Source organism: Phacochoerus africanus, chromosome 8 (genome assembly GCF_016906955.1).
Source record: "Phacochoerus africanus isolate WHEZ1 chromosome 8, ROS_Pafr_v1, whole genome shotgun sequence".
Lineage (NCBI taxonomy): Eukaryota > Metazoa > Chordata > Mammalia > Artiodactyla > Suidae > Phacochoerus > Phacochoerus africanus.
This window is the reverse complement of record NC_062551.1, coordinates 12,864,867-13,134,631: the sequence shown is the minus strand read 5'-3', so window position 1 is coordinate 13,134,631 and position 269,765 is coordinate 12,864,867. Positions and strand designations below refer to the sequence as shown.

At 44.7% G+C, this 269,765-nt stretch overlaps 3 protein-coding genes, 1 non-coding gene and 2 pseudogenes across 5 annotated transcripts; 1 reads left to right on the top strand and 5 right to left on the bottom strand.

Annotated features, from left to right (window-relative positions):
- Positions 1 to 2,182: 2,182 nt before the first annotated feature.
- Positions 2,183 to 17,384, bottom strand: LOC125133803 (C-type lectin domain family 18 member A-like). Its single transcript, XM_047792364.1, has 12 exons — positions 16,987 to 17,384; positions 16,343 to 16,434; positions 14,101 to 14,340; positions 7,032 to 7,129; positions 6,518 to 6,639; positions 6,234 to 6,341; positions 5,686 to 5,778; positions 5,175 to 5,281; positions 4,429 to 4,558; positions 3,978 to 4,074; positions 3,081 to 3,172; positions 2,183 to 2,578 (listed from the first exon to the last, which is right to left on the bottom strand). Exons 1-12 carry the CDS (start codon positions 17,123 to 17,125, stop codon positions 2,541 to 2,543), a joined length of 1,356 nt encoding a protein of 451 aa, XP_047648320.1. The 5' UTR covers positions 17,126 to 17,384; the 3' UTR covers positions 2,183 to 2,540.
- Positions 9,706 to 9,815, top strand: LOC125134720 (U6 spliceosomal RNA). The gene has a single exon (XR_007136732.1). It is a non-coding gene; the product is annotated as a U6 spliceosomal RNA (small nuclear RNA).
- A 33,595-nt stretch (positions 17,385 to 50,979) lies between the features above and the next one.
- PDPR (pyruvate dehydrogenase phosphatase regulatory subunit) lies at positions 50,980 to 94,919 on the bottom strand. Of its 2 annotated transcripts, XM_047789680.1 has the most exons (18): positions 94,762 to 94,919; positions 83,723 to 84,011; positions 81,106 to 81,239; positions 76,872 to 76,953; positions 76,612 to 76,775; positions 75,613 to 75,734; positions 73,759 to 73,876; positions 72,849 to 72,998; positions 72,364 to 72,556; positions 69,730 to 69,854; positions 67,480 to 67,635; positions 66,884 to 67,017; positions 66,357 to 66,505; positions 65,804 to 65,916; positions 63,993 to 64,087; positions 62,183 to 62,272; positions 57,668 to 57,850; positions 50,980 to 56,017 (listed from the first exon to the last, which is right to left on the bottom strand). In XM_047789680.1, the coding sequence occupies exons 2-18, from the start codon at positions 83,944 to 83,946 to the stop codon at positions 55,613 to 55,615; spliced, it is 2,637 nt and encodes an 878-aa protein (XP_047645636.1). In that variant the 5' UTR covers positions 83,947 to 84,011; positions 94,762 to 94,919; the 3' UTR covers positions 50,980 to 55,612. The 2 variants fall into 2 exon arrangements, with proteins under 2 accessions (XP_047645636.1, XP_047645637.1); XM_047789681.1 differs by lacking the exons at positions 83,723 to 84,011; positions 94,762 to 94,919 and adding an exon at positions 78,038 to 78,132 and having other exon boundaries at positions 81,106 to 81,237.
- A 19,638-nt stretch (positions 94,920 to 114,557) lies between these two features.
- GLG1 (golgi glycoprotein 1) lies at positions 114,558 to 266,911 on the bottom strand. Its single transcript, XM_047793295.1, has 26 exons — positions 266,401 to 266,911; positions 188,377 to 188,409; positions 173,950 to 174,036; positions 167,410 to 167,625; positions 158,614 to 158,817; positions 157,695 to 157,766; positions 156,134 to 156,317; positions 153,226 to 153,440; positions 148,407 to 148,528; positions 146,870 to 146,971; positions 144,709 to 144,862; positions 141,867 to 142,004; positions 139,294 to 139,380; positions 137,080 to 137,142; positions 136,194 to 136,307; positions 135,055 to 135,143; positions 133,981 to 134,098; positions 132,457 to 132,549; positions 130,197 to 130,334; positions 128,213 to 128,336; positions 126,659 to 126,801; positions 126,378 to 126,479; positions 125,144 to 125,251; positions 122,520 to 122,640; positions 121,793 to 121,899; positions 114,558 to 119,836 (listed from the first exon to the last, which is right to left on the bottom strand). Exons 1-26 carry the CDS (start codon positions 266,887 to 266,889, stop codon positions 119,669 to 119,671), a joined length of 3,591 nt encoding a protein of 1,196 aa, XP_047649251.1. The 5' UTR covers positions 266,890 to 266,911; the 3' UTR covers positions 114,558 to 119,668.
- LOC125134841 (uncharacterized) lies at positions 151,093 to 151,203 on the bottom strand (annotated as a pseudogene).
- Positions 197,140 to 198,517, bottom strand: LOC125134245 (STING ER exit protein-like; annotated as a pseudogene).
- Positions 266,912 to 269,765: the final 2,854 nt, after the last annotated feature.

Here is a 269,765-nt window from a genome sequence, read left to right as displayed (position 1 = left end):
TTTCTCTGAGATGGAGGGGTTTCCCAGCATGTGGGACTTTGAGTGCTAAAACCAGGAGCGCTCCAGGCAGACTGGGACAACTGGTCCCCCTTGGTGTTAATAGCTTGCTCAAAGTCACAGAGCCAGCGAGTGGCAGAGCCGGTCCTCAAATTTATGTGGTCTGACTTTATACTCAAACTCTGCCTCTGCCCATGGTTCTCACAACCTGAGCCTACAGTTGAAGTGGCTAGCAGTCTTGTTAAAACTCAAATTAGGTTTGGGGCTGAAATGAGCTGGAAATCTGCTTCTCTAACAGGTTCCCAGGTGATGCTAATGCTGCTGGTTCCGTGGACCCACTTGGAGGACGGCCGAGTTAGGCTACCTGGCCTCCAGGTGAGAATGTTGGAGCGGACTTTTCAGGTAGGACCGGCTCATGGCTACCCCTACCCACGAAGCCCGAGATGGCCCCAAGACATCTCCTGTGCTGAGGCACTGGGAGGCACATTGGTGAGGGAAGTGCCCTAGGGCCAGGAAAGCTGATGGGAGAAACTGAGGCTGAATGGGAATCTGGTGACTGGTGTGTCAGCAGCTCAGAAGAGCAGTGGATTGCCAGCATTTGTTGCCATGAAGGTGGCTCCTGAGCCGCTGCTGTTGGGGAATGCTCTGCAGCTCCTGTGCCTGGCAGCAGTGGCGTGGGCATCTACCCAGAGGGCTCTGCAGCAGAACTGGGAGCACCATTTCTGGCCACAGAGGCCCCCAGCATGGCTTGCTCACTCTTCCCAGGATTCTGTGACCAGCCATTTTGTCCTTTTTTTTAAAAAAAAAAATTGAAGTGAAATTTGCATAACCTGAAATTAACCAATTCAGTAGCATTTAATGCATTTTCTGTGTTGTGCAACCCCCACCTCTGGCTAAGTTCCCAAATATTTCTACCATTCACCCCAAAAAACCCCATGTCCACTGAGCAGTTACTCCCCATTCTCCTGTTTCCCCTGGAAACCACCAATCTGCACCTGTGGGTTTACCTGTCCTGCGTAGTTCATACACATGGAACCATACAGTATGTGATCTCTTGTGCCTAGCTTAAAGTAATGTTTTCACGGTTCATCCACCTTGTGGCGTGTATCAGTACTTGAGTCCTCGTGCTGGTTGACGAATGCTGCATTGCGTGTGTGCCCACAGTTTGTTATCCATTCCTCCACTGAGGGACATTTGAGTTGTCGTACCTTTGGCAGTTGGGAATAACGCTGCTACGAACTTAGTGTTTCAGGATTTGTCTGGGAGCTTGTCTTCATTTCTCTTGGGTACATACCTAGGAGTAGTGTTGGTGGGTGCTATGGTTGCTGTGTGTTTAATGACGTGAGGAATCTCCCAACGGGTCTCTGTCGTGGCTTTCACATCAGCAGGGTCTAAGGGTCCCAGCTGGTCCCCATCCTCCTCAACACCTGTTATTGCCGGCTTCTCTGATAACAGCCATCTTAATGGGTGTGACGTGGCGTCTCCTCGTGGCTCCTACTGGGATTTCCTAATGCCTAGCGATGCTGAACATTCTCTGCGTGTTGGCCCTTTTTTAGATCGTCATTGGAAACCTTTCTGCCAAGTCCTTTGCCCTTTTAAAAATCATTGTCTTGATAAATTCCTTTTCCACCATGACTAGCCAGAGCTGTTCCTGTGTCTCTGTTGGTTGCACTTAAGAACTGGGACTGACCTCTCTATTGCCTGGGCCCAGGCCACACTTCTACTTCCAGCCAGCAAAGCAGCTTGATGTTCGCACTCACAGTGTGCAGCCTGGCCCTACTACATTCTGGACACTAATGGTAGCACCTTTCAGTCTCGCACGTGCCTGGACTCCCCCTCTCACCACTGTAGGAAGAGGAAGGCGATGGGACCATAACAGACCCCAGTTCAGATGGTCACAAAGAAAGAAGAGACACGTGGAAGCAGGCATCATGAATAAAGGGAGCGATGGGAACAGAAGGACACAGCTGACAGGGGCGGTGGTGAGAGAAACTGGAAATTAGGGATGTAAACGAGGCTTCTAAATCTGTGCGTTATTTAGGAATTGAGAGTCTGAAAACCTCGGGCAAGTGGCCTGGGTCACGTGGGTGAGCAGGGACTGGGCTTAGGTGGGCAGGAGGAAACCCGACTCCCCAGGATCATTCTGGGTTGTCTGAATTCCCTTCACAATGAGCATTCGCAGGTCTGGCTGATCCATAACTCAGTTTAATCCTTTGTGGGGTGCATCCTGGGCAGCACAGAGGGTGCAGCCCAGATGGAGGAGAGTGGTCTCTTCTGACCCCTGGCCCAGACTCCTGTCTCAGTGCTGAATTAAGACCCATCTTCTCAATCAAAACCAGAGCGGGGGACCCCAGTCTCCCCATCTCCTGTGCAAGTCTCCCTGTCCGCCTCCCTTGTGCCCCTGCCCCACTCCCTGCAAGCTCTGAGGCCTCTTGGGCTGTTGGGCCTGCAGCCCTAGGCCAGCCCTTGGTCTAGACAGGTGGGCAGACAGGCAAGCAGGGCTACGCAGTCAGGTGCTGGCAGGGGAGAGGCACGGCCGGGGCTCAGGGCCCTGGGTCCCACCGGGAAATGTGCTCCGGAGCTGGAAAGGAAGAGAACAGAACGAGGGTCAGTGACAGCCCAGGCAGTCCTGGGATGGGGACCCTGCCGCGCTTGGTCCAGAAATGGCCATGATACCCTGTGCCGTTCCAGAGAAATGGCTGTGCAGTTCCAGACTCTTCCAGCAGGTGCTGCCAAGGGCTGGTTCTGGGCTAGGTTGCACCTCTGCCCCTACCATAGTTCACTGGGCTCTAGGGAATCAGGGAACACCGAGGAAGCTGACAGGTCCCCTTGTGGCAGCTTTAGTGACAGGAGGAAAGGGACCTTGGGGAAATCCCCAGCCAGGCCGTAGTTCTGGTCCCGCCCCTGCGTGGACGTGCTATGTGGAAGGGGGCCCATCTTCCCCTCTGGGTCTCAGGTGCCTACAGGTCCAGCAAAGCCCTGAGCAGGACGTCCTCGAGGCCCTGAATGCCCAGACTCTCTGGCCTGTCACCTGGATATCCTGGACAGGGGCCAGAGGAGGGAAGCCATAGGAGGGGCCTCACCAAACTGGCAGATGTAGCGGTTTCGGGTTTTACAACGTTGATCATTCCAGTTGAAGGCAGCCGATGCCTGCAGCTCCACACAGTTGCCAAAGCTGCTGGGCCAAGATATCGAGTGCTCAGGGTTGAGGAAGGAAATTAGGAGTCTGCGGGAGGCTTAAAGCCTCCACCCCAGGGGGCCATCTGCCTCCTAGGTGCCCCAACCCACATATGGGGCCTCTGGGAGTCAGCCCCACCTCTAGGCTCCATGCCTGCTCCTCCGATCCCTGCAGCTCTTCTTGGATCACAGCGCCCCCCCGCCCCCCCAGCACGCAGACCCACCAGCCATGGCGGGGCGGAGGAGGAGGGATGGAACAGACAGGCCCACGTCCTTCCTCCCACCAGGGAGACGGTATGGCTGGGAGCCCACCAGACCAACTTCCTCTAGTGATGCGCCGGAGAGCTAGGCGGGATGTCCGGAGCTCTTGGTGGCCATGCAGCCTGGGCGCCTCCACCCCTGCCCTGGGGAATTCCTGGGCTCTGAAGACCAGGGCCAGGCCTTGTATAGGCTGACCGCCGGGCAGATGTGTGTGTGAGTGGCTGCAGGCAGGTGGCCAGCTGGGGAAGGCAGACTCAGTGTATTGATAGAGGCAGAGGAGGCACTTGGGGAGGGGTGGATAGTAATAGAAAGACAGCCGAGGGGTGACGGGGGCAGTGGATAGATAAAGCCTTCTGGGTTCCCTCTCTTTTACATGAGCCCCTGAAACCCGCAGCACTGGGCCCACACCAGGTAAGGCCCAGACCTTCAGGGCGCTCTGCCAGGCGGCGGGCTGGGTGGAGGTTGCTCTGTGGTGTCTGAAGGCTCAGCCAGCAGCCCAGGTGAGAAGGGGGCTCCAGGGGAGGCAGGGCACCCAGACTCACCCCTGGTTGTCAGGCTGCCCAAAGGCGAAACTGGTGAAGGACTGGTGCTCCCCTGTGGTCCAGCGGAAGGAGTCCTTAGCAGTCTTGTAGGTGAGCCCTGGGCCACAACAGCCAGCGTTGGCCCCACACCCAAGATCCCTGGGCCCCACTGGCAGCCCAGCCTCCCCGAGATGAGAGCCTGAGCCCAGAGCCTACTGCCTAACGCCCGTCAGCCCCAGCCCTTAACACCATCCCGGCACTTCCAGGCCCCCTGGTGGCTGTCCCTCCTTCAGCTTTCTCCCCAGGGAGCCCGTCACCAGCCTGACCACTGGCTCCATTCTGGGCTCCAAGCCCTCAGCACACTTCCTGCCTGCTGGTGGGTGCTCTGGGTTTTCATGGCCCAGATTTCAGGAGTAGGGTGAGGAACCCCAGCCCCCACATGCCCGGCACCGCCCCCCATTCAGGCACTCACCGATCCAGAAGTTCCTGGTCTCAAAGTCACTGTCGGTCACCTCGTTGGTGGTCTCTAGGCGGCCCAGGTAGAAGGCGAGGATGTCCTGCACTTTCTGGCTCTCAATCTGGGCCAGCACCCCGCCCTTTCCCTGGAACCCCACTCCGGGTCACACGCGCCCCAGAGCTCAGGCCAGCCCTTCCTGCCCTTCCTGCCACCCACTGTGGCCATCGAAGTCAAATCTGCGTGCTGGCTGGGGCTGTGCTCCCACCTCTTAGAGCAGGGTCCTCCCTCTTCTCCCCACCCACTTCTCCCCTCTCTGTGCACAGGGGCCCAGACTGGCAGTGACCCACCCTTGGAAGGATTTTGTTTCACCTGCTCAGTGTCTTGAATACGTTTGAGTTGGTTGCCAATATTAATCAATCGAGAGAGGTCAGTGAAAATCTGAATTTCTGGTTCTCTTGAAAAATCCCAGTTTCTGACCTCTCTGAATTCGCATTCCTGCCTAGCAGCCAGGAGCTCGAGCTGAGTGATTCAAGGTGACCTCTTAGATGGGGTTGGGTGGGCCTTGTCCCTGCATCCCTCAGCTCATTAAGTGACCTCCTGGCTTCCATGGGCTTCTGAGTTGTGACCCCTGCTTTCTCTGAAGGATGAGAGTCAGTTTAGGAGAAGTCGAAGGAATTCATGTCTTGGTCCAGGGTCCCTCTGTTAAGACCCTTGCTTGAACCTGGAGGGTGGTCCCTGGGTGGGCAGGGGTCAGCTGTCACCTGGCATTTCATCTTGGCTCCGTAATAGGTGTCTGCCTCCGAGGACACCATGAAGCAGTCTCCGTCGATCCTCAGGTCGCAGGTGTGGAAGGGGAAGTGCACCTTGGCTAGAGGGAGGGGAGCCTGATTTTGTGGGTGGGGACCTCGAAATCGCTACCCCTCCTGCCCTGCCAGGGAGTTAAGGTCAAGGCCACCTGCCACCTGCCTGGCCACCTGCTCCAAGCCCTAGCGGAGTGGGGTCAGTGGGGTGCCGGTACATGTGTAACAGCAAGCTTTCTCTCACTCTCACAATGAATCTATGATTTTAGCATTGCCATTTCTGTGCTGTAAAGACCCCCGCCATTGCCAAGTTCAGTGTGATGTCACTGAATGGGGAAAGGGGAAGAGGAGCACAGGGTAGGCTCCTGTGAGCTGGCCTGAGCCAGACCCAGCACGACCCAGGCGGTCCGGGGGTGCGGGGGAGGTCCTGAGAAGGGCCCGGCTTCTGGGAGGGCTTTGTGGCAGGACTCACTGGCACACTGGGCTCCCCCATAGCCGACATCACAGATGCAGGAACACTCCTCTTCCCGGAACCGGCCATGCACACACTGCACGCTGCACCGCACTGCCAGGGTAGGTGGGAGAGCCGGCACTCAGCTCGCAGCCCCTGGACCCCGGGCTGCCCCTCACAGACCGCAGATGTGCATGAGATGGACAACCGCGGCTAGAATAGGCCTCTCAGGGATGGAACCCTGCAGAGCTCCCAAGTGCTGCCTCATCGGGCATCTGTGGTTTGATCTTGTTGTAGAGAGAAGCCAGTTGGGATTTGCTCAGGGCCACAGAGCTGGGGGGAGAGGGATGATGGCAAAGGAATCCACTTCTGGATCCTACTACTGTCTTCCTCCCGTCATCCCAGAGCCTAAGGGGGCCAGGTCTGATTTCACTTTTAAATGCCCTGCACAGCTCAGGGTCTGGCAGAGTCAGCTCTCGGTGAGTGCTTCTTGGACGACTATGTGTTGTGCGCACAGCACTCACTGTGCCCCCTCAGTGTCATGATCTGGAATTCCAGGCGCCCTTCACCTTGGCAGTATCTGCCTGTGTAGCCAGGGGGACAGTGGCAGTGGCAGGTGCTGATGTTGAGATGTCCATGGTTCCGGCAGCTCATGCGACACGGGTTCCTGGGGACCTCTGTTCAGACAAGAAGGAGACGCTGAGAGGGGGCATCCTCCCGGCCAGCCAGGCAGGGGCTTCTCTGGGTGCTGAGGGCCAGGGCTTCCGGGACCATCCCTCAGGGGCTGTCACCCTCCTCTAGGATCACCCGATGAAGGTGCCCCTGCCAGAGGCAGGCAGCATGGGGCACTTACCACAGAGCCCCCCGGCGTGGTCCCAGGCTTTGAAGCAGCCCGAGACGCTGGCTGTGCAGAGCGAACACCAGGCGCCCTTCTTGTAGGGGACGATGGTCCTCCCGTTGGCCTCCCAGTTGCCCCTGTGAGAGCAAGCGGCACAGGGCTGCCAGGGCCAGGCCTGGCGCATGGCAGGGGCGGGGACTTGCCGCCTGCCCCACCGGCCCCTTCAGCTCCTGCTGGCCCAGCCGAGGAGTCAGGGAGCTGGGTGAGACAGGGAGACTTCCTGGGGCAGAAAAGTTGACCTCCAAACTAGTGTGGGGCAGGCTCCCTGAATGTGGGGCGCGGCTCCCAGGAAGGGTGCTGCCCACTTCTGCCCCCTCTCCCTTTCCTCCTCTGCCTCTCTCTCACCCAGGGTGCAGACCAAGGGATAAAGGCCTGTGGGTGGCGAGGGGAGCTCCCCCCTCTGGGTGACGGATCCCCTACCCCGCAGCCCAGCAGGGGCGGGCAGGGCGGCTGCTGTGGGGGGGCTTACCCGGGAGAGTAGGCGCAGACAAAGGCTTCCATCTCGCCCTGGGCCCCAGAGCAGGGGTGCCGCCCACAGCCCAGCTGGCTTGAGGTGGCCCACACGAGCTGCAGGAGACACAGTGGCTCAGAACCCCTGTCACAGGCCACCTCCAATCCCAATCTGGGGAGCAGCGACACAGATAATGCCCGCCTGAGGAGGACAGACAGCTTTTGCCCCAAACCGGGTGGACAGACAACTCTCTCACCTCACTAGGGGCCCCAGAAGGAGCAGCTGTGCTGGGCAGGGAATAAGGAGAGATGGAAACAGTCTAGATAGGCCTTGTGGGGGGGGCGGGGGTGAAGTTCGGCAGATACCCGAAGGGAAGGAAGGTTGTGGGTGGTGGAAGGAGTGGAAAAAGAAGGATTTGGACATCAAAGTCCATGTGATGATTGCAAAAATGGCCACGAGTCTCTCTACAGCCCACTCTTTATAAAATGTGGCTTTGAGGTTCTTTGTATCAAGAAGAGGAGTCTCCTTCCTATGTCTTGAATCTGGCTGGCCCTGCGGCTTGTGTTGGCCAACAGAACGCAGCAGAAGTGATACTGAGCCATTTTAAACCTAGGCCTCAGGGAGTTTCCATTATGGCACAGCAAAAATGAATCTGACTAGTAACAGTGAGGTTGCGGGTTCCATCCCTGGCCTCAGTCAGTGGGTTAAGGGTCTGGTGTTGCTGTGGTATCAGTTGCAGATGCGGCTTGGATCCTGCATTGCTATGACTGTGGTGTAGGCTGGCAGCTGTAGCTTTCATTCGACTCCCAACCTGGGAACTTCCATGTGCCACCAGTGCAGCCCTAAAAAGCAAAAAAGCAAAAACAAACAAACAAACAAACAAAAAAACAACCAAACAGTAAAACTTGTAGGCCTCAGGAGACCCTGCAGTTTTCACTCATCCTCATAGAACTTCCATGCTCAGCCACCATGTGAACAAGCCTGCGAAAGGTGAAAAACCTTACAGGGCAGAGATGAGCCAGCTGAGGCCGCTCTGGACAGCCAACTCCCAGCCTAGCCCAACCCAAACTGCCAGCTTGCAGAATCCTAAGATGCTAAATTTGGGGATAGTGTATCAAGCAGCAGCATAACAGATACAGATCTTTAATAGCATTTAAAACTTAGACTTCAAGTTTTAGAATCTGAGCCACCTTGGAAACAGCATAATTGGTGAATACACAGGAATAGCCACACAAACTCTGGTAGCCACTAAAAATGACAGGCATTAAAAAAAAAAAAATGACAGGCATGAGGAAGGGAGATAATGCACTGTAGTCATACATATGTCTCCAGCAAGTAGAGAATATGCATTCTTTTTAAGGAATGCATGGAACTTTTTGCAAACAATGACCCCCTCACAAAACCATAAAGCAAGATTCAATACATATCAAATATCCAATATCCTACAGGCCGTATTCTCTGAATTCATTGCAATAGAATTTAAAGGAAATAATTTAGAAGTAAGTAAAGGAGGCGTTCCCATCATGGCTCAGTTGTTAACGAATCCGACTAGGAACCATGAGGTTGCAGGTTTGATCTCTGGCCTCGCTCAGTGGGTTAAGGATCCGGCGTTGCTGTGAGCTCTGGTGTAGGTTGCAGATGCTGCTCGGATCCCGCATTGCTGTGGCTCTGGCGCAGGCTACAGCTCCAATTAGACCCTTAGCCTGGGACCCTCCACATGCCGAGGGTGTGGCCCTAGAAAAGGCAGAAAGAAGAAAAAAAGAAGGAAGTAAAGGAGAAAACAAGTTTGAAAATTTAAATATATACTTCAAAATCATAGACAATCTCATAATGGAAAGTAGGAAACTCACAGGCCAAAATGACATTGAAGTCACTAAATATCAAAACTTATGTAATGTAGCTAACAAAGTTCAGAGGGAATTTTTTTTTGTTATGGCCACACTCACAGTACATGGAAGTTCGCAGGCTAGGGATTGACTCCAAGCTGCAGTAACACCAGATCCTTAGCCCATTGTGCTGGGCTGGGGATTGAACCCATGCCTCTGCAGTGACCTGCAGTCAGATTCTTTGTGTGTGTGTGTGTGTGTGTGTGTGTGCGTGTGTGTGTGTGTGTGTGTGTGTGTGTGTGTGTGTGTTTAGGGCCGAACCTGCTGCATATGGAAGTTCCTGTCATGGTTCACTGGTTGACGAACCTGACCAGCATCCTTGAGGATGAGGGTTTGATCCCTGGCCTTGCTCAGTGGGTTAAGGATCCAGCGCTGCCATGAGCTGTGGTATAGGTTGCAGACGTGGCTCGGATCCCACATTGCTGTGGCTGTGGTGCAGGCTGAAAGTAGCAGCTCTCATTTGACCCCTAGGCTAGGATCTTCCATATGCTGTGGGTGCAGCCCTAAAGACAAAAAGAAAAGAAACTCCTGCAGTCAGATTCTTAAACCACTGAGCCACAGTGGGAACTCCTAGAGGGAAATTGATAGCTTTAAAGGTTTAGAGCAGAGGGCATTCCCTGGTGATCTAGGGTTAAGATCCGGCACTTTCATTGCTGCAGCCCAGGCCCAATCCTTGATCTGGGAACTGAGACCTCCACATCAAGACACTGCATGCCCTGGCCAAAAAAAAAAAAAAAAAGGTATATAGCAGAAATGAAAAAAGAGCTAAAGTTAATGAGTTAACCCATATGAGGAATATAAAAACGGTGCTCGCTTCAGCCTCAGCAGCATATTTACTAAAACTGGAAAGATACAGAGATTAGCATGGCCCCTGCACAAGGTGGACAGGCAAATTTGTGAAGTGTTACATATTTTTATAGGCAATGAAGCCCTGCTGTATAGCACAGGGAACTATATCCAGTCTCTTGTAATAGAACATGATAGAAAGTAAGAAAAAGAATGTGTATGTATATATGTATGAATGGGTCACTTTGCTGTACAGGAGAAATTAACACATCGTAAATCAACTATAACAAAAATTTTTAAAGAATATAAAAAAGAATAGAGTAAATGAAAGTAGAAGAAAGAAAATAAGAAAAATAACAGAAATTAATAAAAAGAATAAGGAGGAGTTCCCGTCGTGGCGCAGTGGTTAACGAATCCGACTAGAAACCATGAGGTTGCGGGTTCGGTCCCTGCCCTTGCTCAGTGGGTTAACTATCCGGTATTGCTGTGAGCTGTGGTGTAGATTGCAGACGCGGCTCGGATCCTGCGCTGCTGTGGCTCTGGCGTAAGTCGGTGGCTACAGCTCCGATTCGACCCCTAGCCTGGGAACCTCCATATGCCGCGGGAGCGGCCCAAGAAATCTCAAAAAGACAAAAAAAATAAATAAATAAAAATAAAATGAATAAATAGATAAAAATTAAAAAAAAAAAAAGAATAAGGAGGCGGTTCCCTTGTGGCCTAGCTATTTGGGGATCTGGTGGTGTCACTGCTGTGGCCCAGGTCACTGCTGTGGTGCAGGTTTGATCCCTGGCATGCAAACTTCTGTATGCCATAAGCATGGCCAAAAAATGAATAAATAAATATAAAAGAAATAATTAGACTTATTTTAAAGAAGGAAGAATAAGGAAAAAAGAATAAAAACAAAACCTGATTTGTTAAAATAGACAAACCTCTGGGAAGATTGGTGAAGAATAAAAAAGACACAAACAAAAATAAAAGGATATAGCTACAGACACAGGAAATATTTAAAAAATCTGTTTAATTCTAGTTTCAGATATCTATTAGATAATGAACAATTAGGACCAACAAGTTGGAAAACAAGAAACAGGCAATTTCCTAGAAAATAGAACTTGGCAAACTGTCTCAAGAAGAAATAGAGGAGTTACCGTCGTGGTGCAGTGGTTAACGAATCTGACTAGGAACCATGAGGTTGCGGGTTCGATCCCTGGCCTTGCCCAGTGGGTTAAGGATCTGGTGTTGCCATGAGCTGTGGTGTAGGTTGTAGACACGGCTTGGATCCCACGTTGCTGTGGCTCTGGTATAGACCGGCGGCTACAGCTCTGATTCAACCCCTAGCCTGGGAACCTCCATATGCCGCAGGAGCCGCCCAAGAAATGGCAAAAAAAAAAAAAAAAAAAAAAAAAAGACGTAGACATGAGTTCTGTGGCACATTCAGTTAAGGATCTAGTGTTGTCACTGCAGTGACTGGGGGTCGCTGCTCTAGCTGGCGGTCCATCCCTGGCCCAGGAACTTCCATATGCCACAGGCATGGCCAAAATAAAAGACGACATAGAAAATCTGAACTGATCTCTGACCATTTCTACAAGTTGAATCAGTAGTTTAAAATCCAGGTATACTTAAACATCCGCACAAAACAGCCAACCAAAAAACAGAACCAAGCCCAAATAGTTTGAAAGGACAGTTAAAGCAAATATTACAGAAACTATTCTAGGAAATAGAAAATGAGGTAAGATTTCTAACTCACTTTATGAGGTTAGTATAGCATTGGTGTAACTCAGGGAAGGGCAGTATGAGAAAAGGAAATCAGAGTTCAATTTCACTGTCAAATAATATTTCACAAATACTAATTTAAATCAATATTATTATTAATTTAAAGCAATAATAACATAACTCACACCCCCCATATCACGTTATTTCACATGACATGACAAAAATGCAGATAGTCAAAATATTTAACTTGTAGGCATAGGCACTTGCCGTTCAGAACAGATGTTGGGAGAGTTCCTGCTGTAGCCCAGCAGGTTAAGAACTCATGAGGATATGGGTTTGGCCCTTGGCCTCGCTCAGTGGGTTGAGGATCCAGTGTTGCTGCAAGCTGGAGCATAGGTCACAGGAGCAGCTCAGATTTGGTGTTGCTATGGCTGTGGCATCGGCCTACAGCTGCAGCTCCTGTTCATCCCCCAGCCCCAGAACTTCCATATGCCACAAGTGTGGCCTAAAAAGAGAAAGAAAAAAGAGCAGATGTTGGGCAGAATCCTAGAGACCTGCTGCTGTGCCAAGCATTCACTCTGTTTCCATCAGAGGAGAGATCCCAGCTGTCCCAGGGAAGAGGCTAGCACAGGTACATTCTGGCAACTTGGGGTAGCAACTGTTTACCAATACGTAAGTATTTTAGCACTTGAATATTATAACAGATGATACATAGATGAATTACAGCCCTGCAAACAAGAAGGCAAGGAAGAGTTAACACTTTAAAATATATATCAATGTTGGTATTATGATTATTTTTTTAGAGTTACCTTTTAGGGATATTTATTTATGTATAAATACTATGTCTAAATTTTTTTTTTTGTCTTTTTGCTATTTCTTTGGGCCGCTTCTGTGGCATATGGAGGTTCCCAGGCTAGGGGTGGAATCGGAGCTGTAGCCACTGGCCTATGCCAGAGCCACAGCAACGCGGGATCCGAGCCGCGTCTGCAACCTACACCACAGCTCACGGCAACGCCGGATCCTTAACCCACTGAGCAAGGCCAGGGACCGAACCTGAAACCTCATGGTTCCTAGTCGGATTCGTTAACCACTGCGCCATGACGGGAACTCCTATGTCTAAAATTTGTTTAAGGAGTTCCCATTGTGGCTCAGCAGTAATGAATCCAACTGGTATCCATGAGGACGAGAGTTCAATCCCTGGCCTTGCTCGGTGGGTTAAGGATCCAGCATTGCTGTGACCTGTAGCGTAGGTCACAGACATGGCTCCGATCTGGCATTGCTGTGGCTGTGGTGTAGGCCAGAAGCTACAGCTGTGATTTGACCCCAGGTCTTGGAATTTCCATATGCTGAGGGTGTGGCCCTAAAAAGACAAAAAAAATTTTTTTTGCTTAAAAATAATATGGTAGGAGAGGGAAATAGGTAAAGATATAGATGAAACAAAATGAGCCATGATAAGATTATGCAGTGGAGAAAAGAGTCTCTTCAGTAAGTGGAGCTGGAAAAACTGGTCAGCTACATGTAAAAGAATGAAATTAGAACATTCTCTCCAATTGTATGTGAAAACTCAAAGTGGAATAAAGACTTAAATGTAAGACCAAATATTCTACAACTCCTAGAGGAAAACATAGGCTGGACACTCTTTGACATAAATTACAGCAATATTTTTTGGCTCTGTCTCCTATTTTAAAGGAAACGAAACAAAAGTGAGCAAATGGGACCTAATTCAACTTAAAAGCTTTTGCATAGCAAAGAAAACTATCGACAAAACGAGAAGACAGCCTCCTAAATGGGAGAAAATATTTTCAAGTGATAGAACCGATAGGGAATTACTATCCAACATGTGTAAATCGATCACACAACTTCACATCAAAAAAGCAAACAACCAGATTAAAACATGGGTAGAAGAATAGCCACTTTTCCCAAGCAGAAATGCAGACGGCCAACAGACACGTGAACAGATGCTCGACATCTATAACTAGCAGGGAAATGCGGATCAAAACCACAGTGAGATATGAGCGCAGATTTGTCACAAAGACTAGTTATTAAATTCATATGAAAGAATCAGGAGCCCAGAATAGCCAAGAAGTTTTTGAATGATAATAATAATATGGGGGATTTTTTTATCAAAACCTTTTATAAAGCTATAACAATTAAAACATGATGTGTGTAGGAATAAACAAAATAGCAACAGGCTAGAAGAGAGAGGAGTTCCCATTGTTGCTAAGTGGTAGTATCCATGGGGACACAGGTTCAATCCACAGCCCTGCTCAGTGGGTTAAGGATCCAGTGTTGCCCTGAGCTGTGGTATAGGTCACAGATGCAGCTTGGAACTTCCGTATGCTACCAGGCTAGGGGTTGAATCAGAGCTGCAGCTGTCGGCCTACACCACAGCAACAGCAACATGGGATCCAAGTCGTGTCTTCGACCTACACCACAGCTCACAGCAACACCATATCCTTAACCCACTGACTGGGGCCAGGGATCGAACCTGTGTCCTCATGGATACTAGTCAGATTAATTAGCGCTGAGCCACGACAAGAACTCTGGGAGTCCATTATTTGATTTAGACTTGAAATATTTCATATTTAGAGCTGAAGAAACTGAACAAATGAGAGGAAAAGCAAGCACCAATTTTGGGATAAACTGTAGCCCTTCTGAGCCGCCCCAGCAGGGCAGGGGCCTCGGAACCGGTACTCCAGCCTCACCTGAGTGTAGTGGGTGCAGGTAGCGTTGGGGGCACACTCGGCCGCTGCGTGGCTGTACTGCTGCCCCTCTGAGAACCACAGGCTCACCACGTGGATGAAGGATGCCGAGCCTCTGGGCAGCAGCTGCACATTCCAGCCCACTTGGGGTGCGGCCCGGAGGATGGAAGCCAGGCTCGGGGCTGGGGCGCCACAAAGGGCCGCCCTGGTCTGAGCCTGTTGAGCCAGCCTCTCGCTCCAGTCCTGGGGGATTAGTCAGCACAGTGACATCAGCAGGGGGCCCCTGGGCCAGAGCAACACCCCCTACCCTGCCTCCCACACATCCAGGGGTGCTGGTCCTGCAGAGAAGAGAGCCTTGTACCAGGGCTCCTGCTGGGCTGCCTGAGCACTAAGCTGGTTTCACCTCTTCACTGGGGCTGGGGAAGGTCAGACAGGACCTGCAAGGGGTGCTCCAAGGTTTTGGGAAGTACCTGCCCTGAATGACCCCCACGCAGAGCCCAGCGCCACCCAGGACTTAGAACCTCTGTCCTCCTGACTCCTGCTCAGGCCTTGCCCAGGATTCCATCCCAAAAGGGAGATGGGTGTTCCTGGGGGCGTGGTGCCAGCCCTCTGGTAATGTGAGCCCCAGGCAGTGCCCGAGCCTTTCAAACTGGTTCTGTGTTAGGTAGAACTGGCCCAGGCCATTGTCAGAAACACTCAGCAGCTCCCTCTTGGCTTCCCTTCTGTGATGGCTGCTGCGTCTCATTCCCTAATCCCGGCTTTGGAGGGTAGGGGGACACCGGCTGGGAAGCAGGACCAGAGGGTGTAAGCGGCCTCCGGGGCCTCAGCACTGTGGTCTCAGCCAGCAGAGTCCTCTGGAGCGGGCCCCATCTGCTCCTCCCACTCACACCCGCTGCTCTTGCCCCTGCCCCCAGCCAAAGCCGCCTCCCCTCTGACACAGGGGGCTCAGCAACCAGGCTGACATGTGTCACCCCATCTTCATGTGTTGGTCCAGCCCAGCCACCTCATTCCAGCTGTGTGACCTCCAGCAGTCTCCTAATCTCCACGAGACCCAACATACTCTTCCATAAAGTGGGATAATAAGGCACCCATAGAATTAGCTTGTGTGATGATGAAATGGATTTAGGGAGAAAAGTGCACTTAGGGCCTGACCCACAGCAGCCCCAGGAGATGGTGGTTGTGATTTTACTGCTGAGCGGACGCAGGGGCTGGCAGCAGCGGGGTCTGGCACCCAGGACCCCTCAACAGCTCAGCACCACCCCCAAGGTCTCAGCCTCCACTGGGTAAAAGCCCTAGAGGCCCCTAGGGCCGCTCAGGACCAAAGCTGTGGGTGTGATGGAGGCTGAGTGGCGGGGCTCCACTTGCAGTGTTTTTGAAATGCACTTTTCTAAGGCTTTGGCCAAAGGGCCACAGGAAGTGTAGAACCTGACCCAGAGCGCTGCCACACCAGGCGCTGGGGCTGGGAGTGGGAGAGGATGGGAGCCAGGACCTGGGCCTGAAGAGAGGCAGGGCCACTGCAGAGCAGGGAAAGGGGAGAAGCGACCCTCTCCCGCCGGGGCTGCCCCACCCCCACCTCCTGGGAAACTGACCCTGGAGCTCTCAAGGTCGCCGCCGCTGCGCCAGCCTCCGAGGAGTTGATGGGAAGCAGCCATGGGGAACCCTGTCCGCCCCCACGCCGTCCGCCCTCACTCCCTGGACTGTTAACATGGGCCCGGGCAGCTGGGGTCCCACACTATGGGGCCGTGTTTCTGGGCCCCAGGATAACATCTTCAATCCCAAAGCCCCAAGGGAATGGTGGGAAACCCTTTAGCACCCCCCCACCTGGTCCCCAGTGAAGGGGCAGGGAGCCTGGGAGGGGCCCCTCGTAGTCGCTCGGGGAAACTGCTGAAGCAGCAGACCGTGGCTCTGGTCACACACCCCCACTCCCAGCGGGGTGCTTCTCCCTCACTAGCCTCCCATCCTGCTGGGACTCCTTTGTGACACTGCTTTTCCTGGAGGAGGGGACCCCAGCTCTTTCCATGTCTTCTGGTCTCCGGGGTAACGGGAAGGGATGTGAGGAAAAGCCCAAGGGCTGCCTTTCTGGGGAGGAGGAAGCAGCAGCAGCTCGGCAGCCAGCGGGCAAGTTGGCGGGCCGCCCTCCCATCCCGTCAGGTGGAGGGGCGCCTGGCGCCAGCTCGGCTCCTCAGCCCTCTTCAGGGCTGCCCTCCAGCCGCCCCTTCAGTGAGCCCGGCTTGGGGATACTCACCATTCTCTGCATGTTGGCTGCAGGGGGGTGGACCCGGCTGCGCAGGCGGTTGTGCAGCGAGAGGAGCAAGAAGCTCTCCTTCCTGCTCAGGGCTGGGGCGAGAGACAAGGTCAGATGACCTGGGCCTGTCCCCTGGGTGATGGGGTGGGGGTCACCATGGCAAGATGAGAATGCAACCCTGAACTTACAGACCAAGACCTGAGATGGGACCAGACCATGGTGGTGGGTGTGGGAGAATGTGGCGCAGAGACAGAGAGAGGTAGCGAAAGGAGGGGGCTGAGACCGAGAGACGGGTAAAGAGGTCCAGGAGCCCGGGGCTGAGAGCTGGGGGCCAGGGCTGGGTGTGAGGAGGGGACCAGCCCTGGGCTCCCGGTAGCCCCTCTGGCTGGGGCTCATCTCCTGGTGTTCCCCACTGCGGGCTCCCACTATTCCTCCTTCACCCCCAAGCCGAGGCCCACTTTCCTTCATTCCTCTGCCCCATCTCCAGCCTCCCTCCATCTACCTCCAGGCATTTCAAAGGTGGCTCTTTAAATCATGCAGCCTGCCCAGGGCGCAGGCCTGGAGTCTGGCTCCCAGAAGCCCCCGGAAGCCCTCTGCAGATTCCAGAGCTCCTCTGCTTCTTCCCACACGCAGCGGCTCCTTACCTCCGGGCATTGGAACCTGCTTCTCCTGCAGCTGAAGTGGCTGCACTTCTGCCCAGGTCATGCCAAGAAGAGCCAGGAGCATGGGCAGGAGGCCAAGCTGGTGGCCCCCCAGCCGGGGGGAGGCCTCCAGCCTCAGCATGGGCCTGTTGGGCACTCTGGGCGCAGCCCGGCTCAGCTGTCCAGCTCGCTTCCCAGGCTGGATGGAGCTATTCACAATCTCAAGGAGTCAGGCTGGGCTGGCAGACAAAAGGGGGAGGCTGGTGAGTAATCGGTGTGTCCACACAGCCACTGGCCTGAAAGGAGACAGGCAGCTCCAATCCTGGGCTCCCTCCCTCCTTTGGCCACTGGCCTGGTCAGCCCTCCTGCCGACAGCCGATCGACCAGCCTCCTGAGTGGTTTGCACTGACCCTGTGGCCCCTGCTAATCATTGTGGGATTATTGGAGCCCTCGGGGAGCCCCCAGAGACCCCGCTGATTGGCCCACAGACATTCCAGGGCTGTGGATTAACGAATAATGGCTATGCCCTGGCTGGGACAAGGTCCTCAGGGCCCATTGGTAGTTTCTCCTCCCAGCCCAGGGCCCAGGGAGGCTGGTGTTGTGTGCCCTGTGGGCGGGCAGGAACTGGGCAAGACCCCAGGGGAGTTCTTTCCTTTCCTGGGAAGCTCGTCCCAACCCCAAGCCATGAATTAAACATAGAAGAGTAACCGCACACCAGTCAGGTGCCACCGGTGAGTGGGGCACGGGGCAGTGGGTTTGTAGTGGAGCGGCTGGGGCTGCAGCAGTGAGCGGAAAAGGGTGCCTTAGGACAGTGTCTCTGGGCGGTGGGGGGCGGGGCTGGCCCCTGCCCTGGTGCCCCCACCCCCACCCACGTGACTGCAGGCAAGCGTGGAGGAGAGCACGTGATGCCCTTGGCTGACTTGAGTCCTGCTGGGAACAAGTCGGCCTCCAGACAAGCAGGTGTAGCAGGAGGGCAGCGGCTTGCACTGATGCTCCCAGGCCTGGCGGCGGCCGGCAAAACCCCACCAGAATAACTCAGAGCAGATCAACACCATGGCTCAGATTCCTTAGAAAATAAGTCTTGAGGTTCCTGTTGTGGCTCAGCGGGTTAAGAATCCAACTAGTTCCATGAGGATGCGGGTTTGATCCCTGGCCTTGCTCAGTGGGTTAAGGATCCAGTATGGCTGCAAGCTGTGGTATAGGTTGCAGATGTGGCTTGGATCGGCTGTGGCTATGGCTGTGGTGTAGGCCAGCAGCTGTAGCTCCATTTCTGACCTCTAGCCTGGGAACGTCCATATGCCACAGGCGCAGCCCTAATAAGAAAAAGAAAAAAGAAGTCTGTCCTGCAGGCCACAGCCAAAGGCTCAGCTTCCCCTTACAGCAGATCTGAGTTTCTTCAGCCATCCCAAAGGACAGCCCTGCATGCTGGGTCCTTCCTCCATCTGGACTTCGTGTGACCCCTGACCCCTAGGCCAGCGCCCTCTCAGAGATAGGTGTCACCTCCCTCGAAACTTTGTTGAAATGCATGTGAACGTGGCTTTCGGGGGGAAACACCACTGTGGACACCTTTGTGGGTGCCGGGGAGTGGGGCCAGGGCCAGGCAGAAGGACCCCTAAGCCAGCTTGGGGTTGCATCTCTTCGCTCAACACCCAGGGCCTCAGGAGTTTTTTCTCCCTCAAACAGATGACCCGACAACCTCAAGTTCACCCTGTCTGGGTGTCAGCAATACTTGGTAAAATAGACCTTTTCTGTAGACCTTACAAAGCAGCTTTGCATATGTGAATTCACTTCATTGCTACGACACTTCTAGGTGGTGGTAGACGCGGTGCCCACTTTGTAGATGAGGAAACTAGATTCATTGTGTCTGAGGGACTTGCCCAAGGTCACCTGGCGAGCACATGATGCATCCCAGCTAATCTGGGGTGTCTTTCTTCACCGTCGCAAGCACCCTGGTGCATGTTGGCTTTAACTCACATCATGGCCCCTGTGTTCAATTCCCACAGCCCTGCTCTATGCCAGGTAACACAAGATCCTATTCCTGCTCCTGGGCTTTGAAGATAAATATGGCTGGTTTTCATCTCACACAGTGCTGGGCACATGACACACGTGGGAGGAGAATCTATTTGGGGACCCAGGTAGAGCGACTTTTGAGGGGCCCTGGATCACTGTAAGAGGAGGTCAGGGTGAGCCTGGCTTCAGGAACCAGAAGAGGAGAAACTGAGCAGAGAAAACGCCAGAACAGACATCTGAAAGCCTAGGTTCTAGTCAAGGTATTCTGTGTGACCTTGGGATAGTCACTTCCACCCTGGGTCTCAATGTCCAATGGTGTAAAGCAGGTGACACTCCCTAGTCACCCCTAATTGGACCCCCTAACCAGGCCATGGCACCTTGGTGTATGTCGTATTTCCTCCCGGGTCCAGACTTTTTATAGGAGCCTTTTGGGTGGTTGGGGTGGGTTTTGAAAATAGGCATCCCCTTTTTTGCAAGACGTGGTTTCCCAAGAAGCAACTTCTGTTCTGACTTCTGTTGCCGTAGGTTAAGTTTATTTGTTCTGAACTGCATATAAATGGACTTACAGAATATACACGCTTTGAGGCCAGGGACTGCTTTGCTCCATGAAACGTCTGTGAGTCATCCATGTTGTTGCCTATAACAATAGGGTGCTTTTTTGTTGGTGGTGGTGGTGGTGGTGTTTTAATTAATGATAGTGTCATTTTAAGCTTTTGTCTATTATGAATATAGTTGCTATAAACATGATTTGCATGCCATTCCCCTGTGGTACAGTGGGTTATGAATCTGACTGAGTGGCTTGGGTTAGTGCGGAGTGTGGGTTGGATCCCTGGCCCCGCACAGTGGGCTAAAGCACCTAGCGTTGCCGCAGCTAGGTCGTTATCTGCAGCTTGGATTCAGTCCCTGGCTTGGGAACTTCCATTTGCTGTGGGTGTGGTGATAAAAAAAGAAAACATGATTTACAATTTAAATTTTCTTTTAATATACACCTCTAAAAGAAAGAAAAGGCAAAATTACTTAAATTAGGAAAGAAAGAGTTATTATCCCAACTGATTCTACAGAGATCAGAAAAGTTGTAAGGGAATATTAAGAACCAATTTTTGAGGAGTTCCCATCATGGCTCAGCAGTAAAAAACCCAACTAGTGTCCATGAGGACTTGGGTTTGATCCCTGGCCTTGCTCGGCGGGTTAAGGATCCTAAGTTGCTGTGGCTGTGGTGTAGGCCGGCAGCTGCAGTTCTAATTCTACCACTAGCTTGGGAACTTCCATGTTCCACGGGTGCAGCCCTAAAAAGACAAAACAAAACAAAAAAAAACCAAAAACCCCCAACTTTTTGGAGTTCCCTGGTGGCTCAGCAGGTTAAGGATCCCAGCATTGTCACTGCAGCAGCTTGGGTCACTCCTGTGGCAAGGGTTTGATCGGTGGCCTGGGGCACTTCCATGTGCCATGGGCACAGCCAAAAACAAACAGAAACACCAATTAATGTAGTGCACTGTATTAGAACAAAGGGCAAAACCCATCTGCAAAAACACAGAGAAAGCACCTGATCAAATCCTAATTCCACATGAAGATTCTCAACAAACTAGAAATAGAAAAATTCTTTTTTTCTTTTTTTGGCTTTTTGCTATTTCTTGGGCCGCTCCCGCGGAATATGGAGGTTCCCAGGCTAGGGGTCAAATTGGAGCTGTAGCCACCGGCCTACACCAGAGCCACAGCAACCCCTGATCCGAGCCGCGTCTGCAAACTACACCACAGCTCACGGCAACGCCGGATCGTTAACCCACTGAGCAAGGGCAGGGACCGAACCCGCAATCTCATGGTTCCTAGTCGGATTCATTAACCACTGCGCCACGACGGGAACTCCGGAATAGAAAAATTCTTTATCCTAATTAAAGGGCACCTGTTAGGGGCTGATAGGATTCCCCCATCCCCAAATTCATATGTTGAAATACTAATCCCGGTACCTCAGAATGTAAATATAGAGTCTTTAAAGATGAAAATAAGGTTAAAGGAGTCACTGGGCTGGGTCCAAAGTCAGTATGACTGTTGCTCTTATAAGAGGAGGTCAGGACACACATACACACAGGAAAGTCCCTGTGAAGATGGCCATCTGTAAGCCCTGGGCCTGGAAAGAGCTCACTGAGCTCAGACAAGCACCCTGGATTCCCAAGGTGCTCCTGACTGAGTCTCCACCAGGCCCAGGTAGATGGGAAACAAGTCATAATGAGCTCAAAGCATCGGCCCCAGTAGCACCTGGGGGTCCCCATTCAGCACCGGCCACAAGCAGTGGGCTGACAGGCCTGGGCACAGATCTCTGTTCTTTGGCTGCATGTCCCCAGCTCCCCTGGTCGTTCAGTTTGACTTTGGAAGTGTAATAACAATAGTGTGAACGAAAAAATGTTGAATGGGAATAGTATTTTATAAGCATTAGTTGAGCCTTGCTAGAAACGAAAAAAGTATCATTGCCCATTTTACAAGCAAGTACACAGAGGCTAGGTGATTAATTTTAGGTGTCAACCTGACTAGGCTGTAGTGTCCAGATGTTTGGTCAAGCACCAGTCTAGGTATTGGGTTTTTTGTTTTTTATTTTTTTGGTCTTTTTTTTAGGGCCGCACCTGCTGCATATGGAGGTTCCCAGGCTAGGGGTCATATTGGAGCTGTATCTGTGGGCCTGCACCACAGCCACAGCAACGCCAGGTCTGAGCTGGATCTGCAACCTATGCCATGGCACACAGAACCTTAACCCACTGAGCAAGGCCAGGGATCGAACCTGTGTCCTCGTGGATACCGGTCAGATTCATTTCTGCTTGACAGGAACTCCCAGTCTAGGTACTGTTGTAAAGCTGTTTCCTCAGTGTGAACAGCAGTTAAAGCTCCGACTTTGAGTGAAGCAGGGCACCCTCCGCGGTGTGGGTGGGCCTCATCCATTCAGCCCAGAACTGCAGAGGAAACACCGCCGTCCTGCGGAGGAAGAAGGAGTCCCGCCTCCACACTGGTCTCCAGCCTGCCGCCGGCTGCCCCCATCTCAGACCTGCCAGCCCCTCCATCCCGCCAGCCACTTCCTCAGCAGGAATCTCTCCCTCTGCAGATACACACACATGCTATTGCTGCTTTCTCTATTATTTCCTCTACTGGTGACTAATACAGAGGCCCAGGAGAGGCAAGCCCCTCCCAGGGTCACACACCAAGGAAGGGCGACGGTGGCGCCCAGACCCAGGCCAGGTGAGCTCCGCCGTGGGGCTCTTAACCAACCGCCGCGACCACCCCTCCTCTCGGACTCTGAGGGGCTCCAGTCACATGATGCTCCGGATCCTAGAGTCGGAGGGTCCCGAACGCTGCAGAGCCTCTCACGGGGGACAGCGGGGGGATGGGAGGCTGCACCACATCAGTCCCTCCTGCGTCACAGGGACCAGGCGGGGTTATCACCTACGGGGGAGGAGATGTTATGAGCCGGGACCGGGTTTCTGAGTGATTTCCACGTAGCCCTGCTTTTCCTGCCCTGCGCTGTGTGGACCAGGAAGCCCCATTTCATAGGCCACAGCGCCACCTACTGCCGGTTTCTAGGAACAAAGTGACTGCATCACGGGGTCTGAGGCCGCTCCAGCATCAGCCCCACTTTACAGATCGGCAAACAGAGCTTCTTTAAGAATCAGCTCAATCCTACCTCACCCACGAAGCTTCACACAATGACCATTTCTCCTCCAGACTCGTCAATAGTTGGCACTCAGTGGATTCTAGATTCAAGAGAAGTTTCTGGAAAGCTCTTTAGAGGACCAGTGTGTCAGCCTTGGTGATTCCAGTTCATTTGGAGGCGATGGTTTGCATTCTTCGCAGGTGATTCTACTGCACCCAGGTGATGCTCGTTCATGGTTCCCACCGCGTTAGTTAGCACTCACTTGACTAGATCACTGCTCCTCTTGTTAAAGGCTGAGCAGTGAGACCTGGTTTTGAGTCCCTCTGCACCTGGAGAATGTGCTTCTCTCGGCCCCACTTTCCTCGTAGTTGAAGCGGGACTCCGCTCCTCGAATCCACACGGTTTGGGTGAAGTTTCCACAAGGTAAGGCAGTTAGGGCAGCGGCCCAGCGCCTGGCACAGCACGGAGTCCGGAGCAGGTGTTTTACTGCACAAGCGCACTGCGATTTCGGGGTGGAAGTGGGTGTAGCGAGAACACTGGCTGCTTCTCTCGGATAAGGAGCGTCCTCCCCACAGGTGTGAGCAGGGATGCACGCACAGCCCGCTGTCCACACCCGGGCTCCCGGGGACGTGGGGGATGCGCCCAGTGCCAGGTTCTCACCATGAAGCCAGAGTAAGGCAGGATGTCAAGCCCAGGGACAGTTGCCCAAGAGGAGGAACGGGTTCCCCCAGCCATGCCCCCGCTGTGTGTGGGGCCACAGCTGGCAGTGCCTGTACTTGGTTACCGTGGTCCCCAAAGTCGGTTTTGCACTTTGGTAACAGGACACCCATTTTACGTGCAATGTTTATCCTTTCTGATGGCAAATACACATGCTGGGTTGCTGTTGGTGTAGACTATTTCTTGGCAGCCAGGTCAGGTAGTTAAAATGTCTGTTTATTCATTCGCAAAGCGAGTGACCTGAAGAGAAAAATCCTTTTAATTGAAGCAGAGTTGATTTACGTTGCGTCTGCTGTATAGCAAAGTGATTCAGATAAATATATGTATACACTTTTAAAAAAAGTCTTTTCCCTTAAGGCTGATCACGGGACACTGACTGCAGTTCTCTGTGTCGTACCGCAGGATCTCGTTGTCCGTCCCCTCTGTGTGAAATAGCTTCCATCTGCTAAACCCCAACCTCCCACCTCATTCCTCCCCCAACCTCCTCCCCACTCGCCACCACACGTCTGTTCTCTGTGTCTATGAGTCTGTTTCTGTTTCTTGGATAGGTTCGTTTGTGTCATATTTTAGATTCTGCCTATGGGACATTATATGGTATTTGTCTTTCTCTTTATGGCTTATTTCATTCAGCATGATATAGTTGCCTCCATATTGCTGCAAATGGCATTATTTCGTCCCCTTTTGTGGCCAAGTACTATTCCATTGTATCTGTCCCACATCTTCTCATGAGAAGAAAATCTTAATTGAAATCTGGCTCAACAGAAACACAGTGCACAGTGGTAATACCGCGTTCCCGGAGGACAGAAATGCTCGGTCACCCCGTGTGCCTCTCGTCACCAGGGCTCATGAGAAAGATCCCATTTACTAAAGGGCCTCGAATGCCTCGGGACCACATGCTGACACTACAGAGGGACAGAAAAGGCTGCGCTGAGCTGGACATTTACAAAGGCAAGGAATGAGTTGTAGCTCTTTACAGTAACTACAGTGGCAGTGTCGTATATGCCGAGAGTTGACCAAAGATTAAGGGTTAGCTCTGCTGCTAGAAAACCCTTCCCTGAAACGAGCTGCAGAGATGTCTCTTTCACATCCCCTTGTTCTGGGGAAGGAGAAGCTCTGTGGAGTGGATGGGTACCCTCAGACAGAAATGAAGGTACTTTTTCTCCATCCTTCCTGGCTCCACCCACCATGTGACACTCTGGAGCATGAGGCACTAGAACCTAACTTGGAGGGAAGAGGTGCTCCAAGCTCCGGTTCTTGGTGTGCAAAGCAAATCCTGGCATAGATCTTTTGAAACAGCTGCTAGTGGTACCTTCCCCACTTCCTGTAATTCCTGCCCTTGCGAGAGTGAAAAGGAGAAGGCAGAAGGTTTGCGAAGATAAAGTAGATGCATCTAAATATCAGGAGAGGAGTTTCCTTTGTAGCTCAGAGGGTTACGAACCCAAACAGTATCCCTGAGGTTGTGGGTTCAATTCCTGGCCTCGCTCAGTGGGCTAAGGATCCAGCATTGCCCTGAGCTGTGGTGAGGGTCGCAGACGCAGCTCAGGTCCTGCATCGTTGTGGCTGTGGCGTAGGCTGGCACAATGGCATTGGCATCATCTCTGGAGTGCTGGGACGCAGGTTTGATCCCTAGCCTGGCACGGTGGTTTAAGGATCTGGCCTTGCCACAGCTGTGGCATAGGTCACAACGGTGGATCAGATCTGATCCCTGGCACAGGAACTTCTATGCTGAGGGGCAGCAGGATAGTAAGCCAGGTAAGGGAGTGAATGGAGAACTTCTCAGAGCAGGGGGCGAATGATTCCTCTTCCTCTGGTCCAGAGAAGCAGGGGCGGTGCAAAGAGTAAGATCCGGCCTGGAGCCCAGGTCGCCTTCTGCTTTTGAGGTCAGGCCAGCCAGCAGGCCGGATTTCCAGTCAGCTCTGCTAGTGATTCACCCGAGAAGACCCAGGCCACTTCCAAAAAACCAAACTTCACTGTCACTGCAAGACTCTTCTTTACTCCTCGGACTAAAGCGTCCTTGGGCGGTGGACCACTTGGGAAGCAGACCAGGTGGGACGAGACCTGGTGCTTTGCCTCAAGGGAACAGAGGACACCTGCGCTTCCCATGCTTCAGCAGGGCTGCAGAGCGCTCGGCCGGCCGCCGGGCTGTATCTGCAGAAATTAACAAGGTCTGAGGCCAGAGTTCTAAAGAGGAAGCCACCCGGAAACGTCCAGCTTGGGGCAGTGAGCGCTCTTCCTAACGCTTCGCACCGTGGGACTGATGTGTATGACTCTGAGGTTTGATTCAAGAGTTTTTGAGCCTGTTTTACCCTCGCTTGTTGCGGGGTGGGGGTGGGGGGTGGAATGCGGGGCTCGGAGGTAGCCGGTCTGAAGGCGACACTTTTCCAGGGCCAGGGCTTTGTATTAGTTTCTTAAACTAGTCTAGTGCACTTGTTGGAAAAAAAAAAAAAAAAACGGCAACCTGAACCAGCAGGATTAGAATCTCCAGATGGAGCCTGGGAGTGTGAGAGTATGAGTTTTGTTTTTTGTTTTTTTTCTTTTTAGAGCCACACCTGTGGCATATGGAAGTTCCCAGGCTAGGGGTCGAATTTGAGCTGCAGCTGCCAGTCTACGTCACAGGCACAGCAAGTGGGATCCAAACCCAGTCTGTGACCACAGCTCACAGTAACACCAGATCCTTAACCTACTGAGTGAGGTCAGGGATGGAATCCGCATCCTCATGGATACTAGCCGGGTTTGTTTTTGCTGGACCACAACGTGAACTCCGAGAGTGAGTTTTAAAGCAGGTGTCCCAGGGGGCTCTTTTGCCGAGGCAGGTGTGGGAAATGATGTGTTCATCTCTGTCTTCTCACCCAGTCTTCCTTGGGACTAGCAGCCCCTTTCTCCAGGGTGCTGTGGCCATGCAGAGGAAGAGCTCAGAGGGAGTCAAGGCTGTCCTCTTGTTCTAGGTGTAAGCAGATCTGAGCATAACCAGCCCCAGCAGTGAGGTTGTTTAGCAGGAATTCTTCTTAGCAGAAGTTAAGATCATGATTTATTTTCAACCAGGTATGAAACCGCACTCTCTTTCAGATAGGCTTCGAGCCCAGCCAGAGCTCAGACTGGGACTCGAACCCATGGGCTGGGAGTCACATCCACCCACACCTCAGGGTGGAACTTGAACCCATGATCCCTGACAGGGGAACACTTGAACCCACTGTCTTTCAATTGAAACTGCTCACCTGGTGTCAGGACTTAATGAAGCTCGGATTCTTTTGTCTAGTTGCAGAAAGAATTCAGCTTGAGGCCAGGTGGCAGGCAAAGTGAGTTTATTAGTACAGGATGCTTGCGAGAGACACAGGCCAGCTGGCAAAGGAATTCAGCAGCCCTGAGAACAAAAGGGGCTACATTTTGGGTTTTGTTTGGTTTGTTTGTCTGCACCTGCAGCATGTGGAAGTTCCAGGGTCAGGGACTGAACCTGCACCACAGCTGTGGCAATGCCAGATCCTTAACCCATTGCCCCACACAGGAACTTCTGAGAGGTACATATTTATAATCAAAGAAAAAGTGAGGAGTTCCTGTTGTGGCTCAGCGGAAACGAATCTGGACTAGCATCCATAAGGATGAAGGTTCGATCTCTGGCCTCGTTCAATGGGTTAAGGATCTGGCATTGCCATGAGCTTTGGTGTAGGTCACAGATGGGGCTCAGATCCCTCGTTGCTGTGTCTCTGGCGTAGGCCGGCAGCTTTAACTCCAATTTGACCCCTAGCCTGGGAACCTCCAAATGCCACCAGTGCTGCCCTAAAAAGACGAAAGAAAGAAAGAAAGATAAAAAACGGGCAGGGGAGAAGACCACCTTCTTCCTCGTATTGGGGCCGACATCAAGGCTTCCATCACTGGTTCCTCCTTTGACCCTATATGGTTTAACAGGGAATGTCATGGCACCATTTAAATCATATGTCTGTAAGCAACAGGGTGGTAACATACTGAAATATGCTAATTCATTTCAGGTTTTTGTTTTTTTTTTAAAGTTTGTTCTTTAATGTACAGTAGGTTCCAAGACAACACTTAATTCTAGTCCTACAGGTGGCAAAAGATGTTACAGCAGGGAATCCAGATGTTTAAATGGGAATGGAATCATCATTGCCTCAGGCACAACGAACAGTTCACTTTTTGCCAGATTTCTTAATTCCACTTGTGGCCAAGGGGCCTTTCCCCCCGATCCCCGGCCTTCGCTTTCAGCTCCTCGAGTTCCTTCTGCTCCTCTTGTTTCTGCTTGAATGCCGCATCTTCCTCCTCCGTCTCCTTGGCCTGTTTCTTGGGCTGCTCCAGGGGCGGCTTCTTGCCACCTTCGTGGCCCCACGTGGAGCCTACTGCCCCTTCCCAGACCCTGCCCCATGTCAGGTTTTGATATAATGCCTTCTTTTACCTCGTTTTTCCTTTCATCTATATTTGTGTCTTGGCTACATGCAGATATGCTACCCTTTAGGACTGTTAAATCCCTGACTTCATGTAACAGGATTCAGACCCCATTGTCTTTTGTTTTAACTCTCAGGGCTTGTGGCTTGAGTGTGTCTGGTGCTTAGATGCACCAGGTCTTCTTTGAAGGTAGTGTAGATTGTCGCCAGGTTACTCAGTTCTTTTCTTGAGTGGTCATGAGCGTACAGCAGTCTCCCAAACTCTCTCAAAATTCCCTCTCTGCCTTTATACCACAGTAGGGTTTTTGGACTATTTAATCATCCTCTATCCCTATCATTCCCCCCTGCAGGTGTTTGACTCCTTTAAGCTTAAAGGAGGGAATAGGGTGATGACCAGTCATTAGCTACTTCCTGCTGAGGAGGAGGGTAGGTCTGCCTGGAGAAGGAGTAAGACACCTGGCCGACCGTCCCGTCTCTGTTGGGAGAGTCATAAGCCAAAGCCGTCCCTCTTAGCATGGCACCCTTGTCGCTCTTGTGGATGCTGAGTCTGTAAAAGATACAAATCAAGAGAAACAGTAGCTACGTATCAAGAGAGTCATTAAAAGGAATTGTAACTGGGATTTTGGAGACCCAAACTTTGTTTTTCCAGAAGAATTCCCACATCTGGAAACGGGTCACTTAGAGTCTCGGTCTGTTCGGGCAAAGTGTTTTAGCACTCGAGATACGTTAGCACATTCATCGGGAATAAAAGCACATTTCGTCTTCATGATGGCACAGGTAGCTCCCGGCGAGGCTATGTCTAAGGCCATTCTGATTTGTAGAACGGCTTTTTCATAAAAGTTACTTTCTTATGGAGCAAAGAGATAGCCTGAGTACTGTTATTTTAAGCCTCCTGTGTAAATGTTGTCAAAGCTTCAATATGAACTGCAGCATCTTCAAGACGTAGGCCCAGCATAAAGACGTTTAGCAAGTGATCATACCAGTGAAAACCAGAAAAAGTCCATCGTGTTTTTATCAGGGGAGGTAGGAGGAAGGTAGTTCAAAGAGGATAATAATCAAAATGTATCTTTGTACTATTAATGTAATTTTTTCTTAGTGGTTAAAGCAAGTGTATAATGTATGTTTCTCTTTTTTGTCTTTCTTTTTTTTTTAGGGCTGCACCCGCGGCATATGGAAGTTCCCAGGCTAGGGGTCGAATTGGAGCTGCAGCTGCTGGCCTACACCACAGTCACAGCAACATCGGATCCGAGCCACATCTGCGACCTACACCACAGCTCATGGAAACACCGGATCCTTAACCCAATGAGCGAGACCAGGGATTGAACCTGTGTCCTCATGGATACTAGTCAGGTTCGTTACCGCTGAGCCCCAATGGAAACTCCCCAATGTATGTTTAATAGGCAATAAACAGGCTGTTTTGGTTAGCCTAAAGTTGAGATTAAGTAATGTATAAGCCAAAATGATTTCCCCACATCTCAATGCGATTTTTTTCCCCCATCATTTTCCTGTTATAGTGGAAATCTATCCACGGAAAGCATGGATAATCAGTTTCTTTCTTCCATCATTGCCAGACTGATTTAGCTGCCTGCTCTGGGTCCGTTCATGTCCCTCAGTGCTAGGCTTACGTTTTTGTTTATCCATTCGCCTTGTTCTCCGTGTTGGAGGAAGACTGATGAGATTTGATAAGGAAGTAGAGAGGCATGTTGAGAGGGAAACACTTTATAGGCTGTACATTTTATTAATTATACCCAGTTTGGGAGCTCCCCTTGTGGCACAGAGGGCTAAGGATCTGGTGTTGTCACTGCAGCGGCTTGGGTTGCTGCTGGGCAAGGATTCAGTCCCTGGCCTGGGAACTTACATGTGCTGCAGGTAAGGCAAAAAAAATCATACCCAATTGTCACATAAACATGATACAAGTGCTTTAGATAGTATTACACATTATGAATAGTTATACTCTGTGAAATATGTTAGATAATTTTTTTAAAAATCTTAAGCACTGAGGGCACTAGCATGGTTAAAAGTAAAACAGCATCTTTGAATGTTGATAGGAAGAGCAACATTTGATAAGCAGTTTCATTAGATTAGTATAAGTCTTACAAGTCCAGATTATTGGGTCAGCTGCCTACTGTTGTTGTCTTTTTCTTATCTGGGTATTAATGTTGCTTCAAGTCAGTGATCTTTCCTATAGACCAGTCCAATGCAGAGACCCTTCTTAAGTGGGAAATACAAATTTAAGAGTTAATTCCCCTCAGTTTCTTTGCACATGAGGTGCTAAAGAATACCTGATAGGAAACCTTTCATCTAGGTTGGAGATAGTCCTTTAAAATGATGCTTTTTCAGTGTGTATAAGCCCCTGGTTATCATAGGGCATCTGATCTCAAAGATAGATAAAAGTGGAATTCCCTTGTGGCACAGGGAGTTAAGGATCCAGCATTGTCACTGCAGCAAGCTCAGGTCACTGCCGTGGCGTGGGTTCAGTCTCTGCCCTGGGAAATTTTACATGCCACTGGTGTGGCCAAAAAAAAAAACAAAAAATCAAAAAGATAGCTTGAAGTTCCCATCGTGGCTCAGTAGTTAACAAACCCAACTAGCATCCATGAGGAGGCAGGTTCGATCCCTGGCCTCACTCAGTGGTTAAGGATCTGGCGTTGCTGTGAGCTGTGGTGTAGATTGCAGATGTGGCTCAGATCCCATGTTGCTGTGGCTGTGGTGTAGGCTAGAGGCTACAGCTCTGATTGGACCCCTAGCCTGGGAACCTCCATATGCCGTGGTGCAGCCCTAAAAAAGACAAAAAGACAAAGAATGAATATAGCTAAAAGTGATCAGCTTCAGAAACAAGCTTAGATTATCTTCTTAATAATTCAGTTAAATTTTATAATAATGTAATATATCAACAAAGAGCTATTTAGGAAGTGAGTTTTAGACAGTAAATACTGATCTCAATAAATAAAACTAGAATTTAATACTTATTGAAACATAACATTATCCTAAAATTACCCTCATTTTTACCAAATATAGCCAAAGTAAGCCTATAGGAATATACCCCAAATGGAAAACACATTTTCCTCTTCTTTTCTTAAAGTATAGTTGTTTTACAATGTTGTGCCAATTTCTGCTATACAGCAAAGCGACTCAGTTTTATATATACATCTATATGTGTACATGTACACATACATACACATTCTTTTTTTTAAATACTCTTTTCCGTCATGGTCTATCCCAAGAGGTCGGATATAGTTCCCTGTGCTTTACAGCAGGACCTCATTGCTTATCCATTCTAAATGTAATTGTTTGCAACTACTAACCCCAAACCAGTCTATTCCCGCTGCCTCCCTTCTCCTTGGCAATCACAAGTCTGTTCTCCTTGTCCCTGGGTCTGTTTGTGTTTTGTAGATAAGTTCATTTGTGCCACATTTTAGATTCCACTTATAAGTGATATCATAAGGTATTTGTCTTTCTCTTTCTGACTTCACTTAGCATGAGAATCTCTAGTTGCATCCATGTTGCTGAGAATGGCATTATTTTGTTCTTTTTTATGGCTGAGTAGTATTCTGTTGTATATATGTACCACATCTTCTTAATCCACTTATCTGTTGATGGACATTTAAGTTGTTTCCATGTCATGGCTTTTATGAATAGTACTGCTGTGAGCACAGAGGTGCATGGATCTTCTTCAGTTATAGTTTTGTCCAGATATATGACTAGGAGTGGGATTGCTGGATTGTATGGTAGTTCTGTATTTCATTTTCTTTTTCTTTCTTTCTTTTTTTTTTTTTTTGGTCTTTTGTCTTCTTAGGGCTACACTCACGGCATATGGATGTTCCCAGGCTAGGGGGTCCAATTGGAGCTATAGCTGCATGGCCTACACCACAGCCACAGCAACACAGGATCTGAGCCTAGTCTGTGACCTACACCACAGCTCATAGCAACGCTGGATCACTAACCCACTGAGCAAGGTCAGGGATTGAACCGCCATCCTCATGGATACTAGTTGGGTTCATTACCACTGAGCCACACCGGGAACTCCTCTAAATTCATTCTTTTACACGTAGCTGTCCAGTTTTCCCAGCACCACTTACTGAAGAGACTATCTTTTCTCCAGGGTATGTTCTTGCCTCCTTTGTCATAGGTTAGTTCCCTGTAGGGGCTTGGGTTTATTTCTGGGCTTTCTGTCCTGTTCCATTGTTCTACATTTTTGGTTTTGTGCCAGTACTATACTGTTTTGATGACTGTAGTTCTGAAGTCAGGGAGCCTGATTCCGCTAGCTCCATTTTTCTTTTTCAGGATTGCTTTGGCTATTTAGGGTCTTTTGTGTTTCCATACAGCTTGAAAAAATTTTTATGTTTAGTTGATTTATAATTTTCTGTCAATTTCTGCTATACAGCAAAGCGACCCAGTTATACTTATGTATACATTCTTTTTCTCATATTATCTTCCATCATCACAAGTGGTTGAATATAGTTCCCTGTGCGATACAGCGGGACCTCATTGCTTATCAATTCCAAATGCAATAGTTTGCATCTACTAACCCCAAACCCTCAGTCTATCCCACTCTCTCCCCTCTCTCTCTGGACAACCACAAGTCTTTTTTCCAAGTCCATGAGTTTTTCTTTTCTGTAGATAGGTTCATTTGTGCCCTGTATTAAATTCCAGATATAAGTGGTATCATCTGGTATTTATCTTTCTCTTTCTGATTTATTTCACTTAGTATGAGAATCTCTAGTTCCATCCATGTTGCTGCAAATGACATTGTTTTGTTCTTTGTTTGCTTTTTAGGGCTGCACCCGCAGCATATGGAGGTTCCCAGGCTAGGGATCTAATCGGAGCTACAGCTGCCAGCCTATTCCAGAGCCACAGCAATGCCAGATCCAAGCTGCATCTTCAACCTACACCACAGCTCACAGCAATGCCGGATCCTTAACCCACTGAGAGAGGCCAGGGATTGAACCTGCAACCTCATGGTTCCTAGTCAGATTCGTTTCTGCTGCACCCCAACGGGAACTCCTGTTTTGTTCTCTTTTTTTCGGTTGAGTAGTATCCCATTGTGTATAAGTACTACATCTTCTTATTCATCTGTCCATGGACGTTTAGGTTGTTTCCCAGTCTTGGCTATTGTGAATGGTGCTGCAATGAACATAGGGGTGATTGTACCTTTTTCAGTGAATGTTTTGTCTGGATATAAGCCCAGGAGTGGGATTGCTGGGTCATATGGTAGTTCTATATTTAGTTTTCAGAGGACCCTCCATACTGTTTTCCATAGGGGTTGTACCAGTTTACATTCCCACCAACAGTGCAGGAGGGTTCCCTTTTCTCCACACCCTCTCCAGCATTTGTTATTTGAAGACTTACTAATATGGCCATTCTGACTGGCGTGAGGTAATACGTCATAGTTTAGGTTTGCATTTCTCTAATAATTAGTGATGCTGAGCATTTTTTCATGTGCCTGTTGGCAATCTGTTTGTCTTCTTTGGAGAAATGTCTATTTAGGTCTTCTGCCCATTTCTCAATTGAGTTCTTTGTATTTTTGCTGTTAAATTGTATGAGTTGTTTGTATATTTTAGAGATTAAGCCATTGTGGTTGGATTGTTTGCAAATATTCTCTCCCATTCTGTAGGTTGTCTTTTTTTTTTTTTATGGTTTCCTTTGCTGTGCAAAATCTTGTAAGTTTGATTAGGTCCTATTTGTTTTTTTGTTTTGTTTTGTTTTTTGTCTTTTTGCCTTTTCTAGGGCCACACCCTCGGCATATGGAGGTTCCCAGGCTAGAGGTCTAATTGGAGCTGTAGCCACTGGCCTATACCAGAGCCACAGCAACGCGGGATCCGAGCCACATCTGCGACCCACACCAAAGCTCACGGCAATGCCAGATCCCTAACCCACTGAGCAAGACCAGGAATCAAACCCACAACCTCATGGTTCCTAGTTGGATTCGTTAACCACTGCACCATGACGGGAGCTCCTTATTTGTTTATTTTTGGTTTTATTTCTATTGCTTGGAAGACTGACCTAAGAAAACATTTGTCGGGTTGATGTTAGGGAATGTTTTGCCTATGTTCTTTTCTAGGAGTTTGTGGTGTCATGTCTTATATTTCAGTCTTTAAGCCATTTTGAGTTTATTTTTGTTCATGGTGTGAGGGTGTGTTCTGGTTTCATTGATTTACATGTAGCTGTCTAGTTTTGCCAGCACCATTTGCTAAAGAGACTGTCTTTTTCCCATTTTATATTCTTGCCTCCTATGTCAAAGATTAATTGCCTATAGGTGTCTGGGTTTATTTCTGGGTTCTCTATTCTGTTTCATTGGTCTGTGTGTCTGTTTTGGTTCCAGTACCACACTGTCTTGATGACTGTAGTTTTGTAATAATGTCTGAAGTCTGGGAGAGTTATGCCTCCTGCTTCCCCACCCCCTACTCAGGGTTGCTTTGGCAATCCTGGGTCTTTTGTGATTCCATACAAATTTTTGATTGTTTGTTCTAGTTCTGTGAAAAGTGTCATGGGTAATTTGATAGGGATTTCATTGAATCTGTTGATTGCTTTGGGTAGTATGGCCATTTTTGCGATATTAATTCTCCCAACCCAGGAGCATGGAGTATCTTTCCATTTCTTTGAATCCTCTTTAATTTCCTTCATTAATGTTTTATAGTTCTCAGCATATAAGTCTTTCACCTCCCTGGTCAGGTTAATTCCTAGGTATTTAATTGGGGGGGGGGCTGCAATTTAAAAGGTATTGTATTTTTATATTCCTTTTCTAATATTTCATTGTTAGTATACAGAAATGCAACTGATTTCTGAATGTTAATCTTGTATTCTCATACTTTGATGAATTCATTGAGGAGTTCGAGTCATTTTTGTGTGGCATCCTTATGGCTTTCTGTATATAGTATCATGTCATCTGCCTAGAGTGACAATTTTACCTCTTCTATTCCAACTTGGGTATGTTTTATTTTGTTTGTCTGATTGCTGTGGCTAGAAATTCCAATACTATGTTGAATCAAAGTGGTGAGAGTGGGCATCCTTGTCTTGTTCCCAATTTTAATGGGAACGTTTTCAGCTTTTCTCCATTGAGTTATTGCATTGGCCATGAGTTTGTCATAAATGGTTTTTATTATGTTAAGATATGTTCCTTCTATACCCACTTTGGTAAGAGGGTTTTTTTTGTTTTTTTTTTGTCTTTTTGCTATTTCTTGGGCCGCTCCTGCGGCACATGGAGGTTCCCAGGCTAGGGGTCAAATCGGAGATGTACCCACCGGCCTACGCCAGAGCCACAGCAACTCGGGATCCGAGCCGTGTCTGCAACCTACACCACAGCTCACGGCAGCGCCGGATCGTTAACCCACTGAGCAAGGGCAGGGACCGAACCCACAACCTCATGGTTCCCAGTCGGATTTGTTAACCACTGCGCCACGACGGGAACTCCAGAGTTTATTATTTTTTTTTATCATGAATGGAGGTTGGATTTTATCAAGTGCTTTTTCTGCATCTGTTGAGGTGATCATGTGGTTTTTGACTTTTGTTAATGTGACGTATGACATTAATTGATTTGCATATGTTGAACCATCCTTGTGAACTGAGACAAATCTCACTTGGTAACGTATGATCTTTTTTATGTGTGTTGGATTCAGCTGGCTAAAATTTTGTTGAGAGTTTTTGCGTCTGTATTCATCAAAGACATTGGCCTATAATTTTCTTTTTTTCATAGTATCTTTGTCTGGTTTTGGTATTAGGGTGATGATGACTTCATAGAATGTCTTGGGAGTGTTTCTTCAGCCTTTTGGAAAGGTTTAAGAAGGATGAGTATAAATTCCTCTTTGCCTGTTTGGTAGAATTCATCTGTGAAGCCACCTGGTCCTGGACTTTTATTTGTAGGAAGTTTTTTTATTACATAGTCAATTTCATTTCTAGTGATTGTTCTGTTTAAACGATCTGTTTCTTCTTGATTCAGCTTTGGCAGGCTTGATTCAGTTTTGGCAGGCTGTATGTCTCTAGAAAGTTATCCATTTCTTCTAGGTTGTCAAATTTGTTGGCATATAATTATTGGGAATATTCTCTTAGGGTTTTTTGTATTGATCATATGGTTTTTATTCTTCAATTTGTTAGTATGTTGTATCACACTGATTTTAGGATATTGGAAAACATTTGCTGGAGTTCCTGTTGTGGCACAGTGGAAACGAGTCTGATTAGTGTCCATGAGGATGAGGGTTTGATCCTTGGCCTTGCTCAGTGACTCAGGGATCCAGCATTGCTGTGAACTATGGTGTAGGTCGCAGATACAGCTCAAATCCCGAGTTGCTGCGGCTATGGTGTAGGCTGGCAGCTGTAGCTCTGATTCGACCCCTAGCCTGGGAATTACCATATGCTGTGTACATGGCCCTAAAAAAAAAAGAAAAGAAAAGAAAAGAAAGAAAGAAAGAAAGAAAGAAAGAAAGAAAAAGAAAAACACTTGCATCCCTGAGATAAATTCCACTTGATCATGGTATATGATCCTTTTAATGTATTGCTCTATTCAGTTTGCTAGTATTTTGTTGAGGATTTTTTGCACATATGTTCCTCAGTGATATTGGCCTGTCATTTTCTTTTTTGTGTGTTATCTTTATCTGCTTTTGGTATCAGGGTGATGGTGGCCTCATAGAATGAGGTTGCTGTTTTTTAGTAGAGTTTCAGAAGGATAGGTTTTAACTCTTTTCTAAATGTTTGATAGATTTTACCTCTTAAGCCATCCGGTCCTGAATTTTTGTTTGTTGGAAGGTTATTTTGTTTTTGTTTTTGTTTTTGTTTTTGTTTGTTTTTTTGTTTTTTTGGTCTTTTTGCCATTTCTTGGGCCGCTTCTGTGGCATATGGGGGTTCCCAGGCTAGGGGTCCAATCGGAGCTGCAGCTGCCGGCCTACACCACAGTCACAGCAACACTAGATCCGAGCCACATCTGAAACCTACGCCACAGCTCACAGCAACGCTGGATCCTTAACCCACTGAGCAAGGCCAGGGATCGAACCCACAACCTCATGGTTCCTAGTTGGATTTGTTAACCACTGGGCCACGACGGGAACTCCTGTTTGTTGGAAGTTTTTTAATCACAGTTTCAATTTCAGTACTTAGGATTGGTCCATTCATCTTTTCTCTTTCCTCCTGGTTCAGTCTTGGAAGATTGTACCTTTCTAAAAATGTGACCATTTCTTCTAGGCTCTTCATTTTATTGGCATGTGGTTGCTTGTAGTAGTCTCTCATGATCCTCTGTATTTCTGTGGTGTTTGTTGTAACTTCTCTCTTTTCCTTTCTCATTTTATTTATTTGAGAAATCCCTGTTTTTCTTGATGAGTCTGGCTAAGGGTTTATCAATTTCGCTGATTTTTTTTCAAAGAACAAGCTTTTAGTTTCATTGATCCTTTCTATTTTTGTCGTCATTTACACTTCATGTACTTCTGCTCTGATATTTATGTTTTCTTTCCTTCTACTAACTTTGGGTTTTGTTTGTTCTTTCTCTGTTTGCTTTAGGTGTAAGTTTAGGTTTTATTTGAGATTTTTCTCATTTCCTGAAGAAGGCTTGTATTGCTGTGAGCGTCCTTCTTCAACCTGTTCTTGCTGTGCCCCAGGTTTGGATCATCATGTCGTCATTGTCATTTGTCTCTAGGTAGGTATTTTTTAATTTCCTCTTTGATTTCCTCAGTGACCCATTGGTTGTTTAGTAGCGTATTGTTTAGTCTCCACGTGTTTGTGTTTTTGGCAGTTTTTTCTTGTTGTTGATTTTTTTTTTTTTGTCTTTTTGCTATTTCTTTGGGCCGCTCCCGCAGCATATGGAGGTTCCCAGGCTAGGGGTCGAATCAGAGCTGTAGCCACCAGCCTACGCCAGAGCCACAGCAGTGCCAGAACCGAGCTGTGTATGCAACCTACATCACAGCTCATGGCAACGCCGGATCCTTAACCCACTGAGCAAGGGCAGGGACCGAACCCGCAACCTCATGGTTCCTAGTCGGATTTGTTAACCACTGCGCCACGACGGGAACTCCCTTGTTGTTGATTTTTAATCTTAGTGTTTTGTGATCAGAAAAGATGCTTGATAGGATTTCAGTTTTCTTAAATTTACTGAGGCTTGATTTCTGGCCCAGAATGTGATCTGTCCTAGAGAATGTTTCGTGTGTGCTTGAAAAGAATGTGTATTCTGTTTTCAGATGAAATGTTCTATAAATATCTAAGTCCATCTGGTCTAATGCATCATTTAAGGCCTGTGTTTCCTCATTGATTTTCTGTCTGGATGCTGTGTCCCTGCTGTAAGTAGGGTTGTAAAGTCCCCCACTATTATTGTGCTATTGTCAATTTCTTCTTTTGTAACTGTTACTAAGGTGCTCCTGTGTTGGGTGCATATATATTTAAAATTGTTACATCTTCTTGGATTGATCCTTTGATCGTATGTAATGTCCTTCTCTATTTCTTATAGTATTCTTTTTTTAAGCTCTATTTTGTCTGATGTGAGTATTGCTACTCCAGCTTTCTTTCAATTTCTATTTGGAAATGAAATATCTTTCATCCTCTTACTTTCAGTTAGTATGTGTCCTTAGAACAGAAGTGGGTCTGCTGTAGAGAACATATGTATGGGTCTTGTTTTTGCATCTGTTCACCTAGTCTATGTCTTTTGGTTGGAGCATTTAGCCTATTTACATTTAAGGTATTTATTGATATATGTGTTCTTATTCCCATTTTGTCCATTGTTTTGGATTTTTGTTCATCTTTTTTTTTTTTTTTTCTTCTCTTCTCTTCTCTCACAATTGCTGGGTTTGGTACCATATTTGCGTTTGGATGATTTCCTGCCTTTACTATATGTTTGCCTTTACCAATGAACCTTCTAATTGGTTATTTTTTTCTGGCCATTTTTCTTCTGCCTAGAGAAATTCCTTTAGTATTTGTTGTAAAGCTGGTTTGGTGGTGCTGAATTCTCTTAGCTTTTGCTTGTCTGTAAAGTTTTTGATTCTCCCTCAAAGCTGAATGAGAGCCTTGCTATGTAGAGTATTCTTGGCTGTAGATTTTTTTTCTTTCATCACTCCCTCTGGCCTGTACAGTTTCTGATGAAAAACCAGCTGATAACCTTATTGGGTTTCCCTTGTATGTTATTTGTTGCTTTTCCCTAGCTGCTTTCAGTGTTTTCTCTGTGTCTTGAATTTTGGTCAGTTTGTTTAATATGTGTCTTGGGATTAGTCTGCTTATTGGGTTTATTCTATATGGTATTTGTCATGCTTCCTGGATTTGAGTGAATGATTGCTTTCCCAGTTAGGGAACTTTTTGCCTATTATCTCTACAAATATTTTCTCTGGCCCTTTCTCTCTCTCTTCTTCTGGCACCCCTGTAATGCAAATGTTGGTGCATTTAAAGTTGTCCCAAGTTTCTCTTAGACTGTCCTCATTTCTTTTCATTCTTTTTTTTTTTTTGTCTTTTTAGGGGCACACCTGCAGCATATGGAGGTTCCCAGGTTATTTATTTATTTATTTCAGGTTATTTATCTATCTCCTCAAATCCGGGGCCCCAGCCTCGAGATCTGAGTCACACTGAATTTTTTTCTCATCTCCTTTGTTCTCTGTCCTCTATTAGCTGGGGGACATGCAGGATGTTTGGGGGCACATAGAAGAGTCAGCTATCCAGGTATTAGGGGAGAGTGGGGACAAATAATATGTCAGACAGGCTGACAGCTGAGGGGACCATCTTTATTTTTTTAAAGTATATTTTTATCATTTAAGCTCTTACATAATTTCTGTGAACAGAATACAAATTATTTGATAATTTGGATTTTATCTTTTTTAAAACTAGACATAATTATTTTGCTGAAATGAAGGCAATGAAAACATTTTATGGAATGTATTTGTATATAACACTTTATAAATTACGCTAAATCTTTATTACTCATCCAAACATTGCTAATCCATTGACACACACTCAGACAAATCATCGTAAATAAATTCCATAATTTTCAGCATTTTGCCAACTTGCAGTCCTATATAAACCATAGCTTTTTTTTTCTTTTTAGGGACGCACTTACAGCATATGGAAGTTCCCAGGCTAAGGGGTCGAAATGGAGCTATAGTTGCCAGCCTATGCCACAGCCACAGCAACACAGGATCCAAGCCAGGTCTGTGACCTCCACCACAGCTCATGGCAAGGCCAGATTCTTAACCCACTGATTGAGGCCAAGGATCAAACCTGCATCCTCATGGATACTAGTCAGATTCTTTACCACTGAGCCACAATGGGAACTCCTAAACCATAGCTTTTTACAGCTTGTTTTGCTTAAAGTTTTATTGGAGTTTAATTGATTTGTACTGTTGTGTTTCAGGTGTACAGCAGAATGAACATTATGTATATATACATTCTTTTCCAATATTACAGAATATTGAGTAGAGTTCCCTGGGCCATACAGTAGATCCTTGTTCATTATGATTTTTTGTTTTTGTTTTTTTTGTCTTTTTGGGGCCGCACGCACAGCATATGGAGGTTCCCAGACTAGGGGTCCAATCAGAGCTGTAGTCTCTGGCCTACACCACAGCCACAGCAACGCTAGATCTGAGCCGTGTCTGCAACCTACACCACAGCTCACGGCAATGCCGGATCCTTAACCCACTGAGTGGGGCCAGGGATCGAACCCACAACCTCATGGTTCCTAGTTGGATTAGTTTCCACTGCGCCACAACGGGAAATCCCATTATGTTTTATATATAATAGTGTGTATATGTTAATACCAAACTCCTAATTGATCCTTCTCTCCCTGCATTTCTTCTTTGGTAATCATAAGTACAATTTTGAAATCTTTGAATCTGTTTCTCTTGTGTAAATAAGTTCATTTGAATCATATTTTAGATTCCACATATAAGCAACATCATGTGATATTTGTCTTTCTGTCTGACTTCACTTAGCATGAGAATCTCTGGATCCATCTGTGTTGTTGCAAATGGGATTATTTCATTCTTTTGTATACCTAAGTAATATTCCATTGTACATATGCACCACATCTTCTTAATCCAGTCTCCTGTCGATAGACATTTAGGGTTGCATCCATGTCTTGGCTACTGTATACAGTCCTATAGGGAACATAGGGGCGCATGTATGTTTTCTTTTTTAAAAAAATAATTTTTATTTTTTCCATATTAGCTGATTTACAGTGTTCTGTCAATTTTCTACTGCACAGCGAGGTAACCCAGTCACACATACATGTATACATTCTTTTTCTCACATTATCGTGCTCCATCACAAGTGAGCAGACACAGTTCCCAGTGCTACACAGCAGAATCTCATTGCTTATCCATTCAAAGGCAATAGTTTGCATCTATTAACCCCAGTCCCTCCCTCCCCCCACCCCGCCTTGGCAACCACAAGTCTGGTCTCCAAGTCCATGAGTTTCTTTTCTGTGGAAAGGTTCATTTGTTCCATATATTAAATTTGAGATATAAGTGAAATCGTATGGTATTTGTCTTTTTCTTTCTGACTTACTTCACTTAGTATGAGAGTCTCTAGTTCCACCCATGTTGCTGCAAATGGCATTATTTTTTTCTTTTTTATAGCTGAGTAGTATTCCATTGTGTATATATTCCACATCTTCTCAATCCAATCATCTCTCGATGGACATTTAGGTTGTTTCCATGTCTTGGCTATTGTGAATAGTGGTGCAGTGAACATGCAGGAGCATGTGTCTTTTTTCAAGGAAAGTTTTGTCTGGATATATGCCCAGGAGTGGGATTGCTGGGTCATATGGTAGTTCTATGTATAGTTTTCTAAGCTACCTCAACACTGTTTTCCATCATGGTTGTACCAATTTACATTCCCACCAACAGTGCAGGAGGGTTCCCTTTTCTCCACACCCTCTTCAGCATTTGTTATTTGTGGATTTATTAATGATGGCCATTCTGTCTGGTGTGAGGTGGTACCTCATAGTAGTTTTGATTTGCATTTCTCTAATAATCAGTGATGTTGAACATTTTTTCATGTGCTTGTTGGCCATCTGTATATCTTCTTTGGAGGAATGTCTATTCAGGTCTTTTGCCCATTTTTCAATTAGGTTTTTTGGCTTTTTTGCTGTAGTTGTATAAATTGTGTGTGTATTTTAGAGATTAAGCCCTTGTCGGTTGCATCATTTGAAACTATTTTCTCCCATTCTGTAAGCTGTCTTTTTTTTTCATGGTTTCCTTTGCTGTGCAAAAGGTTGTCAGTTTGATTAGGTCCCATTGGTTTACTTTTCCTTTTATTTCTCTTGTTTTGGGGTACTGACCTGAGAAAGTATTTGTAAGGTTGCTATCAGAGAATATTTTGCCTATGTTCTCTTCTAGGAGTTTGCTAGTATCTTGTCTTACATTTAAGTCTTTAATCCATTTTTTTTTTGTCTTTTTTTGCCATTTCTTTGGGCCACTCCTGTGGCATATGGAGGTTCCCACGCTAGGGGTCGAATCAGAGCTGTAGCTGCCAGCCTACGCCAGAGCCACAGCAACGCAGGATCCGAGCCATGTCTGCGACCTACACCACAGCTCACGGCAATGCTGGATCGTTAACCCACTGAGCAAGGGCAGGAATCGAACCTGCAACCTCATGGTTCCTAGTCAGATTCGTTAACCACTGTGCCATAACGGGAACTCCTTTTAATCCATTTTGAGTTTATTTTTGTGCATGGTGTGAGGGTATGTTCTACTTTCTTTGATTTACATGTGGCTGCCCAGTTTTCCCAGCACCACTTGCTGAAAAGACTGTCTTTTTACTGTTTTATATTCTTGCCTCCTTTGTTGAAGATTAATTGACCATAGGTGTCTGGGTTTATTTCTGGGTTCTCTATTTTGTTCCATTGGTCTGTCTGTCTGTTTTGGTTCCAGTACCACACTGTCTTGATGACTGACTGTAGCTTTGTAATATTGCCTGAAGTCTGGGAGAGTTATGCCTCCTGCTTGGTTTATGTTCCTCAGGATTGCTTTGGCAATTTTGGGTCTTTTATGGTTCCGTATAAATGTTTGGATTGTTTGTTCTAGTTCTGTGAAAAATGTCATGGGTAATTTGATAGGGATTTCATTGACTCTATGAATTGCTTTGGGTAGTATGGCCATTTTTACAATATTCTTCCAACCCAGGAGCATGGAATATCTTTCTATTTCTTTGAATCCTCTTTAATTTCCTCCATTAATGTTTTATAGTTCTCAGCATATAAGTCTTTCACCTCCCTGGTCAGGTTTATTCCTAGGTATTTAATTTTAGTGATTTTTAAAAGATACTGTATTTTTATATTCCTTTTCTAATATAGTTAGTATACAGAAATGCAAATGATTTATGAATGTTAATCTTGCATCCTGCTACTTTGCTGAATTCATTGACCAGTTCAAGTAGTTTTTGTATGGAGTCCTTAAGAGCTTTGTATATATAATATTATGTCATGTGCATAGAGTGACAATTTTACCTCTTCTCTTCCAATTTGGATACCTTTTATTTCTTTTGTTTGTCTGATTGCTGTGGCTAGGACTTGCAATACTATGTGGAATCAAAGTGGTGAGAGTGGGCATCCTTGTCTTGTTCCAGGGTTTTAGCAGGAAGGCTTTTAGCTTTTCTCCATTGAGTATTATATGTGCTGTGGGTTTGTCATAAATGGCTTTTATTATGTTAATGTATGTTCACTCTGTATCCACTTGGTAAGAGTTCTTTATCATGAATGGATGTTGGACTTTGTCAAATGCTTTTTCTGCATCTATTGAGATGATATGTGGTTTTTGACTTCTTTTGCTAATGTGGTATATGACATTGATTGATTTGTGTATGTTGAACCATCATTGTGAACCTGGGATGAATCCCACTAGGTCATGTGTATGATCTTTTTTATGTGTTGTTGGATTTGGTTGGCTAAAATTTTGTTGAGAATTTTTGCATCTATGTTCATCAAAAATGCTGGTCTATACTTTTCTTTTTTGGTAATATCTTTGTATGGTTTGGGTATTAGGGTGATGGTGGCTTCATGGAATGTCTTTGAGAGTGTTCATTCTTCAACCATTTGGAAAAGTTTAAGGAGGATGGGTGTAAGTTCTTTTTGTGTGTTTGGTAGAATTTGCCTATGAAGCCATCTGGTCCTGGGCTTTTGTTTGTAGGGAATGTTTTTTTTTATTATTATTACACATTCAATTTCATTTCTAGTGATCAGTCTGTTCATTTTAATCTAGTTCTTCTATTACAGTTTGCAGGCTGTCTCTAGAAAGCTGTCCATTTCTTCTAGGTTGTCAAATTTTTTGGCATATAATGTTCATGGTATTCTCATATGGTTTTTTGGTATTTCTGCAGTATCCGTTGAAATTTCTCCTTTTTCATTTCTTATTTTTTTTCTTCGCTTTTTTTTCTCTCTTCTCGGCGAGTCTGGCCAGAGGTTGGTCAATTTTGTTTACCTTTTCAAAGAACCAGCTCTTAGTTTTATTGATTTTTTTCTGTTATTTTTTGAATCTCTATTTAATTGATTTCCTCTCTGATCTTTATGATTTCCTTCCTTCTGCTGACTTTGGGTTTTGTTTGTTCTTCTTTTTCTAATTCATTTAGGTGGTGGGTTAAGTTGTCAATTTGAGATTTTTCTTCTTTTTTTTTGAGGAAGGCCTGTATCACAATGAATTTCCCTCTAGATACGGCTTTTTTGGCATCCCATAGATTTTGAATGATTGTGTCTTCATTATCATTTGTCTCGAGGTATTTTTAAATTTCCTTTTTGATTTCTTCATTGACTCATTGGTTTTTTAGTTGTTTAGTCTCCACATATCACTTTTTCTCATTTTTTTCTGTGGTTGGTTTCTAGTTTCATGCCATTGTGGTCAGAGAAGATACTTGAAATAATTTCTATACTCTTACATTTGTTGAGATTAGTTTTGGGAGTTCCCATCGTGGCTCAGTGGTTAACAAATCCCACTAGGAACCCTGAGGTTGCAGGTTCAATCCCTGGCCTTGCTCAATGGGTTAAGGATCCAGCATTGCTGTGAGCTGTGGTGTAGATCAGACATGGCTCGGATCCTGTGTTGCTGTTGCTGTGGCTGTGGCGTAGGCTGGTGGCTACAGCTCCAATTAGACCCCTAGCCTTGGAACCTCCATATGCCACAGCTGTAGCCCTAGAAAAGACCAAAAAAAAAAAAAAAAAAAGTTAGTTTTGTGCCCCAGCATGTGGTCAATCCTTGAGAATGTTCCATGTGCACTTAAAAAAAATATATATATATATATATATATATGGATGTAATGTCATAAAAATGTCAATGAAGTCTAACTTGTCTATTGTGTCATAGGATCTCTGCTGCCTTATTGATTTTTCTGCCTAGAGGATCTGTCCATTGATGTGAGTAGGGTGTTAAAATCTCCTATTATTGTAGTCCCTTCTTCACTTTCTCCTTTTACATCTGTTAGTATTTGTTGTATGTATCTGGGTGCTCTTTTATTAGAGACATATATATTGACAATTGTCCTCTTCTTGAATGGATCCTTTTATCATTAAATAGTGTCCTTCTTTGTCTTTCTTTATGGCCTTCATTTTAAAATCTATTTTGTCTGATAGGAGTATTGCAATTCCTGCTTTCCTGTCTTTTCCACTGGCATGAATATATTTTCCCGTCCTCTCACTTTCAATGTGTATGTGTCCTTTGCCCTAAGGTGAGTCTCTTGTAAACACCATATTGTAGGCTCTCGCTTTTTTATCCAGTCTGCCACTCTGTGTCTTTTGATCGGGGCATTCAGTCCATTGACATTTAAGGTAATTATTGATAAATATGTATTTATTGCCATTTCAAACCTTGCTTTCCAGCTGCTTGTGTTTCTTTGTTCCTTTTTCTGGTTGGATGATTTCCTTTTATTTTATTCTTGTACACTTTTCTTTTTAGTTTTTGTGAATGTAATGTTTGGTTTTGATTTGTGGTTGCCCTGTTTTTCAAGTATGTTAACCCCTTGCTGTATCTGCTTGCTTTAGCCTGATAGTCATATAGGCTCAAACACATTATATATATTAAAAAAAAAAAAGCCTAGATTTTCTTACTTTCCTTCTCCACATTCTATGATTTTTTTTTTTTTGTCTTTTTGCCATTTCTTGGGTCGCTCCTGCAGCATATGGAGGTGCCCAGGCTAGGGGTCCAATCGGAGCTGTAGCCACCGGCCTACACCAGAGCCACAGCAACGTGGGATCCGAGCCGTGTCTGTGACCTACACCACAGCCCACGGCAACGCCGGATCGTTAACCCACTGAGCAAGGGCAGGGACCGAACCCGCAACCTCATGGTTCCTAGGGATTCGCTAACCACTGCGCCACGACGGGAACTCCCATTCTATGATTTTGAAGTCATTTTTTTAACATCCTTTTGTTTGTCCTTTTGCTGTTCCTTATGTTTATCATCACTTTTACAATAGGGTTTTTTTTTGTTTGTTTGTTTTTCATTTTCGATTTGTATACTGGCTTATTTAAGTGATTGCTTTCCAACTGTGATTTCCTCCATTCTATTTCTTCTTATTTAGAGAAGCCCTTTCAGTATTTCTTTTAGAGTGGGTTTAGTGTTGCTGTACTCTTTTAGCTTGTTGGAGAAATTCTTTGTTTCTCCTTCTGTTTTAAATAATAATTCTTGCTGAGTAGAGTATTCTGGGCTGCAAATTTTTGTCTTTTAGAATTTTGAATATATCTTGCCACTCTCTTCTGGCATGTAGTGTTTCTGTAGAGAAATCAGCTGATAGCCTTATAGGGGTTCCCTTATAATTAACACTTTGTGTTTCTCTTGCTGCCTTTAGAATCCTCTCTTTAAATTTTGCCATTTTTTATTATAATGTCTTGGTGTTGGCCTATTTGGGTTAAACTTGTTTGGGGCCCTCTGTGTTTCCTGTATCTTGATATCTGTTTCCTTTAGATTTGGAGTTTTCAGACATAATTTCTTCAAATATATTTTCAACCCCCTTTTCGTTTCCTTCTGGAATTCCTATTATGCATAGATTGGCCCAGTTTATGTTATCCCATAGATCTCTCATATTGCTTTCATGTTTTTCTCATTTGATTCTTTGTCTGCTGTCCTGATTGAGTGATTTTCATTATTCTATCTTCCAAGTCACTAATTTGTTCCTCTGCATTATTCATCCTGCTCTTTAGTGCCTTTAACTCAGTTTGTCTCTGCAAGTGAATTTTCTAATTTTTCTTGGCTCCTCCTTATATTATCTAGTCCTTTTCTAATGTAATCTGCATTACTGTTTATACCTGCTCTTAATTCCTTCATATTCACCCTTAACTCCTTCAGTATTTTCACTATCTCCCTTTTGAACTCAGTGTCTATTAGACTCCACTGTTTCAGGTGATTTGCTGCTTTAGGTGAATTCTCCTGTTCTTTTAACTGGGAATGGTTCCTGAGCTTCTTCATTTCACTTATACTTTCCCTTTTCTGTGAGTTTAGGGAAACACAACTACTGTAGTCTTGGAGGGATAGTTCTATGCAAGAGCACCCCTTTGTGTTTTGTAGGGGTTACTATTTATTTTCAGCCTGGGAGTTTGGATATTTGCTGCTTCTTTCCTTGGCATTGAGTAGGCTGTCATCCCCCTGAGGATATTTCCAGGGAAAAGGAGACAATGAGCAGGGCCTGGTTGCTGGGCTCTGGACAGCAGCAAGGACCTGCAGGAAGTTGATGCAGGCTACTCCTACTTGCAGGGCCCTGAGAAGTGGCCATGAGCCTCTGGCAGATTTAGATGGTGCCTGGAGCATTTGGTAGTGGCAGTGGCAGGGCCTGTGAGTTCCCAGGGGGGTGAGCAATAGTGGGTGGTGTTCGGTCACAATGTCCTCCTCTGCGGTGCCTTGCTTCTCCTGCGGGCCCAGACCTCTTCCCAGGATCCCTCAGCTCCCCTGCCAGGGGTGCACCGCTCCATAGCCCCTCAGGCTGTCTCCACCCAGCCAACCCTAGTCCTCTCCTTGGAAGTGACCTCCAGAGCCTGAGTCTCAGCGCCCGGCCCCCACCTGAGTGTCTCAGACTGTGGTGTCCAGGGCGGTGGGGCAGATGATCTGCGTGGCGCTCACTCCACTTTGCCCTCCTCAGTCCAGCTGCTGCGCTTTTCTCGGTGACTTTGAGGTCCCTGGGTCTCGATTGATCTCCCCATCGGTTAGGTGGCTCCCCAGGGTGTGGGTTCCTTTACTCTTTGACAGCTCCTCTCAGGAGTGCTAGTGCTGTCCTGATTCCTTTTCCCAGTTACGTGGAGCGTTTATTGCCCTTTTCGGAGGTTTAAATTCTTTGCCAGCATTCAGTAGATGTTCTGTGCGAATCGTTCTACATGTCATTGTGGTTTTTTCCTCAGTGATGCAATTATGTGTTTATTTAAAGAGAGAAGAGAGGGAAGATAGGTGTGGAGAACATACAGGCACAGGCAGGCTGCAGGGGTTGGGGGGTGCAAAGGGGGAGAGAAGGAGACTCAGAAATAGCAAGAGAGGAAGAGTGTAGTTGTGTGTTTTTGATGTGTTTGTGGGAGAAGGTGAGTGTGACACCTTGCTCTTCTGCCATCTTGATCCTTCTCTGAGGTCCCTCGTTTTCTTACTGAACTTTTGTCTCCAGGTATTTTTGGTGTAGAGACCTAAGGTTAATTCCATGACAGAAGAAACAGAAGTCAGGGCCCGTGTTGTTTCTTGTCTGGACGGGAAGACTCAGAATTCGCCCACCCCAGGTCGGACCCCTGTGCTTCCTCCTCACACAGAAGCACAGGGGACCTTTCCTCCCTCCGCCCTGGCAGGTGGGCGCTGTCCTGGTCAGGAAGGCGGGGAAGCAGCTGGGCATTGACTTAAATCAGTCCTCGGCTTCAGAGCTCTCGGTGGTGGTGCCTTTCATCCTGCCACCCAGCAGGTGAGTGTTAGGCTGTTCTATTGTGTTGGGAACATGGACTGAGTTTCCACTGAAGGCAGATTGGTCCATTGCCTCCCACTCAGTAGTCCTAAGGGGATCCAGAAGTATTTCTGTCACGTGGATTTCTTTGCTTTTTTTTTTTTTTGCATTCCCCCTCCTCCTTTTTACAACCCCATTCTCGTCATAGGGAATTTCCCAGGTTAGTGGTCAAATCAGAGCTGCAGCTGCCAGCCTACGCCACAGCCACGGCAACGCGGGATCCGAGCTGTGTCTGCCGGATCCTTAACCCAGTGAGCAAGGCCAGAGATTGAACCCACATCCTCATGGATACTAGTCAGATTCACCAATTTTCACCGAGGGCAAGAACCAGCTGGAGATTCAGAATCTGCAGGAAGACTGGGATCACTTTGGTGTGTGAACGAGCTCACGACAGGAATGCCTGATACTTGTCTGCGATGCTTTAATTTCCTAAGCGTTGTAAGGAGTAGTTCCTTACTTGATCTTTGTAACAAGCCTGAGGGCAGTTACCAAGTTTGCCTGTTGTAAGGTTGCGTTTGCTGACGAGCAGGTTCGAGGAACTAGAATCATGTAAAGGAAGCTCTGGCTTCTTGCTTGCCACTTAGAGTCACCGCTGACACTGAGGCTGGGAGGAGGCCTCTTTGGTGCAGAGAGCTGAGGACTCTGGGTCTGGTTTCGCCGTAGAGCCCCTGCTGAGCTCCCTCCTGCGCAGGATGCCGGAGCTGGAGCGTCTGGAGATCCTGAAGCTGGTCAACTGCCCCGAGACCTTCACCCCAGACATGAGGTGCATCCTGGGCGAGTCTCCTTCCGTGCGGGGCTACTTCGTCCTGGCGGGAATGAACTCCGCCGGCCTTTCGTTTGGTGGAGGAGCGGGGAGGTAAGCGCTCCAGCCCGGCCTGCTGGGCTCCTCCTCTCTGGAGGTGCTTCTTGTTCACATGGTCTGGGACATACTCAGTCCAGGGTGTTCGGAGGAAGAGGAAGACCCGGTAGTGAGAGAGCTGTCCCCTTCAAGGTACTCACCGGGGGAGGCTCTCCCCGGCTTTCGGAAATGTCACTGTGCCAAGTGTTTGTGGGATTCCTCTTTCGGAGTCAGCCTGGAGCCTGGGGGATGTTTTGTTTTTTTGGTAATATTTATGGTCATAATAATTGTTGTTCATTCATGAAATTGGAAATAAAAAGAGTAGGTTTTGAGTTCCTGTTGTAGTGCAGCAGAAACAAAGCCGATTAGGAACCATGAGGTTGTGGGTTTGATCCCTGGCCTTGCACAGTGGCTTAAGGATCCGATGTTGCCGTGAGCTTGGTGTAGGCTGCAGATGCAGCTTGAATCTGGCGTGGCTGTGGCTGGCAGCTGTCACTAGCCATTCATGTCACTATGACTCCATATGCCATGGGTGTGGCCCTAAAAAGCAAGAGTAGGTTTGGAAGATGATGAGATTGCAATAGACATATGTGCCTACTCAGAGTTTCCCGGATGTAGTTGCTCAAAAAACAGTTGGGGAGTTCCCGTCGTGGCGCAGTGGTTAATGAATCCGACTAGGAACCATGAGGTTGCGGGTTCGGTCCCTGCCCTTGCTCAGTGGGTTAACGATCCGGCGTTGCCGTGAGCTGTGGTGTAGGTTGCAGATGCGGCTCGGATCCTGCGTTGCTGTGGCTCTGGCATAGGCCGGTGGCTACAGCTCCGATTCACCCCCTAGCCTGGGAACCTCCATATGCCGTGGGAGTGGCCCAAGAAATAGCAGCAACAACAACAACAACAACAAAAAAGACAAAAGACAAAAAAAAAAAAACCAGTTGGGTAGGGAGTTCCTGTTGTGGCTCAGCAGGTGAAGAACCCGACTAGAATCCATCCATGAGGATGTAAGTTTGATCCCTGGCCTTGCTCAGTGGGTTAAGGATCTACTGTTACCATGAGCTGTGGCAGGCCAGCAAGTGCAGCTCTGATCTGACCCCAGCCCAGGAACTTCCACATGCCGCAGTTCGACTTGCAAAGCAAAACAAAACGAAACAGTTGGGTAAGGAGACTAAAGCTGATGACTAAGTTTCTGGACGGAAGCTTAGAATAGTAAAAGCGATCCCTGGCTGCTTCTGTCTGATGATGTTTTTCTCTCTCTACTGCTGTGAGCAAAGGCACGCACAGCTCGTTTTTCCTACAGGCGTGGGCTCACTGGTACAGGAATCACACGTCAAGGGCCAGGTTCCTGTGATGAAGTCTGTTGTAAGGAAGGATGTCCAGCCCAGTGACAGGAACCTGAGGACAAGCAACAGGAGGGCAGGGATCTGCTTTACTCTGGCCTCACAGTCCCCTTTATGCTTTCGTAGCTGGTACAAATGGTTTCACGCACAGTTTTTGTCCTTAGCGATGGCAAATACGTACACCTGGTTACTAAGGATGCACAACAGTTCACAAGTGGACACGGCCAGTGTAGTTCAAATGTCTGTTTATTCATTTATAAACTTAGTAACATGAAATCATAATTGAAGTCTGGCTTGATAGAAATACAGTGCGTACTGTTAATCTGGCATTCTCAGAGGGCAGAAACGCTCGGTCCCCGTGTGTGCCCTTCTCACCAGGGCTCAGGGGAAGAGCCCAGTTACTAAAGTGCCTTGAACATCTTCAGGACCACACGCTGACGCTACACTGAGACTGAAGAGGCTGGGCTGAGCTGCACACTGACAAATGCAAATGAGTCCCAGCACTTGACAGTACTTGCAGAGATGTTTTCATACCTCCCCGGAGTTAACCAAAGAGGAGGGGATTGGCTGTGCTGCTTGGAGACCTCTCGCTGAAACGAGCTGCAGCAGCTTTCAACTCCCAGTCATCTGCCGAAGGTACTTTTTCTCCGTCCTTCCTGTCCTCACCCACCATGTGACACTCTGGAGTGTAAGGCACTAGAACCTGACTCGGAGGAAAGCGGTGCTCCCGGATCTGGTTCTCGGTGTGCATGGAAAACCTGGCATGGATCCACTGAAACAGATGCTAAAAGTATCCTCTCCACTTCTTAGAGTTTCTGTCCTTAAGAGACAGAAAAACGAGAAGGCAGACGGTTTGCCAAGGATAAAAATAGGTGTATCTAAATATGAGAAAAATGGCCCATGAAGAAATGTGTAATTCTCCAAGAGCTCTACTCAGAGAAGTCCAGACTCTTATTATACAAGGAACAGCTCTGGAGTTTCATGGGCAAGGAGAACATAACGAGATACAAAAAATACTCAGTCCTCTTGAAAAATAGTGTATTTGCAGAGACTGCAGATGCCAGCCCCGTAGTGACAATGAAGGAGCCTTACAACTCAGCACCTTAAAGTGGAGGGCAGAGAGGCGGGGTGGGGCGCTGAAAGACAGCCCCCCTGCTCCTGCAGGGCCTGGTTAATGCCCGCGACGTCAGCCGCCGTCTCTTCCACCAGCTGTGCTTCTACTGCGTCCATGTGCCTGCACGGGACGTGCCAGACGAGAATTCCTTACTCATGAGAAACTTTTCTCTACGTCATATTGATAAAACGCTGCTTCTGTCAAAATTTGTGAGAGATGGGGTGGGAGGGTGTTCAGACAGAATGAAAACAGTAGGTTATATGCTTCAGTATTAAGCACTGTTGACTTCTCTTTTCTTAGATACTAAAGATGAACCCTGCTGACGACACTGGCCCAGAGACAACAAAAAGATAGAAAAAGGAACCTCACAGTTAATGCCTAGAAGCCAGTCCACACAACACTTCTCCCAGGACAGAGTCTGGGGTCAGAACCAAGACCTAGTTCATGACGATCCCCTTCTATCTGACCCAGGTTCTCAAGGGACGGTGACGACTCAAATGCCAGCAAACGCGTCCAAAGGCCAGAGGAGAAAAGAGCTGGAAATCACAGCAAGGAGGACACCTTTTAGTGAAGCAAAATCGCTTTAGGAAGCTCCTATCATTCCTGCCACACATGTGCTGGCAGTGGGGGGGGCTTCACATCTCAAATGCATGCAAAGGCAGGTAAAGGAGAAAGCTCACTTTTCATGTTTAGCTACGTTTTTGGAAACAACAGCCCAGGAAAGAAGCGATGCAGCTAAAACTCTTGGTCTGTACAAGAAGGTGGATCCGGGGACAGCACACCTCCTGCTGAGACTCAAACGCAGAAGCGACAGGCTCTGCTCCTGCCGAAATGGGAATTGTGGGGCCAAGGTGAGCCTAGGGTTCATTACCGGGCTAAAGGGCATCTCTGCATTTGGGGGTACAGGGACTCCCCAGAAGAGCACTAGAGATGTAGTGGCAACTGCTGAGTTCTCTCGCCTGGAGCACACCCTGCTGGTGCAGTGCTACGTAACCGAAACACAAGTTGAGGGACATCGAATGGGCTGTCCGAGCAAGTAGGTCTTGTCCCTTTTCGCTCTACTTTCTGAATTAGAGCTTTCGTCACCAGGAACTCATCACTGTCAGTCACATGACTGTGGGGTTTACACGTGGCTTAAAGACCTAGGGGCTCACCTCAAAGCAGGAGACGGCTGGGGGAGACATGCCACCTGGGTTCTTCATCTGTTTGAGGCCAGCACACTTTGTGTTTCTAGGTTCAAAATGATTCTCCAGTTGAATATGCTAAGAAGATTTTGGCGCCCCTCTCCCAAGAGAGCACACGCGGTGATGACATCACTTCAGAGAGAAGAAAGTACCAACCACCTGAAACAAAGGTCTAGGCACCCCTTCGACAATCCTTCCCATCTCTAGGGTGTGGTGAGTTATCACAGAAGGCAAACCCATGCGGTCCCCCTGCTCAAGACTGGCAGTGACCCAGGAAGGAGGACGTTCTGATTGTCAGTGATGCCTGAGGCAAGAAAGGGTCACCCCTTCAGTTTTGGACCAAACAGAGAAAACGACCAGATTGATAGATACTGCCCAGAGCTGACTGAGCCAAAGGTGACTTCGAGGATGGATTGTAAAGTGCAGAAGATAAATATGTTCCAGTGAACAAGCGATGCCCCCAGAATCTTAACATCTTGTCAGAGTCTTAGGAGTGTGACCCGTATTTATGGACAAGATGTAACTTACTTACATACAAATCTAGAATTTCTTTTGGATTCAGTCCCAAATAATCTTTCATCTGTAAAGAGGACACTGCAGTGGCGCAGAGCATCAGATACCTTTAGGGCTACATCTCTTTCCATCTTTTTGGGTCAGATGCTGCAGGACACCTGTACTGGCCAGGGCCCCATGTGCTGCTCCCCCACGTTTCCCAGCTGCTGTTCACTGCTCTGCTCTGCTCTCCAGCTGGACAGAACTCTTCTTTGCCTAGAAGCAGTATCTGGTGTCCCCACCCAAGAGAATTCCAATTACACACTCCCTCATTAAATTAATGAAGCCCTTGTAAGAAAGCAGACACTTAAGTCAGTGATCAAGTGAGTGAACAGAAATCCGGAGAAATGCCAAAGCCGGCAGACACCTGAGAATTTTAAACTCCTGTAATACAAGTGGATTTTTTTTTCTTTTTTTTTTTTTTTAGGGCTGCAGCTGCAACATACGGAGTTCCCAGGCTAGGGGTCTAATCGGAGCTACAGCTGCCAGCAGCCTACACCACAGCCATAGCCACACCAGATCCAAGCCTCATCTGCGACCTACACCACAGCTCATGGCAATGCCGGATCCTTAACCCACTGAGCGAGGCCAGGGATCGAACCCGCAACCTCATGGTTACCAGTTGGGTTCGTTAACCAGTGAGCCATGACGGGAACTCCAAAAACAATTTTCTGTAATATACTTATGGACCGGTCAGAGCTAATGCACCCAAGACAATAAAGGCTATGGTTAATTAAAATCTCTAGCAGCAGTTTGTTAGCAAATTCATTGTGGACATTCAGGGGGAGTTCAGTGGGGGGATGGATCCCACAGTCTGTGGGATCCAAGTTTCACCCTCAGAAAACGGGGACAGTGCTTACAAGCATGCAGGGCCCTTGTGCTACCTCAGGTCCCTTGCTGTTCCAGAAGATTCAGAGAGGCGGCTGGAATGAGAAGATGGAGAGCAGACCGTGGGCTCAGGTTAACCTCACTCACCCTCCACGCTCGGAATCCTCAGTGCACCCGCGTGTGTCATCTCTGTGTGACCTGCCTGGTCTCTGCAGGGAAGCAAAACCTGGGGTCCTAGTAGCTCTCTTCAACGCAGCATGGCCCCAAGGACGCTTGTCCTGCCTCCCCAACCTTGTTCGAAAGGGAGGGAAGGTGGGGAGACAGTAGGCTGAACCGAGCGTCCCATGCACTTAGAGAAGAGGCGCGCCAAGGTCGGAGGGCTCGACTCAGGGAGCTGGAGGAAGAGCAGTCGTGTTTGCACTGAAAACTCAGTGCTGTTTGCGGGCAGTAGCAACACAGACGGCAACATGGTCTTTCCCTTGCAAACTCAGGCTGCCTTGTTAACCTAGATCAAAAGACCCACCAAACCCTTCTGCTTACAGAGATTCACAAGAGATGAAGAAAGTGATAGGCAGATGGCTCTGGCCCAACAGTCTTGATAAGCGACTCGTTACGGAGCCCAGGACAGGTAACTATATCCTCAAACCCACAGGTAACGCCCACCCCATACCACCACTGAGGTAGATGGTCATCCTCTTGCTAGAGGTGTCGGGGTGCCAACCCCCAGCACGACGGCGTGGGAGAAGGGGCTGCCAGGCTCAAAGGGGGCTAGTCCCAAACTGGCACCGACCCACCAGCACTGACAGGTTCCTCGGAGAAAAGTGAGCCCCACAGAGATGGACTCTTACCCAGAGGCCTGGAGGCCACCAGCCCCCCCGCTTCCAAAACACAGCATCTGACGTTAGGCTGCCACCGTAACCCGTGTCCGCAAGTGGAGGCTTCGCCCACCCTGCCTTCCTGTCACTAAGGGAGCGCGCGACCAGCCCAGAGTGAGTATCGGGGGATGGGCAAACTCCAGCAGGGAAGCGAGAGGGTGCAAAGGACACGCTTAAACGCTTAAAATTCTATCAAGGAGCTAAGAGGTGGGAGGCCAAGGTTAAATCCAGAAGAGGGATGGGACCAGGAGGAGAAGAAAAGCTCCTGAGATGATGAGAAGGTGAGGAGGCGGGAGACTGGCCTGGCATTACTTTCCATGCAAGTCACTTAGCTCCATGTCATCCTTTCGGCGTTTATGGGTGAAGAGGGAGGGGACGGGGTAGAGCTTGGCCTTGGCCTGGAACCGGTGTCCCGCGATGTCAATCTCATATTCTCCCCGGTTGATGAAATCCGCTGTCACCACCTGTGCTTCCCCCGTGTCCTCGGAAAAATTGTGCACGAAGCCCAGGCACACGTGGCGCTCCAGGGTGTAGCCGTAGGCACTGCTGGTGGTCTTGCCCACGTACTGCCCGTTTCGGTAAATGGGCTCCCCCCACCAAGGCCAGAGGTCCAGGTCTGTGTCATGGTCGTCCAGGATGAACATGGTGAGGCGTTTGTACACCCCGTTCTGCTTCTGCTCCAGGAGGGCAGCTCGCCCAATGAAGTCCACCCCCTAGGAAAGAGAGGCAGCACTGAGACGAGGTCTGCACGCAGGCCTGGTGCTGCTGCCGCGGACCACACCCCCAACACACACCCCCCAGCAAGCTCCAGGCCAAGGCTGTGTTTCCCAGGCTGTGGAAAATGGCAGGCACGAGATGAAAGATGCCTTCAGAGAATTTTTTTTTTTGTCTTTTTTTTTGCTATTTCTTGGGCCGCTCCCACGGCATATGGTGGTTCCCAGGCTAGGGGTCCAATCGGTGCTGTAGCCACCAGCCTACGCCAGAGCCACAGCAACGCGGGATCAGAGCCGTGTCTGCAACCTACACCACAGCTCACGGCAACGCCGGATCGTTAACCCACTGAGCAAGGGCAGGGGCCGAACCCGCAACCTCATGGTTCCTAGTCGGATTCGTTAACCACTGCGCCGCGACGGGAACTCCAGAGAATGTTTTTGGTAACAGGCACACATCGCTCTCTTTTCTGTTCTATAAACACATTTCAGTAACAAGGCCACAGAGAGCAAAAATACTTAGGAAGAAAAATCACTCAAAAATGCTTGCTAGAATTGCTTGAGAAAAGCAATGTTTTTATATAATCTCAACAAAAACTTCATGCATACATATCTGTATTCGATGCATAAATATTTACATATGCATATGTACAAAAAGAAGGGGAGGATAAACTCTTAACAGTGACTCTCTGAAAAGATAAAATGAGTGATTTTAATTTTCTTCATGTTTTCCCCATTTTTGCTCACAAAGAACACCAGCAATCTACTGTGTAGACAAGGAATTACTGCTGAGGTATTCTGTTAAGTGAAAAAAGCCAGGTGCAATATAACCAGTATGTGGCATCCAACCATCTGAGTTAAGAAAGTGGTGAGGGGAGGGAGTTCCCGGTGCGGCTCAGCAGTTAACAAACCCGACCAGCATCCATGAGGACTCAGGTTCGATCCCTGGCCTCGCTCAGTGGGTTAAAGATCCGGCATGGCCGTGAACCGCAGTGTAGGTCGCAGACACGACTTGGATCCCATGTGGCTGTGGCTGTGACATACGCCGGCAACCGTAGCTCTGATTCGACCCCTAGCCTGGAAACTTAGACATGCCTCACAGGTGGTCAGAAAATGCAAAAAAAAAAAAAAAAAATCCCCAAGACAAAAAGTGGTGAGAGGGACATGACACAGTCCTCTGTTCACACTGCAGGGAGCTCTCCAGGAGGAGACACAGGAAACTGCGGCCCTGGTCAAGTGGGCCGTGGGACTGGGTGGGCTCAAAGGTGGGAAAGAGACTTTTCACTCATGACTCTTGAACTGTAACTTTTAAAATCATTTTCATATATTAACTTTGGAAAAAAAATAGGCAACTGAATGTAAAGTGACTCATTTGCACACATATTCATGGCATGTTAATGAATCACCAGTCAACTCAGAAAAACGGCCCAGAAAGCCCTGAGTCTCGGTGCCCCAAACAAGTGTTGTCTATGTATTGTTTCCAGAACGAGTGTTTTATGCCGTAGGTGCATCTTCTGTGCTGAGGGCACCCGGATCGTCATCACTGAGGCCCTGACACCTGCACCCTTTCCTCCCACAGCGGCTCCTTCTGTGCCCACGCAGGCTCCCTGCTCAGGAAGCAGAGGACAGAGGAAATACACGCAGATACAGTACCTTGTCTAACTTCACCCGAGACTCTCGTCCACATTCCAGGGGCGTGGTGAGTGTGTTTAAATCTTGACCCCAGAAGGCAAAAAACTTCTCAATTCGGAGACTACGGAGAGCATAATACCCAGCATTCCGGATTCCGTATTTCTGCCCAACACTCATCACCTCGTTGTACACGTGCAGGGCGTACTAGAGGGAGAGAGGAAAGGTGCGTAACCAGCAGAGCTTCGGCGTCGACCGTGGGATGCGACCGGCAGTGCCTGACGGCTGACACTGCTACTCGACGAGGGGGAAAGCTGTCCACCCGCCTGAGGAACCAAAGTGCTACAGCCTAGACTTAAGCTCCACAAAAGCAGAAGCAGCCTCATCTGTTCACTTCTCTAAAATGCCTAAGATCTAAGCAGTACCATTTATTACCTAGTAACTCACAGAAGCTCTCACACTCAGTACAAGACCAGCCCCGTAACTGCCTCTCCATCAGCCACACGTCCTCCGCTGGCTTTATTCTCCTGTCCAGATCCCCAGTCGTGGGCCTCCCCTCGGGCCCTGGCCTGAGCAGTGAGTCCGCTGGTGCACGTCACTCTAGACGTCACGTGCGACTCTGCTCTCAGAGACCCAGAGCGAGTCACAGGGACCCCGGAATGCAGAGCTCGCCTTCCCGTGTCCCACCACTTCCGGCCTCTCACGTTTTGTTCTTGGCTCCGTACACATGTCAGTATCAGGCAACTTCAATGAACACAAGTCTTCCAAACGGAAAGCAAATAATCTAAACATACTAGCCCAACATCAATACACTGTTTAACTTTAAAAAACTGTAAAACAGAGAGAAAATAAGACACAAAGGAATAAACAAAACAGATACTGTGTGATCTCACATACAGAACCTTCACCCCACCCCATCCCCAAAGAGCAAACAAGTTTTGTCATCACCGGGGGGTAGAGGGGGACTGGAGGAAAGTGGTCAGAAGGTCCAAACCTTCAGTTACCAGGTCAGACCAGGGCTGTAATGGACGACGTGATGACGAGTGGACACTGCTGTACGAGACGGGTCCAAGTTGGCAGTACCTCCTGAGAGGTCTCAGCACCAGGAAAACATTTTTTTACTGTATCTATGTGAGGTGATGAATGGTAACTTAACTTACTGCGGCGATCATTTCATAGGCTATGTAAGTCTATGTACTGTACACTTTCATCTTATACAATGATGCATAGAGATTAAACCTCAATAAAACTGGAGAGGGGGTGCAGGGGACAAAACCTCGGCTTGATTGGTATTGCAGTTCCTCATCCTGGCCGTGTATGCTGCTCTATAAACGGCACTACTGAGCTCAACGGCATCGACTAAACACACAGAGCACCAAGGTCAAGACAGCCTTAGATGTAGGACAGCCTGTGGTAGGCGTGTAAGTGAAATACCGCCAACAGCCAAGGCAGGTGGAGGAGACCAGCGGAGCCTGGCGGGGAGGTGAGAGGACGAAGGAGCTGCATCTGAAGCGGGCTCAGGAGCAGCTCAGGTTGAGTGCTCTGTGCTTGAGGTAAAAGGAAGACAGAGGAGGCAAGAGCTCAAGCAGCTGAGGACAACTAGTCTGAGGCTAGAGGAGAAAGGCAAGGGGGACAGTGCTGACCCAGTGCTCACGGGGCTTCCTCATGTTCCTACTAATTGCCAGGCATTCGGTGTGAACCAAACAACCTGTTGTCCACCACTGTGCTTTGAAAGGCATTTCCTCCAAGAGACAAGTGTAAGCCTGAGGACACAAAGCCAGCTTGAAAAGAACCTGGGCAGTACACAAATGACCTCTTGGACACAGGGAAAACCGTAAAATGGGACCAGCCCAGGAAGAGCAGGTAGCAGACAAGTCTCCCCCCTCCTGACGGGCTTGGCCAATTAACGACCTGGGAGCGGCACTGACACCTCGATGACTCTCTGGCAGTTCATGGTCGCTCCCTGTCAGTATCCGCAAAACAGATCAGCGACATGTGTCATCAACTAGTCGCAGTCATGAACAGCGCCTTCACTGTAATACTGTTACACTATTTCATCCACTTTTCTACACTCAGAAATTTCATGGGCCGATATGTGCTTCACGTACTAGAGCTTAGCCATGAGTGATGTGACTAATAAACACGATGAGGACACCGGAGGTCAATGCTACTTGTGACAACTGGGCAAGGGAAAGAAATTGGTCAAAATTATTTAGAACCAAGAAAAACTATTAGTTTATGCTAGGCTTGAACCCTGGAAATTCCAGAGAATCAACTAAAAAGTATAAACTACAGAACAGTCTAGGAAGGAAACAGGTTAAAGCCTTATTACACAGGAAAAATAGCTTTCATAAATCATAATCACTTAAAAGATACTAGAATAAAGACACCCTTCCAGAGTTCCCATCATGGCTCAGTGGTAACGAACCCAACTGGTATCCTGAGGACACAGGTTCAATCCCTGGCCTCCAGGGATCCAGTAGGTTAAGGATCCAGTGTTGCCTGCCCTGAGTCGTGGTGCGGGTCACCGACTTGGATCCCACGTTGCTGTGGCTGTGGTGTAGACCTGCAGCTGCAGTTCCTATGCGACCCCTAGCCTGGGAACTTCCATATGCCATAGGAGCAGAAAAGACTGATGAATTCACCTACCAAAAAAATTTTTTGCAACGTATGAAATACTTTCTGTAATAAAAACTAAAAATTTAAAAGCCCTTTTACATAGCAAAAAACCCAAGTCCAGACAAATGACAAACTGGGAAAAAAAATTTACAACTTATCAGAAAGAATGGTCTGATTCGGAGAAATTAAGAAATTAAGAAAAAGACCAGGAGTTCCCGTCATGGTGCAGTGGTTACCGAACCCAACTAGGAGCCACGTTGCTGTGGCTGTGGCGAAGGCCGGCGGCTAAAGCTCCGATTCAACCCCTAGCCTGGGAACCTCCATATGCCACAGGTTTGGCCCTAGAAAAGGCAAAGAGACAAAAAAAAAAAGAAAAGAAAAAAAAGACCAATAATTCAGTACAAAAATGGACAAAAGATGCGGCCAGAACATTTACTCTGTGCCAAGTACTTCTCTAAGTGCTGGGGATACAGAACTTAAGACAAATATCCCGGCCTTCAAGGAACCCATATTTAAACAGGGGTAAGCTGATGAAGAAAGTAAAGAAAATATATATTCTGAGACACTGCTAAGCACGACAGAGAAATAAAATAGGGAAGGAGACTACGGAGGAGGGGGGCTGCAACCCACAGGTCTTGTCACCAAGGTGAAGAGTGAACAAGAGCCAAGCGGCAGGTGTGGCCTCGAGCTTGGGAGGCTCTGTGTGGGGGAAGGACACGCCTAGGGAAGAGGAAGAGCCAGTGGAAAGGCCCTGAGGCCGGAGCATGGTCGGGGGAGGGGGAGGCAAGGGGACGGGGACACCAGGAACAGCAGCGTGGAGGAGGAGTGGGCAGAGCGGTGCACACCCTGCAGATGGGCTCTTACCTGCAGTAGACAGGTTTTGAAAAGTAGCTCAGAATATTACTCAGCCATAAAAAAAAACGACATAATGCCATTTATAGCAACATGGATGGAACTAGAGACTCTCACACTGAGTGAAATAAGTCAGAAAGACAAAGACAAATACCATATGATATCACTTATAACTGGAATCTAATATATAGCACGAATGAACCTTTCCACAGAAAAGAAAATCATGGACTTGGAGAACAGACTTGTGGTTGCCAAGGGGGAGGGAGTGGGAGGGACTGGGAGTTTGGGGTTATCAGATACAACTTGGAATGGAGTTACAATGAGATCCTGCTGAGTAGCATTGAGAACTATGTCTAGATACTTATATTGCAACAGAACAAAGGGTGGGAAAAAAATGTATACATGTAAGTGTATCTTGGCCCCCATGCTGTACAGCAGAAAAATAAATAAATTAAAAAAAAAAAAAAGAAAAGTAGCTCAGTCTCTTGCTTAAGGGAAATTAAAACTGCACAGATAAACCGTTCTGCACCCATCAGCCCAAAATTTGAGAACTCTCTGTGTGGTGCACGCAATAAAGAAAAAGACTCTTGGGGAGTTCCCATCGTGGCTCAGTCGTTAACGAATCTGACTAGGAACGATGAAGTTGCAGCTTCAATCCCTGGCCTCACTCAGTGGGTTAAGGATCCCATGTTGCCGCAGCTGTGGCCTGGGTCACGACTGCAGCTCAGATCTGATCCCTGGCCCAGGAACTTCATATGCAATGGGGCGGCCAAAGAAGAAAGAAGAAAGTCTTGGATTTTGCTTCCATATGCACAAAAACCTCAGACAGGATATAAACTAGTAACTCTATCACTAGTGGTGGTTGATGGGAACCGGTTTGGTAGCACTGATTACTTTCATAGGTTTTTATTTTTAGACCATGTACATGGCTTACCTATACAAAAAAAGCAAGGAACTTAGCTAAAGATGTTCAAAATTCCTTTCACACAGCCTACCTGCGTGAGCAAAGGCCCCAGCAGACATGGTGCCGGGATGGGACCCTGCCAGCACCCTCCTCCCGGTTCTCACCTCTATGGGGATGTACAGCATGAACCCTGGCTCGCCCGTGTGCGTCATGCTCATCACCCGGATGCCGTTGGCGTAGCCCACACTCATCTCCTGTGAAGCAAAGGGAGCAGGTCACCACGGAAACGCCTCAGGGAAGCGGCCCCTCCCCTCGCTGGAGGAATGAATGGCTGAGGAAACTCCTCTCCTTAGCTCTGCACCCTTTTGTCTGACCCTAAAGGGGACACGTGTGAATGAAAGAATTTCTTGCTCAACTTGGTGTTTTCCAGGTGTCAGCTGGGTCCTGCAGAGCAGAGCCCGGCCTTTCCAGCATCTCTTCTCATGAACAGCCTCGGGGCAGGCGTGCCAGCCAAGCTGCTGGAGCCAAGTGGAGGCCAAGTCTTTGACCAGGCTGCAATACTCCCTTCCCAACAGCCTGCTGAAGATGTGTTTAGTCAGGGGCATCGGGAGGAACGGAGCCCAGGCCCATGTCTCCTCTGACGGACAGGTCCTGAGCACCTGCCCCACAGGATGGCCACTGAACACATTTCACTGCCACCCTGGGGGCAGAGACTGGGGTTCTAATTTTCTTTCTTTCTTTTTTTTTGGTCACTCCCAGGGCATGTGAAAGTTCCTGGGCCAGGGACTGAACCCAAGCCACAGCAGCTACCCAAGCTGTTGCAATGACAATGCCAAACCCTTAACCTGTCACACCACAAGCGAGTGGTGCCCTGCTGTGCCACTGCTGCACTCTTTTTTTTTTTTTGCTTTTTAGGGCTGCACCTGTGGCATATGAAGATCCCAGGCTAGGGGTCGAATTGGAGCTGCAGCTATTAGCCGATTCCACAGCCACAGCCACACCAGATTTGAGCCATATCTGCAACCTACACCACGGCTTACGGTAATGCCGAATCCTTAACCCACTGAGTGAGGCCAGAGATAGAGCCCGCATCCTCATGGATACTAGTTGGGCTCGGATCCCTCGTTGCTGTGGCTGTGGCATAGGCCAGCAGCTGTAGCTCTGATTCAACCCCTAGCCTGGGAACTTCCATATGCTACAGGTGTGGCCCTAAAAAGACGACAGAAAGGAAGCTGAAGGAAGAGAGGGAGGAAGGAAGGAAGGGTGAAAGAAAATCAGGTGAGTTGTTTAGGGATTCACCTAAACCATTTCTTACCTGAAGATGCCACATACACAGAAGTTACTATGTGTACGGAAAAGAGGAAGCACTGCATGGAGAGAAGTGGACTGACCCTGACTGGCATTTTCTGACATCCGTGTCCTAATACTGTAACTTAAAAACTTAATCCACCGCAACAGACAGCAATAAGTATATAGAACTGACACTCAGCCAAGTTAGGTCCACTTCAAAGATATCAATGTTTATTAAATAAGGAGACCAGGAAGGTTGAAAAGTAAAGAAATGGGAGTTCCCGTCGTGGCGCAGTGGTTAACGAATCCGACTAGGAACCATGAGGTTGCGGGTTCGGTCCCTGCCCTTGCTCAGTGGGTTAACGATCTGGCGTTGCCGTGAGCTGTGGTGTAGGCTGCAGACGCGGTTCGGATCCTGCGTTGCTGTGGCTCTGGAGTAGGCCGGGGGCTGCAGCTCCGATTTGACCCCTAGCCTGGGAACCTCCATATGCCGCAGGAGCGGCCCAAAGAAATAGCAAAAAGACAAAAAAAAAAAAAAGAAAAAGAAATGCATTAATTTTGTTTCCTTAATAAAAGTCACAACACACTTTGTAGATGTTAACACCATGGTGAGAACATGTAATCGCCATCTCTATTAAAATATACTCCCTACTCATTGAAAACTAGAACTTTACCAGGACCTACCTTGCAGAACAGACTTGGGAAGTGGTCTGGAGTCATCGGGGCATAGGACAACTCGGACAGGACGTCCACAGCTCGAGGACCAATCAGATTGAGGGCTAAATGCAAAAGAACAAGAGATGTCAGGCCACTCCAGGTGAAGAGCTGAGCCACTGGGAAAGGTGTCTTCTGGCCTTGCTCACCCATGCCAGGGCTGGGTGGCAAGCCCGTGATAGCGTCTCTCTGCCCAGCCAACCCCAGAGTGGCCCCTGATTCTGGCAAATACACTTCCCCTGACAGGGCTGCTTAATGCAGCTGCTGACTCCTAGCACCTGAGAGCCTGGCCGCGTGTTTCCCCTTCCCAGGTACACGGAGGACAAACCTCCACAGCCTCCCTGCAGCTAGACCGGGATCATGAGGCCAGAGGTCAGGAGCCCACGCCCAGGGCTGGCCATAAACCCCCTGCACAATTCCTGTTCCCCTCTCCGCAGTGTGGCTACACGATGGAAAAAGCCCCAAACCAAAATCAGTGCCAGGAGAGCCATGAGGAGAGCTGCCCAGCCAGCCTGGATTCTGTCACATCCAAGCCAACTACATAGCAAATACCCTCAAGTGGACCAGAAAACAGCCTTGCTTCAATAAGCGTCTATACTTTTCCAATCTGGTAGCAAGAAGGTAGTCATCTTTGCTCCCACAGTGAACTGGGGAGGAGGCCTGGAGGAAGCTGGGGCAGGAGTCCACTGAGTGGGAGGTAGGGAAGGGGTTAAAGCTGGAATCGGGTGGCAGAAGAGGAGGTGCTGCTCCCTGAGAGGACTGCTGAGGAAGAGACAATCAGAAAATCACCCTGAAAAATTATTTACTCATTAAAAAAAGAAAAAAAACCTAAGGGGAAATTTCAAAGAAAATTCTTAGGTAATAAATATATTTTTTTCTTTTTTTAGGACCGCACCTGCAGCATGTGGAAGTTCCCAGGCTAGGGGTTGAATAGGAGCTATAGCTGCCAGCCTATGCCACAGCCACAGCACCTCGGGATTCTTAACCCACTGAGCAAGGCCAGGGATTGAACCTGGGCCCTCATGGATGCTAGTCGGGTCCTTTAGCGCTGAGCCACCACGGCAACTCGGTAAAATACTTCAAAAAAAAAGTTATTCAACAAATATTTGCACTCCTATATGCTGGCTGTAGGGGGATATAGCAGTGAATACAACGCACAGAAACGAAAGCACTAACTCATTCCACACTTATAAAAATATGGGGAATAAACAATTAATAATGACAAAGGAATTTACCATTACTTAAAAACAAAAAAGACTTGGAATCAGATGCAGAAAGAGCTATTTAAAAACAACAACAACGGAGTTCCCAAGTGACTGAGCGGGTTCAATCCCTGGCCTGGGAACTTCCGCATGCCACAAGCGAGGCCAAAATAAAAACTAAATAAAAATATGGGGAAGCATTAGAGATCAATCTTCTATGACCAAGAGCCTCTTCTAAGCTTCTTCTTTTTACTTCTTTTTAAGGCTGCAACTGCGGCCTTATCAAAGTTCCCAGGATAGGGACTGAATCAGAGCTGTAGCCACTGGCCTACACCACAGCCACAGCAACACAGGATGGGAGCCAAGTCTGTGACCTACACCACAGCTCAGGGCAATGCCGGATCCTTAACCCACTGAGCGAGACCAGGGATCAAACCTGCATTCTCGCAGACATTGTCGGGTTCAAATGGGAACTCCGCATTTTTCAAATATAGAGAAGGCAAATGGAGAAGACAAATCTGGATCAACGTGACTCATCTGGCCTTTTCTCACTCGGCTGGTCCCAGAGCGCCCCCTTACCAGTGTATTTCCAGGTGACGTCCTCTAGAATGAGGTTGCTGTCTTCTGGCATGTATTTCTTTAGCCAGGCCCAACAGTGGACCTGCTGGTCGGTTGGAGAAATCATGAAGAAACTGAAAGTGGGACCCAAAAATAATCAAAACCAGGCAGCAGGAGAGTGATCAGGAAGCACTCAATTCTCAGGTAGTTTCAAAGCAACAAGTGGGGCAAACGATCCCTTAGCTTCCGGGGAAGCCCAAGAGCATGTACTTCCAGGAGACAACGTCAGAGCAAAACAGAAGATTTGGGCTTCCTGCCACGCCTGAGACGCGGCATCTTCTCCCAGGGGAGGAACTCATTTTTCCACGGGGAGTTTTAATGAATCTGGTGGGTTTTTTTTCCTGGTGATTTTTTGGGGGTTGGGCTGCTAACAAACTGGCCTTGAGTTAATACAATGGCTTTCTGTGCTCGGGATAATTACGGTTCCCTGGAGAAGTGAGTCGATGCTCTGCCACAGCCAAGAGGGGCCGGGGGTGGTGCGGGGTCTGCAGAGCGGCGGCGGCAGCCGGCTCACCTGCGCTTGCTCAGCCGGGCTATGCTGCAGTCATTTTCGTATCCTCCACTCTCGTTGAGCATGCCGGTATGCACGATGTGGCCCACGGGCACATCAAGGTCGTTGGAGAACAGGTACTGGAGAATTTCTAATGCCTGATCCCCAGTGGACTGGAGGGTTAGGGAAGCAAGCAGAGAGAACGAACGTAAGACTCTCTGGCTGGGTCACGCAACCTGACGAGCAGGGCCGCTTGCTGAGAAGAATCGATTAACTGATTAACCGGGGCTTGTGCGACATCATGTGTAGGTTTAGTCCACTGCAAGGAGCTGCAGGCAAAGTGAGCTATTGATTCTAGTGATAAGTGGGCCTCTGCACGCAGATAAAGCAATAGAAACAAAGAGCTAAACATTCCAGAAAAATGTTCTAATACAGGTGAAACACTAAAATATGCCAGAGTTGTTACAGAATCACTTTTGAAGTGACACATGAAAAACAGGAGGCATTCAATAAACACGCCGGATCTGTTCTTCTGGTTCCCAAATACTTACTGTTATTTCAAACTTTGTGAAGGAGGACATGTCGATGACACACACGGCCTCCTTACAGCACTTGACTTCAGACTCCACAATCTCAAACCAGTCTGGCTTGTAGAAAGTCTTGCTCTGCTCCAAGGCCAGGAGGTCTGCAGGACAGAGAGAAACCAAAGGAAGACAGAGGAGGAGTGGATTTGTACTGGGGCGTCTCCTTGGTAGCTTAGTAGAGTGTAGTAGATTTTTATTATTTATTCTCCCAGAAACACAGTCTAGCTATATACATTTAAAAACAAGGTTTGGAGTTCCCGTTGTGGCTCAGCAGAAACGAATCTGACTGGTATCCAGGAGGACACAGGTTCAATCCCTGGCCTCATGCAATGGGTTAAGGATCCGGTGCTGCCGTGAACTGTGGTGTAGGTCGCAGATGCGGCTCAGATCCCGTGTTGCTGTGGCATAGGCCAGCAGCGGTAGCTCTGATTCAACCCCTAGCCCTGACTTCCATATGCTGCGAGTGTGGCCCTAAAAAGACACATAATACATAAATAAATGAAAACAAGGTTTATCATTATCAGGACCAAAAAAAGAACAAAAATGAGCATGTGCCTTCTTACCCTTGTCTGGCGGCACAAAGTACTTGGGCCTCTCAAATCCATGTTTCTCCATCCACCTGGCTCCTTGCGCATCCAGCCGGTCATAGAGAGGAGAGGTCCGTAACTGCCTCCCGGTCTGGAAGTCCCAACGGGGAACCTTCAGATCATACAGCAGAGCTGGGAAAGATAACAAGAGTCTCTGAAAGCCCAGGCCACGGAGCTGAGCACCCGATATTCTTGAGACTGAGTTGCTCCTATTCACAAGAGCATGCTTTCCAAGCTGCTGTAGTCTCATTTGCCAAACAGTACCCAGTGTAAGAGGCAAGTTCCAGAAGAAAGGATCCCATTCAAAGAGCTGGCACCGCCCCCCCATGGAGTTATGCAGCTCTGAGTCATATATTGACCCTGGGTCTTTGTTCATAATCACTGCTCCAAATACATAGGTAGAAACAATGGGAGAAAGGTCATAGTTCTGAACCTTGCTGAAGCCCCATAAGGGACATAGGTGGCTACAAAGTGTGAAAAAATGGCACCTGATTCTTGCCAGTGCCTGTGCTGTTGGAGCCTCAGACCTGTCACACACGCTTCCTAATATGTAACCATTCCTCAAGTGAAAGGACACACAGCATGCCTTGATTTGGTGGCTCTGAAATCTGACAGGTTGCACAGTATTGTCCCAGTGACATTATTCACATAACAAAGCTAGGGTCAGAATTCAGTTCTCCTAATGTCCAATCTGCAACGGCAACAAGTAAAAATAGCCAGAGAGAGTACGCTCTCTAGTCCCTTCCAGAGAGAAAACATCACACGAGGCCAGACGAGAGGTACGTCAGCGTGGAGGGAGGCCAGGAGATGAAGGCAGCCACACATGCTGGGGTCCTTCCCTGGGGCTTTAGGCTCTCCTTTCCCCTCCCCCATTTGCTATTACGCCTCTGACTTCCGTCTTAGGAGAACCAGACACAGCCACTGAAAGTGCTGTATCATCAAGAAGCAGCTCTGGCCCAGTTATGATTTGCACAGGTTCCAAAGTAACTATGGCCGTGCAAACCTAGACCTATAACAGTTCGCACTGTAACCAAGACAGCTGCTAAAAATAAAGACCCTTAGCAGTCACACATACTGCTTACCAAGCCCTTGAACTGCCTCGAGCCAAAAGTGAGCACACAGGGGTCAAAGGCCTCACCGTGCGCGGAAGCTCCAGGTAACTGAGGTAACTAACAGTCTATCCTTAACCTGGCCACAGGCAACGTAGAAACTTAGCCCTGACCATAAACATGTCCAAGATCTTTATCCATATGTTGGCAATCTGAGAATAGCTCCTCAGTATGGAAAAATGAAATTACCATCTGTTTTGGTTCAATTTGTGAAAGAAAAGTTGTCTCTAGAGGGCTCACTGGAAAATAAAACCAAAACAAGGTAGAGTAACATGTTAAAAAGAGGTCAATTCTTCAAAATCAGAGGAAAACAGAAACAAAGAGAAAGAGCAAGAATGTATGCTCTCTTTTTACGTAAAAAGTGGTTTCCTATCTTGCCAGCACATGATGGGTAAATGAGAGAGTCACTCAAAGAGGCCTGAAGCTTTGAGACGAACGTGGCCAAGCCTCTGCTTTGGAAAGCACACCATCTTCGCAAAGACGAAGCAGGGAGTGAAGGCATTCGCTCTGACAGAGCCAAGTGCGAGGAGGCGGGGAAAGTGCAAGAAGATGCTGCCAGGAGTCTGACAGGAATTACCACCTGTGCATCTCAGTCCACCTTCCTGGTCCCAGAGGTAAACAAGGTACAATCACTAAGGAAAATGCTCCATAAACATCCCATGGACATAAGACCTTCAACACAGGCCTCAAACAGCCAAACACCAGGAGTTCCTGTCGTGGCACAGTGGTTAACGAATCCGACGAGGAACCATGAAGTTGCGGGTTCGATCCCTGCCCTTGCTCAGTGGGTTAACGATCCGGCGTTGCCGTGAGCTGTGGTGTAGGTCGCAGACCCGGCTCGGATCCCACATTGCTGTGCCTCTGGCGTAGGCTGGCGGCTACAGCTCCGATTTGACCCCTAGCCTGAGAACCTCCATATGCCACGGGAGCGGCCCAAGAAATGGCAAAAAGACAAAACAAAACAAAACAAAACAAAACAAAAAAACAGCCAAACCCCAGAAGCCCAACTTGAAGCAATTACTAAAGAACCGCGGAAGCACCTGCTCCTCTGGATGCGAGCACAGGCCGCTGGGCAGATGCCGACAACCAGGGGCAGGAGGGACAAAGCTTCACTCACGCATGACTTCCATGACCCGGTGTCGAAGAAAGGTGCGGCTGCTCTGGAGGGCTCCAAAACGCTTCAGGTCCAGTTCCCAGACGCTTTCTGAGGGGTAGCCATGCACCATCCACTCAGCGAGGTACCTGTGTAGACAGATGGGCAACACTCCCAGCACTGGACCAGGTATCAAGCAGCAACTGAATCGAGAGACCCTATCCTGTGGTAGACGGGCTGAGCAATTATGGGCAATTTCCTTAACTTCTGGAAGAAACAAACTAGATCCATCTACCGCTCTAACAAGAACACTATGAGGGTATCCGCTCTAATGATACCCTAAAAAGTATCTGAGATAAGCCACAACTATCAAGAAATAAGAGGAAAATATACGTACAAGTGTACTCCATATTTACACATCCAGGGGCTTTTGTTCTGTAAAACAGTCGCCTCAGGAGAAGACAGTCATCTGGCTGTATCTCCTTTGCTCCAAACGTTTCGTTGGTAACTTCTATTCCCTAAGTCTTTTCAAAGCCACTCCACAACTCACATAACAATATTGACCCAGAGGTTCCCACTGTGGTGCAGGGGGCTAAGAATCAGACTGCAGCAGATCAGGTCGCTGCAGAGGTGCAGGTCTAATCCCCAGCCTCAAGCAGTGGGTGAAAGGACCCCATGTGGCCGCAGCTGTGGCTTAGGTCATGGCTGAGGCCTGATTCAATCTCTGGCCTGGGAATTTCCATGTGCCATGGGTGCAGTCATCAGTTAAAAAAAAAAAGTCAGGGGCTTCCCACCACGGTGCTACGGAATCAGCGGCATCTGGGGAATGCTGGGAAGCAGGTTCCATCCCCAGCCCAGCGGGGTGGGTTTGAGATACACCATTGGTGCACTAGGTCGAAGCTGTGGCTCGAATATGGTCCCTGGCCTGGGAACTCCATATGCCGTGGGGTGGCCAAAAAAAGGAAAGAAAAAAGTCATAAAACAAAGCGAGTAAATAAAAATTCACAGATAAAATCTAGTTTTAGGAGTTCCTGTTGTGGCTCAGCAGGTTAAGACAATGACTAGAAAACATGAGGATATGGGTTTGATCCCTGGCCTTGCTCAGTGGGTGAAGGATCCAGCGTTGTCGCAAGCTGTGGTGTAGGTCCCAGATGTGGCTTGGTTCCCATGTGGCTGTGGCACAGGCCGTCTGCTACAGCTCCAATTTGGCTCCTAGCCTGGGAACTTTCATATGCTACAGGCATGACTCAAAAAAAAAAAAAAAAATTAGTTAAAAAAAAAGTACTAGTCCAGAGAGTTAGTTCCCTGGTAGTGGTTAGGACTCAGTGCTTTCACCAGTGTGGCCCGTGTTTGATCCCTAGTCTGGGAACTCAATATCCCATGTTACGGCACAGCCAAAAAAAAAGAGATAAAAAAGAAAGGGGAGCTCAGCAGAAACAAATCTCATTAGGATCCATGAGGACACAAGCTCTATCCCTGGCTTCGCTCGGGGGGTTAAGAATCTGTCATTCCCATGAGCTGTGGTGTAGGCTGAAGACGTGGCTCAGATCTGGCATTGCAGTGGCTGTGGCGCAGGCCTGCGGCTACAGCTCCAATTCGACCCCTAGCCTGGAAACCTCCATATGCCACCAGTATGGCCCTAAACAGACAAAAAAAAAAAAAAAAAAAAAAAAAAAAAAGAAGTAAAGAAAGAAAAGGAAAATAAAGGAAAGGAATACTGGTCCATTAATTAAAAAAAAAATTTTTTTTGTCTTTTCTAAGGCCGCACTAGCGGCATATGGAGGTTCCAGGCTAGGGGTCGAATCGGAGCTGTAGCCGCCAGCCACACCAGAGCCACAGCAACAGGGGATGTGAGCTGCATCTGTGAGCTACACCACAGCTCACGGCAATGCTGGATCCTTAACCCACTGAGCAAGGCCAAGGATTGAACCTGCAACCTCATGGTTCCTAGTCAGATTTGTTAACTGCTGAGCCACGATGGGATCTCCTAAATTTTTTTTTTTTAATTGTGGTAAAATACACACAACATAAAATTTCCCATCTCAACCATTTTCAAATATATACGTCAATGACGTTAAGTATTTTCATACCGCCTACATCACCACCATCCATCTCCAGAACTCTTTCCATCTTTCCAAAATCAAAGTCTCTATCCACCAAGCAGACGCTCCCCAGTCCTCTCCGCCCCAGTCCCTGGCAACCACCATTCCAGTTCTAGGAACTGGACTACTCTAAGTATTCAAGGTGGAATTATATAGTATTTGTCCTTTCAACACTAGCTTAATTTTTATTAGTACAAATTTTAAAAATAAGAACTTGTGTAATCAGGATGATCTTCCACCTCACTGACACTTGGCTGTTTCCAAGCTCAAATACGCATTTAAAGGACCAACATTTGTTATGACCCTAAGTAGTTCAAAAGAACATCCCCCAGGCTCCGGGCTGACTCCGAAAGAGGAATCCCACAAACACTTGGCACAGTGACATTTCCGGAAGCCGGGGAGAGCCTCCCCCGGTGAGTACCTTGAAGGGGACAGCTCTCTCACTACCGGGTCTTCCTCTTCCTCCGAACACCCTGGACTGAGTATGTCCCAGACCACGTGAACAAGAAGCACCTCCAGAGAGGAGGAGCCCAGCAGGCCGGGCTGGAGCGCTTACCTCCCCGCTCCTCCACCAAACGAAAGGCCGGCGGAGTTCATTCCCGCCAGGACGAAGTAGCCCCGCACGGAAGGAGACTCGCCCAGGATGCACCTCATGTCTGGGGTGAAGGTCTCGGGGCAGTTGACCAGCTTCAGGATCTCCAGACGCTCCAGCTCCGGCATCCTGCGCAGGAGGGAGCTCAGCAGGGGCTCTACGGCGAAACCAGACCCAGAGTCCTCAGCTCTCTGCACCAAAGAGGCCTCCTCCCAGCCTCAGTGTCAGCGGTGACTCTAAGTGGCAAGCAAGAAGCCAGAGCTTCCTTTACATGATTCTAGTTCCTCGAACCTGCTCGTCAGCAAACGCAACCTTACAACAGGCAAACTTGGTAACTGCCCTCAGGCTTGTTACAAAGATCAAGTAAGGAACTACTCCTTACAACGCTTAGGAAATTAAAGCATCGCAGACAAGTATCAGGCATTCCCGTCGTGAGCTCGTTCACACACCAAAGTGATCCCAGTCTTCCTGCAGATTCTGAATCTCCAGCTGGTTCTTGCCCTCAGTGAAAATCGGTTTCGGGTTCTTCTCGAAGCCCCCGGACAGGATGCCGCCCTGCCAGTTGCGGATATAAATTCTGCCGTCAGCATCCACCACAGCTGAGGAAGAGAAACGACAAGGGAGCGGGGAGCAGAGGGGAGAGACAGGCTTCAGAGGCGAGCCGGCGGGCTACTGGGCAGAGCGCGCCAAACAGCAACACCCAGGACTGGCTTTCTCAACCAGGCAGCACCCCCCCCCCCCACCCCCCCGCCGCGAACACAGGCATCCGTTCGCTTAAAACCCTCTCCGGGTCATGGGGGGGCCCCCCCCCCCCCACTCTCACAGTGCAGAACGTTCCTCAGGGGATCCCGAGCCTGACCACTTCCCTAGAAGCTCTGACTAGTTCTCCGAGTCAAACTGCCCGACCGGCCCGGTGCCACGTGAAAGCCCGGCGGGAGTGGGGGCTGCAGAGCCCGCTCCAGGGCTGAGGGCCTCAAGGTGCCATCACACCCGGGCCGAGGCCCCAGGAGGGAGTCGGTTAACAGCCCGAGTTTAGAGCTCACCTAGGACGCCTCCACAGCGTCCAGCACCCAGTCAAGACCTCGCTAACTTCGCCACCAGGCTCAGTGTAGACCTCCGTTTGGGTCGCCAGCTAGCTGGCAGAGAGCCAAGCCAACGGCTCCAGCGGAAGGCCCGTCCGGGCCACCCTTCCTCGAAGAGTCATTAAAGTCAGGCCAGAATGGGGTCCCCCTCCCTGTCCCGTGCTCCAGAAGAGACGAGACTCTCCCGGGCACAGCCTGTCCTCAGCGGGACGGCAGCCTTTGCAGAGGACAGACCGGGGCAAGGAAACGAGACGGAAGACAAAGCGCAGGTCCTCACTTGGTGTGTTGCTCTGCAGAGGGGTCTCCCAGGGGCGAGTCAGAAGGTAGAAGTGTTCGCAGGCATGGACCGGGATGCTAACCGGCTCCTCGTTGGACAGACCCAGCTCGTATGCCCACTGCAAACGGACAGGTTGATTTGTGGGTGGAAGAGGAACAGAAAGACAAATGAGCAAGTCCAGCCCCTGGAAAAGGGCTGAACTTCAAGTGGCTTCTGTGCGCTCTTGCCACCCTGTCGGCTGCAAGAAGCCAGGTCCCAGCCTGCTGTATACAACGATCAGACGGCCAGCCACACTCTGTACCCTTTAAACCGCAGAATCTGCTCTCGGATCACAGAAGGCAGGGCAACCAGCTGGTCAAAGGAGCTCGTGGGCGGCCGTGAGGCCCTTTAACAAAAACGCCTGGTCTCAACGACCAACCCCAAGTCCCAGCCATAAAGAACTTCGCATAGGAGTTTGCTTTCTCTTGTGGCGCAGCAGGTTAAGGATCCGGGGCTGTCAGTGCAGTGGCTTAAGTCACTTGGGTTTTTTTTTAACTTTTTTTTTTTTTTTTTTCTTTTTTAGGGCTGCTCTGGCAGCATATGAAAGTTCCCAGGCTAGGGGTCAAACTGGAGCCACAGCTGCTGGCCTACGCCACAGCAACTCGGGATCCAGGCTGTGTCTGTGACCTCACATCTCACGGCAGTGCTGGATCCTTAACCCATTGATGGAGACCCAGGGATGAACCGGCATCCTAATGGATCCTAGTCGGATTCATTAACTGCTGAGCCAGAAAGGGGACTCCTTGTGTCACTGCTGTAGCAAGGGTTTGAATCCTGGTCCAGGGAACTTCCACATGTACCAGGTGCAACAACAAAAAAGCTGGAGTTCCCATTGTGGCTCACGGGTTAAGGACCTGACATGGTCTCCATGAGAATGTGAGTTCAATCCCTGGCCTTGCTCACTGGGTTAAGAATCCAGCGTTGCCCGTTGCAGATGTGGCTAGGATGCAGTGTTGCCATGGCTACAGCATAGGCCTGTAGCGCAGCTCTGATTTGACCCCCAACCTGGGAATTCCCATATGCCAAGGTTGTGGCTGTAAAAGGGGAAAAAAATAAAATTTAAAAAGCAAAGAAGGAGTTCCCATCGTGGCTCAGTGGTTAACAAATCTGACTAAGAACCATGAGGATGCAGGTTCGATCCCTGACCTTGCTTACTGGGTTAAGGAGCCAGTGTTCCTGTGAGTGTGGTGTAGGTCACAGACGAGGCTTGGATCTGGCATTGCTGTGGCTCTGGTATAGGCTGGTGGCTACAGCTCCAATTCGACCCCTAGCCTGGGAACCTCCATATGCCATGGGTGCGGCCCTAGAAAAAGATAAGAAATAAATAAAAATTAAAAATGAAAAGCAAAGAAATTCACGTGACAGAAATACTTCTGGATCCCCTTAGGACTACTGAGTGGGAGGCAATGGACCAATCTGCCTTCAGTGGAAACTCAGTCCATGTTCCCAACACAATAGAACAGCCTAACACTTACCTGCTGGGTGGCAGGATGAAAGGCACCACCACCGAGAGCTCTGAAGCCGAGGACTGATTTAAGTCAATGCCCAGCTGCTTCCCCGCCTTCCTGACCAGGACAGCGCCCACCTGCCAGGGCGGAGGGAGGAAAGGTCCCCTGTGCTTCTGTGTGAGGAGGAAGCACAGGGGTCCGACCTGGGGTGCGCGAATTCTGAGTCTTCCCGTCCAGACAAGAAACAACATGGGCCCTGACTTCTGTTTCTTCTGTCACGGATTTAACCTTAGGTCTCTACACCAAAAATATCTGGAGACAAAAGTTCAGTAAGAAAATTCAGGACCCAGTACTGCTGCTAACCTACCTGACCAGCACAGTTGACAAAATACTGGCACTGGATCTGTCCTTTATCTGTCTCCACACCAGTGACTTGACCTTTTTTGACCATAACATGAAGAATGCTTGTGCGGTCATAGACCTGAACACCTGTTCCACGGAAAAGAGAGAGTTGGTGTCACCATCTGATGTTTCAGGATAAGGCGCCTGCGGCAGACCCTCAACTCAACCAACACAGAAAAGGCCAGGCTGATGCTTTAGCTTTAAAAACCAAACAACCCTGGAACCGCGTCCTGAGACCGTGGAAATGGGCCCTTCCCAAGAGCGAGGGGAATACCAGGCCCCTTGAAAAGTGACTGGAGCACGTCATTGCCTGCGAGGAATCACAGAACGGGCAGGAGAGGACACGTTCAACAGGGCATCTTAAATCCCCATCTGCCTACACCACGAACCAGTTCATCCCCAGTGTGCAATGCCCCAGACACTGACAAGCCTTCGCCTCATTCATTCCAATAGCAGGACATCATCCGAGCTGTGGATTAAACCCCAAGGTGTGTCTCACCCATGGAGCTGCTCAAGTCCTGTGGGGAAATAAAATGCCCTTACATCGAAAGTGCTGCAAGGAATACTAAGAGCAGTGCCTTGGGGCTTTAGTAAGGAAACTGTGGCCCTCAGGAAAATATTTACTAAGAGATCTTACGTGAAAACGAAAATGCTAAGGAGTTCCCGTCATGGCTCAGTGGTTAACGAATCCGACTAGGAACCATAAGGTTGAGGGTTCGATCCCTGGCCTTGCTCAGTGGGCTAAGGATCCGGCGTTGCCGTGAGCTATGGAATGGGTTGTAGACGCGGCTCCAATCCCGAGTTGCTGTGGGAGCGGCCCAAGAAATGGCATGAAGACCAAAAAAAAAAAAAAAAAACTAAGAGCTAAGAGCCAGTGTTGCAGTATGGAAGCTGGCTGGCATCCTGCCTGCTGTGGGACACTCTCTCAGTCGACCCTTCCTTCCAAACCCCCAAAGCTGCTTACCATTCTGGGAGGCGGCACTCGCCAGGGCAAGAGCCACGTCGGCGGAGGACACCACCGCGTCCTCGGGAACATGCATGGCCCCCACCAGGTCGTGCACGTTGAGGAGAGGGTGAAGTTCAGCCACTCTCTTGGGGGAGACGATCTCGGAAGGGATGCCTATAACACTGCCACAGAACACAGGGGGACAAGGACATTCGCTGGCCCCTGCGGCAAAGGTCAGCTGACAGTACAGTCAGGACAGGCTTCTAGCGCATACGTACTTCAGCCTTGAGTTGATGCGCTTCAGGGAGATCAGGCGGTCCTGAGTTTGGGCCAGAAAGATGGAGCCTGTCCTTATGTAACCTGCAAGGAAGAACGGCCCAAACTGAGACAGACCAGGCCAGGCGTGCAGTCGGGGTCAGGGCAGAGTGGCGAACCCCCTAGACTGGAAAGCAGAAGACCTGGGCTGAGTCCTGCACCACCACCAACCACACACTCTCAGCTCAGAGTTTTGTGAGGATCAAATGAGATGCTCCTGTACCTAAAATCACTCTCACGATAGAGAGGAAGGGCGCCACTGCTGAACAAACCTTTCTGGGGGGAGAGGTAACTGTGACCCATCTATTCTTCACTCCTGTGCTTTCTCGGTGGGCGTGTAACCCTGGTGGAAGGCTGCTCACCACACCAGCCCCCTCAGTACAGCCAGCAGCCTGTGACCTAAGTCAGCCCACCTGACCCTCCTGGATCCTCAGTCCTGAGCAAGGAGGGGACTGGCTGCAAGTCCCTCATCTCTGTGGCAGCAGCGTCCTGGCCAGACTATTCCTGTGCCAGCCGAGGGACTGGCTGCTCTTGGGTCCCCACACCCTGGCCTCCACCTGGCTCCAGTTGGCAGCCTCCTGACAACTCTGCAGACCCCCAACGGCCCTCCAACAAACTCCGTTTTGCCCAAGTCAGCCAGAGTCAATTCTTCTTGTTTGCAATCCACGTATCAGATATAACAACTATTACACACGGGTCAATGACAATCCTCCCAGAATGCAATGGCTCTTGGGTCCCATGAAGAAAAAACACTTGACTCAATTAGGTAACTTTTTAAAGGGAAATACAGTCAGGATCACGTAAATATTTTCTTATTCCTTTGAAATCATCAGATAACTGTGCCCTTCACTGCCATGTTTGTAGAACTGAAATTTCAGAGCCTGGTTTTTAAAGGTGGTAGATGTAACCTCAATCTATTTACTTCTTTGCTGAACTTTAGGATACACACAAACAGAAGCGTCCATACTACTTGAAAAACACATGCGCTGATTACAGGTCCGTGTTTGTTCACATCTGTTCCTTGTGACATGGACTGAGGGTAAAGACAAATCCTGTGGTCAGAAGTCTCTGGGTGAGTTCTTTTACCCTCTAGAGTAAAGCAATATGTATTCAAACGAAATATAATTACATTACTTCTGGTAGTTTTCTGCTGTAGGTTTCCCCCCATCCTGATGGCTTCATTTTATCATTTTATGTTTTAGTTGGCAAAAGGTTCACATCATTCTAAAAGTCAAGACCACATGAAGTCAGGCCAGAATTATCAACCCCCGACACACACACCCGACCCTGCAGCCTGTTCCCACCGACTCCGGGAGGTAACCTTTCTGGTATCCTTCCCACCGTTCATTGTCTGCATAAGTAAGTATACATTGACGTATTTTCTTATTTCTTACCATCACACAAAAGTAGCACATCGTATATACTCTCTAACGCCCTGCTTTGCCCATTTAGCAATGTGTTCCAGCGTCACTCCCCAGCGGTTCACTAACCTCGTCCTCATTCTTTTAAATCTAGCGAGTGGTGCTTTGTGTGGATGTTCCATTTTATCTCACCAATCTCGTATGGGTATCACTTAAGTTTGCAACCTTACATCTGCAATTAAATACTATTACAATAAAAAATCCTAGGCATGTATATGTTTGTACAATACATTCTTAAGTGGCAAAAACAAGGTACACAGTACACATAGCAATATGCTTAATATAATCTCATTTTGGTTAAAAAAAAAAATACACCTGTAAACAAATACAAACCACAGAATGATAACCTTTTGGTGAGTACTGAGTGGAGAGGATCACGTTTTTATTTTTAATTTTTTTATTTATTTATTTTTTGTCTTTTTGCCATTTCTTGGGCCGCTCTCTCGGCATATGGAGGTTCCCAGGCTAGGGGTTGAATCGGAACTGTAGCCGCCAGCCTACGCCAGAGCCACAGCAACGCGGGATCCGAGCCGTGGCTGCAACCTACACCACAGCTCACGGCAACGCCGGATCGTTAACCCACTGAGCAAGGGCAGGGACCGAACCCGCAACCTCATGGTTCCTCGTTGGATTCGTTAACCACTGCGCCATGACGGGAACTCCACGTTTTTATTTTTGTATTTCTGTATTATTCACATTTATCATAATAAGTATATAACTTATTACAAGTTTAAAACTTTTCCAAGTTCCTTATAACCAATGAAATAATTTTTAAAATTGATATGTCCCTGACTTAGTAAACTGGCTTAATTGACTCACATCTAGTTTTTTCACGTGTAAAAGAATGACCCTTCCTTACTGGAAGATCAAGTGATATGTGCAATACTTTGAAAAGGTTATTGAAACGTATAGATTATCAGGTTTATCACCTGACAGAATTATCCTACACTGAAAAGAAGCGCTGCAGAAACTACTATTCATGTAATAAGAACTCCTGGATGATCAGTAATTCCCAGTACAAAGTACACCACTCTCAAGTATTTTCAGAGGATTAACATGGAATTTCTTTTTTTTTTTCCCCCCAGCCACATCCGTGGCATATGGAAATTCCCAGGCCAGGGATCAAATTGAGCCTCAACTGCTACCTGAGGCGCAGCAGCAGCAATGCTGGATCCCTGACCCACTGTGTTGGGCTGAGAATCGAAGCCATGCCACCACAGAGACAATGCCAGGTCCTTAACCCGCTGATTCACAGTGGGAACTCCACATATAATTTCTTATTAAATCGAGGTTGAACATATGTCATTTACCTAACGCCTCAGAGCAGTCCACTGAATGACACTGGTCCTGGGAGTGTACCCCGCACATTCTGCTGGATAACAGAATCTTCCTCTGGGGAAGCCCCTCCATCGCCTCTCCTTGCATCACTGGAGAACTACAATGGGGGTATTAGACTGTCGGGGATGCCTCCACTCTCCCTTGCCTGACTTCCTCACTGCCCCACAGGCATCAAGGAGATCAGACCCAATAAGGGGTCCCAGATGGTGTCCAAGAGTGAAAACTAAGCTAACTTACACACAAGAAGCTTGCAGCCCTGATTCCTCTGGAATCTAACCAGCTGAGCAATGCAAGGCTCAGCAAAGCACCGTCACTGAACCCAGGGACCATCATGTGAACCCTCTTCCGACTCAAACCCTGGTTAGTATCTGATTCAAGTACCTGGCTGCCATCAAATTTAACCCAACCAAGAATGAGTAAAATACAGTTGGGGTCCGTGTCTATCATGTTCAAGTTACTAAAAAAGTAAAGCTACAATTTACAAATAAGGTTACACTTCACTGGCAAAAAGAAGAGCTACTGTCCTTTGTCAGTATGAACCCAGAAGCATCTGCTACCTCAATTATGCGAAGACTTCCAAAGAGCATCCCTCACACAGACACCACCCTGAATTTCATCACGGGCCTCCCTACCCTCTCATGATTATGCTGTGGTCACCGAACTGTTCCATCCACCACAGGACCAGGTATGACGCTGGGCTTCTAGCTAGTCCACCAGCTTACAACACAGTGCTCAACAGTCTGCCCACCATTAGCATATGCGAGCTGAGGGCACATTTGTTCTCCTGTTCTTGCGACAGTTCCTGCTTATTCCAGTTCTGTTTAACTTACAATTCCGTGTCCTTACCCTACTACACAGGTAAGGAGAAATACATGCTCATGCTTTCTAGTTAGAAAGGTCTTTAATATCACTTTTTGAACTGCAGTGGGTCAAACAAAGATTTAACTATCAAGCCCCTGAAGGTGTTTCTCCTCTTCTTCATTTAGGAGCCAAACGCTGCCCCTCACTTTACCTTATTGGGTGAGATATACGGGAAATGGCCCAGGAAAACTTTCACTTCATAAGAATTATAAAATCTGAAAAGGAGCTAGGATACTGACCAAAGACCTTCAATTTATAGAAAGAGAAACTAAAGACAGCTCAACAAGCTAAGTGACTTGCCCAACGTCATAGCCTGACCACCAGCAGAGTGTGGAAGAAAACTCAATCGGGAAGTTCCCTTGTGGCACAGTCGGTTAAGGATCCAGTGCTGTCACTGCCACAGCTCGGGTCACCACTGCAGTGTGGGTTCAATCCCACAGCCTGGGAATTTCCATGGGCCACATGCATGGCCAAAAGCAAACAAATAAATCTCAAGTCTGAATTACCAAATCCCCTGGCTGTCTTGGGGTAGGACCAAATACAGTACTGAGTAAGAGAGACCAGATTATCTGCTTACCTGTTTGGATCCCTGTTTCTTGCTCTAACTGATGGTAGAGTTTGTTTGAATAGTCTGCCATCTTCTGCTCAATAGTCAAGTGCCTGGCAGTGCTTAGGATGCCGGCACAGAACCTCGTAGAGCCAGCAGCCAGCCTGCGGGATGGATGCGAATGCTATGAGATAGGCTCACACATCGGCGAATACAGCAAGCTCAAGGTTCCTCATGATAGCACTGTCTGTAACATCCAAAGATGGAATCAACCACAACGTTCATCAACTTAAGAATGACCTAAAATTTTGGAGTTCACCTACACAACAGAAGACTTTACAGCCATAAAAGATGAGCTTCTATGCGCTAACCCTAAGGAAAAAAGCCAGGTGAGGGACACTGTTTAAGGGATGCTACCAGAGTTCCCTGGTGGCTCCGTGGGTTAAGGATACAGAGTTGTCGCTGCTGTGGCACAGGTTTGATCCCTGGCCTGGGAATTTCCACGTATTGTGGGCATGACCAAAAAAAAAAAAAAAAAAGTATGCTACCATTTGCATGAAAAGGAAGAAAAATCAATGAATAGCCAGATAACCATATACATACCTACCAATACATATGTGATTATACATGTGGACAACTATCTGGAATGAAATTCCATAGAAATTGACTCGCTTCCAGTGGGGGAAACCTGTAACTGCAGGTCAGGGAGTGGAAGGAGACAATTCCCTGTATGCTCTTCCACACATTTTCAATTTTAAACTACGTAAATGAAAAAGATAAACACCTTATGATATCACTTATATCTGGAATCTAATATATGGCACCAATGAACATTTCCACAGAAAAGAAACTCTTGGACGTGGAGAACAGACTTGTGGTTGCCACGGGGGAGGGGGAGAGAGGGAGATGGACGGAGAGTCTTGGGTTCACAGATGCAAACTACTGCATTTGGAGTGGATAAGCAGTGAGAGCCTGCTGTATAGCACAGGGAACTCTATCTAGTCACTTGTGACAGAACATGATAGAGGATAATGTGAAAAAAAGAATGTATATAGGTGTGTCACTGGATCACTTTGCTGTACAGCAGAAATTGACAAAACACTGTAAACCAACTATAAAAATAAAAATCATTATAAAAAAAGAAAAAAAATGAACCATGCAAATGTATCGCCTATTCAGAACTAATCACACTTCAATTTTTTTTTAATGGTTGTCCACTTTGTGGTAGGCAATAGAACATAAAAAGCCTAGAACAGATGGAGTTCCTGCTCTGGTGCAGCGGGTTAGGAATTCAACTGCACTGCTGGGGGAAAAGTCAATGAATGTGAATAAATCATCAACTGTAGTTAGTAATACTCTATCAGAAGCTCCTGCTGTGGCGCAACAGGATCAGCAGCATCTTGGCAGTGCTGGGATGCAGGTTTGATCTCCAGCCTGGCACGGTGGGTTAAGGATCCGGCATTGGAGTTCCTGTCGTGGTGCAGCGGTTAACGAATCCGACGAGGAACCATCAGGTTGCAGCTTCCATCCCTGGCCTTGCTCAGTGGGTTAAGGATGTGGTGTTGCCGTGAACTGTGGCATAGGTTGCAGATGCGGCTCGGATCCCGCGTTGCCGTGGCTGTGGTGTAGGCCGGAGGCTACAGCTCCGATTAGAACCCTAGCCTGGGAACCTCCATATGCCACGGGAGCAGCCCAAGAAATGGCAAAAAGCCAAAAAAAAAAAAAAAACCCCAAAAGATCTGTCATTGTTGCAGCTGTGGCTCAGATCTTATCCCTGGCCCAGAAGCACCATTTGCTGCAGGAAGGACAAAAAATAGTAATAATAATAATAATAATAATAATAATGTATCAATATTGACTCCATAACTGAAACTTTAATCCTAAGGTAAGATGTAAATAACAGGTGAAACTGGCTGGGAGGTACATGGTAAATAACTCTGCACTATCACTACAATTGTTCTGTAAACCTGTAAGTGCTCTAAAGTAAGTTAATCAAATGAAAAGGAACAGAAACTGAATGTAGTGCATTTCATTTCAGCTCAGAGGAAGCACCTGAGCCACAGAATTTATTGCTGTTTTAGTACAACAAAGAGAGCCACGTGACCAGATGTGCTTTGAGGAGGACATAAATACAACATTTATTTATTTATTTTTGTCTCCTTCTTGCCTTTTCTAGGGCCACACCCACAGCATATGGAGGTTCCCAGTCTAGGGGTCTAATCGGAGCTGTAGCTGCCAGGCTATACCAGAGCCACAGCAACACCAGATCCGAGCTGCGTCTGCGACCTACAGCACAGCTCACGGCAATGCCGCATCCTTAACCCACTGAGCAAGGCCAGGGATCGAACCCGCAACCTCATGGTTCCTAGTCGGGTTCGTTAACCACTGCGCCACAACAGGAACTCCCAAATACAACATTTAGTTACTTGTTATGTTCGAATCTGCCATCTCTCTGAAAACCAGGAAACATGAGTATTAGGCACCACAAAACAAAGTACTGGAAATTTCACTCTTCTGTAATTCTTCTCATGCTGCTCACTGACATTTAGATTAGCTACCGATGCATCAGTATCACTGAAAGGAGTGGGCCATGGGAGCCCAGTAGTCAGTGCAGAACAGCCCCAGGAATGTCCAGTGTGATCCCTACCTGCCCTGCTCCAAAAGGACAACATCCTTCCAGCCCATCTTGGAGAGATGATAGGCCACGGATGTGCCCATGATGCCACCACCGCAGATGACCACCTGTGCCTCGGCAGGCAGGGCCACAGAATGTACTTCGGCAGCTGATGCACTGCTCCTGGCCGAGGACCATTTCTGCCATCCTCGGCTGCTGCTCCGTCTTCGGACCACCGACAGCAAGCGGTAAAACATCACGTCCGGCAGCACCTGGCAGGTGTCCTCTCACTCGGCTAAGAAGCTGATCCCAGGAATTCAAACTAGACAGAGAAAACCAAACAAATTTAATTCCTTTGTACTCAGAGAATAGGATTAATGAGAGAAGGCTGAGACAAAGATAATAACTGTTCATTCAGCAAATGTCTGAAGACCTCCTGAGTTCCAGACACACTGCTAGGTACAGCTACAGCAGGGGACACAAATGCCTTTACACAACTTACAGTTGAGAGAGGGAGACAATACACTGATGAAACAAGTAACACAGGTATAAGACGGGGTCACGGGGGGCATACTCAAAATGCAACGGTCAGAAAGAAAGTGACACTTGAAACGACCTGATGGATGAACAAGCAGCAGCTATGTGAGTGTCCAGACAGAAAGAGCACATGCAAAGGCCCTGAAGTGAGACAGACCCGATGCACCCCAGCACAGGAAGGAGGCCGGCATGTCCACAGCACTGGGGGCGACCTGAGACAAAGCTGGAGGCGCCACAGACCAATCTGCACAGCCTTCAGACACCACTACGAGGAGTGAGATGTGTTGCAGGTGCAAAGGAAAAAGCCTGAAGCAGGGGAATGAAAGAATCTGTCTGCTTTTCCCCCAGGGGCGGGGCTCATGGTGGAGAGTGGTCTGTCGAAGGACAGGGAAAGCAGGGGCGAGTCAGGAAGCTACGGCTGATCCCAGGGGGACCCCATGGTGGCTCAGACAAGGATGGGCAGTGGAGTCAGAAAAATGACTGGATGACTGGATTGGCTGCGAAGCAGAAATGGATGTTAAAATGGAGATAAGACAGAAGCAAGGGTGCCGGCTAGGCTTCTGAGTTAAGCAGTGAGGCCACGTACTATGTGAGAAGGACTGGAAACAGGGAGGAGGGAGGCTGTGCGGGTGTGGGGACAAGGAGACGGTCCACCGTGGATGTCAACAGCAGAGACGCAGCAGGCCTCACGTCGCATGGGAACAGCCAGCCCCACCTGGAGCGCAGCCCCAACCCTGGGGCAGTGGCCTGGGCGTCCTGAGCGCCTGTACGGTATGTGAGGCCCCAATGCTGCAGGATCGAGACCCCCGGGGCTGCCGGCACTTACGGCACTTACACTCGAGGAAGAGACAGAAAGGACGAGAGACTGGGCTGCGTGCCGGGGCGGCTGGCAGAGCGTCCTGAGAAAGGACAGCGGCGAGCGAGCTGCAGGAGGAGAGCGGGTGAGGCAGAGGGAAGCCCAGGCAGAGGCCACAGGAGCCAGGAGAGGAACGGGGCTGCAGGGGCGGCAGCTCGAGAGGGCGCCCCGGGGAGCAAGACGGCCGTGGGTGCACAGGATGTGACCGCAGCACAGAGGCCCCGGGGGCCTCAGAAAGAACATTCTCGGGGGAGTGGCAGCCACGGAACTGAAGAGTCCGTGAGATGAGGGAGGGGGCGGGTGACGGCCACACCGCGCTTGGAAGGAAGCAGAATGCGGAGCAAGCGGGCAAGGTGGCCGGACAGGGTTTGGGGCCGGCAGTGAGTAAGCGTGTTTCCCAGCAGTCGGCTGAGCCAGGAGAGGGTAGAGACGGGGAGAGAGGAGAGGCAGTAAGCAGGGCGAGGTCCTGGAGGAGGAGAGAGGGGCCCCCAGAGCCAAGCTTCCTGGGCGATGGGGACGCTGAAGGCACAGGTGTCTGCTCCTGAGAGCAGGGACGTTTGTCTCCTCAGGCTCTTCACTTACACATGAGTCTCGGCCTGTCACCAAGACACATTTCTACAAGGCAATAAACATCCTAAGTTAGGGAGTTCCCTGGTGGCTGAGCCGGTTAAGGATCCAGCGCTGTCACCACTATGGGGCGGCTTTTTTTTTTTTTGTCTTTTTGCCTTTTCTTGGGCTGCTCCTGTGGCATATGGAGGTTCCCAGGCTAGGGGTCGAATCACAGCTATAGCCAGTGGCCTACACCAGAGCCACAGCAGCGCAGGATCCGAGCCGCGTCTGCGACCTACACCACGGCTCACGGCAACGCCGGATCGTTAACCCACTGAGCAAGGGCAGGGATCAAACCTGCAACCTCATGGTTCCCAGTCAGATTCGCTAACCACCGCGCCACCACGGGAACTCCTGGGGCGGCTTTGATCCCTGGCCTGGGAACTTACATGTGCTGCGGGTATGGCCAAAAAAAAAAAAAAATCTTAAGTTAGAGAAGGAGGAGCGTGCAGGCCAGGTCCATCAGGACAGGGGTCACACAGAGAGCAAGACCTGCGCTGAACCTGGGGGTGGGGGTAAAACTGGGACACTGAGAGAGGGAAGCCCAGGCCATCAAGGAGCAGAACAAATCTGACCCTGCGAGCCTGTGGATGACAGGAGGGACTTGCTTGGAGGCCGCAGGGTCTAGGAGGCCTGGGTCAGAGCAGGAACTGAAGGAGCTGAGGGCAGACAGGCAAGGCTGATACTGGGTCTGACCTGTTCCAGCAGCACAGGCTGCCTATGACAGAGGCAGGCCTTTAACAACTGTAATCTAATTAAGCAAATCAGAGCACTGCTCAAGTTTCCAGAAACTGAGGAAGGTCCTGGCAGACTATGCAGCCACTGCAGTGAGGAAGAGGAGGACTCAAGACCAGAGTGGGGGCGACAAGTAGACATCAGGGCAGCACATGGCAGTAAAGCACCACCCCCTCCACCACCAGCCCTGAGCATCTAAGGCCAAGGTGTCAACGCCCATCCATCACAACACTCACCACGGGGCTGATGCAGGCACAGACTGTACCCCGAGAGAAATCTCACCCAGCTAGGGACTCACTATTCTGGCCACCCTGTGGTTCCCACCCCGCCAAGTGTCCCTGTCAAACTCTGACCCAAGATGGAAGCTTCTCCACAGCCAGTCTTGCTGGAAGCTCACCCTCACGTGACCAGCATCTATCCAGGGCCAGCCCCTCTCCACTTCCTCTTACACCTCTTCCTGCACCCTTTCCAAAGTGAGTCACTAAGGTTCCCTCCACCCTCCATCTCACTGGAAATGCAGCTCTCCCGAGGCCATGGTCACTGTCACACGGCCAGCCCTGTTCCACTGACCTTGCCAACAAGAGGTATGGGAGGCAGGCTCCTGGCTTCTAAACCACTACCATTGGGTCATACCTGAAGCAGACTCTGTTCCTTTGTGGCTTAAACCAGCAGCCGCCGCACCTAGCTCTGGGCTCTCCTTTTAAGCCACGGGCATTTCCCTGTCTCCACCCGGATTCTGAACCCCTAACACTGCTCCTCTCCCAACCTTTGACCGCCCTCCCCCTTCCTTCAGTGAAGCAGATAACCTGTCTCAGCTCTCGCCCTGAAACACCACCTGCGAACAACCTCTTCTTTTTTTTTTTTTTTTGGTCTACACCCACAGCATGAGGCAGTTCCCAGTCCAAGAATCAGAACTGTGCCACAGCAGTGACCCAGGTACATCAGTGACAAGGCCGGGTCCTTAACCTTCTGAGCCACCAGGGAACTCCTATAAACCACCCTGCATCTGCAACCACCTCTGCCTTTTTTCCTAGGGTCAAAAATCAACCCCTTACAGTGGCCTGGATCTGGCTTCCTGCCTCCCTGCCCGGAATGAGCTCCATCAAATGTGCTCCCTCGTTCCTGTGCCTTCACGTCTCCCTCCTCCTCAGCACTTGGATGTACTCAAGTGCCCCCGACACCTGCCCATTGGACTTAAGATACACAACACACTCCAAAACTTTCCTCACTCAGTGATTTTTAATTTTTACAATTCTAAATAAAAAAATGATGGTAAGACTTCCCTACCGTTATGGCTCAGCGGTAACGAATCCGACTAGCAGCCATGAGGATTCTGGTTTAATCCCTGGCCTCGCTCAGTGGGTTAAGGATCCAGCAGTGCTGTGAGCTGTGCTGTAGGTGCAAATGCAGCTCAGATCTGGTGTGGCTGTGGCCGGTGGCTACAGCTCTGATTCAACCCCTAGCCTGGGAACCTCCATATGCCATGGGTGTGCCCCTAAAAAAGACAAAAGAAAAAAAAAAGAGGAAAAGAAAAGACAAAAGGATATGATTTTTTAAAATAACTAAATACAATAAAATAATGGCATCCATAAAAACTCAAAAGCAGGGGTAAGATCTAAGATCCCCAATACCAGTGTTAATGGTATTTTCCCGGAATGTTATGTTTGCAGCAACGAGCTGCCCTGATGTCCACTCATTTGCCACCACCTTAAGTCCTTCGTCTCTTTACCTTGGCAAGGGCACAGCCTGCCAGGGGGCTCCTTAACCAACAGTTCTAACAACCTGTCTTTTTTTACTTCACAATAGACAATGCACAGAAAGGGCTGCCAACACTCTGTCCTTCACTTTTCCCCACCCTCCTCTCTCCTGCACCAAAAGAGGTCAAGCTTCTGCCCCCCAGGCCCCTGCACCGCTCCCGCCCGCAACACGAAGGGTGCTACTTTCCGAGGGCACTTCCGGACATCATCTCCCTCGCCCACCGATGGCTCCTCCCTCCTCACACCCGCCTTGGCTGCTTGACACCTACATCCCGGATCCCATCTGCCGGCCTCTCTCCACGGGGCTCCCCCATGTGCCCATGTCCCTCGGGGCTCCCTGAGGCCAGCCTCTCATCCCCACCCACCACTGTCCAGGGTGACTCCCTGTCCTGCCACGACGGACGGCCTCCCCCCAGCACTGCTGCGCCCCAGGCCTGCACGTCTAGCTCCAGAAGAGGTCAGACCGAGCACATCCAAAAGACAAGGCCATCGTCCTCCACCTCCAGCTCCTCTCCACCTCCCGTGCCCCCAGGGACACCACATGCTAGGATCCCCGGCATCATCCTGGAGCCCCTTCTCCCATCTCCTCTCTCCAGTCAATCCCCAAGGCCCAACTACTCGACCTCCTCCCCTTCCCTCTGACCATCCACTTCTCTCCACATCCACTGCCGCGGCCGGAGCATGGGCGCCAGCCTGTCTCACTCAGTTCACTGCAGGAGCTTCCTGCTGCAGCTTCCGGATCTGACCTGCAGACCTTCTCCCCACAGCCCACCACCTTCGCGTGGGGGCCTGAGCAAGTCTCTAACATGAAAACCCTCTTTCAGCAGTTCCCGTCACGGCTCAGCGGTAACAAATGTGACTAGCGTCCCTGAGGACGCAGGTTCGATTCCTTGCCAGGTTAGGGATCCGGCGTTGCCATGAGCTGTGGTGTAGGTCGCAGACAAGACTCGGATCTGGTGTTGCTGTGGCTGAGGCTTAGGCCGGCAGCTGCAGCTCCAATTAGACCCCTAGCCTGGGAACCTCCATATGCCTTTGTGTGGCCCTAAAAAGACAAAAAAAAACAAAAACAAACAAAACACCTCTTTCAGGACTCTGCTTAAACCCTTCCATGACTGGCTAATACCCTCAGAAAAAGTCAAATTCCTTAATACGAAGTGCAAGACCCTTCACCATCTCTTAAGTCTGATTTCATTTCTCTTCTCTCCTCTCAGATTCAATCAAACCTAAATTACTTTGATTCCTCACACGTATCAGGTATGCATTTCCTCTTTCACCACCAAGATTTGTGCAGACTGTTCCTTCTAACTGGCACAGTTCTTGCCACCCCTCCCCCAAGTAAAGATAATCCCCATGAAAAGTCTATAAACAATAAATGCTGCAGAGGATGCAGTGAAAAGGGAACCCTCGTACACTGTTGGTGGGAATGTAAATTGGTACAACCACCATGGGGAACAGAATGAAGGTTCCTTAACTAAAATAAAGTTGCCATATGATCCAGCAATCCCACTTCTAGGCATAGATCCCAGAGAAAACCATATTTTGAGAATATATGTGGAGTTCAGACTGTGGCACAGTGGGTCAAGGATCTGGCTGTGGCGGAGGTCATAGCTGCAGTTAGGCTTTGATCCCTGGTCTGAGAACTTCCATATACAGCAGGTGCAGCCAAAAAAGAGAGATGAAAAAGCCAACATACGTGCACCACTGTGTTTGCTGCAGCACTATTCACAACAGCCAAGACATGGAAGCAACCTATATGTCTATCAATGGAGGAGTAAAGAAAATGCAACACATCTATGCAATGGAATATTACTCAGCTATACAAAAGAATGACATAATGCCATTTGTGGCCACATGATGCATCTAGAGATTATCATACTAAGAGAAGTAAGTCAGAAAAAGACAAATATTATATATTTATGTGCTAAGACGTGGAATCTAAAATGTGATACAGGAGATCCCGTCGTGGTTCAGTGGTTAACAAATCCAACTAGGAACTATGAGGTTGCAGGTTCAATCCCTGGCCTTGCTCAGTGGATTAAGGATCTGGCATTGCTGTGAGCTGTGGTGTAGGTCGCAGACGTGGCTCGGATCCCGTGTTGCTGTGGCTCTGGCGTAGGCCGGTGACTACAGCTCTGATTCGACCCCTAGCCTGGGAAACTCCATATGCTGCGGGAGCGGCCCAAGAAAATGGCAAAAAGACAAAAAAAAAAAAGTGATACGATGAACTTATTGACAAAACAGAAAGAGACTCAAATTTCAAAATCAAATTTATGGTTACTTGTGGAATACATGGGGGGAAGGACAAATCAGAAATTTGGGATTAACACATACACACTAATACACATATATCATAGAAAATCACAAGCACCTACTATACAGCAAAGGTAACTCTTCTCAATATTCTGTAATAACCTATATGGGAAAAGAATCTGAAAAAAAAGTGGATATTTGAGAACTTTGTCTAGATACTCATGTTGCAACAGAACAAAGGGTGGGGAAAAAAAATGTAATGTATACATGTAAGGATAATTTGATCCCCTTGCTGTACAGTGGGAAAATAAATTTTAAAAAAAAGTGGATAGATGTATAACTGATTCACTCTGCTGTACACCTGAACAACATGGTAAATCAATTAAACATCAACAAAAATTTAAACAAAAGAGGCTGTAGTAAGCTATGGTTTATATATGACTGCAGGTTGGCAAAATGCTGAAGATTACTAAATTTAATTATGACGACTTGCCTGAGTGTTCTGATGGGTTTGGATGAGTCATAAAGATTTTAACATAATTTGTAAAGTGTTACATATTTATTCCATAAAATTTATTTTCCTTGCCTTCATTTCAGCAAAATCATTATGTCTAGTTAAAAAAGAAAATCAAAATTGTCGCATAAGGAGTTCCTGTCATGAAGCAGTGGAAACAAAACTGACCGGGAACCATAAGGTTGCCAGTTCGATCACTGGCTTTGCTCAGTGGGTTGAGGATCCTGCGTTGCCGTGAGATGTGGTGTAAGTGGCAGGCGCGGCTCAGATCCTGCATTGCTGTGGCTGTGGTGTAGGCCGGTGGCTACAGTTCCAGTTTGACCCCTAGCCTGAGAACCTCCATATGCCACGGGTGCAGCCCTGAAAGACAAAAGACAAAAAAAAAAGTCACATAATTTGTATTCTGGTCACAGAAATTACCTGAGATTAAATGATAAAAACATAGTTAAAAAAATAAAGATGGTCCCCACAGCTCTCAGTCTGACATCTTATTTGCCCCCACTCTCCCCTAACACCTGGTTAGCTGACTCTTCTATGTACCCCCAAACACCCTGCATGTCCCCCAGCTCAGAGCCAGCCACACTGTGTAACGGTCTGTTAGCCAGTCAGGGAAGCAAAATAGCAAGCCGCTAAGGAGACTACATACTCTAGAAGCAGACAGATCCGGGTTTGAAAATCTACCTCGCCCTGCATGAGCTGTATGACTCTCAGCTAGTTACTCAATCTCTGTGTCTAGGACTCCTCATCTGTAACATGGGCCAGGAATACTGACCTCACACGGCTGCTGCAAGACTAAAGCAGATAAAGAAGGAAAAACATGGCAAGTGGCAGCTAAGAAGCACCCGGAAAGCAGAAGCCTTTAGGCCCTTGTCATAACAGAGCTCTCTGAGAGCAGGGACCAGTTATAACTTGAGCACTGTCTTCCCAGCATTCACTGGAGGCACCTTGGAGACACAACTTGATGAATGAATGAGAACAGAAAACAAAGGACATGGAAAAAAAATTCAATGGGACTCAGATCTCAAGGCTGGGACCCTATATTTGAGAGATAGATAAATAACCTGAAAGGATTTTTTTTTTTTTAAGTTTAATTAGATCCTATTTGTTTTTTGTTGTTGTTGTTGTTGTTGCTGTTGTTGCTATTTCTTGGGTCGCTCCCGAGGCATATGGAGGTTCCCAGGCTAGGGGTCGAATTGGAGCCGCAGCCACTGGCCTACGCCAGAGCCACAGCAACGCGGGATCCGAGCCGAGTCTGCAACCTACACCACAGCTCACAGCAACGCCGATCGTTAACCCACTGAGCAAGGGCAGGGACCGAACCCGCAACCTCATGGTTCCTAGTCGGATTCGTCAACCACTACGCCACCAGGGGAACTCCGAAAGGATTTTTTTTAAGGTAGTGTTTTTTTTGTTTTTGTTTTTTTTCCTTTTTAGGGCCACAGCCATGCATATGTAAGTTCCCAGGCTAGGGGTCGAATCGGAGCTACAGCTGCCAGCCACAGCTACAGCCACAGCAACGCCAGATCTGAGCCTCTTCTGCAAACGACACCGCAGCTCACAGCAATGCTGGATCCTTAACCCACTGAGTGAGGCCAGTATTCATCCTCATGAATACCATGCGGATTGGTTCTCTGCTGCGCCACAATGGGAACTCCAACAGCCAGTTTAATCCACACAAATCTGTAAGGGAGGTGTCACAATTTCTATTCCACACTTGTGGAAACGGAGGCACAGAGAAGTGAAATGACTCATCCAAGATCCTATAACACTGGTGAATGGCAGAGCCTGAATTTAAAGCCTGCCAGTCTAGCACTAGAGTCTGCCACTGAAGCATTACTCTGTGCTACCTTCCCCTAACAGAAAAAGGGAATTAAAAAGGTGGCATTAGATTCATCATAACAGATAAAAAGTTGCAAGATGGAAGAAACAATGCTAAAATGCCAGAGCTATGAGCACCAAAAAAGGCTTTTTGACCTTGGGCTCATCATGACCTTCAAAAGAGTGAAGTGGTAAAGACAAAGAAAAAGACTTCCAGTGGATTCGAAGAATGAAGGAAAAAGGAAGGCACAGAGTTTATACCAGTAGCTTTGGCAGCAACAGCAAGGCTTGAGAGCAAGGAGGTAACGGCAAGTAGAAAAGAAACAGAAGATGTCAAAGAAAAAGTGAAATAACACACCTGGTTGAAAATAAATTACGATCTCAACTTCTACTAAGAAGAATTTCTTTCTTTTTTTTTTGTCTTTTTAGCTATTTCTTGGGCCGCTCCCTCGGCATATGGAGGTTCCCAGGCTAGGGGTGGAATCGGAGCTGTAGCCGCCGGCCTACACCAGAGCCACAGCAACGCGGGATCCGAGCCGTGTCTGCAACCTACACCACAGCTCAGGGCAACGCCGGATCGTTAACCCACTGAGCAAGGGCAGGGACCAAACCCGCAACCTCATGGTTCCTACTCGGATTCGTCAACCACTGCGCCACGACGGGAACTCCTGCTAAGAAGAATTTCTGCTAAACAACCTCACTGCTGGGGCTGGTTATGCTCAGATCTGCAAGAGGACAGCCTTGACTCCCTCTGAGCTCTTCCTCTGCATGGCCACAGCACCCTGGAGAAAGGGGCTGCTAGTCCCAAGGAAGACTGGGTGAGAAGACAGATGAACACATCATTTCCCACACCTGCCTCGGCAAAAGAGCCCCCTGGGACACCTGCTTTAAAACTCAAGTCACGGAGTTCCTGTTGTGGCGCAGTGGTTAACGAATCCGACTAGTATCCATGAGGTTGCGGGTTCGGTCCCTGCCCTTACTCAGTGGGTTAACGATCCGGCGTTGCCGTGAGCTGTGGTGTAGGTTGCAGACGCGGCTCGGATCCCGCGTTGCTGTAGCTCTGGCGTAAGCTGGGGGCTACAGCTCTGATTCGACCCCTAGCCTGAGAACCTCCATATGCCGAGAGAGCGGCCCAAGAAATGGCAAAAAGACAAAAACAAAACAAAACAAAACTCAAGTCAGACACACTCCTCCTCCCAGAGTCCATCTCTTAACATTCTGATCCTGCTGTTTCAGGTTGCTGTTTTTTTCAACAAGTGCACCAGATAATCAGACTAGTTTAAGAAACGAATACAAATCCCTCTACAAATACAAATCCCTGGCCCTGGAAAAGTGTCCCTTTCACACAGGCTACCTCCATGTCCCGCATCCCCCTACACAAGCGAGGGCGAAAAAAGCTTGAAAATGCTTGAATCAAACCTCAGGGTCAAACACATCGGAACCAAGAGGTCAAACGTTAGTAGCGAGCTCACTGCCCCGGCCTGGACTTTCCAGGTAACTTCACTGCCGACTCCGCAGCAGCTTTACTAGTTAATTAAGCACAAGCGGACCACGTTTCCACGCGGGAAAACAACTTCAGGGAAAAGAATTTCACCTGCAGACCTGGCCCAGCTGAACAAGCCTGACCCCCGCTGCGGAGGCTGGCGGGGGGGCGGTGTGCAAGCCCGAGGCGGGGCGCCAGGAACGAGGTCATTCCCGCCGTCCTGGGCATCCGGGCTAGGCTGCGGGCGCCTGGAAGAACCGGGGAGCCGGGCACCGGTCCGCTAGGCGCCACTGCCGCGGGTGAAATTAAGGGAGATCGGGCAATGCACTGTCGACCCGGGCGGGCGGAGTCCCGGCGCCAGGACGAGCCTGCGGGAGGACCAGGCAGAACCCACGGGAAACGAAGCGCGGCCGGGAGCCCCCAGCAGGAACCGGGGTGGGGGGCTGAGGGCCCCGGGGCGGCAAAGTCCGAGCAGACCCGGAGGCCAGAGCGGCCCCCGGAGGTTCTCCTTACCTCACCGGCCTCCACAAGCTCCGCAAGCAGCCACACCCCGGCTGAAGCAGGGAAGCGACCACAACAGTCGGCTGGGGTCCCGGGGGCCGGAAGGGGGGTGGGGACAGGGAATGGGAAGGGGGCGGGGCGGTGGGCCGAAAAAGTTCCGGGGAAGCTTGAGTCCGCGACCTTCCGCGCTTTACGATCCGTAGGAAGGGTACGGCAGCGCGTGATCCCACTCGCGCATGCGCGTCGTGACGTCATCTACTGCTCCGCCCCTGACACGTGGGGGGTTGTTTGGGTCCCGAGTGTCTCCGCCTTGAAGGTGGGCGGAGGGGAACCACCGTCTCGACGAAGCTGCAGTCGCACTGGAGGCGGGGTGTTTCAAAGTCGCTTTAGAACTGCAGCTTCGGACGTTACCGATTTCTACCGATGCAGCTGGGACGGCCAAGATGGCCCGAGCTTTGGTGGAGTCTGCGGAGGGCAGGGGTTCTCTTACCGCGCGCGAGGCGAGTCCTCAGGTCCGGTCCCACGTGTCTGCCGCCTAAGGACACTCAGTCCAGGGCCTAAAGAAGATTCTTGGACCGAGAGCTGCTCTGTTTTTGGACGTCGCCCCGGTCTTCCTGGGCGAATCACTACTACAGCGGATCAGGAGTCTTTTCTGCTGTCTCCGCTCGATCTCAGAGGCAGTTTAAGAAGACCTGCGATCTGGGCACCTTGCTTATTAGCACATCACGCTGTTTTCTTTCTTTTATAGAACTTGTGCTAAAGTAAATTAATTGACTACCTTTCCCAACTAGCTGCACGCTCTGCCCTCTGACAGTAGAACCTAAATCTCCTATTCTGCTCTGTTCTCAGCGCTTAGTGTGTGGCACGTTATCCAGTAAATATTTCTTAGAATGGAAAGCGATCTAATGGTACAGGCTTCTCTCCACTTGCGGCCACACTCCCCAGCCCTCACTCTTTGGATTCAAGCCCATCTCAGCACTCAAACCAGTTGTGTTAAAGGATGGCACTGTGCCAGGTGATGGGATTCAGCCGTGCACAAGAAAGGGCTTCTGCCACTAAAGTGTGGCAGTGAAGTTCCAGGGACCCCTGTGTCACCATGCCAGCCTGAAACTTGCACTTTATGCACTTTTACTTGCCAGTTAACTCACACAAGACAGCCCATTTGAGGTCTGGTTTCCTGACAACAGACACTGCATTTTGCTACCCTGATATATGAACGTTCAAGGCGTTCCTGTCTTCGGTGCAAGAAATGTACTTAAATGGTTCAGTTATGTGCTTAAAGCTTATGGTCACCAGCTGCTCCCAAATGAAGACATTATAGACTAACAGATCTGAGGCATATTCTTGCTAAGATGTACTTGATACCTAGATGTGGCAATTTCAGAAGGAAAATGTCACAAGTATTTTTTTTTTTTTTTGGTCGCCAGCTGCATGCAGAAGTTCCCAGGCTAAGGATCAAATCAGCACTACAGTAGCAAGCTGAACCACTGCAGTGACAATGCCACATCCTTAACCCATTGTGCCACGAGGGAACGCTGTCAAAGTTTTTGTTGTTGTTGTTTTGTTTTTTTTGTGGGTGGTTTTTTGTTGTTGTTTTGTTTTTTTAGGGCCGCATCCTCGGCATAGAGAAGTTCCCAGGCTAGGGGTTAAATTGGAGCTGCGGCCACAGCCACTGGAATGCCAGACCCAAGCCGCATCTGTGACCTCCACCACAGCTCCTGGCAACACTGGATCCTTAGCCCACTGAGCGAGGACAGGGATGGAACCCACATCCTCAGGGATGCTATTTGGGTTCGTACCCCACTGAGCCACAACGGAAACTCCCTCACCTGATATTTAGATGCATCTATTTTATCTTCGCAAAACTTCTGCCTTCTCCTTTTCACTCTCGCAAGGGCAGGAATTACAGGAAGTGGGGAAGGTACCACTAGCAGCTGTTTCAAAAGATCTATGCCAGGATTTGCTTTGCACACCAAGAACCGGAGCTTGGAGCACCTCTTCCCTCCAAGTTAGGTTCTAGTGCCTCATGCTCCAGAGTGTCACATGGTGGGTGGAGCCAGGAAGGATGGAGAAAAAGTACCTTCATTTCTGTCTGAGGGTACCCATCCACTCCACAGAGCTTCTCCTTCCCCAGAACAAGGGGATGTGAAGGAGACATCTCTGCAGCTCGTTTCAGGGAAGGGTTTTCTAGCAGCAGAGCTAACCCTTAATCTTTGGTCAACTCTCGGCATATACCACACTGCCACTGTAGTTATTGTAAAGAGCTACAACTCATTCCTTGCCTTTGTAAATGTCCAGCTCAGCGCAGCCTTTTCTGTCCCTCTGTAGTGTCAGCATGTGGTCCTGAGGCATTCGAGGCCCTTTAGTAAATGGGATCTTTCTCATGAGCCCTGGTGACGAGAGGCACATGGGGTGCCCGAGCATTTCTGTCCTCCGGGAACGCGTATTACCACTGTGCACTGTATTTCTGTTGAGCCAGATTTCAATTAAGATTTTCTTCTCATGAGAAGATGTGGGACAGATATACAATGGAATAGTACTTGGCCACAAAAGGGGACGAAGTAATGCCATTTGCAGCAATATGGAGGCAACTAGACTTTATCATGCTGAATGAAATAAGCCATAAAGAGAAAGACAAATACCATATAATGTCCCATAGGCAGAATCTAAAATATGACACAAACGAACCTATCTGAGAAACAGACTCACAGACACAGAGAACAGACGTGTGGTGGCGAGTGGGGAGGAGGTTGGGGTTTAGCAGATGGAAGCTATTTCACACAGAGGGGACGGACAACGAGATCCTGCGGTACGGCACAGAGAACTGCAGTCAGTGTCCTGTGATCAGCCTTAAGGGAAAAGACTTTTTTTTAAAGTGTATACATATATTTATCTGAATCACTTTGCTATACAGCAGACGCAACGTAAATCAACTCTGCTTCAATTAAAAGGATTTTTCTCTTCAGGTCCCTCGCTTTGCGAATGAATAAACAGACATTTTAACTACCTGACCTGGCTGCCAAGAAATAGTCTCCACCAACAGCAACCCAGCATGTGTATTTGCCATCAGAAAGGATAAACATTGCACGTAAAATGGGTGTCCTGTTGCCAAAGTGCAAAACCGACTTTGGGGACCACGGTAACCAAGTACAGGCACTGCCAGCTGTGGCCCCCCACACAGCGGGGGCATGGCTGGGGGAACCCGTTCCTCCTCTTGGGCAACTGTCCCTGGGCTTGACATCCTGCCTTACTCTGGCTTCATGGTGAGAACCTGGCACTGGGCGCATCCCCCACGTCCCCGGGAGCCCGGGTGTGGACAGCGGGCTGTGCGTGCATCCCTGCTCACACCTGTGGGGAGGACGCTCCTTATCCGAGAGAAGCAGCCAGTGTTCTCGCTACACCCACTTCCACCCCGAAATCACAGTGCGCTTGTGCAGTAAAACACCTGCTCCGGACTCCGTGCTGTGCCGGGCACAGGGCCGCTGTTTCACAGGCCCTGAGAGACACAGCAATGTCGCGAGCGGCTCCTGTGCCAGGCGCTGGGCCGCTGCCCTAACTGCCTTACCTTGTGGAAACTTCACCCAAACCGTGTGGATTCGAGGAGAGGAGTCCCGCTTCAACTGCGAGGAAAGTGGGGCCGAGAGAAGCACATTCTCCAGGTGCAGAGACTCAAAACCAGGTCTCACTGCTCAGCCTTTAACAAGAGGAGCAGTGATCTAGTCAAGTGAGTGCTAACTAACGCGGTGAGAACCGTGAACGAGCATCACCTGGGTGCAGTAGAATCACCTGCGAAGAATCCAAACCATCGCCTCCAAATGAACTGGAATCACCAAGGCTGACACACTGGTCCTCTAAAGAGCTTTCCAGAAACTTCTCTTGAATCTAGAATCCACTGAGTGCCAACTATTGACGAGTCTGGAGGAGCAATGGTCATTGTGTGAAGCTTCGTGGGTGAGGTAGGATTGAGCTGATTCTTAAAGAAGCTCTGTTTGCCGATCTGTAAAGTGGGGCTGATGCAGTCACTCTTTGTTCCTAGAAACCGGCAGTAGGTGGCGCTGTGGCCTACGAAATGGGGCTTCCCGGGTCACCCAGCCGGGAGTGGCCTCAGGCACCGGGATTCCTCCTTTGTTCCTAGAAACCAGCAGTAGGTGGCGCTGTGGCCTAAGACAGGGAGCTTCCTGGTCCGCACAGCGCAGGGCAGGAAAAGCAGGGCTACGTGGAAATCACTCAGAAACCCGGTCCCGGCTCATAACATCTCCTCCCCCGTAGGTGATAACCCCGCCTGGTCCCTGTGACGCAGGAGGGACTGATGTGGTGCAGCCTCCCATCCCCCCGCTGTCCCCCGTGAGAGGCTCTGCAGCGTTCGGGACCCTCCGACTCTAGGATCCGGAGCATCATGTGACTGGAGCCCCTCAGAGTCCGAGAGGAGGGGTGGTCGTGGCGGTTGGTTAAGAGCCCCACGGCGGAGCTCACCTGGCCTGGGGTCTGGGCGCCACCATCGCCGTTCCTTGGTGTGTGACCCTGGGAGGGGCTTGCCTCTCCTGGGCCTCTGTATTAGTCACCAGTAGAGGAAATAATAGAGAAAGAAGCAATAGCATGTGTGTGTATCTGCAGAGGGAGAGATTCCTGCTGAGGAAGTGGCTGGCGGGATGGAGGGGCTGGCAGGTCTGAGATGGGGGCAGCCGGCGGCAGGCTGGAGACCAGGGTGATAGTTAGTTGGCTCTGGAGGCCCAGGGCAGTCAGTGTGGAGGCGGGACTCCTTCTTCCTCCGCAGGACGGCGATGTTTCCTCTCCAGTTCTGGGCTGAATGGATGAGGCCCACCCACACCGCGGAGGGTGCCCTGCTTCACTCAAAGTCGGTGCTTTAACTGCTGTTCACACTGAGGAAACAGCTTTACAACAGTACCTAGACTGGGAGTTCCCGTCAAGCAGAAATGAATCTGACCGGTATCCATGAGGACACAGGTTCGATCCCTGGCCTTGCTCAGAGGGTTAAGGTTCTGTGTGCCATGGCATAGGTTGCAAATCCAGCTCAGACCTGGCGTTGCTGTGGCTGTGGTGCAGGCCCACAGATACAGCTCCAATATGACCCCTAGCCTGGGAACCTCCATATGCAGCAGGTGAGGCCCTAAAAAAAAGACCAAAAAATTAAAAAACAAAAACCCCAATACCTAGACTGGTGCTTGACCAAACATCTGGACACTACAGCCTAGTCAGGTTGACACCTAAAATTAATCACCTAGCCTTTGTGTACTTGTTTGTAAAATGGGCAATGATACTTTTTTCGTTTCTAGCAAGGCTCAACTAATGCTTATAAAATACTATTCCCATTGCATCACTTTCCATCGTACAACAGCTACTTTTGTTCTTATTCTTGCAAAGTCTGCTGCCAGGCCTGGCACCTGAGGCTCCAGGCTGTGTGGGGTAGGGAGATGAGCCCAACCAAAGGACCACAGGGGCTGGGGTCATGCAGCCTAAGAGCAGAGACCGTCAGCCCACTGCTTGTGGCCGGTGCTGAACGGGGACCCCCAGGTGCTACTGGGGCCGATGCTTTGAGCTCATTATGACTTGTTTCCCATCTACCTGTGCCTGGTGGAGACTCAGTCAGGAGCACCCTGGGGATCCAGTGCACTCATCTGAGCTCACTGAGCTCTTTCCAGGCCCAGGGCTGCACGTGTGTGGATGTCCTGTGAGCACCTCCACCCAAGGCCTCTGTGATCTTGGCTGATTTGGCCTCCGAGCTTCCCAGCTTTTTCGGGACCCTGCGTGGCACTGGAGAATTGCTTTTCATTCCCTCCTGGAATTCAGCCCAATGAGCCATGATGGGAACTCCCTTCTAACACTTTATTTCTTGTTTGTTTTTCGTTTTATTCTTTTGTCTTTTGAGGGCCACACTCAAGGCGTGTGGAGGTTTCCAGGCTAGGGTCCAATCGGAGCTGTAGCTGCCTGCCTACACCACAGCCACAGCAACGCCAGATCCGAGCCACGTCTGTGACCTACACTACAGCTCACGGCAACAAAGGATTCTTAACCCACTGAGCAAGGCCAGGGATCAAACCCTAAACCTCATGGTTTCTAGTCGGATTCGTTTCCGCTGCGCCACGACAGGAACCCCATAACACTTTATTTCTTAATTCATGTTTATCCTGCTCTATTTTAGTTTTCCATTTTTCAGATATACTCTGCTGACCTGGAAGATAATTTATCTCTCATACAATATACACACACTGGTTCCCCTGATTGCCACTGATCCTTTAAATTTGGTTTTATCTGAACATCTGTCAGTATTCATTGTTTACATTGTTTTAACTGTGTAAATATTTTTCCATTTGCGCCATTTCATGCACTAAATCACATTTGTTAGTTTTTTTAATCTGAAAATGTCTTTATTTCACCCTCATTGAGGGGGACATGCCCAAGGCATGTGGAAGTTCCTGGGCTGTGGATCGAACCCATGCCACAGCAGCGACCCAAGCCACTATAGTGACAATGCCAGATCTTTAACATGCTGTGCAAAGGACAACTCCCATTTCACTTTCATTCTTTTTTCTTTTTAAGTATCATTGATTTACAATGTTTGCGCTTTCACTGTCTTTTTTTTTTTAAGAGCCACACCTGCAGCATATGGAGGTTCCCAGGCTAGGGGTCAAAGTGGAGATGCAGCTGCTGCTCTACGCTATAGCCACAGCAATGTGGGATCCTTAACTCAGCCTGGGATGGAAACTGCATCCTCGTGGATACTAGTCAGGTTCCTTACTGCTGAACCACAGGGGAAATTCCTTCACTGTTATTCTGTTTTTTGTTTTTTTTTTTGTCTTTTTGTCTGTTGTTGTTGTTGTTGTTGCTATTTCTTGGGCCGCTCCCGCGGCATATGGAGGTTCCCAGGCTAGGGGTGGAATCGGAGCTGTAGCCGCCGGCCTACACCAGAGCCACAGCAACGCGGGATCCGAGCCGTGTCTGCAACCTACACCACAGCTCACGGCAACGCCGGATCGTTAACCCACTGAGCAAGGGCAGGGACCGAACCCACAACCTCATGGTTCCTAGTCGGATTCGTTAACCACTGTGCCACGACGGGAACTCCTATTCTTAAAGGACATATTCAGAGGATATAGAATTTGGGATGGACAGCTTTTTCTTCTTTCAGTATTTAAAGATGTTGATCTTTTGTTAGATACCACACATTAGTGATCTCATATGCTATTTGCCCTTCTCTGTCTTACTTCACTTAGTATAATTTGTGGGTCCATCCACATTGCTGCAAATGGCATTATTTCGTTCTTTTTAATGGCGGAGTAATATTCCATTGTGTATATACCACATCTTCTTTATACACTCCTCTATAAATGAACATTTAGGTTGTTTCAGTGTCTTGGCTATTGTAAATAGTTCTGCAGTGAACACTGGGGTGTATGTATCTTTTCAAATTATGATTTCTCTCTGGATATATATATGCCCAGGAGCGGCACTGCTGGGTCATATGGTGTTCAATTTATTTTATTTTACTTATTTATTTTTGCCTACATTCACAACATGTGGAAGTTCCTGGGACAGGGATTGAACCTGCAGCCACAGGAGTGACCTGAGACACAGCAGTGACAATTTGGGATTCTTAACCTGCTGAGCCACTAGGGAACTCCAGTAGTTCTATTTTTTTTTTTTTTGATCTTTTATATCAATTAATTAATTATTTATTTTGCTTTACCTCCATATGATGCACCTGCGGCATATAGAGGTTCCCAGGCTAGGGGGTCAAATCGGAGCTCCAGCTGCTGGCCTACACTACAGCCACAGCAATGCGGGATCTGAGCCAAGTTGTGGTGTGACCTACACCACAGCTCACAGCAATGTCAGATCCTTAACACACTGAGTGAGGCCAGGGATCGAACCCGAAACCTCATGGTTACTAGTTTGTTTCCTCTGTGCCACAACAGGGAACTCCTGCTTCTATTTTTAGTTTTTTGAGGAAGCTCCATACTGTTCTCCATAGTGGCTGCACCAATTTGCATTCTCGCTAACAGTGTAATAGAGTTCCCTTTTCTCTACACCCTTTCTAGCATTTGTTGTAGATTTTTTTGATGATGCTCATACAAAAGAACTTACATAACTGAAAGCAGACTCAAAAATTTTGAAACCAAAGATCCTGTCGTGGCGCAGCGGAAATGAATGTGACTGGAACCATGAGGTCGTGGGTTCAATCCCTGGCCTTGCTCAGTGGGTTAAGGATCCGGCGTTGCCATGAGCTGTGGTGTGGGTCACAGACGCGGCTCGGATCTGACGTTGCTGAGGCTGTGGTGTAGGCTGGCAGCTACAGCTCCGATTCGACCCCCAGCCTGGGGACCTCCATATTCGAGGGTGTGACCCTAAAATAGCAAAAAGAAAAAAAAAATTTTGAAACCAAATTCATGGTTACCAAAGGGGAAATGTGGGGTGGGAGGGATAAATTAGGGGGTTAGAACTGACATATAGACACTACTATATGTAAAAGATAGCTAACAAGGATGTACTGATACAGCACAGCAAACTGTACTCAATACGGTATGATAACCCATATGGGAAAATAATCTGAAAAAGAATAGATACATGTATAGTTGATTTACTTCACTGTGAATTTGAAACCAACACAAATTTCAAAGTTAAATATACTACAAAAAAATTAAGATTTTAAAAATTAAAAAAATAGTCTTATAAATACATGCATACATTAGAGTTCCCATTGTGGAGCAGTGGAAATGAATCCAACTAGGAACCAAGGATTGAGGGTTCGATCCCCGGCCTCACTCAGTGGGTTAAGGATCCAGCGTTGCCGTGAGCTGTGATGTAGGCTGCAGACGTGGCTTGGATCCTTCATTGCTGTGGCTGTGGTGTAGGCAGGCAGCTGTAGCTCTGATTGGACCCCTAGCCTGGGAAACTCCATATGCCATGGATGCTGCCCTAAAAAACAAACAACAACAACAAAAAATACATGCCTACATCAATAAAAGTGTTCATCTTGAAGAACATCTGTTTCCCTTTCCCTTTCTTTACTTTTTTTTTTTTTTGGCTTTTTAGGGCTGTACTCGTGACATATGGAGGTTCCCAGGCTAGGGGTTGAATCTGAGCTACAGTTGCCAACCTATACCACAGACACAGCAATGCCAGATCCGAGCCGCGTCTGCGATCTACACCACAGCTCATGGCAACACTGGATCTTTAACCCACTGAGCAAGTCCAGGGACCGAACCTGCAACCTCATGGTTCCTAGTCAGATTCGTTAACCACTGAGCCACGATGGGAACTCCTCAAGATTTTTTTTTTTTTTTTTTTTTTTTGTCTTTTTGCCATTTCTTGGGCTGCTCCTGCGGCACATGGAGGTTCCTAGGCTAGGGGTCAAATCAGAGCTGTAGCCCCCGGCCTATGCCAGAGCCACAGCAACGCGGGATCCGAGCCGTGTCTGCAACCTACACCACAGCTCACGGCAACGCTGGATCGTTAACCCACTGAACAAGGCCAGGGACCGAACCTGCAACCTCATGGTTCCTAGTCAGATTCGTCATCCACTGCGCCACGACGGGAACTCCAAGATTTTCTTTTTATCATTGATTTTCAACAGCTTGACTCTGAGGTGCTTAAACCTCACATGAGACCATGAGTTAGTGAAACTAGGAGTGGGGGGCCTGCACCTGTGAAGGGGCCTGTTCAGTCCTAGACTCAGCTGCAGTCTGAGGCGTGGGGACCACTGCTGGGGCAAAAGTGGGAGTGCCAAGAGGCCCAGACGCCCAAGAGAAGATTTCCAGAGGGGACGTCCCACCTTCAGGACTCCAAGGCCATGGCCAGCTTCTCCCCGGGAAGCTGATTTCAGGAAGCTACTCCCATCCATTAGATCACCTGACCACCCAAAGATGCTTACCCAGAAACCGGATGGCGAGTGCAGGGAAAGGCCACAAGCACTGGAGTCAGGCCAATTGGGTTCTAATCCTGCCTCCAGCTCCTGCTGGCTGATCCTGGACAAGATATTCCACTATAAGACTCAGTTTTCATCTATAAAATAGGATAAAAATATCCATCTGGCACACAGTATATTTTAAATATTATTTATTAATAATTTGAATTTATTGATGTTATTCATTTAAATTTATATTTAACTTTGTTTTTTTTCTTTCAGGGCTGCACCCGAGGCATATGAAAGTTCTCAGGCTTACACCACAGCCACAGCAACATCAGATTTGAGCCATGTTTGCAAACTTTACCACAGCTCATGGCAAAACCAGATCCTTAACCCACTGAGAGCAGCCGGGGATCAAACCTGAGTCCTCATGGATACCAGTTGGGTTTGTTACTGCTGCACCACCATGAGAATTCCTAAATTTATATGTAATTTTAAAGCAATATATATAATATGAACATTTTAAAGCTCAAAAAAAAAATCATTAAAAAATCTCCCCCCCAAAAAAGAGTTCTCGTGTTGCTAAGCAGGTTAAAGATCTGTGTTGTGGCTCAGGTTCCTGCTGTGATATGAGTTTGATCCCTGGCCTGGTGAACTTCTGCATGCTGAAGCTGTGGCCAAAAAAAAAAAAAAAATTCTCCCCATCCTTGTTCTCCTTCTTGAGTAAACTCTTACTAGCTGCACCAAGGCATAAATGTTATCAGTGTTACCAGCTAGCTATAAGGGGCTCATTTTGTGTCAGGACTGTGCCTTTAAGGCCACTGTGTTCACTCCTGTATGACAGACAGTGTTACCCCTATTCTGGCTGCAGGAAGCAGGCTCAGAAGGAAGGAACACTTTGCCTGGCAATATAAGATCTGCAAGGAGAGAAGACAGGATTTGAAAATGCAAGTGAGGAATTCCTGCTATGGTACAGCGGGTTAAAGATCTGGTGTTGCTGCCACTCTGGCAGAGGTCACAGGTGCAGCTCAGATTTGATCCCTGGCCTGGGAACTTCCATGTTCTCTGGGTATGGCCAAAGGAACAAAAATTGCAAGTGATTTCAGGTTTGTCAATCTCTTAGAACAATAGGTACTAAATCTTCCCACCCAGACACCTGATGCCTTGCCAGCAGGAGCTGGGCAGATGAGTTCCCAGGCAGAGAATGAGGGAAGGTGTTTTATATGCACACAGGCAACAGACGACACTGCAGTGAAAATAACAGTAGCGGGAACCGAGCCAAGGCTGCTAAGTCCTTTACACACAGCATCACCTTCAAGCCTCATCATCTTAAAGCCTCATCACCACCCTGAGGTGGGTGCTATTGTTCCCATTTTATAGAAGGTAAAATTGAGGCTCAGAGCAGTTCAAGAATGCGGTCAATTTCTTACAGCTTGGAAAAGAAGGAGCAAAAAAGAAAAGGAAAAAAGTAGAAGCAGAGGCAAGATTCAAATCCAGGCAGTCCAACAGGAGACCCTCAGCTTTTCAACACTCCACTCTGTCCCCTGAGAAGGTGGCTAAGAGAAGGGGTGGGGAGCTAATGTAACAGATGGGAGAATATAGCAGGACTGGGGGTGGGCAGTTGCCATGAGTGGGCGGGTGGTGAGGCCCGAAAGGATAAGCAGGGACAGTGAGGAGCAAGGTTCTGGGGCTGGGATTCCAGGAGTGAAGATGACGTCTGTCTTCTAGGAGCTGAGGGTTTACTGAGAAGACGAACATAAAACACACATGGAGGAAAGAGCTAGGTCCGTAGTGATGACACATCACAGCTTAGACTCGCTGTTCCAGTTATCCACTGCTGCGTAAACCACCCCAAAGAGAGAGGCTTAAAACGGCCATCACCTGCTTTGCCCGTGAATCTGCACGGCGTGGTGGCATCAGCAGGAGTGGCTGGAAGGCTGGGAGCTAAGGTCAGCTGAGGGTTTGCTCACTTACATAATGAGGCTGGTGATCAAGAGACACCTACACGGAGGCCTCTCCCTGCTGGCGACTGGGTAACATCATCAGAGTCACTGGGGGATGCAAATGAAAACCCCGAGGAGAAACCACTACTTGCCTAGTAGAAGGTCTGAAATAAAAAGGACCGCCCCTACCCCTGGCTGTCGAGGATGCTCTCAGACAACCCCTTTAGAAAATGCTCAGCAGTTTCTTTGTAAGTTAAAAAATACACTTACTGTACGACCCAGCCATGCACTTCTGAGGCCTTTACCTGAGAGTAATGAAAGCAAAGGTCCGTACAAAGACTTAACATATGAATGTTCATGGCAGTTTTATTTGAACTAGACAAAAAGGAAAAACAGCTCAAACGTCCATCAAAAGACAGGTGGATAAACAAATTGTGGCATAGCTATATAGAGAAATACAATTCAGCAATAAAAACGAATTAAGTATTGATCCAGGCAACAACATCGATGGCTCTCAAAATTATTATGCTGAGTGGAAGAAGCCAGTATTACTCAATATATATCAAACTCTAGAAAATGCAAGCTCACCTTGAGTGACAAGAAAGCACACCAGTGGTTACCTGGAGATGCCAGGGGTTGGGGCAAGGGAGGGGTGACAAAGGGGCAGGAGAAAACTTAGGGTTGATGGAAATATTCAATATCTTGTTTTTTGATTTTCCAGCGTGCAAAAATTCCTGGGCCAGGGATTAAACCCGAGCCGCAACAGTGACAGCACTGAATCCTTAACTGCTTGACCACCAGGAAACCCCCAATATTCAGTATCTTGATAGTGGTGATGGTTTCATAGGTGTATACATGTCAAATTGTACCAAGTTGTATACTTTATTTATTCATTTATTTTTTGCTTTTTAGGGCTGCACCCACAGCATCTGGAAGTTCCCAGACTAGGGGTCGAATCAGAGCTACAGCTGCCAGCCTATACCACAGCCACAGCAATGCTAGGGATCCGAGCCGAGTCTGCGACCTACACCACAGCTCATGGCAATGCTGGGTCCTTAACCCACTGAGCGAAGCCAGGGATTGAACCCGCATCCTCTTGGATCCTAGTCAGGTCCGTTAACCACTGAGGCTTGACGGGAACTCCCCCAAGTTGTATACTTTAGATGTGTGCAGTTTATTGTGAGCCAATTACATCTCAATTTTAAAAATAACAAGTTCCTGTCATGGTGCAATGGTTAACGAATCCGACTAGGAACCATGAGGTTGCGGCTGTGGCTCTGGCGTAGGCCGGTGGCTACAGCTCCGATTCAACCCCTAGCCTGGGAACCTCCATATGCCGAGGGAGCGGCCCAAGAAATAGCAACAACAACAACAACAACAACAAAAAAGACAAAAAGACAAAAAAAAAAAACCACAAATACTAGGATGGTGAAAAAAGGGCACGTGGAGAGGACAGGCTGTGGTGGCTATCTTGGAAAATACAACCTTCCTCATTCACCAACAGTTTCCAACAGGCCAGGCCCTGTGTGAGCTTAAGAGCTTCACAGCAGCACCCTTGAGTCCTCCCAACAAGCCAGCCCGAGGCGGAGATGAGGTGGCCAGTACCTTCTATAATCATAATTTTTTTTGTTTTTTGTCTTTTTTTGAGGGCTACACCCTCGGCATATGGAGAGTCTCAGGCTAGGGGTCTAATTGGAGCTGTTGCTGCTGACCTACACCACAGCTCACGAAAACACCGGATCCTTAACCCACTGAGCGAGGCCAGGGATCGAACCTGCAACCTCATGTTTCCTAGTCGGATTCATTTCCTCTGTGCCATGATGGGAACTCCAATAATAATGGTCTTGACTGTTATCTTAGAATGTGAGGCCTTGGTCTCTGGGAGGGAAGGGTGTCTCAGGGCTCTGGTGACCAGAACCTCGGGGCTCTTCTCCCTGAGCTGTAAGAGAAGCTGCTGCCCACTTCTTGGGATCCATCGGGAAGCAGAGGCACCCTCTAGAGAGCGACTCGGAGAGGCACCCAGGGGGAGGTTCTGTGGGGAGAGGTCAGGGCATGACAGCTGAACTGAGAGGCAGGGTGGGGCCAGCAGAGGGCAGGGCCCCTCTTGGGCAGTGGTGGTCCCCCTTCTGCTGCTATCAGTTCCTTTGAACAGGTAGATGCCTGCCCAGCGCCCTTTAGTAATTGAATCCAGCTTTCCTCTGGGAACTTAAAGTCCTCAGAGAACAACTGACATTCTCCTTCTCCCCATGCCCTCAGCTTCCAAAGGGGCACAGGTGACCCAGGCATGGGCAGCCCACTGACCACAGTGAGTGGTTTGGGCAAACTCATGATCCATGCTACTTTAGCCAATATGGCTTGGACCTGTGCTCTAACCGAAAGGAAGGAGATTTTCCTTTCCCTTGGGATGGCTAAGTCGGCTTGAGCCTTGGGTACCTGGTGGACATCTCTCTACCACATGTGGAGAGCCTGCCTGAGGACCAAACCAAAATAGGGAGGCAGAGCAGAGAGAAGGAAAGGGATATATTTCTGACATCATAGTTAAAGTCCTAGATCCAGCTATGCCTGAAGCTGATACCTCCCCAGGACTTTTATTTTATGTGCCAATAAACTTTCTTTAAAGGAGTTCCTGTTGTGATTCAGTGCGTTACGAACCTGACTAGTATCAACGAGGATGTGGGTTCAATTCCTGGCCTTGATCAGTGGGTTAAGAACCTGGCGTTATGGCAAGCTGTGACGTAGATTGCAGATGTGGCTTGGATCTGGCATTGCCGTGGATGTAGGCTGAGAAATTTCATAGGCGAAGGTGCGGCCCTGAAAAATAAATAAATAAATGAATGAATGAATGATCTTCTTTCCTTAAACCAGCTGCAGTTGAGTTTCTTTTCCTTGCAAATGAAGCAGTCCTCTGGGCTTCACTCCAGCACTCAGATGGCCTACCCCACCTCCCCTCCTGAGCTCAGACTAGGGGCTTGGGAGACCTGGGTATTGGAGTTGGCCCACGGTTGCACTGCACCTGTCTGCCCCCCCACTCCACACCTAGGGAAGAAGCAGATGTCGAGCCCCTGGTTCTAGAGCCACAGAGAGGGCTCAGTTTGAGAAGCGCTGCACCCTCTGCCCCGGGGCAGGTATAGAGATGGTAACCCACAGAAGGCTCCTGGGAGGAGCCACAGCCTTGGCTGGGCCCTGGGGCTCTGGCTGCTATTCTCTGCCTCAGGCGAGGTCCTCCCTTCTTCCTTCCCCTGATCCTGCGTTTCTCTCTCCTTCTTAATGGGGTGAGGGAGACGAGGGGCTGCCCAGAAGACACATTCTGGAGCCCATAAAGAAGGGGCCTCCTGGGCTGGGGAGGGAGTGAGAGGCCATGGGCCGCATCTTTGACCTACACCACAGCTCACGCAAATGCCAGATCCTTAACCCACTGACTAAGGCCAGGGATGGAACCCACGACCTCATGGTTCCTAGTCGAATTTGTTTCCACTGCACCACAATGGGAACTCCCTAGATTTCCTTTTCTTTTCTTTTTTCTGACCACACCTGCGGCATGTGCAGGTTCCTGGGCCAGGACCAAACACTCACCACAGCAGCAACATCAGATCTTTAACTTGCTAGGTCACCAGGGAACTCCACTACTAATATTTCTAAGATTCTTCTCTAAGATTTCTATGTATTTGACTTTTTTTTGATGCTATCATAAATATTAATTTCATTGTCTATTTTTAGGTGATATATAAGTACAATATTTCTCTATATTCACCTTATATCCAGTGATCTTGATAAACTTATTAATTCTAATAGACCATATATTTATTTATTTATTTTTGTCTTTTTGCCATTTCTTGGGCCGCTCCCTCGGCATATGGAGGTTCCCAGGCTAGGGGTCTAATCGGAGCTGTAGCCGCCGGCCTATGCCAGAGCCATAGCAACGTGGGATCCAAGCCGAGTCTGCGGCCTACACCACAGCTCAGGGCAATGCCAGATCCTTAACCCACTGAGCAAGGCCAGGGATCGAACCTGCAACCTCATGGTTCCTAGTCAGATTTGTTAACCACTGCGCCACGACGGGAACTCCTGTCATCTTTATCCCCAGTGATTTTCAGTCTACTTGTCCTATCAAACAGAGATGGGTGTTGAAATTTCTGTTATTGTAGATTGTCTTTTTCTTCATTTCTCTGTGCAATCCTATTACTTTTGCTTCTCCTGTTTTAAAATTCTGGTATCATGTGCCTAAGACCATTCCCGTCTCTTGATGGGTTAAACTCTTTAACATGATGAAATAAGCCCCCTTTTAAACCATTGGTAATATTCTTTGCTCTGAAATCTACTTTATCTGATTTTGATACTGCCACTTCAATTTCTTGAAAATTCATAAAAGCATGGTATCGCATTTCCATCTTTTTTCTCTTAAGCTATTTGTGTCTTTAAATGGGTTTCTTGTAGGCGGAATTCTATTGGGTCTTATTTATTTTATCCAATCTGACCTTTCGTTGTTGCTCCCACAGTGTGTGGAAGGTCCTGGACCAGGGATGGCACCCGAGCCACTGAAGTGACAATACCAGATCCTTCACCTGCTGCATCACTGGGAAATCCTTTACATCCTCAATGCACATTTTTATCTCGAGGAGTATTTCTTTTTTTTTTTTTTTTGTCTTTTTGCCTTTTCTTGGGCCGCTCCTGCGGCATATGGAGGTTCCCGGGCTAGGGGTCGAATTGGAGCTGCAGCTGCCAGCCTACGCCAGAGCCACAGCAACGCCACATCCGAGCTGTGTCTGTGACCTACACCCAGCTCATGGCAATGCCGGATCCTTAACCCACGGAGCAAAGCCAGGGATTGAACACACAACCTCATGGTTCCAGTCGGATTCGTTAACCACTGCACCACAATGGGAACGCCTCTATTAGTCTTTTAATAGAATTTAGTCCACTTATATTTAGTGTAATTACTAATATATTTACATTTGTATTTACCATATTAATTCTTCTTTTTCTACCGTTTTCTCTTTAAAAATATCATTCCCTCCTCTAATAACTTAATTATACATTCTTAGTGGTTACTCCTACAGATTAAAATATGCATTTGACTTAACAGTCCAATACATTACTTTGGTCACTTCTTGAGTAAGGCTACAACCTTAAAACACTTTGACTTCACTTCTCCCAACTTCTGTAGTGTTCTTATAAGACATTTTAAGTCAATATATATTTTAAAGATATTTCTATTGCTTTGTATGAACAATATTTTCATATATTTTAATTTAAAATTTTATTACTCATGCCTAATTTTAAAATTATTTAAAATTAATATAAAATTTTATTTAAATTTTTACTTACATTAAACCACATATTTACCTTTTCTAGTCGTCTTTATTCTTTCATGCATTTCTATACATCCATCTAGGATTGTTTTTCTTTTGCCTGAAGATTTTCCTTTAGGATTCCTTTTGTCCAAGTCTTACAGTGACAAATTCTCTCAGCTTTCCTTTATATGAAAACAGCTTTGTTTTAAAGGCTACTTCAACTAGGTAAAAAATTCTACATTGGCAGTTTATTACCCCTGGACTTTAAATATGTCTTTTCACTGTCTTCTGACTTCTATCATTTCTGGTAAGTCAGGCATCAGTCTTAGTGTAACATAATACAATTGCCAAAAAAATTTTTTTTTCAGGAGTTCCCTTCATGGCTCAGTGGTTAACGAACCTGACTAGGATCCATGAGGATGCGGGTTCGATCCCTGGCCTTGCTCAGTGGATTGAAGATCCAGTGCTGCTGGGAGCTATGGTGTAGGTCACAGACACGGCTTGGATCCTGCGTTGCTGTGGCTGTGGTACAGGCTGACAGCTATAGCTGCAATCTGACCCCTAGGCTGGGAACCTCCATATGCTGTGGGTGTGGCCCCTAAAAAGCAAAAATCAAACAAACAAAAAAACCCAAAGTACTCAATCAAGTATAATGGACAAAATAAATGTCTTTTTTTTTTTGTCTTTTTGCCTTTTCTAGGACCGCTCCCATGGCATATGGAGGTTCCCAGGCTAGGGGTCAAATCGGAGCTGTAGCCACTGGCCTACGCCAGAGCCACGGCAACATGGGATCTGAGCCGAGTCTGCAACCTACACCACAGCTCACGGGCAATGCCAGATCCTTAACCCACTGAGCAAGGCCAGGGATCAAACCTACAACCTCATGGTTCCTAGTCAGATTTGCTAACTACTGTGCCACGACGGGAACTCCAAAAATAAATAACCTTTTAAAAAAGAACCAAAAAACAAAGTAAGAACTACTATTGGCTGCCTGGTTCTCAGTAGCGTGGAAGCATCATTTAAAACCCAGAGGCACAATTAGTAGCTGCTGCTGTAGCGCAGTGGTTGGGTCGCTGAGGAGGTTCGAGTTCAATCCCTGGCCTGGCACAGTGTGTTGAGGATCCAGTGTTGCTGCAGCTGTGGTGTAGGTGCAGCTACCACTTGGATTCAACCCCTGGCCCAAGAGCTTCCATGTGCTGTGGATGCAGCCATAACATTAAAAAACAAAAACAAAAACAAAACCCTAGAGACACAATTCTCCATAAAGGTTACCTTAGTGTGTGCTGAGGAACAAAAAAGTTTGTTTTCTGGGAATTCCCTGGTGGTGCAGCAGGTTAAGAATCCAGCATTGTTACTGCAGTGGCTCAGGTGGCTGTTGTTGCATGGATTTGAGCCTTGGCCTAGGAACTTCCGTATGCCTTGGGCAGGGCCAAAAAAAAAATGTTTTTTTTCAATCCAGGGTCACACTCTGCAGCACTTTTGACAGAAATGCCACAGGAAGGATGTTGTGCCCTCGGTACTTTCGATCAGGAGTGGGATGTCTATTCGTCCCGTTCCTGATGATGTTCATACTGATTGTGGGCTTTGGCCGCATCTCCTCCACTGTAAAGGACTGTTTTGTTCTCTGCAGTTAACAAGAAATTTGAGAAGACCCTGCTGTGCTGTGGGTTGTTTTGGGCAACGGAGGTGGAAACCCAGCAATAAAGCCAAAAGCTCGCAGGGGTGGCCTGTCTGGGGGTCTGCAGACTCTATGATTATCTATGATATATGTGTATTAGTGTGTATGTGTTAATCCCAAACTTCTGATTTATCCTTTCCCCTGTGTATTCCACATGTAACCATAAATTTGATTTTGAAATCTGAGTCTCTGTTTTGTAAATAAGTTCATTGTATCACATTTTATTTTTTTTTAATTATTTTTTTATTTTTTTGTCTTTTTGCCATTTTCTTGGGCTGCTCCCGTGGCATATGGAGGTTCCCGGGCTAGGGGTCTAATCGGAGCTGTAGCCACCGGCCTGCACCACAGCCACAGCAACGCGGGACCCGAGCCTCGTCTGCAACCTACACCACAGCTCACGGCAACGCTGGATCCTTAACCCACTGAGCGAGGCCAGGGATTGAACCTGCACCCTGAAGGATGCTAGTCAAGTTTGTTAACCGCTGATCCACAACAGGAACTCCTAAACTGTCACTTTTTAATGCCCTGATGCAAATTAGTTTAGCTAAGGGAAGGGAGAAGAAAAGACATGGAAGGAGTGTCATGACCTCTGGACTGGGCTGTTGGAATGGGGAGGCAAGCACTGACTATGGGACAGAGCAGGGCCTGGAAAATAAACGCGGCCTAGTTCCGGGCCTGAATGAGAAGGTGGGCCACCAGAGACACGGTGCCGTTCATGCGTCGCATCTGTAAGAAGTTCCAGATACGTGCTCCCACAGGAAGGAGACTCATGACATGGCTTAAACACATCAGTTAGAATGAGTGATTCTGGGCGCATCAGCCTGAGAGTCAGAAAAACTCCAGATCTGGCTTCCCGCTGTCCTCTAAAAGGCCTGTAGCCCTACTCTGCTTGACCTAAGCAGCCAAGAACACAGACATTCTAGCAGTTAAGTTTTGAACATCAGTGCCAAGTTTACCGTCGGGGCTCACAGCTCAGGAGACCTACCGGCAGAGCAGGGGGTGGACGGTCCTCCCAGTCAGCACAGAGAAGATTTAACAAGTAAAAACCTGCAAACTCTTTATTAAAGTCTCCCATTTCATCTGTACAGAAAAAAATGCACATTATGTTCAGAATCTCAGTAACATCTCAAAATTACACAGCATGAACATGTAAAAACAAGGAACTGCAGGGATTTTATACACAGAAAGGAAAACCATTTACAAAAGAGGCGTGTTAATTTTACTTTTCTTTTTCTCCTTCTTTCTCTAAAAACAAAAACAAAAACATAAAAGTAAAGGCCTAAGATCTCACACAGCATTTGCTGTACAGTCTGTTTTCCTGCTTGGATTGACCTGGGAACACTGCGCTGGGAGAAGCCACGCAGGACGCCTCGGGCTGCCAGCCCTCGTGTCGGCCGTGCCATCCAGTGCACCGCAGTCTGACCGGGGGAGCTGTTCACATGTTCAACTAGCATGTGTGCTGCAGGGCCTGCTGGGCTACGGGGTCCAGGTGTCAGTGTTGGGCGGAAGGCAAAACAGAATATAGAGGCACTATCTCAGCTTTCTCCTGGCCCAGGGAGACTCCTCCACTGCGTGTCTCCCGATATCCCTACCTGCCTCCCGACATCCCTACCTGTGTGTCGTGGCGGGTCCTGCAGACAGGGAAGGAGAGGAAATCACAGTGGGCTTCCCTCACCACCAGCCCGAGAAGACAGTGCTCTCTCTGTGCTCCAGTGACAGTCCCTGGGTCTCCACTGCGATCTCACTAGATGGTCTGGGGGAGCGTGTCACCCCGGAAGGTCAGTCTGGGTTTGCTCATGACTTATCTTTTGTCTGAGGTCTGGGCAGGGAAGGGGATTCGGCTTCAAACACGATTGCCTTGACATGTGACCCTGTCCTAGTGCAGAGGAGGACCGAGAGGAGTGCAGCTAGAGAGAAGACAAAGCAAAGGCAAGTGAGAGAGAAAAGGAATGAGAGAGGCAGGGGAAGGAGGAGAGACAGAGTCAGAGACAGAGAGGGAGAATGAGGGGAAGCGGGGGAGAGAGACCAGAACACGGGCTCTGGCCCTAAGCCCTTGGGGAACTGAAGACCACTGGGGAAGAGGTGATTCAGGGAGAGTCTCTAAAGGCTCGGGGGAAACTCAGAACACTGGAATCCTGCCCTTTTTTTTTTTTTTTCTTGGCTTTTTAGGGCCGCACCCAAGGCATATGGAGGTTCCCAGGCTAGGGGTCAAATCGGAGCTGTAGCCGCCGGCCTACGCCAGAGCCACAGCAACGCAGGATCCGAGCTGCGTCTGCAACCTACACCACAGCTCACGGCAATGCCGGATCCTTAACCCACTGAGCAAGGCCAGGGATGGAACTTGCGTCCTCATGGATGCCAGTCAGATTCATTAACCGTTAATCCACGACGGGAACTCCCAATCCTGCATTTAAAAAACTACTTAGGGGTTTTCCAAATGATGAGAATAAATAAAAGGAGTCTGAAGTTTTTCAAATTCCTAAGAATCTGAGATACAAATAAGTATACGAAAATGCACATGATTCAAAATGCCGTATTCTTTTTGTTCTATGGCTGACATATAGTTTGAATGTGTCAGGCTCTGTTGGCTGGCTTCTAAGGGGCTCCACTCCAGGCTCCCTCTCTGTATCTGCCTGCTCAGAGCAAGTGACATGCAGAGAATGTTTGCTTTGTGGTGGGGGAGGGGAGGGGAAGAAATGGGAAGCCAAGGCCTTTTCTCTGAGGAACTTGAGGCCAGCTAAGAAAGGAAGCCCCAGAAAGCCACCCACCCCTTCCCGGGTGACTCACATCAGTGGGGATGGCAGCCTGGAAGTGGTGCAGAAGTCACACACAAAGAGAGGGAGTCTTGCCCTGGGAGGTGGAAGCAAGTCGGCACTCTGCCTGCTAAAACCTAGATGGGTGCCATGACCTCTTTATCTCTGGATTCTCTAACTACCTGACCTTAGGAAAACGGAACAAGTAAAATCCAATGGCAACCTTCTGTCTCACCTAGGAAAGGAGACTCTCCCTCCCTCTCTTAGCATCCCTGAGAAGAGGAAGTGCAGGAGGTGAGACAGCCAAAGGCCTGCCACAAATACCAGTCCACACCTTCTCACTCAAAGCCAGAATTCCCCTCGCTTCCAAGGATGCACTGGCTCAGGGCAAGCTGTCGGCATCCACAGAACCGGGCCTGGTAGTGGTACCAGAGTTTGAGGGAATGCTGAAAGGGGGGGCCTTCCTGTTGGAGTGCTTCCTGCTCCTGTGCTTGCCTCCCATCCTGGCGCACCTCGCCGGCAGACTTCTCTTGGGACAGCGGCAAGAACAGCGGCCAGGGAGGCACTAGGGTTAAGGTCTCCCTCCCCGAGCCTGCCGTCTGTATGAGAAGCTCCGTTAGAGGGAGCAGTCAGCCTTGTTCTTGACATTCTGCCTACATTTCTGACTTCCTGGCACCTCTGGAGTATTGTGGAGACACTAAATCTGAGTTCCTGAGACACCGGAGTGAAATGACAAGGCCTAATGAGTTTCCTGGCTGCAGTCATCTTCAGCAAGTGCTTAGAGCCTTGGCCCAGGCCAAAAACCCCACCCGCTGCTTCTGTTACTGTCATGGGCTAGACACCAGGAGAGGAGATAAAGAACGAGGCCCATCACCAGCTCCTCCACTAAAGCCATGGTTTCTTCTTCTTGATTAGTTCTTGACTAGATAACTTACCCAAGAGGACCTATGAGGCCAGTAACCAGAGGTGCCCCAGAACCTGTGCTGTTACACCAAATGCGGTCAGCAGGGGTACTGGCGGGCCGCAAGTTCAGATGGTGCTGGGCCCCTTGGATGTAGGCAACTGCTCAGGACACTCCTGGGGACTCTCAAGAATGGGTCATGTGAAACTGTTCCAAGTAGCGTGGTGAAATGCTTTCTAGCAATGAGCAAAGACAGCAGCAGCATTATCCCTTCTATCTGTTTGGATCCTTTCGAAAGGTGACAAATATTTCAAGAATCAAACTCCTTTTCAAACTTCCAGATCTGCTTCAGACAACTGAGATCATCTCTCAGCTCAGAAAGAACAAAAGCATCAAGACATCTTAAACCACAGAGGTGTTTTACATGTACTGGGGGGAGACTGCGGAGGAGGAGAATGGTACCCCCGCTCTCAGCAAATGGGGAACACGTACTCTATCCTGGAAACCGCATCACACGCCTCAGTGGGGACCTGTGTACAGATGACATCCCGATCCCTCGATCCTAGGCCCTCGAGCCCGGCGGGAACCCTGGAGGTGAACTACCTGGGCCGGCTCAGTTCAGTCCGGCAGTGCGGTAGCCGGGGGTGTTGTTCAGACTCCAAGAGTTTCAAGTTTTATGAGACTAAAGAGTCCCAGGGCAGCTGCTGAGAATCAAGAAGACCCTAAGAGCAGGACTGAAGGGACCGAGCAGCTTTGACGCTCCCTTTGGTGACTTACAGTAACCTAGGCAGGGGGTGTGCAGCTGGCTTTTGGAACCCACTGCCTCCAGGAAGGGTAGTGAAAAGGAAGAAGAAAAAAAGAAACCACAGTATTCAAATATATGTCAGTCAGGTTAGACAAGGCGTCCTCTGGATCAACGGACCCGCTTTCAGGGAAGACAGACGTGGGAAGGTCGCGCAGCACGTGTGGACAGAGGCGGGGGCAGGGCGAGGAAGCGCGCGTGGGCTATGTGGACAGTTTTAGGCACGTGATTTATAATACTTTGTGGACGTCTAACAGGTTAATAAAATATATATTATATAAATATATCTCCAACTGTACACGCCGCCCTCTTGTGCAGCCAAGGCGCGTGAGGCTGGACCGTGATGCCTGCCTCCTCCCTGTTACACCCCGAGCCTGTCACCTCTTCGCTGAGGAGGGTGGGGGAGGACAGGCAGGAACAGTGCTTCCACAAAGCTCAGCCTCAGGCAAGACTGACGAGTCACCAAACGCCTACGACAGGGGGTGTATGCCACAAATGGAGAGACAGAAAAAGTGGAGAAAAGCCCCCATCTTTTAATGCAGTAACTCTCCACACCCTCTCCACTTAGGAGGCATAAGGAAGCTTGTCTGGGAAGGTGGCCTTGAGCCTGCAGAAAGGTCAGGCTGGACTGCCAGTCACACCCCGAGACCAGGCTAAATCTTTATAAGCCATTGTCTCTGACCTGCATTGTGGCCTGAAAAATAAAGCAAAGTGAGTCAAACCCCTGCTCCTCCTTCCTGCCCTCTGCTCCCTCTCCCACAGCCATGGCTTCCCAGAGAAGCGCAGGACTTCTGGAGGAACTGCCACCCCGGCAGAGTCCGTCTGAACACAGCTGAGTCCTCATTGGCCTGGAGGAGGAAGGTTGCTGGGATCCAGCTGCCTTGGGCCTCGGGGTCCAGCCTCCAGTGCAGATCAGTGGACTGATGGGCTTTGCACACTCGGATCCCCTCTCCAACCCTCCTGCCCGTGGCCTAGAGAAGCTCCTACTCTACTTCACTGAGGTGAGGCGGTCACAGAAACACCCATGGCCTTGGGGTCTTGACCAGCAGTGGCTCTACTAGGGTGGCAGCAGAAGAAAACAAGCCCCGAAGCGGGCTGGTTAGTCGTTTCCCACTCATCAGTGACGTCCATGGCCCCACCGTGGGCCAACGGTGCTTCTGAGAAACAAGCCAGACAGCCCAGTTACAGCACACTGGGAGGCATGCTCCCCCCAAGTCCCGCCTTCACTGTACACCGTCACACAGAAGAAACAACCCCACTGCTCAAATCAAGCCCGGAAGAGATGTGTTACTATATACATTTTTTTCTTTCTTTAAAAATTTTCTTTTTTTTTTTTTTTTTTTTTTTAAAAAAAAGAAAAAAATCATTTGAGTTGCAGGTCAGGTGAGTTGGTTCTGGAAGTACTGGTGGTTCCATCGGTATGAGACTTGTCTATGGGCAGGTAAACCCAAGTCTGCCAACAAAGGCAATACCCAAAGCGGCCAGCTGCTGCACAAATGGTCGAGGAGGAGGACACCATGGACAAGGGCCAAGTCTGAGGTGGGACAACGCGGTGGGTACCTGCGGCTGCTCTAACATGGGTACTGGTGTCACCTCGCAGAAGGACGAGGTGCGTGGGTACACTCTACAGGAGGGCTGTACAAACGGGGCACTGGACAGGCGGTTCCTCTGGCGGTCAAGGCGGCTCTACCTGTCCTTGAGCTCTCGTGTCACTCTCTTGGTGATACGTCCACACATCAGGCCGATCAGGAACAATATGCAGATGCTCCCACTGATCACGGAGAGAATGTAGTTCTTTGATGGGGATGTCATCACTTGCATGGCGAGGTCCGAGAAGCCATCTGCTGGCGCCACCTGGAAAACACGCAGCAGTATCATCCCCAGAGAGAAGTGGACTGGGAGGGGATGTTTGCCCCAAATTGCCTCGTCAACATCTACTTGACTTTTTATTTCATTTTTTGTCTTTTTAGGGCCATACCTGCCACATATGGAGGTTTCTAGGCTAGGTGTTCAATCGGAGCTGTAGCCACTGGCCTACACCACAGCCATAGCAATGCCAGATCTGAGCCGCATCTTCGACCTACATCACAGCTCATGGCAACGCCAGATCCTTAACCCACCCAGCAGGGCCAAGGATCAAACACGAATCCTCATGGATGCTAGTTGGGTTCATTAATCGCTAAGCCATGACGGGAACTCCTCAACACTTACTTTAACTTAGTCATTTCTTCTGGGGAGAGAGGAGGGCAAGGGACAAGGAAACAGAGCCCTAACTCTTTTTCCTGATCAGGATGCTGTCTATCTCCTGCACTAGGTTAGAAAATGCAGACAAACACAAAGAGGTGGAGTTTCATACAACTCACTGCAGTGACCACCACCGCCCACGGAGTGACAGCCCTCAGGCTGAGGACTAGATGCGCTGCCAAGGGCTCAACATGTTTCAGTCACTCAGTCCTCACACCAATCCTGGCAAATAGATTTCATGAGTCCCATGTTACTGATGAAGACCCAGAGGCCCAAGGGGTGGGAAGTGGTCAAGTGACCTGCACAAGGTCACAGGTTCTTACATGTTCTGACTGATTTTCTTCACATGCGCCTGCCTTTCTAAGAACAAAGAGAAAAGCTGAGATTGTGTCGGAGGCTAATTCTCTTTGTCTTTTTAGGACTACACAAAGACATATGGAAGTCTCCAGGCTAGGGGTCAAACTGGATTTAGAGCTGCCAGCCTACACCACAGCCATAGCAACATCAGATCCGAGCTGCATCTGTGACCTACACCAGAGCTCACAGCAACGCCGGATCCTTAACCCACTGAGCAAGGCCAGAGATTGAACCCGTGTTCTCATGGACACTAGCCAAATTCATTTTGGCTGAGCCACGATGGGAACTCCTAATTCTCTATCTTGTGTCCACTCACCATCATATCATCAGCATCCCTCCACCAACAACAACTTGCAAACAGGACTTAGGCTGACTGGAAATAACCACTCCCCCAGTCCTGGACACACAGAGTCTAGCCAGTTTTCATCCTCGGTTTTCCACACTGCTTCTTCCAGGAGACCTCTATGGTAGCTTGCTATGGCAGAAACAGGACCAAAAGTGTCCCTAGCTGCACATGGACCTGTTCTTTCAAGTCTCAACTTAGTCTGGATGCCTGAGAGGCTGTGGCCAGAGAGGTCTGGGCTTCCTCTATGCTCATCCCTGTACCCAGAACAGAATAAGGGGGCTTTAGCTTAATGCGATTTGAGCCCCAACATTTGCCCATACAAAGCAAGCTGTGGAATCACTGTGGAGCAATGCTTAGCAGCTCAAAAGAGGAAACTGATGAGGAAAGAAGAGCCTAATTAATGTCTCTGGTGCCCCACCTGGAGACGACAGCTCCAAGCTCACAGAGCCCAGGAGTCTTGCAGATGCACTAGCAGATTTTTTTTTTTGTCTTTTTGTCTTTTTGCCATTTCTTGGGCTGCTCCTGTGGCATATGGAGGTTCCCAGGCTAGGGGTCCAATCGGAGCTGTAGCCGCCGGCCTACGCCAGAGCCACAGCAACCGGGATCCAAGCCGCGTCTGCAACCTACACCACAGCTCACAGCAATGCCGGATCCTTAACCCACTGAGCAAGGCCAGGGATCGAACCTGCAACCTCATGGTTCCTAATCAGATTCGTTAACCACTGAGCCATGATGGGAACTCCGGATTTTTTTTTAATACTGCCAGTCTCACAACAAGGACAAAGAGGCCAGTGAAATATCTCAAAGAGATTGGGAAGCTGGCAGAGGAGACAGCCACTTCAGAAGATTCTCGGGGTTATTACCTTTGCAGCATAACTCCACATTTCAATCCGGTCATTGAGGCGTTTTTTGCACTCAGGTTGTAGCCTCACCCGCTTATCTTCCAGGGCTTCCATAAGGCAGGACATTTCTGTGCAAGAAAAGAGATTAAGAAGAGCCTGAAACTGAACAGGACAGGAATTTCTGGAAGGTTGGGGAGAAGGGCATCTAACCGCCAGAGAACTGAGATCTCTAAGCTATACGAAACGAAATCCATTCACGGACACTTAACCCAAGACCCACCATGGAGAAGAATACTTAAGGTTGGCTATCCACAGTTTCTCTTAAAACCTCTCTTATTCATTGGAAACACATGGCTCAGATACAACTTTGCACCTGCCCAGGTTCCACCTCACACAGAACCTGTCTCCTGGGCCCAACGTGGCCATTGACGAAACTGATGAAGCCGTGCAAGGCTGGACAAGGTGGGGAAGGGGCCATGTTAGCTTCTGCTTTCGTGAGAAGTAACTCAACCTCACTTTTCATCAGATCTTCACCTCTGGTCATGGCTGCACCAGTTCAACCCTGCAGGATTATTTCTGAATTCATCTGGTTACAAAGGCCTAGTCCCAGCATCAACCAGGCCCCCAGAGGTGCTGTCTACGGGTGAGCTGGAGCTACAGAACAGAGCAGCTGAAGTGATGTCTCAGAGGAAGTCTTCGCTCCTCCCCCAAGACAGTTCAGACAGGGTCGGGGAACAGGCTGACTTACGACGCCCTCGGCCAGGGGTGATGGCTGCACAGTGGTGCTTAATGTCCAGGGCACAAGCTGTGTGAAGAACTGGGTCCACAAAGATGTCTGCTTTGCTCTCTTTCAGCATGTTTAACACTTCCTGGGAAGGGAAGATCATCAGAGAGCTTTTATGGAGGAAATACATCAGAACTGTTGTCTGTAAAACTTCATAGACAAAAAAGTCAAGCAGGGCAAGCTGAGCCAAGAGAGGCTATTCTGAGATAGGAGGCAAGGAGGTGATGCTGCCAAGAATGCAGATTTTCTTTTCCTTTTCTTTTTAGGGCCACACCTGTGGCATATGGAGGTTCCCAGGTTAGGAGTCAAATCGGAGCTGCAGCTTTGATCTATGCCACCGCCACAGCACACAGGACCTGAGCCTCATCTGGGACCTACACTGCAGCTTGAGGCAATGCAGGATCCTTAACCCACTGAGTGAGGCCAGGGATCGAACCTGCATCCTCACAGACATTATGTTGGGTCCTTAACCCACTGAGCCACAATGGGAACTCTAGAAGGCAGATTTTCAGCATCCAATTTAATTCAGTAAATACAACTGAGGGACCTAGCATATGCAAAGCTGATGGCTAAGCAAAGCAGGACTGGGTTTCTGGCATTCCGGTATGCCATATTATTAAATACTAAGTGAGAGTGTTTATACTGATTTACTATAGTTGTTTGGTACTTTCAGAAGTCTGAAAATGTGAAAACTGAAAATAAAGAGTAATCAGTTATATTAAAATTCCCAAACAGCAAGGTCTTACATAACCTCTCAAATAAGTAAACTGTTTCACTTACTTACTTTTATCCTCAAAAGGAAAAAAGAATTAACAGAGCATAACTTATAGTGCAAGAATAACTCACATGTGAGTTTAAAGATGTTCTGAACAATAGTAATATAAACAATACAGAACAGATATCAACTCTATAGACTCTTTTTATACATGACGTAATTATAGGCGGTAAGGACAGGCCAGAAATGCTTTCTTAAATAAAAAAGTTTGCTCTCAGAGTTCCCGTCGTGGCTCAGTGGTTAACGAATCCAACTAGGAACCATGAGGTTGCGGGTTTGATCCCTGGCCTTGCTCAGTGGGTTAAGGATCCGGCATTGCCATGAGCTGTGGTGTAGGTTGCAGACATGGCTTGGATCCCGAGTTGCTGTGGCTCTGGCGTAGGCCTGCGGCTACAGCTCCAATTCAACCCCTAGCCTGGGAACTTCCATATGCCATGGGAGCGGCCCTAGAAAAGGCAAAAAGACAAAAAAAAAAAAAAGTTTGCTCTCACAACACACTGTAAAGCAACAATAAAAACAAAACAGTAAGAGTGAAATATTGTTCAAAAAGTCCTCCTCAAAGTTAAATGAGATCATTAATGAAATAGCAGTCAAAGGAGAATACCTAGATTCGGCTTTTAGCCACTTCCTACCACTCCTCAGGTGATGTGGGTTTAGAAACTTTTTGGAGTTCCCATTGTGGCTCATTAGTAACAAACCCGACCAGTATCCATGAGAATGCAGGTTTGATCCCTGGCCCCGTTCTGTGCGTTAGGGAACTGCAATGTAGGTTGCAGACTCAGCCCAGATCTGGCGTTGCTGTGGCTATAGTGTAGGCTGGTTCCAATTTGACCCCCAGCCTCCTGAGAACCTCCATGTGCTGCAGATGTGGCCCTAAACATTAAAAAAAATATTAAGAAAAACTCTTCTAGCAGATGAAACTATCGCACGTCATATTTACAGTGACTCAATAATGATACCACTTAAACACTTCAGAAAAAGGATCAAGCTTTTTAAAAAAGATCAGATATATTATCTTACTTTCAATCTAAGATAATGTATGCTCAGCTGTAATATTTCAAAATTTTATTTTTATGTGTTTATGAAATGAACTAAATTTTAGTTTCATTGATTTTTATGAAGGCAGTACAATTACTGGTATATTGAAATCGATAGTTTGCTTTTTGGTGTAGCACTTAAACAATGTCCTGGAGCAATGGTCTCATCGTGGGGACGAGACATATTCACAAACAATTTGTACGTGTGAAAGAATATTTAAGTTAAAAGCCAAATTAGTTTGGTAAGAGGGAACAGGATGGAATTCAGGGAAGGAAGGTTTAGATTTTATCATTAAGATGTACAGACTCCAGGAGTTCCCTGGTGGCTCAGCAGGTTAAAGGTTTGGCATGGTCACTGCTGTGGCTCTGGTTATGTATGTGGTGCAGGTTCGATCTCTGGCCTAGGGACTTCTGCAGGTGTGGAGGAAAAAAGAAAGATGTACAAGAGATCTCGTGGATCAGCAGGTTAAGAACCCGACTAGTATCCGTGAGGAGAAGGGTTTGATCCATGGCCTCTCTCAGTAGGTTAAGGATCTGGTGCTGCCTCGAGCTGTGGTGTAGGTTGCAGACATGGCTTGGACCTGGCATTGCTGTGGCTGTGGCAAAGGCCACAGATGCAGCTCCAATTCGACCCCTAGCCTAGGAACTTCCACATGTTGCAGATGAGGCTCTGAAACGATTAAAAAAAAAAGATGTAGACATTACAGCTTTAAGAGGAAGAAGAGAGAGAGGAGGGGGGAAACGCAAGTGAGAGAATGGTGACTGATGGTGGTTACCTTTTTACACATTTCCGTTTTGATTTTGAGCAGGTTAACTTTGAGGCACTCCTCTACTTGACCTGTCTGCTCCTGGGCTGCTGCTTCTTCGGCACAGAGGCTGGCGATCTGCTCAGGACACACACAAAGAAGCCCTGGTCTCTGAAATGTGTCGACGTGCTGATCCTCCCACACCCAGGTGCCCAGGGCTCTTCTCCAAAGGAACCCTGCTGGATTTCACTCCCTCGCCCCCACTTGGGATGCCAGCCTCCGTTCTCCTTCACAGGCACTGGCAGAGAGTCAAAAGGCAATCAGTGCACATATCTTCATGCTGTCTACTCCCAGACCTCAGTCAGACTGTCCCAGGACTGGTCGCAAAGCAGGCTACTCCCTGATTCCTCAGGAAGAAGGTCATACAACCAAGTAAAATACTAAAAGCAAATGCTTGACATGTACAGAGGTTCAGGGTCAACCCAGAGGCACAATGTGGAGAAACACACACACACACACACACACACACACACACACACACACAGACACAGGTCCTGACATACAGCCTGTGGCACAGATTTAAAATTTAACCTTCTTTGGACAGCTTTATGAGGAAGCCTCTTTGAAAGAGCTTTAGCTATATGTTCATATAAAACTGACTTTTTTTTTTGGCCACCCATCGGCATGTGGAGTTCCCTGGCCAGGGATCAGATCTGAGCTGCAGCTGTGGCAACACCAGATCCTTAATCCACTGCGCTGGGCCAGGGATCAAACCTGCGTCCTGGTGCTCCAGAGACGCCTGTCATCCCACTGCACCACAGCGGGAACTCCTAAAGTTGACGGATGTTGAACAAAGTCTCCACATGGCTTCTTCTAGCTAGAAATTCGAGTAATTTACAAGGATAGGCACTTCTTTAGAGATATTAAAGGATCACGTCTAGCTTTCTGGCAAGTAGAGGGATGTTCTGGATTGACCATCAGAATAAGGAGAGGGAAGAACAAACTACATATATAGGTAGATACAATAAAAGAAAACTCTTCTTCAAAAGAGAACTATGGAATCAAAATTGAATAGTGACAGGACGAAGGCCGAACCAAATGCAGTATTACAGGGAACCAGGAACTCAGACAATGGAGAGCCTAGAAAATGGGCATTCAACTAACCCTGGATTTAGGGGCTGAAGGGAAAGAATAAAGAACTTTTCTCCAATAAAAATTTCTCTGACTAGTTGTGTTCACAGCCAGTTTTGTACACAAATCTTACCTCATCTGAGCAGTGTAGCTGGAGCTGAGGATCGAGTCGGTAATCCAGAGCAGACTCCTGGATAATAATCCGGATCTGGTCCTCACAGTCTGAAGAGAGGCGCTGCATGTGACAAGGAAGAATATGTCCCTGTTAGAACTTTTATTTGGGCCCTGGCTTGGAGACGGTCTGGAAAAGGTCTTGGGAAAAGTAGGAGCAAGCTAAGGACTTCCAACTAAAAAAACTGCCAGACATAGTGAGCGCCATAAGTACACTTCTACGGCAAGCCCAGGTCAGTTTACCTGGTCAGCATATCTCAGTTTGAGGCAAGAGATGACTTGACCTTCTAACTCCGAATCATCCTTGGCCTTAGTCAGGATACCATGGCAGAATTTAGGAATGTCAGCTTTACAGGCTTTCCTCAGCACAGGGTTTAAGCGGTAATCTAGAGGAAAAAGTGGTAAGTATGTGATTAAACATTCTATCTGGATTCACAATGCTTTCAGATCTACCTCCCAAAGGGGGTATACTGTATCAATGACCACTAATCAACCAATGATTTATTTGTTCATTCAATAAATGTTTACTGAACTCTCACTATTCTGTTTCCTTCCTTCTTTCCTTATTATTATTTTTTTTCCTTTTAGGGTCACATCTGTGGCATATGGAAGTTCCTGGGCTATGGGTCAAATTGGAGCTGCAGCTGCTGGCCTACACCACAGTCGCAGCAATACTAGATCTGAGCTGCATCTATGACCTACCCCTCAGCTTGTACCAACACCGTTTCCTTTTTTTTTTTTTTTGCTTTTTAGGGCCACACTCGCAGCATATGGAGGTTCTCAGGCTAGGGGTCATATCAGAGCTGCAGCTGCTGGCCTACACCACAGCCACAGCGATGCAAGATCCAAGCTGCATCTGCAACCTACACCGTAACTCACGACAACACCAGATCCACTGAAGCCATGGATTGAATCCGCATCCTCAAGGATACTAGTCAGGTTCTTAACCCACTGAGCCACAATGGGAACCCCACTGCACTGTTTTAAATGAGTGATATAACGCAGTGAAAGAGAAGCCCAGGAATCCTACTCTGGAGCAGCTCTGCTGGGTCTATTGAGACCAACACCCTAAGTAGTCCTCATAAAAATCAAGACATTAGCAACCTTACCCATAATACATACATACATACATATATATTTTTTGTCTTTTTCTAGGGCCACAGCAGCAGCATATGGAGGTTCCCCGGCTAGGGGTCTAATTGGAGCTGTAGCCACTGGCCAGAGCCACAGCAAACACAGGATTCAAGCCGAGTTTGCAACCTACACCACAGCTCCTGGCAACACCGGATCCTTAACCCACAGAGAGGGGTCAGGGACCGAACCCGCAACCTCATGGTTCCTAGTCGGATTCGTTAACCACTGCGCCACGACGGGAACTCCATAATACGTGTTTTTGAGAAAAGAATATCCAATTCACTCTGCTCATTAAGTTACAGGGTCTCTCAAATTCAGAGATTAAATTCCTCTGTTCTTAGACTGTCCACATAGTCTTCTGTTATATGGATGAGGTTTTATTAAATCTCCAGCCTTTTCAAGGAACTCTAGTCCTAATTCCTTTTGTATGCCCTTCAAAGGCACTTTTCTATGTTTTCAGCCTCCTTTTCCCCATGACTTTTATTCCATTCTTCTGGAGAGTCTTCAAGGAAGGAGTAAGTCATTTCGCTTATGACTTTCAATCTCTTTCCTTAACGTTCATGAACAACAAAGCACCTTTAGTTTAACTAGGCAAGGATATGCCCACCCAATTCCTTGCAAGTTATATCAAATGGGACCAGGAAACGCACGGCAAGAGGTTACCTGTGTTCTGGGTGATCTGGCGCTTGGTTATCATCTGTTTGCATTTGGGATCCATCAATTCACTGTTTTTATTTTGCTTCAAGCACTGCAACATAGTTTTGGAATCTGCTTCTGGACAGAATCTCTGCAAAGAGACAAAATTTTATATAAGCAATTATCCAAATATGGCAATTAGTCAGCCTCCTTAGTGCAGTCGGCAATGGGTCAGTCTCAAAATATGGCAATTAACACCTTATTTACCACTCTTAAATCTTTTGAGGGGTTTATGACAGAAGCAACGTAAAGGTTATCACCGGGGACAGGAGAAACAGCTAAGCCTGAATAAGCACTCAGCTTCGGAGTTCCCATCGTGGTGCAGCGGAAACGAACCCAACTAGTATCCATGAGGAAGGGTTTGAACCCTGGCCTCGCTCAGTAGGTCAGGGATCCGGCATTGCCATGAGCTGTGGTGTAGGTCAAAGATGTGGCTTGGATCCTGAGTTGCTGTGGCTGTGGTATAGGCTGGCAGCTGTAGCTCAGATTTGACCCCTAGCCTAGGAACCTCCAAATGCCATGAGTGCGGGCCTAAAAAACTGGGCGGGGGGGGGGAGGGGGAACCCACCCAGTTTCAAGTTCCCCTTTATCTTTACTCTGTTTCCCATGTTTCTTTCCACCTGTTTCCTCTTTTGCACACGATTGATTCCCTACTTAGATGGCTATGCTACATTTCACAGCATCTCCTGAGCTTAAACATTGCTTAGGCATGAACATAACACTGTACCAGGTGACCATGTGGCCCTCGGGTGCACCTACTCAATTCCAATGGGAAATTGAGGAATTACCCATCACACAACGTGATCCATCTTTTACCTACAGGAGCTATAATTCTACCAAACCCTGGGCCAGCCTCTGTGCACTTTTAAGTGTCCTTGAAGTCAAAGATCCATTTTGGACTAGTAATAACCTCCATCTCTGTCTGGTAATCCAGAGTCTATTAATTAGAGTCTACTGATATCTTAGTAACGGGGATGTGAATTGCTGATGGATTTTTATCAAAGTCATCAAAACCTGACAAAGCTCTGTCAAATCAGAGCCTGACATTTCCACTTTTACAGAGGACTCAACCTTTCGGGCCCAGCTAAAGAGACTTCTAACTTTCACAACTTTTGGAGTTTTACTTGATTGGATGAGATCATTTCATTTTAAAGAGAAGCTAAAATAATGGGTTAGCACTCTAAGTTGAATCTCCGTACATGCGGACAAATCCAGGAACTGACAGCTAGGCTCTCCAGTCAGCCCTGCTGCAAGCAAACAGAACAGAACAGCTTACAGAACAGAAAAGCCTTTGATGGTGGCAGATGGATGATCAGGACATTCAATGGTGGCTTTCTAAGTATACCTACCACCAACCTCTCTCAAAACACATTTAATGGACATCTATTTCCTTGTGCCTCAGGTCAAAGTGAGATCAGTCAGCTCAGCGGTTCTCAAAGTGGAGCTGCGTCAGGACTCTGGGAATTTGTGAAAACAGAACACACCACTCCCAGAGCTTCTTACTCAGAGACAGGGCTAGAGCCTGAAATGTTGTACGTTCCCAGGTGGTGCTGATGCTGCTGGTCTACGGACCAGACTTTGAGAAGAAAGGCCTTCACTCTTCAAAACAAATTGAAAGATTATACGGATTTTTTCTGAAATTGAAAGAAATTGATGTTGTTATTTTGTTTCCTTTCTACGGCTGCATCTTTGGCGTGTGGAAGTTCCCAGGCTAGGGGTCAAAGTAGGCTGCAGCTGCAGGCCCACGCCACAGCCATAACCACACCAGATCCAAGTCACAACTGTAGCTTGTGGCAAGGCCGGAGGATCCTTAACCCACTGATCAAGGCCAGGGATCAAACCCATATCCTCATGGAGACTATGCAGGTTCTTAACCCGCTGAGTCACAATGGGAACTCCTGTTGTTATTTTGACTTATGCTGAGCTCAGTTCTTGGTTTTGGATCCCTTACCTTTATCATCTGCTTGCAGACCCTCATGAGTGTATAGTCTAGTTCTGGGTCCATCATCTCTGTCTCTTGCAGCTTAAAAACTTTCTGGTGGCAACGGGTGCTCAACTGCTTCTTATTTTCTTTCAGACATTCAATGATCTAGGGCATAAGAGTTATGGCCAAGTTAAGGGGTGGATCAGGGATTAATAATAATCCATGTATTCTGAATGAACTACTCAATTCTTAGTGCAGCCCTCATTTCTCTATTCAAGTGCTTTCCATTTCTAATTCCTTTTGCTGGTCAAGACTCCTGTGGAGCATACATCAGGCTCTTGGCATAGACAGTAGGCACAAGCCAGGAAGTTCAGTTCAATTCACCATTGACCACAAGAGAGAAGAGAGCATTAGATGCCACTTGTGAGTCAAACCCAACCCTTACCCTTGAAGACCATGTAGTCTCACAGGGCAGAGTTTTTTAAATACTAACAACTACAGTAAAAACATGAGTGAGTTAACATAAAAGCATAAAGTATAATGGAATAGATTTTAAGTGAGTGAATTAAGTATATCCTAAAATCTCCTCTTCTGTACAAGAAACGTTAGACACATTCCAGAAAAAAAGGAGAAAGAAGGCAATACCAGAAAGAACAATGTTGGAGAATGTCTCAGAACTGAAGTAAGACATGAACTCTGAGGCTCAATGAGCCAAACAGGATAAACAAAAACTATCACCTAATTACATCACACTGAAATGACAGATCATTAAAGATAAAAAAGGAAAACAGATGGGAAGCTGTAGGAGCTAGAGTGGTAGCATGAAATCATGATTCTTCTATGAAATCCTCAAGGCACAATGAAGAATCACCAAATACAGCTGACCCTTGAACAACAAGGGTTTGAAGTGTGCAGGTCAACTTCCAAAATTTTTTCGGTAGTAAAAACTACAGTACTACAGGGTCTATGGTTGGCTGAATCTGCAGACATGGAACTTCAGCTAGGGAGGGCTCGTGTATTTGGACGGCTGACTACCAGTTATACAAACGTTTCCAATTATGTGGGGGTTTGGTGCGCCTCACCCCCACGTTGTTCAAGGATCAAATGCAGCTAGGGACCACTACTACCATAAGCAAGATGATAGATAAAATAAATCAAGGCTTCGAAGCCAAAGGGAAAAGGTGACAGAGCAATCAGATGTATATTTAATATTCTCAAAGCAATATAAAAAGGAAGAGTAAACAAGAATCAAGAACAGAGAGTTATGAGAAGAGCCAAATAGAGATGATAGAAATGAAAAATAAAATCCAATTGGCGGTCTCCCTCAAGAGCAGAATGGCAAGAGCTAAATAATAAATTATGAAGCTGGGATACAGAACGAAGAATTACCTCAATGTAGTACAGAGATAAAGAAATGAAAAGGGTAAAGGAAAAACTGAGAGACATGGGGGACAGATTCAGATGTTCCAAATGTCTAACAGGAGTTCCAGAAAAAAGGAGAAGGAAGGCAATACCAAAAAGAACAATGTTGGAGAATGTCTCAGAACTGAAGTAAGACATGAACTCTGAGGCTCAATGAGCCAAACAGGATAAAGGAAACAAAAACTATCACCTAATTACATCACACTGAAATGACAGATCATTAAAGATAAAGCAAACACTCAAAGGTGGATTAATTACACAGAAATGAGGCCGAGACTGACCTCGGTCTCTGCATCACCAACAGCAGACATAAGAAGACAACGAAGCCATTTTCTCAAAGGCTAAAGCACCATAGCAATGCCCTGAACTAGAAGAGGGAGATGAGTCAACAAAATATAAAAAAAAATAATAAAATAAATGCACTCGCTTGGACTTCATTCCTGACGATTCCAGGTAGGGCCTTGTTCTGTGAATGAAGGGTAAAAAAACCTCCCATGGAGGTTCTTACATGACTTCTAGTTAAGAACTTCTGTGCAATGGGATTATGAGGGACTAAGAAATGTAGGAGGAGTAGAATATTGGGAACACTTTAGAGAGGAGGAGGCATTTGCAAGATCATTAGGAGTTTACTAGGCAGACAAGGTCAGGGAGGACAAGGCAACCTGAAAGAGGGAAGAGAATGAACAGGTGACAAAGAGGAATGAAAGTGAGCAAAAGGAGCCTGTTTGGGAAAAGTAGCCTGGGGGAGCTGGAAGATCAGGCTGGACAGGATGTGATGAGGCCTAGCCCACAGGAGAGAACCAGTTATTTAAAAGTTACCTTCACATTACCTTTACAATTAAACAAAATAAGAACAAAAAGTTACCTGAGCATTGCCATACTGCACAGTGGAACAGTGGTTCTTGATGTCACTTTTGCAGGCTTCATACAGATCTGGTTCCAAACGGATGTCCTCTGTCTGTAGGAGTGCGAACCAGCATGGAAAAGTGACCTTACTCTCAGCTGGAGAGGTCAAACACTCTACATACTTATTTGTTGATTAGATCCTGTCTTTTTTTTTTTTTTTTTTTTTGCTATTTCTTGGGCCGCTCATGCGGCATATGGAGGTTCCCAGGCTAGGGGTTGAATTGGAGCTGTAGCCACCGGCCTACGCCAGAGCCACAGCAACGCGGGATCCGAGCCGCGTCTGCAACCTATACCACAGCTCACGGCAACGTCGGATCGTTAACCCACTGAGCAAGGGCAGGGACCGAACCCGCAACCTCATGGTTCCCAGTCGGATTCGTTAGCCACTGCGCCACGACGGGAACTCCTAGATCCTGTCTTGTCTTAACTTCTACGCTAAGTGGCAGCAGTGTGGTCACTGCAGTAAGAGGACTGAGTTTCAGTTCTGCCACTAACTAGCTACATGGCTTCAGACTTTCTCTGCAAAATGGAAAAGCTACCATCTCCCCTGACCCCTTCACAGGACTACTGTGAGATGAAATAAGATAATGTGACATGGAAACCACTCTGAAAGCTAAAACCATTATATAAATGTAGGATTCTACTTTTATTATTATTATTTTACTGAAAGAGCCAGGTTCAGATCTAGGGACCCTAAGTTTCTGTTATAGAAGGGTGTTTAGACTCGCTCCACTTGAACATAATTATCAGTGAATCACTACCAGAATATATGAAAATCTGGTAATGCTGCTTCTGGGATATTAGTGGTGTCTGGTATCTATTACTACTTTTTGCTTAGGCTGAGGTGAAATAAGTGTGATTCATAATATAAAACATACTAAAACATATTTTTAGTTGTCTTAACATGGCTTGGGCTTAACCTCAAAAGTAAAGTGAGAGGTGTCCTCTTATAGTGCTCACTGTGGCTGGCTTCCCCACATCCACTTGACCTTGATTATGAGAGCTGTTCATGGAGGCAGCACAGATCTCACATTGACACAGCCAACTGAGGGGAAGGATCTTGATGACTCTTGTTTTTATTTTCCTGCTGAAGATGAATACTGGAGCAGGAGGCCCAGCTGCTGCAGGCAGCCACTGTGCAGCCACGAGGGAAACTTGCCTTAATGATGAAGCTGTGCCCAAGGACAGCAGAGTGGAGTGGGAGAGGCCCTGGATCCTCAAGGACATTACTGATGCAGGGATCGCATCACATGCTTAGAGCTGGACGTGCAGGTATGTGTGCTCAAAAAATACTTTTGTCATTTTAAAACAAGGGAAACAAGAAGCTGTCCTATGGTAAAAATTTAGGACGTCATTCCAAGTCTGTTAAAACCATCAATCACACTTCCGGCTGAAATCTAATGACCTGCCCTCGCCCCTCGCCCAACTCTCCAAGCCCTGCCCTGCGGTTTCTGGGACCAGAGGCTGGGCTGCGAGGTGTTACCATCTCCAGCTCCTCCACGCGCAGCTGCTTGCGGCACTTCAGGGACACCCTGTGCTCCTTGACTTCCTGGAGAGTGTCATTGCGCACGGTGGTGCTCAGGCAGATCACCACATCCACCCTGCCGAGGAAAGGAGAGGCCTGAGACTGGCTGGAGCCACATCCGGGCAGACGGCGGAGGCCTGGGCTGGGCCAGGGGCTGCAGCATCCCTCCAGAGCCCATGACCCCCTTTACCAAGTTTTTTCAATGCCTTTCTCGAAACTCTCCCTGCGTTTTCAGAGAGTTAAGAGCAGCAATTTGACTGTACACGTCATAAAAGCTGGGCCACAGCCCAAATACTGATAACATCCCTGGCTGGTGGGGAGGTCAAGGAGGGCACACATGTGCAAGGGCAGTTCAACACTTGTTTGTTAATCACATGCGACCAGAGGGGAATGCTACTCTTAACAATGCACCGTGTCTTTGATACACTATGAAAATCACTCCTGAAAGGCACAGAAACCTAAGCAAAAGAGGGAACGTGGTTTATACGCGGGGAAATGTATTCCAGAATACACTCCTTGGCAAAGAGCAGCATGGAAGAATTTGGGCAGCCATGCTGTAAAAGCTTATCACTCTCCTTAAGACCTACTTCTTAAATGAATAAAGTTTTTGTTTCTTTACAACATCTCCTACTCAGTAAATGCCTCTCCTGCTTCCCTGAGGAGATGACATAATGGAACAATGTCAGGAGGAAGTCAGTTACCCTCTCATTCACTCCGCAACTTGCCCTTCTGAGTACACAAACTGTATCTGTCTCATCAGTTAGACAGCCTGAACCTGGAAAAATTAAAAATGCTTCTTTAGCCCACAGGCTCCCCATATCAGAACTACCATCAGCACGTGTGGCTCTAGGCTGCTATAGGAGGATCTGTCTGCACAGTCCAAGCGTTCAGCCATACCACCAAAGGAGTGGGGAGGAGGCCTGCAGGGCTGGTCCTGCCAGATAGCAGCAGGCCACCTGACATACCTGATACTCACTCAGTAGCTAAGAGGGACTTGAGGGAAGCAGAATGAATCAATTAAAAGTTACATACTTCTTCTTTATGTTGGGGCAAAGTTTCAAAACGTCCTCCTTGCAGGCCATCTTAAACTTGTAAGAAAACCGAAAATCCTTCATCTGTACCTAAAAAACATGATGAGAAAGAAAATCAGAAGCTCTGTGACAAGGTGTCACCAGCAGTGTTCATATACCATTTGCGGCGACTGGCTTTCCAGACCCCCCATGACTCTGTCTCTCTCAGATTTCAGGACCTTCAAATGCCAGGGCTGCATAATAAGATTTCAGAGAAAAAAAAAAACCTTAGGAATTCGTGCTGTGGCTCAGTGGTTAACAAACCCAACTAGTATCCATGAGGATTCGGGTTTGAACCCTGGCCCCGATCAGTGGGTTAAGGATCTGGCGTTGCTGTTAGCTGTGGTGTGGGCCAGCAGCTATAGCTCCAATTCAATTCAGCCCCTAGCCTGAGAACCTCCATATGCTTTGGGTGCAGCCCTAAAACGACAAGAGACAAAAGACAAAAACAAAAAAACCCCAAAACCTGACTAGTACTCCTGAGGATGTGGGTTTGATCCCTGGCCTTGCTTTTAGTAGGTTAAGGATCCCTCGTGGCTGTGGCTGTGGCTGTGGTGTAGGCCAGCAGCTGCAGCTTGATTCCACCCCTAGCCCAAGAATTTCCATGTGCCACAGGTATGGCCCTAAAAAGGGGGAAAAAAAAAAACAAAAAAAAAACAGAGAGAGAGAGAAAGGCTTAGAGTCCAGTATACCAAAATACACTTGGACTGCTGCACTGAACAGATATTTGGAAAAAATGATTGATTGATTGATTTTTTTTTTTTGGTCTTTTTGCTATTTCTTTGGGCCGCTCTCGCGGCATATGGAGGTTCCCAGGCTAGGGGTCCAATCGGAGCTGTAGCTTCCGGCCTACGCCAGAGCCACAACAACGCAGGATCCGAGCCGTGTCTGCAACCTACACCACAGCTCACGGCAACGCCGGATCGTTAACCCACTGAGCAAGGCCAGGGACCGAACCTGCAACCTCATGGTTCCTAGTCGGATTCATTAACCACTGCACCACGACGGGAACTCCCTAATTTTTCACACATGAGGTGCTCTGATGCTTCGAGAAGGGAAGGCAGTCGGTAACCTTTCAGGAAGGATGCAGGTGTTACTGACCAGCTGGAAGTGGGTGACTCCTATGGCACACTTCTCATTCATGTCCTTCTGGTGTTTGTTCTGTATCAAACACTCCATCAGGTCCCCAGAGTCTATCTGGTTATCTGCCACATCCTGCGGAAGCAATGCACATGCACACTTCATCTGCAATCATTAAAGAACAAATCCTGCACCCCAGCCCATGAAAAAATGCAAACGAGCTGATCCTAGTGCCTTTACCAACAAGACACATCACAAATTATGTCAAAATAAGCCTGAGAAAATACGAAGGATAAATGTTCAAGGGAATAAATGTATGCAGCAAGTTGTCTTGCATGAAGCTCCAACCAGAACAGGTACCATGCAGTTCTTTTAATTCCTTTCCTTATGTGATGCTGGCAGCTGGCTCTTGGGATAGTATCTAATGTTGCCTCCTGGCTGTCAGATCCTTATGGTTCCTGCGTGTGATTCACTCCCACAATTTAGGTAGCTCAATAAGGACTAAGTGATAAAGTAACAGCACACCCTCAACACCAGGTACACGCAGACAGTTGGAAGGGGAAGCCACTTTACTGTTAGCAAATCCTGGCTGTATATATGGGAAGCAACTCAGCCCTGCTAAGGGGGCTTTTTCCATCCCCACCCCCCGCCCCATCTTCCTTTGCAAAGGGCATCTCAGCAAGGGCAGCTTATCACCAATCTGGTCACCTATAAGGGGTAAGCAAATAAGGTTTCCCAGGATGGTTTCCCTCGAGGTTACTTCCGTTTGCAACTTTAACTTGTGAAAGCTGGTTATCACTCAGGAGCAATGTGTGCTGCAGACAGAGACGAGTCCAACACATGTGTGGGCCAGAGCCCCAACAAAACTGGTTCTGTTTTTAACTTTTTTCCTCTAGACATTACTTACGTGGCAAAAATTCTGAATTATGGGCTCGCAGGCTCTCATCAGCAAGGCTTCTATTTGAATATCCTGTACAAGATTAAATACATTAATAGTTCTGCATGAGAAAGAGCCAGGGGTGGGGGAAGAGTGGTTTCTTTCTCTGCATCAGTATCATCTGATGGGTAAATTATCCAATATGTACATTTGGAAACTAGTCTAGTGTTTAAGTTCGTCAGCCCCAGCGCAGGCAGAACACCAGTTCTATGCTCCTTTATTATACTTTGGAAGACAGGTTTTCTTTTCTTTTTTTTAATCATGATTTTTATTTTTTCCATTATAGCTGATTTACAGTGTTCTGTCAATTTTCTGCTACACAGCAAGGTGACCCAGTCACTCATACGTGTATACATTCTTATTTCTCACATTATCATGCTCCATCACAAATGACCAGACATAGTTCCCAGTGCCACACAGCAGGATCCCATTGTTTATCCATTCCAAAGGCAGTAGTGTGCATCTATTAACCCCAGTTCCCAGTCCCCCCCGCTTCCCCTCCCTCTTGGCAACCACAACAGAAGGCAGGTTTTCTAGAGACAGAGTCCACTTGTGCTTGAATGAGAAAAGGCAGAATTAAGAACAGTAGGGAGAAAAAAACATTTAAAAATGACATTAGAGTATGTAAAGCTTTTGGCGGTTTTCCCAAAAGCGAAGCAGTTCAAAAAGAAAACAGGAGTAAGTGACATCTATCATCCTGTCCTTAAACCAGATGACAAACCGCTGCCTCTTGGGAACATACACTAAATGCCTTCAAGCAGAGTAACTGCTGCGAAGCACTGGCTGCTGAAAATAACATCTTCCTTTAAACAGTAACGCACCCCAGAATGTCCTCATTAGCCCACAAGGACAACAAGAAAGAGAGGAGATGACAGACGATAATAGAAGACAACACATTCTTGAAAAGCAGAAGAAAAAAAAGACCCTGAGAAGTGTAATTTTATATATTGCTCGTTTTGGCAACTTAAACAGTTCTAAAAGGCTTATGATTTAAAAAAAAAAAGCAATCCTGTTCCCCTGATTTCTGACTCTACAACTCAATTTCGACATTTTTAACTGCCTCCCCAAAAATCTATTTTGAAATGATATGTGTATGCTTATGAGGCTTTTTAATCTCATTTTTTGTATTTTAGTGGATTTGATGGAAAAACACATATGTTCAATCCACCCTGTTTAACTGCAGGTCCCAGGCTTTTATTTTACTTCTGTGAACACTCAAACATTACCAAACAACACAAATGAAAGAGCCAGGATGACAGAATAAGAATGCCTGGACTATTCTTGAATGTGATTAAGAGACTTGAAGTATGGCTGCTGTCTTTTCTCAAAGGGGGAAAAAGACTGGTCCTGTTACTGTGATAATTCTAGCTTATGAAGAAAACCGAAGGGCTACACGTTTTGCTGGCGAAATGAGGAAAGGAGTTCAGGCAGTATCACAATACTCTTTTTTGTGTGTGTTTGCCATATTTTTTTATTTGACAAAATTTTCCTGGTAATTTATATTTAGGAAGTTTGTAAACAAACAAAATATTATATATAAGGAAAATGTTAAAAATACCTGGCCAGATAGAATCATTGATTACTGTTGAACATTAGTTATTTATCTAACCAAAGTAACAAAGGATTTTAAAAGCCAATACAAATTAAAGGCAAAGAGATTCATATAATCTGTTATTAAAAGCATTATTTGGAGTTCCTGTCGTGGCACAGTGGTTAACGAATCCGACTAGGAACGATGAGGTTGCGGGTTCGGTCCCTGGCCTTGCTCAGTGGGTTAAGGATCCGGTGTTGCCGTGAGCTGTGGTGTAGGTTGCAGACGCAGCTTGGATCCTGTGTTGCTGTGGCTCTGGCGTAGGCCGGTGGCTACAGCTCTGATTAGACCCCTAGCCTGGGAACCTCCATATGCCGAGGGAGCGGCCCAATAAATGGCAAAAAAGAAGACCAAAAAAAAAGAAGCATTATTTTACGAAAACCTCTTTTTTTTTTTTTTAACAGAGACCAAATTCGAACTCAAGTTTTGCATTAGTTTACTTTTAAAATTAGTTTACTGAAATACAACCCTCTTCTTTATAGAGCACACACGGAATCTGACAAGGTTTCTTCTGTTCTGCTGAGAATCTGCACTCTCAAGAGTCTAGAAACAGCAGAACCAAGAAAAGAAAGGCTACTGACAGGGCCGCTCACCTCGGATTCCAGCTCGGTGAGGTTGCCGACTATGTCTCTGCACTCTACAGCCAAGTCGTCCAGATGATCCTGGAGGCACTCAAGCTCCTGCAATACAAAGGCGATTCCTCAGCATTTGTCAATTCTATAAATGATCAGGGGAAGCTGAGATACCAGGGTCTCCTTCCTCTTCAGTGGTTCTCCTTTTCTTTTCTTTTTCTTTTTTTTTTGTCTTTTTGTTGTTGTTGTTGTTATTGTTGCTATTTCTTGGGCCACTCTTGCGGCATATGGAGGTTCCCAGGCTAAGGATCGAATCGGAGCTGTAGCCACCGGCCTATGCCAGAGCCACAGCAACGCGGGATCCGAGCCGCGTCTGCAACCTACACCACAGCTCACAGCAACGCCGGATCGTTAACCCACTGAGCAAGGGCAGGGACCGAACCTGCAACCTCATGGTTCCTAGTCGGATTCGTTAACCACTGCGCCACGACGGGAACTCCTCCTTTTCTTTTCTTTTTAAAATGACTTCACTGAACAGAATGCTAAAGCTTTATTTGATTCCCCAAACTAGATTTCTTGAAAAGATAATTATTTGATGTAATAGGGTGGTTAGGAGGGTCACGGGGGTACAACAGCCATGTAAATCCTCCAGAAGGTCAAATTGATAAGTCCAACAAGAATCAATGTTCAGGTACCCTCAGAGTCTAAAAATCTTATCAGTCCTTTACTCCATTCTGCTAACACCCTGCTAATCCGCATTTCGATAATGATCACTGGATTAAAAAAATTCACAATAAAAGACAGCATATTTTAAGACTATTCATGGGCAAAGTAGGTTGGGACCCAGGACCTAAAACACAGGAGCAGAGCTGAGAGCTCCTGCAAATCAAATCGGGGATTTCAGGCCTAGCCCACACAAAAGGATCCTCTGAGGGAAACTGCATAACAAGTAAGCACACTAGGGTATGAGTATCTAAAAGCAACCTTGCCTGGGCTTCGGAAACTGAGCAGGAGTTACCTGCAACATCAATTACTATTGCTTTTAGAGAGTTACAGGATTGTGTTTTGTTTTGCTTTGTTTTTTAATTTTTGGCAGCCCCACGGCCTAGAGAGTGCCTGGGCCAGGGATTGAACCCACATTCCAACACTGATGCGCCACAGTGGTAACTCCTAGAGTTTGAGGTTTTAAGTTTTACATTAGCTGACTTTCCCAAAGCACATAAACAGTTATTTCTCAGCAAAGGGCTCTGTTAATGGATCAAGTTTAACTTACTGACTGTTCTGCAAGAATCTCTCTGTTTGGGAATTAGAATGGGAAGGGAGGGGAAGGATTGTAGGAATTATAGAAAGGCGAGAAAGGGAGCTGGGAGGGGGACTCCTAAAGGAAAACGCATAAAATTTGGGGGAGTAGATAAGCTGAACTATAGGCATTTTCTATAAATAAACTTGTCAGAACTGCAGTAGGCCCAGGAAAGAGACTCCTGAAAATGATATTCCCAGGCCTAAAAGATCTGAGTAAGCAGTCATGTTGCTTTTTAAAAATGTCCAATTCCTGTATAGGTGACTTTTTATTAGTTTAATCCCAGAGGGTGTTTCGGAGTGGTGCAAAGGGAACTGCAAAACCTGAATTCATGCCTCATTCTCGTATTAATGGGGCTTTAAACAAGTAGCTATTCCTCACTGGTTGGCTCCCCTACCTTAAGAAAGAAGTCAAGCTACCTTCCCATTTAATTTGCTTGAATGCAGTAACATACTTTTTTTTTTTTTTTTTAACTAGGCATAAAATCCCAGGGAGCCATTCATAGCATGCACATAATTCCGGGGCTGCTCCTTCTCGGCACTTTCCTATAAGGAGAGGTTATAATATAATGGAACAAACGCCTGCCTAGGATCAGACCTGAGGTCTGAGTATGAAAGTCAATACACTTCACGTCTCTGAGCCTCAACTATATCAACTATTAAACGGGAAAAATAATTGGATTGCTCCATCTCTTGCAGGGTGGTTGTAGGGCAAGCACACTATGTGTGCATGTCAGTATTTACATATCTCTGTATATATTTATGCCCTGCATTCCCGCAAAAGGACTTAATGTGGTTTATAAAATTGAGAAAAAGGCAAGATAAAATAAAAAACGAGGGAAAAAGAGAAAAGGCAAATATGTTAAGGAAAATGGGATGAAGCCAGTAGTAAGTTAGTACACAAAATGCCTACCAGAAAATCTTACACACTTGCTAGAGGCAGGCCATACCTTTGGCTCAAGGCTTTTTAACTAGCTGTGTTAAAAAAATCAGTCTCTCTGGGTCTTAGTTTTCTGGCTTGAAGCTCTTTAAGAAGCAACACAAAGAGGGAAAACAATCGATTACAAAATCTGGTAACCAAAACATAAAAACAAACTAACCGCTTAGGAAAAGTATAATTATAGAGACCAAAGAACATTTTCCTCAGGATTTTTATAGAGAGAACAGTGAATAATATAACAAACCGTGTCTGTGAGGTTGATGGAGACGGATTTTACGGCGTGTGTACTCCACAGAAAGTGTTACTCATGAACATTATTGTTACTGGACAAGAAATAGGCAGCTTTATCACCTACCTGCCCAGTCTCTGTTTTTTCGCTGCACCATTTCCCCAGATCAATCAGGCACTTATCCTGAAGGGCAGGATCCAGCTTCACATCCATGGCTCGCTGATGTAGAATCCTCTGGACCTCAGCTCGGCACTCCCGTGAGAGCTATGTGAGAAAATAAGCAAAATGCATCAAAGATACCAAAGAAACAAAAAGACACTAGATAAAGCAAATCTATTGCCAGGAAACTAACAAATATCTTTATAGTTTTTTTTTTTTTTTGTCTTTTTAGAGCCACACGTGTGGCATATGGAGGTTCCGAGGCTAGGGGTCTAATCAGATCCTTTAACCCACTGCATCGGGCCAGGAATTGAACCTGTGCCTCCAAAGCAACCCAATCCGCTGCAGTTGGATTTCTAAACCACTGTACCACAGGGAAACTCCATATCCTTCAATTAAAAAGTGAACTGGGGAGTTCCCGTCATGGCTTAGTGGTAACGAACCTGACTAGCATCCATGAGGATGCAGGTTTGATTCCAGGCCTCACCCCACTGTTTAAGAATCCAGTACTGCCTTGGGGTGTGATGTAGGTCACAGATGCAGCTCAGATCTGGTGCTGCTGTGGCTGTGGCCGGCAGCTACAGCTCTCTAGTCTGGGAACCTCCATATGCCGTGGGTGTGGCCCTAAAAAGACAAAAAGACTAAAAAAAGAATAAATACTTGGGTAAGAAGAAATGAGTTCAGATTTACCCAAACTCAGAACAAGCAGGTGACAAGTTACTACAGGTCAGAACCAGACTCTTTCTAGGTAAGTTGGTAATTGGCAGGTGAAACAGATGAAAACTAGTATTTTTGGAAAAGTTGTGAGCAAGACGTCACTGACAGGTACAGTCAGTCTCTCCTCCTAAAAGAGCCAATGCATCTGGGGCAGGGCAGGGGGGATGTTGAGGAGGTCTTGGAGGGGTTTAGAAAGTAACCGCTAATGGACATGGAGTTTTCCTTCTGGAGACACGGAAATATTTTGGAAATAGAGGTGGTAGCTGCACAACTCTGCCAATATACTAAATGCTACTGAATTTTTCATTCTAGAATGACTAAATTTATGTTATGTAAATTTCACTTCACTTTTTTTTTTCTTTTTAGGGTCACACTTGCGGCATATGGAAATTCCTGGGCTAGGGGTCAAATTGGAGCTGCAGCTACGAGCCCACACCAGAGCCACAGCAGCGCCAGATCTAAGCCACATCTGGGGTCTACACTGTAGTTTGCTGCAATGCCAGATCCTTAACCTATTGAGTGAGGCCAGGGATCAAACCCACATCCCCAGAGAGACTAGTTGGGTTCTTAACCTGCTAAGCCACAATGGGAACAACTCATCTCAATTTTTAAAAGAAGCAGATTTTTTAAGAGGACAGCATACCAGACTCCAACCTTTTCTTTATTTACAGGCCAAGGAACCTCTTACTACAGTGACTACCAAGATACCAGGTTTTAGGAGCTTCTGGGATTAACGACAGGCTCATTACATGAAGAAAAAAGTAACAATAAATGCCCATATTTTCCTACAAAGCAATATAAAGGCTGAGTTAAGACGGAAGTAACTACAGCATGACTTTTTTTTTTGCTATTTAGGGTCGCAGCCGCGGCACATGGAGGTTCCTAGGCTACAGGTCCAATCAGAGCTGTTGCTGCCAGCCTATGCCAGAGTCGCAGCAATGCCAGATCAGAGCCGTGTCTGCAACCTACACTACAGCTGACAGCAACGCTGGATCCTTAGTTCACTGAGCAAGGCCAGGGATTGAACCTGCAACCTCATGGTTCCTAGTCAGATTCGTTTCTGCTGTGCCATAACGGGAAACTCCTACAATAGACATTTCTTTCTGTTTGAGTCTCCTCATTCTGAATTGTAAAGAGACTTTTGCATTAAGCTCAGAGGGGTATTTGTAAACATGCATGTGAAATAATACCATCTCTATATTTTGTAATAAATGCAGGGCTGAAATGCAGTAGAGTGTCTCAGAAGGCTTAAAAAGGCCACTCTAGACAGCAAGCAGCATGCCAGGGTGGCACCAGAAGGCTGCAAATACTGCCAGAAAGCCAAGCATACACAAACATCCCGACAAGAGGAAGCACTCAGGCAGACAAATACCAAGAGCCTTGGGTGTGGAGGTTTCAGCTCCAATCAGTGTACTGTCGGAGAGGCCTCATCAATACAGGCATTATGGGTTCTGCTGCCAAGGGCAGAAGCATAAAGGCCATTTACATCCTAGCTAAGAGCTTCTAATGGATCTTTAAAGCTACATAAAGTTAAGGTAGAAGAATCTGTGTACTTGTGATTCAGATTTTGACAATTTAAAGAAAAACTGGCAATGTCCTGACTCACTTTGTTAAAACATAAAATCAGGAAGGGTTCCCATCTTGGTGTAGTGGAAACAAATCTGACTAGGAACCATGAGGTTGCGGGTTCAGTCCTGGCTTTGCTCAGTGGGTTAAGGACCTGGCATGGCCGTGAGCTGTGGTGTAGGCTGCAGATGCAGCTCAGATGTGGTGCTGCTGTGGCTCTGGGGTAGGCTGGCAGCTGCAGCTCTGATTAGACCCCTAGCCCGGAACCTCCATATGCCGCTGGTGTGGCCCTAAAAGGACAAAAGACAACCCCCCCCCAAAAAAAAACCCCTAAAATCAGATAGAAAGAAGCTTCAGGACAACTCCACGTACACTCAGTGAATGAAGTGGTTTCTAGTAGTGCAGCAACCCCCTCCCCACCAGATACACCAACAAAGCTTTCCTAGGATGATGGAAATCACAATTTGCAGCAAATTAATTAAACACAGGACAACAGGAAGGAATGAAGTTAATACTGAGTGCATACCCTCCTGCCCTGTTCCTCGGTGCGGTAGGCATGTCTGTATAAGCAAGAGAACACAGCTCCAGGAGGCATAAGTTCACTGGTTTCATTCCAGCCGTGGGTGTGGCAAAGGCGAGACGCATCTCCCTGGCATTTGCGGTATAAGACAGGATCCAGCCTATAGGGTTAGAATTAAAAGATAACCACTCTTATTATAGCTTGCCTCCCAACACATGCTAAGGGTTTCTGCAAGGTGCTGGTGTAGCCAGTGACCATCCCTGTAGAGTTACGGAGATAGCAGGTAACAAGCAGAAGTATGGTTCTGAATTTTGTTCTGTGTGAACACACGGTGGTCTATCTGTACAAGTCTATTATACTTTAAAACAAAAGATTTAAGTTCTAGATTTAAGTCAAAGATTGTATCTTGGCTGTATAAGGCACACGACACTACGAGACTTGAACACACCCTGGCTGAAATGAGACAACAAAGGTCAGAGCTATCACCAGGCACTTTGCAACGTCTGCCCAACACTTTTTCTAAGTGTGACTACAATTCAATCCTGCCTGATATACTAGATTCAATACGATCAGGAAAGGACAAGATAAACAGACTTTCTTACTCTGTTTCTTTCTTTTTTTTTTCTTCTCACTTCTAATGATTTTTATTTTTTCTGTTATAGTTGGTTTACAGGGTTCTGTCAATTTCTACATACAGCAAAGTGACCCAGTCACACACATACATACTTTCTTTTTCTCACATTATCCCCCATCACGTTCCATCAAAAGTGACTAGATATAGTTCCCTGTGCTACACAGCAGGATCTCATTGCTTACTCACTCCAAATGCAAGGTTTGCATCTATTAACCCCAGACTCCCAGTCAAATTCCTTTCTAGTAATACTGTTCCTGTTCTTTTTCCCACACAAGTTAAGGCAGTTATACATTTAGTTTACCTGGACCTGCTTATCAATTAAAAACACCTCCTGATGTTTGGCTTTGACCCTGGAGACAGTGGATTAGGCAATGAGTCTGTTGCATCTCCAAATTAGACCAATAGATACTTAATTCTGTCCACGTTATTATATCAACTTTGGGGGAGGACTATTTAATGGGAGGAAAAAAGGCTAATATTTAATAAGGAGATTTAAAGACTGTGAGGCATCTTTGTTTGGCTGTGTCTGCAGCATGTGGAAGTCCCTGGGCCAGGGAGCTAATCTGTGCCACAGCAGTGACAACGCCAGATCCTAAACCACTAGGCTACCACGGAACTCCAAGCATCTTTTGATCATGGGTGAAGGAATTACAGAAGAGGAAGAAACATGATTTTTTAAGGCAGTTAATTCCGTGAACTCTTTGTTATTATGGTTTACACAGTCTGAGTAAGCACAGGGAAACGCCCACCCAGGTTTCTGAAGTCCTTTCCAGAACTAATTTGAGGGAACAGAATTAGAAACATATTGAATCTTCAAGTAATCTCTTTCCAGTGCAGTACATGGTAAAATATATATTAAGCACCAGAAAAACTAATGATCAAAGTACAGCGGCTTAAAACAACTGAATCAGGAAGTAGCTGAACTTGGAAAGCAGGAGGAGAAGCCTGGTCCGGAGGTGGGGAGGGAGAACGAGACCCGGAAAGACGGTGGGGGCGCAGCCCACAAACGACAGTTACTCTGACCCTAATAGAGATGCTTCTCTTTCATCTACTCCCTCTCTTTTTTCTGGCTAATGGGATGAGAAGAGAACCAAGTTGTCACTTATTGAGAAGTGCCTCTTAAGACAGAATAAATTCAGTAACTTTGAAGAGTTAAAGAAATAAAGCAAATTCCCATACCCAGGACAAGTCCATAAAAATAAAATGCACAACTATCTTCTTAGAGACGTAAGTGTGGATGCTTCTGCTGCCCCACAAGTGCCCAAGTTCTTTCTAGAACGATGTCTGTGGTATCAGAACCTATTTCAATGTAAGAGTTAACAGGGACACTTAGGGACAGATCTGCAGGGCTTGTCGCTGCTCTTTGATACTGTTTTGAAAGCAAGAAAGGCTTGTCTGGAGATCAGAGGGTCAGCTATCCAAGAACTTAACAAAAACACATTCCTACTGATTATTTTTTAAAAATACAAGGGATCGTGACTACACAGGAGAACAGGCTGAGGCTTATACTCATGATGGCTTCAAAATACTCACTTCCAATCTCGGGAGATGAAATACTGCAGTTCCAGGAGTCGGTGTTCACAATCTTCTACCATTTTCTCTGTGTATAAATGTTCCATCAGGCACGAGAGGATCCTGGGCATAAAACGGGTGAAATTGTAATGAGAGACAACAGGTTCCTAACTCTCACTCCAGTATTTCCTTGGTCTGCAGAAAAAAGCCATTTAGCTCTTTTCCTAGAGCAATCAGAGATGTACTTTCCTTAAGAATCACTCAAATTAACTCAGCCTAACAGTCACTATGCTTTCTATCAACTTCAGAGCCACGTAGCACTTAGAATTCAACTTGCACAAGATCTGGGTGCAGCTGCTTTATATTTAGCTGTTTATTATGAAAAATCTCCAGCACACACAAAAGTAGAAAATCATATAATATCTATTTTCCCACTAGCTTTATCAATCTATGGCCAAGCTTGTTTTAACTCTCTACCCACCCTCCGCCCCCGTCCCACCTTGCTGATATTGCGAAGCAAATCTCAGATATCCCATAATTTTGTTTGCAAATACTTTAGCATGTTTCTCTATTATATGAAAACATAATACCATCATCCACCAATAACTTAAAAACCCTCCATTTCATGCAATATCCTGTAAGCTTTCATTTTTTTCCAATTATCTCATGTCTTTTTACATGTTTGTTCAAATCAAGGACTAGAAAGGGCCCACAGTTGGCATTTAATTGATGGTGCCTTAAATCTATTTAATCTGCACAAGTTCCTTCCTTCCCCCCTGCTCCCTTTACAGCTGATGCAGTTATTTTTACATTAGTAAATATGCTTGCTCAGTCGTAAGTGTTTGTCTACCTCCTCCAACCTCACAGAGCTTTAAGAGCTCTTAAGGATGACGACCTTTTCTGAACCCCTTCCAGAGCATGAACAGCTGGAATGAACACATAGCAGAAGGATGAGAAACATGGGCTGCATTTGTTTTATGCAGTTGGGTACTGCCGGCTGCAGGCGATAAGAGGTTTCTGCGGAATGAGAAACCTGTTCTTACTCGCAACCTGGTTTTAAGAACTGTTTGCGCCTCCTATGGAATAAAACCAATACATGAGACTCAATGCTTTATTACAGCATTTTACAGCTTTCCTAGATCTGGGGTGTAACTTCAGAGTTCATTTTGTCTATGATCACCCTCTCCAACTACCACACTTTGTATTTTATTTCAATGATAATCAATTCCTCTCTAATAATTATCAAGTAGCCAATGTATGTACATCAATATACCATTAGGTGGGCTTATTCAGTGACCTGACGTCTAGGACTGAATATGCTCACTGTCAACAAACATCACCGCATTGCTGGTCTAGGTTCTACATCACAGGTGAGGCAGGCAGAGCCCAAGTCTCAAAACCCATACAAGTTTTACCAAGAGCTGGTAGGTGTTCCTGCTTAACAAAATTTCAGTTAAGTTGTTAAACTATCCAGAAGTCATCTGGGGATATGTTCCCGGTGCTACGTTGCCAAATATCACACAGTATGTGGATAAACACCGCAAACAAGATAACCTACATTGGGTCTCCAGATCTTATGTGTTTGCAGGCTGTCTGTATCACAGATTCACAAGCTTCATTCAAAGCTCTATCAATGCGATAATCTGCACCAGGGTCAGTCTCCTGGATCAGTGTTTGAAGCTGGATTTAAAAAAAATAAGGAAGAAAAGTCACTTAAACATCAGGGAAGAGCAGTGTCATCTCTTCAATCAGATCTCATTCTAGGATATCACAATGTGCTCTTTTTTTTTTTTCTTCTTCCCCTTTTTTGGCTGTGCCTGAGGCATATGGTAGGTCCTGGGCCAGGGATGGAATGTGAGCTGCAGCTGTGACCTATGCCATGGCTGTAGCAATGCCAGATCCTTAACCTGCTGTGCCACAGTAGGAACTCTCTCACAATGTACTCTTTTTTTTTTTTTGTCTTTTTGCTATTTCTTGGGCCGCTCCCGCGGCACATGGAGGTTCCTAGGCTAGGGGTCCAATCGGAGCTGTAGCCACCAGCCTACACCAGAGCCACAGCAACGCAGGATCCGAGCCGCGTCTGCAACCTACAACCACAGCTCACGGCAACGCCAGATCTTTAACCCACTGAGCAAGGCCAGGGACCGAACCTGCAACCTCATGGTTCCTGGTCGGATTCGTTAACCACTGCGCCACGACGGGAACTCCACAATGTACTCTTAATAAGGTACTACAACTGTCACTGGCCAAGCTCAATATAGTTCTTGTCAAATATTTTTCAACTGGTTCCTCTACTTTGATTGCAAGCTTTTCCTGTTTAACTCATTTAGGGATAGCCTGCCTATTGTCTGAACCATCCGTGGGTATTTGTAAAACAAAAGGTCTTTGCAATATAAAAGCTGCCTCTTTCCTCACATCTATTAATCACATGACTAAATCTGACACTCGGTGCCAAGCCAGAGTTGAGTGATGAAGAAGAGTCAAGAGAAGATATTCCCAGTTAAAGATCTAATTTGGTCTTAAGAATCTAGAACTTGGAGTTCCCTGGTGGCCTAGTGGGTTAAGAATCTTGTGTTATCATTGCTGTGACCTGCATCACTGTTGCGGCATGGGTTTGATCCCTGGCCCAGGAATTTCTGCATGCCACAGGTGCCCCTAAAAAAGGTATCTAGAATTTGAATTCTGCTTACAAAGATACTGGCATAAAACAAACATATTTCTGCTTTTATTAAAAACAGACTGGGATTTTAGTTGCAAGAAATATCAATGACAAAAAACAAGAATACAGTTTTCTAATTTGTTATTTTTCCTGTATTATCTTTTATATAACCAAGACATAAACCAGAGCTTGTTTATTACAATTTATAGAAAAATATTTGTCATTATGCAGTTGAAAATGAGGATATATTCTTCAAATTTACTTTTGCTTGGTCCACCATCTGTCATGGAATAAAGTGAAAGCATGAGAAGATGTGCCTCAGATTCTTTTTTCCTGTTTTTGAGGAGAGAGCAGTTGGGACACAGTAGAAAAAGCTCTAACTGAAGGCTGAGAAAACCTGAGTTCTGTTAACAGATCTGGCTCTGCCAGATATTCGCTCTGAGAACAAGGGCAAGGTGATTAACTTCGAAGTTCCGGTTTCTTTAACTGCAGAGGACGAGTGTACAGCAGGGTACATAAGCTGCAGAGCACGTGACAGAGGCCAACGATCGTCATTGCCGCAGATGGGCGGCAGACGGTGTTTTGGGGTAGGGGTCTTAAATAAGACAAAGCAAACTTAAAAGCTACAATCCTTTTGGTTGGGGTTCCTTCTTTTTTCCAAGTGAAAGAACTGGAGCCCTTTTTGTGTCATGGATTTAGCCTCTGTTGGTGCCTTCTCTGATCCTCACACATCTGAGCAACAATCCTATAGGGGCTCACATGAAAGCACTGATCCCACCACATATTTGATTAGAGAACAAAGGTAAAAAAAGAAATGAAGAAAGAAAGCCCTAACTTCGTCTCTCCTAAAAGAAGTCAACAACCAAGATGAGAGAAGTATGAAAGATTTCCGATATCCTGGGATGGAAGTGATTTACACCTTGGTGGCAAGGTGGAGAAGCTACAAAAACCCAGAGGTTAGTTAGCAAGAAGATTACTACTCCTGTCAAATGACAACCAACTTTAGTCAGGACATCTGCTGACAATGACAAAAATATTTACATCTTTTTCGGAGGGATATTATAAGCATCATGAGAGTCTAAAAGTTTCTCCAAGAAGTGTATCAGTTAAATAGCCAGGACTGACAGGCAAACTTTGAGAATTCTCCAGGCAGGCACCAAATTGCAGATTCTAAAAGGAGACAATGAATGCCCTTTAGACTCTCTAGGAAGCTAACGGCTCGAGGGATCACTGCCACTCTGGAATCCAGTGCTAGCAGCATGGGACATAAACACTAAGAATGTGAACTGTTAACATGATTATACATCTATTCTGCCCCTGACTGCTTAGGAAAACCTGAGAAAATGCTTCCAAGAAATGATTAGTCTAAAGATTAGACTGGGCAGTTCCCCTTGGCCCAGGAGAGACTGGGCCCAGATCTGTTCCACTGCAACTGAAAAGAATTTAAATTCATGATCTCAGTGTATTTGGAAGAGTATATATTCATAATTAATAATAGTGTATAATACAATAATTATTCTTATGCTTCACAGTTTACTATTTGATGAAAAATCACTAAATTGAAACACCAGCAAGCAGAGAATACAGAAAATTAATGGTCAACCACAGACAAGCATGGAAATCTACCATATCAAGAAAGAAAATTTTGAAGAAATAACTATTTCACTTGATCTTAGCCAAAAGGCCGAGAAGCGATGAAGAAATAACTATTTCAAAACATTCCTCCATTTGACTGAGGATGGATAATGAAGTAGGAGACTAGGGAAAATTTTCTTCCTTTGGATCATCTACTCCTTCAGTTTTTGTGAGCAAAGGCTAAAGACCAAGGGTTCATAAAAAGCAAAATGAGGAATTCCCTAGTGGTGTAGTGGTTAAGGATCTGGCATTGTCACCGCAGTGGCTCGGGGGGTCCAAGCCGTGGGCCGGGAACATGTGCATTTCCCAGGTATGGCAAAAAAGAAAAAAAGAAAAAAAAAAAAGAAGAAGTGTTTGTTGTCTAATTGGCTAAACCTAATGTGGGCAAAACCACTTATTTCACCTTCTGAGGCTAGCTTCTAGGTTTAGGTTTAGGAGCACTGTTCTTCGGACAGAAAGGATGAGACGGGTGGGACTTATTTTTTCTCGAGTTGAGTCACCAGCTCTTTCAACAAAGTAAATTTCAAAAAGCCCTGGAGGTAAACTATATGCTTCTAAATAAAGTGAAACCGATTTCTTTTTTCTGTACACCTCAGTACAAAGTGGAGCCTCAGTAAAAACAAGTTTATTCCTAACCTCCATGTTCCCCTTTCCACAATGGATTAAGGATGAAACATCTTGATTTGTTTGGTCTGGGGCCCAGGGATACCCACTGTCACAGAAAGAGGTCTCCTAAGACAATCACCAGCAAGGACTGCTCCTAAGGAATGACACCCAGAAGTTTTCCTTCTAGCCAGGCTCCGTATTCTGGAGAAGAGGCTACATTTGTCTCTTTTCCCCACTGTGGGATGTGCAAACTACTGCCCACTCTGGGTCAGCATGAGTAATAGAAGTTAAGATAAAATTTTACTCCACATCAAAATTTGAAAAGTATTTTGTGTTTCAGACTGTAAAATTATGATTTTATGTGATTAGCAAGAGAATAAAATTCAACAGTATACAGTTTTTAATAAAAACGACAACAAAAATAAAAGAATGGCGTTCTCATCAGGGTTCAGCGGTTAACGAACCCGACTAGTATCCATGAGGATGTGAGTTCGACCCCTTCCCTGGCCCCACTCAATGGGTTAAGGATCCTGCGTTGCCATGTGCCATGAGCTGTGGTGTAGGTGTAGTTGCGGCGTGGATCTAGCATTGCTGTGGCTGTGGTGTAGGCCGGCAGCTACAGCTCTGTTTAAACTCCTAGCTTGGGAACTTCCATATGCCACGAGTGCAGCCCTAAAAAGCAAAAGCAAAAGCAAAAAAAAAAAAAAAGTTATCTTTTAAAGCAAAGCATGCTAATTTTTTCCAACTATCTTTACAGATTGACTGTAGTTCAGCAGTAGATAGCCCCTGCCGTGCATGGTAGGATTTTGAAAATGTTTTCTTTTTTTTTTTTGTCTTTTTGTTGTTGTTGTTGTTGTTGCTGCTATTTCTTGGGCCGCTCCCGCGGCATATGGAGGTTCCCAAGCTAGGGGTTGAATCGGAGCTGTAGCCACCGAACCCGCAACCTCATGGTTCCTAGTCGGATTCGTTAACCACTGCGCCACGACGGGAACTCCAGACATGTTTTCTTGATCCTTCAAGCCAGGAATTCATGCCATACTGCACATAAGTAATAAAAAAAAGACTCAAAATTTCAATTCATTTCAGGTCTCTTTCAGCCTCAACTTAATCACACCTGGTAAGAGACGCAAATTCTCTTTTGGCGGAAGACCTTCTCTGATTTACCAGAATCTAGTTTGCTTTCATTCTGAGTTTGGTAAATCCAATCCAGCCAAATATCTTTTCTTTAAAAAAGCAAACGCATTTTATCTATTTCTTTAGTATACTATATAGCTCTTTTTATTAATTATGAGCTCAACTTCCACATTCTTACTCTGATATTCCTGAAGAAACAATATTCTGTGTCTAGTTCTTAGTACCTAAGGCTCACGGTGACGTCACACATGATCCAGATAAATAAGCTGGGGCAGTGGCAGCAAGAGGCTCCTCAGCTGATGCAATGTAACATCTAAAAGGGCAGTAGAAGATGTGTCCTTACCGCTTGCTGGCAGTTCATTCCAAGGTTCCCTTTCTCCCCTCGAACTACTTTCATCAGACAATGCAGGGTGCGGCCCTTTCGATGTAATCCAGAGCAGTGGTGTTCAATCTCCCCCCGGCAGCTCAGGATGATCTCAGGGCTCAGGGAAAAGTCTTCCATCAGCATGCGCCGGTAATCTAACATCTCCCCCTGGCACTCGCTGCTCACTTGTCGCCCTGAGTTAGGATTTAAGTCATAACATTATGGATGGTGAGCATTAGGGTCAGATACCACCACATATTAAAAGTACACGCTTCCCTCTCAAATATAACATGCCAGTCATGCTATTACCTAGACTGAAAAGCTCAGAAGTGAGCAAAAGCTTTTTCAGCATGAGTTTAAGACTGAAAACTAGGGTTTATCTTGTCAGTGTTCTGCCTTATACAGACCTTTATGCTACTGAAGTAATAATGCATATGTTTTGCCAGTGGAAGTCTTGTCAATAAGATAACTACTGGGGTAAAAATGAAAGCCAGGAGAGTTCCTGTTGTGGCACAGAGGAAACAAATCTGACAAGCATCCATGAGGATGTGGGTTCAACCCCTGGTCTCGCTCAGTGGGTCAGGGATCCGGCGTTGCCATGAGCTGTAGTGTAGGTTGCAGACGCAGCTCTGATCTGGCGTTGCTGTGTTGTGGTGTAGGCCAGCAGCTATAGCTCCGATTCTACCCTTGGCTTGGGAACTTCTATATGCTGCCAATGTGCCCCTAATGAGCCGCCCCCCCCCAAAAAAAGTGAAAGCCAGGAAAATCCCTACTAGCTTACACCCTTAAAGCTTGTGGAGAAAACTTCACTTTGAATATTCACTACAGCTTTTTCATGCTTGCTTAAGCTGTCAATGCAATCTGGGAAAACAAAGGAAATTAAAAAAAAACAAACAGCTTTACTGAGGAATAACCAACATATACTAAACTACGCTTTTAAAACCTACAGTTGGACAAGGAGATCCTGCTGAATAGCATTGAGAACTTTGTCTAGATACTCATGTTGCAACAGAAGAAAGGCTGAGGGAAAAATGTAATTGTAATGTATACATGTAAGGATAACCTGACCCCCTTGCTGTACAGTGGGAAAAAAAAAAATAAATAAATAATTTAAAAAGGTTAAAAAAAATAAAAAAAATAAAACCTACAGTTGGCAAAGTCTGACATACATCTGCTTTGGTGAGACCGTCACCACAACCAAGACACAGAACATGCCTATTAACTCCCAGAGCTTCCTCTTGCTCCTTGAGAGTCCCTGCCCTCCTTTCCTCTCTACCCAACTCACCCCTTGCCCAGGCAATCACCCAGCTGATTTCTGTGACTACAGATCAGTTTACTAGTTTGTATTTTTTATAGTTCCTACAAATGGCACTATACAGTATGGACCCTTTCTTTTGTCTGACTTGTTTCGGCATAACTAGTTGGAGATTCAGCCACAGATCAACAGTGCCTTCCTTTTTATTGCTAAATAATATTATTCCATTATGTGACTATACACAATTCGTTTACTGCTCCAACCGCTGACAGACATTTGGGTTATTTCCAGTTTGGCGCTATTACAAATAAAGCTATTATGAGCTTCATGAACGAGTTTATATGGACTTAGCGCTTTCATATCTCTTGGGTAAATACGTAGGAGTTAAATGGCAGGGTCATAAGGTAGATGTATGTTTTTAACTATTTTCCAAATTGGTTGTACCATTTTAAAAAATTCCTATCAGTAGTGTAGCTACAGCTCTTTCACATCCTTGCCGACATTCAATATGATCCGTCTTTTTAGTATTAGAAATCTGTGGAGTTCCCGTCCTGGCTCAGTGGGTAATGAACCTGACTAGCACCCATGGGGACAAGGGGTAAATCTCTGGCCTCGCTCAGCATTAAGGATCTGGCGTTGCCTTGAGTTGTCGTGTAGGTCGCAGACATGGCTCAGATCCTGCGTTGCTGTGGCTGTGGTGTAGGCCAGCGGCAACAGTTCTGATTCAACCCCTAGCCTGGGAACCTCCACATGCCACTGGTATGGCCCCCCCCCCCAAAAAAGGTATTAGAAATCTGCGTAACTTTTCTAAAGTATCTGTTCCGATTAGATCCCTAGCCTGGGAACCTCCATATGCCGAGGGAGCGGCCCAAAGAAATAGCAAAAAGACAAAAAAAAAAAAAAAGAAAAAGAAAAAGAAAAAGAAAATGAGGCTTGGAGGGATTAAGAGACATAAACAATCGTCACCCTGGCAGTGAGCCTGGAGATAGAGCCATAATTTGAAGTCGTGTCTCTCTGACCCAAAGCTCACCTGTTAAATCATTATGTTTCCCTGACACCCCTAAAACTGCTATGTGACATGCATTTTAAAAATTAAAATTTGGATTTGAGAAATAGACCTTAGTTTTAAAAAAAGAGAAGAATGAGTTCCCGTTGTGGCGCAGTGGTTAATGAATCTGAGTAGGGACCATGAGGTCGCAGGTTCGATCCCTGCCCTTGCGCAGTGGGTTAAAGATCCGGAGTTACTGTGAGCTGTGGTGTAGGTTGCAGACGCGGCTCAGATTCTGAGTTGCTGGGCTCTGACATAGGCCAGTGGCTACAGCTCCGATTAGACCCATAGCCTGGGAACCTCCATATGCTGATGGAGCGGCCCTAGAAAAGGCAAAAAGACCAAAAAAAAAAAAAAGAGAGAGAGAGAAGAAAAAGCTGAGGTGTAATGAAAAACCAAAACTGAGGACTGTTGAGCTAAGAGGAAGGGCCTTCAACAGGGCTTAGGGATATCAAGCCTTCAGCCCAGAGTTCTGCTGACAAAGAAAGGCTCCTGAGTCACTTAGTACGAATGTACTCCAAAGAGTCAGCAAAGAAGGAAACGATCCAAAAAGGAGTGAAAAGGACAGAGAAATTAACTCTTACCTCTATGCACAGCTGACTCCAGACACATCAGAAGGTAGGAGAGCCTGGCTTCCCGGGACCGGGGAAGGTTTTCCACATTGCACCGGTACTTCTTCAAGTCACTCTTACAGGATTTGGCCAATGAATAACTAACTTTATAATCCTGGGCAATCAGCTTTTGGCGGGTTGTTAGTGCTTCTCGACACTGAGGGAAGAGCGCAGCAAGAAAGGTGTGAGATCACGCAGGTGGCTCAGCCATTCACATATACCTCTAAGTCAAGCAGAGGTTCATGGCCAAGCACAGGAAGCAAAATGTCTGTTTAAGTTTGGTTAAAATTCAACACAAGATCTACTGCGGCAAGGAGGAGGAGTAAATAAGTGGGAAACTCTGGAATTCTATGGTGAATTGCTGATTGCTACAGCAATAGCAAATATCCAAAACACAGTTTGGTAGACTTTAATACATTAGAGAGAAGAAAAGGCTGTTTTAGACTTTAATACATTAACTTGACAAAGCATTCTTTTCCTCATCAACAATATTCCTAAAGTAAAATTCACCAGAATGAAAATGGCAACTGACATAACACCATGGAAGGTCCATTCTATACTTTTAAAATATAATTATTCATTAGTAAATGATATAAGTAACTGAAATGAAAAGCATTCCTTCAGCTACAAGGAAAGTAAAGGACACGTTGGCAAAGCCAAAAGTAATTACTTCTAAAAGCCATAAAAGATTCTTGCAAATTGACAGAACATTGTAAATCAACTACACTTTAATAAAGAAAAAAAATTTTTTTAAAGATTCTTGCATCCATCCAGGGACAGAGGACTAACAGTCATGAGAATGCTTAGAGACAGCTGATGAAAAATTAAATTGCTAATTACCTATGAAGTACATTGGTTTGCTTAGCCTAAACTTCCTAAGTATACAGGGAAATGCATTGGTTAGCTTAGTATAAACTTCCTAAGTACACAAGGATGGCTTCAGTGTAATTCTGATATAAAACTGTCTGATTTTACTCCCGAAATTCTCACCTGGCTTCCCTATCCAGGTATCATGAAAAACTTCATTTTTTTCATTTAAGTGAAATATGCTTTGGTTTTCTACTAAAAGCCAAGTTATCTGAAAAGGATAAACTGTATCAGTATTTTATTTTATTTTTATTTTTTTGCTTTTTGGGGCCGCACCCCATGGCATACAGAGGTTCCCAGGCTATGGGTCTAATTGGAGCTGCAGCTGCTGGCCTACACCACAGCCACAGCAATGCCAGATCTGAGCCACCTCTTCGACCTACACCACAGCTCACAGCAATGCCGGATCCTTAACCCACTGAGCAAGGCCAGGGATTGAACCCGCAACCTCCTGGTTCCTAGTCAGATTGGTTTCCGCTGTGCCAAGATGGGCACTCCCGTATCAGTATTTTAAAAGGCGAAAGATTTATACGATATGAAGAGAAACCAGAGTATGTATCAGCATTTTAAATTTTGGTATGAGTTTATAAGAATATTATTTGAGAGGACTTGAGAACACTTTTAAGAAAATGAATAAAATGCTGGTTTGTTTCAAAGTAATACTTACTTTTTCACTCATTGATTCTTCAAATTTATGGTTAAAGAGGCACTTATATACTCTGCCTTCACCAGCTTGTGTCTGGAAGAGATAACATCATCATCACTATGACTAGTTACGCTTTGCATTATCCACAACTTTCTGTTAAATTATAGCAATGATGACGACCTTTGAACAGAGGCTCAGCCATTTATAAAATTTAGTCGCCTTGGAAAGAAAACAGTGATCGCAGTAAAGATGAAAAATAATTTCCCATGGTGTCTGACTATTGTCATGTATTCCCAAATATACAGTTAATTAGGGACCCAAAGAGAAGTGTCAGTTCTTACAACTTTATGCCTGAGTCAATAAAACTTTAGCATTGGCTCTGATCAGTGGTTCTGGTAGTTAAAGCTAGTAATTCAAAACAGCAGACCAAGTGGAAGTATACACAAGCCACTCTCAGTCCTTTGTGGTAAAGATGGAGATTATTTCTACCTAAAGGGTTAGAAAGTTGTTTTATAGGGTTTGCAGGAAGTAATTAAGGATTTAGTTTTAAAAGCTATCCACCTGCTGTTTCCTTCTCTTAGCTGGAACTATTTAAATATAAATATGTAACATGGCCAAGTTTTAGCTGTGGAATATATATGAATGGGATTCCCTGGCAAAATAGGATTCTTATAGATAAAAGAAACTTTCAAGAACTGAAATTGAAAAGTGAGATAAAGTACAAAAAACAATGCACAGAGATAGTCCAAAGCCAAGCATTAACTAGATGTTCCATTAAGGCTAGTATATCACTTTCCGTTCTCCTGGGACCAACTCCACCTTCCATTTCACTGGCTTTTCCACATGCGAGGGCTGTGTTGGTTTAATTTTAGAATCAAGTATAAAAAAAATATTGAAGAAGAAAAGGAAGCAAAGGCGAAAAGTTTCTGAGATGACTCACATTTTCACAAAAACGCTCCCGATCATCTCGGCAGGCAAAATATAAATGCCGGTCTAAGTGAAAGTCATCTGAGGACAGCTCAGCCACCCGGAGAATGGCTTTCTTGCAGAGTTCAGAGACTTGAATCTTAGGATCCCTTTCTTCCGCTTCTTTCACCAGGCCTTTCTCCAGGCATGACACCACCTCACCCTGTGAGTGTGCATCCTAAAATAGCAAGGATACTCACGTCTTAAAACTTTCACCACAATGAGCTTCAAAAAATGTCATTTGGTTCGAACAAATGAGCCCTCAACACACATAGCTTTTCACTGTTCTATTGGGAAACAGAGTGGGAACCAACCAGATCCTGGGAAATTTAAGGCAGTTTAGTTTGTACTAGAAACAGGAACCTGACTTTTTAGAAATTAGGAAGTCAGAAAAATTTAAAGAAATTACTTTAGCCCAATGCACTGATCATAGTACATGTCAATAGTGAAATAACATTGCAGAAATCTCTGTTCACTTACCTTGAAGGGTTATGTATTTCCCAAATAATAGTGCTTTAGCCAAGTTTTAAAAAAAACAAGAAACCATAAAATTCATTGAGAAAAGATGATAGGAGACCCTCTTTCTCTTTTTTCTATTTTATACTATCCACAAAGAGCCCAATCTTGAGTGTAATGTTCACCTTGATGTTTTGGATTTATTTTAATGCGATTTAACAAGATTACCTCCGTTTACTAAACTACTTTTTTTGGAGTTCCCGTCGTGGTGCAGTGGTTAACGAATCCGACTAGGAACCATGAGGTTGCGGGTTCGGTCCCTGCCCTTGCTCAGTGGGTTAATGATCTGGTGTTGCCGTGAGCTGCGGTGTAGGTTGCAGACGTGGCTCGGATCCTGTGTTGCTGTGGCTCTGGCGTAGGCCGGTGGCTGCGGCTCCAATTGGACCCCTAGCCTGGGAACCTCCATATGCCGCAGGAGCGGCCCAAGAAATGGCCAAAAAGACAAAAAAAAACAAAAAAAAAACACTAAACTACTTTTGAGAGTCTTCCTAAAACCATCCAATAATCTTCAAATATACAAGGCATCGACCCCATAGCAACCACACACATTCATTCGAAATATGAAAAATTTCCCCTAAACATTTTTTATTCAAGAATCCCAATCTTCTATACTTAGAAGATAGGCTTCAATAATGTGAGAGGTATATCCATTAACAAAGCAAACCAAAGCAGCAGAAAATATAGGGCTATCATTTATTAACACACACACTCATGCATATAAAATCTCATTATGTTAAATATCATGTTGATGGAATCTATATATTTAAAAAAAATTCCTAAAACTAGGTAGGGAAACACCTAATTTAGGTAAAATTTTGATTCAACAAAAATGTACATAGTTTTCCCCATTTTGCTGTAATTGGCTTTGTTCCATAGTATGTTAATTTCTAGGTATTTCCAAAAAAGTGTTCATGTTCTCTCCTCATAGGCCTGTGAAAAAGGGGTAGGAGCTGTGATTCCCATTGTGCAGATGAGTAAACAGAGGCCTAGAGGAGTCTGTCAGCTCGTCCAACTGCAGAACAGATGGCACCTGGTTAACTGCCCGTCATTTGTTTTTTCAGACCTCGGAGTTCTATGAAATTCCTACAGTTTGTATGTGGGTTTTGTAAATTTTTTGTGAAGAGAGGCCATAGCTTTCATTAAATTTCAAAAGGTTTTCTAACCCAAAAAGATCAGGAAGCACACTACACGAGCAGATTCTTGTGCCTTCCTACTTTCTATCTGTACCTCAAACTTCCCCACCAGCTCTATGATCTGTCCAGTGCTTCGTGACCTGAGATGACCAGAAGGGTTTTTTGGAGAGTAATTCTGGGAGAAACAAAAATCTGAAGGACAAGTAACAAAACGATTAAGGACAGAGAGAGAAGGAGACACAAATCCCAGAAACCCAGAGAAAGGCTTATTTTTCCTTCCTAACTTGCGAGTGACAATCAAGTCCTCCGTCTGACTTTGGCCCTCTTAGAAGAGCCCTACCCATTTCCACTGCCCAAAAGAAAAACAAACCTAGGATAACACAGATTTGGATGGAAACACATCAGTCACTTTCTATTTAGACTATACAAGAGATTAGTATCAACACGATTTTATAAAGTCATGTCCTATGCCAAATTTTCATAGCACATAATAACTTACTGAGATGGTCACTAGCAATCAGGTCAAGATCATATAAAAGAGGCTGAAAATAGGAGCATGAGAGTCAACTTTAGATTCAGACTGAGCCTTTGCTTCTGGCATCACAGAATAAAGAAATGATTTCCGTGTAATGAGTCAAGTGTTTCCCTGGATACTCAGGGTTCATGACTGCTCAAATGTAGCAGCAGCATGGTTTGAGACCCCCTGAAGAATCTGAGATGTAATTTTAATGACAGCAGTTGCAGCACCACATACTGCGATCAGGCCACAATATCACCTCCATTAGACATTTTCATTCATCGTAGCTTTAGATAATTTTCTTCAAATAAAGATATTTTAGGAATACTTTTCAGTTCCCCAGAGTCTCTGAGCTTTGCAGTTTAGCCCATTTGAATTATACAACTGAAATACACACAAATACTTGACAAAGAAGACTGTAGGGTTATTACTGAATATGAAATCAGAGTAAAGGGCATTAGCCACAAGAAAATAAAATTATTTAGGTTAAAAAAAAATCACTTAGGACAAAAAAAAAAAAAAAAGATTGGAGTTCCCGTCGTGGCGCAGTGGTTAACGAATCCGACTAGGAACCATGAGGTTGCGGGTTCGGTTCCTGCCCTTGCTCAGTGGGTTAACGATCCGGCGTTGCCGTGAGCTGTGGTGTAGGTTGCAGACGCGGCTCGGATCCCGCGTTGCTGTGGCTCTGGCGTAGGCTGGTGGATACAGCTCCGATTCAACCCCTAGCCTGGGAACCTCCATATGCCGCAGGAGCGGCCCAAGAAATAGCAAAAAGACAAAAAAAAAAAATCACTTAGGTTAAAAAAAAGTTAAGTTATTAACATACAGGCTTGACATATGAGTAACATATGATCCTGTAAATGGACTTAAATGAATTTCAAAAATTCTACTGTGGTGAGACAAATGTCTGTCTCAAAACTACTACTAGTGCTCTGATGAGCTTTCGTAATTCAAAAGGTACTATTTTTTCCTTTCCTAAACCTTGTCCTTAAAAAAAAAGAAAGAGAGAGAGAGAGAGAAGGATAACATGATAACATTAATCACAAAAAGGTAGGCAGGAACTCAGTTTTCATTTCTGCTCTTTCATTTCTCCACTTCAACATTTATGACGTCTCCTGTGAACTACATCTCTAGATAAAGAGAGGAAAAGACTGTGTGAATTACTCAAAGCAGCTGGTAAAAGCAGGGAATGATAAAATGATATGTCCGAGTGAAAAATGTGAAAGTAATAATAACGTGTCGCACGTCCACCGTTAAGTTCCTGCTGTGGACCCCACACTCTACTTCTCTTCGGATTATATAAATCACAGACATTTATCTTTGGAGATCTTTGTTTTCATTTTATTTTTTATTTTATTTTATTTTAATTTTTTTTGTCTTTTTGCTATTTCTTTGGGCCACTCTCACAGCATATGGAGGTTCCCAGGCTAGGGGTCCAATTGGAGCCGCAGCCACCAGCCTACGCCAGAGCCACACCAGATCCGAGCGGCGTCTGCGACTACACCACAGCTCACGGCAACGCCAGATCGTCAACCCACTGAGCAAGGGCAGGGACCGAACCCGCAACCTCATGGTTCCTAGTCAGATTCGTTAACCACTGCGCGACAAGAACTCCCTGTTTTCATTTTAAAAAGCTATTTCGAAAATTCTAAAGATATTATTAAGTATATAGTCTTGTGTTAAAATGTACACATATTAACATTTTGAAAATAATCATAGTTTTGAAATCATGACATTTATATGTCCATAAAGTGGCAGGGTACAAACAGATGAACCACGACCCCTCTTCTCTGACCTTTGGAGGTCAGTTCAAAGCTGGTCACGGAGGAGTTTGCAAGCTTCAAAGCAACAAGTTCACAAATGATGAGAGTGTTCTTTCCTATGGTCAGAAGCTGATTTATTAATTTTCAGGATAATTTTCCTATCTAAATAACTGGCTTCAGAGAGGTAAACTATAGCCAGAAAAGGCAAAGAAGGTCTGAGGACAGACGGCCAGCATCTTCAAACTTGGCTATAGCAACAGAGAGCATTATACAGAAAGGACATGCTTTTTTCAGAAGTGCAGGCAGGAGTCCATTTGGTCCTAGGGTGGGGCCTCACATAAAAAGAAATTTATCTTACCGGCAGGTATAGCAAAAGATGAAAATAACAAAAATGTGCATTTGGATGGTCCACAGAAATGTTTTCTGTTATTTCAACAAAGCTTAAAAAGCAACCCTTACTGTGCTGTCTCTGGGCTCCAGCACTATTTTCTGCCATCACTTAAGTCAATGCAGGCTCAGTAACTCATGTACGCAGCTAAAAGCAAGTTTTATACTGACAATTCAGACTGCTGGCAGGAAGCTCACCAGTGATTATTTTGATGGGCAATAGAGAAAAACTACTATAAAGAGAGGTGATTTGTAATGGTCTATTCTACAAGATAGACCACTAACCACAAATATGAAAAGGTGTCATCAGTGATTCCTGAAAAGTATGTCTGAAACAATTACATAAAGATTTTTAAGAGTGAGGTTTGGAACTGGATATAATCCTCACACCCTAAATAAAGTTAGAGGAGTTTCCTGAATTGTCTGGGTGACTTAAGGGCTTCTGTGCCATTTCTAGAGTGTGCTGGGAAAGGAAAGATTGTGCCTGCTTTATAAAAACTGGTCTTTTGGAGTTCCTGCTGTGGCTCAGCAGAAACGAATCTGACTAGGATCCACGATGATGCAAGTTCAATCCCCGGCCTTGCTTAGTGGGTTAAGGATCTGGCAGTGCCGTGAGCTGTGATGTAGATCGCAGATGCAGCTCAGATCCTGCATTGCTGTGGCTATGGCGTAGGCCAGTGGCTATAGTTCCAATTCGACCCCTAGCCTGGGAACCTCCATATGCCTCGGGTGTGGCCCTAAAAAAGGAAAAAAAACCCAACAACAAAAAACCCAGGGGGCAGCAGGGAACTGTAGGTGCTGCAGCTGGGCTGCGACAGGTGCGAGAGGCAGAGTGCCAGGGACCCGTGGCACGGCTGGTAGCAGCTCAGAGAAAAGACCGATTTTAGTCAGATAAGAGACACACCTGAGGTTCAAAGATATGAGGATCAAAGTGAAGCTTTGTTGTGGAGATGGGATTAAGATGGCAGAATAGAAGGACTGGAGCTCAACTTCTCTCCTAAAAACAATAACATTTACAACCAAATGCTCAGCAATCGTCAACCAAATGGACCGGAAACCTTCAAACCAATATCCTATTCCAGAAGACAAAGAGGAGGCCACATCAAGAGGTAGGAGGGACAATTATGCGATATAAGCAACCCCATACCTTCTGCGTGGGAAGCCCCACAGCCTGGAAAGTAACTGTTTCACAGAGACTCGCCCATAGGAGTGACAGTTCTGAGCCCCACATCAAACTCCCACGTGTGGGGATCTGGCACTGGGAGAAAGCCGCCAGAGCATCTGGCATTGAAGGCCGGGGGGGCTTGTGAGCAGGAACTCCACGGGACTGGGGGAAACGCCCTGTTCTTAAAAGGTGCACACAGACTTTCATGTGTACTGGGTCCCTGGGCAAAGCAAAATCTCTGTAGGAATCTGGGTCAAACCTGACTGCAGTTCTTGGAGGACCTTCTGGGAAAACAGGGGTAAATGTGGCTTGTTGTGGGGGAAGGACATTGAAAGCAAAGCTCTTGGGAATATTCAGCAGCGTGCCTTTCTCTGGAGGTGGCCGTTATGGGAAAATCAGCGCTGAGAAGCCCCAGGGCAAACAACAATCCAGGTAGGACCACAGTGGAGCCCATCAGTAAACAGGCTGCCTAAAGAACCAGGCCAGCACACAGCTTCTAATCTCACTCAGAGACAAAGCCCCAGCCACCAGAGGGATAGGAATCAGCTCCACCCACCAGTGGGCAGGCACCAGTTCCTCCCATCAGGAAGCCCCTGTACCAACCTCAGCTACAAGGGGGGCAGACACCAGAAGTAAGAGAGGCTACAACTCTATTATCTGTAAAAAGGTCACCACACCAAAAACCTATAAAAACGAAAAGACAGAGAACTATAACTCAGATAAGGGAGAAAGGAAAAAAAAACCGGAAAAACAGCTTAGTGATCAGGAGATTCTCAGCCTCTAGGAAAAAGACTTTAGACTGTTGATGCTGAAGATGATGCAAGAAATAAATAGAAATAAACTGGAGGCAAAGATGGGTAATTTACAGGAAACACTGAGCAAAGAGATACAAGATATAAAACTTAAGCAAGAAGAGATGCAAGATACAATAACTGAAATAAAAATTCATTAGAAGCAGCCAACAGCAGAATACAGGAGGCAGAAGAACAAACAAGAATGGTGGAGGACAGATTAGTAGAAATTACGGATGCAGAACAGAAAAGAGAAAAAAGATTGAAAACAAATGAAGAGAGTCTCAGAGAACTCTAGGACAACGTTAAACACACCAACGTCCGTATTATAGAGGTGCCAGAAGGAGAAGAGAGAGAAAAGGGGGCAGAAAAAATATTCCAAGAGATAATAGCTGAAAACTGCCCTAACATGGGAAAGGAACCACTCACTCAAATCCAGGAAGCACAACGAGTACCATATAAAACAAACCCAAGGAGGAACACCCTGAGACACATATTAATCAAGCTGACCAAAATTAGAGACAAAGAGAAAATATTGAAAGCAGCTAGGGAAAAGAAACAAATCACACACTCGGAAACCCCGATAAGGTTATCGGGAGATTTTTCAGCAGAAACTCTGCAGGCCAGAAGGAGTGGCATGATATGCTTAACACGATGAAAGGAAAAAACCTCCAACCAAGATGACTTCACCCAGCAAGGCTCTCATTCAGATTTGAAGGGAAATCAAAAGCTTCACAGATAAGCAAAAGCTAAGAGAATTCAGCAACACTAAACCAGCTTTACGACAAATACTAAAGGAACTTCTCTAGACAGAAAAGAAAAGGCCGCAACCAGAAACAAAAATACCACAAATGACAAGGCTCACCAGTAAAGGTATATATATATATATATATATATATATATATATATAAAGATACGAAATCATCCACACACAATTATTCCACCAAAATCAGAAATCGTGAGGAGAGTACAAATGCAGGACACTGGAGATGAACATGCAATTAAGAGACCAACAACTTAAAACAATCCTGTATATATATAGACTCTTATATCAAAACATCAGAATAAATGCAAACCAAAAATCTACAATTGATACGCACACAAATAAGAAAAATCAACTCAAATACAACACTAAAGATAGTCATCAAACCACAAGAGGAGAGAACAAGAGAAGAAGGGAAGAAAAAAGAGCAACAAAAACAAAAAAACCCCCAAAACAAAAACTGGCCTTTCATTAGCTGCCTGAGAGCTGTATGCCAGTGCAAAGTGCTCTCAAGACCAGCTCAGAAGTGTCGGGTGAGAGGGCCAGGGCCCTGTGCTGGTATGAAGCAACGGGTATTTGGTGACAGCCAGACAATCACCAGCACTCAAAGCTTCCACTGCACTGGGATGTGCAGTCCAGCATTGCAGCACCATGTGAGGGAAACCTGCAGGCCAGGGTGCTCTGAACAAACAGAGGGCAGAGACAAAGGGATTTTGTTTTCTCTCACACTTCCTCAACAGCAGATTAATGAGCAGCTGAGGCCACACACAGGCCTCAGACTACCTCTCTCAGTGGCACCCACTGCTTCTTAGGAGTTCCTTTCATTTCTGCTGAGCAAACAAACTTGGCATAAACCTGGCTGAACCTCCATTAGGACCTTCTGGAAAACAGACTATCAAGGACAAATAAGATCAGATATAATTAAAGAAGAAACTTGGTAGTTATTGTCTTTACTAAAATTAGTTCTCTTGAGATGAAGATAACAATATAACAGCTTTATGAAGTACCTTTCTTCTGACAAGCCAGATACACCTTCTCATATCCTTAAATTTTCTTTTTTCTTTTTTTTTGGTCTTTTTCTTGTTTTTTAGTCTTTTCTAGGGCTGCACCAGTGGCATATGGAGGTTCCCAGGCGAGGGGTCTAGTCGGAGCTGTAGCTACCAGCCTACACCACAGCCACAGCAACGCGGGATCCGAGCTGCATCTGCAACCTACACCACAGCTCACGACAGCTCCAGATCCTTAACCCACTGAGTGAGGCCAAGGATCGAACCTGATACCTCATGGTTCCTAGTAGGATTCGTTAACCAATGAGCCACAACGGGAACTCCCTTCAATTTTCTAATATTTAAATACATTACCTTCCTTTGTTCTGGTGTGCCAAGTAATTTTTTTTTTTTTTTATGGTGACAGTGAGGAATATGCAAAGAAAGGGACAGAACTCGAGTTTCTCCTAAACCAACAACTTTTCCCACAAAACTACAGAATGCTTTTCCAGAGGGAAATTATAAATAACCAGCAACTGGTTTTGTATTTTGAAGGTAGCACTAATCTTACCAGATACCAATTCTTCTACTGCCCCATACACTATTGAAACATTTTGTTACAAAGAGATGAAATGCATTCACTGGTAGACTAGCCTTAGATACTGGAGCAGGCTAGACCTCAGTTTTAACTCCAAGTTCAGCCCTAAATTTTTCCCAAATCCATTATACAAAGCCGGTATAGTAGATACCTTTTCTCCAAGCCGAATGCTGCCACATTTCAGAATGTTGATGTCGTTTTTACAGCTATCCATGAAGCCACAGATTAGACGGTAATCACTGAAAATGATGGCTGTCATCTTGGTGATGTACTGGTGACACTGGTACTCGGTGATATTGCCTCGGTGATCCACCAAGCAGGAAACCAAGTAACCCTTTACAACTGGTTCATCAGCACATTCTTTGATCTGCTCAAAAGAAGAGGCTGTTTTACACAAGTGTTCTATTCTCTTACCAAACAACCTTTATGAAGAAGAGAATGTCTGACATTTTCCGGTTGACTTCCCACCTCTACACGTGGGGGGAAGAAAAGGAAAACACTTAGAAATGCTTTTGTTTTAAAGAAAATAGTGTGGCCATACCTATTCAGATTGTTGTACCTTCTAGGATACACCTGCATTCTGCAAAAAATACGTATGTATACAAATGCTCAGGTAGAACTCATGTTTAAATGGAGTAAAACAAACTTTTACAAAATACCAGCTTTTGGAGTTCCCATCGTGGCACAGTGGAAACGAATCCGACTAGGAACCATGAGCTTGCAGGTTCAATCCCTGGCCTCACTCAGTGGGTTAAGGATCTGGCATTGCTATGAGATGTGGTGCAGGCCAGAGCTATAGCTCTGATTGGATCCTTAGCCTGGGAACCTCCATACGCCACGGGTGCGGCCCTAAAAAGCCAAAAAAAAAAAAAATCAGCTTTATTTAGAAAATTTATTAAAATGCATTCATTAAAAAGAGCAGCTATAGCTCTGTTTTTTTGGTTGTTTTTTGTCTTTTGTCTTTCTAGGGCCGCACCTGTGGCACATGGAGGTTACCAGGCTAGGGGTCTGATCGTAGCTATAGCTCTGGCTTACAGCAGCCACAGCAACGCCAGATCTGAGCCACATCTGCGACCTACACCACAGTTCACAGCAACACCGGATCCTTAACCCAGTGAGCGAGGCCAGGGATTGAACCCGCAAGCTTATGGTTCCTATTTGGATTCATTTCCGCTGCACAATGACAGGAACTCCAGCTACAGCTTTAAAATGATTCTACTGAGAAGTTTTTTTTCCACACAAAGAATGCAATGGACAGTGAGGAAATTAATCGAGGGAATAGGTCTGGAAAATAGGTGCAGAACTGAACACTAGTTGTATATCCCAAATCAAGCTACAAACCAAACTATTATTGTTAGGTAACTAATGTCCAAGGAGAGGGAGTAGGCACAATATTACTTCTTGACTTTAATGTGCTCTGATTAACTACGGATTTGGACTTTTTTTTTTTTTTTTTTTTTTTTACTTTTTAGGGTCATATATGTGGCATATGGAAGTTCCCAGGCTAGGGGTCAAATCAGCTGCAGCTGAGGCCTACACCACAGTCATGGCAACTCGGGATCCGAGCCGCATCTGTGACCTACACCACAGCTCACACCAACATTGGATCCCTGACCCACTGAGCAAGCCCAGGGATCAAACCCACATCCTCAATGATACTGGTTGGATTCGTTTCTGCTGCACCACAAGGGGAACTCCCTGGACATGTGTTTTTGAATTTAGTAGAATCCCAGCGTCACCAGCGGGGTCTGGAACAGTGGTTAAAATGATGTTCAGTGCAGTCTGGAGAGAAATTTGGGAAGGTGAAGGCTACTGCAAATCTAATTTGGGTGATTTAGACATGCGATCTAGTGGATCAACCACAGAGTGACTTCACAGGGGGGTAGCAGTCCTTCAAAGTACATTTAAAACCACAAGTGTTAATGAAGGAAACTAGCCAAAAAGTATTGAAATTCAGGCATAAAAAACTGAAATCTACTTTTAGGGTTATAAGCTTGAATTATAAAGTAGAGAAGGTTGTTTGAAAAAACCTATTTCAGAGTTCCCGTTGTGGCACAATGGAAACGAATCCAACCAGGAACCATGAGGTTGCGTGTTCGATCCCTGGCCTCGCTCAGTGGGTTAAGAATCTGGCGTTGCCATGAGCTGTGGTGTAGGTCGCAGACGCTGCTCGGATCTGGTGTGGCTCTGGCGTAGGCTGGTGGCTACAGCTCCAATTGGACCCCTAGCCTGGGAACCTCCATATGCTTCTGGTGCAGCCCTAAAAGGACAAAAGACAAAAAAAAAATTTAAAAATTAAAATAAAAATAAAATGAAAAAGCCTATTTCATTTGGAGAAATTAAAAACAAAGAAAAATGGCAGTTTTGACACGAGGAAGAGCCAAATGTAACTTTTTTTCCAGTATAAATGAGAAGGGAGTATTTTATTGGTTTCTTTGAAACCAACAGAGACCATTCTCCACTATTACACCACCTATGGCAAATATGTACACACGGTAAAACAAACACAATCTCCTTCATCAAAAGGTGCTGCTGGGTGAAGGACACACCACACACTAATTGTCCTACAAGCCCCTGGATCGCTTCATGTCTAACCCCAGTGTTAAATCTAGAGCAAGTCAAAGACTCAGTGCAAGAGAAGAACTGTTTATTTTTAAGCAAACTTGGGAAACTGAATAGTCTCACACTGGCTTCAAGAGGCAGCAGAGTTCTTCGACATCAACGAGTTGAATGCAATTCTTTCAGCTTAACCTAGAGCTCTTTTTCTGGAGATGCCTAAAAAGAGGGCCAAGAGGAGTTCCCTTGTGGAGCAGCAGGGTAAGGATCTGCATTGTCACTGCAGTGGGTTGGGTCACTGCTGTGCTTGGGGTTTGATCCCTGGCCAGGAACTTCTACCATGGGTGGGGCCAAAAAGAGACTGAGTGAAAGAGGGAGAGCGCAAGCCATGAATGTAATTCCAGGAAAAAGTATTTTTGGGATTTTTTTTTTTAAAGCAAAATAGAGGTTAAGTTTCAAAAGTGAAAGGAGAATGAGCTGCTTGAAAAATTTTACCATCTATAATTCAACCATTTATTTATTTTTGTTTTATTTTTTATTTTTTTTTGTCTTTTTGCCATTTCTAGGGCCATACCCTCGGCATATGGAGGTTCCCAGGCTAGGGGTCGAATTGGAGCTGTAGCCGCCAGCCTAGGCCAGAGCCACAGCAACACGGGATCCTTAACCCACTGAGCAAGGCCAGGGATCGAACCTGAAACCTCATGGTTCCTAGTCGGGTTTGTTAACCACTGAGCCATAACAGGAACTCATGTAATCCAACCATTGAAAAAAGCTCATCATTAAAAAAAAACAAAACAAAAACATAACTAGTGGCAGACATTTGAGTTTTAAAATTAATGAAATACAAGTATTAATACAGGCTCTAATACTGGGGAACCAACAGTTTAAAAATCTGAAGAAAGACCCAGAGAAATTAAATGTATATTTAGTTTCAATCACTTGAGATTTTACTGAAATACAGAGATTTAGAACCTATTTGTATTTCAGTTCACCACCAATTATAACTGGATATAGTGTTTGAATAAAAATTTTATGCTTTTCTTTAACCTATTAGAGAGAAGTTCAATGCAACAAAGAAAATTTCTAAGATTAACAACAAAAAAACAGCATTAAATCATCAATATTTACGAATGAGAGTAAACTCGGAAGTGGCTGGGGAGCAGATTCTTAAGGTGCCAATAAAAAAATGCTACAGTCACTCTAATTTTTTTTATTTTTTTGTCTTTTTAGGGCCACACCTGCAGCATATGGAATTTCCCATGCTGGGGGTTGAATTGTCAGCTGCTTCGGGCCTATGTCATAGGCACAGCAACACCCATCTGGGACCTACACTGAAGCTCATCATGGCAACACCAGATCCCCAACCCACAGATTGAACCCATGTCCTCATGGATACTACTCGGGCTCGTCACTGCTGAGCCACAAGGCGAACTCCCTATAATCACTCTATTTTTGACATGAGGCAGGAGAAAAGCAAGCAGTATTTGGCTCAATCATGGAGAGTAAATAAAAGTTTGGTTTATTTTCCTCCTTGGAAGAAGGATTCCAAAATTAAGAAAGAAGATAATAGGGAGATGTAGAAAAAAATGTTTTGTTGGCAATTATGTCCTTCCTTATATTTAATTTTCCTGACTCCAGTATAATATCCCTCTAGGGAGGGAGAAGGGCCCCTATTACTTGAATCTTTTATAAAACCACAACAGCCCAAAAGGTTATAAGAGGGCCATCTTTACATATACATTACAAGGAAGCCAGTTTTATTTTAGATAGGGAGATAGATAAAACCAGCAGAGGGTGAAATTATTCTGATGAATCTGCATATTCTCTGAACTCACTTTCCACATGGCAATCAACCTGAGTATGTATAGCTAGTGACAAAGCTAGCTAAGGGAGTTAGAAGCTAGAAGCTGAGGATCAATGCTTTATTTTATTTTATTATTTTATTTTTTTGTCTTTTTGCCGTTTTCTAGGGCCGCTCCCGAGGCATGTGGAGGTTCCCAGGCTAGGGGTCGAACTGGAGCTGTAGCCGCCGACCTACGCCAGTTCCCAGCAACGCCAGATCTGAGCTGCATCTGCGACCTACACCACAGCTCACGGCAATGCTGGATCCCTAACCCACTGAACAAGGCCAGGGACCGAACCTGCAACCTCATGGTTCCTAGTCAGATTCGTTAACCAGTGAGCCACGACGGGAACTCCTCTATGTTTTAAAATAAGCTATTCTTGAATGAATAAGCAATGAGGTCCTACTGTATATTCAGTCTCTTGGGCCAGACCATGAAGGAAGATAACATAAGAAAGGGAATGTATATATATGTATAACCAGGTCACTTCACTGTACAGTAGAAATTGACACAACATTGTAAATAAACTGTATTTTAATTTTAAAAAATTAAACAAAAAATATTTTAAAAATAAACACATAGAAGCTACTCTATTTTGAAGCCCCAACAAATACGAAGAAGAGTCACAGCTTTAAAAGAATAAAGCTTATCTGACTCAGTAGAAGGTTTGAGGAAGAAAACAGGGTCTACAAGATCCCATAAAGACGTGAGTGAGGAACACTAGCTGAGGGCTTATCTGGCTGGAACAGGGTCTTCCTTAAGAGCTCAGGAGAAAATGGTCCTGACTTAAGTCATCAACGGGGTAGTCTGGGGACAGATCTGTATGATGCAAGATCTGTAGTTAACTTTGAGGTAAAAAAAACAGCAACTGTTTTCTTTGTGATTCTTTCAGCATGCAGAAATCTCTGGCTTTGAAGAACTTCTATCACTAATTCTAAAAAATAAAATGAAAATCTCAATACCATAATTTTCACTAATATCTGATATATACACTAAGCCAAGAGAAATAATTGAAAAATATCACCAATTAGCATCCATACAATGTTATAAATTTTCATTAATTTTTTTTGGTCTTTTTGCCTTTTTCAGGGCCACTCCCGCAGCATATGGAGGTTCCCAGGCTAGGGGGTCTAATCGAAGCTGTAGCTGCCAGCCTATACCACAGCCACAGCAACTCGGGATCTGAGCTGCGTCTGCGACCTACACCACAGCTCACGGCAACGCCGGATCGTTAACCCACTGAGCAAGGGCAGGAACCGAACCTCATGGTTCCTAGTTGGATTCGTTAACCACTAAGTCATGATGGGAACTCCTCATTAATTATTTTTGTCTCTACTCAATAGCCTTTTTTTTTTTCTTTTGTCCTTTCAGAGTCACACCCATGGCACATGGAGGTTCCCAGGCTAGGGGTCTAACTGGAGCTATTGCTGCCGGCCACAGCAATGGCAGATCCAAGCCATGTCTTTGACCTACACCAGAGCTCAGGGCAACCCCAGATCCTTAACCCACTGAGTGAGGCCAGGGATCGAACCCATAACCTCATGGTTCCTAGTTGGATTTGTTTCTACTATGCCACGACGGGAATTCCTCAATAGCCATTTATAACAATCATTTTCAAGTTTTTTAAAGGCTAACTCTTATTTATTTATTTTGCCTTTTAGGGCCACACTCACGGCCTGTGGAGGTTCCCAGGCTAGGGGTCAAACTGGAACTACACCACAGCCACAGCCACGCAGAATCCAAGCTGTGTCTTCAACCTACACCACAGCTCACACCAACATCAGATCCTTAACCCACTGATCAAGGCCAGGGATCAAACCTGCAACCTCACGGTTCCTAGTCAGATTCATTTCCACTGCACCACAACGGGAACTCCAAAGGCTAAACAACTCTTATTATTTGAAGCATTTGCCTCCATGGTTCAACTGATCCAACTGCACAGGCAAAACACTTAGAAATGTTTAGGAGCCTCGTGAGGAAATAAGCAGACTGTACAATGTGTGAAAGCACTGACTGATGACAGAAGCGACTATATTCTCCATTTGGGGACAAAAAGAGCCTGATCTCCAACTTGTCTGAATCAGTGGCATCCAACTGTAAGTGTAAGTAAACGCTAAGGAAAATAAATCTCATTACACCTCTTTAGCCTATCTCTCAACCAAGACATATGTGAATTCCAAGCAAAGTAAATGGAATTAGTTATCCCTCCCCTAATAACTGGTGTGGTCACCAGGTGTAATTTTCTCTTCAAAGCCTTAAATACACACAAATTTTTTTCTTTCATAACTTACCTCTGATATGGTAGATTTGCAAACCTCTTTGGCCACAGATTCAAATTTAGGATCTGTAGTTAGGTTCAGCTTATAATTCCACAACAACTAGGTAAAAGAGAAAGAAAAAAAAAATCCAGTTTAGCATAACACAAATTTTTTTTTTTGTCTTTTTGCCATTTCTTGGGCCGCTCCCTCGGCATATGGAGGTTCCCAGGCTAGGGGTCGAATCAGAGCTGTAGCCACTGGCCTACGCCAGAGCCAGAGCAATGCAGGATCCGAGGCGTGTCTGCAACCTACACCACAGCTCACGGCAATGCCGGATCCTTAACCCCCTGAGCAAGGGCAGGGACCGAACCCGCAACCTCATGGTTCCTAGTCGAATTCGTTAACCACTGCGCCATGATGGGAACTCCAGAATAGCACAAAATTTATCATTAACGGTTACTATAAATGATAAAATTCTATCATACAGAGTCAGATAAAGCATATTCACACTTCAGCTAATGAACAAAAAGTCAGACAAAATGTCACTGTATTTACAAATAAAAGGAAAATATGTGCAAACAAAATAAAACACTACTATTTTGACATACTTCTTAACTTTTGGGGGGGGGGGAGTGCTCACACTGAAGTTCCTGGAGCAGGGATCAAACCAAACCATTGTAGAAATGGGAGCTGCTGCAATAACAACGCCAGATCATTAACCCATTGTGCCATGAGAGAACTCCCAAGGATAAACTTTTTTAAGTCAGGAAAAAAGTCAAAATGAAAATTCCTGATGAGGATTTCAGAGAAAATATAAAGTGGTTGTATAAACAAACTTCTTCTTCAAATAAAAGTCATACCCAGAAGCTCAGAACTGTTAGGTTTAGTTGCAGATTTCACAATTGATAGTGCTCTTTATAGAGCATATTTTTATGAAGGAGACTTGTCCATAGCCTAATTTTCAGGCCTATTTTTATTCCTCTAAAATCCTATTTGACATACACACTAAAAGGTCTACGTTACACAACTGTTTTAACATGTCTTAAACTAAGAAATCTCTAAAGCCATTATTACTATTCACAGGTAAGGGCTGAATATTTATCTCTGCAGCTTCAGTTTAACAATTTCATCATGATTGAATTTCTGAAAAGTAGCAAAAATGAGCTCTTAAACTCTATGCAGATGGAGAGACAGTTGCAGGGGCTTTGCATGAGGTAGAACTTGAAGAGATCTGGAGTCTGAGGGGCAGTTCGCAAGCCTTTCTCTCTGACTGCTGCAATCCAAGACTAAATAATACAACTGCTCACTGACTGATTCTTTGAAACATCTGCTTAGCACTTCTTATGATATACCACACACAGTCTAATCTCAAGGGCATCACCGGCTGTTACAGAGAACAGAAGCAAAGGCTTGAGCACATACTGTGTTAGGAACTGGGGGATAAAACGGGAAGAAAAACCAAGACCGTCCAGGGTGGCTAAGCTCAATGGCAGGTAATACGACCGGGTATTTGGTTGATGCCATCACTAGGTACAACTGGGGAGGAGTGCCCCAGACTGTGGTAGGGGTTTGGTCAGAGAAGGTGCACCAGAAAAAGCGCTACCTAAGGTGAAATATGAAAGATGAGCAGTGGTTAGCCTTACTAAAAGGGGTAAGGAAAAGACTTTTAAGTAAATAAAACCGCATACTGCAATGGGAAGCAGGGCATGTTAGAGGATCTCAAAGTCCAATGGAGGACTGACTGACTCTGGAAACAAAGGCCAGGGCCAGATCATAAAGCCCTCGTTAAGTCAGACTTCAACTTTAACCTAAGAGTAATGGGGAGTCACTTGAAAGAGAAGGGAGTGGCATGGCCAGATTTGCTTTTCAGAAGTAGAACAGAGGCCATATAAAGGGCATGAGGAAAGACAAAGAACAGGCAGTTAATTGCACATAGGAGGGCTGAGGAAGACTGTGTGAAGAAATAAAATATAAAGGAAGAATAGGATTTCTTCTACTCCCTACTCAAAAACAAAGAAAAGCAGTAAACAAAACAAAACAAAACAAAAAAACCCCTCTAATCTCCTGGAATTCCCCTTGTGGCTCAGCGGGTTAAGAACCCAACTAGTCTCCATGAGGATGTGGGTTTGATCCCTGGCCTCATTCAGGGGGTTAAGGATCCAGTGTTGCCATGGGCTGTGGCACAGGTCACAGACATAGCTCATTTCTGGCATTGCTGTGGCTGTGGTGTAGGGCAGCAGCTACAGCTCCAATTCAACCCCTAGCCTGGGAACTTCCATGGGTATGGCCCTAAAGAGCCAAAAAAAAGTTAAAATAAAAAACAACGCTCTAATCTCCCAACTATCATCAATAAGAGGTTTTAGAAAAAGGAGTAAGAATCTGGCCACCATCTACAATGAAAAGCTTAGAGGATGGGACTTTTGCCTTGTTTATCACTGTAGGCCCAGGGCCTCAAAGACTGCATGGAACACATAGGCATGGATAAATATTTATTGAATAGATCAATGAAAGAACAAGTTTATGTCATGATATGTTCAACCAATAGGACATGTGAAGCCAAACTGAGAATGGATAAAGGAGAAGTTAGTTTTAACTGAAGAAATCTTAGGCCTCCTGGCTCCTCAGAAATAGAGATGAAGTCCATGATTCAAAAGACAAGGTTAGCTTTAGACAAATACATTTTACCCTTTTTTTTTTTTTTTTTGGTCTTTTTGCCTTTTCTAGGGCCACACTCGCGGTTCCTAGGCTAGGGGTCGAGTTGGAACTGTAGCCACCGGCCTACACCACAGCCACAGCAATGCCAGATCTGAGCCAAGTGTGTGACCTACACCACAGCTCACGAAAACACCAGATCCTTAACCCACTGAGCGAGGCCAGGGATCGAACCCGCAACCTCACGGTTCCTAGTCAGATTTGCTAACCACTGAGCCACGACAGGAACTCCACATTTTACTATTATCTATCTATTTATCTATCTATCTGCTACTATCTAACTGAACAGTTCAAATTTAATTTTAAAATTAAAGCAACATTTTTTTTGTTTGTTGGTTGTTGTCGTTTTGGCTGCCCTTTAGCATATGGCACTCCTAATCCAAGCTATAGTTGCAACCACATGATTAAAAAAAAAGAAATGAGAGGTAGAATATTTAGCATTAGACAAGAGTATCATAGTTGTCAGGTGGGGTCCTATTTGTAAGGAAATTTATACCTACTATTGGAACAAATAAGATCTGCACCCACAGCTCCCTATGCTCAAATTCAACCAGATGTATATCGTGCAGTACTGCAGTATTTATTACTGAAAAAAAAAATCTACGTATAAGTGGACACATGCATTTCAAATCTGCATTGTTCAAGGGTCAACTGCATTCATGAAGCTGTACAACTATCACCACTTTCTAATTCTAGAACATTCTCATCATCCAGCAGGAACCCCATGCTTATTGTCACTCCCCAGCCTCTCTACTCCCATCATTTGCATCCATTAATCTAATTTCTGTTCTTTTTTAGTTTGACTTACTAATACACTATTATTCTTTTAAGAATATAGGGAAAAAAGGGAATTCAACATAGATTTGCCACAAGTACATTTTCCTCTAGAATACAGATAAACACACATTACACTTGATTACTGAGAGCTGATTATTTACACAGTATTTAATAAGTATCCTTTCCTCTGAGTGGCTATAATCAACTAAGAAAAATAACTGCAATTTGACAGTAAGTACTGTTGGTTAGCATGATATATTTCAGGTTCAATTTCCTTAACTTTAAAATGTTTATCTTTGAATCCATCTATTCCCCCATGTCTCTCTCCCAAATATGTACTGAGCAACTACTATAATCTATCATGCTAGCGACAGAGTTGAGAACGGTGGAAGTTTAAAGAAAAGAACAAAAAAACCCCACTGTCTCAGCACTCAAGAAGCTCAACCACAGGAGACAAAAGAAGGAAGAGACAGAATGGGAAGAAAATAAGCAATAAAAACAGTGTGACAAACTGAGTAACAGAAGCATAGAGAGGATATTATGGGAATACAAGGGAAGAACACATCACAGTGATTCCAGAGGAAGGCTAAGTGGGGCTGGCCGTGGTCAAGTGATACTGGGCCAGGAGTAAGGTGGAATTGTGTCAGATGAACTGAGGAAGAGGGGGGTTCTGGGACTACAAAGGTAGAAAGGAAAAAAGAGAACAATGATAACTTCTGGGATTAGTTCAGAATGGCTTCAGTTGAGGGTATGAAAGTCAGGGGAGGAGGGGTGTTAGGTTACACTGAGTATTACAGCTGATCTTAAAGAATCTGAATTTTAGTCCAAAGGAAATGAGAAGCTAATGGGTAATTTTAACCAGAGTGTAGAGAAGGACGACAATGAGGGGTTAAAAGGCAAGAATTGTTTAATGGGAGAAGATGGGATGTATCTGACATATACAGAATAATGACAAGATTTGGGTACGGGGGGGGAGTGGAGGAAAATTCTTCCTTCAAAGTCAAGCCCCTTGAAAGCATAGTTTAAGCTCTTTTTTTTTTTAGGGCCACACCTGCAGCATCTCAAAGTTCGCAGGCCAGGGGTCAAGTGGAGCTATAAGTGCCAGCCTAGGGCACAGCCAAACTGGTAACTTTGATTTTAAAAGTTTTAAGGATGAATGGAAGAGTTAAACAGATAAAAGTGAGCTCATCTATTTAGCTCTTCCACTCATCCTTAAAACTTTTTAAATCAAATTTGTCAATTTAGGAGTTCCCGTCGTGGCGCAGTGGTTAACGAATCCGACTAGGAACCATGAGGTTGCGGGTTCGGACCCTGCCCTTGCTCAGTGGGTTAACGATCTGGCGTTGCCGTGAGCTGTGGTGTAGGTTGCAGACGCGGCTCGGATCCCGCGTTGCTGTGGCTCTGGCGTAGGCCGGTGGCTACAGCTCCAATTCAACCCCTAGCCTGGGAACCTCCATATGCCGCGGGAGCGGCCCAAGAAATAGCAACAACAACAACAACAACAACAACAACTAAATTAAAAAAAAAAATTTGTCAATTTAGTCAATTAGTTAGTCAAAACAAACAAGAAGTTCCTCAGCAAAGACCCTTTCTAAACCCCTACCCACTCCCCAGAGGCAAATGCTTAATTCTTTTAGCTTTTTCTTATGGTAATTACCTCTATACTTTTAAGCTACTAAAATGGCTATTTCTTGAACTGTTAGTTTTAGATATTTATAATATTCTATAATAGCTTTATACTACAGAAGATAAGGAATGGACTCTTATAACCTCTTCCTGATCCCAATCCTCCCAACAGAGTTAAATCATAACGGTGTCAGATATTCAGTATTTGTGTTATACAAAAAACTGCATAATGAGCCATACAGAGTATTACTATGTTTCTTTCAATTTATAGTTTGTCATACACTTAACATTTATTTCATAAGCCTGCTTTCTGACAAACCCATTATTTTAATCCAAATTTCTCTTTACTGCTAAAGAAAATCTCTCAAAATGTTCAAAGGCCTCAAGAAGGAGTTCCTGTCATGGTGCAGTGGAAACAAATCCACCTAGGAACCATGAGGTCGCAGGGTCGATCCCTGGCCTTGCTCAGTGGGCTAAGGATCCAGCATGGCCGTGAGCTGTGCTGAAGGTTGCAGAGGTGGCTCGGATCCTGCGTTGTTGTGGCTGTGGTGTAGGCGGGCTGGGAACCTCCATGTGCCGCAGGTGCAGCCCTACAAAGCAACAGCAAAAAAAAAAGGCTTCAAGAGATCTCTCGGGTGAGACTCGCCCTTGGTGTTTTCCGTCTTCCGGCTTCACTGCCTGGCTGTCGGCTAGGCTGCCCACAGGTGTCAGGTGTCATCCTTCACTCATCACTGGATCCTTTAACATTCTTTGTCTTGCTGTATTCCCGCATTTTATTGAAGCACATCCTCTAACAGCTTTCTGAGAACATGTGTGGGTAGTAAATACCTTGGAAAAGTACATGTCTGAAATGTCTCTTTTGTATTCTCTTTCCTGAATATCATTTTTCCTCAGAATTTTGAAGGCGTTGGCCTACTATCTTCTAGTTTCCAGTAACATCAAAGAGAAGTATCATATTCAAACTCTCAGGGCTCTTTCCCACCTGCCCACCCCCCAACCAAAGCTTTTGGGATCTTTTGTTTACTCCCAGGGTTCTTTTTGGAACCCTAAAATTGGTTTGGGTTACCTTTTCATCCAGGGTGTGAGGCATTCGATGGACAATTTTAATCTAGAAATTCATCTTTCATAGTTCTTGGGAATTTTCCATTTTTCATTCAATCTATTTTTTTTTTTTGAGTGCCTAATACATACCAGGTGCCACTCAAGATGGATGTGAACAAAAAAAGGGCAAAATCCCTGCCCACAGGGGTTTATATTCTATGAGGCTAACAATCAAACAGATCAGGTGATAAATGTTAGTGAAAAAATTAAGCTAGGATAAAAGAATTGAAGTGACTGGGTGAGGGGTGTTACTTTACGTAACAGAGGGGGACAAGCACAGTGAATATCCTCAGGCCACTGTTCCATTAAGAAGGGCAAATACACAGAACCTAAGTCAGGCATATTCTGAAGGGACAGCAAGGAGGCTGCTGCTGCCTAAGTCAGGTCACCATGGGGGACAGTGGTAGAAGAGGCCATAGAGCAGGTCTGTGCTCTCTGCTTGCGTTGAAGGCCAGTATTAAGGACCTAAGAGCTTCACCAGTGAGAAAAAAATCTTTAGCGTTTTTTGGGCAGAGAGGTAATATGACCTGACTTACCTATTAGAGGAATCATGTGAGCTGCAGCATGGAGTCTAACTGTAGAGGGACAAGGGCAGAAGAAGGGAGACTACTCAGGAGGCTATTAAAGGAGCACAGGAGAGAAGTGATGATGGCGGGACCAGGGAGGTAGCAATGAAAATGGCCAGACTCAGGATGCATTTCCAAAAGAGCAGCCAGTCAGCAAGGCTGCTAAGGGATTGAATGTGGAATTTAAGAGGAAGGGAGGAATCAGGGTTTTTAATCTGAGCAATGGGAAGAACTGAGGAGCCACTAACTGAGATTGGGAAGAGAGTAACAAGAGTGGTTTAGAGGTAGAATAATATCCAGAGTTCAGTTCTAGAAATGATTACGAGAGAGTAGAAATGTGAAATCAGCACTTGGAGCCTGGAGTTCATGGAAAAGTCTGTGCTGGAAAGAAGACAGGAACCACATACTGTCAGCAGGGGCAGCATCAATTACTCGTCTCCAACTGGAGTCCTGGCAGCAGTCCATGTAGCCATCTGGAGGGATCTTCTCTCCAGAGGACAGCTCAGGTGTGAGAAGACAAGACTCACAACAGGCACTAGAAGGAGGAGCTTTGCTTAGAAACCTCATGCCCTATGGGAGCCATTCTTGCTTGAAACAACCCTCTGGGCATAGTTTCCAGGGTTCCTGCAAGGGACATACCCCAGGTATAAGAGTCACCACACTCGGGGAGGCCTGCAGTACAGTATCCCCATTGAGTATTTAAAATTTTCTTTACAGTTCTTCCAAATCCCTACAGAATTTACCAATCAGGGTCATTTTATCACAAGCAATACTGCCTTGAACCTAGTTGATATTACACTCTTATCAGGTCACCAGGGAACTAATAAGCTAGGTAGTGAACAGGATTCAAATTCCCCTGAAGAAAGGGAAAGAAAGGGTTTTGTTAACCTTTTACTCACAGGGCTATTATGAGCTGCTGTAAATGTTCCTTACATGGGTAAGAGATACATAAGCATTTCTGGGGAGTCAATACCTCAACGTAAAATGGCTGTATCACATACCACGGTATGGTCCACTTTAGTAAATAATACCCACAGCTTTGAAAGTAGCTATAATCACCATCAGTACATGAAAACTCCTTTATTCTATATTCACAGCAATACTTGATATTAACACTGTCAGTCTTGAATTGTAGCAATTCTAATGATGAAAAGTAGATACTGGCATCTCACCAAGGTTTGAATTTCCATTTCCCTGATAACTAATGAGGATGAATACCTTCTCATTTGTTTATAGGTCGTTCAAGTATCATCTTTAAGACATGGATGTTCAAATACCTTACACATTTTTTTTTCTTTTTCTTTAAATTAAGGGCTTATTCTAAATGTGTCCATACAATAGACATATCATATGGCATAATTTCTATTTTTTTAAAAATTTCAATTTATTTAAACTAAAATAACAACAAAAACCAGCTCACCCATTTCTCCCACCTCTGGCAACCACCAATCTATTATCCGTTATCTATGAGCTTGGTGTCGATTTTTTTGTTTTTGTTTTGTTTTGTTCTTTTTAAGATTCCACACATAAGAAAGATCATATGGGGAGCTCCCATTGTGGCTCAGCAGGTTATGAACCTGACTGGTATCCATGAGGATGAAGGTTCAATCCCTGGCCTCGCTCAGTGGGTTAAGGATCCAGGGTTGCTGTGAGCTGTGGTGTAGGTCCCAGACATGGCTCGGATCCCATGTTGCTGTGGCTGTGGTATAGGGTGGCAGCTGCCACCTCCAATTCCACCCTTAGCCTGGGAACTCCTATATGCCACTAGAGTGGCCCTAAAAAAAAAAAAAAAAAAAAAGAAAGAAAAAGAAAAGAAAAAAGATCATACGGTATATGACTTTCTTTGACTTATTTTACTTAGCATAATGCCTTCAAGGTCCATCCATGTTATTCCAAGTGGCAAGATTTCCTTCCTTTCATAGCTGAGTAATATTTCATCACACACATACATACATAGACACATATTTTCTTTAACCATTTAACACACTGTTTTCATATCTTGGCTACTGTAAATAATGTCGCAATGACCAGGAGGGTGCATATATTTTTTAGAGTTAGTGTTTTCATTTTCTTCAGATAAATACCCAGTAGATCATTTTAACAATCCTAACTTCTCCAACCCATGAGCATGGAATCTTTTCATTCATTTGTGTCTTCTTCAATTTCTTTCATTAACATATTATAGTTTTCAATAGAAGAAATTTCACTTCCTTGGTTAAATTTATCTTCTCCATTTTTCTACTTCATTGTCTTGTCTTTACTACTTTCTATGAATTTGTCACACATTCTGCACATACTGTCAGATATGTACTAAAGAATTTTTTCTGGAGTTCCTGTCGTGGCACAGTGGTTAACGAATCCGACTAGGAACCATGAGGTTGCGGGTTTGATCCCTGGCCTTGCTCAGTGGGTTAAGGATCTGGCATTGCCGTGAGCTGTGGTGTAGGTCGCAGACTCAGCTCAGATCACGCGTTGCTGTGGCATAGGCCGGTGGCTACGGCTCCGACTTGACCCCTAGCCTGGGAACCTCCATATGCCACAGGAGCGGTCCTAGAAAAGGCAAAAAGACCCCCCCCCAAAAAAAGATTTTTTTCCTTCTCTATGGCTTGCCTTTCATACTCTCAATACTGTATTTGATGAAACAGACTTTAATATAATCCAATTTATCAATCTTTTGTTTTTACTTACTGCTTTTTGTTTCCCATTTATTAAATCTTTGCTAATCCCAGATATTCTCTTATGTTATCTTCTAGAAATTTCATGGTTCTACTTTTGACATTTAGATCTATAATGCATCTAGAATGGATCTTCTGTGAATGGTGCACATTAAGGCTTAAGACTCTTTACTCAAGAGTCACATATGAGTCTGTTTCTGTTCCATTGGTTTACTTGTTGATCCTTGTGCCTTGATCACTGCCTTAATTACTGCTACTTTAGGAGTTCCCTGGTGGCTTAGCATGTTAAGCATCTGGTGTCACTGCTGTGGCTCAGGTTCAATCCCTGGTGAGGAACTTCTGCATCTGCATGGTTCAGGTGTGGCAAATACATATATATATATATATATATATATATGTATATATATACACACACATATATATACATACACACACACACACACACACACACACACAGAGCCATGGTACATTGTCTTCAATCAGGTGGTGAAATCTTCTCTGCTTGGTTTTTTTTTTTTTTTTGGGCCATACTCATGGCATATGGAAGTTCCTGGACCAGGGATCAAATCTGAATGAAGCTGTAACCTACACCACTACTGTGGCAATGCTGGATCCTTAACACACTGCACTGGGCTGGGTATCAAACTGGCACCACCACACAGACAAGTGGGGTCATTAACCTCCTGCGCTACAGTGGAAACTCCAGCTTGGTTCTTTTCAAGATTGTTTTGGCTACTATTGGTCAAGAATACGTTCCCACATAAACTTTAGAATCAGCTTGCCATTTTGATGACAGCAGAAATTGGACTGCACAAAATCTATAACTTCGTGAGAGTTGGCATTTGATAATAATGAGTCTCCCAACTCATAAGTATCTATCTCTTCATTTATTCAGGTCTTCAAGTTCCTCTGAATAATATTTTATAGTTATCTGTAGAGATTTCTTAAATGTTTTTTTTTTTGTCTTTTGTCTTTTGTTGTTGTTGTTGTTGTTGCTGTTGCTATTTCTTGGGCCGCTCCTGCGGCATATGGAGGTTCCCAGGCTAGGGGTTGAATTGGAGCTGTAGCCACCGGCCTACGCCAGAGCCACAGCAACGCGGGATCCGAGCCGCATCTGCGACCTACACCACAGCTCACGGCAATGCCGGATCGTTAACTCACCGAGCAAGGGCAGGGACCGAACCCGCAACCTCATGGTTCCTAGTCGGATTCGTTAACCACTGCGCCACGACGGGAACTCCAGATTTCTCAAATGTTTTGTTAGCTTGATTCTTATGTATTTGATGCTTTGTATGCTATTTCAAATAGATCGCCTTTTTTTTTTTTTTGTCTTTTCAGGGCCATACTTGGAGCACATGGGGTTCAATCGGAGCTATAACTGCCGGCCTACACCAGAGGCACAGCAACACCAGATCTAAGCTACATCTGCGACCTACACCACAGCTCATGGAAACACCAGATCCTTACTTAATGCACTGAGCGAGGCCAGGGATCAAACCTGCGTCCTCATGGATACTAGTCAGATTCACTTTCAAAAATTTGCTTGTTATGATTAGTTAAATGTATAACTAAGTTTTGTATACTTATCTTGTACCTAGGTCCTTCACTAAATTTATCTATTAACTGACCGTAAATTCTTTTCGATTTTCTATTTACGCAACCATGTCATCTGTAAATAATGCCATCTGGAAACAATGAGTTTTGCTTTTTCCTTTCCAGTTTTTACCTGTTTTATTTCTTTTTATCTTACCGTGGCTAGGATCTGAGAGTGAGCCAACTATGTCTTATTGCCAGTCTTACCTTTTCTACCTGTCAGTATTTCATCATGTTTGCTATAGGTCTTTTTACAACCACCTTTTATCAGATTAAATAAATAAATTCCCTTCTAGGACAGGTCTAAAATTAGATATTTTGGTTCTGCTTCAAAATAAAACAAAAGGAGGGCAAGAAGAGGTATAGTTGATATAAGATTGATCTAAATGATCAAAGTGAGACGGTGATTATATGAGAGCCAATTTTATGTACTCAGCTGAAATATTAATTATATACCCTAAAATTTACCCTTCTAAAGTATAATTTAGTGGCTCTTAGTATAGTCAAAGGTTGTGCAAACATCACCACTATCTAATTTGAGAATATTTTCATCATCCCAAAAAGAAACTCTATACCCAGCAGCAGTCACTACCCATTTCCCACTTCCCCCCGCGTCCCTGGCAACCACTAATCTTTCTATCTTTGTTGATCTGCCTACTCTAGACATTTCATATAAATAGAATCACATAATATGTGGCCTTTTGTGTCTGGTTCTTAAGTTTCATCATGTTGCAGCATGTATTAGTACTTCATTCTTTTTTTTACAGCCAAGTAATATTTTACTGTATGGATGTATTACATCTTACTTATCAATGATTTCACTAATGGACATCTGGGCTGTTTCTATTTTTTGCTTATCTGTATACACATTTTTGTGTAAACATATGCTTCCAATTCTCTTGGGAGCATCTGGGAGTAGAACTGATGGGTTAAATGATAACTGTTGAACCTCCACAATGTAGGAAAACTCCAATTTCTCCATATTTTCAATAACATTTGTTATTGTTTGTTTATTGTCTTTTTAGGGCCTCACCCAGAGCATATGGAGGTTCCCTGACTAGGGGTCAAATGAGCTATAGCTGGCAGCCTACAGTAACATGAGATCTGAGCCATGTCTTCAACCTACACCACAGCTCACAGCAACGCCGGATCCTCGATCCACTGAGCGAGGCCAGGGATCGAACCCACAACCTCATGGTTACTAGTTGGATTCATTTCCATTGTGCCACAATGGGAACTCCCTGCCCATCTTATAAAATTACAGTCATCTTGATAATTTCATGACAGTGGGTTAAGGACCCAGCATTGTCACTGCTGTGGTGTGGGTTCAATTCCTGGTCAGAGAACTTCTGTCATGGGTTTGGCCAAAATAAATAAATTGCAGTCATCTTGGTAGGTGTAAAACAGTATCTTGTGGTTCTGATTTGCATTTCCTTAATGATGAATGATGTTGAGCATCTTTTTCATGTGCTTATACCTTCCTCAGAGAACTGTCTGTTCAAATCCATTGCCCATTTTTATTTTTATTTATTTATTTATTTTTTTTGTCTTTTTGCCATTTTCTTGGGCCGCTCCCGCGGCATATGGACGTTCTCAGGCTAGGGGTCTAATTGGAGCTGTAGCCGCCGGCCTATACCAGAGCCACAGCAATGTGGGAACCGAGCTGCGTCTGCGACCTACACCATAGCTCACGGCAAAGCTGGATCGTTAACCCACTGAGTGAGGCCAGGGATCGAACCCGCAACTTCATGGTTTCTAGTCAGATTCATTAACCACTGTGCCACAACGGGAACTCATCCATTGCCCATTTTAAAGTTTGGGTGTTTTTTTTTTAATTGTTGAGTTGTAAGATTTTTAAAATGTTTTCAACACTAGATCCTTATCATATATATGATTTGCAAATATTTTCTCATTCTTTTTCTTTTCCTGTGAATAATTTATATCTGCTGTGTTTTTGACACACCTTTATCTACGTTTATTAACAGCACTTTCTATTAAAGAATGTAGTCCTTTGCATCTGTTGCAAATACCTTTTCATAATTTAACTTAAAAAACCTTCAAATCTCTTTTTAAAAATTTTTCAATGCAATTGGCTTTAGAGATCTCTGTTTTCTTTATTTTTTAGCAATACAGTTTTTGTTTTGTTTTGTTTTGGCTGCACCCAGGGCATATGGAAGTTCCCAGGCCAGAGATCGAATCTGAACTGCAGCTGTGACCTACACCACACAGCTGAGGCAATGCCAGATCCTTAACCCGATGCACCAGGATGGGGATCAAACTCACACTTTGCAGTGACCTGAGTCACTGCAGTCAGATTCTTAACCCACTGCACCCCAACAGGAACTCCTCTGTATTTTTTAAAGGTTGTATCATGTTTAAAAAACCTTCACCCCTGCTGTATAGCACAGGGAACCATATCTAGTCACTTGTGATGGAACACGATGGAGGATAATGTGAGAAAAAGAATGTGTATACGTATGTGTGACTGGGACACTGCTGTACAGCAGAAATTGACAGAACACTGTAAGTCAACTATAATAAAAAATAAAAACATTAAACCCTTCCCCCTGTATGTTTTCTTCCACCACCCTTGAGATTTTATTTTACTTTAGACCTACCTAGACCTTCTTTAGACTAAGTCGTCAACTTAAGCGACCAGCCTGCTTCTCTGCTTTTGTAGTCTCCCATTCAAACTATCAAACAATGCAGTGAGAGAGCGGTTTATTCCAGTTCTGTCAGATAGATAACTACTCCTCTTTCAAGTCACAACTCAAGTACCATCTCCACTCTTAAGTGTTTCTTGACATCAACCCATCTGGGCAAAATTCACTTTTGTGCCCCCATTGCACTCTTACTTTTTGCACAGAACTGACTTCACATCAGTTAATCCCCTTTCAATGTTAGACTTCATGTAATATGGAGATATATACATATATATATATGTGGCCTTGAGTGTATTAATTAGTTATCTCTGGAGTTCTAACCTGCTAATTCTAATATACGTCTCTGTCTTCAAGGTGTTTATTTATGTGTCACATTTCCACCAGGGTTTAGTACAGAGTTGACAGATGACGGTATGATGACTAAATGAAACAACTTTAAAATATGGAACTCTAAAATTCTGTAAGCCTGATATGCAAATAAACAATTTCATAAGGCAGCTGTAACTGAAGAAAAAATTTAAACTTAAGTATATAAATATTATTTGGCAGAGACTGCTCCTTTCTAGAAAAGAGAAATATTTGTAGATTTGTAGACCACGGCTCTTAAATAAGGTTAATCATTCTCTTGTTAAGATTAAGTGAATCTAAGAAAACATGACATTTCATAAAACAACAGCAAGAGTATCCCAAAACCTGTCATCATACACATAAAGCATATATGGTGAATTATGAAAAATCCATACTTACATGATTGCAGTCTGAAGAAATTTCATTTTCAGGCTAAAAGGGAAAAAAAAGAAGAGATTATGTTAAAAACTTCTCAAGTATTCAAACACCACCAAAATACACTAAAAACAAGAAATGTAAGTATTCAACTGCATATATTTTTTCAATATGAGGAGTAAAATGAGGCTTATGTGAGTTCCCATTGTGGCTAGGCAGAATCAAACCCAACTAGTATCCATGAGGGCATAGCAGGTTCGATCCCCAGCCTTGCTCAGTGGGTTAAGGATCTGGTATTGCCGTGGCTGTGGTGTAAGTTGGCAGCTGCAGATCTGATTCAACCCCTAGCCTGGAATCTTCCACATGCTGCAGGTGCAGCCCTAAAAATTTAAAAAAAACCAAAAACATGGGGAAGGGGCCTTATGTATCTTTTAGATTGCTGGAGAGAAAGACACCAGAAAAGCAGATGCAGCACAGTCCCTTTTTAATTGATGGTACAATCTGGAAATTGGGAAAATGGAGAAGAATGTACTAAAGATATAAAGCAACAGTCACAGAAGAATCCTTACACGACACTCGATAATTCTGAAAGCTAAAGAGAATCAGGCACAATACAGGTTTCCTTGCTTTAAAGAAAGTTAGAGATCTGAAAAAATCGGCTTATTAAAGAGAGCAATAAAGGTCTGACAATGATTAAAAGTTAGTCTCATGTCACCACTAGGGGAAGCAAGATAGTAGGTACACAGGACCTTTATGTACTACATTTGTAATTTTCTATGTGCCTATAATCTTGCAGGACTATGATTAAAAATAAGAAGTTTAAAAAAAATGAAATTTCAGATTTCCTATTGTGGCTCAATGGGCTAAGAACCCAGCTTAGTGAGGATGGGGGTTTGATCCCTGGCCTAACTCAGTAGGTCAGGGATCCAGCATTGCCGCAAGCTGCAGTGTAGGTCTCAGATGCAGCTTGGATCCGGTGTGGCTGTGCTGATTCAATCCCTGGCCTGGAAACTTTCATATGTCACAGGTGTGGCTATAAAAAGAAACAAAACAAAACAAACCCATAAATTTCCCCTTTTTTTGGTTCCACTGACAGCATGCAAAAGTTCCCAAGCCAGGGATCAAACCCAAGCTACAGCAATAACTGAAGCTGAGCAGTGACGATCTCGAGTCCTTAACTGCTAGGTTACCAGGGAGCTCTAAAAAAATAAAGAAAGAAAGAATAGAAAGTATTTATATGTTCCCATGAATACATTTGCTCATAAAGCCAGGTGCATATACCTGAGATGAAATGAACTTGAATTCCGTGCCAAAAAAGTAGCCTAGGTTATGTCTAATATTGCATAGCTTTGCTATACACTTCTCCTTTAATTTCTCTGGTCATACCTTTAAAAAGATATAACTATCATAATGTACACCATAACAAAGTATTTCCTTTGAGTCTCCAAAGCATTCCAATCTGTTCAAAGTGAATTCTGTGTTCCCTCTATGAAATATTTCCAACATAGGTTGTTAAAGTTGCCATTTTCAAAATAAAAAGATTATCTATATTCAAGGATAGAAATAAGACAATAAATAAAACGGCAAATGTTAACAAATTAAGTAAGCATACCTAGCATCACTTCAGGAAGAAAAAGTTTTCTAGGGAACTATTCATTATACTGCAGTATTTAGCAGGTATTAATACTGATGTACAAATGCCCTTTTTTTTTTGGCCACCCCAAGGCTTATGGAATTCCCAAACCAGGGAACAGATCCGAGCCACAGTTGCTACCTATGCTGCAGCTGTGGCAACGCTGGATCCTTCACCTATTGTGCAGGGCCAGGGATTGAACCTGCATCCCAGTACTCCAGAGATGCTACTGATCCTGTTGCACCACAGCAAGAGCTCCTACAAACTCACTTTTGTAGTTACTTATAAAATATATTAAAATTGACTTTAATTAGATTGCTTGGCAATTATAATAATATAACACACCACTTCTGAACTTTTTCCTTCCTTGTCTAAGTAAGAATAGATATTTTAAAGCCTTTCTGAGTCTCAGAAATCAGCCTCTATACTGTGAATTAATCTAGCTTAACTGTGTTCACTTCAATTCAGATTTATAATCCTTAACAAAGCACAGATGGCAATTAATATCACTATCGTCTTATTTGTACATATTTCTATTGAACAATAACTTTGGTTTAAAGGGGCTTTTTTTTTTTTTTTTTTTCCTAAAGGCTGCAAACGCGGCATATGGAAATCCTGGGATGGGGACTGAATCTGAGCCACAGCTGTGGCAATGACAGATCCTTTAACCCACTAAGCAGGGCCAGGGATTGAACCCATGCCACAGCAAGCCAAGCCAGGACTCTTAACCCACGCGCCACAGCAGGAACTCCTAAAGGGGCATTCTTGAAATAAATTCAGAACATTGGAGAATTTTCAAAGTAACATAGTCAAATGAGATTTAAGCTACCCATGGGAAAAAAGTGTTGCCATGTTTATAATCCACAGGACTTACATTAGCAAGTTAATGACTGTTTTAACAGCTTGCTTCCCTACAATGGCAGACTGGATTATTTCACCCAGTTTTCCACTCCTATTTAATAGGATCTAATATCCAGATCCTTTGCCCCGGAACTCTGCACAGCCTCCTGCTATGGACTGAGTATACCCCTGTTCCACTCATGTCAGGCTACATCGTGGACTTGCTCTGGCCAATGGGATTTTAGCAGGTGTAATATGAGCAGAGGCTTTAAATATGCTTGGGTGGTTTGGCCTGTACTCTCCCACTCCTGCCATTCCCCATGAGAAGAACAGGTACAAGTAGTTGCTAGTACAAGGAAAACGAAAGACACGTGGAGCAGACCCAAACCTGACCCACAGCCCAGAGCACAGCCACCCCAAGTGACCTGCATAGCCATGAATGAGAAAAACAAATATTTCTCATTATAAGCCCTTGAAATTTTGGGGGTCTTTGTAATGAAGAAAAAAATGACTAATATGCCCATTGAGCACATGAAATAATAAAAATTTCAAAAACTTTAAGTTGTAGTTAGTAACTGCTGTGATCTAATTTAGTGAATCATATTAGTTAAGCACAGAGTACTGCGCCTTTTATGAAGGAATGACACAGTCCACAGAGACTAAGTGAACTGCAAATGTGGAAATCAGTGTTTGGCTTTCATCTCTTTCACTGTCTTGATGTGCAACTGAGAATAAACCGATCTTGTTTTTTTCTATCTAGATTTAGTTTTTCCACCTAGAAAGAGAACATGTCAATACAGGAATGCCCTAAGAGCAATGTTTCTATGTTTATATGAGGTTAAATGTTATACGATGCTATATGATATATGTTACATGATGTTATATGATGTTAAATCACTGAGATTCATAGAAGTGAACAGCTATAAAAAACTTCCACGTGTCATTACAAATAGTTACTCTCACAAATTTAAAAAGGCCTTTAGAATCAAAGGACACAGTAATGGTTCACAGGAACAGAAGAGAGACCTACAAAATACAAAATAAAAAGTAGAATACCCAAACAATGAAGAATGCCAGCACGAATTAACTCTAGAGAAAGTATAAAAAGAAAATGCTGTGGTTCAGCACTCAGCCATTGGTAAGAAACTAAAAGAAATCTCAAGGAACGAAAACAAGCGTGGACTGGTTCTGACACAGGCCTTGCTCTGAGCCTGCACCACTGTACCACCGCTGTGAGGTCCCGATCAAATCACTTGGTCGATGTAGTGTATTTCTGCAAATCTGTAAATGCATATAGGCGTGATGATGTTTCATCCTAGAAGATGAATACAATGGGGACTAACCCCAGAACTACTAAGGGAGAATATAAGCCTGAGGATTTCCCCCTTTTGTTAACAATCAGTGAAATGACGCTCTGAAATGATCCCAAGAAAGGCATCAACAAGTAAATGTTGAATAATTATGATGTATCCAAAACTTGTGCTGGGCAATGTTGTGGGATACAGAAAAAAGGTAACGCACTGTCCCTAACCTCAGATAGTTTATAATCCAGCTGCAGAAATAAACGGTGAAATCAAGCAATTAAACAAGAGCAGGGACTTGAGCTAGGTCTGAAGGATTAGACAACTCATGGACGCGGAGAATAGACATGTGGTTGCAGAGAGGGAGGGAGTGGGATGGACCGGGAATCTGGGGTTAACAGATGCAAACTACTCCTTCTGGAATGGATAAGCAATGAGACCCTGCTGTGTAGCACTGGGAACTACATCTAGTCACTTGTGATGGAGCATGATGGAGGATAATGTGAGAAAAAGAATGTGTGTGTGTGTGTGTGTGTGTGTGTGTGTGTGAGGAGAGACTGGATCACTTTGCTGTACAGTAGAAAATAGAACACTGTAAACCAAATATAATGGAAAAAATAAAAATCATTAAAGCAAAAAAATAAAATAAAATAAAGGAGTAGACCAAAGAATAGTTTCCAGAGAGGATGTAAGTTAGATGATCTCCTGGGGCTCAGGAAGAAAATAATAGAACCTCTCTTTTTTAAAAAGCTCATCCCTTTTTTCCCTATCTTAAATTATAATGATATTTTATTTTAAATAGTCACAAGATTTTAAAGGTTTTTTTTTTTTGTTTGTTTTTTGGCCATACCCATGGTATGTGGAAGCTACCCAGGCCAGTGATCCAACCTGGGCCACTGCAGAGACAATGCTGGATCCATAACCTGGTGCACTACGAGAGAACTCCTTCAGAAGTTCCCACTGCGGCACAAAGGGATCAGCAGCATCCTGGGAGCACTGGAATGCAGGTTTAATCCCTGGCCCAGCACAATGAATTAAGGATCCGTTGTTGCAGGAGCTCCAGCTCAGGTTGCAACTACAGCTTGGATCTAATTCCTGGCCTGGGATCCATGTGACTCAAGGTAGCCAAAAAAGAAAAGGAAAAAAACCAAAAATCTCCTGAAAAGTTCATCCTTTAATTTATATTTTAATATTTTTATGCATAACTATATATATATATAGACACACACACTAGAGTCTGCTTAATAATTTTTTTCAAATGATAAGAAGAACACAATCAAGATAGAGGGTTAAGAACTAAAACATTTCTTCTGACCAGTTTAGGAGTCCTACCCCCCCAAATCCCCGCCCCTTCAAATCACAGAGCAAAGTGATGGCTCCTAGGCTGTGGAAGCATCAAATTAGAAGCTGAGCTTTGCCACATTATTAGCTGCTCTCTATTAGTCTGGAGACAGAAATCTGGACTTCAAAAAGAAAAGTCTCTAACATCGATTGTTTCCTCACTGGAATTAAAATAACTGTCCTCTTAACAATGGCAAACTGGGAGGAGAAAAATTTACAAAAAGCCTCACCAACAGCTGTTAAATTAATGATCAAATTTTGGAGAAGAGTCTGTTGAAGTTGCATATTAGTATCAATAAAGAAATTATTATGAATAGAGGAAAGAAAAAAAAGGAGAAAACGTGAAACATCCCTCTAACCTAACACAGCAGTGACTAAAATAGAGAAGGAACTCAGTTAATGTTGAATGAAGGATGCAGCAGCAGCACAGGAGAGACAAGCACTGAGTCCTTGGAGACACCTGCTCGACTCCAGTAAAGAATGTGATGAGTGCAGCAGAAAACAGCACAGGCTGTCACTGAACTGGTGCTACGTTTATTTCTTACAATATGATGGACTGCAAGAAAAAGAGTACTGCATCCAATTTACAGATAATATAAACTGAGGGACATAATCAAAGATGCAAGGCTAGGAGACAACAAAACTGGATTTACACATTGATCATAAATGGCAACTAATGCTTACTGTGATGCTTTCACCTTGACACTCCCAAAAAAGGGTCAGTAAGTCAGGCTGAGCACAATAATGGGGGGGTGGCCTTTGGGAGGTACAAGAAAAAGAAAGGGAGACAGGACGAATAAAGGGAACGAACTAGCGCTCTAGACTGATTTGACAACTATGTAATGAATTCATCAATAGCCTGGGTAAGAAACTGGTAATCAGATCAACTACGGATCTGGATTAGCCCTTCAAATTACCACAAGTTATATTTAAAAAAAAACCTTTGCTTACAATGTTTTGGGTATTATTTTAATCTCCTAATTGGATAAGCCAAGCTGAAGTAGTTGATTTTAAAGCTTAATACCCCTAGCCCTTCCTGTAAGTTCCGTAAACTCAGAATGAGCTTTAAGGGACAGAACTGTGGAAAAAGAACAATAGACTAACAGATGTATTTAGCTAGAAGATCTGAGATTTTAGATGTGTCACTTAACTTCTCTCAAACCTCAAGGACAGGATTTGGATTAAAATAGGGATTTCACTCCCAAGGATCGACATGACAAACATTAGGAATGAGATCGTCCTGAATCTGAAAGAAAACTTTTGTGTGCAGGTATTTTCCTGAGAAGAGAATCCACAGCTGTCATCATAATCTCAAAAAGATGCTTAAGGAAAAATTAAGAAACATTGGTCTAAGATGGTTGAAATTTTTTTCCAGCTTTCTAGTCTACAAAACCTGAGCTGTGGAACATAAAAAAAAGTATTTGTTGAAGTCCACATCTTCTAATGCAGGTAATTTGCATATTGTTATTATTATGGCTTCCTACTACTTCATCTTAATCATTCTTTGCTGGTCAAAATCACAACAGAGGTTTCACAACACACTGCTGAAAAGCTGCAGTCTGAATGTTCTCAATTAAATCAACCATCACATTCACTTAAGAGGATGATTTTTACAGAGTACAAGTCTGGAACTATGATTTCCCCAAGGCGAACAGGCTGAGGTAATGAGTCTGGCAGAAGAAATTAAAGGATTCACAAAACTAACTTGGAAGTTGTCCCAGTTCTTTAAACAGAAATACCTGGGAGTGAGATTGTGTCTAAAAGATAAAACATTTCTATAGTCACAGCAACAGAAGTTGAACTACCCACCAGATCACACCTGATACTAAAGTAAGTGGCAAGAGATGCTGGTTATTAATCATCAGAGAGAAAACAAACAAATGAACAAAAAAAATCAGTGTATTTGTGCTTTCCTGGCCTTGCAAAAATCTGAAGGCTGGGCAATACCCTGATTCCTCCTTCTGATTAGAAACATTCTGCTGCAGAAGTAAGTAAATTCTTCTTCTGGGAGTTTATTCATTAAGAACCTAGTAAACTCCCAATCATACAAGCCATTCAAAAACAGCAAACTGAAAATAATGCAGCTGGTAATGCTTAGATAAATCCGGTCTTTTAATCTCGGTATACTTTCCCTGAGCAAGTGTAAACTGAATATTGACCCTCAGTCAACTCATAACTAAGTTCCTCTTAGTGCCTTATTCTGGCTCAATCAGAATTAATTTTTATTTGTATCCAGGGACAACTGCTAAGTATTGTTTCATCAAAAGATCAGTGATCAACATAGGCTTTGTGCCCTCCAACAAGGCTCTGATTCACTAAAGAGTTTTGCTTTTATATGACTCTTTCACACTCATCCATCTTTTCAGAAAGAATTTACTGTAGAGGTCCAATGGGAGATAAAAAAGTATGGGAAAGAATTACAGATGCCAGCTCTCAAGTAAATTAGTGTGGTAGTGGAGGTAAAACATGAGTCTATACCTAAGCATCACACACAGCTGAGTGTGCAGATGAGGGGGCTGATATTTTAAAGAAGGAAAGAAGTACCATCCCCCATCATGAGTCAGGATGATAGAAATCAAAGAGAGTAGGATTCCTGCCATGGAACAGTGGGTTAAGAATTTGACTGCAGCGGCTCAGGTCACTGTGGAGGCAAGGGTTTGATCCCCGGCCTGGTACAGTGGGTTAAGGATCAAATGTTGCCATAGCTGTGGTTGAAGTTGAAGCTGTGGCTCAGATTCAGTTCAGTCCCTGGCACAGGAACGTCCGTATGCCACAGGTATGGCAGAAAGAGAGAGAGAGAAAGAGAGAAAGAAAGAGAGAGAAAAAAGAAAGAAAGAAAGAGAAAAGAAAACGGAAGAGAGAACGGGAAATAGAGAGAGAAAGAAAGAAAGAGAAAGAGGAAGAAAGAAAGAGAAAGGAAGGAAGGAAAAAAGAGAAAGGGAGAAAGAGAGAAAGAAAGGAAGGAAGAAAGGAAGGTGGGAAAGAAGAGAGAAAAGAAAGACAGACCCAAGAGCTCGCCCTCCCCCTCCCTAGCCCTCTCGACATACTACCGCTCTCTCTCAGACCCTCAGATCTCCATCTTTCTATACCTCCCTATCTCCATATCCCGACCTCAAGAGAGCTACTAAGACAGACAGAGAGAGGAGAAAAAAGAAAGGACTGAACGGCCAGAACGAAGAAATCAGAGTGTATTGGAGGAGGGAACAATTGAGTTCAGCCTTAAAATAAGCTTGTGACCTAGTGACACACACTGTGTGTAGGTTGAGGCAGATGAGAGGGGCTGGGCAGGGCAGAACTGCGAGGCATGGGGGAGTTTGAAAGGTACACTCCGCAAAGAGAGCAGAGACCTGAGTGACAAAGTGAGGAACACGATGGTGACCAATCTCAGACTTGACATTTGGTTCCTCATATTCGGTAAGAGAAATACTACCAATTTGTAATGAAATCCCAACACTGGTTCAGTAATTGTTTCCAAAGTCCACAGAAATATGTTACGCTAGACAGAGTATAAAGTGATTCAATTTTCTGTTATTTACCTGCATGTTTTCTCAGTGGGTGTTGAGGTAACAACTGGTAAATATTGTATAATTACTTCTTTTTTAATAATCTTTAAATATTTTACTAACATGAATAAGAAGAGCTACTTTAGAAAATGGAGACATGTAAACATTGACCTATTCGTAGAGTTTTCACACAGCTCAAGAAGTTTACATCAAAGAGACAAAAAATAGTACGCAAAACCTATATACTATTTATACAGAAAGATTCAGAAAAATCCAACTCTAGAAAGCAGGTCATATGGACTCACAGATTTCAATGAATACAAGAGAATCAAGGAGAAGCCATGTAAAGCCTTCTGCTGGGACATAAAGGTAGAAACCAGTCCATGTAGTCAAGAAAAAGGTCTTTTTCCTTCCTTATCCTAAACGTTTGCCTCCAGTCTGGGTTCAGAAAAGATCCTGATCATTTGAACCAGTTGTCAGTCAAGGTCCCTTCATATTCACTTTCTTGGCTTCCAGTTCAGCTGGCTCTAGCAAGTGCCTGCTGCTCAGGCCTCAATCACTCCGGCATTCTGTGCACACAAGCCAGCATTCCCAGCCTCAACCTCCCCTTCCTCTTCATCAACAGCCGACACAGTGACACAGCTGCACATGCCCATCAAGTCTTTAGTCCATTTGGTCACCTCACCTTCTTAGGAGGCTCTTGTTTCCTGAGTATATATATTTATGTATCTTGTATTCCCCAAACCCTAGCCAAATGTGTCTACTGCTCCATATGCACTTCACATAGTCTCTGTCCTTCAAGACCTTCAGCCCTCCAATGACACACAGTGTCTTCATCTTCTGTGTTATAAAACTTGTGGGTGTGTCTGGCAGCATCAATCACACAGACCAATCCCAAGGCCTCATAGGTATTTTCTCTCACAGTCCAGCACCAAGACCGATTGGCAACAAAACCAGTAGCAGACATCAAGGGGCTGCTCACTGTTGTCATACTTCTCCCCGGTAGGAGGTGCTGGAGCAGACTACTGACCAGGGCACCACTTTAGATGTAGTCCAGAGAAAGAGCCCCAAAACTCAATGCCAAGACTCATGTATAGTTACTTCTACAGGAACACAATGCAATTTAAAGGGATAGAAGATAAATACGCAAGACTCTCCTACAGACAAATTAGGGCCCATTCATTCCCTGGCTCTTGGACAGTCTCACATAAACAGAGAGCAATCAAGGGACTATGGTAAGGTCAAGACTTATTTGTACCTTTTCCCCCACTTCTTTTGACCATCCTGCAGCACATGGAGTTCCCGGGCCAGGGATGAGATGTGAGCTGCAGCTGTGACCCACTGCAGCTATGACAATGCCACTTAACCCACTGTGCTGGGCCAGGGATAGAATGAGTGCTGGCACTGCAGAGATGCCACTGCACCACAGCGGGAATTCCACCTTTAACTTTCAAGTGGAAAATATCCTCAATGCTCTTTAATTTGATCAATTGATCTATTAATCTATCTATCTATCTACCTTATAGTGGGAATTAGCAAATAGTTCTGCTCTGGTTCAGATAACATACCTACTCATAAATTAATTAATTAATTAATTAATTAATTTTTGGTCTTTTTGCCATTTCTTGGGCCGCTCTCTCGGCATATGGAGGTTCCCAGGCTAGGGGTCTAATCGGAGCTGTAGCCGCCGGCCTACACCAGAGCCACGGCAACTCGGGATCCGAGCTGCGTCTGCAACCTCCGAGCTGCGTCTGCAACCTATACCACAGCTCATGGCAACGCCGGATCCTTAACCCACTGAGCAAGGCCAGGGACCGAACCCGCAACCTCATGGTTCCTAGTCGGATTTGTTAACCACTGGGCCCCGACGGGAACTCCTTTTTTTTTTTTTTCCTACTCATAAATTTAAAGTACTGGCAAGATTTTCAGCTTTGTCAAGTACTAAGTCAACTTCAGTGAGGTTTTACTCCTATTAAAACAGGAAAACACAATAATCTGGCTAGTTATTGGACTGAACAGTGCACACACAGAAAGACTGAGTAACTCTTGACTCACTGACAGAATGATCCATTATCCATGATAATGCTATGCCTCAAAATTTGAGAAGTCATATTACATCTTATTTTTGCCTAAGAAAACTCTAAAACTAGTTAAAATAACCAAATGGAAACACTCAAAATTAATATAATTTATCATCTTCTGTGCCCAAACCAGGGAATGACAAATAAGGATATAGTAATTTAATTACTGAGCATAAACTGCATCATTACATTATGGCCAAAAGGATACACACTGGATTATGGTTTTACAAATCAAAGTTGGTTTTTGTTTTTTGGTTTTTTTTTTTGTCTTTTTTGCCTTTTCTAGGGCCACTCTCGCGGTATATGGAAGTCCCCAGGCTAGGGGTCGAATTGGAGCTGTAACGGCCAGCCTACGCCAGAGCCACAGCAACGCGGGATTTGAGCCAAGTCTGCAACCTACACCACAGCTCACGGCAACACTGGATCCTCAACCCACTGAGCAAGGGCAGGGACCGAACCTGCAACCTCATGGTTCCTAGTCGGATTCATTAACCACTGCGCCACGACAGGAACTCCTACAAATCAAAGTTTACTTAAAACCGTAAGTTACAAAACCAAGTAATTTTCTCTAATATAAGAAATGTTGTGAACTCTAACCCCATTTACCCCCCATTTTACTGTTATGAATTAGAAATAAAAGTACCGGAGTTCCTGTCGTGGCTCAGCAGTTAGCAAACCCGACTGGCATCCAATAGGATGCGGGTTCAATCCCTGGCCTCACTCAGTGGGTTAAGGATCCAGCATTGCCGTGAGCTGTGATGTAGGCTGCAGACGAGGCTTGGATCGTGCGTTGCTGTGGCTGTAGCGTAGGCCGGTGGCTACAGCTCCAATTGGACCCTAGCCTGGGAACCTCCATGTACTGAGGGTGTGGCCCTAAAGAGACAGATACACACACAAAAAAAGACAACTCATTCAACCTTTTCATGAACGTCCCATTTGGGACTGCCTGATACTGAAGAAACAGAGGGATTGTTTTATAATGACAAGGGTTTTGAAATCCAATTATGGCCTTGCAAGGCCTCTGCCACACTTCGCCTCCATGAACGAATGAGTTTTTCTGAGACTAAATCATCCTCGTGAGGGCCTACTATCACAAGGAGGGAAAAGTTACCTCCTACCTACTCATTTTTTCTCCCCAGGAGATGACTTAGAAATCTAGAATCCAGTCTGGTCCTAATTTATGGGAGAAGAAAACAGTCAGGCATTCCATCAGGTGCTTGGCCAGATTCTCCTTTGAAACTCACTGGAAAGAATCTTGGACAGGTCTATCAACTTGGCTTGAGCCATGGCAGGCACACAGCTGCAAAGGAATAAAGACCTAGTTTTTCTTTGCCCAGTTTCCTGGATAAAGTCAGTTTTGGTGCCCATGTTACAAGAGTGGCACCCAGAGCATTATCTATCCTTCAGTCTAAAGTGGCTAATACTTATAAACTGCTCTGCAAACAACACACCAAAAAGGACATAATTCCTCAAAACTGTAAGGCTGTAACGACTGCTACCACTATACCACTCCTATAAAAATACAGCATCAAAATTCTTCTAAAATCGGGAGTTCCCATTGTGGCTCAGCCAGAACAAATCTGACTAGTATCCATGAGGACATAGGTTCGATCCCTGGCCTCGCTCAGTGGGTTAAGGATCTGGTGTTGATATGAGCCGTGGTGTAGGTCGCAGACGCAGCTCGGATCTGTCGTTGCTGTGGCTGTGGTGTAGGCCAGCAGCTGCAGCTCTGATTCAATCCCTAGTCTGGGAACCTACATATGCCCCAGGTACAGCCCTAAAAAGCAAAAAAAAATTTCTTCTAAAATTGGAGTTCCCGTTGTGGCTTAGGAGAAATGAACCTGACTAGTATCCATGAGGATGTGCGTTGGATCCCTGGCCCCACTCAGTGGGTTAAGGATCCAGCACTGCTGTGAGCTATGATCCCAGATGCAGCTTCCATACAGCATTACTGTGGCTGCGATGTAGGCTGGCAGCTGCAGCTCTGATTCAACCTTTAGCCTGGGAATTTCCATAAGCCACAGGTACGGCCCTAAAAAGCAAAAAAAAAACTTCTAAAAAGCTACTCACAGTTATTTTTCACACCTCATAAAAACAGACACCACATAGTAGATGCCCTCATGTAATCATGTTTGAGAGGCAACATGGTAGAAACAATTCCAGTTTAGGAGCCAAAAAACTTGAGTTCTGATTACAGTTCCATTACAAATTCGTTGCATAACAAGCTTTGGTCAAGTCACATAATTCTTTAGGCTTCAAATTTCATGTCTACAAAACAAATAAATCCTGATTTACATACTTCACAGAGCTGTTATAAGTAGAATTACGTAAAAGGCCTCTGAAAATTATAGAGGATCATAAAACTGACCCTCAGTCTCTGCATATAATCTAATCATATAAACATCAAAAGCAACATTACTGCTTTCTAGTAGTCCATAATTCATGCAAGCAAATAAGAATTCAAAATATAGGAGTTCCTGTTGTGGCTCAGTGGTTAATGAATCCAACTGATATCCATGAGGATATGGGTTTGACCCCTGGCCTTGCTCAGTGGGTTAAGGATCTGGTGTTGCCATGAGCTGCAGTGTAGGTTGCAGACAGGGCTCAGATGCTATGTGGCTGAGGCTGTGGCATACACTGACAGCTATAGCTCCAATTAGACCCCTAGCCTGGGAAATTCCATATGCCACGGGTGTAGCCCTAATAAGAAAAAGACCAAACCAAACCAAACAAAACAAAAAAACCCCATGACATACATATTTGATTGTGTATGTATATTTCTGAAAGTATATATCAAAATATTTAGTTTTGCGACATACCCTTTTGCACTTTTTGAATTTTGTATGACGTGAAAAAAAGGGAAAAAATTAAAAAAAGAAAAAAAGCCAAAGATAATTCTAAGACATAACTATAGACAACTTTGAAAATATGTGGAATATATCTTCATGATGGAGTCACCAAGGAAGTTTAATGATATGCTCTTCTCAGTGCATATTTTTCTCATTTTTTCTCTTCCACTGTCTAATTCATTTCAGATCAGGTGAGGAAATATGGGACATGTGCATTCTCTGGAACACGGCAAGTGGAAATCTGGCCCTGCTAAGAGTCCTACGCTGGTTATCTACTCTAAGAAAAGCACATTAACAATTTTATGGTCCATTTTTCCCAGTGTGGTCAACTTTTACATGGGTGTTTTAAAATGAGAGATGAAAACAAAATTCTCTTAAGAGCATTGTATGAATCATAAACAGAATGTCACACTTGTACACTGTTGGTGGAATTGTAAATTGGTTCAACAACTATGGAAACACTACAGAGGTGATTCAAAAATTTAAAAATAGAACTACCATACAATTCAGCAATTCAATTTCCAGGTATTTATCCAAAGGAAACAAAAATATTAATTTGAAAAGATATATGCACCCCTATGTCACTGCAGCATTATTTATAATAGCAAAGATATGGAAGCTAATTGCCCATCAACAGGTGAATAAAGAAGATGTGGTATGCACACATGTGTACACGCGTGTGTGCACGCATATGTGCAGGAATATTACTCAGGAATATTACTCAGCCATAAAAAAGAATAAAATCTTGTCATTTGCAACAGTACGGATGGACCTCGAGTGTATTATGCTAAGTGAAATAAGTCAGGGAGTTCCCGTCATAGCTCAGTGGTTAATGAATCTGAATAAGAACCATGAGATTGCGGGCTTCCATCCCTGGCCTTGCTCAGTGGGTTAAGGATCTGGGGTTGCCCTGAGCTGTGGTATAGGTTGCAGACGTGGATCAGATCCCGAGTTGCTGTGGCTGTGATGTAGGCCAGCAGCTGCAGCTCTGATTGGACCCCTAGCCTGGGAACCTCCACGTGCCGCACATGTGGCCCTAAAAAGACAAAAAAAAGACAAAAAGAAAAATAAGTCAGACAGATAAAGACAAATACTTTATGGTATAACTTATATGTGAAATCTACAAACACATAAATGGGGAGTTCCCGTCATGGCACAGTGGAAACCAATCTGATAGGAACCAAAACAAACAAACAAAAAACCCACAAATGAACAAACATAACAAAACACAAACAGAATTATAGAGAACAAAAGATGTCTCCCAGAGGGAAGGAGGGTGGGAGAAGTAAAAAATAGATGAGGGAGAAGTTCCCGTCGTGGCTCAGTGGTTAATGAATCTGACTAGGAACCATGAGGTTTCAGGTTTGATCTCTAGCTTCGCTCAGTGGGTTAAAGATCCAGTGTTGCCATGAGCTGTGGTGTAGGTTGCAGACGCGGCTCGGATCCCACGTGGCTGTGGCTCTGGCGTAGGCCGGCGGCTACAGCTCCGATTAGGCCCTTAGCCTGGCAATCTCCATATGCCCCGGGAGCGGCCCTACAAAAGGCAAAAAAGACCAAAAAAAAAGAGAGAAAGAAACAGATGAGGAAGATTAAGAAGTACAAACATTCAGTTGCAAAATAAATGTCATGGACATGTACACTGTGCCGGATACAGTCAATAACTATGTAATATCTTTGTATGGTGAAGTATGTAACTGGACTTGCGGTGACCATTTTGCAATGTACAAAAACATCGAATCACTATGCTGTGTAACAGGAACACAGTGTTGTAGGTCTATTATACCTCAAGAACAAACACACGGGAGTTGCCATTGTGGCTCAGTGCGCTAAGGACCTGACGTAGTGTCCATGATGATATGGATTCAATCCCAGACCCACTCAGTGGTTTAAGGATCTGGCACTGCCAGAAGCTGCAGCTTTGATTTGACTCCTGGCCTGGGAACTTCCATGTGGCACAGGTGCAGCAGTAAAAAAGAAACAACAGCAACAACAAACAAGCACATAGAAAAGGAGATTAGATTTGTGGGTGCCAGAGAAGGAGGGCAGGGATGAGGGTAGGGTAGAAGGAGTTGGATAAAGGCAGTCCTGAAGTGCAAACTTGGAAGTTCCGGTGTGTGCAAGTTGCAATTGCGGCTCAGTCCTGAAGTGCAAACTTGGAAGTTCCGGTGTGTGCAAGTTGCAATTGCGGCGCACGTTCTATCAGTTATAAAAATGAATAAGGACTAGGGAATGCAATGTATAACATAATAAATATAATGACAGCTGCCACATGTTACATATGAAAGTTGTTAAAAGTAAATCCCAAGAGTTTTCAGCACAAGGAAGAAAGTTTTGTTTATTTAACTTTATACCTCTATGGGATGATGTTCACTTAACTTTTGTGATAATCACTTCAGGATGAAAGTAAATCAAATCATTATGCTATATACCTTAAACCTACACAGGGCTGTATGTCAACTACATCTCAGTAAAACTGGAAACAAAAAAGTGACAGAACATCAACTTTAATACAGTATCCTTCATATTCTTTATGTGCCATCTCGGATGATTTGGAACAGCTGAATATAGGCACAAATGTGTCAAAATAGTGGGTACTATAGCCAAATGCAAAGTAAGAAAGGAGACTAAAATAGATTTCTAAGCATCTGACAGTACTATTAATGTGTGTACCTAGTAAATCTGAAATGACTCTATCAATGTAGCTCATTACCTCCAATCCAACTATGCTACTTCTATGACTGTGAAAAGATAAAACCAAAAAAAAAAAAAAAAAGCGCCCCTGTGTGTTAAGGATCCAGCATTTTCACTGAGGCAACTCAGGTCACTGCTGTGACTCAGGTTCCCATCCCTCGTAACTTTCGTATGCCATGCAGCCAAAAAAAAAAAAAAAAATTATAGGATGCAAAAAAAGGTCCTGAAATTAAATGTAATTTCTCATGTCCCGTACCCAAGTATCTAAATATACCACATTTCTTCCATATGGATCAGTGGCGAGTGCACTGTTTTCTTTGCTCTTTTTTTTTGCTTTTTAGGGGGCATATGGAAGTTCCCAGGCTAAGGGTTGAATCAGAGCTACAGCTGCCAGTCTACACCACAGCCACAGCAATACCAAATCCAAGCTGCATCTGTGACCTACACCGCAGCTCATGGCAATGCCAAATCTAAAACTTTAACCCACTGAGCGAGGCGAGGGATGGAACCCGCATCCTCATGGATACTAGTCGAGCTCATTACTGCTGAGCCACAAAAGGAACTTCCAGTACAGTTTTCTTTAGCCTGAAGAGAAGCAAATAGGTCTGAACTACCAGATTGTGCAGAACCATTTCTGCATGACCCAGTTCAGATGACTGGTGCTGCTTAAGAGAACAGATGTGATTCAGGGACTGGCCTTCCACCAGAATTAAGAGAGTAACTACAGTGCCTAATTCTAAAGGATATGATAGATTGTCTTTTTTTTTTTTTTTTTAAAGGGCAGCATATGGAAGTTCCCAGGCTAGGGGTCCAATCAGAGCTGTAGCCTCCAGCCTACGCCACAGCCACAGCAACACCAGATCCGAGCCGCATTTGCAACCTACACCACAGCTCACGACAACACCAGAACTTTAACCCACTGAGCAAGGCCAAGGATTGAAGCTGAAATCTCATGGCTACTAGTCGGGTTCTTTAACCACTGACCCATGATGGGAACTCCTGTAAATTTTTTTTTTTTTTTTTTTTTGACTGTATCTGCAGCATGTGGAAGTCTCCATGCCAGGGACAGAACCTGAGCCACAGCAATAACACCACCAGATCCTTAACCCACTCCACTACCAGGGAACTCCAGGATGTGCTAGTTAAAGCAGGAACAGGCAGGAGATAAAAATTTGCACAACACATGCTGATCTCAACATGCATGACTTAACAAGAAATTTATTACACTGGTTATTAAGTTGGCCCTGCTTCCTAATTGAAGAAATAGTGCATAAGAATAGGAAATCAACATCCTTGATTTCAAACAATCTCTTCATTTGGGGCCATTAAAAATTCCTAAGTTTTCCTGACAGCGCATACAACTCACCAAAAAAACAAACAACTCAATTAAAAAATTAACAAAAGAACTAAACAGCCATTTCTCCAAAGACATAGAGATGGCCAAAAACACATGAAAAGACGCTCAACAGCACTAATTACTAGAGAAATGCAAATCAAAAGTACAATGAGGAGTTCCCGTCATGGCTGCAGTGGTTAACGAATCCGACTAGGAACCATGAGGTTGCGGGTTCGGTCCCTGCCCCTGCTCAGTGGGTTAACGATCCGGCGTTGCCGTGAGCTGTGGTGTAGGTTGCAGACGCGGCTCGGATCCCGAGTTGCTGTAGCTCTGGCGTAGGCCAGTGGCTACAGCTCTGATTCGACCCCTAGCCTGGGAACCTCCATATGCCGCGGGTGCGGCCCAAAGAAATGGTAAAAAGACAAAAAAAAAAAAAGTACAATGAGATACCACCTCACACCGGTCAGAATGGCCATCAACAAAAAGTCTACAAATAACAAATACGGAAGAGGGTGTGGAGAAAAAGCAACCTTGCTACACTGTTGGTGTAGCCACTATGGAAAATAGTATGCAAATTCCTTAAAAAAAAAAACAAAAAACAAAAATAGATTGTCCATGTGCTCTAGCAATCCTACTCCTAGGCATATAACCAGACAAATGTGTAATTCAAAAAAGATACATGAACCCCTATATTCACTGCAGCACTATTCACAAGAGCCAAGACATGGTAACAACCTAAATGTTCACTAACAAATGAACTGATAAAGACAATGCAGTACATATATGCAATGGAATACTACACAGCCATAAAAAGAACAAAACACCATTCACAGCAATATGGATGCAACTTATCATGCCATGTGAAAGTCAGAAAGCGAAAGACAAATACCATATGATATCACTTATATGTGGAATCTAAAATACAGCACAAATCAACCTATCTATAAAATGGAAACAGATTCACATACAGAACAGCTGTATGATTGCTGAGGGAGTGGGATGGACTGGGAGTTTAGGGTTAATAGATGCAAACTCTTACATTTAGAATGGATCAACAACAAGGTTTTACCACATAGCACAGGAAACTATCCAATCTCTTGGGATAGAACATGATAGAAGATAATACAAGAAAAAGACTATGTATACACATTGTATGACTGGGTCACTTTGCTGTATAGCAGAAATTGACAAAACATTGTAAGTCAATTATACCTTCATTTTAAAAATATTTTAAAAATAAAATAGAATGTGACACAAGTGAGCTTATTTACAAAACAGAAACAGACCTGTGATTGCCAAGGAGGAGTGGGGGTAGGGGAGAGATGGATTGGGAGCTTGGGGTCAGTAGATATAAGCTATTATACATGGAGGAACTAACTATATTCAATATCCTGTGATAAACCATACTGGAAAAGAATATAAAAAAGAATGTGCGCGCGCGCGCACACACACACACATAGCTAAATAACTGTGCTGAACAGAAATTAAATAAATTGATTTGTAGGTCAACTATACTTCAATAAAAAAAAATTCTGGAGTCCCTTTGTTAAGGAAATATCATTGTCACTGCTGTGGCTTGGGTCACTGCTATGGTGTGCTTCTGTTATTGTTTAAAAACAGTTAACAAAAAAATTCCTAAAAATGTAAGTTATCTCTTCAATCTTTTCCCTGTTTCACCAATAGTGCATTTAATATAATTATATATTCTCTCTAAAAATTTCAGGGAAGGGAAAAAAAAAGTGAATAGCGGATTCTCTTTCCAAAGATGACTAATGACCTTCACCTTAGAATTTAAGATTAAGCAATTCTAGAATATAATTAATTCCGCCAAAATAGACCAGACACAACAAAAGTGTCTTACATCTGTGTATTGGCTTAAGGCTACAGTTTCCATTAATAACAAAATTCAAAATTTTTTTTCATATTTAGCTTCCTTTTTGCATGGTGAGAAAAGCAACTGACTAGAATACGAAATTGTTAATTCCTATTTCTATTCTACCAGTTAAACTATGATTTGGGAGAAGCCAATCATTAAATGCACCCTCTGCCATCAGAATACTTTAAATTTTAACTATGGTGAAAAGAAAAACGCATATTTTTTCACACCTTTCTCCCATAAAAATTAGAGCCATACCTATCTAACGCCATCTGACAATTCTCACAATAGTTAACATCTGTGAAAAAATATCCACTTTCTACTAATGCAAGAATATAACTTTTAGTTTGGGACAAATTAAATAGTGATTTAATCCATTGATGACAACTTAAACTCGCATTTCAGAACACAAAAATAATTCAGAATAAAAAGTTCAAGTTTTTAAAGTCACTAATCCAGTACTAGATTCTTCATGAGAATCTAAGTCCTACAGCTGATCCTCCATTCTGAAGATATCTGCTACAGGATACTTTTATTCAATCTGAAATTGAGTAAGAATTTCAAATCTATGTTCTAATTCTTACTTAATGGAATTATGACATTACAGAGCAGGCAATGAAACATAATTTTACTGGCATAAATCTGGCTTCAAGTTACACTTGTTTTGAAATCTTCTTAAAAATATTAGATCCCAAGAGTTCCGGCTGTGGCTCCCTGACTAGTAACAAACCTGACTAATATCCATGAGATGCAGGTTCAATACCCGGCCCTGTTCAGTGGGTTAAGGATCCAGCGTTGCCATGAGCTGTGGGTACATCAAAGACGCAGCTGGGATCTGGTGTGGCTGTGGCTGTGGCGTAGTCTGGGAGCTGCAGCTCCAGTAAGACCCCTAGCCTGGGAACTTCTACATGCCACAGGTGCAGCCCTAAAAAGAAAAGAAAAAAAAAAGAATCCTAATAAAATAAATTATTGGTTGATTGGCAGAATTTTTCTTCTTCAGATAACTTACATTTAAGGAAGTTCCTGGAAGGCAGTAATTACATTCTGGGATACACTACTAGGCACACACTGGCATTCTACATGCAGTCGTTACTCGGTTGACAGAAATTCAATTTAACGTCTTGGCTTCCAAAGGCACACTGTCAATTACTGGGGTCAGAATGAAATCAACAACTTCTCCCAACCTTTTTCCTTTTTTGGTCTATTTTTCACTTTTCATTTTAATATCAATTCCCTAACAAAGCACCAAATTAAGCGTGATATTATGCAATGACTTTTAAGATGGACAGAACAAGAAATTATTAAATAAGGATGTCAAAGAGCACTATTCTTAGAACACTAAATGCACTACTATTTCTCTTAATTGATGGCACAGCACTAGGATGAAGAAGGAAAGAATTATCAAGCACGACATTTCTGGAGATTCTCTACACATCACAAAAGGAATTCATCACCATTATTTATTTAAATCCAATTCCATCAGGAGAAACTGCTCATCCTCAGATGAAGATTTTAGAAATGACTAAGAAAAAACACTTCATACAAATAAATACCAATGGATTAGATCTGGAGGGGACAGAGAAAGAGAGGGAAGGAGGGAGAGAGAGAGAGAGTTAAGGAGGGGGGGAGAGAGAAGAGAGAAATGTTTTATTTATTAAAGTTTAGGGCAAACCTCAAAGTTCAGAAAATAAACTTTGGTACACATGTACAGATAGTAAAAGTATTACATAATAAGCAGATGGTCAATTTCCAACCAAGTACATTTGGGAATGTGAAGGGATATTTTTATTCATCAAAACGACTTTGGCTGGGAGGGGGGCAACTTTGGCACTTAGAGGGTAATGTTTTAACTATGTTTTACTGCTTTTAAAAACAGTAACTCAGGGAGTTCCCATCATGGCCCAGTGGTAACAAACCCAACTAGCATCTGTGAGGACTTGGGTTCGATCCCAGCCCTCGCTCAGTGGGTTAAGGGATCCGGCACTGTTGGGAGCTGTGGTACAGACTGCAGACACGGCTCGGATCCAGCACTGCTGTGGCTGTGGTGTATGTAGGCCAGCAGCTATCGCTCCAATCTGACCCCTAGCCTGGGAACTTCCATGCACCTTGGGTACAGCCCTAAATGTACAAAAAAAAAAAAAGTAAATACATACTGCCATTCCTTTTTGGGGGACAGCATGTAGAAATTCGCACGCTAAGGAATAAACCCATGCCACATCAGCAACCCAAGCCACAGCAGCGAATGCTGGATCCTTAACCTGCTGCACCACAAGGGTATTCATTCATTTAAACTTAATAAAAGCTGCCTCAATGCTACTGGTCAAACAGTTTTAAGCAGACCTTCAACTTTTTATATAAATACAAAACATAGAAAGAAGCTGGTATGTTAAACATCCTTCAATGCACAGGATAGTACTGCACAAGGAGGAAAGGTTCCTCAAAATGCAAAACCAAACAAAAAAAGGAAAAGAAAAAAAAAGGAGTTCCCTTATGGCTCAGCAGGTTAATGATCCAGCATTGTCACCGCTGTGGCTCTGGTTACAGCCGTGGCATGTTCAATCCCTGGCCTGGGAACTTCTGGGAACTGCATGCTGTGGGCACAGTCCCTCTAAAAATGCCAAAAACATTCTTGCTAAAAAACACGGATTTAAACCATGTTCCTATCGACTAACACCTCAAAAGGTAAAGTACCTGTAGATTCTTATTCTAGAATATTTAAATATAAGGCACCTGCATTACTAACAAAATATTTTACCATATTCAAATAAAAATATATAAATTTCCAAATTTTTAACTTTGAAAAATCAAACATGATTATTAGATGTTCAGATTTTAGACATAATATAAAATATTTAAAGAGATTTTTTTCAGTTACTTGTCACTTAGCTTGAACCAAATTTCTGAGGTTTTTTTTTTTTTGGTCTTTTTGCCTTTTCTAGGGCCGCTTCTGTGGCACATGGAGGTTCCCAGGCTAGGGGTTACCAGCCTACGCCAGAGCCACATCAACAAGGGATCCAAGCCACATCTGCAACCTACACCACAGCTCACGGGAATGCTGGATCCTTAAACCACTGAACAAGGCCAGGGATCGAACCAGCAACCTCATGGTTCCTAGTTAGATTTGTTAACCACTGCGCCACAAGGGGAACTCCACAAATTTCTGAGCTTTAAGCAAATTTTTTTTGACAGACCGGACAATAACATGCATAAGGACTTAGCTGTAATGTCAAAGTGTTTTATTTTTCTTTGAGTCTTTAAAAATTATAATTATGGGAGTTCCTGTTGTGGCCCAGTGGGTTAAGAACCTGACTAGTATCCATGAGGATGCAGGTTCAATTCCTGGCTTCACTCAGTGGGTTAAGGATCCAGCGCTGTCACAAGCTGCTGTGGAGGTCACAGATGTGGCTCGGATCTGTCACTGCTGTGGCTGAGGTGTAGGCCAGCAGTTGCAGCTCCAACTCCACCTCTAGCCTGGGAACTTCCATGTGCCACATGTACGACCCTAAAAAGACAAAAAAAGAAGAAAGAAAAGAAAGTGTAATTACAGGGGCTGTCTCAAGGTACAACCGTAGTGGAGTTCCTCTGTGGCTCAGTAGGTTAAAGACCCAGTGTGGTACTGCAGCAGCTGAGGTCACTGCTGTGGCACAGGTTTGATCCCTGTCCCAGGAACTTCTATATGCTGCAAGCGCAGCCAAAAAGGGAAGAAAGAAAAAAAGATACAACCATAATATACTTTATATCTTGCCAGTAAAGCATTGCTTTGAATTATAATCTGCTCATATGTTCTTGGAGGATGGAATTTTGTCTACTCCTATACAATTAGCACTGTAAATGCTCATTAATATTTGCTTCAGGAATAACTAAAGTTACTGAACACTACAATCTGTATGATGAACAAAACTTAGCTGTGTGCCTTTATTTTCAGAAGAATTAGCTAATTTTATAACTGGAAAGCCTTAACAGTAATTTCATAAGGTTGAGAAATGTTTGGATGAAAGTTATGCTCCAGCATAAAAGAGAATAGGCAGAGGACAGTTATTTGGAAAACAAAGTACATCTATTCAACAAAGGACAAAATACACAGGCGTGAGGAGAAGAGCAAGCATCCCCTTTCTTTTTGTCATATTCTAAACTCTTTCCATCACCCAGGATGACAAATTTAAGCCCATCTTCCAACACTTACACCAACACCTAAGATTAATATTCGCAAACTCTCTCCCTTTTGGATATTTGGTCAGGGGATTGGGTGAGTAGGAGAGGAAGAGATTATCATCAAAAAAGGAGATAGCTATGGAGGGGTACCAGCAGTTAAGGTGCACTAAAAAACATTTATTGACTGCAACTAAAAAGTATTTTTCCTTTCTTATAAAAGTCATTCAAAAGTTTCGTCTGAGGTTGGGTAAGAGATTCCATAAAGTTTTGAGTATGTGTTTTCATAATGTGGTCAGCGTTAAAGCTGGTAGGAAAAGAGGCTACAAGACTCAGCTGATAGGATGTCCTGGCATCTTATTATATCTTGGTCAATAGGCTGGCTTAAAAGGATGAGCATATGGGGAGCAGCAGCTCTGCTTCGTGCCAGGCAATGTCTCCACAGGGTGTGGGTTTCCTAGTATAACAGCAGTCACACCATATGGTGCTGCTTTTATTGGCATGGACAGGACAGAAGCTGCCAAAAACTGAATGTGCTATTTTGGTCTATAAAACGTGATAAATCCCAAATTTAAAACATAAGAATGTTAATTTTAAAAGATTTTTTTAATTTTAAGATTTAAAAAATATTGGACTCTTTTTTTTTTAAGCCACACCCCAAGGGATGTGGAAGTTTCTGAGCCAGGGAACAAACCCGAACCGCAGCAGCGACCTGAGCCACAGCAGTGACAATTCAAGACCCATAAGCTACTGTGCCACCAGGGAATTCCAAAAATACTGGACTTTTATAACTTAAGCCTCCACTGGGTAACAGCTCTCAGTCTTTGAAATAAGACAAAGACTCAAACAAAAGTCAAGAAACAGGGAATAAGCTTGGCAACAATTCTTTCAAAAATTTTTTTGAAGATTTAAACAAACCTCTCCACAGTTATACTACAAACATAAAGCTGCAATATACAGAATCAGCTTTTGGAATACTATGTTTTGATAACATCAAACAAGGGCAGAAGATGTGAGAAGCTGAAAGATGGTTCATCAATGGATGGGATTCTGTATCTCTCTCTAGCAACTTCAAGTTTGTGCATAGTGACACACCTTCAACTTTTCAAATAAATTGATCTAATGTTTGAATTTAGACCCACCTTGGAAATATTCATGTTGAATCCATAGACAAACTATTTAACCCTTACAAACTCAGCCCTAGATTTGACTAACTAGGTCTAAGATTCTAAAAATTTCAAATGGTATATTGAGGCTGCTAACATTAATAACAGAAAGGCAATTTTTGAGCTTCCACACTTGTTCCAATGCTCACCATTCCCCCAAGCCTGCTTCTTTTTCCTGAATTAGGTTAATTATAGGTAATAAAAATAGCTTTTAGCTTTCCCTGAGCTGACAAAATGGGTTTTACAAACTGCTTTATATAAGGCAAGAAAAATTTTAAGATAAGGACCAGGTTAAATCTAAAATGATGAGAACTCCATTTACCTGCATGTTCAATTCCATGAACAACAATAAACACAAATTATCTAGATAAGATGAACCATAAACTCAAATAACATTCAACTAAAGAGGGCTCTGGGAGTTACTCTTCGGGGCAGGGGGGTTAAGGATCTGCTGTTGTCACGGCAGCAGCTCATGTCACTGCTCTGGCCCAGGTATGATCGCTGGCCCTGGTCAAGGAACTTCTGCATGCTGTGGGTGCAGCCAATAAAGAAATAAATAACCCAACATGTAGAATATTCATCCAAGCAACTGTGGTTCTCAAAGTGCATGAGTACCTGCAAATGCTTGGACCTACTGGATCTGTATTCTAACCAAGGCTTCCAGGGGATGTGACACCTCCTCGAGTTTAAGAACCACTGAGGCAACAGTACTTGGGCTTTTGACATGAGAAAGACAAAGAACGCCAAATAGAGATCACAACTGCCAAAAAGTAATTTAACAATTTTGCTTTGTTCTGTCATACTCGCTGTTGTAACTTCTTGAGAATATTAATGCCTGAAAGATATAAATTAATCAGAGAACTATGACAGGAAGAAATGAGAAATGCTTTTTGGGTTTTACAGAATTGTATCTTCTCATCCCTTCAAAATCTTTTATTTTTTTTTAATAAAAGAAAATACAACTTTAACGTATCGGCTGATTAGTGTGCACATGTGTGGGCTGGGGGCCATAAGGGACTTGTCTTTAGGTATCACGCCAAAGGCTACAATGATGTTATACAGCTAATTTCAGAAGTATGAGATAAATCATGCACTTAGAGAATTACTGGGGAGAGAATGATGGATACGTGTTTCACAAATATTTACCCCTAGTCTGTGGCTTGCCATTTCATTTTCTTGATAGTGCTTTTTAAAGAGCAGAAATTTTAATTTTTATGTAATCAAATTTATCTTATTTCTTCTTCTTAGAGTTAGTGCTTTTATGTCTTAAGAACTTCCTGCCTACTCCAAGTTGATGAATATTCTGTATCTTCTAGAATTTTTAGTTTTAGCATTGTTAAAAAAAGAGATAGCAGGCTCAAAATGGAGTCACTTGTCCTAAGCTCCACATCAGCAAATCAAGACTTACTACCTAACCATGAAATTCCCATTGTAGGTCAGCCAGTTAAGAACCCGACTAGTGTCTGTGAGGATGAGGGTTCAATTCCTTGGCCTTGCTCAGAGGGTTAAGGATCCGGTGTTGCCATGAGCTGTGGTATAGGTTGCAGACTTGGCCTGGATCCCGAGTTGCTGTGGCTGTGGCGTAGGCCTGTGGCTACAGTTTCGACTGGACCCCTAGCCTGGGAACCTCCATATGCCGCAGGTGTAGCCCTAGAAAAGACCAAAAAAAAAAAGTTAAAAAAAGACTTACTCCCTAACCTGACCTGCAGTTTCAGCCTTTACCAGGAATGGAAACTTTATCCAGTCAATCTGGTCAATAACTGGTCAGCACTATTGAGGTGATCCACCCCACAGACCCCTTCTGCACCCTAAAGGAAAGTGACCTTCCTAAAACAACCCACTCTTTCCTATAAACTTCCTTTTCCCACCCACTTTTGCCTATAAAAGCCTTTGATTTTGTACAGCTCCTCAGAGCTCCTTTCTCTTTGCTGGATGGGATGCTGTCCTGTTCACAAATAAAGCCAGTAAGATCTTTACATTTTACTCAGTCAAAGTTTAACAAAGTTTTAAGTTTATACCTATAATCCATTTCCAGCATTTTTATGAAGGTATGAGGTAGGGCCATTTCCAGCATTTTTATGAAGGTATGAGGTAGGGCCATTTCCAGCATTTTTATGAAGGTATGAGGTAGGGCTGAAGTTAATTTTTTTTTCCATATAAAACCAACAGATTCCTCAACAGACTGTGCTCGAACAACTATCCTTTCCCTTTTGATTGGCATCTTTGTTAAACATCATATAATCCTGTAGGCAGATAGGGTACAGGGTCCCAAGAAGAAAAGAACCAGATACAGCTTTTTTTCCGACATAAAAGGAGGCATTTTTGGCCTAGGTCTGGCCACAATGCTTGCCCTAGAATAGGTCTTAGTAATCAATGATCTTAAGGGAACAAAGGAATATAGCAACAGAGGAAAAGCAGACCAGAAACAGCAATTCAACAATAAAAGAGTCTAGCGCCTCCTGGAAGGACATAAACAACCTGATACATATCTTTGATCTGTTCCACAAAAACTACGGCCCCCATTCAAGTGGAGAATGGCAACTACACGCTAAGAAACCCAAACTGGTCAATACCTAAGGAACTGTAATGTTGACCTTTTCTGACCCTCACGACTTTAATCAACTCAAGCCTGGACTCAACATCTGCCTCAATTCTATGCTGGCTTCTCTACTCATGCCCCCTCACGAATCTGCATGTACCTTTAGCTTGACACTTCCCCAATTTTGCTGTTCTGGGAGACACTGCCTTGAGAAAGATCCTTGGAGTTCTCCTTACTTGCTGCAAGTAATAAATCCTTCCTCTTCCCTGTCTTTGGTTTGGTTATCTTTTGGCTTGACAGCCACCAAGAGGCAAAACCAGTCTGCAAGTAACAATCAAACATACGTGGACCTTTTTATCAACTTTCTATTCTGAACCACTTATCTTAGAGGGATAGACAGTATTTTAGCCTAGGGGCCACATACAGTCTCTGTTACGCTCAATCTGGTAACTGCAGACCAAAAGCAGCCTTAGGGAATATATAAACCAATAGGTTGAGCCTTGTTCCAAATAAAATTTTACTTACAAAATATACAGCCACTTTGTGGACTCCAGATTTACAAGTTTATCTTTCTGACAATACCATACTGTCTTGATTACTTTCCAGGAAATCTTTTTAAAAGTGCTGAAATACAAGTAACGCAAGTAGTCCAATTTTATTCTTCTTGTTCAGCTATTTTAGCTATTTCAGTTCACTTGCATTTCCATCTAAATTTTAAACTCAGGGAGTTCTCACAGTGGCTCAACAGTTATCGAACCTGACTAGGATCTATGAGGATATGGGTTTGATCCCTGGCCTCACTCAGTGGGTTAAGGATCCAGCGATGCCATGAACTGTGGTATAGGTTGGAGACATGGCTCAGATCTTGTGTTGCTGTGGCTGTGGTGCAGGCCAGCAGCTGTAGCTCCGGTTTGACCCCCAGCTTGGGAACTTCCATATGGCACAGGTGCAGCCCTAAAGCCCTAAATAAATAAGTAAATAAGTTAAGTAAATAAATAAATAAATAAATAAATTTTAGACTCAACTTATAAGGTTTTCTATCTCATAGCTCCCCCCCCAAAAAAAAATCTGCTGGGATTTTGGTTGGGGTTGCACTGGAGTGATCTGCAGGTCTTCCAAATCCAGAAATAACATTATCTCTTTCTGTTTAGTTGAATCTTCACTTTTGTGGACAAAGAATGTTGCCTGTCATTCCAGTAAAAACAAATGTGGCCACCACCAAGCCATCAGACACTGCAGCCCCTCCTCCTTCCACAATGTGCTCTAAGGGGAATTCAGGATGGAGAAAAAACAAGATACTGGCCCTAGATGAGTTAAGATGTATACCTAAGGAATAATTCTTTTTTCTTTCTTTCTTTTTTTTTTTTTTTTTTTCGCTATTTTAGGGCTGTGCCTTCAGCATACGGAGGTTCCCAGGCTAGGGGTCAAATCGGAGCTGTAGTCACTAGCCTGTGCCACAGCCACAACAAGCACAGGATCCAAGCCGAATCTACAACCTACACAGCTCACAGCAATGCCAGATCCTTAACCCACTGAGCAAGGCCAGGGATCAAACCTGCATCCTCATGGATCCTAGTCGGGGTCATTAACCACTGAGCCACGAACGGAACTCCAATATTTTTTTTTTTTTTTAATGGCTGCACCTGAGGCATGTGGAAGTTCTGGGACAGGGACTGAATCTGAGCCACAGCTGTGACCTATGCTTTAATCCACTGCACCAGGCTGGGGATCAAGCCCATGCCTCCTTAGTGCCCCAAGCCAGCTGCAGTCAGAGTCTTACCTCACTGTGCCACAGCGAGAACTTTTTCTTTTTTAAAGGAATAATTTCAATGGGTCTAGATGCTAGTAGCATCTTCCCATACAGAGAAAAGCTATAAAATCATTAACTTGAAATGTCTGTTTTTTGTGATTAGTAGTAATCTTCTGAGGTTCAACTACGTAATTATTTTTCAGCAAATACTCCTACATATCGTGGCTCCTTCCTTAACTCTTTAGAACAGTCTGAGAAGCTGTTGTGAGAGTTTCTCTCCTGGGCTACAGACCTCAGTGAGGTCACAAAGTAAAACATAACTTGCAAAAAAACAAAAACATAACTTGCAATTTTAGGTTGTGCATATTTCTTCAGTCAACACTTAATCTTTGAGTAAATTTATCCTTATGTATCGTTTTCAATGCAAATTTTAATCTCTACCAACAACATAAAAACAAAGCAGAGCTTATTTCTCTGTAATACCAACTCTCAAATTCTGCTACAATGTCAATTTAGTTCTGACACGGTGAAATAAAATTCATATTTTATGGCAAGACAAGAAAAATTTAAGCATAAAAAACTGTCTCTGCCCTTTGGTCTCCTCTCCCCCCACTACTGTGCGCTGTGTATCCGCATTATGCACCAATCAAACCTCCCCCAGCAGCAGAAAGACCTGCTCAACCATGAAGAGCGACATTCTCCCAGCATCAACAAGACAACCCCTTAAAAGACAGCATTCCTTCTGGATCTTGTAAGGGGCTATGTTTAGATCAAGATTGTGTAAACCGTCAACAATACATCGTTTAAGAGCTCCTGCTCTGGTGCAGTAGGTTAAGCATCCAACTACAGGGCCTCAGGTCAATGCTGAGGTGCAGGTTCGATACCCTGCCCAGAACAGTGAGTTACGGATCAGGTGTTGCTGCAGCTGTGGTGTAGGTGGAAGCTGTGACTCAAATTCTATCCCTGGCCCAGGAACTTCCATATGCCATGGATTCAACCACAAATAAATAAATAAATAAACATCATTTAATGTACAGCACTGTTTAAAAAAAACTTTTATAACTGTTTTGACTTCTAATGGGTGGTACAGTTCTTGAAGCTTTCTGAGATGCTCTTCCGGGTTATAATCCTCAAATTTAGCTCAAAGAAAGTTTTCCACTTCTTTCATATACTGACTACTGATTAATTTTCATCGTCATACTACCTGGAAGTCGAGGGCTCTGTTTCACAAGATTGCCCTTAATTCAGATGCCCAGTCCTGAGTCCCAGGTCTCAAGGACACTTGTAATTCTAACTTAGCTACAAATTTGAGGGGGCCCCGTCACCTCCTCCTCAAGTATGATAATTCTGTAGACCACATTACAGAACTCAGGAAAATACTTTACATACATTGGCCAGTTTATTATAGAAGATACAGCTCGGGAACAGGCGAATGGAAGGGATACACAGGGCGAAGTGAGGGAAGGAGCCACAGAGGCCCGGTGTCCACTCAGGGCACATCATCCTCCCACCACCTTGATCTGCTCACCAATACAGAAGCTCCCGCAGGTCTTCTAGTTGGAGTTTTTATAAAGCTCAGTCTCCAGTCAGCCATCCCACCCCTTCCTTGGAGGCTAGTGGGTGGAAGTGAAGTTCCAACCTTCAATCATTCCTTCAGGTGACCAGCCCATCCTCTGAGCTCTCCCCCAGGGGGCCCATCTTAAGTCATTTCATTAGCATAAACTCTAATATAATGAAAGGGACTTTTTATGAAGTAACAAAAGAATTCCTACCGCTCTGGAAATTCCAAGGATTTTAGGAACTCTGCCAGAAACTAAGGACAAAGACCAAATACATATTTTTAATTATATCACACTCTTAAAAAATGAGGGAAACCTGGCTCCTTAGAAAATATGCCACTAGTTCACCAGCGCAGAAGCGCAGTGATATATATGAGGTGGATGCTCAGGCTCTGCTACAACTGCCTTTTAAAAAATCAAAATCAGCTTGGGGCATTTCAGGCACAACAGGGGCCCAGAAGAAAGTGAGTAGTTTCATTTGGGATTTGTCTGTAGAGTGTCTCCAGTAGCCACACCTCAGCCACGCCTCAGCCTCAGTATAGTTAGTATGGGCTACAATTCAGGAGAACTTTCCATTCTCCCAGACAACCTCGCTAAATCCAACTTTTACTTCCTCTTCCTCTATGAGAGAGAAATTTTCTCTCAATTAAGTTTATGGTTGAGTCACAGTACTTTGTTTTATCTTTGTTCACAATGTGTTTTGACAGACTCTAGGTTATCAGTATTAACTAAATAAAGGGCACTTTTCTGGAACATTCTTTGAAATATTGACTCCATAGGGCAGTTTCCATTCCAGTTCTCACACTTTGCCAAAATTTTGGTCCTCTCATAGCTGTGAAAAGCTGAGTTTTCACTGTATGTCCAAATTCAATAATTTGGGAAAAAACAGCTCTTAAAGAAGGAGCCATGTGATAATAGCAGGAGTCACATATACAAAGATAGAAATTATCAACATAGATTGATTATGGGATTATTAAAAGTCCTCAACCAGATCATTCCTTTGTGGTGCACAGGGTTAAGAATCCGGCATTGTCACTGCAGTGGCTCAGGTCACTGCCGTGGCATAGGTTCAGTCCTTGGCCTGGGAACTTCCACATGAGAGGAGCACAGCCAAAAAAAAAAGTCTTCAAACAAAGAATATGCCTGCAACATTCTCAATCATGGCAACATAGTTAACCATGGCAAACCTCAGGCTTTAAGAACCAGGTACAACACAAAAGTGTCATTACAAGAGATACTTAAGCATTATTATTTGAACAAAATTAGTCTTGAGGGGAAAAAAAAACCAATTTGTACAATTTCTCAGTATTACTTATTAAACCTGACTTTGTTCAAAAATGATTTAAGACAGAATTCCTTCAATAAATGGGTTGAGATTCCTACACTTTTTGCAATATATTACTACTAAATATCAATTTAAATTGGTCACTGAAAGTCAGATGAGACATCATTCAAGATGTCATGATGAAAATGACGAGTCAGGGAAAGAACAATGTTATACCCAGGAACTACGGTAAACGTCATGAATAAAATTATCCTTTGATGGATGTATCTTATTAATATTCATTTCCTCAACCTGCAAATTCAATGGCATCATTGCTTGTCACTTTAACTAGATCTCTGCTCAACAGTGGACCTGTTGATAGATACCTCAATAATGATGAGATGCTAATATAAAAAGATGTAATTTATTTTATAGGATTTTATGGTACAATGGGAAAAATCAATTAAAAAACAGTTACACCTGTGCTCAGGGATACTACTAAATGGACTATCCTTACATACTGAGCAGATGATCACTGTGGAGGTTTAGAAGTTAACAAATTACAATTTTTCCTTCTTTGAAATTAGGTCACCAAACTCACCAAATCGTAGTATCATCCTGTTTAGTGTCTTTGTTTCACAGAGACAAAACATAAAATAAGTCAATTATTCATGTTGTGAAAGGACTCGTTACACAGAACAGGAACAAAAAACCCAAAGTGAGCACAAGTTTTTCCTTTAAATCAATTCCATCAGTACATTTAAAGTGTTATACTATTCTCCAAAGAATGATTTGCAAATATTTTTACATTTCTGTATAAAATAACCATGCATAACATCAAAATAATTGTTAATGTGTGTTAACTAGTTTCTTAAACATAGGACAGTAGTGGTAGAATTTTCACGTACTGCAGAAAATGGCAAAAAAAGTCTCTTGCTAGCTCTCTTTCTGTAACAAGAACTAGGAGGACTCCTGGGCTTTCTACCACTTATGCTAAGGAACTTGGTTTGGAATACATAAACCCACATTTATATTTTTGCTTTGGAACATCATATGGCTCTATTTAGCAATAGATTAACTGTATTAATTATGTTTTTCTTGAGTTAATTATAAAATATGCTCTCATTCTGAATATAGGTTGAGCAATGGCTCTTGAAACAGTCCAGGACTGAAACAATTGCTGTGGAAAAAGCAGAGTCACTAAGTCATACAGGGACAATTAAGCCAGTGATAATTCATTTACTTTATATTACAGTAAGAGTTAACCCCAAATTCTAAAACCACACCCACACTTTCACTTTTACTACAAGAAAGCCAAACAATCCTATAGGAGAAGAGGAAGATCATGGAAACAGGCACATAGCAGCCTGCTAAATATTTTCTTTTTAAAAAAATTTTTTAAATTTTTGTATTTTTGGCTGTGCCCACAGCATGTGGAAGTTCCCAGGCAAGGAATCGAACCCCTGCCACAGCAGCAACCCAAGTCGCTGCAGTGACAACACTGGATCCTTAACCTGCTATGACACAAGAGAACTCTTAATTTTCATCATATTATAAAACTTGGCTTTAAATACTATTAGTTTTTTTACTAAAAAGTATAGTTTTTTCTAGAAGAAATGGACTTTTCTCTACAAAACTTTTGTATCTGGGACTAACTCAAGCACGTTTCTTTCATCAATTTTTGTATGGAGCATCCTATTATACAAGTTATATGGAAAATAATCTGAAGTCTGGAGCCAAGGAGTAAAAGCATAGCTAAAACTAACATTCTAACTGTATGTAGGCTGTTTACATTACATAGGCAGATAAGAACAACTCTAAAGATATGTTTTTAATCAACTTAATCGCATTCTCTCTTTTTTTTTTTTTTTTGTCTTTTTAGGGTCGCTCCTGCAGCATATGGAAGACGTCGGGCTAGGGGTCGAATTGGAAATCTAGCTGCTGGCCTACAGCACAGCACATGGCAACGTCAGATCTTCAACCCACGGAATGGGGCCAGGGATCAAACCCTAGTCCTCATGGGATACTATACTAGTCAGGTTCGTTATCACTGAGCCACAGTGGGAACTCCTATAACTACATAATATTTGAGTAGTAAATTTCATTTTACTTGAATGGATTTTTATTCACTGAATAGCAATTCACTGTATTATATAATAAGTGAGCTGAAGTAAAGCAGTAAGACTCAAGAGAAATTTCAATAATAGAGGGTTTTAGATACTAAAACAGGCAGGAAGCTCTAGTTTTAACAACAGTGTACAGGCTGCTCTAAGAGCATGTGACTGGGTAGAAGTGAATATAACCTACAGACGGTGGTAGATCAAAACTCTGGGCATGATTAATTCAGACATTAGTCCAGGTACAGAAACCACAGGGAAACAGAACAAATGCTTGAGTGAGGAATTTAAGTCTGAGATGTAGGAATTCCCATCGTGGCTCAGCAGAAACAATCTAACTAGCATCCATGAGGGTGTAGGTTGGACCCCTGGTCTCGCTCACTGGGTTAAGGAACCAGTATTGCCATGAACTGTGGTGTAGGCCAGTGGCTACAGCTCTGATTAGATTCTTAGTCTGGTAGACTCTAAATGCCATGGATGTGGCCCTAAAAATTAAAAAAAAAAAAAAGAGAGAGAGAGAGAGATGGTAATAGGAAGCAAGAAGGCTGAAGACCCTGTTCAGAGGACTGTACCTCAGAAGTATCTGAAAGAAGCCTAAGTTCCCGTCGTGGCACAGTGGTTAACGAATCTGACTAGGAACCATGAGGTTGTGGGTTTGATCCCTGGCCTTGCTCAGTGGGTTAAGGATTCGGCGTTGCCGTGAGCTGTGGTGTAGGTTGCAGACACAGCTCGGATCCTCCATTGCTGTGGCCCTGGCGTAAGTTGGCAGCTACAGCTCCAATTAGACCCCTAGCCTGGGAACCTCCATATGCCGTGGGGAGCGGTCCAAGAAAAGACAAAAAAAAAGAAAAAAAAGAAAGAAGCCTAGTGCAGCTAACTAGAAGCAGCCAGCTTAGTTCCTTGGTAAATACTGACCTGTCTTTAATCCATTTACCCTATACTAAAGAGGAAAAATGAGTCCTTTTCATAGAAGATACACTAGGAGTTCCCTTGTGGCATATCTGGCTAAGGATCAGGCATTTGTCACTGCAATGGCTCCTGTCACTGATGTGGTGTAGGTTCGATCCCTAGCCCAGGAGCTTCCATATGCCTTGGGCACAGCCAATAAGGATTTAAAAAAAAAAAACAGAAAATACACTAGGTATTTGGGGAAAACATTGCTGAAAACAGGATTACATTTAAAAATGTTGGTTAGACACACATTTATTTATTTTTATTTTACTTTTTTTTTGAGCTCACGCCACAGCAGAATCCCAAGCTGCTGCAGTGACAATGCTAGATCCTTGACCTGCTGGGCCTGAAGAGAACTTCCAGATACATAAAAGAAAGGAGTAAAACACTCAACATCACTGATTATTACAGATATGCAAATCAAAACTGCCACAAGATACCACCTCACACCAGTCAGAATGGCCAGCATGAAGTCCACAAATAACGAATGCTGGAGAGGATATGAAAAAAAGGGACTCCTCCTGCACTGTTGGTGGGAATGTAAGCTGGTACAACCACTATGGAGATCAGTGTGGAGGTACCTTAGAAAACTATACATAGAACTACCATAAGGGAGTTCCCGTAGCGGAGCAGGGTTCCCACTAGGAACCATGAGGTTGCGGGTTCGATCCCTAGCCTCGCTCAGTGGGTAAAGGATCTGGCATTGCCCCAAGCTGTGGTGTAGGTCGCAGACACGGCTCGGATCTGGTGTTGCTGTGGCTCTGGTGTAGGCTGGCAGCAACAGGTACAATTGGACCCCTAGGCTGGGAACCTCCATATGCCACGGGTGCAGCCCTAAAAAAAGGACAAAAGACAAAAAAAAAAAAAAAAAGAACTACCATATGACCCAGCAGTCCCTCTCTTGGGTATATATCCAGACGAAACTTTCCTTGAAAAAGACACATGCACCCACATGTTCATTTGTAGCACTATTCACAATAGCCAAGACATGGAAACAACCCAAATGTCCATCAACAGATGTCTGCATTAGGAAGATGAGGTATATATACATAATGGAATACTACTCAGCCATCAAAAAGAACAAACTAATGCCATTTGCAGCAACATGGATGGAACTAGAGACTCTCATACTACGTGAAGTAAGTCAGAAAGATAAAGAAATACCATATGATATTGCTTATATCTGGAATCTAATATATGGCACAAATGAACCTTTCCACAAAAAAGAAAATCATGGACTTGGAGAACAGACCTGTGGTTGCCTAGGGGGAGGGGAGGGAGTGGGATGGATGGGGTGCTTGGGGTTAAGAGATGCAGACTATTGCCTTTGGAATGGATTAGCAATGAGATCCTGCTGTGTAGCACTGGGAACTATGTCTAGTCACTTATGATGGAGACTGATAATGTGAGAAAAAAGAATGTATACATGTATGTGTAACTGGGTCACCATGCTGTACAGTAGAAAATTGACAGAATACTGTAAACCAGCTATAAAGGAAAAAAATAAAAATCATTATATACATTAAAAAAGAAAGCAGTAAAACAATGAAACTCCAGGTAATTAAGAATTCAAAATATTTCTTTTGTTTTGTTTTTTTTGCTATTTCTTGGGCCACTCCCACAGCACATGGAGGTTCCCAGGCTAGGGGTTGAATCAGAGCTGCAGCCACAGGCCTAAGCCAGAGCCACAGCAATGCTGGATCCAAGCCGCGTCTGCAACCTACACCACAGCTCACGGCAACGCGGGATCGTTAACCCACTGAGCAAGGGCAGGGACCGAACCTGCAACCTCATGGTTCCTAGTGGGATTCGTTAACCACTGCGCCACGACGGGAACTCCTAAAATTTTTTTTAAATTAAAAAAACTTTTTTTTTTTAATTTGGCAAACTTCTGAGCTACTGAGTGGGAGTACTACTTGCCCAACAATATTTAACCTTAGGCAGTATCACCACTTAAGATGCATCTTTGTAAAATTATTAAAATATTTTATTGGGCTTAGGGGGAAAAAGGGGAGGAAAAATACAAGTGCTAATTTAAGCAGAAAGAAGCCTTTCAAATTTAATTGACTGCTTTCTGGCCTAAAGCCAGTTTTTCATGTATTCATTTATAAAGGATGAATAATAAAATGAAAGAACATGCACAAATATTTGAACTATATTATTGCAGGCTATACATAAAAGGTTAAGAGTAAATTAGGATTTTATAATATCGATAAAACTCACTAAGCACCTGCTTCATAACATGTAAATTTGACTTTAACCTTTATGACTTTTATCCTTGTTTCCATGGATACGCCTTCATAAATGTGAGTACTGGCAAATCTTAAGACATTTTTAGAGGATACGAAGAATCTGCTTTCTTTGGGGGGGTGGGGGCAGTAAACATGTTTTCCCCCCAACAGTGAAGGTAGGTTTTATGTATCAGTTACTTTGGACCTACTTTGGGACTAGAGTAGTTAGAAGAAAGGGATGTCCCCAGAGAGTGGCAGATAAAAATAAATGCATCTTCAAACATGTAATCTCATCTTAAAACACATCTGAATTTTGGACAACTCAGGAGAATGAGGGGCATAGACAATCCTCACAATGAAAAATCCAAGTACCTTAGAGTTGACCATCTGTATTCATGGTTCCACATCTGCGAATTCAGCCAACTTCAGATCATGTAGCACTACTTACTTATTGAAAAATAAAATCTGTGTATAAGTGGGTCTGTGCAGTCCAAATTAGTGTGTTCAAGAGTCAACTGTAAAATGAAAACTTAATTCCATTACCCATTCTGTCACTGACTGTGCATCTTCCTCTGACTTTCTAAATGAGGAGTCAAACTACCTTTCCTTATTTCTTGCTTCATGTGATTTTTATCAATAAAGTCATCTTCTCTATCCCATCTTTCAGCCTTCTGTAATTTCTGATGCTTTAAAAAATAACTCTCTCTCCTTAACCCTTTATCTTCTTTACCCCTCATCCTCTCTTAGTTTTGGACAATGACACAAGATTATGTGTCAAGTTGACCGGGCCAACAGTTGCCCAGATGTCTGGTCAAACATTATTCCCATCCAGGGTTTAGTCATTACGTCTCCTCAGCCTCTGCGTTTCTAATGACCTGACAGTTTTGAGGAAGTCTGGCAAGGTATTTTGCAGAATATCCCCCAATTTGGGTTTGTGTGCTATTTTTCTCATAGGTTATAGGCTTGGGGGAGGAAGTGCCATTCTCAACACATCCTGTATCAAAGGCTGATGATGCCACCTTTGACCATCTAGCCAAGGGAGTGTGTGCTAGGTTTTATTTTTAATTCTGCTGTATAGGAAATGTCTCTTCTTCCCCAATTAGCTATTTAACAGAATTGATTTTCATCCCCAAATCAGTTTTCTGTGGCATCATCATCCCCCAGTAAGTAATTCCCACATGTGCAATGGAACTTGGTTTTGTTTTGTTTTTCTGGCTACGCCTGAAACACGTGGAAGTTCCTGAGCCAGGGATCAAGCACATGCCACAGCAGTGACCTGACCTACTGCAGTGACAATGCCAGATACTTACCCTGCTATGCCACAAGAGAACTCCTTGGGTTTACTTTTGATTCCTTTTTCTCCTGCAAGTTCCATATATTAGTCCTATCTTAGTCATTTAACAAGCTCTCCCTAGTCATCTTTTTTTCAGTATTAGTTTAGGTTTAGTCAATCTCCTTTCCTTCTATAATTGCTTTAATCCAAATCCCCATTTTATAGATGACCTAAGCTCAGGTTGTTAAGCAGGTTGTGGGGTTTCTTTTTTTTTTTTTTTCTTTAAGCCTCCATGCCTTGTTCTGCTTCAATTTGCCTTTCATACTGTATGAGACAGAAATTTCTGTAAAGACAGAAGAAAGAGTATCCCTGTTTTATACCTAGAATGCAAAAAGGGCATAATAAATAGTTGTTGGGAAGTAGAAGATAAAATAAAACTTTTCTTCACCAGAGTTTGGTCTCCATGCTAGGAATATAAGAACAGCTTGCTGAAAATTAAAAGAAACAATAGAAATATTTAAATGTTAAATTTTTTCTTTTTGGCTGCAGCTACAGCATATAGAAGTTCCCAGGCCAGGGACTGAACCTGAGCCACAGCTGTGACCTCACTGCAGCTTCAGCAATGCCAGATCCTTAACCTACTGCACCAGGCTGGGGATCAAACCCATGCCTCAGCAGCAACCTTCGCCACCCCAAAGACAATGCCAGACCCTTAACCTGCTGCACCACAGCATGAAGTCCTAAATGTTCATTATTTTAAACAACACATATCGCTAAGGTGCGAATGAAAAGTACATATAATACAGGAAGAATGTAAATGTTAGAAGAGAAAATGCACAAGGTGCTGCAAATCTACAGCTAACAAGAAGCTAAGAAAAGGAAAATGTCTTTGCCCAGAAAAAGAATCTAAGGAAATCGTTGAGACTCTTCAATGGTCTCCTCAAACTTAAGTGTTTTGAATTTTCTGTAGGCAAACATCTTGACTAAATTTCATATCCTAACCTGAGCTGGAGAAAAGGTGGTACTTAACATAAGAAATAAAAGATGTTACAGGAGCAGAGTTCCCGCTGTAGCACAATGGATGAGCTGTGTCTCTGATCTCTGGAATGCCTGGGCCGTAGGTTTGATCCCCTGCCTAACACAGTGGGTTAAGGATCCGGCGCCATAGCAGCTAAGACATAGGTCGCAAGTAAGGCTCGGATCTGATCCCTGGCCTAGGAACTCCCTATGCTGTGGGGCAACAAAAATGAAAAAAAGATTAAAAAAAAAATGATGTTACAGTGGCAAAGCGGGGGCAGGGGGTGGTTCGAAGAGGATACATCTTATTTTTGTTAAGGAAATCAAGTGTGAGTTACCCAAATGTCATTTACTTTTCTTTACTTTTACAGAATGATAATAACATTCCTGACTAGAAAAGGTTTACATTTTTTTTTGTTTGTTTGTTTATTTCTCGGGCCGCTCCCTCGGCATATGGAGGTTCCCAGACCAGGGGTCGAATTGGAGCTGTAGCCACCGGCCTACACCAGAGCCACAGCAACGCCGGATCCTTAACCCACTGAGCAAGGCCAGGGATCGAACCTGCAACCACATGGTTCCTAGTCGGATTCGTTAACCACTGAGCCACAACGGGAACTCCGGTTTACAATTATTTTTAACACAGGAAAACATGACTGCATAGAGATTGAAAATTTTAAATCAGCAAAATACTGTAACTGTATTAAAAAGTTCTCGAGGAGTTCCCGTCGTGGCGCAGAGGTTAACGAATCCGACTGGGAACCATGAGGTTGCGGGTTCGGTCCCTGCCCTTACTCAGTGGGTTAACGATCCGGCGTTGCCGTGAGCTGTGGTGTAGGTTGCAGACGCGGCTCAGATCCCGCGTTGCTATGGCTCTGGCGTAGGCCGGTGGCTACAGCTCCGATTGGACCCCTAGCCTGGGAACCTCCACATGCCGCGGGAGCGGCCCAAGAAATAGCAACAACAACAACAACAACAAAGACAAAAAAAAAGCCAAAAAAAAAAAAAGTTCTGGAGATAACTGCTGAGGACTAACAGCCGGGATGGACAATTTAGGTCTCTTAGACTTGCCTTTCACCTTGACAGGTAGCGAGAGTGAGAGAGGGCGCCCAGGTGTGCTATGGGTCTCCTCCGTTCTGTATTTTGGTGGAAGGAACACAGTAAGTTCAACTACCTGTATTATAAACATCTCCCTCAGCTCTAGCCTGGCTCTTGGTGGTTTCGAGGAAGTTCACTATGCCAATTCTTTAGAAAGTGAAATGACCAAACTGACAAGTATTCTAAGTCAATTCAAAACATTAGTTTCCTAGGACAAAGGACTGTTTTTGATTTGGGTCACTCAGAAGTAAAAAACTCTCAAAGATAAAAAAATCTCTACTTTCTATACAGAAACCCTAATATTCATGTTGAACTTTTTTCTCTCTCATTCTTAGTCCTATTATTAGTTCAAGTGCTTTGGGTGGGACCTCATTTCTGAGAGGGGGTAGAGCAAATGACTCCAATCCAAGACTCTTAAGTGGTTCAGGGATTTGGACAACGATAAACATACTGGCACATATGGAGGTGTAAGGATAAGAGCTACTCAAGGATAAGACCTTGCCACATGAAGGAAGCAGCAGTCCAGCTAAGAGGATGAGCCCAGGATCCAGCTAAGCCCAAAGCCAAAGTTATATCTTTAGAGTTACATAAGGTAAATTCTTTTTAGCTTAAGCTAGTTTGGATAGGACTTCCAGTTACTACAAAAGAATCTTAACTCCTGATAAAACAAAGGTGAAAGAAACCTCTGAATAACTTTACTACTTTTATCTAGCCCATGTTCATTTAAAATTGTAATGACAACATAGTAAAGGTCACTTTTTTTTTTTTTGTCTTTTCTAGGGCAGCTCCCTTGGCATACGGAGGTTCCCAGGCTAGGGGTCTAATCGGAGCTACAGCAGCCAGTCTACACCACAGTCACTGCTACTCGGGATCCAAGCCACGTCTGTGACCTACACCACAGCTCACAGCAATGCTGGATCCTTAACCTACTGAGTGAGGGAGGGGAACAAACCCGAAACCTCACGGTTTCCTAGTCAGAACCACTGCACCACGATGGGAACTTTGGTCCCTTTTCTTTCTTTTCTTTTTTTTTTTTTTTTTTTCCTTTTGATCTTTTTAGGGCTGCACTTGCAGCATATGGAGGTTCTCAGGCTAGGGGTCTAACTGGAGCTGTAGCCCATGGCCTACACCACAGCTCATGGCAACACTGGATCCTTAACCCACTGAGCGAGGCCAGGGATCGAACCCACAACCTCATGGTTCCTAGCTGGATTCGTTTCCACTGTGCCATGATGGGAACTCCAAGTCCCTTTTATTTCAAAGAGATCCAGGAGCATTATGTAGACTCTATATTAAATGCAAGAGTTACCTAGTCAAATTTAAGGAGATTTGAGAAAAAGGAACTTAGTACTTTTAAGACATTAAAGCTAATTATTTCATGCTCTAGGCAAATGAGCCTGTTTATTTCTAAAGCACATCTTTCTTTCTTTCTTTCTTTCTTTTTTGCACACCCCCAGCATTCAGAGGAAGCCAGGGATCGAACCTGCACCACAGCAGCAACCTGAGCTTCTGCAGTGACAACACCAGATCCTTAACCTACGAAGCCACAAGAGAACTCCTCAAAGCACATTTAACAGCAACTTCTGTCTAATATCTTCCGAAAGTAACATGACACACTTTCATATCCTATATCTATGTAATCTCGGTGGGATCTGTCAGCCTTCTAAATCACATTTTTTAAGAAAGTCTAGAAGAGTTACTGAATTTTAACCTGATTATTTCACTCTCTTCTGTTTTTTAATGGGCAGATGACAAACTACTAAGTCCACATCTCGGTATTAAATATATTCAATTAACGGATCTCTGGCTGCGACTATAGTGTACTGAAATCCTGAAGGGGACTTCCATGATAGTCCCACAGCAAAACAAGTCAAATGGGTGTTTTGGTGGAACATTTTAAAAACAGAATGCCTGCCTTTCTAGAAGGCCCAGAGGGTGATGACATGTAATTAGCCCTGGAGAGAAGTCATCATGTTTGTTTTCTCAGAAATATGTGTGTGAAAAAAAACAAGCAAAAAATAAGAGTTTTGCTGTTGGTTTGTAGTAATTGCTATGTCAACTACTACAAGAATGCAAGTCAAGAGAGAAAATAAAAAAGATTATATTAAAAAAGACAAGTATAGAAAGGGAACTTACTTATGTTTTTATAACAATAGCACTAGATCGTTGCTATAAAAATGTGGTAAATCTTACAGCCTGAAAAATATTAAGTTCAAAGCATTCTGAATTGCTCAATGTTTGGAATAACTCCAGTTGACTTTATATTGACTTTCTCGGCTGACAATGAACCTAAATATTAGTCATTATGCAAAATGTAAACATCAGTGTTCACATTAAATGTTTAATATCTGTGATTTTTTTTTTTTTTTTTGGCCACACTCATGGCATGTAGACATTCCAGGGTCAGAGACTGAACCCGCAGCACAGTGGCAAGCCACAGCAGTGACAATTCCAGATCTCTAACCCACTGAGCCACCAGGGAACTCTTAACATATAAACTGAAGTATTACGAATGAGCATGCTATGAGCCACACAGTTGTCAAATTATGTAAAAGGCAAAAAATTTCACTCCTTAGAAAACAAATACATTTATCAATTTATTTCTTTTGCCTCTGTCAACTATAAAATACCAATGGAGACAAAAGTACCAGCAGCTGGAGTTCTCTTCCAGCACAGTGGGTTAAGAATCTGGCACTAGGAGTTCCCGCCGTGGCGCAGTGGTTAACGAATCCGACTAGGAACCATGAGGTCTCAGGTTCGATCCCTGCCCTTGCTCAGTGGGTTAAGGATCCGGCGTTGCCGTGAGCTGTGGTGTAGGTTGCAGACGCGGCTCGGATCCCACGTTGCTGTGGCTCTGGCATAGGCCGGTGCTACAGCTCCGATTGGACCCCTAGCCTGGGAACCTCCATATGCCACGGGAGCGGCCCAAAGAAATAGTAAAAAGACCAAAAAAAAAAAAAAAAAAGAATCTGGCACTGTCCCCACAGCAGCATGAGTTACTGCTATGGCACGGGCTCGATCCCTGGCCTGGGAACTTCTACATGCTGTGGGCACAGCCAGGAAAAAAAAAGAAAAAAAGAAAAAGGTACCAGCTGTTATGCTTGTATTCACCATCACACAGATTTTATTCACCTTCTGCCATGTCTAATTTGAGACCACAAACCTCAAGATCCAAGTGCCACAGCAACAACCTACTATAAGTTACCAAAATATTTGATCTTCCTCTAATACTTAAATACCTTAATTCCTAGCTTGTGTAGTCCAGAATGACATTATAAACCACATTCTTAGTGAGGAGGTGCAAGCAAAACTACTTGCTAAGTGCTAAGAAAAAATGTCAATTCCTTAGGTACCTAGCATGTAAATGTAATAGAAAATCACTGAGGAAGAAAAACTTGTTTTTAGTAGAAGTTAAAATCTTTAGGAAACAATAATTTGATCAAATTATTTTATACCTCACTTGTAGATTTAGACTAGAGAATGTAAAATTACAAACATTTTGTTGCATTTATATATAGTATCTTAGAAAAATGGCTCACTATAAATTATAAAAACTAAATCCAGGAGTTCCCTGGTGGCCTAGCAGTCAGGGATCTCACATTGTCACTTCTATGGCACAAATTCAATCCCTGGCTGAGGAACTTCTGCATGTCACAGGAGCAGCATTCCCCCCACTCCCCCCAAAAAAACCCCACAGAATCCTAAAATAAATATAAATTACTGCATTAAGCTATCCTCAAAATAAGGTTGCTAGAAAAGTTTTAACCTTTCATTTCCATTAGGCATGTCACAACTCATGACTATGGAATGGGTGATCTTCTGTCATCCAGCCACTGTAACAGCCATTAATCAGTGTCTTGGTGATCTTTTTTTTTCGTACCAGGCCTGAATTTTCTTTCTTGCTTGCTTGCTTGCTTGCTGTCTTGCTTTCTTCTTTCTTTTTTTTTTTTTGGTCTTTTGTCTTTTTACGGCCACACCCGTGGCATGTGGAGGTTCCCAGGCTAGGGGTCCAATCAGAGCTACAGCTGCCGGCCTACACCACAGCCACAGCAACGCCGGATCCTTAACCCTCTGAGCAACACCACAACCTCATGGTTTCTAGTTGGATTCGTTTCCACTATGCCACGACGGGAACTCCTGAATTTTCCACATTGGTGACACTCAACTTCCTACAGCCTCAAACATATATGATCAATTCAAAAACCCTGAAGATAATAGAAACATTTTGTTTCACTCTTTTAATAACTGAAGAAAAGCAAGTTTTTGTCTGGGTGGGTGGGTATAAGTGTGTGTCTGTGTGTGCGTGTGTTTAAACTGAAATGAATGTCACCCCTGTCTTTAATGACTGTTAGGTTCCCCCTCCTAAAATATGTCCCTCATCTATTTGATTTTTATAGTTCTACATATATCTTCTATTTGCAAGATGCTTAATTACTATCATTCTAAATCTCATATACATAAAAAAGCTTTAAAAAATAGGACTGTGGCAATCCATTTCTAGTAATGGTGGGTTAGATTTTTTGGAACAACCTTCAAACTATAAACAACTAAAAATGCTGGAAGAAAAAAAAAAATCTTAAAAGCAATAAAGAACTAACAATACTATAGGTGTCAGTAAACCAGAGCCAAAGAAAAAGGGGGTGCCGAAAAACATGGGAGAGCTCAAAAGCTCACTTTTCCCTTGAAGGGACTTGCTAACATCATCGAAATGGGTCCTCCTCCACCACCCCGCCACCCCTTTTTTTGCTGCACTTGCAGCATGTGGAAGTTCCCAGGCCAGGGGTTGAACCCGTGCCACAGCAACAATCTGAGCCTCTGCAGTGACAAGGCTGGATCCTTAATCCACTGTGCAACAAGAGAACTCCTAGGTCCTCCTTTTTTAAGAGCCATGTGGGCAGAAACCAAGCTCAAGTCCTACCCAAGGTAGAAAACCTACTAAGAGATGAGCCCTCAAAAGGCACAGTCTTAAATCAAGGGCAACCTACAAGTAAACTAGCCCTTCCACAGATTCATGCTGTCTGGACATTTCAAAAAACCCCAAGACTACAAAATCAATTTAAGGTAGTCCTGGACTGGTGGTGGTCCTAACTATCTAACAGAAACAAAATTCCTTTCTGAAAAGCAGTACTTCATCTGGGCCATAAGCTATTCCCACAAATAATTTTTCAAAAGACAATGAGCAACATATACTAAAAATAACTAAACATTCTATGAAACAAAACACCATAAACGAGAATCACCACTACGACAAAAACATCTTAAGAGACTTCAGTTATTGGAATTATCAGACAGAGATGATAGAACAATATTTGCTATACTTAACCTTTAAAGCAACAGGAAAAACAGTATTTATTTTTATATTACTTTATGAGAAAAATATTCTAAGAATTTAGGATAGAATAAAGTGAAAGTGAAAGAGTCTATTAGAAATCTTAACATACATTTTGCACATAGTAAACCCAAATATCTGTTCTACATTCTCCTGAGTTTGAAGGTATATATACATATATATACATATATATGATTATCAACTGTTAATCACAAACCTGGAACAAGATCTATCTCATAAATACCAATCCCAGATTTCAATAAATATCTCCAATAGATTCTAACTTATCATTACTTCTAGTTCTTCATGTACCTGCATCATCAAATGTAATCATTTTACACATTTTGATACTTCATAATCTTGGCAGAAACAGGAGCGACTCTTCTTTGCTTCATCATTGCAAAGCATTTTCATTCGTATATTAATAAAAACCAATCAGAATAACAAATCCAAAGAAAATTTTCATTTCTACAACACCTGTATCCTTCTATTCACCTTCATATATACACTTGACTTCAGCATCTGACCACTTGTCTAGTAAATTTGAGTGCAAAAACATCATGAAAGATGTACAAACACTGTCACACATCCTCCTAGCAAAAGGAGGTATTCTAGGTACATGTCATTGAACACTTCATGATAAAGACCTTCTTGCTGAATAACTAAGTGAGAATACTGTATTTCATTTTTATCCTTAGAAATAATTTGTTCACCCATTTTTGTTTTTGTTGTTTTTGTGGTTGTAGTGTTGTTTTTTCTTTCTTTTTTTTTTTTTTTTTGGTCTTTTCGCCTTTTCTAGGGCCGCGCCCGCAGCATATGGAGGTTTCCAGGCTAGGGGTCTAATCAGAGCTGTAGCCGCCAGCCTATACCACAGCCACAGCAACTCGGGATCCGAGCCTCGTCCGCGGCCTACACCACAGCTCACAGCAATGCAGGATCCTTAATCCAAGGAGTGAGGTCAGGGATGGAACCCCACAACCTCATGGTTCCTAGTCAGATTCGTTAAACACTGAGCCACGAACACTGAGCCACGACAGGAACTCCCTATTCACCCATTTTAATTTTCTTTTTCTTTTTACAGCAGCACATGTGGCATATCCAGCTCCCAGGCTAAGGATCAAACTGGAACTGCAGCTGCTGACCTATGCCACTGCCATGGCAACACCAGATCCAAGCCGCATTTGTGACCCACACTGCAGCTTACGCTGACGTCAGATCCTTATCCCGCTGACCAAGGCCAGGGATCAAACCCACATCCTCATGGAAACTATGTCAGGTCTTAACTCCAGTTTACCCACTGAATTTTTAGTTTCAGAAAGCGTATCTAGGATATTATCATCTGAAGACTCAGTCTGAAGTGTTGCTTCTATACTTTTTTTTTTTTTTTTTGGTCTTTTTACCATTTCTTGGGCCGCTCTCACGGCATATGGAGGTTCCCAGGCTAGGGGTTGAATCGGAGCTGTAGCCTCCGGCCTACGCCAGAGCCACAGCAACGCTGGATCTGAGCTGCGTCTGCAACCTACACCACAGCTCACGGCAACGTCGGATCGTTAACCCACTGAGCAAGGGCAGGGATCGAACCCGCAACCTTCTGGTTCCTAGTCGGATTCGTTAACCACTGCGCCATGACGGAATTCCGCTTCTATACTATTAAAGTACAGACTACCGCTGCCCAACAGAAATGTAATATGAGCAGCAATGTAATTTTACATTTCCTAGTAGCCACATTAAAAAACAAAATAAAATAGGTGAAATGAGCTTTAATATGCTTTAGTTAATCCAACACGTTCAAACTGATATTGCAACATGTAATCAATGTAGAAATTGAGATATTTTAAAGTTCTTTTCTCTTTCCAAGGCTTTGAAATCCCATGAGTATTTTACACTTAGAGTAACACCTCAGGTGCACTTTTTAAGTGCTCGTCAGCCACATATGGCTGGTGGCTACCATACCAAAATGCATGTGTCCACAGTGCTGCTATTTGTCTCTTTATGTTTATCTTCTAATTCATGAAACTGTAAAGTATTTTCTTCTGTCAATCTTCTTCTCTTTGCCATTATGGAAAAAAAAATGAAAAATCCTGATTTTTTCAATTGTGTTCAGTGAAAGCTTAAAGTAAACTACAAAGACACTATCTTAGAATTACAAAAGGATCCAATGCACTCACATGATAATTGCATGATAGAAAACAAATATTCTCCTTGTTCTTTGAAAGATTTCTAGAAAAGAATAAGGATCATGAGACATTAATCTTCATAAATATTATTTTTCAAAAAAGAAACTAAAAATCTAAAACTGAGTCCAATGGAACCTTTTCAGTACAACAAGAGTTATAGAAATGAAACAAACTTGACAAAATCTTCTGATATAAAAAAGTGATCTAGCAGATTGGAAATGTAAGACCTTAATGGGAATACTACCTGATTTTAAGACATATAGTAGAACAACAGTAATTAAGAGTACACTATTGGCAAAAGCAGAGATATACAGATAAAACTCATAGATTGCCGGAGTGCCTTGGTGGCCATTAAGGATCCAGCATTGTTAACTGCTGTGGCTCAGGTCACTGCTGTGGTGTGGGTTCAATCCCTGGCCTAGAACTTCTGGATGCTGTGGGCACGCCCTCCCCACCCCCTCGCAAAAAAAGAACACAGCCATGGTTCTGTACTATGCCATGACCACAGGCATCAACAAGGATCATGAGTGACCAAGAGTATGAGCAAGGTGAAGCACAGCCACTGCCACAGACGCCTCACCAAGCACACCAAGTTCCCATGGCCCACGATCTATACAAGCAGAGTGTTCTGGAGATGCTCAAGCTCTCCTAGGACATGCAGGCTCTGAAGTTCATCAAGAAAAGAGTGGGGGAGTTCCCGTCGTGGCTCAGTGGTTGGCGAATCCGGATGGGAACCATGAGGTTGCAGGTTCGATCCCTGTCCTTGCTCAGTGGGTTAAAGATCCGGCGTTGCCGTGAGCTGTGGTATAGGATGCAGACGCGGCTCGGATCCCACTTTCCTGTGGCTCTGGTGTAGGCTGGCAGCTACAGCTCCAATTAGACTCCTAGCCTGGGAACCTCCATATGCCACGGGAGTGGCCCAGGAAATGGCAAAAAGGAAAAAAAAAAAAAAGGAAAAGAGTGGGGACTCACACCTACGCCAAGAAGAAACAAGAGGAGATGAGTGATGTCTCGGCTGTCAAGAGGAAAGCAGCTGCCAAGGACCAAGCCCTCTTTCCACTCTGTGCATAATAAAAACCTTTATAGGAAAAAATATATAAACACGGAAAAGGAGTTCCTGTCGTGGCACAGTGGTTAATGAATCCGACTAGGAACCATGAGGTTGAGGATTCCATCCCTGGCCTCGCACAGTGGGTTAAGAATCAGGCGTTGCCGTGAGCTGTGGTGTAGGTCGAAGACGAGTGGCGCAGATCCCACGTTGCTGTGGCTGTGGTGTAGGCTGGCAGCTACACATCCCATTCGACCCCTAGCCTGGGAACCTCCATATGCTGTGGGTGTGGCCCTAAATAGACAAAGATTAAAAAATAAATAAATAAATAAATAAACATGGAAAAACAGTAAGAACTCTAACTTAAGTTCAAGCAAAAAAGAAAGAAAATAAGAGGCAGACAGTGGCTAAGGATTTTCCAGAAAGAGTGAGATACCAAATAAAAAAGAAATACAATAAAGCCCAGGTCAGACAAGTAAAAGGAAATTCACATGAAGACAAATCACAGTGCACAAGAAAAAACAAAGATCAAAAAAGAAGCCATAGGAACCAAGTGCTCAGTAGCAATAATAAAAGCCAAAAGACAGAGGAAAGAAAATGTGCTGAAAGAAAAAATATTCCAACTTAAAATTCTATACGGATTGATTTTTTTTTTTTTTGCTTTTTAGGGCTGCACCCACAGCATATGGAAGTTCCCAGGCTAGGGGTCAAATCAGAGCTGTAGCCACTGGCCTACACCACAGCAACACCAGATGGCAGTTGCACCTGCAACCTAAACCACAGCTCACAGCAACTCCAGACCCTTAACCCACTAAGCAAGGCCAAGGATCAAACCTGTGTCCTCATGTATACCAGTCAGATTCATTTTCCGCTGAGCCATGACAGGAACTCCTGTGATTGACTTTTCTTTTTTTTAAGGCCATGATTCCTTCTAATTTCTTAATGCAAACCAATTTGAATGTAACAGTGTCCCTCTGCCCATCAAGACATGGAGTCTAATTTTTCCACCCTTTCGCCATCTGACTTGCTCTAGTCAATGAGACATTAGCAAATATGACAACAGAAGCATGAAAAGCATTCATGCATTGGAGCTTGCCACCTCTGTGTTGCTTTTTGAACTCAGCCGCCATGTGAAGGAGTTTAGCCTAGTCGCTGAGAGATGAGAGGTATGTTGTCCAGTTCCTCTTTCACATTAGCAAAGCACCAGACATATAAGTGAGACCGTCTCGGATTGTCTAGGCCTCAGCTGATGTAACAGCGACTCTAAACTCGTGAATGAGATACGATGTAGATCAGAGACAAGCCGTCCAACTGAGCCCTAACCAAACTGTTGACCCACAGGTTCATGAGGAAATAGGGGCATACCTGCAGTATGTGACCTAAGCTCCCGGCCAGGGGTCAAATTAGAGCTGTAGCTGCTGGCCTATACCACAGCCACAGCAATATGAGATTGCTGCCGAAAGCTGTGGTGTAGGTTACAGGTGCAGCTCTGATCTAGCATTGCTGTGGCTGTGGTGTAGGCCAGCAGCTGCAGCTCTGATTTGACCCCTAGCCTGGGAACTTCCATATGCTATGGGCGCGCCCGCCCCCCACAAAAAAAGAGTAAAGCAGAATAAAGACAAACAAAACCTGAGAGCTCGCCCTCAGGAGATCCTCATTAAAAGACAGTCTAAAAACTGCATTGTAAGCAGAAGGAAAGTGGTCCTACAGGAAGATAAGAGATGCAAGATGGCATGAGAAGCAAAGAAAGTACTAACCATATGGGTAAATCCAGAAACACTGCTTTTGTAATACAATATTAGTACCTTAAAGAATTTTTTTTTTTGTCTTTTTGCTATTTCTTTGGGCCGCTCCCGCGGCATATGGAGGTTCCCAGGCTAGGGGTCGAATCGGAGCTGTAGCCACCGGCCTACGCCAGAGCCACAGCAACGCGGGATCCGAGCCTCGTCTGCAACCTACACCACAGCTCACGGCAACGCCAGATCGTTAACCCACTGAGCAGGGGCAGGGACCGAACCCGCAACCTCATGGTTCCTAGTCGGATTCGTTAACCACTGCGCCACGACGGGAACTCCAAGAATTTTTAAAATTCAACACCAGTAACCAATTTCAGCTGTTATGATTTAATTTACCTGAGACCTCAGGGTATGGATATTTTAAAAATACCCCTCGGAGTTCCCATTAAGGCTCAGCGGTAATGAACCCAATTAGTATCCATGAGGATGGGGGTTTGATCCCTGGCCTTGCTCAGTTGGTAAAGGATCTGGTGTTGCCGTGAGCTGTGGTATAGGTCATAGATGTGGCTCAGATCCCATGCTGCTGTGGCTGTGGTATAGGTCGGCAGCTATAGCTCCAATTCAACCCCCCTCGCCTGGGAACTTCCATATGCTGTGGGTGCTGCCCTAAAAAGACAAAAAATAAAAATAAAAATCACCTTAGGGGCAACAAGAATTTATAATCATTGACTTAAAAAGCTTATGCCTCTATCTTTAACGGTGGCACTGATGCTCACTTCCCTTCCCCTTTTATTTGGCTTGCCTTTTCAAGTTACTGATGTGTGATTCTCCATTAAAATAAGCTTTAGGAGTTCCCTTCATGGCCCAGTGTTTGATGAATCTGACTAGGAACCATGAGGTTGCGGGTTCGATCCCTGGCCTTGCTCAGTGGGTTAACGATCCGGCGGTGTCGTGAGCTGTGGTGTAGGTCGCAGACGCGGCTCGGATCTGGTGTTGCTGTGGCTCTGGTGTAGGCCGGCGGCTACAGTTCTGATTGGACCCCTAGCCTGGGAACCTCCATATGCCTCGGGAGAGACCCTAGAAAAGGCAAAAAGACCAAAAAAAAAATACTATCTCTATAATACTAAGTGGCTCACTTTCAGAGATACTAAAGGTCTAAAAAACAACCACCACATATAACTAATTTTTTCCCACTGACAGGTTACTACTATACATTCACAAGGTGTTCTCAGTTGTAAACACCCAAGAAAATTTCAGCTAAAGCAGAAGAGAAACTGGTTTTCTGGTTAATGTTCTTCTACAGTAACCACAGCAAAATAGTAACTAATACAAAACATCAGGCTGCCGGCCATCTGGTAATTAACAGTAATAGATCAGGATATTGTGCTACTCAAACCCCTATGTTAACTGTTTACTTTCCTAAAGTGCTCTGTTGACTAGATGTGGACTAACACAAATTAACTCAAATTTCAGAATTAAAATAAGCCCCAAAACAAATTCTTTAATGATTAAAGATTTCCAAAATAATGAATTTTGGCTGCAATACTGAAATAAGTAAGAGCAGGTGGAATAAATGTAAGGAACAAGAAAACAATTCATCTAATAGGTAATACAAATGAGTAGAATATATGAACCATACCTATTGACTGGAATATGCACCATTATTTTATGTACCATTGGAGGGGAAACTCTGCCAATTATAACAAGGTCATAAAATTTAAGATACATCCTGATTTCAAAATTTTTTTTATTTTTATTTTTTTCTTTTTGTCTTTTTAGGGCCACACCCTCGGCATGTGGAGGTTTCCAGGCTAAGGGTCCAATCAGAGCTGTTGCTGCCAGTCTACGCCACAGCCACAGCAACACCAGATCCAAGCTGCATCTGGGACCGACACCACAGCTCATGGCAACACTGGATCCTTAACCCACTGAGTGAGGCCAGGGATAGAACCCGACACCTCATGGTTCCTAGTCAGATTTGTTTCCATAGCGCCATGACAGGAACTCCCTGATTTCAGAAATTTAAGGTGAAAAATAAAAAGTATGTTTTAGAAGCAACAAAATATGATAAATGACAAAGCATTATAACCAGGTTTTTTTTTTCCTACCAGTATTAAAACTCAACCAAACCAAACACACCACCCAATTTTAACATCAAAATACAGCCTCAAAGAAATAACACGTACTCTATGGAGCAGGCAAAGGCATAAATGAGAAAATGTTTCATCTGTGGAGAAATGGCAATATTCAAATTCATTATCATTCCTAAGGCAGTATCACAAAAAGGTACACACCCAAGAGCAAGCACAAGGATAATCACAGGTGCACAGGGGTGCTCTCTTTCTCTCTCAAAGCTCAAGCTAGTTTAATTAAAGTCTTCAGCATCCTATACATAGCATCCAATGAATAAAAGCCCACACCAACTATAAAAACTGACAAATTTGGTGAATTCTTATAAAAATGAAGGATATGCAATGAGATATACCAAGACATTTTTCTTACTGAAGGCGACACTAATTCAGATGGATTATAAACCATTTCTTAAAAGCTGCAGGAGCTCCCACTGTGGCATAGTCAGTTGAGAATCCAATGGAAACGGTTCACATCCCTGTGGAGGAGCAGGTTCGATACCTGGCCCAGCACTGTGGGTTAAAGGATCCAGCACTGCAGCAGGTGCTGTGCAGGTCGAAGCTGCAGCTCGGATCCTATCCTTGGCCTAGGAACTTTCATATGCCATGGGTGCAGACATTTAAAAAAAAAAAAAGCTTCATATACATTATATATAGTAGTCTGAAACAAATTTGTTCTATAAAACGACATATAATTATTTTAGTCTTTGCAGGCTATAAACAGTCTCTACAGTTTTGTGGTGTCTTCTTTTAAGGTTTTAAAAAAACTGTAAAAACAATTCTTACCTCCAGAGACATAGAGAAACAGGCTGTGGGCTGGCTGGCCCATGGGCAATGGTTTGCCAGTCTCTAGTCTAAGATACAAATGGGTGTAAATGTGTGCTTCATAAAACAAGGTGAAGAAATTAGAGAACTGATCTAGTCTAGATTTCAAATTAACAGCTATTTAGTAATGTTTTAAACCAGAACTGATTAGCCAAAAAAAAGCAATGAAGCATACCAAAGAAAAAGTTTATTTTTTTATTTTTTCACTTAAAATATAACCTTTGACAAGGTTCTGTTTATTCATAATCCTGAAGGAGTACATAAAGAAATATTTAATTCCTACTTCTTGGAGGATAATCATGTACCAATTCTAATTTAGAAAAACAGACACTGAGATCTTATTGAGATCAAATCATTTTTTCTAATGATGCCTATCATACTCTATACATGGAACCCCACCCTCTCCAAACCTGAGCTTCAACATAGATATACAAAAAATAACTTTCAGAGGATCATCCTACTCACTTTAGCTAGTAGCAAAGCCTATCCAGGCTTCAATAACCATCAATAACAAAAATTAACTCTCCAGGACTAGTGAGAAGAAGCCAAGGCTAAGGCAACAGTTTTAGTATTCATGATGCCTAGTACGTACTTGTTTATAAAGCGGAAAATAAATTTACTGCTGAATTTTATATAAATGGCTTTTTCAATAGTTATTAAGAGAAACTTAAAAACTGAACACCAGTTCAGAAGGATCTCTGTCAAACTGACCACACATATACCCTTAGCTGTTCCTATGCAGAATAAAACTTTTCCAAATTTAAAAACCAGATTCACAAGTTCCCTAGTGGCACAGCAGGTTAAGGATCCAGCATTGTCACTGCTGTGACTCAGGTACAATCCCTGGCCCAGGAACTTCTCTATGCCACAGGCAAAGCCAAAGAGAAAGAAAGGAAAAAAAAAAGGTTCACACAAGTTCTAAGTAAATCTTTTTTTCCTTTTTTAGCAACCCCCATACCACATGTAAGTTCCCGGACCAGGGATCAAATCCCAGCCGCAGCTGTGACCTACACCACAGATGCAGCAATGCTGGATCCTTGACCCACTGGTCTGGGCTGGGATTGAATCAATGCGTCCACAGAGACAAGCCAATCATTAACCCACTGCACCACAGAGGGATAACCTAAGTAAACTATTTTGGTAATGTTTGAATCACAAAGAAATCATCGCCAAAAGGTAAACTCTAGAAATGTTTTTTAACAAAAGAATTATGCAGTTAATATGGGCCATGACTATGGGTCCAGAAATGCAAAAGAAACACAGCTAGAAGAGTGTAACCATAACAGGAATCCCAAATGTAATAATGAAAGTTATAAAACACAAAGGGAGACCACTGCTTTGCATTAAGTATTCTGAATTCACACTACAACATTCTTAACAGCAATGACTAGACTTGTTCCCGCTCTCTATTAAAACCTAAAAAATGAGTAAGGCACAACTTTGAGGGGTTTTGTGGGTTTTTTCATTTGTTTGCTTTTCTTTTTTTAAGTAATCAGACCTAAGTAGCAATGAATCTGGTCTTTTTTAAAAAACTGTTTAGTATATAAGTGTGTTGATGACTCATGATTGATGAATGAGACTGAGACAAGAAGGAAATGGACCAAAATTGATCTCATTAGAGAGCAGATAAAAGCTTTCTGTAGAACTCGGCCAATTAATGCCACATTCTAAAGCCACTGGTTGTATGAATCCTGCCTGCGGTGCAGCACAATCTATTTTATCCTTCAGCTTTGTAGGATTTCTTGCTCTATGAAGTTCAATTTCAGAGTAAATACTGTTAAGTGTGTTTTATGAAAATTAAATGTAAACTGTAAGAAATCAATAGATAATGTCTAATTAAAAAAAGAGAACATAAGAATTCTACTTAAAAATTACATAAATAGGAGTTCCCGTTGTGGCGCAGTGGTTAACGAATCCGACTAGGAACCATGAGGTTTCGGGTTCGGTCCCTGCCCTTGCTCAGTGGGTTAACGATCCGGCGTTGCCGTGAGCTGTGGTGTAGGTCACAGATGAGGCTCGGATCCCACGTTGCTGTGGCTCTGGTGTAGGCCAGCGGCTACAAGCTCCGATTCAACCCCTAGCCTGGGAACCTCCATATGCCGAGGGAGCGGCCCAAAGAAATAGCAAAAAGACAAAAAAAAAAAAAAATTACATACATACAGGAGTTCCCGTTGTGGTGCAGTGGAAACAAATCCGACTAGGAACCATGAAGTTGAGGGTTTGATCCCTGGCCTCACTCAGTGGGTTAAGTATGCAGCGTTGCACTGAGCTGTGGTGTAGGTCGAAGATGTGGCTCGAATCCCAAGTTGCTCCAATTCAACCCCTAGCCTGGGAACCTCCATATGCCATGGGTGCAGCCCTAAAAGGATCCAAAAAAAAAAAAAAACATAAATACAAGAAGAACTAAATGTTGAAATTAGGGAGAGCTAAAATAGGATATTAGTTTTCCATTATTAACCTGGTTATACTCTGACTTTAAAAATTAGGTATTGGCATTCCCGTCGTGGTGCAGTGGTTAATGAATCCGACTAGGAACCAAGAGGTTGCGGGTTTGATCCCTGGCCTTGCTCAGTGGGTTAGGGATCCAGAGTTGCTGTGAGCTGTGGTGCAGGTTGCAGACACAGCTCGGATCCCACATTGCTGTGGCTGCGGTGTAGGTCGGGGGCTACAGCTCTGATTAGACCCCTAGCCTGGGAACCTCCATATGCCAAGGGAAGCGGCCCTAGAAAAGGCAGAAAGACCAAAAAAAAAAAATAATATATATATATATATATATATATATATATATGTATGTATTAAAGGAGTTCCCTGGTGGTCTAGTGGTTAGGATTTGACATTTTCACCACTGTAGCCAGGTTCAATCCCTGGTCTAGGAACTGAGACGCCACATTAAGCTGCTGTACATCACGGCCAAAAATAAATTAAAATTATGTAGTAAAACCATGTAGGTACCACTGAATTAAAAAAGGAAAGGAAGGGAGTTCCCATTGTGGCCCAGGAGTAACGAAGCTGACTAGCATCCATGAGGCCTCAGGTTTGATTCCTAACCTCACTCAGTGGGTTAGGTATCCAGTGCTGCTGTGAGGTGTGGTGTAGGTCACAGACAGGGCTTGGAACCTGCATGGCTGTGTCTGTGGCACAGGCTGGCAGGTGTAGCTCTGATTCGACCCTTAGCCTGGGAACTTCCACATGCTGCACATGCGGCCATAAAATGAAAAAACAAAAAAGAAGGGGAGAGACAAAATACAAATGCTTATCAGGACATGTAGAATCTATGTGAATATGGGAACATTTTCTAAAAATGTACTCCTATTCTGCTGTGTTTCGGTACAAAGAGAAAGTTATCTGGTCTAGAGATACTGGCTCTGTTTTAATTCCCTCACAATAAGATCTGCATAGATTATCTTGCATCATCCAGTTAAAACAAGAGTTAAGAAAAGACCTTTGGGAGTTCCTGCTGTGGCGCAACAGATCCATGCTGTCTCTGCAGCACCAGGACACAGTTTCAACCCCTAGCCCGAGAGAGTGGGTTAAAGGATCCATTGTTATTACAGCTGTGGTGTAGGTTGCAGCTCTGACTCAGATTCAATTCCTGGCCTGGGAACTCCCATATGCCATGGGTCTTGCCATAATAACGGGGCGGGGGGGGGGGACTCGAAGACATTTCTCCAAAGAAGGCAAACAAAGAGCCAAAAAGCACATGAAGATGTTCAACGTCAGTAATAACCAGGGAAATGTAAATTAAACCCACAAGATAGCACTTCACACTAGAATACTAGTTTTAAGTTTAAAAATAACAAGTGTTGGAGAGGATATAGAGAAATTGGAAGTTTGTGCTCTGCTGGTGGGAATGTAAAATGGTATAGCCATGACAGAAAACAGTATGGTTATAGCTCAAAAAATTTAAAAAAAAATTATTATATGATCCAGGAGTTCTACTTTTGAGTGCATGTATACCCCAAAAAATTGAAAGCAGGCTCTCAGATATTTGTATATCCGTGTTCATAGCAGCATTATTCACAACAGCCAAAGGGCAGAAGCAACCCAAGCTGCTTTATGGCTGAATGGATAAATAAAATGTAATATATACATACAATAAAACATTATTCAGCTTTAAAAAGGAAGGAAATTTTTTTTCTTTTTTCGTCTTTTTAGGGCTGCACCTGTGGTATATGGAGGTTCCCAGGCTAGGGGTTGAATTGGAACTACAAGTGCCGGCCTACACCACAGCCACAGCAACACAGATTCCGAGCTGCGTCTACGACCTACACCACACCCGGCAACGCCGGATCCTGAACCCATTGAGGGAGGCCAGGGATCAAACCCACATCCTCATGGATCCTAGTTAGGTTCATTAACCTCTGAGCCTAAAAAGGAAGGAAATTTTAACACATTCTGTAACATGGATGAAACTTAAAGACACTAACTAAGTCAAACGCAAAAGAACAAAAATTGTGTGTTCCAGAGTTCCCATCGTGGTGCAGTGGTTAGCGAATTCGATTAGAAACCATGAGGTTGCAGGTTCCATCCCTGGCCTCGCTCAGTGGGTTAAGGATCCTGCATTGCCTTGAGCTGTGGTGTAGGTCACAAACTCGGCTTGGATCCTGCGTTGTTGTGGCTCTGGCGAAGGCCGGCGGCTACAGCTCCAATTAGACCCCTAGCCTTGGAACCTCCATATGCTGCAGGAGCAGCCCTAGGAGAGACAAAAAAAAAATTGTATGTTCCACTTATAGGAGGCACCAGAGTAGTCAAATTCAGAGACAGAAAACAGAATGGTGTTTGCCAGCAGCTTGCAAGATTATTGGCAGTTATCAATAATATTAATAATGAGGAGTTCCCATTGTGTCTCAGTGGTTAACGAGTCCGACTAGGAACCATGAGGTTTCAGGTTTGATCTCTAGCCTCGCTCAGTGGGTTAAGGATCCACCGTTGCCATGAGCCGTGGTGTAGGTCGCAGACGCGGCTCGGATCCCCTGCTGCTGTGGCTGTGGTGTAGGCTGGCGGCTACAGCTCCGATTAGATCCCTAGCCTGGGAACCTCCATATGCCGAGTGTGCAGCCCTGGAAACGACAAAATAATAATAATATTAATAATGAGTAGTTATTGTTTAATGGTATTGAGTTTAGGCTGATAGAAGATTCATTTTCGCTGTGCCACGTCAGGAACTCCCTTTTTAAAAATATTTTATTTATTTAATTATTTTTCCTTTTTAAGGCACTTGAAGCATGTGGAAGTAGCCAGGCTAGGGGTCAAGTTGGAGCTACGGCTGCCTGCCTACACCAGAGCCACAGCAATACAGAATCAGAGCTGCAATCTGTGAACTAAACACCACAGTTCACGGCAAGGCCGGTTCCCTGACCCACTGAGCAAGACCAGGGATCGAACCTGCATACTCATAGATACTAGTCGGATTAGTTTCTGCTGTGCCACAACAGGAACTCCCTCCTTCCTTTATCTGCATTTATATTCACCTTCTTCCTCACCAACATCTACCTTCCACTTTCTCCTGGTTCCTTTCTCTTTGCCTTTAAACTAAAATGCCTTTCTTGAATCTTGAAAAAATCTTTAGCTGAGACGTCTTCCCTTCCAGATATTCTTACCTCTTTTTAAAAAAATGTTTTTTTATTACTTTTAAATCTTCATGTAATATTTTATTTTTGTCCATGCCCACAGCATTTGGAAATTCCTGGCCTAATTCCACGCTGGATCCTTAACCTGCTGCACCACACAGGAACTTACCAGAGAGTCTCACCTCTTGCCACTAACAAACTTCTGAAATAGACTGAAACAGTTCCAAATAGTCCACATCTGGATTCTACAGAATATGTTCCATCTCAGCTTTTTTTTTTTTTTTTTTAAAGCTCTCTTCTCAGTCATTAACCTTAACTGTGTTATTAGTTACCCTTGAGAATACTGTCACCTTCCTTCAAATGTCCTTTCTTTGGCTCCCACAACTAAAATTTCCCTCCTTGGCTTCCACAATTAAAAACTTTTCTAAACCTCCTTCTAACTCTCAACCATTCCTTCTCTTCCCTATAATTCCCTCAACAGGCCTCTCTGCAGCCCTCAATTGTGAGCATTCCCTAGGGCTCAGTCCTTGGACTCGCACTCCTCTATTTATACATTCTTTAAGAGGGCTCAACCATTTTCATACCGCCAACGACAGCCTTTTAAGCTGAATGACTAAAATTTAGATTCAGTTCAAGATTCAGTTCCAAATATACACTCTCTTACTGGAAATTGCTTGAAATGCCTGGCTGTCATTCCGAATTCAACACAAGCTAAGAATTATATACTTCTGGAGGGAGCCTAACAGTTAATCTTTAACCTTCTTCACTTGGCTAAATTCTACTGTTCCTTCAGCTCAGTCATCAGTTTCTCAGGAAAATACCCCCTGACTCTGTTTAATGTATGTCCACATACATTTCCTTCAAACCATTTATTATAACTATAATTTTCCACTTATGTTCTGATTCTTCAGCAGCTATTTCCTCTGCTAGACGTAAGGTCCATGAGAACCAGGATCACCGTGCCTTTTAAGAGTGGGACATGAGGGTATGATAATCCCCATATTCCCAGCACCTACCATTAAGGTGCGGCCATGGAGGAAACAATATCTATCTAAAAATCTGTCAAATGAATGAACAAAAGTACTCTAGATGTGTCCTGAGTCTCCCATCAATCCCATTCATTCCTATCTCCATCGCTACTAGTCCATCGTGGGCCATGGTTTAATTACAAAAGCAGCTCACTCAATAAGCCCCTTCAGATCTCCCTGACTTCAATCCACATGGGCACAAAAAATTTTCTTTAAACTATTTACCATGCCATTCTCTTTCTTAACAATCTTCAATGACTTCCTATTTCCCTCAAAAACTAAGTTAATACAGACATTTCACTGAAGAGCTCAATTTGCCAAGAACACTAATGTCAGTTGCTCAGGGCAGCCCTTACCACTGACCACGGCTTTGAAAAATACTAAGTCCTCTCTTTGACTCTCCTTTAGTTCCCTGCAGAACTCCAGCACTAATATCACCTTCGAAATGTTACTATTAATTACATCACAAATGCCTATCATTTTAGGGCCCCACATGAGGCATGGAAGTTCCCAGGCTAAGGGCTGAACTAGAGCTGCAGCTGCTAGCCTACACCACAGTCACAGCAACGTAGGAACCTTAACCCACTGAGCAAGGCCAGGGATGGAACCCACATCCTCATGGATATTAGTTGGGGTCATTACCACTGAGCCACAATGGGAACTTTTGAAAAGTAAATTAAAGGTAAATTAAAAAAAAAAAAAAAAAAGGATGCAGCAGAAAAAAAAAAGGATGCAGCAGAAACTGATCCAACTAGGACCATCATATTTCGGGTTCGATCCCTGGCCTCACTCAGTGGGTTAAGGATCTGGCGTTGCCATAAGCTATGGTGTAGGTCATAGATCACTGAGGCAGCTTGGATGCTGTGTTGCTGTGGCTGTGGTGTAGGCCAGCAGCTGTAGCTCCAATTTGACCCCTAGCCTGGGAATCTCCATATGCCGCAGGTGAGGCCCAAACACACAGACAGACACACACACACACACACACAAAAGGGTAAATTAAACACAGACACGTCAAAAGGTTGACAATGTACTATATAGGCTGTTGCTATTATAACTAAATTATTAAACAACTATTTTGGATGATGGAAGATACAAGCTCAGAGGAACAAATATTCTGTGCCTTTGCTACTTTCTAGGTTCCAATTAATCTAAAGAATGAATCTATTGTTGGGGCGTTCCCGTCGTGGCGCAGTGGTTAACGAATCCGACTAGGAACCATGAGGTTGCGGGTTTGATCCCTGGCCTTGCTCAGTGGGCTAACGATCCGGCGTTGCCGTGAGCTGTGGCGTAGGTTGCAGACCCAGCTCGGATCCCGCGTTGCTGTGGCTCTGGCGTAGGCCAGTGGCTATAGCTCTGATTAGACCCCTAGCCTGGGAACCTCCCATATGCCGCGGGAGCGGCCCAAGAAATGGCAAAAAGACAAAAAAAAAAAAATCTATTATTATCTCAATACAATCTATTAATCACCATTACCTGGCACTTTGCTTGTTTTTGTTTTGGCCGTGCCTGTGACATGCATAAGTTTCGGAGCCAAGGAATGAATCCATGCCATGGCAGGGACCTGAGCCACAACGGTGACAACAGTGAATCCTTAGCCACCAGGGAACTCCATGGCATTGTTAAACTCTCATGGGAAATAGCAGAAGTTCCAACATGTATCAATCTGGATTGCCTTGCCATGTTGCAGGGTCTGCCATTCAGGGGAAAGCTTAATTTCCCAAGCTTGGTATATCCTCAATCAGCTGGAATTCCTTTTAGGTTACATAAACTGATACTTATAATGGAAAAGCCAAATCTAGAAAAAGACAACTGTGAAAATAACATCTTTAGAAAGTGAGGGAAAAAGCAAAGTCTAAGGATCTTGGCTCATCAGAGCAAAATGAGCAGACTTGCCTCAGAAAGACACTGGTTTTCCCAACCACCTTGAGGGAAAAAAAAAAAAGACTAATATAAAATAAATGCAGTTGGAGTTCCTTTTGCAGCCCAGCAGTTAACGAACCCAATGAGGATGCAGGCTGGATCCCTGGTCTCGCTCAGTGGGTTAAGGATCTGGTGTTGCCATGAGCTGTGGTGTAAGTCACAGACTTGGCTTGGATCCTGTGTTGCTATGGCTGTGGCACAGGCCATCAGCTGTACCTCTGATTTGACTCCTAGCCTAGGAACTTCCATATGCGCAAGTGCGGCCCTAAAAAGCAAAAATAATTTTTTTTTTTGTCTTTTTGCCTTTCCTAGGGCCACTCCCGCGGCATATGGAGATTCCCAGGCTAGGGGTCTAATCAGAGCTGTAGCCGCCAGCCTACGCCAGAGCCACAGCAACGAGGGAGCTGAGTCTTGTCTGCAACCTACACCACAGCTCACGGCAACGCCAGATCCTCAACCCACTGAGCAAGGCCAGGGATCGAACCCACAACCTCATGGGTCCTAGTCGGATCCGTTAACCACTGAGCCACGACGGGAACTCCGCAAAAATAATAATAATAAAATAAATGGAGTTGTTTTTAATTAAGAACAAGTTTTTTTTTTAATTTTTTAAATTCTGCCATAGAGTATTATTTTTATTAAGCACAAGAAGAGCTATGAACTAAAACTGATATGGGGAGTTCCTGCCGTGGCACAATGTGTTAAGGATCTGGCACTGTCATAGCTGTGGCACAGGATTTGATTCCTGGCCCAGGGAACTTCCATATGCTGAATCTGTGACTATAAAAAAATTTTTTTAAATAAAAATGACATGGAATATAATTCTATATAGCTTACAAAAGATGTTTATAATTAATATCTTTATGTTATAAAGCAAGTAGAGTAAAATGTTAATAGTAAAATTTTAGTGGTTGTCTATATGAATGTTCAGTGTGTAATTTTTTTAACTTTTCTATATGTTTAAAATTTTTCATAATAAAATGGGGGCTAAAACTAAACATAACTCTTAGAGTAACAGTGGTGATTAAATCAGATAACATACACAAGCACATAGCAGTTGCCCAATAAATAATCTATCTCCTTTTCCCTTCTGAACAGTGTCAGTTATCCAAAGAATGAGCTAGCTCAAAAGTCAAGACCTTCAAGTTCTAGCAATACATATGTTCAGAACTTAAAAAGCCTTCAACGATAAACACTTAGAAGTATAAGCAAAGTTTTCTAAAGGAACAGATGAACTTAGGAAGAGGAATTCTCTACATGCCAAGAAAAGGAGAGAGGGTTAGAAAGGATGGCACCAGAAGGGGAGGAAGGAAGAAGGGAGACTGACTGTTCCATGAACCTAGGGCTTGAGGCTTAACAACCAGGGATCTGATACAGGTCTTGACCCTTGGCAAGTATAAAATTGGAACTGAGATCACTACGCAAAGCTGACACTGCTTCCATACTTTTAATGAGAGATATTATGACACTGAAAACTGACAAAGAAGGTATTACCACACATTTAGAGCAAAGAAAAGAAAAACCTGATTGTTTACCAACAACTTCCACTTCCTACAGAAAATGGGAAGGACCATAACTGCTTATTAAGAAAAATCAAAGGGTGGAACATGAACTTGACCTGACTTGCCCAGACAAGCGTGACAGAACTTGCTAGCTGTCTACTAGCATTTTGTGCTCCCCCTTTCACAGTGGGGAACTGTCACTGGGACTGCAGTACCCAGTCCCCGTGCATCTAGGTGCTGCACGTTAAGAGTTCTCTCCAGTGGGATGTGAACAAAAGAGCTGATAACCTGGTGGCCAGGACTTTTAAAAACATGAGATTAAAGGGTGAATTTTTGGCATATGAATTGAATGAAAGGAAGGGTACTAAGGACTTTAAAGGTGTGGCTCAACCCAGTTACAAAAAAGCTGATCTTCTTGATACAAAATGAAATTATACCTGTGGAACTCTCATACTAAGGTAGTTTTGTCAACAGAACAATAGAAAAAAAAAAGATCTTTATCTTATCTTAAAGAAATAAATAGGTATCATATACATACAGCTTTTTTTTAAGGGCCACACCTGTGGCACAAGCAAGTTCCCAGGCTAGGGGTCAAATCAGAGCTGAAGCTGCCGGCCTACACCACAGACACAGACACAGCCATGACAGAGCCAAGCCACGTCTGTGACCTACACCACAGCTCGCTGCGATGCTCAATCCTTAACCCAAGGAACAAGGCCAGGGATGGAACCCACATCCTCATACACACTAGTTGGATGTGTTTCCACTTTTTTTTTTAAACAGCCATACCTGCGGCACATGGAAATTCCCAGGCTAGGGATTAAATTGGAGCTGCAGCCACAGGCCTACGCCACACCCATGCAGGGCTGGAGCCACACCTGTGACCTAGACCACAGTTTGTGGCAATGTCAGATCTGTAACCCACTGAATGAGGCCAGAGATGGAACCCGCATCTCATGGACACCATATCAGGTTCTCAATCCACTGAGCCACAATAAGAATGCCCTCAAAGGCCAATCCGTGCCCTGCTCATCTGAAGATGTGGGGGGGGGAGTGGGGACGCAGGGCAGGAGATGTCAGGGCCAGAGTGGAGCATGGCTGTAGATGGGGAGCTGAAGAGGGGGCAGGGGGTGCTGGGGGTGCTTAGGGGGGCACTGAGAGGGCACTTGGGAGCACTGAGGGACAATGTGGGGGGGCGGGGCGCTAGGGGGAGGCAGAAGACATGAGGTAAGGGGAAGCGAAACCCAGCTAGGGGAGACAGCACTGCGAGGCCTTCAGAACAGGTTGGGGGTGCAGGACGTGGGGTGGGGTCTTGTAAGGGAAAATGCAAATGGGGGTGCCCAGCGAGCAGAGAGCACTGGGGACTGAAGAGGAGAGGAGGGGACCCAGGGAGAAGAGGGAGTGCTGCTAGGCACACCTTGCTTCCTGGTTGCAACTTCGGGCATCTGGAGCCACCAGCCAGCGCCTGGCCAGGAGCAGGAAAGGTGGGTGGGCAAACTGGATGCAAAGGAAAGGTAGCCTTATCGATTTTTTTGTAGTTGAAGTCAGTTTCAGTTTCATGCCTTTTTTTTTGGTCACCCTGCAGGCAATTCCAAGTTCTACTTCTCTAGAGTTGTGCTTCCCTGATGCAAAGATGATTCAGGCTGGGGTGGATGTAGGCTTGGTGGGACCTAAGGCATGTATAATTTGTAAGGAAATGTGTGAAATTATAAAAACAAATTGGCTACCAAAAAACCCCATTTTTTTGTATAACATGTATATTTAAAAAAATATGTATACACAGTCTTACAGTAATGTAATACAATGTATATGTTATGTAATATATACATGTTTTACAATAAGTTTGTAATATTTTAGTTATTTTATGATAAATTTTGTATAACGAATAAGTCAACAGCTATAAATTTTAAGACGACAAATGCCACAAACATCACAAAATTCAGAAAAATAACATTTGTATGAATTAATAAATGCATCTCAAATGCTTTTGCTTACATTTTTGGCTGTATTCTCAAACAGAATACAGACCAATTCTCTCATGCAGAATTGTTTTATGGAAAGAGCAGAAAAATAATGCAGTCATTACTCTAACATGTTTGAACAAATTTGCATCTGATTGTTACTACTGATGTTGGTGTGTGTGATATTTGTGCTTCAGAGAGATATGCTGTTTGTAGCACTCCTACAGGTTTATGCTCCTTATTTTACCAAAAAAAAAAAAAAAAGCCCTAAAATTTTTTTGGGGGGGGAGGGCCGCATGTGTGGCATATTGAAGTTCCCAGGCCGGGGGTCAAATTGGAGCTGTGGCCACTGGCCTACGCCAGAGCCACAGCAACTCCGATCCGAGCTGTGTCTGTGACCTAAACCAAAGCTCATGGCAACGCTGGATCCCCAATCTACTGATCGAGGCCAGGGATCAAACTCGAGTCCTCATGGATACTAGTCTAGTTTGTTACTGCTGAGCCACAAAGAGAACTCCCTCAAAAAATTTTTTTAAATAAAAAAAATGTCACTCCCCTTGTGGTTCAGTGGGTTAAGGACCTGCTGTTGTCTCTATAAAGAGGCGAGTTTAATCCTTTGCTCAGTGGGTTACTGATCCAGTGTTGCCGCAACCTGTGGCATAGGGCACAGATGTGGCTCAGATCTGGTGTGGCTATGGCACAGGCCTGTGGCTGCAACACCAGTTCAACCCAGCCCAGGAACTCCCATATGCCACAGGGGTGGTCATCACAAAAAAAAATAAAATAAAGAATTTAGTAGAAAAAGTTTCCCACCCATTTTTATCCTCCAGTATTTCCTGTGTTCTTCCAGAACATTCTAATGCAAATATTAATACATATTTTTATTATTCTCTTTGATTACAAAAAAGGTAGATACTATACCAACGGTAACTTTACTTTTTTTTTTTTCCGGCCACACGCTCAGCATGCAGAAGTTCCCAGGACAGGAATCAAACCCACACCACAGCTGCAACCCAAACCACAACAGTGACAATGCTGGATCCCAAACCAGATGAGCCACCAGGGAATTCCAACTTTCTTAATTTAATAACAGATCTTGGAGATCTTTCCATATCTCACATGAAGAGCTTATTTTCCACAGCAATACAATAGTCCATTGTATGGATCCACAATAATTTATCTTTCCCAACAAAAAAAAAGCTTCACTTAAAAACCTCCTACACATCGATCACACTGTTACATGTAAGTTTTCTCACCTAAGACTGTTAGGTCAAAAGAGAGATACATACCTTTCCAACTTCAATAAATAATTCTCAATCTCCTTTTCTAACAAGTTCTCCTACACATTTCCATTTGACATGCCAGAAGTTAAAATTCAAAGGACAGCAATTTCTACTTTGGACCCTGAAGGATTCATCACCACAGGCATTGCGCCCATAGTAATTAACAACTAGAAAAAAATACATGAAATGATTTTCAGTCACTGGACAACAGGCAGCATAGGCCTACGAGCACTGAGAGAAGGGGAAACAAACAAGGTGAGCGCAACAATTACCCCAGCTTCCGGCCAGGAGGTTTCTAGGCTGCAGCATAGGGAGGGGGAACCCAAACAGACTCCAGTATTCTTGCTGAGTAGAGAAGAGAAATCAAACTTCAGGGGATCAAAGGGGGCCAGAATTTGCAAGACAAAGACAGTAATGGAAAGGAGAGCTGTACAAAGACCCCAGGAGATCTTCACAGGGATCCCTCTGAGTCAAGACCTATCCTGTGTGTGTGCTGTGGGAAACAAAATACTAAAAAGCAAATAGGCCAAAGAATTCTTGAAGCTCACTCAAGGCAGGGAGCAGTTCATTCCCACCAGCCAGAAAGGAGAGACCTCATATGACTCGGACATTGGGCAAAGTCCCGGAAGAGTCATACCTCAGCAGTAGAATTAAATTAGGCATAGACTAAAGGCTGCTCTGAACTTGCCCTAACAAAGTTTAAAAGCAAACAGGATCAAACTGATCTGCATGTAACCTGTGCGCCAGACAAAAGCCAACACTCTTTTAAAGGAATTCAACAAAATTCAACACTCAAAGATGTAAAACATTCAATGGCCAACACTCAATTAAAAAAATCACCACACGCGCAAAGATGTAGGAATGTGATCATGAGAAGAAAAATTAATCAGTAGAAAATGACCCAAAAAATGATGAAAAATTATGGAATTAGCAGATGAGGACCCTAAAACAACCATTACAAATACACTCAAGGTTGTAAAGGAAAATATGAACATAAAAGAGAAATGGGAAAAAATATATCTATGTATATTAAACCCAAATCAAATCCCTACAGATGAAAAATAGAGTGTCTATATCTGTCTGATAGGCAGTATAATCCAAATTTCAGCAGTATTTAGGGCAAGAGAACTAAAGGACATCTGGTAGAACTGATTTCCTTTACTGAGAGTTAATTCACTCCTTTGCACTCCACAATCTTAAAGTGTACACTTTTTTTTTTTTTTTGGTCTTTTTAGGGCCGTACCCACAGCATACCCAGAGTAGGGGTCAAATTGGAGCTGTAGCCACTGGTCTACACTACAGCCACAAGCAACACCAGATCCAAGCCACATCTGTGACCTACACCACCGCTCACGGCGACATTGGATCCTTAACCCACTGAGCAAAGCCAGGGATCGAACCTGTGTCCTCATGGATACTAGTCAGATTCATTTCCACTGGGCCACAACGGAAACTCCCCTCAAAGTGTACTCATTTTTTTTGGCCACGCCCCCAGCATGTGGAAGTTCCCAGGCCAGGGATCAAACCTATGCCACAGCAGCAACCCCAACCGCTGGAGTAACAATGCCAGATCATTAACCTGCTGTGCCACAAGAGAACTCCTCAAAGTATACACATTTTAAATACCCAGTAAAGACTCTATAAATGTTCTTGACCTTATCACTCTTCAAGTAATTGCAACTATAGTTCTCTTCAAGAAGTCTCAGAAGGATTATATAAAAAGGTATGGCACATTATAGTTCACTTAACATTTCTCTTCAGACAGTGAACATGAAGCCTTATCTTGAAGGATGTCACCTGCAGCAACAATCGGCAGAGAAAGGCCACTGATGAGCAAGTGCAATTTGGTGGTGGGGCTTTTTTTTTTTCCTTTGGTCTTTCTGGGCCTCACCTGTGGCATATAGAGGTTCCCAGGCTAGGGGTCAAATCGGAGCTGTAGCCGCCAGCCTACACCACAGTCACAGCAACGCCAGACCCGAGCCTCGTCCGTGACCTATACCACAGCTCACGGCAACACTGGATCCTTAACCCACTGAGAGAGGAAAGGGATCAAACCTGCAACCACATGGATCCTAGTTCCTCAATGGTTCCTCACCATTTCCCGCTGTGCCAAGACTGGAACTCCCAGCAAGTGCAATTTGACTGATGATCTATTCATTTAAAATTTTTTCATCCTCATCATAACCATGTGGGAATAGGTTTTACAGACAAGTGAAGGTTGAAGACATAAATCTGTCCAAGGTAACAGAATGTGGTAAGTGAATTTGAATCCAGGACAGTAGTTCCAGAGCCCAATCTCTTTTGCCACTCACGACACTGCTTTTCCTATCATAGGCTCCACATGACCAGAGGACCTTGTCTCTTCCGATTATTTCATGAGCAATAGGTTTGCTCAGTAGATGATGCTAATTAATAGATGGCAGATTCTACGCATAATTAAAACGCTCCATTACTTCCCCTTCCCCCTCCTTGAAGTTTTGTTCACTTCTTGTTGCTTAGAGCTGATCTGGCCAGTGTAGGAACTTTGGGAATTCTGTTAAGCAACTTGCAGTCTATCTTTCTAATTAAACTTAAATTACAAATAAAACCTTATTCAGAGTTCCCATCGCGGCTCAGCGGTTAATGAACCTGACTGCCATCCATGAGGACAAAGGTTTGATCTTTGGCCTTGCTCAGTGGGTTAAGGATCTGGCATTGTGGTGAGCTGTGGTGTAGTTACAGATGTGGCTCAGATCCTGCATTGCTGTGGCTATGGCGTAGGCCGGCGGCTACAGCTCCGATTGGACCTCTGGCCTGGGAACCTCCATACGCCGTGAGGGCAGCCCTAAAAAGAAAGACTTTAAAAAAAAAAAAAAAAAGAAAAGAAAAAGAAACCTTCTTAGATATCAGAGTATTTTCTTTAAATATGATTTCTTTTTCTTTTTTTTTTAACTCTACATTTGAATTGATTTATAACATATGCACATTCCCCTGGTTAATTTCCCTCATATCATTTCACTTGTTTATCTTGCTTGTGATTTTAAGTGTGCATCAAATTTGTTATTTTTATTTTAAAGGAACACAAACAATTTTAAGGATTCCTTCTATTTTATAAATATGTAGATCCAGGAATTCAAGTAAGTACCCATTTTCAGTCTGACTCCCCCTATAAAGAGTTTTACATATTATTCAAGCCTTCAGTAGGAGAATTTATAGGTTCTGTAAACACCATGCAATCCAAGATAATTTCCTAATTTTAGCGAAATTACTAAAGCTCAATAAAAACAGATGTCTGGTTCTCTTAATTCATTGTTTGTAGATTTCAGTTCACACTTGTTCCTCCACACTCGACTTTAATGCAGATACAAGGGTTAGTACTGGCACAGTCCTGAGGGCCATCACTTGAAATTCTTTCTTAAGTTGCAAATATATTGAACTCAATCAAATAAAGATGAGTCACTTACTGACTTCCAGTTTTATGAGTACAGCTCGTCTCAATATGAAGGAGCTATTACATCCCTTAACAACTCATAAATTCAGCATGGGGAAGATGAGATCCATCCATTAACCAGATTAACAGGCGTTTTAAGGCAGCTAAATTAAGAATTTCATGACATGAACAATCAACTTAAGAATGAAAAGTACTGAAGATCTTTTTTCTGATTCTCTGAACCATTTCCTCTAACATATGACCACAGCATTCAATGTATCCTTCTCTTACAGTACCTACTATTTTATACCTTATATTTTGGTTTTAATAAAGATATCTTGGAGTTCCCACTGTGGCACAACAGTACTGGCAGTGTCTCTGCAGCACAAGGACACAAGTTTGATCCCTGCTACAGCATAGCGGGTGAACGGATCCAGCACTGATGCATCTTGGATCTGATCCCTGGCCCAGGAGGAACTCCTTATGCCACAAGGCAGCCAAGAAAGAGGAAAAAAAAAAAGCTATCTTTTTCTTCCTCCAGGTCAGTGCTGTCCAACAAAAATATAATGGAAGCCACCTATTTTCTGTCTTCTAGTAGTCATATTAAAAAATAAAAAGTAGGAGTTCCCTGGTGGCTCAGCAGGTTAAGGATCCAGTGCGTCACTACTTAAGGGTTAAAAAAAAAAAAAGTGATATAACTTTTAATCCAAGTTTAAATCCTTAATTTTGTGCTCTTTTCATTGTCCTAAAAATTTACTGTGCGTATGACACCAAGTGATGAACCCTCTCTTATATAACTGTTTCTTGATCACAATCGCATTTATCAAGCCAGCTGTAAGCAATGGTGGTGCCTTAAAGTACTAGTGTTCTTCCACACTAAGTGCCTAACAAGAGGAGATCAATAAATGCTTTGACTATGTGGTTAGATTGTTTCCACTGAGAGTTTGCATAGGAGGAAATTCCATGTTGGCTCAAACAAAACAATCATATTACATCCTAAAGCCAGACAGCATTTGGATTAATTGCTGTTTGCATTATTCACATCACTATTTCCCCCATGAAAGAATAAGGAATCAGGAGATGGTAGAATGCATATAAATCCTAAAAACTATAAAATACATACAGACAGAGAATATATACAAGGAAACAACTCATACAGGTTAAATAACAGGGGTCTTAGAAATTGTTCTATTACTCAAACCTCTCACTTAACACATGAGGAAACTGAGACTCAGAGGTAAAATGACTTGCCCACAGTCATACTATTAGCTAATGACAGTGCCAGCTACAGTCCTCTTTGTGGTATTCCACGGATTCAATACAAATAATAGGGGATTATAACTAAATTCTTCCATTTTACCAGTATAAATTCTGCCTAAAGTGAGATGGGATTTGCAAATCTTTTCATGAAGCAGAAATTCTATTCATAATGAACTCAGACTAGTACTTAAGTTAGCTTTTTCTAATAATGCCCATCAGTCTGCCTAAGAAATCTACAATACTCCAATGCAAAGATGCTGCTGCTACCCAACGGTTCTTTGATCATGAAGAAAAGAGGATTCTAATTCCAGGTGACTCTTCTTATTTTGTGTCTATTTATGAACCCTTGGCATTCTCAAAAGCCACATACTAATTTCCTTAGCTGCAACCAGTCTTTGAACTCAAAGCACTTGACTACCAGCCCTACCACTTAGGATTTAACATTGGACAAGTTACTTCCTCCCTCTGAGTCTGTTTCTCAACTAAGATAATAAGAGAACACGCACTACCATCTCAAAGGACTATTAAGAATATTAAATGAGATAATATATAGTGTGGTATACTATCTTAGGATACAGTTAAGAGAAAGGCTAAGAATCGAGTACAAAAAATGTTCACCTATGAGTTTGAAAGTAAGTTTACAGTTTGTAATGTTGAAATGTTAATTCCTGTTCAATATATATAATAGTCCATCTTAAATATTTATAAAGGAGTTCCCGTCATGGTGCAGTGGTTAACGAATCCGACTAGGAACCATGAGGTTGAGGGTTCGGTCCCTGCCCTTGCTCAGTGGGTTAACGATCCGGCGTTGCCATGAGCTGTGGTGTAGGTGGCAGATGCGGCTTGGATCCCGCGTTGCTGTGGCTCTGGCATAGGCCGAAGGCTACAGCTCCGATTCGACCCCTAGCCTGGGAACCTCCATATGCCACGGGAGCGGCCCTAGAAATGGCAAAAAGACAAAAATAAATAAATAAATAAATAAATATTTATAAAGTATTCACTTTGTGCACAGTGAAGAGACAGTCTATAACCTGAAACTGATATATCAAGAGAAGGTACCAAGAAATTCAGAAGAAATATTCACAGTGCTTTTAAATACTAAAAAAATAACACTAAGGTTCTGGTGGGTTTTTTTTTTTTTTGGTCCTTATCAGAGATAAACACTGGAGTATTTATAAATGAAATGACAAAGCGTCTGGCATTTGCTTTAAAATATGCCCTTTTCCCAATCCCTGTGATTTAAAAAAAAAAAAAAAAAAGTGGGGATAGTTAAAGCTGTATGATGCATACAAAAGGAGTCTTATACTATTCTTTCTGCTTCTGTTTGTTTGAAATTTTCCATATTAGAAATTTTTTTTTTGTCCTTTTGTCTTTTTAGGGCCGCACCGGTGGCATATGGAGGTTCCAAGGCTAGGGGTCCAACTGGAGCTGTTGCTGCCAGCCTACACCAAAAACCACGGCAATGCCAGATCTGAGCCATGTCTGTGACCTACACCACAGCTCAGGGCAACGCCGTATCCTTAATCCAGTCAGCAAGGCCAGGGATCAAACCCACAACCTCATGGTTCCCAATCGGATTTGTTTCTGCTACTCCACGGGGAACTTCAGAAAGTTTTTTTTAATCTAATAACAACAAAAAAAATCTAAGAAAAACTATGCTTATCACTAATTTCTCAAGATCTTCATCTGAAACTTCTAAACACAAGATACTATTTGTCATCTCAGCCAAAAATATATATAAAGTATTTTAAAATTACTATCAACATAAACCATGTATTATCTCTTTTTCTTTCTTTTTTTTTTTTTTTTTTTTTTTTTGCATTTTAGGGCTGTACCTCTGCCATATGGAACTTCCCAGGCTAGGGGTCAGATTGGAGCTGCAGCTGCTGGCCTACACCACAGCCATAGCAACTCAGGATCTGAGCTGCATCTGCCACCTACACCACAGCTCATGGCAATGCCAGATCCTAACACACTGAGTGAGGCCGGGAATCAAACCTGCGTCCTCATGGTTACTAGTCGGCTTCGTCTACACTATGCCACAAAGAAAAGTCCTGTATTATCTCTTTATCAAGTACTATACTAGACAGCAGTAACTTCTCTCTCTCTGGTATTAGTGCTCCTGCACCTGGGAAAACAGCCCAGGGTGTATTTTTCCTTTCTCCCCTTACACTTTCTAGTTATGTATTTTTATAACTAGAACTACTACTAGATATGCGTGTGTGTGTGTGTGTGTGTGTGTGTGTGTGTGTAAAACCAGGACTACTATCCCACCGTTACTGTTAATATACCAAGTACATAATAGCAGGCCCACTGGGTGTACTTGACCTTTTAAAAAGTATGACTCATCTGAGAGGGTTAGGGGAAAAAAGGCAATCCTCCACATAACCCAGATCTTCAAAATAGTGGCTACAATGACAGAAAAAGCTGTGAGCTAATCTTAATCTATATGCAGTTTTACCATAGTTTATACATAAAATTTGGATTTGTTGGTATAGGATGCATTAGGCAAAGTATCCATCAAAATTATTTAATGTAACCAAAAATACCTTCAAATAGATTCTGTAAGTGAAACAGTACATAACTGTGTACACTGAAGAGAACCTTAAAATACTTGAACCTGGGAGTTCCCGTCGTGGCTCAGTGGTTAACGAATCCGACTAGGAACCATGAGGTTGCGGGTTCGGTCCCTGCCCTTGCTCAGTGGGTTAACGATCCGGCGTTGCCGTGAGCTGTGGTGTAGGTCGCAGACGCGGCTCGGATACCGCGTTGCTGTGGCCCTGGCGTAGGCCGGTGGCTACAGCTCCGATTAGACCCCTAGCCTGGGAACCTCCATATGCTGCGGGAGCGGCCCAAGAAATAGCAAAAAGACAAAAATTAATTAATTAATTATTTAATTAATTAAATAAAAATGTAGTTTACTATACTGCCATTTAAATACTCAGATACTTTGCCTTTTCATAATTCTAATAGCAAGAACAATCTTCCCCAAATATGTATCCAAAAGCATAAGGAGCTCCTGTTGTAGCACAGCAGAAATGAATCTGACTAGGAACACTGAGGTTGTGGGTTTGATCCCTGGCCTTGCTCAGTGGGTTAAGAATCTAGTGTTGCTGTGGCTGTGGTGTAGGCTGGCACTATAACTCCGACTGGACCCCTAGCCTTGGAACCTCCATATGCTGCAGGTACGGCCCTAAAAAGACAAAAAGCCCCCCCCCAAAAAGAAGCATATATGTCTACTGCCTAACAAACAGTCCTACTTATCAAAAAGTACATACAAGACATATTCCATATTTTCACGTCAAACATGTCTAGCTTTACTTTTTTCATTGTTTCAAACACATAAATTAGATTTAACTAATTCCTAAACTAAGTGGAATAAAATTTCCTTTTGCTGTCTCTAAAGGAAAAAAACTAGTTTAAAAACAGCTTCACCTCCTGAAGAACATACACAATTGTTCATGTCCTATTACTTCAAATTTTTTTTTTCTTTTTAGTGCCACACCCTTGGCATACAGAAGTTCCCAGACTAGGGGTCAAATCAGAGCTACAGCTGCTGGCCTACACCACAGCCCCAGCAACATGGGATCCGAGCTGCGTCTGCGACCTACACCACAGCTCAGGGCAATGCCGAATCCTTGACCCACTGAGTGAGGCCAAGGATTGAACCCACATTTTCATGGATACTAGTCGTATTCTTTTGTCTTTTTGCCATTTCTTGGGCCGCTCCCGTGGCATATGGAGGTTCCCAGGCTAGGGGTCTAATCGGAGCTGTAGCCGACAGCCTACGCCAGAGCCACAGCGACGTAGGATGTGAGCCGCGTCCACAACCTACACCACAGCTCACGGCAACGCCGGATCATTAACCCACTGAGCAAGGGCAGGGATCGAACCCGCGACCTCCTGGTTCTTAGTCGGATTCGTTAACCACTGAGCCACGACGGGAACTCCTAGTAGTATTCTTAATTAACTGAGCCACAAAGGTAACTTCCTATTTGTTTCTTTTTATTAAGGTAGAGTTGATTTACAGTGTTGGGCCAATTTCTGCTATACAGTATACTAACACAGTATACACATACACATTCTTTTTCTCATAACTATCTTCCATAATGTTCTACCCCAAGAGATTCAATATAATTCCCTGTGCTCTATAGGAGGACCTCACACTTATCCATTCTAAATTGAATAGTTTGTATTTACTAACCCCAAACCCCTGGTCCACCCCACTCCCTCTCCCCTCCTCCTTGGAAACCATCTTTCAATTTTTATGTACATAAAATTTGAGGAAAATTAATTAAATTGGAAATTTGGAAACCCCTGCCCCCCCTCCCCAAACCCCTCTTCCAATTCACATGACACCTTTTCTTCCTCTGGAGCATAAAACAAATGGACTCCAAAAACTGGTTTACTCACCCTGAAACAGTCAATACTATTTACTGAGTCTCAGCACTGAAGCCGGTACTCTGGAAAACTTTAAAAATCAGAGTTTAAATAACAACCCCGTAAAGGAAGAAAAATGTAGTTACAGAAACAAAATGCGTGCTGAGAATCACACAAAGGAAGAACAGGGACTCCATTTTCAGGCCAGGTTCTTTAATGAAAGAAAGATAGTACCTACCAAATTAAATAGACTCCAAAAGTTGTCAAACCTCAATTATTTATGGATTATATATGCTACATGCATGACAAAGGAAGGCTGCTCCTGGGACTGAAGGTTTCCAAATGTCCCTAAACCCACATAAGGAGATATGTACTCCTTGAACGGACAGACCACTTTTGGCCACTTTAACTAATAACAAGCCACTAACCAAGTGTTTGGCCTTCAAAATTAGGATCCTAGTTTGAGAGAACAACATCTATCATATATTCTCAAAGGCCAAAGAGAAAATTTCAAAGGGCTTGACAGAGTTAAGAATCTTAGCTGTATCTACTACAGGAATAGCTGAAGAATAAAGAATAACAAGGGATTATCCTTCTGGTTTTCAAAATGTAGATAAGAAGTCATCTAAGGCCCTATATTTCAGGCAGCTCTAGAAACGTCTTTTCTGTCTCTTGAGTATGTGTATCTATTCCTCTTGTGAATTACTCTGCATGGAATACCAGAACAAATATCACAGTGGGATAAGAGGGGGAAACACTGCCAAGACTAGCAATTTTGGACAAACCAGGGGTCTTCCCACGACTACTACGAACACCTTAGACAATTCTGATAATAATTTCCCAAATAAAAGTGTTTCAAGCAGTGGCTACATTCCACTTCTCAACCTCTGGCCCTAATTCTATACATCAAAACCTTTTTAAAAAAGTATTCCTACCACGTGAGAGAACATGATGGAAGATAACATGAGAAAAAAGTGTATATACAGATTTATGACTGGGTGACTTTGCAGAACAGAAGAAACTGACAGAACATCATAAATCAACTATACTTTAAAAAAAATTTTTTTAAGTATCCCCACCAGATTTGCTCCCAAACTTTGAGAACTGTCAAAAATGCATTTACATTTGCAGCATTAAATGCAGAGGAGAAATTCTGCTACAATCTCAAACCTAGATTGCATTGAGGTACTGTTAAAATCATATTCAGACGTCACAAAGGCAAAGACTCCACAAAGCAATCATAAATACTGTAGCTGTATTACAACTTCAAACGCTACCCCAACTTTTCAAGCTGTGGGACTCTGAATCACTTGGAGTGATCTTACAGCTGAGATTCACTACAAATTAACCAAAAGAAGTTAAGGCGGAAAAAAAGCATACCTTAGTTTCAGAAGCTGGTAAATAACAGGAATTTTCGAATTACAAAAGAATAGAGCAAAGACAGTAAATTCGGCTGCTGACCGTAACACACATCAGAATAGAACCCGAGTTGTCTAAACAAATGTTATCTACTGCCAACAAACACCAGGACATTCTTTAACAGCTGAAGTACGCCAACCATTTTTCGTGTTTAAAAGGGTTGCTACAAATTATCCAAGTCGATACGCGTGGCAAAATCCTAAACAGGTCTTCAGCAAGGAGCCACAGAGCTTAGAGCATCACACAAAAGACCGGAGCAAACATAAACACGCTCTGGGCCTTCGCTGATAGCCGCGCGGAGCCGGGATCTGAGTCCCAGGCCCCGCACCCCGAGGGAATGAAAGGTGGGGGTGGGGTCCCTTTTTGGAAAGCGCCGGGGCAAGGGGCAGAGAGGGAAGGAGCGAGCGCACCACAGAGGAAGCCAGAAAAGCAGCAGACCGGCGTCAAGGCCGGCAACACCCTCGGGCCCGCACCAGGCCTGGACCTCCCGGCCCCGTCCCGCCTCCTCACCTCCCTCACGTCCTGCAGGCACTCGAGCACCGCCAGGTTGTTGCTCCAGGTGTGCTTGGGACACACACGGGTCACATCCTCCCTGCAGGACTCTTCCTCCGCTAGCTTCCAACCCCCGCCAGCCCCGCCAGGCCCTGCTCCGCCCCGCCGGGCCGGAGGCCCACCCGCCGGGAAAGGCGGCTGTGGCTGCTGAGGCTGTTGCTGCTGCTGTTGCTGCTGCTGCTGCTGCTGTTGCTGCTGTTGCTGCTGCTGCTGCTGCTGCTGCTGTTGCTGGAACTGAGATGACTGAGGCAGCTGGAGCAGCGGCTGACCCGCCAGCCCGCCGCCTCCAGGCTGCCCTACGAGAGGCAGAAAGTTGCCCCCCTGGCCCTGGCCCTGGTTGTGGCCGCCTGGGCCGGAGAGTTTCTCTGCCCCGAGCACCGCGAGCAGCAGCAGCTGCAGAGCCGCCGACAAGCGGAACATCCTCCGTACACGTCCACACGCCGCCATCTTGGGTCCGCGGCGAGCTCGACGCACCCGCCGGCGCCGCGTATTTAGATAAGGGGGCGGGGCGGCGGGGCGGCGGGGCGGCGGGGCGGGGCCTGACGGGGTCCGTCCGAGCTCCTCCTGCGCTGGCGCCGACCCGCCAGCTGGGAGCAAAGGCCGGGGGTGTCCGCTGCCTGCACCTCTGCGGCAGGAAAGCAGCGCTCTTTGCCGGGGGATTTCCTGGTGCTCCTTAATAACCCTAGGTAGGGCGGCTTTGCCTAATTCCCTTGGTTGTCGTCACAGAAAAAAATTTTTTTAAAAAATCGGAGTTGCCACAACCAAGATGGCTGGTAGAGTATGTCCCCCGTCTAATGACTTGAAAAAAAAACTTTATGTGTAGAGGTGAACTTTACACGATCAGGTGTATTCTGGAATCTAAAAACCTCATTTTGCATTTCTCCTTGCTTCCCTCCATCTGCCTCAAAAGTCTTTCTTACCCAGAGAAGAGGTCAGCCGGGTTAGGAGCCCAGATTCCGTTATAATCCTTGCGCTTCCGCAGACTAGGCAAGTCCTTTAACTTCTCTGAGCCTTTGAGAAAGAAGAGCAGGAGCCCTACTGTAAAGTGTAATTGTGAAGATCGGAAATAATAAAAAAAAAAAGTGCCTAATCCACAGTATGGAATTCAAAAAGTTGTAACAGTGTTTCAAATAAACTGGGAAGCCCTTTGCCTGTGAGCCAGTTTTTTTTTTCTTTTTTTCCTTTTTTTCGTAACCCACTGAGCCAGACCAGGTATAGAACCTGCGTCCTCCCAGATTCTAGTCAGATTCGTTACTGCTGAGCCACAAAGGGAACACCCTGTGAGTCAGATTTTAAATTCATCTTTCAAGGAAGGAAAGAAAATAATTAAGCATGACTTTGAGGCCTCGGGTGAAGTCTGTGCCTCAGTAACCATCTTGCTTTCCTGCATGCGGCATCTTCAGCAGCACCATAGGCAGGAATGGTTGCTTCTCTTTACACCAGTGTCCAGACCAGACCTCCATCAGTGAGATGATATTTCCTAAAGCATCTTCACATCTATTGTGTCATTTGAGCTATGCCTCAGGCCTGGGTTGGGTTCTGACTCAAGTGAGGAATGGGAGAGATGGTAATGGTTCTGTACAGCAGGTTAAATGTCCTGCCCAGGATGAACTTTGCCAGCTTGGGACCAGAATCCCTGGGCACTTACTGATGTGGTGCACTTTTGTCCCACTCTGCCAATATACCATATTGAAGAATGAGGGCAGCTTGGAGCATGTGATCCCAACTAGTCATCCATGTTCAAAAATGAACCTTCTGCTGTCCTGACCCACAAATGAGCAGTGAAGACCAGATTAGATATAAGTAGAACCTGAAAAGTCAGGTGGGGGCTCATGGGCCCCAAAGGAACCCCTGAGACAGAGAATATTCTGGGGGTAAAAAACTGCACACCGTGAAACCAACTATAATGGAAAAAATAAAAATCGTTAAAAAACAAAACTGCACACTGTGGCTGACCAGAGGCCTCCATCTCTAGGAATGAGGGTATGTTGACATCGCTACCAAAAGTCACCCCTCCTACTGCCATAATGTGGTGCCAACGTTGAGCATTGACTTAGCCCAGGGTAGACCCATAAATGCTCATGTTGCTTAACAGATGTATGGCGTAGGCAAATCTCAGGCAGGCTAGAGACCTAAAGTTCTTGAAAAGTCACTAAGACTTACGAATTTTCAATGATGGGTCTGCATGTGCTCAGACAACCAGTAAGCCAGTTTAAGGCTAGGAAGTGACAGTCTGCTATGAGAAGCCAGCAGTAGACTGACAGCCTGCAGTGAGGAAACCCGACACCTGGTCCCTGATTGCCTCTGGAGATCGGGAGGAGTATATGTGCCTATCTTGAAATTACAGTGACCAAGAGGCAAGAAATGGAGAGAAATCTGGGAACCAGCCAGCTCAAGTGTCAGGCAAGTCTAGACTTTACACATGGCACCAACCCACAACCCAGTGGGAAGACAGTTGCCTTGATCTGGGTCTCCTGACCTCAGTGACCTTTCAATAAAAACAATATTTTGGAGTTCCCGCTGTGGTCCAGTGAGTTAAAAATCTGATTAATATCCTCAAGATGCAGGTTTGATCCTTGGCCTCACTCAGTGGGTTAAGGATCCGGTGCTGCCGGCTACACTAACTGCCAGTTGTGCTGTAGGTCACAGACTTGGCTAGATTTGGTGTTGCTGTGGTTGTGGCATAGGCCAGCAGCTGTAGCTCCAATTCAACCTCTAGCCTGGGAACTTCCATATGCCGAGGGTGCAGCCCTGAAACAAAAAACAAACAGAAAAACAGAATCTCTCTGTCAAAACTAGGAATCCGTTTTGCCCTTTATTGACCCTTTGTTTCTTGCCTCACTTTCCTAACTCATTCAGTAGGTACTGAGTATGTGTTTTGTTTTTGTTTTGTCTTTTTAAGGCCGCATCTTCGGCATATGGAGGTTCCCAGGCTAGGGGTCTAATCGGAGCTGTTGCTGCCAGCCTACGCCAGAGCCACAGCAATGCCAGATCCAAGCCTCATCTGTGACCTACATCACAGCTCACAGCAATGCCAGATCCTTAACCCACTGAGCGAGTAGTAGTATGGTCTGAGTTCTCATAGTGCTGGAGGCTGGACGTCTAAGTTCAGGGTTGTAGTATGAGCGAGGCCAGGGATCGAACCCACATCCTCATGGTTCCGAGTTGGATTCGTTTCTGCTGTGCCACAATGGGAACACCTGAGTGTGTTCTTTAATATGCCAGGCATTGCTCAAGAACTGTTTTATATGAGAGAGAAACAGTAAGATAGTGAAGGAAGAGAAAGATAATTCCACACAATTTAAGTGCTATGGAAAAAAAAA

Bases quoted from the DNA above. Each gene is read 5' to 3' on its own strand.
- LOC125133803 (XM_047792364.1), bottom strand. From the start codon at position 17,125: ATGCTGAGGCTGGAGGCCTCCCCCCGGCTGGGGGGCCACCAGCTTGGC. The intron at 7,130-14,100 runs GTGAGGCTGGAG...TGTCTCCTGCAG, and splicing joins CCTGCACCCACTACACTCAG to CTCGTGTGGGCCACCTCAAG. The intron at 5,282-5,685 runs GTGAGTCCTGCC...CCCTCCCTCTAG, and splicing joins TGGGGGAGCCCAGTGTGCCA to CCAAGGTGCACTTCCCCTTC.
- PDPR (XM_047789680.1), bottom strand. From the start codon at position 83,946: ATGTTTTACCGCTTGCTGTCGGTGGTCCGAAGACGGAGCAGCAGCCGA. The intron at 72,557-72,848 runs GTGTGTGAACGA...GTTTCGCCGTAG, and splicing joins GGAAGACTGGGATCACTTTG to AGCCCCTGCTGAGCTCCCTC. The intron at 67,018-67,479 runs GTAAGAAGGCAC...TCTGTCCTGCAG, and splicing joins CTTTGTGCCGCCAGACAAGG to ACCTCCTGGCCTTGGAGCAG.
- GLG1 (XM_047793295.1), bottom strand. From the start codon at position 266,889: ATGGCGGCGTGTGGACGTGTACGGAGGATGTTCCGCTTGTCGGCGGCT. The intron at 146,972-148,406 runs GTAGGTTATCTT...TTTTATGCCCAG, and splicing joins ATAAGATCTGGAGACCCAAT to GATCCTCTCGTGCCTGATGG. The intron at 142,005-144,708 runs GTATGCACTCAG...TTTCTCACATAG, and splicing joins CCGAGGAACAGGGCAGGAGG to CTCTCACGGGAGTGCCGAGC.